Source organism: Myotis myotis, unplaced genomic scaffold (genome assembly GCF_014108235.1).
Source record: "Myotis myotis isolate mMyoMyo1 unplaced genomic scaffold, mMyoMyo1.p scaffold_m19_p_1, whole genome shotgun sequence".
Taxonomy (NCBI): domain Eukaryota; kingdom Metazoa; phylum Chordata; class Mammalia; order Chiroptera; family Vespertilionidae; genus Myotis; species Myotis myotis.
This window is the reverse complement of record NW_023416313.1, coordinates 189,231,018-189,519,375: the sequence shown is the minus strand read 5'-3', so window position 1 is coordinate 189,519,375 and position 288,358 is coordinate 189,231,018. Positions and strand designations below refer to the sequence as shown.

The 288,358-nt window shown below is 42.6% G+C and overlaps 1 protein-coding gene and 2 pseudogenes across 3 annotated transcripts; 1 reads left to right on the top strand and 2 right to left on the bottom strand.

The window, feature by feature from the left end:
* Positions 1 to 67,691: 67,691 nt before the first annotated feature.
* Positions 67,692 to 70,136, bottom strand: LOC118655826 (annotated as a pseudogene).
* Positions 70,137 to 75,260: 5,124 nt separating this feature from the next.
* PELI2 (pellino E3 ubiquitin protein ligase family member 2) lies at positions 75,261 to 259,920 on the bottom strand. 3 transcript variants are annotated; one of them, XM_036308275.1, is made up of 9 exons: positions 259,532 to 259,919; positions 216,757 to 216,835; positions 200,255 to 200,450; positions 192,921 to 193,050; positions 111,412 to 111,444; positions 96,439 to 96,540; positions 89,637 to 89,834; positions 87,426 to 87,614; positions 75,261 to 80,280 (listed from the first exon to the last, which is right to left on the bottom strand). In XM_036308275.1, exons 3-9 carry the CDS (start codon positions 200,287 to 200,289, stop codon positions 79,714 to 79,716), a joined length of 1,254 nt encoding a protein of 417 aa, XP_036164168.1. In that variant the 5' UTR covers positions 200,290 to 200,450; positions 216,757 to 216,835; positions 259,532 to 259,919; the 3' UTR covers positions 75,261 to 79,713. The 3 variants fall into 3 exon arrangements, with proteins under 3 accessions (XP_036164168.1, XP_036164151.1, XP_036164160.1); XM_036308258.1 differs by lacking the exons at positions 200,255 to 200,450; positions 216,757 to 216,835 and having other exon boundaries at positions 259,532 to 259,918; XM_036308267.1 differs by lacking the exons at positions 111,412 to 111,444; positions 200,255 to 200,450; positions 216,757 to 216,835 and having other exon boundaries at positions 259,532 to 259,920.
* A 14,735-nt stretch (positions 259,921 to 274,655) lies between these two features.
* LOC118655820 lies at positions 274,656 to 282,386 on the top strand (annotated as a pseudogene).
* The last annotated feature ends 5,972 nt before the right edge of the window (positions 282,387 to 288,358 follow it).

Below are 288,358 nucleotides of genomic sequence, written 5' to 3'. Positions count from 1 at the left end.
GACATTTGTAACACACGGGGGCAGCGGCTGGCTGCATTGCATCAACTGGCATAGTGCTGCAAGAGATACAAACCTGCAATGTGGACCCAAATGAGAATCGCCACGCTAGAGCAATGCCGGGAGGGGTACACCTTGCTTGAAACAAAGCCCCAACACGAAGACTGTTTTAAAGAAAACTCTCCTTTTTTCTTATTATTTGCTGATGATGCTGTAATACATCTTCAGTCAAGCAGCACTATTTTGAGCAACCATCTCATAATCTTTCTCATCAAGTCCCAAATTGGCAGTATTTTAGGGAGTGGCCAGTTTCCAAGGGCAAGATGCCAAGTCTCTACAGAATTAAATAAAATGGAGACTTGGCAAAGTGAAGGTGATAAATGCATGTAGTCATCTCGATGTCTCAGGTCCAAAACACATTACTCTTTCCTCAAGTAATTGAATGAGTCGTGACTAAGCAATGGAGAGTGGTAGAGGGTCCTCTAGAATAACCTTGACCAATCTTAAAACTTCCTCAGGAGTTAATTTCTGACATAAAATGAATGAATCCCTGGCCGGGTGGTTAAGTCGGTTGGAGCTAAAAGGTTGTGGGTTTCGATTCCCAGTCAGGGAGCATGCCTAGGTTGCAGGTTCAATCCCCAGTTGGGACACATTAGGGAGGAAACTGCTTGACGTTTCAACTGATCTCTCTCTCTCTCTCTCTCTCTCTCTCATCAATAAATATATCCTTGGGTGAGGTTAAAAAATGAATGAAGATATTTAACAAAGAACATGTAAAGTTGTTTATGCTTCATACCATTGTAGTGGGCAGTATAATGCCCTACCACCACTAAAATGTCCACCTCTGACTCCTGGGGACTGGGGCATATGTTGCCTTATATGGCAAATGGGACTTTGCAGATGTGATTGGGGATCTTGAGATGAGAGATGATCCTGGATTATGTGGTGCCCTGATGTAATCACAAGAGGACTCATAAATGAAAGAGGGGGACAGGACAGTCAGGGTCAGCTACAGGTTGCAAGAAAGATTAGACCTGTTATTGTTGGCTTTGAGGATGGAAGGGGATCATGAGCCAAGGAATGTAGGCAACTTATAGAAAAGGCAAGAAGATAGGTTCTTCTCGAGAGCCTCCTGAAGGAACACAGTCCTATTACCTTGACTTGAGTCCAGTGAGACGGAAAGGTAAAAACGTGTATTATTTGAAGCCTAAGATTGTGGTCATTTGTTATAGCAGCAATAGCCAACTAATATAGTCACAATCGGATAATGTCAGATAGTAGATGAGAAGTTCTGAATTTCATTTAGGATTAAAAACTGTCTATTTCATTTGGACTAGATCCTCAGGCGATATTTAGTTCTTACACAAATATATGATATATCTCAATTTTTAAAAGATGCCATTTTCTTCGTTTCTTTTCTCCACAGGGAAGTATTGAACCCTAATTGCATTCTGCCATTGGATAAATATGGAACAAGAGGTTTCATAAAATCCAAGGCACACATATGTAGATAACAGACAGAAAGGGACCCTTAGGTCTCACATGGGTCACAGTATGAGAATTTAACTCCCCCATTTTGCTGGTTTTGAAAATGAGCAAATATCTCTTATTTTTCAATCCCTGGATTCTGAAATTAGAGAGTCAGCCTTCAGAAGTGGTTAGTACGTCAGTCAAATTAATATCCCCAAGAACTTTAAGATCTTTACTGGCAGAAAATTAAGGCATGAAACTTTTCTGAGGTTCAGCTTTCACAAGAGAAAAGAGAATAAAAATGACTTTTACCTGAGTTGCTCAGGTTAAGCTACTATTTTCCAAGGTGCATTTCAATGGCTTTGGGGTGGGGGGTGGAGGGCAAGTAGGCATTTCATGTGACATGATTTCTCATTTCAAAAGGTTTTGGGGTAGGAAATAATCTATATAATAAAAGCCCAGCGACCCTTACGGTGGAATGACCAGAACGACCGGTCACTATGATGCGCACTGACCACCAGGGGGCAGACGCTCAATGCAGGAGCTGTCCCCTGGTGGTCAGTGTTCTCCCACAGCGGGAGCACCACTCAGCCAGAAGCCGGGGTCATGGCTGGCGAGCGTAGCGGCGGTGGCTGGAGCCTCTTCCACCTCTGCGGCAGTGCTAAGGAGTGGCGAGCCAAGCCGTAAGGAGCGAGCAGGCAGGCAGTAAGGAGTGAGCTAGCGGGTGGTTAGGAGTGAGGGGTCCTGGATTGCAAGAGGGATGTCCGACTGCCTAAACCAATCAGGCCTAAACTGGTAGTCGAACATCCCCTGAGGGGTCCCGGTTTGCGAGAGGGCGTAGGCCGGGCTGAGGGACCCCTCCCCTCTGCATGAATTTCGTGCATCAGGCCTCTAGTATATATATATATGAAGCATTGTAGTCATGTCTTAACATAACAACCCATCTGGTGTCTAACTGAAAAACACAAGCCTGGTTAAGATTTGCATGGGAGCATGTTTTTCAAGTTTTCTCCCTATTGAAGCTTCTGCACAAGCCAACTGTGGATTTGCTGTAATTAATCCAAGGCCCTCAATGGTGCATAGTTGGGGAAATAAAAATAAGCCAGAATTGATGGAGTTCAGGACCAGAGGAAAGATCCAGGTATAGCATTGGCCTCTGAGGAAGAAGACGAGCCTGCAAAGATAATGAATTGGGAACCTGGGAAGCTTAGGCATCACCCAGGATGGCATTACTATTCAAATAGTGTAACTGGTAAACGATGTCTCTGGGTGGAGAGAATGTTCCTCAGCACCTGGATAATCACAGTGCCTTCTAAGAAGGGGTGGAGTTCATGTGGATTCAAGCAGAGCCGCTTCAAGCTGGGGCAGCAGGGATGCGGGTGTGTGTCAAAACAGCATGCGGCTCCGCAGGGGGAAAGGGTTAAGCAGACGGTCGTGGTGTTGAACTCAGGGGCTGGGGTTCATGGCAGCTCCAAGCCGAGAAGAAAAGTTCATGAAGCAGCACAAAAGCTCCTTGCTGTCTGTACACACAGGAAGGTCCTCAGGAGAAACTGCAGCCCCTTGGGCAGCAACCATCAAGCACAAGAACCGAATTCGAACTCTCATGCCTGCGGGGAGTGGGACCCTGGATAAACTTCTCAGCGTGTTTGGATTGGCTAAGGAACTGGCTCTTGTTGGACCTTCCTGTTGAAAACCATCAGTCCTTATAGCTGGGCAGAGCTGGGGGCAGGGTGGGACTGGCATGTCCAACCTCGCTGGCTTTATCCAAGGGAAGGATTATTATTATTTTAGTAAGAAGCTACAAGAACTCGAGTTTCACATCCTTTCTCTAATCTTAAAGCTGCTAACTTCCCATGGAATGTATGTTTCACTTTGCAACTCAATTAAGGGAGCCTGAAATTTAAAATGGAAAAAATTGAAGCAACTCATTGCAACATTTAATCCCCATGTGTGGCCCTGCATTTACTTAGCTTCAAAACAGTGTCAGGCAGCTAAAAAAGAGAGATGGATCTGAAGACATGGGAGCAAGGGTGAGAGGAAACAAAGTGAACTCTCTGAACCAAATTAGAGCAAAGGAGTCCAAGCTCAGGATAAGAAAGGTCCAACAAAGAGGGTGACCATGGCCGTTCAGGGCTCTCTGAAGACGCCTAAAGAAAACCCAGCACCGCAGAGGAGGCCAGTGGAGACCTGAACGAGGCCATTAAATATCCCAGCTCCTCTGGGACATCAAGCAGCAGAGCTCCCCACAAAGAGTGCTCACTTCTGCAGCCAGGGGGGCAGGAGCTCACGCAATCAACCCTTGGCGTTACTAGGGCAGAGAGAAGAGGCTTTGGCTCACGGGAGAGGCCTTTTATGGTAGGTTTCAGACCTGATATATTCCTAAGCACAAGGTGGCTAATTATACGTTTTAATTTATGGAGGTGGAATGCACTGGAGCAGAAGAAGTCTGCACGAGGATTTCCCCGCGAGTCCCATTCCGTGCAGGCTCATGGAAGGAAGTGGGTGGGAGAACATTTGCACGGAGCCTGGACCTCATACCTGGTATGGCCAATTAGCAGTCTTCTTGTGAACCTCTGATTGCTGCTGTTTCTTACATTCTCTTTTCTGTTCCTTCTTACCACCTCTTAATATGCCCCTGACATGCCAGGCGCTGGGAGTGGGGTAGGAAATGGAGGAGGTGGGTGCAGAGAAGACTTGGTGTCAGACTGCAGCCCACCTGGGCAAACACTGACCTTGAACTTCAGTGATAGACAGGGCCCGTGGCTCATGCGAACTTGGCCACTGAATTATTAGGTGGCAGGCCGAATAATAGCTCCTGACTTTTTTCATGTTCCCTATTGGCTTAGTTTACACTAGCCTGCCTGTCAGACTAAAAGTGGTACGGAGCTCTGTGAGTAAAAATGCCAATTATGAAAACCCATGTGGCCATTGTCTCAGGTGGGGTCTCTAGGAAACAGAACCTGAGATGGAAGTTGAATGCAGATGATTTGTTGAGTGCTGACTGTGGAGGAGTGAAGGAGGCAGGATTGGGTAGTGGAAGAAGTTCAACTACATAGAGTGATTTTAAAAATGCCTTAACTAATCCCACAGGGAGCATTGAGGCTGGGTGGCCCTTCAGGGCTGTCCTGAATTGGAGTGAGCAGACCAGACCTTCATACTGCCGCGTTGCCATTTAATGGTGGCTGATGTAGGGTACAGCCTGAACCCTGGAGAACGGTTCCCATCCTCACTGTGCATCCTCCCCTCCAGCTGGCCCTCTTCCTCAGACCTCCTTGTTCTCAATTTTCTTTTTTCTCTCTCTCTTTTTTTAAATCCTCACCTGAGGATATTTTTCAATTGATTTTTAGGGAGCGAGGGAAAGACAGAGAGAAATATCAATGTGAGAGAAACACATCAATTGGTTGCCTCCTGCACAAGCCCTGAACCAGGCCCAGGCCTGGGAGGAGCTTGCAGCCAAGGTACTTGCCCTTGACCAGAATCGAACCCAGGACCCTTTGGTCTGCAGGCCAACGATTTATCCATTGAGCCAAACCAACTAGAGCTCAACTTTCTTATCTTTCTCTTTCTAGACCCCTGACCAACCTGCCAAACATCAGCCACTGTCTATGAGTCCATAGATATCCTAACCTCAGACACGTCTCTTTCTACCTATCAAAGTAGGTAGGCAGGGGAACCATGCCCACAGTGAGGATTTCCAGCTTATACCTACCTACTGAGCAGATGCATCATGAGCCAAACTTGACCTTTCCTCTCCATGGCGAGGCGGTCATGTAGCTGAGGGAGAGGTACCCGTGTGTCAGGGGATGAAACACAGATCTGGGCCACTTGTTCGTGCCCATTCCCAGATGCTGAACTTTCATCGCATTTATGACAGAGAGTGGTAGCGTTAACGTAGTCCTGGGAAAAGACCATAAATGTACCTATTTTTCTGCACATCCAAAGTGACTATGGACTGTTTCTTATCTGTCTTTCTGATCAAAATGAAAATAAATATATCCATATTAAATAACCACAAACAGTGTACCAAGGCCATGCTAATTTGTTGTGGCGAAGATGCTACATGGGGGACAACACTTGAAATTGGGCTACTATTTGATTGAGTTTGCAGCAGGTCACACTCTCATTCTTCAAGCTCTGTCTGGCCTTTGTTGGGGGCCAACTGGTTAATTAATGGGGATATAATTGGCATTATCCCCGACGCCCCAGTATCCTTTAGGTTTTCCAGGATAGCACTATAGTCTTTGCCATCCCCCTTGGCTGTGACGTTGTTTTGTATTTACCATCTTGGTCAGCGGGGAAAGTGGGTGGTTTCTGTTTGGCCTTCCTCACACTGAGAGCTCTTATCCCACAGCTAAGGAGCCAACATGGGTGTTCCACCGCCTACCAGCTATTTCTGTCCCAATGATACACTCCAGGTTTAGGGAAGAGACCACCCTGGCGGTCTGTGTGCCTTGCAACACACTGAAAGTTGGACCTGACCAAGACCTCCTTTATGACCTGGCCTCCTTGTCCCACACGAACAGGAGTCTGGATGACACCTCAGCTCCCCAGGGTCAAGGTCAGCGCAGACCCCTCGGCCAACAGTGTCTGAAATGTTTGGGAGTTCCCCTTTTGCCCAGTGTATGAGCATCCAAGTTCTGGAGGCAGCACATGCCAAGGAACTTTCTGGCCTTCCATAGGATAGCTACTCCATCAGGTCTGCTTCCGAGTCCTTTGGTCCTGCCTCTGCCATCTTCCATGGTCGTTCTGGCATATCCACTTCATACGTGGGAGCTGTCAATTCCTCCAACTCCAAAAGCCATCCTAGCAGCACGTAGACTGTCTCCCTTGGGTCCTTGTCGAGATGTTACCTTCTCTATCACTGGGGAATCATCTGATATCCATAACCTCTCTCTCTCTTTATTTTTTAAACATATTTTATTTATTTATTTGAAATGTATTGTTATTACAGATGTCTCCTCTCCCCCGACTCCGCCATTGCCCCTTCAACCCGGCTCCTGCCCCACCGCAGGCCTTCACCATGCTATTGTCTGTATTAAAAGATATTGTTAAGAATAAACTTTATTTTAAAAAACAGGACATGTATGCACACGACAGAACAAAAGGGCTCCCATGTGCAGACCTAGCCACCCTGGGAAGCCTCTGAGAACGTTTCAGTGCTCCAGCAGCAGTACTGTGCAGGCAGAGTAGAATAAATAATGTTTTGGGGAGAATCGTAGTGGCCAATGGGATAGGTAAAGAAGGGACTTTGCCCTGGCCAGTGTTGCTTAGTGGTTAGAGTGCCAGCCCACATACCAAAGGGTTGTGGTTTAATTCCCAGTCAAGGACAGGTACCTGGGTTGCAGGTTCCATTCCAGCCCTGGACAGGGTGTGTGTGGGAGGCAACCAATCAATGTGTCTCTCTCACATCAATCTCTCTCTCTCTCTCTCTCTCTCCCCCCTCCCTTCCACTCTCTAAAAATCAATGGAAAGAATATCCTCAGGTGAGGATTCACAATAAACAAACAAACAAACAAACAAACAAAAGGGGCCTCATGGTGTACGCTACAGTGGGAACAACTCCCCAGGACTGACATGTGCAAAGTTCTAGATCTCTCCAACAGCCTCCAAGCCTGGCTGCCAGCTGCAGGAAGTGGACAAACTCAGGCATGGTGGGTACAGATACGGGGGGTGCTGGACACAGAAAAACTGAAGAACTAGAGTTCTGACAAGCACCTGTGTACATGCCATGTAACATAGCTGTACGCAGTTTACAAAAGGAGCTACGACCTCCCTGTCGCCTCTTTGGCAGTAGGTCAGGCCATTTCAACTTCTGACGCATGGACACTCTCATCGGGAGGATGGCTGTCCTGTGTGGTGGGAACAGGCCTTTAGATGAGGGCAAAGCTATCATTACTAAACAAGCATCCCTAAACAAGAGAGATGCTCATTGCTAATTACACCTGCACAAGCTAACATTACTTCATACCCCACACCCCAAGGAGGGGCAGGCAATCATCTCCTTACACTGTGGCGTCACCCACACCCTGGATGGTGCGTTAGCAAGTGCAGTTAGGGGGTAGAGGAATGTTGGGTTCCACGTGCTAAAATGTGTACTTACTGCTAGTGAAGTATTTCTTGAGCCAGAACAAAGTGTCTAAGGACCCCCTGAGCGTGCGATGGACTTTCATCTGTAAGTAAGTTAGGCCCATGGTAATGGAACCCAGCCAGGGTTTCAAGCAACCGAAGCTGAAGAGAAATTAAATCCACCCCTGGACAATAGGTCCAGTCTGGGCACAGGAAGCCACAGCTGGCTGGCTGATCCAGGCTTCTTAGGAATGGGTGTTGGTTGAATTGAGGATTCAAGACTGAAAGTTCCCCCAGGAACTCCAGCTGCCACTGAGTTCCAGGGTCTCCCTGTCGGTTCCAAAGTGGCCAGCACGGGGGTTCCCCCCTGAACAGGTAGAAGTGAGGCCTGGCAGTCCAGACACTGGGTGGCAGTCCAGACACTGGGAAGCAGTGGACTGTCCCTGCGAAGGCAGGCCGAATGCGGCTGCTGGGGTCACTGTCAGTGCCATAGTGTGGCGTGCAAAGGTCTTCACAGCGTTCTCGACCTGCTTCTTGAAGTAGTCTCAGTTCCCTGGAACTCCTCTTTCTGTTTTCCCTCAATTCTACTTAAGTCTGCACATCCATTTCTAGTTGGGAGACGGTCGTCGCTACTTCTTCCTGAAATAGTTCAACACGTAACTGGCTGCACAGGCCGGTCAGTCCTTTCTGACTGTGGGCAATGCTTTCGATGGGCCTTTCCTCCTTGGCAATCATCATGTCCAGGAGGTCCTAGATGTGCTTCATTACGACCTCCGTTCTTTGGAACCACTGGCCCACAGGAATCCCAATTAATTTCCATATTTCCTGAAGGAGAGTCAGGGATTTCTAGAGACATAGTGTGGACTCCTCCATGAGCACCTCCCTTCTCCTCAAGGTGGGTGGTCCTAGCCACTGGACCTCGAGGCCCAGGGCCTACTACTCAGAACCACACAACAGCCCGCCGCTGGCACAGACAGCTCGCACAGGATTGCCACTTGGCCAGCTGTTCCATAACCTCTCTTTTGTCCAATTTTATTTTCTGCCCTCAATGATCCAGCATGCTCAGGATCCAGTCCTGGCTCTTGCCAGTCCGGGTTAGGTATAGTCATTTCCTCTTTTAACAGTCCCCCGGCTAAATTATGCTGTGATTCAGCCCTCAGTGTTTGTCTATTGGCCAGGAGGAGAGCCGTGAGTGGATTTGGGGAAGAAGGAGTGTGTTGTCTTGCAAAGCAGAGATCTCTGCACACATTAAGCAAGGGAGGAGCACTGGCCTGAACTGGGAGGAGTGGTCACCCTGTGGGTCCAGAGGGTTCAGAAGAATCAGGAGATCATGTTTGTCTAACAGTGGTTCTCAACCTTCCTAATGCCGCGACCCTTTAACACAGTTCCTCATGTTGTGGTGACCCCCAACCATAAAATTATTTTCGTTGCTACTTCATCACTGTAATTTTACTACTGTTATGAATCGTAATGTAAATATCTGATATGCAGGATGTATTGTCATTGCTTGCGACCCACAGGTTGAGAACCGCTGGCTAGCACATCAATCCACATGTACCTATCCCATGTCTCAAGGTCCCACTCCCGGCTGAGGCACAGCAACCAGAGCTGAGAACCCAATCTTCTCCAGAGCTCTGCTACTTCCAGGAAGCTATTCCTCGCTTTTCTGCCCTCCGACTGCAGATGAGTGTCTTTGTAGGAAGGCCCTCTGGCTTTGGCACACAGCCTTTAGTTTGTGATTTATCACTCTCAGTACTAACTGTTGCAGGTCTGGCTCCCAGGGAAGCAAAGTCTGAGACAGATTTGTCCACAGAAAGCTTATTAGGAAGTGTTCTCAAGGTCAACCCTTGAGGGGGAGGTAAAGGAAGCAGAATTGGTCAGAGGGAGATGAATGGTAAAGCGGTCACCACAAAGGTTCCGCTGATCCCTTGGGAAGCTCTGGATCTGGGATGGCCTTGCGGATGGTTCCCAAATTAGGATGAAGGCCCTGGCTGGTGTTGCTAAGTGATTAGAACATCAGCATGTGCACCAACAGGTCATGAGTTCAATTCCCAGTCAAGGGCATATACCCGGGTTGCAGGTTTGATCCCCATTCCCTCCCTTCCACTCTCTCTAAAACTCAATGGGAAAAATATCCTTGGGTCAGGATTAACAACAAAAACAAAAAGATGAGGGGGCCGGGCTTTTACCCTGTTTCAAACAATCACCCAGAAAGGGCTGTCCCTGTGAAGGAAGCATGACCGTGAGCTAGGTGCTGGCTCTCTTCAGCTAGAGCAAGGCCCAGAAAAGCTCCTAGCGGAGAGAGGTCAGCCTCTGGCACGGGGTGGGGGAAAGGGCATGAGTGCCTGAGTCCTCCAGGGAGATCTGGACAGAGAATCCTGACATCCACTGAACCAACCTACCTACTCATATCTATGGATGGTCAGAAACCTTAACTGTACAAGCAATTAATTTCCAATCTTCAGGTAAAACTTTATGGTGAAATATGCCTTTGTAAGCTTCAATTTACACAGCATATTTGGTTTACTAGGGGGTCCCAAGTTTCAAAACAAATATAAATATATATAATATACTAAAGGCCTGGTGCACCGATTCATGCACCAGTGGAATCCCTCTGCCTGGCCTACACCCTCTCACAGTCTGGGACCCTTCAGGGGATGTTGGACTGCTGGTTTCGGCCTGATCCCTGCAGGCCAGGCTAAGGGACCCCACTGGTGCATGAATCCATGCACCAGGCCTCTAGTATGCATAAAAGATCTTTGGTTAATCTCTTCCTGCCTCCCCTCCCCTCTTCCCTCTGAGATTCATCAGCCTGTTCCATGTTTCCATGCCTGTGCATTGAACGTCTGCCCCCTGGTGGTCAGTGCCCATCATAGCTATCAGTTGAAAGGTCGGCTGGTCCCTTAGGCTTTATATACATAGATTTTTCTTTTTGACATAGACAACCAAAAGGGTCTATTAGGCATTTGGAGTAGACAGCTCCTCTGATGGTTCTGAAAATGGTCCTAGAATTTCCACCCTCTTGTCTACCCTCCCTTTCTCTGCTGCTTGGCACGAAAAGCTACACCAACTCTCTAAGCAACTCAAATGTTAACAGCCTCACGGCATCGCTGTGTTCTCTGGGCCTCGCTGAGCCATGCCTTGTGGTCCTGAGCCACCCAGGGCCATCCATTATTTTCACTGGGTCTTCAGACAGCACACCAACTGCCCACGGTGCGAAGAAGCAATGAAACAAGCACGGCCTATTTCTTAGCAGGGAAAAGCAGTGGAACTCCGTGCACTGAAGACAAATTGGCCATAAACTCTGCAAGCCATCGAGGTTATTTTAGTTACTAAATGATTAAAGTCTCTAATCTCTGGAGTGGGGATAAGGAACATCAGAGGAAGGGGCTGGGTGTTTGATGCATCGGGGGAAGGGGAGGAGGTGGGGGAAGGTGCAAAACATCTTTCTTGAGGTCATACCAGAGGAAGCCCACCCCATAAAAGAACCACAGGTAAGTAAGACAGCATTAATAAATCAATGACAGGAAAATGAAAACGGAAGCAGATGAATCAGCTAGTGGATCAGGTTGTAGATGAAAACAGCACATCTGTTGCTACTGTTGGTACATTAACAAATAAGACTGCTGGATGAGGCGGTCTTTTCATACTAATACTTGGAATAATGAAGCTTCAAGAGCGATTAAGCATAAATCAATTGTTAAATGTATCTTGCACCTCCCCAAACACCAGGAGGCTTATTTTCTCCCTGCCTTGAATTCTTTTTGGCAGGCAACAGGAGGTGCAGGGATGAAAAAAAATGCTGCCTCGTTTTGGCTCTGCGGTGAGGTAGAGGTAAGCAGCTCATTTAGTGTTTAGCCTCACGCTTTGATTCTTACCAGCTGAAGGCACTGAGCTGTGCTAAATCGATATGTTAAATCCAAGCCCAGGCATTGCAGCTCCAGCAATATCCACCAGCCTCCTGGTCCAGCACAGCTCCCTGCTAGCTCCCTTTCCATGTCATGTAGATATTGATTTACATTTCATTTTGTTTTTTATTGAAGACTTAGCAGCATTAACAATCGAGGCAATGAAGCCTTTTTCTCTTCCAAAGTATTTCTCCTTTATATGCAATGAAAAAAAAAAAAGTTGTTTTTTTCCTAATTGGCAAAGTGGCCAAGTTTTAGGACATTAATGATGGACATGGATTTGGTGAATTGTACATCCATGTCTATAGGGGGAGAGATGTACTCTCCACATGATAACCTCGGATTTAGAGATGTTGGGACAATCAGGTGACGCAGAAGGAGATGGCTCAGGTTGGTAAAGGGGGGAAAGGGTCAGAAAAGACATAGGACAACACAATTAGGAAAGGAAATTAAATTTACATACAAAATGTCTCTAAAAAGCAGAAAATCCTGCAAGCTGGCTAATAAGTGAGTTCTTGCTGAATAAGGCAAATGGGGAGGGCATAGGATGAAAAAGGACAAAGAAAGGAAAAGTAGGAAATAAGATGGTCTGGCTGGAGTGGCTGCAGCATCATCCCACACACCGAAAGGCTGCCGGTTCGCTTCCTGGTTAGGGCACATACCTGGGTTGCGGGGCTCAACCCCCAGTTGGGGTATATACAGAAGGCAAATGATTGATGTTTGTGTATCTCTCTTTTTTTTCCTCTCTCTCTCTCTCCCTCTCTGTGTCTCCTCCTGTCCCTCCCTTTCTCTAAGCATGTCCTCAGGCAAGGATTAAAAATAAATAAATAAGTAAATAAAGTTAAAGAACATTGAAGATTTAAAAAAGAACAAAAAGAAAAGAAATAAGATGAGTAAAAATTATTGAAGGAACCCCCAGGAATATTCTAAAAGTGATTATATTATTGGCTGAACAACTTCGTGAATGTACTAGATGCCTCTGAATTGTACACTCTAAATGGGTGACTTGTACACCATAAATGGCATGTTAATTATATTTCAGCGAAGTTGTTACTTAAACAAAAAAACCTCCCTTACAGGATGAAGGGGGGAAAGTGAGGATGGGAAGTGTAGTCTCCAACCACACTGCCTTATTCCTAGCTCTGTTACAAAAAGGAAGAAGTCAGGATGGGTACACAATTACAGTGGGGCCTTGACTTACGAGTGTCCCGTCGAACGAGTTTTTTGAGATACCAGCTGTCTCTCCGCTGATTTTTTGCATTGAGTTGATAGAGTAATTTGAGTTAACGAGCTCCTTAACGAGCTTGGTCTCCGAACGAATTAAACTCGTAAGTCAAGGCCCCACTGTACTAGACTCTGCCACCAATCCGACCCCCACCATGCTGTGCTCTCTGACGGCCTTCCTGTGCAGCACAGGGCAGAAGTCCCCCAGGACATCCTGTCTCAGGATTGGGGGACTCTGCCCACCTGTTAGCAGATAGAGAACCATTTCCTAGCAGAGCTTGCTCCACTCAACTGCAGCTCAGCCACCACTGAGATGACCTACTTTTCCAAGATAGAATTATTTTTATTCAAAATGGAAAGGACATGCCCAAATCTAGTGAGGCATCTCCGTTAGCCTACACCCAACATCCTGGCCACTGAATTCTGTGCACTGAAGGCAAGGTAGGGTCTGCCTGGCACTTTGGGCTTAATACATCTCTAATAGAAAAATTACTCCAAGTTTCTGAGGGCTGCAGCATGCCCTATGGGTCACTGTCTGGTGTCAAACTCTCCATTCCCATCATCCCTCACCCCTCATCTTCAGTGAGCTTCCACCTGAAGGTGAGTTCTTGAGTTTTCTTCAGTATCCCATGGGGTTGGGAGGGCCTCCAGCTTAATCACCAACACAATCCGCCTAGGGCAGCGGTTCTCAACCTGTGGGTCGCGACCCCTTTGGCGGTCGAACGACCCTTTCACAGGGGTCGCCTAAGACCATCCTGCATATCAGATATTTACATGACGATTCATAACAGTAGCAACATGACAGTTATGAAGTAGCAACGAAAATAATTTTATGGTTGGGTCACAACATGAGGAACTGTATTTAAAGGGCCAGAAGGTTGAGAATCACTGGCCTAGGGCATGAGCATGAGGGTTCTTATTTCAGGAAGACCTGAAGTCCCTTCTTTCAGTGGTAGACCCTTCTGTAATCCCTGCTATACACGGAAAAGGAAATGTAGTATCATATAATGCTGGTTAATTTATTGATTCATCCTCAGCATAGAACTGATGAAAATTTAGTTTAGAAAGGAGTGAACTAGTGCTGGAGGTCTACAGTAAAGAATAGTGTGGGTGTCACCAGGGTACCCCAGTGTTCCCATTTGTTAAGTGAATATGTTATTTTTGACGTGCTTGAGCACCCTCAGATGCACGTAACACGTCGGGAAAATGGATGCAGCATCTGAGCGTCCGGCAGTGGCCGGAGTTGACAGAGCAGCATCTCCTCCTCAGCAGCCCTCTCTCCAACACAGGGGAGGTTGTTCTTCAGCAAGGTCAGGGGAACCGAAGAGGAGACTCAACAGACACCCTTTTCCTTCCTTCCTTTCTCTCTCTTCTTGCTTGAGCAAAGTGTCCTTGCTGAGTAGGTTTTCCCACAGTATTAGCTAATGGGGTCAGTAATTGGGATACATTTGTCCACGTTAAGACACAATTTCAAGAAGCAGCTGAGTTCAAACTAAAATAAGTATGATATAGTCCTAGCTGGGTTAGCTCAGTGGATGGAGGGTCGGCCTGCAGAATGAAGGGTCCCAGGTTCCATTCCTGTCAAGGTCATATGCCCAGGTTGCAGGCTCAATCCCCAGGAGGGGGCGTGCAGGAGGCAGCCAATCAATGATTCTCTCATCATTGATGTTTCTATCTCTCTATCCCTCTCCCTTCCTCTCTGAAATCAATAAAAATATATTAAAAGTAAAATAACTATGATATATAAAGATCTTTAGTGACCTTTAACCCAGACCATACTTAGACTCCTGGGGTATGGAAAAAATCACAATTCAATAAACTCACATTATGGTGTAAGTCCATCCCCATCCCATATTTCAGCAGATCATCCCTGGGTGAGCTCTTCTTTGCTCTGCTTCCTGAATTCTTTATTTTACTATTGACCTCTGCGCTCATTAGCAGCTATTAGCACATCACAGTGGCATTTGTGAAGCACCAAGGGGCCTACACTTGTCCCATATTTACTCCTTCATTCCTGAGGCTGATGCTCAGGTTTCTTTCATGTTGGTTCTCTTTCCAACACACTCGGTGTTTTGGAAACAACACCGTCAAGGCCAGCATCAAAGGAGTACAACCTGTGCAGTCACATGGGGCCCGGTGCTGCGAAGGACCCCACACTTAGAAAAGCCCCACACTTGGTTTAATGCTTTGCTGGCATCATCTTGAAATTCTTCATTTTTGAACATGAGCCACATTTTCGTTTTGCCCTTGGTCCTGCAAATTATGCACTGGGACTGAACACAACGCTTGAGGTTTCCCACGTTAGCTTTCGTCCGTATTAGCTTTATGACCTTGGACAAGTTTCTCAACCTCTCTCAACTTTATTTTCCTCAATTGTTAAATACAGAAAGAACAACATCTGTTCCACAGAATTGCTGCAAGAATTACACGGGATAGAAAACCTACCAGTGCCTGGGACATAGTTGGAATAACTAACACTCATTAATTGCTTACTCTGTGCCAGAAACTGGGCCAAGCTTCATGTTCTTTCCTCTGGCCCCAAATTCCTCTACCCCCAAGGGTTTAATGACCAAGTGAAGGTGACAAGGCACATAAGAACTTGGCTACTGCACCAGGCCATGTGCTCCTAGCAGCCCAAACTCATCTGCAAACACATGTACTCTAAGTGGCTTGCAGTTGCCCTTCCAACTTGCCTTTCCAGGTCTACAAGCCTTTTTTTTTTTTTTTTTTTTTTAAGAAAAATATGTTTTTATTGATTTCAAAGAGGAATGGAGAGAGCGAGAGAGAGAGAAACATCAATGATGAGAGAGGCTCATTGATTGGCTGCCTCCTGCATGCCCCCTACTGGGGATTGAGCCCACAGTCGGTCATGTGCCCTTGACTGGAATCAAACCCAGGACGCTTCAGTCCACAGGCTGATGCTCTATCCACTGAGCAAACTGGCTAGGGAGGTCTGCAAGCCTTTGGTTAAGTTTTCCCCTCATCTGAAGGCTCTTCTCTACTTTCCAGTCCTCATCACTTTCTACCTAATTCCTCATTTTCCTTCAAGACTCAACTGAGGTGCTCCCTCCCTCCTCTGAGATGCTTAGTGTCCTGTGCATAGCTCTATTATAGCACTTCCCACATAAATGCTAATTGCTGCTTTTCTTATCTGACTTCCTTCAGGCCTAAGGGATCTCTTTTTTCCTTTTTTACTTAATTTTTGATTTTTCAATTACAAATGACATACAATATTATAATAGTTTCAGTTGTACAACCCAGTGATTAAACATTGTATAACTTACTAAGTGATCATCCTGATAAATCTCATACCGGTCTGACACCATACATAGTTATTACAAGGCCCGGTGCACAAATATTTGTGCACTCGGGGGGGGGGGTCCCTCAGCCTGCCCTCTCGCAATCTGGGACCCCTCGGGGGATGTCCACCTGCTGGCTTAGGCCCACTCCCAGGGGGATCGGGCCTGAGCTGGCAGTCAGACATCCCTCTGGCAGCCCGGGAGCCCTTGGGGCATGTCCACTTGCCAGCGGGGAGCAGGCCTAAACTGCAGTCGGACATCCTTAGTGCTGCTGAGGAGGCGGGAGAGGCTCCCACCACCACCGCTGTACTGGCAGCAGGTCAGCCTGGCTTGGCTGAGCAGAGCTCCCCTGTGGGAGCGCACTGACCACCAGGGGGCAGCTCCTGCATTGAGCTCCTGCTTTGAGCGTCTGCCCCCTGGTGGTCAGTGTGTGTCATAGTGACCAGTCATTCCCAGTCTTTCTGCTGTTAGGGTCAGTTTGCATATTACCTTTTTACTATATAGGATAGAGGTGTGGTGCACGGGTGGGGGCCAGCTGGTTTGCCCTGAATGGTGTCCTGGATCAGGGTGGGAGTCCTGCTGGGGTGCCTGGCCAGCCTGGATGAGGGGATGATGGCTGTTTGCAGCTGGTCACACCCCCTTCAGGGTGGGGGTCCCCACTGGGGTGCCTGGCCAGTCTAGGTGAGGGGCTGAGGACCGTTTTCAGGCTGGCTGGTGACGAAGCTCCCAACCTCTCCTTTTTTTTTATTCTGGGATTTATTTACCTTCTATGGCTGTCACTGGAGCTGAGAGCCGGCTTTAGCTCTGAGGCTTGGCTCCAGCTCTGAGACCTCGGCTGTTGAAAGCAGGTATCTGGGTTTGTTTGGGTTCTATAATTGTAACACTGTTGCGGTCCTGCTCACTCCAGCTCTGACAGCTGAAAACAGGTTTCTGGGGATTGTTTAACTTTTTTTTTTTTTTTTTAATTAAATCTTTATTGTTCAGATTATTACATTTGTTCCTCTTTTTTCCCCCCATAACTCCCCTCCTCCTAGTTCCCACCCCACCCTCCGCCCTCACTCCCTACCCACTGTCCTCATCTATAGGTGCATGATTTTTTTCCAGTCTCTTCCCGCATCCCCCACACCCCTTTCCCCCCCAAGAATAGTCAGTCCATTCCCTTTCTATGTCCCTGATTCTATTATAATCACCAGTTCATTTTGTTAATCAGATTATTTATTCACTTGATTCTTAGATTCATTTGTTGATAGATGCATATTTGTGGTTCATAATTTGTATCTTTACCTTTTTCTTCTTCTTCCTCTTCTTAAAGGATACCTTTCAGCATTTCATATAATACTGGTTTGGTGGTGATGAAGTCCTTTAGCTTTTCCTTATCTGTGAAGCTCTTTATCTGACCTTCAATTCTGAATGATAGCTTTGCTGGATAAAGTAATCTTGGTTGTAGGTTCTTGGTATTCATCACTTTGAATATTTCTTGCCACTCCCTTCTGGCCTGCAAAGTTTCTGTTGAGAAATCAGCTGACATTTGTATGGGTACTCCCTTGTAGGTAACTGAGTTTCTTTCTCTTGCTGCTTTTAAGGTTCTCTCTTTGTCTTTTGCTCTTGGCATTTTAATTATGATGTGTCTTGGTGTGGTCCTCTTTGGATTCCTTTTGTTTGGGGTTCTCTGCGCTTCCTAGACTCGTAAGTCTATTTCTTTCACCAGGTAGGGGAAGTTTTCTGTCATTATTTCTTCAATAGGTTTTCAATATCTTGCTCTCTCTCATCTTCTGGCACCCCTATAATTCAGATGTTGGTACGCTTGAAGCTGTCCCAGAGGCTCCTTACACTATCTTCGTATTTTCGGATTCTTTTTTCATTTTGCTTTTCCGGTTGGGTGTTTTTTGCTTCTTCGCATTTCAAATCTTTGACTTGATTCTTGCGCTCCTCTGGTCTGCTGTTGAGAGTCTGTATAATATTCTTTATTTCAGTCAGTGTATGCCTAATTTCTAGTTGGTCCTTTATCACAACATCGAGGGTCTCATTAGATTTCTTGAGGATCTCACTATATTTATCGGCGGTCTCACCAGTGTTTTCGAGGGCCTTACTAAATTTATTGGCGGCTTCTAGACAGTTCTTGAGAGACCTTAAAAGTGTGGTTTTGAACTCTATATCCAGCATTTTGCTTTCCTCCAATTCTGTCATTTGTGTCCTATTTCTTTGTCTCCGCATTTTTTATGCTTTCTTGGTGCACCCCCTAGTGGTCTTGGTGCACAGTCTTGTTGTAGTTAAGCCCTGATTGTTGTAGGTAATACTGGGGGGGGTGGGGATTTGGCCTCCAGGCCAACTGGCTGTGAGAATCAGCTGTGTCTGTAGTGGGAGAACTTCTGTCCTCTAGGGAGGTGCTAATCTAGCCTTTGCCTGAGGCTATCCAGCAAATGCCTCTGTGCAGGGCTTGAGCAGGGTGGGTCCCAGGGGATCAACAGTGCGGGCGGAGCAAGCAATTATGGCTGCTCTCAGTCCCGTCCCCAGAGGCTCTGCCTCTCAGTGTCCCAGCAACCGCTGCAAGTACCTTGGAGAGAAAGCTGCCCTCGAGTTCTGACCGATGCCAGACAGTCCTGCTTCTCCCGTTTGAGTCTGGGTCCCCAGAGACTCGCCCAGAACTGGAGCTCAGAGCCTGAGACTCCCTCCCGACTGAAACAGACAACCGTGCCCTCAGCCGCCAGCCCGCTCCACATGCACCTCCGCACCTTTGTATTTTACTTCCGCACCACAGCTCCTCTGAGTCTCGGTATGCTTTTCTCTTTCCTTCTAGTTGTAGAATTTCCACTCAGCCAGCCTTCCTGTGGTTCTGGATGATGTCCGTTTCATCTTTTAGTTGTATTTTTGAAGTGGTTGTGCGAGGCAGCAATCTCTGGTGTTTACCTATGCTGCCATCTTGGTTTCTCTTCTGTTTAACTTCTAGAATTGCAACATAGTTGCTTAGAGTGCAAGCTCAGAGGCCGGCGGTGGTAGGCGGGGAACCTTGGCTTTCTCCATCACTGGAGCAAGCAAGCCTCCTGTTCGCTTCAGCTGCCTGGCTGCTGGCCGCCATCTTGGTTGGCAGTTAATTTGCATATCTCGCTTATTAGCCAATGGGAAGGGTAGCGAAGTTATGGTTAATTACCATGTTTCTCTATTATTAGATAGGATTATTGACTATATTCCCTATGCTATACTTTACATCCCCATGACTATTCTGTAATTACCAATTTGTACTTCTTGATCCCTTTTTCACTCTCGCTGGGCGCTCCAGGTGCAACCCCTATTTGAGCTGTATACACCCTCCTTGTCGTTGAGCCTTAATTGCTGTTGGCATGCCAATGGGAGGGATTTACCCCCAGGCTAATTAACAGCAAGGACTGGCCACAACCACTGTGGAGGCTCAGCTGTGCAGAGTCCCACCCCATGGAGAAGGACTTACTTTAGCAGAGCTCTGGTGCCTGCTGAGTCTGCCCCTTGAGTGTGTTACTTGTGGAAGTGGTTGGGTGGTGCTTTGACATGATCTGAAGCTGTCCACCAGGTGTGTTGACTCTGGGGCCTCCCAGGAAGTACAGGCCAAGGTCAGCCACCACCTGTGTTCAGTTCTGAGTTGAGCACATCTCCTATGTGAAAGGAACTAGGTTAGGCACTGGGAAGAGATCATGATGACTAAGTATTCAAGTGGGTAAAATAAGTATTGAAACACAGCACCAGCATACAAGGCGTAATGAGAACCAGCTAGGACCAGGGGGTACACAGAGGAAGAAGGGTAAATTCTGGGAGGGAGTCAGGAAAGACTTTCTGGAAAAGGAGGCCTTGAGAGGTAAGGCGGATTTGGGCTGGAGGAGAACAGGAGAAAGGCTCTCTAGCATGAGAGGTCAGCAGAGAGCAGTCCCTAATTTAGACTTTTATTACTTGACTTATAAATGTTTTATTGAATCAACTTTCTGTCTTCCTGTTTATCTCCCCAAATCACGACTTTAAGCAAACTCTTCATTGGACATTTAAGATTTTTCTCAACCAACGCATCCCTCCTGCTTTGAGCTGACTGATCTCTAACATCAGATGTCACTAAATGAAAGACTATGGACCAAATATACATCCACAGTGTTGTTTAAATGTTTGAATTCATTTTCTACATTTTATAGTCAGGATACTTATTATCCAATAAGAAGAACCAAGGTTTCTTGGAGAAATGGTTGATGAGCCTGGAACACCATGTAGTACTAGAAAATAAGGGAGTGCTCAAAAAACATGGGGCATGTCAAAAGGACATAGGAGCCAACCTGGAGAAACTCTCCATGGAAAAATTTGGACAGTTAGAACAACAAAATAATAATGATAGTATTAGATTATAACCCACAAAATGAATATCCATTAGTTCATACTAACATAATAATTGAATAGTAAGTAAATGGGGTCGGGGGGAAGGGCCAGCTTTTCCTTACAGAAGAATTCTAATGCAAATAAAATGAACAAAGGAAATACAAAATCATCACTGGGCAACAGCACAATAATAATTGCTGCAGGAAAGATTAACTGATGGATGGTAAAAGTCAGTGGACAAAAGTCTGAGAAAAAATAGGTTATTTGGGGAGCCTCAAAATATCTCTCCAAATATTTATCACTTACAGAGGTATAAATGGCAACTTTACAGTGAAAAACACAACAGATACCACATTAACCAAGTGGTCACAGTGGATATCAACAGTAAATAAGATGTATTGGCATCATGAAATGATGCCCTGTGAAGAACACAACATCACTTCCATAGTGTTTTGGCCAAAAATGCATAATCTCAACTTAATCATGCGAAGACATCAAACACAAATGGAGAGATACTCTACAAAATAACTGGCCAGTTTTCACCCAAACTGTCAAGATCATAAAAGACAAGGAAAGACTGAAGAACTGCCACAGATTAGAGGAGACCAAAGAAACAATCACTAAAAGAAATGTGGGATCCTGGACTGGATCCTGGAACAGAAAAGGACATTAAGAGGAAAAAAAAAAAAAGATGAAATTTGAATAAACACTAGAGTTTAATTCTCTTATAGCAATGTTAATTTTGTAGTTTTTATCACTCTAGGATGGATACACACACACACACACACAATTTGGATTTCCATGTTATCTGGGAAATTGAAATGTCTACATATGACCATTTGACATGGAGCAGCAGTGGGGCATGCGTTTTCCAGTTTGCCACAGTCCCTTCCTCTCCCTATTGTGCTATATGGGGCCATGTTTTATTTATTTATTGTGCTATAAACCTGGTTCCAAGAAGCATTTGAGTTTTTAATGCATTGCTCAATAAAAAGCCCAAGTTTCTGGCCAAATGGTCTACCTGCTGTTCTCTAAACAAGCTTTGTCTTAATCCTTGCCATATTCCCACTTTTGCTCAAACTGTTCCTTCTGTCTGAACTGATTTCCTGGCTTTATTCCCCAATCCTACTTATTTCAATCTTCCCCATCCTTTAACAGTTAGCATGGAGATCACTTCCTCCATGAAGTCTCTGTCCTTCATTTGAGTTCATCTCTCTCTCTCTTGAACAAACAGAGCACTGGGTATTTCTTAGAAAATAGCACCATTTTTTTTGCATCAGTCACTTCTTGAACAGTAGCTATGTGTCAGGCATATTTTTTCCTAAGTGCTGAGGACACCCAGATGAGCAATATGTCAACCTCAATCTTCAAAGATCTTTCAGGCCTGGGCCTCTGGTCAAGATGGCAGCATAGGTAGATGTGGTACTCACATTCTCCCATAACCACATCAAAATTACAACTAAACTACAGAACAGCCATCATTCAGAACCACCTGGAATCTAGCTGAACAGAAGTCCTATAACTAAAGAAGAAACCACATTGAGACTGGTAGGAGGGGAGAAGACTCTGAACAAGCTGGTCCCACACCCACATGTGGCAGATAAAAATTGGGAGGACTATCTCCGCTGTAGAGGTGCCCCCTAAGGAGCAGGTGTTCCAGCTCCACACCAGGCCCCCTAGCCCAGGGTTCCGGTGCCAGGAAGAGAAGTCCTCATAACTTCTGGCTGTAAAACCAGCAGGTATTGAGGCTAAGACTGAGGGCTGCTGAAGTCCCTGGCAGTTCATCTTAAAAGGCCTGCACATGGACTCACTCGAACTCTCTCACTCACTCTGAGCTCCAGGACTGTGGCAGCAGCTCAAAAGGTAGCAGGGACATGGAGGGAGGAACTGAATTGTCTAGTATCAGGGCAAGAGTTGGAGGAACAGCTTTGTTCCAGACAGAAGTGCTGGCAGAGGCCATTGTTCCTTTTCTGACCCCCCCCCCCCGTCCCCCACCCCCAACCCCCACCCCCACCCCCGCCACACACACACAGATCCAGCAGGCAGACACCATATCTAAGTCTTCTTCACCTGGCCAACACTAATTGTCCCCCTTGGTGATTCCCTGAGACCCCACCCAACTTGTGGGCCCACAGAAACCACTTCCAGTGGTTTTTCCATACAAATGGCCCACCTTGGCTCATGCTTAGGACTTTCCTAAAATTTCTCAGGCCTCTTCTGGCCTCAGTGTGCCCTGTCCCTCTTACAAAATGGCCTCAGACCTGGCACTAGTGAAAGCTGGCCTTGGTTCACAGATTAGCCTCTCCTGGGCATCTCCAAGCCAAGCACAAGTAGCAACCATCTGCAGATCACTTTGTAACTCATGCTGGTTACCGGAACCAATTATATCACTTTAAGATGCTGGATAAATGAAAATAAAATGCAACTATATGCAAATTTCTTTGAAGCCATACAATTTTTCAGTTAAAATTGTATTTCCTGACAGCTTACTCCATCTTAATGTGTAAGGCAGCACAAGTGTTTGAGAGCACAACAGTAAGAGCATTAAATACACACACAGAGAATTTCTGAGCCTGCCAAGTAAGTCTGTTCTTAAGATAGATAGTAGTCAGATCTATACTAGTATTTAACATCGAGTGAATTTCATAATAAAACAATTTTTCTTATGGGGGATACAAAAACCGTCTTGGAAAGTCCATTTCTGAAAGGTGTCTCTAGCACAGCACATCTCCCTTCCCTTTCTGAATGACAGCTTTCCTCAAGTTCTCAATAGAAATGAACTCTGTGGTTATCATGGATCCTCTTTAGAGTTGTGCTCTTACAGAAATAGCTTCCTCTTAAAGTATGAGTCAAAGCTATGCTTCAAACATAGAAAATACTTTAAAATCAAACTTCACCCCCAAAATTTTAAAGAAGAGAATGATAGTCAACAAGGCAGTTACTCTGCAAAAAATCAGATTCTGTGATAATAAAATTGTCAAGGAGATAGCATGAAGGCTACAGGCTCTGCCAGCCTCCTTTCCCAGGCTCCTGCTGGATTTTGCAGCCACTCTTCTGGAAGCAGCTATTTCTGTAAGAGTTGACACCTTGAGTCGGGAAGAAAGGGAGGAAAGGAAAAAAAGAAAGGAGAAGGGAAGGAGGAAGCAAGGACCCAAAGACAGCAGCCACTGACTTTCTTTTTCCACCAGGTAGCACCCACTGGCCAGCACAGAATCATGCGGAGAGGCAGGACTACAAAGGAAGGGCAGAAGTGCAGAGCAAGGAAAATGCCAAAAGAAAAGAACACAGAAGTAAGGCCTGTGGAGAAAGCAGACCTCTGCAGTATGGGGAGCAGAGCAGACGACTCGAGCCTGGCAATGAAGGCTCTCACCCTAGGGACTGGGATGGGATAACATTTTGTCAAGCTAACCAAAGTTCCTTCATCCTGCCACTTGTTGCGACGACTTCCCCTCTTCCCTGCCTCCTATGTCAGCTGCATTCATTTGGACCAGACACACCTTTATTGTGGATGAGGTGTGTCATTCATTGGCCCCAGAGAAAGGAAAGAATGGCAAAGAACAAGAAAGTCCACTTTCTGCTTTTGAACTTCTAATCACATGTTTTAAACTCATAGCACTGACCATAGCTTTGAGGAAACAGCTAAGGTCCTGGCACTGACAACAGATTTTTAAGAACATGGTGCTCAAACACAGCCCAGGCAGTGCGCTGCAGGAGTGAGGCGGAAGGAGAGATGGAAGCGTTCACAGTCCTCAGACGCTCATGCACATACATAGGAGGAAGCTTGCTTTGCTCCTGGGAGTGTCAAAGGGGTGACTAGGAAAGTAAAGTGTTATGTTTTAACACACATAATAACTTGGATTTAAAAAATCTTACCTGCTACCTAATTATGGAGCTATATTATTACTCACATATCAAACTTACACTGAATGAGGTTAATTGTATGTCTAAGTTTAGGCTTCTAAGAGCATAAAAGCAGTAGAGCTATATCAAAGGGCAGTAAAACCTTTTTTTTTAATTCTCTCTCTCTTTTTTTTTTTCTTTCTTTTTTTTTGCATTTTCCAGCTGTGCTAACCAAGAGGTGAAGGCCTCCACCCCTCACCTCAGGCAACCTTATTTGAAGTAATTTGTTCCAATGTGTTGGGTCATGACTCATTAGATAAGAGTTTTCATTAGCCTCATGTGGATATTAGTAGTCCACATCATCTAAGGTCAAGACTGAGATGAAAAGAACATAGAGGAGATGCAGTTATACTGACTGCAGGGCGGATGGCTGTTTTCTGGAGGGAAGTGGTGCACACAACACACAAACAATGAAAAACTTTAGAGAGAAATTCTCCATGGCAATCATGGCTATAAACTTACACAAAGTGACTCATTCATAGAATTGGTGCAGGGTTGAAAAGCATTAGGGAAAACGACAGGTATCTGGTGCCATGAGGAGGCATTCTGCCTCGATTTGGAGGAAGAAGGGCATGAGGTGGGGTGCAGGTGTGCATATTTTTGTATTACCCAGAGCCACGGTTCTGGCACTGACAATCGATTTTTAAGAACTTGGTCCTCAAAGACAGCCCAGGCAGTGTGGTGCAGGAGCAATACAGAAGGAAAGATGCAAACAAAAGAGAACTTTTACAGTCCTCAGACTCTCCTGTGCACACACAGGAGGAAGTTTGCCTTGTTCCCAGGAGTGTCAAAGGGGAGAATAAGGAGGGTGGCAGGGGACACTGGAACCAAAGAGGCTTTCAGTTGGGATGAAGTGTGTGTACATGGAGTGTGTGGACAGGATAATCTGATGCCAGAGAGGGACTGAAGACCCTGGGCTGCGACCAGAGGTCAGGTAGAGCAATGTTTAAAGACCAGATGGTACAAGCTACGTCCTCCTGAATCCTAAGTCATACTGAATCTCAGTTCACAAACTCAGCTGTGGACAAAGTAAATTAACTTTTCTATAAATGAAGTTAATACTTATATTAAAACCATTTTCTTGCAAACAGTAGAAACTTAATTTTAGTTATTTCTGAGTTCCTACCCTTTCTCTGATTGCCTCACAGTTTGAGGCTACAAAAGGCCCATAAATGAAGGTTAGGGGTGTGAGGAGCATGCCGCTTGAGTGGGCATCGCTCTTCACCAGCACAGCTGCTGAGACGGGATGTGGACACTTGCTCATCAGGACTAAGTCACCCCTAAGCCATATCACAGTGTCTTTGGGTCAGCGAACTCTCAGGACCCTCTTGGGTACACAAGATAATCCTGATGCTCCCATGTCATTCTGGGACTAGAGGAAACTTGGTGGGGCCATCTATAGCCATTTGTCACTTCTGTAGCATTCTTGGGCACAAAAGAATCATTCTATGCCCTCAGCTGTCTCTTTCACCCCTTCCATTCACAGGTCTACTCTGAGGGTTTTCAAATTCATTGGCCAGGACAGAGTGGACAGCCATACTCACCTGGGGGGTCTTGCCTCCTTCCTAGAGTCTATCTGAGAAAGTAAAACCAGATGTCCTCTGTAGTGTCATTCCCAAATGTATCTGGAGTTTCTGTTGTGGAACCTTCTCCTTGCTTCATCCCAGGAAGAGAGCATGGTACAGAGTTTTTCCATCAAGGATTCATCACCATCTACGCTCTCCTCTCTTCTCCTAGCTTCCTTTGTTTTCCTGGGTGGGGGAAGGGGTGTGTGGCACTTTATCCTAGAGCAGGGGGAGCAGTGTGGATTGGGGAAGCTTCTCTGTTATTACTCATTACTTCTTCATGTCTATTATACACACTCCAGTTCTTTCTGTTCTCTTGAGGCCAAGACGTTAAAAGCCAAAAAGCTAATAATTGAGTCCTTTTGTGTTGTTTGCTGTCTGTGGAGTCATCCCTTCCCTGAGGCAGTGATGCTGACTAAGTCGTTGGGAAAAGGATTACAAGGTTAAAGGAGAGGTGAAAAACTAGTTATATATTCCAGCCGCATATATACAACTGTTCCCCAGCCCAGACCTTGCTAGGATTAGTCACAACCCATTATGCACTCTGGGAAGAAATCAAACACTGTGGTGTAAGGATTTAGCAGCTAGATTAACTGCTTGCAGAGATCCTGATTCCCAGGAATCGGGGTCTGATGCAGGTACGAATCTGGCTGTGGGGATTGGATGCCAAAGGCAAACTCCTATGATTTGGGGCTGAGAGAGAAGAGGCTGTTGAAAACTCAGGCCGTATCAGCCAACACTGCCCTGGCTTTGCCCTACTAGACAGCTGGGCATTGATCAGGGCCCAGGCAACATTGTTTGTCTTAAAGAATTAACTGGCTTTGTAGCTAAACAGGCAGCAGCAGTGGTACTGCCACCCAGAGCTCGATCAGGGAAGGAAAAGCTCAGACCACAAGTGTGGGGTCTGCATTTCCAGACATTCACCCCAGAAACTGAAAAATTGCCCTCCCCTGGCAAGCATCAACCAACTCAGTCAAATCTGAGCCTTTCATTAAAGTTAGTCTTGCCTCCTGCTACTCCTTCCTCGGTGAGCCTAATTCATTTTTTTAGTTCCTTTAAATCAGGACCAGGGACTTTTACAATTCAAAGCTAAGTGGAAGATCTCTTTGGGTGAGCAGAAAAGTACCATTTTGGGAGCCTGTTTATGTTATCATTTTGCATATAAAGAGTAGGCAGATAGAAACACAAATGATCTATTTTTTTCCTATGCTATTCTTTCCAACATAATTCACATTAAAGCTGAGCAATACTATTTTTAAAAATCACTAAGTAGTGGGCACAACTAACAAGCAATGTGACGTGGCATAAACCCCATCACCAACAAGTACACAGGCCATACGGCAGCCTCAAACTGCCCTGTATTTCTTTTAAAAATACACTTCCTCTCCCCACCTCACACATGTACTCATATTCTCTCACTCTCAACTTTGGTATGGAGTGTACTTTTTGATTGGGCCAGGATCTTACCAAAGATAATCGGTTCTATTCCTACATGATGCCACTAATAAAGGAGCTTGGGTAATTATAAGTCTCAACAACAAACCAGAGAAGCAAGCTGGGATTAGTGAGCCGCACTCCGCAGATGGTCTTTGTGGGCTTCATGCAAGGAGGTTCAGGCTCAGAACCTTGGGATCCACAAACGGGCTAAACAAACAGCAATTTGTGTACCAAAGTGCCTCTGAATTACCAATGAGTAAAATCGAGTTGCCTTGGGATCTGAGTTATTTGACTTTAAACTTGGCCAGCAGTACCATTAACTACCGATCAGTTCATTTATGATGGTTTAGAACAGTGGTCGGCAAACTCATTAGTCAACAGAGCCAAATATCAACAGTACAACGATTGAAATTTCTTTTGAGAGCCAAATTTTTTAAACTTAAACTATATAGGTAGGTACATTGTTATTAACTTAATTAGGGTACTCCTAAGGCTTAAGAAAAGCCACACTCAAGGGGTCAAAGAGCCACAAGTGGCTCGAGAGCCGCAGTTTGCTGACCACGGGTTTAGAACAAGACTTTGATGGAAGCTACTAGAGCCTAGTCAATGTCTTTTATAAAACAACCTCCGCCATGTATTATCCATGTGCTCATTGGCAAGACTTCACTTGGGGCAGATCTCAGGCAGGCTTGAATTCACTGACTATTTATAGTATTGAAAACCTCCTATGAAATTCGGGCCATTTAAATTTTACTTATTTGACCATTGCACATCACCTTAATACTGATGACTTGGTACGCTGTGACTTTCTAATATGTTAATAAAAAGAAAGCGTGAATCATTTACATATGTTCCCTTTTCTGGGAGATGAATCAGTCTCTTGCCCCAGCGCTTGTGTTCAAAGTTTATTTCAAAACTAGAGTAACTGGAAACATTTCTCTAGGTGGGAAATGTGAATGTTCTTATGCTAGAGCAGAAACATAAGTAAGTCCCATGGGGCAGGGCGTGGGGACCCTATTGGCATGAAACTGGGCAAGTCAGGACCAAGCGAGGAGGCATGCTATCTGCGCTCCTGTACAGCAGGTCCTCAGCGGGTGTTTGTCCTCTCACATCCTTTCCTTCACGTTCATAAGCCTTATTTTTCTTTTACCCACCAGACCCACTAGACTCCCTGCCTCCTAGTTGAGAGACAGTCCTCCTTGAGGTTTAGGTTTCTGTAAACAAACAGTCCTGTAATTGACTTTCATCATTACCATATTTTGGGTAGAAAGCCCATCTCATTGGGCTGAAGATGCTTCGCAAGCTGAGTGTTTGTATGAAAAGGAGCAACAGGCCTCCTTGCATGTCTTTAGATTCAGTCCCAGTATGCCCTTAACTTTTCCCTCGATGCCACACCCTGCTCAGCCCAGCGTGCCAACGATCCTCTTCCATCGACCACTGCTGATAATTTGTTTGTTTGTTTATTTATTTAGTTTTAATCCTCACCTGATGATATTTTTCCATTGATTTTCAGAGAGCGTGGAAGAGAGAGGGAAAGACAGAGAGAAACATCAATGTGAGAGAAACACATTGATTGGTTGCCCCTGCACGAGCCCCAACCAGGGCCTGGGCTAGGGAGGAGCCTGCAACCAAGGTACATGCTCTTGACCAGAATCGAACCCGGGACCCTTAGGTCTGCAGGCCAGTGCTCTATCCACTGAGCCAAACTGGCTAGGGCACCACTGCTCTTTGAAAAAAAAAAGTCTCCAGATAATTTAGGAAAAGACAATGCAAATTATTAATAAACAGATGAATAATTAACATGTGATCTCATGAGGGATTAAGGAACAGCAAATTCAAACAAAATGAAGATGCTCTTTTGCATGTGTGAGTTGATTTGGAAAAGGTTTTTAATAATCATAACGCTTTTCGGCTGCAGTAACGAAACAACCAAATCAAACTTCTTAAAATGAAAGAAGTCCTGAGGAAGGGTGATTAATTCAGGGTTTCAGCAGCTGATTTAAGCTTCCCTCCTTTACTGGTATTGTACCTAGGCTGCTCTGGTTCAATGTCCAGTGAAAGAAGGGACGGGACAATGTTTCTTTCTTGTCTCTTTTTAAGATTAAAAAAAGTTTATCCAGTAAACCTCACATCTCATCTCATTAGCCAGGACTGGGTGATATGGCTATTTCTAAACCAGCCACGGGCAAGATAAATGAGATTACTAAGATTTGTTTAGACCAGTGGTCGGCAAACCGCGGCTTCGAGAGCCACATGCGGCTCTTTGGCCCCTTGAGTGTGGCTCTTCCACAAAATACCACATGCAGGCGCGCACGTACAGAGAACTTTGTGGAGTGAAAGAAGATGTAGTGTCGAGGATTGAGAAAGGTATGTTGAGATGGTTTGGACATATAGAGAGGATGAACGAGAGGAGATAGACGAAACAAGTATACAAGACGAGTGTGTATGAGAGAGTTGGAAGGGGTCGACCTCAGCGAACGTACCTCAATCAGACTGAGGACGTTTTTAGCAAAGGCCGGCTTAGGAGTACCCTAATTAAGTTAATAACAATGTACCTACCTATATAGTTTAAGTTTAAAAAATTTGGCTCTCAAAAGAAATTTCAATCGTTGTACTGTTGATATTTGACTCTGCTGACTAATGAGTTTGCCGACCACTGGTTTAGACTAATCCAGATTTATACCCAGAGGGAGCACGGACATCTGAACACAACAAGGCTCTATCAACAGGGAAAATAATGGCTCATGGGTAGGCAACCTGTGGTGTCCTCTCTGACTGCTAAGTGTGTGGTAAGACAGGCCACACAAGTGTAAAGTAATTTGGCTAACTACCTATCAAGATGAGTCAAAGTGTCCATACCTTTTGACATAGTAATTCCACTTCTAGGAATAAAGCCCATAGAAATTGTACCTACATGCAGATAAACCTTTATGTTTAAAGATGTAGCATCCTCTCTAATACAAAAAAATAAAAAAAACCCACAAAAATACTTAAGGGTCCCAAATAAAGAGATATGTATGTAATTACAGTATATCCTTTCTGATGGACTATTCTCTAGCATTTAAAAATGATGTTCACAAATAGTTTTGTAGAACAAGGGAAGATGCTTATATACTAGAGGCCTGGTGCACAAAAATTTGTGCACTCGGGGGGGCGTGGAGGGGGGTCCCTCAGCCCGGCCTGTGCCCTCTCAGTCTGGGACCCCTTGGGAGATAACGACCTGCTGGCTTAGGCCTGCTCCTGGGTGGCAGAGGGCAGGCCCAATCCCTAGGTGCAGCCCCTGGTTGGGCTCAGAGCAGGGCCGATTGGGGAGTAGGGGCACCGCCACCTGTCATGCACAGAGCAGGGCGGATTGGGAGGTTGTGATGCCACCCTCAGTCACGCTCAAGGTAGGGCTGATTGGGGGGTTGGGGCACCGCCACCTGTCACACTCAAGGCAGGGTCCATGGGGAAGTTGTGGCGCCATCCCCTGTCACACACAGAGCAGGGCCAATAAGGGGGTTGGGGCGCTGCCCCCTGTCATGCACAGAGCAGGGCGGATTGGGAGGTTGTGATGGCACCCTCAGTCACGCTCAAGGTAGGGCTGATTGGGGGGTTGGGGCACCGCCCCCTGTCACACTCAAGGCAGGGTCCATGGGGAAGTTGTGGCACCACCCCCTGTCACACACAGAGCAGGGCCAATCTGGGGGTTGGGGCGCTGCCCCCTGTCATGCACAGAGCAGGGCGCCGCCCTCTATCACCCACAGAGCAGGGCTGATCAGGGGGTTGGGGCGCCGCCACTGTCACACTCAGGGCAGGGCTGATGGGGAGGTTATGGCTCTACCCCGTCATCCACAGAGCAGGGCCAATCAGGGGGTTGGGGCACCGAACCCTGTCACACACAGAGCCGCAGGGCGATCAGGGGGTTGGGGAGCTCCCCCATATCAGGCCCAGAGCAGGGCTGATCAGGGGGTTGCGGTGCCTTCCCCTGTCACGAACAGAGCAGGGCGGATAGGGAGGTTGTGGCCCTTCCCCCTGTCACACACAGAGCCGCAGGGCGATCAGGGGGTTTGGGCGCTGCCCCCTGTCACACTGATCCTGGTGCCGGGATGCCTCTCAGCTCCGCTGATCCTGGTGCTGGGAGGCCTCACGGCTCTGCTGATCCTGGTGCTGGGAGGCATATTACCCTTTTACTATATAGGATAGAGGCCTGGTGCATGGGTGGGGGCCGGCTAGTTTGCCCTAAAGGGTGTCCTGGATCAGGGTGGGAGTCCCCACTGGGGTGCCTGGCCAGCCTGGGTGAGGGGATGATGGCTGTTTGCAGCTGGTCACACACCCTTCAGGGTGGGGGTCCCCACTGGAGTGCCTGGCCAGTCTGGGTGAGGGGCTGAGGGCTGTTTCACGCTGGCAGGTGACTGAAGCTCCCAACTGCTCCTTTTTTCTTTTTTATTCTGGGCCAGCTTTAGCTCTGGCTCCAGCTCTGAGGCCTCTGCTTCTGAAAGCAGGTATCTGGTTTGTTTGGCTTCTATAATTGAAACAATGTATAACTCCAGCTCTGAGATCCCAACGGGCTGAAAGCAGGTTTCTGGGGTTTTGTTTAGCTTCTATATTTGTTACAGTGTTTCTTAAACTGCAAGCTCAGAGGCCGGCAAGGCTGGCGGGGAACATTGGTTTCCCCCGTCACTGAAGCAAGCAAGCCTCATGTTAGCTTCCAGCTGCCTGGCTGCCGGCCGCCATCTTGGCTGGCAGTTAATTTGCATATCTCACTGATTAGCCAATGGGAAGGGTAGCGGATGTACGCTAATTACCATGTTTCTCTTTTATTAGATAGGATAGTGTTAAATGAGAAAGCAGGATGTCAAATTGTATATATAATATAATCCTATGTAAAATACTAATAGCAAGGCTCTCCTCAACATTTACTATAAGCCAGGAACTGATGCACTACCTCTAATCCTGCGGCAACCCTGAAAAGCCCATTTTGCAATCCAGGCAACTAAGGCTCATTAGGTTTCCCAGAATCACTCAGCTAGCAAGAGGCAGAACAGGCATTCAAAGTCTAGGTCTCTGTGGCTGCTCGAACCATGGTCTCACAATTTAAGGGCAATCCTCTTTCTTTCTCCCTTTTCCTGTTTTTCTTCTCCACTGTGGATGGGTAAATTATTCATGACATCAGCTGCACGAATGAGCCATATCCTATCTAATAAAAGAGAAATATGGTAATTAGCCGTGTATCCGCTACCCTTCCCATTGGCTAATCAGGGCGATATGCAAATTAACTGCCAGCCCAGATGGCGGCCGGCAGTCAGGCAGCTTGAAACTAACATGAGGATTGCTTGCTTCAGTGACGGAGGAAACCAACATTCCTCGCCTGCCTTGCCGACCCCTGAGCTTGCAGTTTGAAACATTGTTACAAATATAGAAGCTAAACAAAACCCCAGAAACCTGCTTTCAGCCAGCTGGGATCTTAGAGCTGGAGTTGAAACAGTGTTTCGTTTATAGAACCCAAACAAACCAGATACCTGCTTTCAGCAGCAAAGGCCTAAGAGCTGGAGCCAAGCCTCAGAGCTAAAGCTGGCCCAGAATTAAAAAAAAGAAGAAGAAAAAAAGAAGCAGTTGGGAGCTTCAGTCACCTGCCAGCCTGAAAACAGCCCTCAGCCCCTCACCCAGACTGGCCAGGCACCCCAGTGGGGACCCCCACCCTGAAGGGTGTGTGACCAGCTGCAAACAGCCATCATCCCCTCACCCAGGCTGGCCAGGCACCCCAGTGGGGACTCCCACCCTGATCCAGGACACCCTTCAGGGCAAACCAGCCGGCCCCCACCCATGCACCAAGCCTCTATCCTATATAGTAAAAGGGTAATATGCCTCCCAGCACCGGGATCAGCGGAGCCACAAGGCCTCCCGGCACCGGGATCAGCATGACCATGGGCAGTGCCCAAATGCCCTGATTGCCCTGCGGCTCTGTGTGTGACAGGGGGCGGGGCCACAACCTCCCTATCGGCCCTGCTCTGTTCATGACAGGGGAAGGTGCCCCAACCCCCTGATCAGCCCTGCTCTGTGCCTGATAGGGGGGAGCTCCCCAACCCCCTGATCACCTTGTGGCTCTGTGTGTGACAGGGTGTGATGCCCCAACCTCGATCGGCCCTGCTCTGTGTGTGACAGGGTGCGGTGCTCCAACACCCCCCCCCCCCCCACGGGCCCTGCTCTCTGTGTGGCGGGGTAGAGCCATAACCTCCCCATCGGCCCTGCCCTGAGTGTGACAGAGTGCAGCGCCCCAACTCCCGTTTCGGCCCTACTCTGTGAGTGACGGGGGGAGCCCCTCAACCCCCTATCGGCCCTGCTCTGTGCATGACAGGGGGGAGCTCCCCAACCCCCTGATCGACCCTGTTCTGTGCGTGACAGGGTACGGAGCCCCAACGCCCCTGATGGGCCCTGCTCTGTGCGTGACAGGGGGCAGCGCCCCGACCCCCTGATTGGCCCTGCTCTGTGCATGACAGGGGATGGCGCCGCAACCTCCCCATCGACCCTGCCTTGAGTGTGACAGGGGGCGGTTCCCCAACCCCCCAATCGGCCCTACCCTGAGCGTGACTGAGGGTGGCATCGCAACTTCCTGATCTGCCCTGCTCTGTGTGTGACAGAGGGTGGCGCCCCAAGTCCCCAATCAGCCCTGCTCTGAGCCCAACCAGGGGCTGCACCTAGGGATTGGGCCTGCCCTCTGCCACCTGGGAGCAGGCCTAAGCCAGCAGGTCGTTATCTCCCAAGGGGTCCCAGACTGTGAGAGGGCACAGGCCGGGCTGAGGGACCCCCCTTCCTGCCCAAGTGCACAAATTTTTGTGCACTGGGCCTCTAGTAGTATAGATAAACACCAGTATTTAGTGAAGTGGAATTGAACAATGTCAATGGGAAATTGTGGGGGACAGACAGATAGGAAAGCAGGAACAGGAAAAAAGAGAGGTCACTATCCAGAGAACCAGGAAGTGACTGTTCACCAAACTAACCAGAATTTTTTGACTTCCTTGTTAGTTAAAATTGTTCTCCAAGGGCCTCCTTCAGTCCATAGGCCTTGCTGCCATGGATGGTCCTCACCAATTCACCAAGAGCTGTTCAGGCCCCAGAGGCTTCTCTAGATGTTAGATCCTGGTCTAACTCATATGCTGATCAGAAATCTCTCCTACCATGGCTGTCCAGGTTAGGAGGGGACGGTGTACATGTGATCATAGGGATAAAGGGAACAATTGATAAATCTGTAAAAGATGGCAGTTGGGAGCCAATACGCTAGAGATCATACATTATTCCCCTTAGAACAGTACTCACAGCCCCAAACTGGGGCTATACTTGCAACTAATAAATGCAAATTATTGATTTAAGGAGAAGAAAAAGGAAAGACGATCCTCTGGACATTTATTGTTTCTCACAGCTGTTTTTGCTAACCCATAGCTACATGGAACCCTGTTAGGCACATTGGCCGAAGACAGTCTGTTTAGAATTGATTTAAATACAGACAAGCTTTGTTTAGTGTTTATCTGATGACCTAGGGGACCCTCCATCAGGCCTCAGTGCTTTTGTTTTGCCACTGTTTCCATTGGACAAGCCTTGCTGTCACACTATGAGCGTTATAGAATGATTAGCATCCCCACGCCCCCTGGTTCCCTTGTTTATTTGAGAAATGCGAGAATAAAACAACCATGCAAGAGTAATGAGCCTCACATCTGATTTCAGAAAGCCGATTACAATAACAAATCAGAAATGTCTCCAATGAAAATGACTGGACCTAAGAATCATGCAAAGATGGTTTTTCTGGGAGGAATGATGTATACTTTGTGGGGTGTGTGTGTGTGTGTGTGTGTGTGTGTGTGTGTGTGTGTGTTTAATGCTGAGGTTTTTAAAAGCCTGTTTTTGCTTTCATTTAATATTCTCAGGTTTATTTACTATGTCTGTTATTTCAGAGCTAGCAATGCATTAAAAATGAGAAGAGAAGAAATCCCTCTGTGTCATAATCCTCTTCCTGGCCATCTTTATACGAGCTGTCTGTGCCAATCTCTTGGTCGGCATTTTATCTCCAGAGCCCTTCACAGTCATCAACCCAGACATCACAGAAGCAGCACCGAGTTCCAGGGCTCCTCCCATAAGTCCAAAGGAAAATTCTTGGGCGCTTGGGAAAGTGAGATTATGTCTGGGCTCCAGACTCCAGAGATGTCCCTCATTCCTGCCAGTGAGAACTATATCAGGGCCAGTGACTTGTGAGGCACATGGTGGTGACCAGAAGAGCTGGAAGCAGATAGAGCCAGGGACTTCAGGACAAACCAGCTTTGAGGAGCTTCCCACGGGAGAGCAGGGGAGGCCAGCTCTGCCTTCATGTCCAAAGGGCTCATTTTGGGCCAGGAACAGGGAGCAAGTCTGCAAGGTCAAGAGACACTGAGTCATCCAGCGATGGAGCAGTAGAGATGGGAAAAGTGGGAATGAATCTCCAGGGTTCAGGGCTTGGCTCTCCCAAGCTCTTTCTTATCAAGTGCCAACTACAAAGAGAGTGAGTCCCACTGATTTAAAAGCCCCATGTTCTCAGAGGGAACCTTTAAAACCACACAAAGGGCCAAGTGCTGGGTGCTCACACAGAAAATGCTCCAGAGAAGACGGAAATGGCTACTCTCAACCAGAACTTGTAAGAATTTGTCCTTACAGTTTCAGTCCCTCTGAGGTTGTTCTGAAATAAAAACGTGTAGGTAAATAAGTGGGCTTTGTAACAGAAGATGGCAGTGAACGGCACGTTTAGGGCCGGAATAGAGTAAGTATTCTGTGAACTCTTGCCTATGTAAATTGTCACCACCAGTAAAATTTTTGACATTTCCGCCTCAGAAAGATATGCTACCATAAATGACTGCCATTCCTGATGAGTCATTGGCTGTGAGGTGAATGGAATTATCAGGTGTGGAATCTGAGAACCAGGGCCGATCCTCAAAGGGGAGAAACCAGAGGGAGCCCCCTACACCCAGTATTTCTATCCCTGTGGGACCTGTTGAATGAACAATATAAGCTGCCTTGACAACACACAGGGTTAAGGGAGAAACACAGAGAAAGGCTGGGAGGCGGGGAGGTAAGGCTTTATTACCTGGAGGGTGGTCCTGGACCTCCCATCTCCTGCAGTCTGCTCAAGGGAAGCCCACCAGCGCTGTTCCAGTTCCCTCTCTCCGCCCTGGCCCCCGAGGAGAGCTCTGCTATGCCAGACAAGTTCTTCTGGCATTTCTGATGCTGATCAGCAATAGCAGGAAAAGCCCAGAGAAATGGAAGGAGGGTTGTAAGAACTTCTTGAAAGTATAGTAACTACATGCAATAAAGAGCTGGAAAAGAGGAGACGAGGAGAGAGTGGAAGTTTCATGGGCTGGGGTAAAGGAGATGGTTCTGATTTGGTTTTGCCAGTGAAGTCTACGGTAACTGAAATGTTTCTGAGAGTCCGGTATTCCGCAGAATTGGGGAAAATGAGGAAAGGGGGCCTGAGGTGGTCACTTAAGTAGCCTAGGATTTCATTTAAGGGATTCAAGTAAACAATACAATTCCTTCTTTAAAGGTGCCCTGGCTCTGAGACTGACCACCTGGGGCGTAGCTGCCAGAAGGTTATGGGTCTATAATGATGAGACCTTCTCGTGCTCCAGCTGCTGACAAACTCATCTTAGCCAAGTCACTTGAATCTCTGAGCTTCGGTTTCCTCATCTGTAAAATGGAGGGGAAGGATGGAATTAGTGTTTCTAAGTTACGTTCTGTAGGAATTTAAAAATTACCTGGTGGGAAAAAGTTTCCTAAATTAAATAAACGTTGGAAACAATAGGTTAAATGTGTTTAGACAAACTTGTAACTTCAATGGCTTTTTTTTTTTTTTTTTTTTTTTGATTTTTTACAGAGAGGAAGGGAGAGAGATAGAGAGTTAGAAACATCGATGAGAGAGAAACATCGATCAGCTGCCTCCTGCACATCCCCTACTGGGGAAGTGCCTGCAACCCAGGTACATGCCCTTGATCGGAATCGAACCTGGGACCTTTCAGTCCGCAGGCCAACGCTCTATCCGCTGAGCCAAACCAGCTTTGGCTTTTTTTTTGTTTGTTTGTTTGTGTTTTTTTTTCAATGGCTTTTTAGAGCCTTTGAGATTTAGCCAGCGCGATTTGGGAATTGACATTAATCTTCCTGAAATGTGTTTGATTCTTGTTATGGCTGAATTCTGTCCCTCCCCAAATTCATACATGGAAATCATAAAACCCAGTACCTCAGAATGTGACAGTATTTAGAGATAGGGTCTTTAAAGAGTTTAAGTTAAGGTCATTAGGGTTGGCCCTAATCCAATCTGTCCTGTATCTTTAAAAGAAGAGGTAAGAAAGAGAGAGAGAGAGAGAGAGAGAGAGAGAGAGAGAGAGAGAGAGAGAGAGAGAGAGAAGACACTGAAGGTCAGGGAGAAGGTAGCCATCTGCAAGCCAAGGAGAGAGGCCTCAGAAGAAACCAACCCTGTGGATACCTTGTTCTTAGACTTCTAGTCTCTAGAAGTGTGAGAAAATAAGTTTTTATTGTGTGAGGCGCCCAGTTTGTGGTACTTTGCTATGGCAGCCTTTGGAACCTAGTAAGCTGTGGAATCCTTTCCCCATGACAGCCCTCTTTTCAGGGTTTCTTAGATTACACTTTGGGTAAATGCCGAACTAGATGTTCTTTGATTTTTTCCCCAGCTCTAAAATGCTATGATGTTAATCATGTCAGTCAATGTAAGACATCATCTTAATTGATCATTAAGACAATACATTTTCTGAGAAGTCATCCAAGCTAGAGATTGGTGTTGCCTGAGCTGTTAGTTAGGCTTCATGAAGCGCAGGCAGAAAAGAGAGCTGGGAGGAGAGTGGGCAGGGAGGGCTGCAGAGGACTCTGGCAGGAGCCAATAACTCTCCCAGAGATGCAGAACTCACTTGCCTTTAGAGTGGCCAGGATCCTATTGTGCATTTTTTTTTTTTAATCCTAGTCGTGAGCACTAAGAACCTATATGTCTTCCTGGGATGGTAGTTGTCAACCGACGGTCCTTGGTGCCAATTCAGCACCAACAGCAACCCCCAGTTTGAGGTGCTATAAAGAAGGAAACTTTATTCAATGCAAAACAGCTCAAATGTGATACAGCACGGCTGTGAAAACAGCAGGCTATGAGGCAGCCCTAGGGCCAGGCCCCTCTCTACATAGACAGCTCCCTACGCTCCTGGCTGGTCTGCTTTACACTGCACTGGTCAGCTCTGCTCTGCTCCAGAGAGACATCTTCCGTGTTTCAGCTCAGCCCCATGGAAACTCAGTGTTCAGGGGAAAGGGAAAGTGCCAAGCCACAGGGGAGCTGGCTTATATATACAGAAGTCCTACCCCTAGTCCCTGATTGGTCTGACCTCATGCAAATGAGGACTCCAGATCCACACAGTTTGACTGGCCCAAAAGGCACTGGTCACATGGAGCCACTCTGATTGATTGGTGAAGAAGCTGATGGGGATATAGTTGCCTAGCTCCGACTGGATGGGGAAAGCCTCAGCCCTATAGGTTGAAATAGGATTCCAGGGACTCCATTATGAGGACTGGCTCAGATGGCAGAAACACAGTGCAGGCAGGCAGTTCAGAGCAGAGGCAGGTAACTCTCCCTGAAGTTAAGTTTGCATGAGAGGCCCCTGTGTAGAAATGGCTGTTAGGATCTGTTTTTCTGTTTGTTTGTTTTGTTTTGTTTTATTTTTGAGCCCAATTAGCCATTGGAAGCCATTTTTAGTACATATCTTCTTTCTCCGGGTCCACGTTGTCAAGTAAAGGAGGACTGTCTCTCGGGCTCAGGAATTCTGCCACCAAGATCTTCATCTACAAGATAACACCAAATGAGCAACAAATAAGACATCACTTACGATGCTGCAGAAGCAGCACAGAGGGTTGAAGGTTCTCACAGAAAGAGGGATGCATTCCCTTACCTCTCTGTGGGCACTTTCTTGATGCTTAGAAAACCCACCGCAGGAATGTTGAGACCCAGGAACATCAGACTTCCTGGAGTCCAGAATCAGACCTTCACAGGATGATCAATGTAAATGGACTGCGGGGATGTTTATCTCCTGTTGGGCACCACAGCTTCATATCGGCAGATCTAAACAACTCGCGTTATACAAGAAAACAAATCAGGGCAGAAGTGGACACATGCAGCTTTATGTACTTCTGACTAGAGTTTCCTTCCCTTTTAAGGGGTCAATTAGAGGCCACTCCACAAGAAAAGATAAGCCAGGCCCCTGATGGTTGTTACGGAGTAGTTTTGACTTATACAAGTCCTCGTTATCAAAAGCATTTTTTTTTCTAAAATGCACGTACTCTATAGTTTCTCAGGTGTAAAATCTGGCGAGATAATCAGACACAATTACTCTCTTCATTTGCTCTGTGGAAGATCTCGTTTCAAGCATGCTGAGGGCCTTGCTGAGCCTGCCGCACAGCAGATACTGTACCGCCCCCCCCCCCCCCCCCATTTGCTGCTTTGCAAACACATGCCCTTAAAAAAGGACAGCAATTCCATCACAACCTTAAAACAGCAACGGGGGAGCAAAGCCCATGGCCGAGACTCACCCAGCCAGAATGCATTGCTATTTTTATCCCCAGAGCAGAGCGTATTGAGGGAACACAGAATTACTTTTGTGATTAAACGCAGCCAAAAACCTCACAAGTGTTAATCTCTGGAAATCTGTTACAGATTGGATGACAAGCACCAGCAAACTGCTATTTTTTTTAAGTCTAAAAATAATTCTCGACACTCTTGTGTGTAAGTAATGTAGCAGGAAGAAAACTTAATTTGAGTGGTTAGAGAGGTTTGGATTTTAGTCAATTCCTCAATTCCTAAATAGAATAGTGGGTATGGTTCTGGAAAAGCTCCCAAAAGGAGAGAGGGTCCGATGCAGAGGTCCTGGCAATTCTTTGCATTTACAAATCCCAGTCATTCTAGCCCAGGGAGCTGGGCTCTGGAACCTGAAATATTTTAATTCCTCCCTCCCTCCCTCCCTTCTTCCTTCCCTTCTTCCCTCCCTCCCTCCCTTCCTTATTTCCTTTCATTTTTTGAGAATTTATGTGATTGTGATGGGAATAGGGTCAGACATGGGCAAAGCATGATGGGGGATTCATTGACCAGGTAGTACAGTTTGAATCAGTGGTGAATGGGGTGGCTATATAAGGTCAGATGGCCCCATTTTCTCTGGTTATATCCTTTTGGAAATCAGGTCCTTTTTGTTCTGTCACAGAAGAGAGTGGAGTTTTTAATCCATGGGGAGTGGCTGGTGCCCAACCAGCTGATTTACAGTCATCTTGGGACCCAGGTGGGATAGCACAATCCTTCAACCATCCATGTGTAGGCCCTTCACAAGCACCTTTCCGAACCCTCGCTCCAGGGCTCAGTCCTGCATTTATTTTTCATTCCTCGTCCACTTCAAGGAGCCCCGCCACACTTTGACAGCTTCCTTTTTGCTTGGGTCTGGAACCTAGACCCTCCCATGCCCATTGATCTCCTTCCTCCCTATTCAACCACATCCAGTGTGCCAGGTCCATATTCCTGGGGTCTCTTCTATTTCCCCATCACACTCCGGTTCTGTGCTTGCATTAGCCTCCTGGAACGCACCTGAAAACCTACCTGTACTTTGGAAGCCTTCTCTCCCTAAAGCCAGGCCCTATCTTCTCACTCCATCTTCCAACAGGAATCCTGCTTCAATATGGATAGACTCTCTTGGGACTTAAGGATGAGGACCTCCTCTGTCTAGAGTCTTCTGATGCCAGGCCTGATCTATCAGATCCCACCTGGAGGGAAGCAGTATTTTTCCAGGATAGCACAGTGGGGAAAACATGGGCTTTACAGCTGTCCTGCCTTTCCTGTGTTAAGTATATTTTAGGGTTTCCAACTAGTTGGCAAGGGAAAACTTTTCTTTATAGAGTTCCAGCTAGTAAATGCATAAGGAACAGTGGAATTAGAAAATTACCAGTTTGGAACACGCAGTTTAATAATAGGTCTATTCTAGACAATGATCAATGACTGCTCAAAGTATTGGGTAAAATTTTCATGGGGAATTTTACAAATGGATGGATCAAGTTAACAACACCTGATTTGACTGATCAGTCTTAAAGGCATTAGTGGAAAGACTAGCAGATATGATGAGCCTTTTAATGTGACTCAATGAGAAGTCATAGTCCCACCTACAAGGTATCCTTTAAAAATATTGAATCTGAATTTAATCAAGCCTTTAGATGTAAATGCTAGTTTACAAGTTATGCAGAATAGAGAAATGTTACATGTCATCATGTAGACTCATCAGCCAAATCTAGACTAAGACTCTACCACAAAGTGAATGACCCAGTTTCCTAAAAGAAAAAAAAAAGAGGGTTAATAGTTACAGATTTTAAAAGACTTAAGGCCATATCAACCAAATGAAACATATGGAGTGAATGTGCTTCGCAAATGGTCACGTCATTAAACATTAGGCATTATCACTACAACTATTGTCCTATATCTCAGTTCCAGACCCTACAATCACAAAAATTCATCATTAAAATAAACTTCAAAAACATGTACACTTTATTCCTAAAATTTGTGTTTAGAATATTTGAAGAATCTTAGATTTATGAGGAAAATACAATTTCCTAAAGGGCAAGGGGAAGCTCTGACAAACAGATGATGTAATACCTAGCCTGCATCGTTAAGCAATGGCAAAACTGAAAATCTAACCAGCTTATAATATGTAAACCTTCACACACTTTTTAAAAGCCTTCCGATCACCGAAAAATATGGGTGACCACATATGCACATCCATATGTACTCACTTCAAACAGTATGGAAATGTTCTATGCTTATATATGTACATACATATGTTGCCAAAATTCACTAACATATGTTCATATATACACATACCTTGTAGCCATGAATAGATAATAAACGTTTTGATTGTTTTTCTCTTTCAAATAAAATCTCACATAGTAAAACACTGGTTATGGTATACTCATGGGAAATGAGTTCATCTGTATGGTTTTATCTCTTCAATTGCCAATTTTAGTTTTTGTATTTCTAGATAATAACCTTTCTAAAATGTGCTTCACTCTTCCTTGAATTTCAGAAAGAGAATCCCAAGCACTTCCTGGATACCTTGGGGTGGTCACTGTAGACATAATTACACTAGGATGTAATCTATGCCCTTGAAGTTTATTTGAGGAACTTGAGGTGCTGGCTATTTTCCAATATGTGAAATACCTTCAGCCCATTGTGCTCTTTCAATTCTTATTTCTACATTCTACAGCATTTATTTTTACTCCTGTGTTTCAACTTCTATCTGTAGTAGCTACCTGGTCATCCCTTCAGATCACTGTTTCCAATCTGTTTTATAACCAGAAAATCAAGCTCATTAATTTGTGGGCAAAATAGGGATGGAGAGACTCTGCTGAGCATCTAAGAGATTTTTTGTAGGTCAAGTACATGACCTTGAGTACCTGAACTTTGTGAACATTACTTTGCTGCTAAGAGGTCTTTTTGTTTCCTACCAAAAGCTATGTTTCACATAACTGAAAGAGGCTGCCAACAACAACAAAAAAAACACCAACAACAATTGTTCAGAAACACAAATGTATCCTTAGAGTGTCCTTGAAGTGGAGGCTTCCATTAACTCCTTTTAGGAAAACCATGACTTATTTCCCATGGAAAGGGAATATTGCTTTTCTTAAATTCACAATGAAACTCTATAGCACCATTATGCTGAGACCTCAAACACAGATTAGAAATTATCCTTTTAAAGTGAAAACAGATGTAATATCTTCCTTAGATCTTATTTGTATGAATTCCCTATACATACCAGACCTATGACAAATGCAAGTTTACAATAACTATACATATTAAATTCTCCTTCACATACAAATACTTGGCAGTAATATGAGCATCTGATAATCTTGAATGATTTTCTGATTAAAGAAAGAGAATTTTCTTGGCCCAAATTGGAGTGATGCTTAGATATAGTTAGGAGAGGCCTGTGAAATGGATTTTATGAAGTACCTGGTTAAAGTAGATGATTCTAGCCCTCTCAGCCCGTATGAACCTGGCTCTCTTACTCTCTCCCTCGTCCACTGTATGAATCAATATAGGTCCCCCAAACGATACCATAGAATGTCCCCAATCCCAACCACTTTCAATTAGATCTTGGGTGCCCCCTACTCATCCAGACTAGATAAATAGTTTAAGTGCTTGGAAATAACAACCCTAAGTCTTCAGGCCCTCATCCACTGGTGATTGCTGCTACCTCAGACTTGAGCGCTCATCCCAGTTACAATGGGCTTGCACCGCTCCTTGCCGTCTGAAGTGGAGCATCTGTGATTTTAGCATGTGCGTAGGGCGATGCGTGCTTGGCTTAAGAGCACCAGCTAGGTAATCCCTAGGCTTTTCTGAGCTCAGCCGCTCAAATGCACACAGAATCATGAGTGCATAACTGTAGAACAAAGCATTTCCATCTGAAATGAGATGTCCGTTAGCACATCCCTACCGCACTCTCTCCTCTCCACAAGACTGGAGAACGCACAGGAGGAAGCTGAGCTGATGTGATGAGACCCAAATCCCTTCTAACTATGGCAAGTAACCTAGCTCAGTGATCGGCAAACTGCGGCCCCTTGAGCGTGGCTCTTCCACAAAATACCACATGCAGGCGCGCACGTACAGTGTGATTGAAATTTCATGGCCACACTCAAGGGGCCGAAGAGCTGCATGTGGCTCGCGATCCGCAGTTTGCCAACCACAGACCTAGCTCCTATTAGTATTTGAGTCGAACAAATGTATCATAACCACCACTAATAAGTTCTTTCTCTTAAAATGACAAATATCTTTATAGCAACAAACTGTTCCTAATCTGGGGAAATAGAAATTCTCAAATTATATCTTCTGTATCATTGGCTCACCTGTGGGATATTCAGCTTTTACTCACATTGTAATAAAGTGTCAGTGGGTGATGAGAATATGAAAATTGCAAAAGATTTCTGTTTTCAGGATCAAGAGTATTCCCATTATTTTAATTTCAAAAAGAATTTGCAGGCTCTCGTTTACCTGTCTGAATATATTACACCAAGTTAACAGAATTTATTTTTTTAAGATCTATAGAAAATTCAGGGTTGCTAGAGTGATTTGAAGGATCTGAGTTACCTCATTCAGATCAAGGCAAAAGTTTAATCTTAGTGAAACCCATGGTTCATCCTGAAAGCATATGTTCTATTGTTGGTGGACCAGTCTTAGGTCCAACCTTGAATATTAAGGACTGAACAGCCTACATTAGTATGAGCCGATTTCAGATGGAGAACAAGAATCAATGTGTAGTTGTGAAGTGCCTAGGCTTTGCAGTCTGATATATGTAGGTTCAAATTCAGATCACCCCTTAATAGTTGGGTGATCTTGAGTGTGGTAATTAACCTCTCTGAGCCTCAGTCGCCTCATCTATAAAGTGGAAATGATAGTAGCATACATGAGTTTAATATAGAAAAAAACATTACAGGCATTTCAAACAGAAATGACTCTAATACGGGGAAATAGTGCTTATAAAATTGGAGGGTAGGCTGGAGTAGTAGAAGTCAGGTAAGCCACCAATCTCCCACAGACTTCAAGGGCACAACACCATTGCTGACGTCCTCAGGCTATGAGGACACTGTGCTGCTGTCACCACTGTTCTCATCCCCACAAAGCTGGCGACCTGACATTGAAATATGGAATTCCCTGTGGCAAATGTGCACATCCATCTGACCTTACTTACCAACACCAGCAGTAGCAAGCAAATAGTCACCACTTTCCAGATCTTGGGCCATTGCCTCTCACAGGTGGAACTTTCTGGTATCCAGAACCCTAACTTCATGGGAGTCTGGGAAATGTAGTTTTCATATTTCTCATACCAGCAACACAGGAAGGTACATAGAAGAAGATGTGGATGATGAGAAATGGCTATAGCACATGACATCTACCTCCTTGAGTTATTGTAACCATTATATGAGACAATATGGATAAAGCACTTAGCATAGTGCCTAGGGCATAGAAAACACTTAACCATATAAATATGGCTGTTTATATTTATATGGTTGCTGTAATATAGAAGTTGAGGCAATTCCTGAGAATGAAAAATGTCCCTCACTCCATTGTGCTTTCCTACAAGCAGAATCTCTCTCTTCTTTGACAACTTTTCCAACATTAATTCCTTGATGCCCAAGGCCCTGTCTAAAAACCATCTATTCAGACACTTCAACTTGCCCAACCTTTTCTCAATCCCCAATTATACCCTATCTTTATTCCTCAACATACCTCAGCTGGCAAATGTACTCTCTTATTCTTTACCAATAAAGTCAAAATTATCAGCAACCAACCAACCAACCCAACAAAAAGTGACCCCCCTTCCTTCAAAGCAGAGAGGACTTAATCTTCAAATGTTCCCAGGGTGTGGGAAATATTTACTCTATGTCTAATGCAGGTAAGGAAGGGGAGAAAAATAAAACAGTTACCTATGGAAGCACATTGAAGCAGACTGACAAGTAGTTATAGTCAGATCTCAATGGGCAGGTATTCCTAAGGTTTCTATATCAGAATTTTAACCATGTTCCACCTAACCACCTGCCCAAGATTGTAAAGCCCTGAGATCATCAAGAGTTCAGGTTGTTTCTCTAAATTCAAGATGGTAAATTGAGTGTATTTCATTTCCTTCCCTTCCTCTCAAGATTTGATTAAAATGGTGGCTAAATTTAACAGGAAAAATAGCTATGGCAGCATTGAAAACAGTAAGGGTACTATAAGCAGATCAGATTTTTTCCCCCTGAATTTCCTGAAGAGAAAGTAAACGGGGGTTATATGAGTGGATAAATTGAAGTAACAGGAGAGAAAGCTGAAACATGTGTAGAAGGCTTGGCAGGGAAAAGCTGTACTTCTGGCAGAGAAGGGAGTGGTTTTCTTGACAGAGCTCAGCTCCAAATCGGGACAGCCATGGCAGGGGAGGTGCTCCACTCCCTCCTTCCCACCTGGCAGAAAGTGAGACCTGCAGGAAGTAATAGTAAACAGAATAGGAGCGCTGCTTGGAAAAGGGCCATGGCAAGAGGGATCCGGGGGGAACTCCAGATCTTTGCAACAGAGGAAGCGAAAGATGAACTCTCTCCAGAGGGAAATACACCAAAGAACTTCCCACACCGTCCACATAGCGTGAAGTCAGCTTTATTCTGGTAGCTGTGGAGGTGTTCTTGACCCTTGCTCCTTCAGAGGAGGCCATTTGTTCACATGACCCTTCCACTTTCATGGAAGCCAGAGTCACCCCAACCACTCAGGTGAGAAACCAGAGAACAGACAGAGAGAGGACCCCTACATATGAGCATGACCCTTCACAGGGTGTCAGACATTTGAGGAAAACCAATAGCATGGATTAAGAAGGAATATTAAGAGTAAAAAGAAGAAGAGGAGAAGGAAGGAGGGGAGTAGAAGAAAAACACCTGTTCTAGAGAAAACAGAGATGTTATCAGATACAGAAAACAGTTTGAAAATTCAAATTTGTATGTCACAGTGTAGAGAGAATTCTTGTTCCATAAACAAGAATATGGAAAAAGGAGCAACGACAGAATAGGAAACATTCTTAAAAATTAGTATTATTACTATAATAAAATAATTTATTAGAAAATTTGGGAAGATGTCACCTGAAACACAATAAATACCCAAAGATATAAAATATAAGAGAAAACAATAAACATGGCAGATTACTCTGAGAACTTCCACATTCAACGAATAAGAGTTTAAGATGTAAAAGAAAATTAGGGGGGGAAAGTTATTTCTGAAAATAATACACGAAAATTTCCTAGAGTTGAAGGTCTTTGAGAATTTTGTATCATCAGAAACACAGCCAGCTAGCATGGACAGACAGAGAGAAGATGAAATGAAAGGCTCTCAGATTCCCATGTTGTAATTTGTTTTATAATGCTATCATTCCCATGATAATTAACTAAATGCATGCTTTATATTTCCACCTTTATCCTTACATTTAAGTAAGAGTTAGATGAACCCATGGGGAGTGAGTTTTACTCGTGGATCCTGAAAGGCCCCCACCCAGTTCTTGCCTCACTGTTGGGTGGCCTGGTTGTGCATGAGTCCCAGTCTTCCTGGATCGTCCAAAGGTGGCCTTGCGCTTTTCGCTCTGCTGTCTCCCTTCACACAAGTACCGCAGGGACGACACAGGGATGTTTGAGAAGAAACACTGCATCCCAGCTGATTGTAAACCTGTGTCCCGTCACGGGATTCAGACACATTAGTCCTTCTACTGATGTGTACATTTCCAGCCAACTGGGTTATGGATTAACCCTCACTTGCTTCCAACCCCCAGTTTTAAGAAGAATACATTAAGCCCAAGAGATGTTGGATGAATACAACATCTTAAAAACTTCAAAATCAATAAGAATAAAGCCATCCTGCCATGCTGTCTCCCAGGCCCATGTTCTTAATGACTCACTTTCCCAGGCAGTAAGGAGTCATGGCACTCCAGGGAGCCTGGGTGCTAGATTTTTGGCCACCTGCACCTCATACTTACTGCAACCTGCAATTAAGACCTACACTCACTCAAGCCTCGGCTTTGAATCACCTGTTTGAGATAGAAATGTGAAGGGAGAAACTAAGACCCAGAACTGCAGCACAGACAGGCCCGAAGGATGCCATGCCCGACACCAGCTGCTCAGCCTGGCGCACTGGCTCAGGGCTCAGACTCTGGGCAGACAAGCCTGAGTTTAAATTCTCACCTGCCCTTTTGAGCTGTGAGATTTTGGGCGAGTCACACAGCTTCCCTGAGCTTCATTCTCTCCATCTGTAAAATGGAGACTATTAATAGCATGGATTTCACGAATTTGTTACGAGGATTAAATGGAATAACGTTTATATATGCCTACAAAGTGGCTGGCATGTATTCACCGAATGCTAGCTTTTAATATCAACAATGTTATTTTTGCTGTTATTACAATTGACATACTGATGCATCAGATTCATTGAACTGCCCAGGAGACAGAAGTGCATGCATAAGCCCCTTAGAAATAGGGAGAGTTAAATCCAGAAATTGATCCTTTTGATGGGAAAGCGCCTCCACGCACAAGGTCTGGAAAGAACACTGTGTCGTTTGGATCACACCCAACTCTCCCTAATCACAGCGACTTTGCATGGGTCACACGAAGGACATCCCGAATGAAAGGCGACAAGGACCAACTCTAGCAAAAGCCAGGGGAGATGCTGGTGGCGCTGAAAGGCTCTGGGAGGGGTTAACCATCCTGGGGGCAGAGCAAAGCAGTGCTGGCAGCTTCCCAAGCGCTATTTTTAGCTTGTGTTTTGAGAGTCTGACTCAAACTGGGGAAAAGGGTTTATTTTCTCACTTGGAGAGTTTTCAGAACACCAAAAGGATTAAGTCAAGAGGGAAACACACACACTCCAGCCAAATCTTTTTCAGTGGTCAAAACAAACAAACAAATAAAAAATGAACAGCAAACAATTAATTGCAGATCTGCTTGAGGCAATGTATGGAGGCACTGGAGAAGTTGTCATTTGTTTATCAGTAGCAGACAGCAGCTTCCTGCAACCAACAGCAGCTGCCACCCTGCAAAAGGACATCTTTCTATTTCCCTGAAGAGTAGCGAAAACTTTAAGGCAAAGCAAATGACAAAATATTTGACTGCATTTATCTGTCTTTTGGCTATTTTTACCCCTGTGCCATGCAAACACCTTGCAGACGTCCCTGACTTTTCATCCACATCTTGCTTAGCAGCCAAGGCACAAGTCTTGTCATTTATATTTCACAGATGGAGGAGCTGAGACCCTGAAGTTTAAGTAACATGAACACAGGAGGGCCAGGCAGAGTTAGAAGCCACATGATGGTTGGCTTAAAACCACCTAAGTGCCACGACCATGAAGGAGACAGGAAAGAATACCAATTCCATGAATGCCACCTTGGAGCTGGGCAAAGTGGTAAATGTGGTAGCCTAGAAAAATGTAGAGCCCAGCCGATGCTTTCTTCCCCAGTGAAGAACTTGATATAAAACACACAGAGCCTCATCTGTTTGCTATGAATTTTGTTTCCTCAGCTAAGAATAAAGCAAGAGAGCCTTTATTTATCAGTGCAATCACTCCCCATATTTCCATTTAAAAAAATTGTATTGACTGATGACAGAGGTAGAGACATCAATTTGTTGTTCTACCCATCTATGGATTCATTGGTTGCTTCTTGCATGTGCCCTGACCAGAGATCAAACCCGCAACCTTGGCATATTGGAATGATGCTATAACCAACTGAGCGATCCAGCCAGGGCCCATAATTCTTTTTTTTATATATTCATAATCTGTGTAATGTTTTCTACATGTTTCTGCCAGGCTATGGAGTTCTTTCTTCAACAGCACTTACCCTAATTATTTTTGCTAAAGTGCCCAAACCCATTCATTCATTTATTGACCTTATACTGAGTCCCTGCTTTGGGCACAGGGCTGGAAACCTGGGGACACACAGATGAATAGGTCTGCCATCAAGGGGTTCAAAGTCTACCAGGCAAAACTGGTATGGAAATAAGTAGGTGGATTTATAAAGAAATGTTCTAGGACCTGTGGGCGTGATCCTTTCTGATAGGCGAGGAGCACTCTTGCTTGTCTCACTTTGACTCTCACCTCTGCCCTGCCCACTTTGCCCAGCCCCCCTTTGGTGTTGATATTTCCTCTTGCATCTCCCTTACTGCACTTCAGATCACCAGCAACCCTACAAGATACTCCAGACCACCAAAAACAGGCTTGTCCCTACAGTAGATTTTTCCAGATGTCTTCCTCATAAATTCTTTCATTGACTAAATCAATGCTAATTCTTTAAAGCAAAGAAACGGTAAAGTCTCCTTTTTCCCCTCAAACACATTCCAAAGATTATGATCTATGAGAATACTATATTGAGAAAGAATTCCTGGGCCTAGCTTGTTACTAATTTTTATTTGCTGATTTATAGAGTTGATAGGTGAGGCAATGTCCTCCCGGTCTCTGGATTGAGGATATGCCTGGCAGCTCCATCCATCAAGCAAGCTGTCAGAGCAGGATGCTGCCCAGAAGTTGTTCATCAGAGGTCCAGCCAGTGAACACTTCCAGGCAAGGAGAAAGAAGAGAGGTAACCTTGGTGCCCATAGAAAACCGCTTCACTCACCAGCAGAGAAATGCACACAGCAGTAAAGTCAGAGGCATTCAAATTTAAAGACAAGATCCAAACGCATCTCTGTAATTCTGCTTCCTTTATGATGAAACACGCTGGTAAATAATCAGCCAGTGATGGTAACCTCACTGAAACATGGATCTATCTTCATTAGCAAATTTAAACACATTTATGTCTGTCAATACGGGGCAGAGCAAATAGAGGACATGTAATTCCAAGTCCACAGCTACCCTGGTCCACGGAAGAGCTGGGCTGCAGCCAGGAGTCTCTAACAAGCAGGGGACAAGGGAAGAACAGTGGCCATTTACACAACCACATTAATAGTTTGGTGGGTGAGCATTTTACAGTAGCTTAAAGAATTTTAAGCACATGCAAAATATCAAAAGGATGTATTTAGCTGCTAGGTTTAGTACATTTTTCTTTTCTTTCATCATCTTCAACACCTTTGAACAGTTTTAGATCCTTCTGAGCTTTAGATAATGAAGTTCCTCAAGGACAGAAAGAGGTTCCATGAGGGCATGAGAGAGACTCAGAGAATGACCTCTTCTGTAGTCTATTTCAGGGACACAGCCTCCCTGGACAGTTTCCTGTGTTAACTCTCCAAAGGCCTTGGAGATCCAGGCCCTGCTTGGGGCCCAGAGAATAGCTTCTAGAAAGGGGTGAGTGCAAGAGTAATACAACAAGACAAGTAATAGCAAGTGTTGGAGAGATTGTAGAGAAAAGGGAACCTTCATTCCCTGGGAATGTAGACTAGTACAGCCACTATGGGAACAGTCTGGTGGTTCCTCAAAAAATTAAGAATAGAGTTATTATATCCCTCTCCTGGGTATCTACCCAAAAGACTTGAAAACGTTTATTAGCAAAGGTATATGCACGACTATGTTCATTGCAGCATTAATCATGTTGGCCAACATATAAAAACAACCAAAGTGTCCTTCAATAGATGATTGGATAGAGAAAATGTGGTACAGATATGCTACGGAATACTACTCAACCATAAGAAAAGATGAAATATTGACATTTGTGACAACATGGATGGACCTTGAGAATATTATGCTAAGTGAAATAAATCAGACAGAAAAAGCTAAGAACCATATGATTTCACTCATATGTGGGATATAAAATTGAAACTCAGAGACACAGACTACTGTATGGTGGTGACCAGAGGGAAGGAGGGTGAGGGATTGTAAAGGGTAAAGGGAGCCAAATATATGGGGACACAAGATGATTTGACTTCGGGTGGTGGGCACACAAGGCAATATACAGATCATGTACCATAGTAATGTACACTTGAAACATATAATCTTATTAACCAATGTCACTCAATAAATTTAATAAATTACTACATTCTCTGCCCCAAACAACACAATAAAATGTTAATCAGTCTGAAAAAAAAAAAAGTAATACAAAAGGGCCCCAGTCAGCAGGTGACACTGCAAATCTGGGCAATTTGAGCTTTGTGGGCACACTCTAATAATGGCCTTTATTCACTGCTGTAATCAAACAGTTATAATTCCCTTTGATTGTCTTCTCTGCCTTCCCTAGACTTTGCTGAGTCATTCCAGGCTGTGTCATAGAACTCTGGGATGCAGCAGGAGACTCAAAAGAAGCTCAAAGCCCTTTGTGGCCAGCTTCCAGGTTGACTCATCTTCTGGGGACAGGGTGTCATGTTCAAGAACCACAGAGAGTGGCAGAGGAGAAGGTCTGTGTCCATTCATGGGGATAGTCCAAACCTGATGGTGATATAGCTAAGGGTAGACCTTCGCCTCTCCAAGTGTTTGAGGACTTGAAGTACATTTCCTGTCCTCTTCCAGCTAGAAAAGGCTCCAGGGGGTCCACATGGCATCTCCAAGTGCATCTCCACCCCCATCTTCCCAAAAGGTTCCCGAGCACCATACTTCATCCAAATGGCAGTGGTGGCATCACAGCCTGTCTGTGATCAACCTTAGAGAACTCAGAAAGAGAAGAAGAAAACTTCCCACCTCCCACCTGTGCCTGGGCTAGCCTTACATGGAGAGAAAAAGAATCTCACCGAAGAGAGAGGTGAACCACAACCCCCCCAAAGTCAAACCTCCTCCCCTAAAGAGAATCTCTACTGGAGTTTGTGGCAAGGTGGGGTGGGGTTGGGGAACAGAAAATGATTTTACAACCCTCTCCTGATTTGTAATGAGAAATTTTTCCAAAGAAAACCCCTTCGTTGCTGGAGGAAGATGGAGGTGTTAGATTGCTTCAGGTCAGAGGATACAAATTGGTGGGTAGGGCGCCTGAATTCTTCAGGATCAGAGGAAGAGACTAAGAAGAAACTGGTGGGAGAAGATGGTGACAGAGGAGAGAGGGAAACAACAGAGGTGGAGATTTTGATGGGTTGCTGTGCAGTGTGTGATATAATCTCTTCTCTATCTGCCATGGATCAGCCTGTAAAATCAACATTACCAACTAATGCCTTTGTAGTTCTACTGAGGGGGCAGGAATGGAAAGGAGGGGCTCAGTCCTTGAGACAGTGCCTGTGAGTGAGCAAGGACTACCTATAGGGCTATCTAAGCCTGAACTGGACAGCATAGCATGATGAGCAAAGGGTGAGTGAGGGCCAGCTCTCCACTGGCCTGTATGGCTATGGCCTGGGTGAGTTTAAGGTGGCAGGGCTGCTCTCCAGGTGAGTTATAGAGAGACAGCACATCTGGAGAAATAGTGTCTCTCTAACACCTCTGCTACTCTGCCTGTGATCTGAGAACAAAAGGCCCTCTCAGGCTGGAAGCAGGAAGCAGGAAGCAGGAAGCAGGAAGTTCATGGGTTTTAGTGGGAGCTTTTTTCTTTATAACAAGCTGTTTTAAGACCCAGTGTTTGGTATGATGGTGCCATGTGCCATATGACTTGGGCCCAGATACTTGCTTACTTAGTGGCTCTCTAAGTGTGAGCCCTGGGCCATAAACATCAGAATCACCAGGGAACTTGCTAGAAATCCCAATTCTCAGGCCCCAAATCTACCAAACCAGATACTTGGGAGGTAGACTCAGTGATTTGGTTAAATAAGACCCCTAGAGTAATTTCAATGTATGTGACATCCTATCTAATAAAAGAGAAACATGCAAATTGACCGCACATCTGCTACACCCACCAGCCACGCCCACCAGCCAATCAGGAGTGAGTATGCAAATTAACCCGACAAAGATGGCAGGTTAATCTGCATATGCAGGCGCCCAGCGACCTAGGTTCCGGGAATATCCTAGGGACCCAGGCAGCTCAGAGCCTGCAGGCCCCAGCGTAGGCCCTGAGTGGCCTTGGTCCCAGAACACCCCTGGCCACTCCTGTCCTACTGGCCTTAGCACCGTGGGGGCGGGGCAGCAGAGGCTTGAGCAAGGTCTGAGAGTAGCGGGAGGCCCTGCCCAAGCCACAGTTGAGGCTTGATCGGAGCCGGGAGGCCCTGCCCAACCGAGGCAGAGGCTTGATCGGAGCCGAGGGGCCCTGCCCAAACCGAGGCAGAGGCTTGAGCAGGGCCTGAGTGGAAGGGAGTGGGGGGTGACCTTGCCCAAGCCTCGGGCAGAGGCTTGAACTGAGCTGGGGGGGCCCTGCCCAAGCTGCATTGGAGGCTTGAGCAGGCCCGGAGACAGGGGGTGTGCCAGCCTAGGCATGCCAGCAGTCCTGCCTCTGCAGGTGAGCTGCAGAGGAAACACCGTTTCTGACAGCTCATTGGCTAAGCTCCCTGTATGCCACTGGTAATATTCTTAGTAACTTGGGTAACAAGAATCCAAAAAGGTGATCTAGGGTTCTTCCACCTCACTCCTGGAGGAAAAAACAAAGGTCTGCTGCTGGAGGGCTAAGAAATGTCATATCCTGCCCTAGCTGGTTTGGCTCAGTGGATGGAGCCTCGGCCTGCCCACCGCAGGGTCCAGGTTGATTCTGATCAAGGCCATGCACCTAGGTTGCAGGCTCCTCCCTGGCCAGGGCCCTGGTCAGGGCTCATGCAGGAGGCAACCAATCAAAGTGTCCCTCTCACATTGATGTTTCTCTCTCTGTCTTTTCCTCTGTCTTCCACATTCTCTAAAAACCATTGGAAACATATCCTCAGGTGAGGATAAAAAAAAGAAAAAAAAAGAAATGTCATATCCTATGAAAGAGACATCTTGAAAATGCCTAAAGAAAGTTGTTATTTTTTCATGGTGAAGGGACTGGAGTCCATGTTGATGAAAACACCTTGGCGGCTGCAGTGGCTGGCAGTGGCTGCAGCAGCAGGGTGATGGGGCTGGCACCTTTCCCTGATCAGCCGGGTCGCCTCCGACAGAGGGAGGCCAGACTGCCAGTAGGCCATCCCATGAGGGCTCCCAGTCTGTGAGAGGGGGAAGGCTGGGCTGAGGGACCCTCCCCTCCCCCAGTGCATGAATTTCATGCACCGGGCCCCTAGTCCTATATAATAAAAGCCTAATATGCTAAGTGTCTGGTTGTCCAGTGACCAGTTGACTGTTCAACCAATCAAAGCATAATATGCTAATGATACGCTAAGGCCGCTCAACCGCTTGCTATGATGTGCACTGACCACCAGAGGGCAGACAGTCAACCGGTTGACCAGTCACTATGACGTGCACCGACCAACAGGGGGCAGATGCTCTGACTAGTAGGTTAGCTTGCTGCTGGAGTCCGGCCGATCAGGACTGAGCGAGATGGGCCAGATATGCCCTGGAGCCCTCCCACAGTCCCTCCCAGGCTGGCCTGCCCCGATCGGCCCTGATCGGGACTGGGTGAGACAGGGCCTGACACGCTCTGGAGCCCTCCTGCGGTCCCCTCCCTGGCCCTAATTGTGCATCGGTGGGGTACCTTGGCCTGGCCTGCATCCTCTCGCAATCTGTACCCCTCAAAGATGTCTAAGAGCCTGGTTTTGGCCTGATCCCACAGGCCACTCCCCTCGGGAGGGTGCCAGACCAGGGCTCATGGCTGGTGAGGGCTGCTGCAGAGACACAAGTCCCTCCTGATCAGGACTGATTGGGTGCAAGCCCACAGCAGACGTAGTGGGGCCGGGATGAGCAGGAGCAGCAGGTAGGAGCTGCAGGCAGCGTTGGACTGTGGGTTTCAGCCCGATCCCCACAGGCCACCCAAGGGACCCCACCTGTGCATGAATTCGTTCATCGGGCCTCTAGTTTGAGAATAACTGGCTTATGTAATGTTTGGTGACACCTGAACCCCCAGTAGAGCTTGTGAAATACAGTCACAGGATCCCTGGCACAGACACCATGGGTTTTGGCTGCATGGGCCCAGGGTGAACTTGGCACCCTATGTTTAAGAAGCTGTGCCAATGATAGGGTGCCCGTCTCAGTTTGAGGACCAACAGAGCAACAGTTTAAGAAGAAACTCAGTCCCACAGTCTGAAATGAAGAGCCAGAGTTGCTGGCAAACTAAATAAATATTGAAGAAATTGAGGCCCTCCCGGATAGGTGAAAGCGCTTGATTAATGATCCTAATTAATACACGGTGCCCTGCAGCCCACCGGGAGGAAGCCTCAGAGGTCACACAGGGAAGAAGTCTTCATCCACAAGCCCACAGCCCCACCCATGAGAACTTACATAGCTCTGGAAGGGACCCCAAGAGTGACCCTGAGTCTTATTCATGCCTCACAGGTATTTCAGTGCAGGTCCTCAGAATCACCTTGGAGATTGTTACAGATTCAGATCCCACCCCCATCACCCCTCCCCCCACCACCCAACTGTTGAATCAATTGTGGGATTGGGACAAGAACCTAAATTCTTCATGAGTACCTTGAATGTCGCTTATGCACATTTGAGTTTGAAAACCACTGGCCACTGAGTCTATACGAAGACTGGTCAGCAAATTTACATTTTCATAAAAGGCAGAGAGAATTAGTGAAGTTCCGGGACCAGGAGCTTTGCCACCTGAAAGGAGATGCAAAGAAGGTCCTTGCTTCACATCCCCACCCAGGAAGGGCAAAGGGCCATTGGTTGTGGGTGAGTTCACTTAAGAATTGCTGGCTTCCATGTGTAGGCAAAGCACTTTAGTGAGGACATATGTACTATATAGTATTCTAAGTACATTAAACTTCAAAAGTCTCTGTGCCTGTCTGGTATTTAAAATATTCCCAAGAGTGCTGGGAATGTGAAACAATGCCTAGCCAGCAATATGCCATAAAATTTCCTGGGGGAAATTGCTCTGATAGAAGTATAAGAGTTCCCATAATATTTAATTTCCTCATTTCTTGTTCTTTTTGTTAATCCCATTTCCTCCTGGTGCCCAGTTGAAAAATTCATTAAGTATTTAAAAAGAAGTGAGAGAGTGCACATTTTGGAGACAGCAAAGAAGGGGTGCGGTTAAGGGAGCTGGAGAGTCTGTGTTCCTTCTGTGGGGGTTGGGGTGCAGGAGGAAGACCAACAGGTGCAGGAGCCAGGAGGGCAGCCCAGGGCAAGGAAAGTGCTGAGTTCCCTGAGGCCCCCCGAAGTGACTAATGGGAGAAGCTGTTCAAGTGTCCCATTGCTACCCCACAGGATTCTTCCTAAAACCAGTGCTGGCTGATCCACAGTGTACATTTCTGTCACAAGTTACACTCCTCTAACAGTAGGTGCTGGAATGCACATGCCTATGAGACCCGAAAGTTTTAGATGTCACCAGACCCCTTCCCTATTCCCCGCCCCTAAATATTTGCATGTCTGCTTCTATAGAGTATAAACTTGTAATGTCTTTTTAAAAATCTACTCCCTCAAGGGCAGTTTCGTTAGAAGTCAGGGGGCCTTCTAACTAGCATTTCAGAGTCTGCTCTTTACACCAAAATCCATTAAACACATAAAATCTCTTACTGGAACCCCAATTAAACCTCCAGTCTCATAAAAGAGAATGGAGTGATTATGGGAAAGTGGTCTAGTACTGTGCCAAGTGTTGGGAATAATCACACTGGGATTTATGCAGTGCCTTCGCCCAAGGAGCTGAAAGCATTTTCTGCTGGGGCAGGTTTTGATTCCTATTTTGTTAATTATTTGGCCTTGCTTATGTCCATGTTTTTCCACCTGTAAAATGGGGATAAGAATAACTGCTTAACCTAAGACCCAGAGATAATGGGTGTAAATGTTTTATGAAATGTCAGGGAATAGTCACTGTTGCTGCCGTAGAAACCAAGGTATGGCTGTTCCTCCGTCTTTAGGCATTTAGACTGTGTGGTCTGCTCAGGGGAAGCATTCAAGCCTATTAGTGTATTGGTCAGCAACCGTGCCCAGTAGCACGATGGTTCTCACAGCTGACTGTGTCTAAGAACCATCTGTGGATGCTGATGTTAAAATGCAGATTCTTGGGACCTGCCTCCAGAGATTTTAATTCAATGGTTTGGATTGGGCTCAAGAAATTAATTCACCCAGCAATTATGTGTGCTGGGCACTGCTAAAGACACTAGGCGGATGCAAGTGAGAAAGCAGACAAAAGCCACTCATGGTCTGTCTGAATTCGTACCAGCCCTCAAGGTGATGCTGAGACTGATAGCTTCCCAAAGGCCACTCCTTGAAGGCTAGAGCAGCAGCACCTGGCAGCTGGCGACAAGTCCAGTCTCTGCCGTACCAATGGCCATAATAATGGAAACTTCAGCACATTTCCAAACTCTGATTCTTCTTCTTCATTGGAACCTATTCTTCTTCTTCTTTTTAAAATCCTCACCTGAAGATATGTTTTTCTTGATTTAGAGAGAGAGAGAGAGAGAGAAAGACATCGATCGGTTCCCATACTCACCCCGACTGGGGATCAAACCCACAACCTGGGTGTGTGCCCTGACTGGGGATTGAACCTGCAACCTTTCTGGTGTAGTGGACAATGCTCTAACCAAGTGAGTCACCCAGCTGGGGCACTGGGACCTATTCTTTGGCCATTATATTCTAGAATCTTTTTACTCAGGAACAATGGGTCCATTTTGAACCTTCTCAGCGAGTTTTTTTTGCTCTGAGTTTGGTGCTTCTCTCATCATTAGTATTGATTTCTCAAGGGATCTCCTTAATGCCCAAGTCTTTAAGGAAACACATCACCTGTTCCAGGGACTCTGGCAACAGGAATGACCCAGAATATGTTTGGATTTGACCTCCAAGGATTGGCAGATAATTAGTTTGTCTAGTTCTAACCTTACCTAAGGGCTTACCTTGAATGGAAATTAGGCTTGGATTGGACTTACTCCAAGTCATATTCATTTCTATGTTACAACATTTTGCAATGGGGGAAAATGAGCTTTTGTTAATGACCCACACATCCTGTGGAATGAAGGCTCCATTCTGGAATGCAGCTGATTAAGTTCTCCTAGTCCTTTGATGCATCGGTACTGAGGAGGCATTGAACTGGTAGGTGACCCAGACCAACCGAGCACATGAATGACAGATGCACAAAAGCGCGGCACTTTTTTGAAAGAATACTGTTCTTATGTGCAATATCTAAAAAAAATGTTTTAATGAGAAGAGCTGAATTATAAAACATTCATTTCAGCCCTGGCCGGTGTTTCTCAATGGTTAGAGCATCTGCCCATACACTGAAGGGTGGCAGGTTCAATTCCCTGTCAAGGCCATTTAGCTAGGTTGCAGGTCCCAGTCCCAGGGTGGGGAGCGTGTGGAAGGCAACCAACCAATGTGTCTTTCTTCTCTCTCCCTCTCCCTCTCCCTCTCCCTCTCCCTCTCCCTCTCCCTCTCCCTCTCCCTCTCCCTCTCCCTCTCCCTCTCCCTCTCCCTCTCCCTCTCCTTCTCCCTACCTTTCTTCCACTTTCTCTTAAAATTAGTGGGAAAATATCCTCAGGCCAGGATTAAAAACAACAAAAAACATTCACTTCACTCCAGCAAACCTTAAGTGTCCAAAGCTGACAAGAAATGATTCAACGAGTAAACCATAGGCAGAGCAGAGCAACAGGGGCAAATAAGACTTTAAGTTAGCCAAGAAAATGAAGAACTAAAACATACCTAACAGATTTCATTAAAAAATGTGTCTAGGGACATTGCTTAAGTAACATTTCATTTAGTCCATATTTTACTTGTTATTTGTGTGCTGTTTCCCTCCTCAAAGGATTGGAGGCTGCCCATTTATTCTCCGCTCCCAGGGAGAGATAACATTTTAAAGGGAAAGATCATCTCTTCATCTTCATCTCCTCCCTCCTCTCAAGTTCTCCAGCCACTTAGGAATTTCAAGCAGGATAAGAAAAGCACATTACTTATCCTATAATACGTTTCCCAACATCCAGCAAATTCTCTGTCATTTTAATAGGTATTTTTATCAATCTTAGCAGCCTTCCCAGCTCTAAGAAACTGAGTCTATGTATACGTATTAGATTTATAATTGAAGGCACAGGTAAACATCTTGCTTTCTTTCCATTTTTTAAAGTGACTTCAAAACTCAAAGAAGAGTGTGATTTTTGGAAAGTTTCTTTTCCCAAGTCTTTCAGGGCCTTGTCCTCATGTGTCCAAATTTTACACGCATGCACGTCTAGTGTGCAACCGTTACGGAACAGTATATTGTAAATAATTTTCCGCATTGTTACACATTTTAACTTGAAAAGTTACCTTTTTTTTTTTTGTTAATGCTCACCCAAGGACATTTTCCCATTGATTTTTAGGTGGGAGTGGGAGAGAGAGGGAAATACACAGAGAAACATCGATGTGAGAGAAACATATCACACCCCGACCAAGGCCCAGGCCGGGGAGGAGCCTGCAACCAAGGTGTGTGCCCTTGACCGGAATCGAACCCGGGTCCCTTTGTTCCGCAGGCTGATGTTCTGTCCACTGAGCCAAGCTGGCTAGGGTGAAAAGTTCCCATTTTAAAAGGCAGCATACTAGTCCACAGAGTCGATGAGCCATTGTAACACACGAAAAGGAAGGGAGATATTTGAGCAGATGTCATGATACAGTTTGTGAAGTGAGTCACATTAACACTACAGAGAAAGAGGTTGGGTACCAAAGAGCTTATTACTGGGGATGTTTATTTGTCAGATATGCTTAAGGTGAGAGCTGCCTTGGTCTCAGTTTTGTTTTGAAACTCTTCCTCCTTCATTTCCTGTATCCTTTAAGGAACAAGAAGTTCTGCAAAAAACAGAGAGAACAGCTGAAATGAGACAACTCATCCCTGCCTCCTGCACAGGGGTGAGAGGTGAGGGCTGGGTGCCCTCTAATACCCAATACGCACACGTACCCCACTTCAATCGAGTCACTGAGTAGAGGGAATCCAGAATATGAGGCAGAAGAGCAGTGGCGACAGGCAAGTGCTCCAGAACCAGACTCTGCAACCTTAATTGTTCTCTATAAGTATTCTCTCTTTTACTGCGTCCAGCGTGGCTAGAGAGTGGGCCACGAATCCTGAGTAGGGGTGGCTGGGGATTGAGAAGATGAAAGAAAGAGGCAGACACAGAGACAGAGGGGAAAAGCTGGGGCTGGGTGGGACAGCTGGCCCTCTGATGGAGAGACAGTGACCCAGAGCCAGTGCAGCACATTTATTTTATGATGATACCATGGTATTATTTTGGTATGATACCAGGAAGTTTTACTAAAGTTTAAGATAAAGGAAATTATGTGAAATCATGGTTAAAGATCAAGCTGTAATTCTTCATTCTTGAGGTTTCTTTGTAATCATCACTCCTGGCTGGGCCCGGATAATTGCATCCGTTCCTTGTGTCTGGCTGAACTTAGATAATGAAACCCGCCCCCTGGTACCTGAGCTAAGGGTCAGGCTGACAACATACCTGCCTCTAGCACGGTATGTTTCCAGGACGTGGCTCTGCTAACGCCACTGGACTCAGCTGACAATTAGCTCATGTGCCTTCCCAGGCGCTCTCTACAGTTCTCATTTGTAAAAATGGAGATAAAATAACAGCATTCGCTCCAGTCTCCGCTTTGTGGGATTATATAAAGTAACATACAAAAATGTAAGTAATGGGGCTTGGCACATGGTGAACATCCCATAAGCCTTTATTGTTATCCTTACTTTCCCACTCACAGGTAAGAGCAAAGGTCAAATGCCAAGGAACTAAGCAGACAGCCACCCGGTCAATGACAGTAAAGGGTAAAATTTCCAGTGCCTTCCTGGCTCCTTTTACGTGTATACACTTGTTTTATAATAATTTTAATCCAGGGACAATACCTGAGACTCTTTATGTGCATTTTAAGCTCAGAACAACTCCTGAAGGTTCAAGCCTTGGTTCAACTTCAGGCACCTCACCTGTCCGAATGAGGTGTCTGGCATTGGGTTGGTACCAGACTCTGTCACTACCACGTCCATTACTGCCTGCCATTTGTTCATCACCTACCACATTCCAGGACTCATCAGACACTTCATAGAACTTCATATAGCGTCCTCAACAATCTAATGAGATAGGTATTACTATTAGTATTATTCCCATCTTAACGATGTTGGAACTTGGGTCCAGAGAAATAGTGATTTGCTTAAAGTCAAGTGGACCCAGAATTTGGAACTGGAATCTAGTTCTGTAAGGCTCCCAAGTCTATTCTGTTTCCACTGCTCCCACTCCTGTGCACTGTGACATCTGCACAAAGATGACGCGCCTTGGTGGCGAACACTGCTGATTAAGTAAACTGGCTAATGCCTGCAGCTGCCTTGCTGAACTGCTCAGTGCTTCCCACGCACCCTGGGCGCCATGCCAGCCCTACAAACACCCCCCTACCTCCCCACGCCCACACCTGCAACCCAGCCACAGCATCCACGCTCCTGAGCCCAACCTGCAGTGGGCCCTCCCCCCTGCTAATGAACAGCTGACACACAGACCATCAGATAGAGCCCTCTGGCTCTGGTCCTACCTGCCTACCACCTCCCCCTCTGTTCTCATGTCTGGTGACTTTCTGTCTCACCTCTCCGCCTCACTATACTCTGTATTTTTTTTTTCCTGAAAAGTAGGCTTTGGGGTTTGTGAAGGTACAAGATGAAGACCCCTCCTCTCTGTCCCCTTTAATCCCCAGCTAGCATTGGGCACGAGGACCCCTGCTCACACCCTTGGAATTTGACCTGGTGATGGGAGTGGGGAAGGAGGGAAATGGGAGATATGCAGAGGGCTCATGCTGAGCTGCTCTCTACAACCTCAGGCATAAGGGGCTCGCACTTGAAGCCAATACTTAGAACACAGGGTTAGTGTGAACTGCTGTTTTGGGGCTGACTTGTGCCCCCCGCCCCCTCAATATTCACATGTTGAAATCCCAACTCCCAGCACCTCAGAATGTGACCTTATTTGGAAACAGGGTGGTTGCAGATGTAATGAGTTAAGATGAGGTCATACTGGAGTGGCCCCTAATTTAATAACTGGTGTCCGTATAAAGAGGGGAAATTTGGATACAGACACACTCAGAGAGAACGCCATGTGAAGGCGAAGGCAGAGGTCAGGGTGATGCCACTAAAGATTGGCAAAAGCCAGCAGAGGCGTGGGATAGACTCCTTCTCACAGCTCTGAGGACAAGCCATCTTGCCCCCACCTTGATTTAAACTTCTGGCCTCCAGGACTGTGGGAAATGAGTGCGATTGTGTAAGCTCCCCCGTGTGCGGTGTTTGTTATGGCAGCCCTAAGAAACACTGCGCTGGAGAGCCGCCCACAGGTCGGCTGAGAGGTCATGTGATGCTGAGGTGGGTGCAGATAGAATTGGTCATGGGAGCATTTTCTGGACGGGCTAAGGGTTCACAGGCAGCCCCCATCCCTCCCTGAGGTTCTTCAGAGACAGTTCTAGACCAGGAACAGCTCACCCTCCCCAAAGGCCCCATGCCACGGCCCGTGCCTCCCTGGGGAAACAGAAGTTCAATTTTAAGCCTGGTGCTTCCTCTACCATAGGGACACATTGTGACTTTCATGGGCCGTGGGCATTTTTGGTTTTTTGTGGGCTCCTTCCCCCACTTAAAAATAACATTAAATTTTTTGACAACTTCATTAGTGCAAGAACAAGTATTATCTACACTGGATCCATCACTATTTACAATCATCATTACTATTATGTTCATTTTTATCTTCTGATTGTAAGAGAAATTTAAAACATTTTTGTGGGTTCCAGGCACTGCACCTACTGTTGCTATTGGATAAGTCCTCCCTCCCCCACAGGTGAAATGAGAATCACCAGGGAGTCAAACATCTTCCCTCCATTGTGTGATATTGCCTCCAAGATACCGAGTCTTGGCAAGATCTGGGAAGAAGTGTGTTGTATCTCGACTCTTTCCCCATCCTTTAGACGCTATGTAATCACTGCACAGTTTGCATTTATGTCAAAAAGCCCATAGTTTACCTTATACTTTGCCTTCACCTCAGGATGAACCGAAAAATAAATACTCCCAGGTATAGACAGAGAGCTACAACGTATTAGCTGCCACCACCTGCAAGAATGAAACCATAAATCCCCACCCTCTCTGCGAGGCAGCCTTCGTACGCTGTCTGGACCGTACATAAACCATGCCCCATGCACGGTATTATCAACCTTCCTGATTTACTGTATATACAGTCTCCAAGTTAAATACCAGCAGAAGCACCCGAAAATATATTCTCACGCAGTCCCTGTCTGCAAACCGCATTGCCCCGGTAATGTCCGCGCATTCATCACTGACTTCCCGATACCGAGTGTCATCCTGGGAAATACATCCCTACGGCAGCGCCCCGTGAAACCTGAGCACAGGGAAGGGGAAGCGGAGTCTCCAGATTTAAGGCCCAGGCGTTTAAAAAAATAGTCTCGTGTTTCAAAAATGAGACTAAGCAGTTCAAACAGTGGTATCTGACTCCCCTTTCGTGTGGCTTATAGCGCCTTCTCTAACGTAGTATTTGGCTCTGGCTTCCTTTTGTGCATGCCTGCGAGCAGTAGGAGCAGTGAGAACCATCGCATCAAGCCCCACACTAAATGGTTCTCCCCAGAAACCATCAGGAAGTGTCTGCGTTTATACAGAACTCCAATAGCTTTCTGTGGCAGATCCAGGAGCACAGATTTCTAGTCAGTGACAACCCCTGGAACACAAGAGTCGGGGGCACGAGGCAATTCCCAGTTACAGGTTATCAATACAGAATGGGAATGGCCCGTGGAAGTGTACTGGTTTTTCGGACTAAACTGGGTTTGAATTATCAGCTTTATGGTAACTGTACAGATGACATCTTGGCCTGCCTGATTCCTCAAGGACACCGAGGTGGACAGTGTCAATTGGGAATTCAATCTCTACCCCCTCCTTCCTAACAGGCCCCTGATCTTGTTTAGGTAACTATCCAGCCAGTGTTGGCTTCATGGGCATGTGGTCCATGGAGTCTAGAACCTTTAAAAAGATAATGTATCGCCCTGGCTGGTGTGGCTCAGTCGATTGGAGTGTCATCCAGACAATAAAAGGCCATGGATTCATTTCCTGTTCAGGACACAAACCGAGGTTGCAGGTTCCATCTCCAGTCAGGGTGTGTATGGGAGGCAACCGATCGATGTTTCTCTTTTTCTCTCTTCCTCTCTCTCTAAAATCAATTAAAGGAAAGATAGAGGTTGCCATGGTAACTCATCAAGTCGTAATTCTGTACTTTCCTGGGCAACAGCCTAGAAAGGAGAAGACAAGCAATTTGGGGAGACAGCCGCACCAGAAATCAAATTAATCTGTGACTTAAGTCCTCTGTGATTTTGTGTGCTAGCTACTCACCACGTGGAGGAAAATCAGAGTAAAAGAAGGCGGAAAAGATTTCCTTTCAAAGCTCCCTAAAATGCCAGCTCCACTCCACAGCTGGTTCTCAGCAGAGGAGGAAATGGGAGAGAATGCAGAGCGATGACACTGTCAGACAACGATGAGCTCGAAGGAGCGAGTGGCATCATTGCTTCTGAATGGCAGCAAGCAGGTGCTTCCCCAGGGCAAGGATGCTGCCTAAGCCTTACATTAGAACTCACCCTCAACCCAGTGGCACAGGCTGCCTACCAACCTGGAACAATGCAGACGCCAGAGCCCAGCCCACAGCCTGCAGGCACTCTCTCCTGTCCCAGTGCCTCTCGCATTCCGGATGGAATTTATCCGACACTGAGGACTCACACCCTTCTAGGGCTGCTGATCACAGCATGGAGATCACGCTGTGGAGATCACATGGCTGACATCAACTCTCATTTCCCTGCTTCGGTTAAGTCAGGCACAATAGATGAAAACTTTTTTGCCTTTTGGTGTAATTCTTCACTTCTACCCTCACATTATTCAAATTTCTTTGAGTCAGGGTTCTCTAAGACAGTCTTCCCCACCCGTATACCAGTCCCAATTTCTGTCTAAAATACTTGTATGGAAACTGATGGATCAGCCCTAGCTGGTTTGGCTCAGTGGATAGAGCGTCAGCTTTCAGACTGAAAGGTCCCAGGTTCGATTCAGGTCAAGGGCACATACCCAGGTTGTGGGCTTGACCCCCCAGTAGTGGGGCGTACAGGAGGCAGCTGATCAATGATTCTCTCTCATCATTGATGTTTCTCTCTCTCTCTCTCTCTCTCTCTCTCTCTCTCTCTCTCTCTATCCTCTCTGAAATAAATAAAAATATATTTTGAAAAACACACACAAAAACCTGATGGATCATAAATCTATTTTTGTGATCCAACCATGAGAGATTTTATTGAAGACTGGCCAGTGAAATACTAACTGTAACAAGTACATTGAGGCACCCACCTTCAACTTATTAAAGGATCCTCCAGCCCCCTCTTTAGGCTTCACAGTAGTGTGCTTTCATCCCCCCGGAAAACGTAACCAGGCCTCAGACCTCAGTCACTGCTCTCAGGCAACTGAGCACAGACCCGTGGCTTCCACTTCCATGATCCCACCAACTCCCTAATGCATCTGAACCACAAAATGGGCCCTTGCTTCTTTCCTATCCCAGCTCCATTTTCATAAACTATAACAGACAAACAGGAGTCCCCAAGGGTGCAAAATATTTCTTTCCAGATGATTTTTAAGGAAATGGGAAAAAATGACTATTAGTATGGGCTAATGAAGCTTCTATGGCTGAAACAATGGATCTGCAAGTGTGCTGATTAGCCACACAGACCGATTGGTTATTCTGCTGTAAATGAAATTTATAACTGTGTTTGAAGGCAGTGAGAAGTGCTGTGTCTACCTAGAGTTGGGATTAGGGCTCTTTCCACTATAGTAAGCTGGCCCTTCAGCCCTTATTTATAAGATTCAGTGAAATTTCCAACTTTCTGAAATGTTTTCTCTCACAGACTCTTATGCTGGTCTCTAAGACTTGACTGAAAAGAAAAGAAAAATACCAAAATTAAAGTTACAATTTAAGAGTTGAGCCTGGCCGGTGTGGCTCTGTGGTTGGGCATCGACCCATGCACTAAGAGGTCATGGTTGGATTCCAGTCAGGGCACATCCGCAGCAGGGGGCGTGCAGGAGGCAATCAATCCATGTTGATGTTTCTCTCATTGATGTTTCTGTCTCTCTCTACCTGTCCCCTCCTCTCTCTCTAAAAACAATAAAAACATACTTTTTAAAAAAGAGTTGATTATGAGGAGAAAAAATAGGGTATTTCTTATAATCCTAAAACTGGGGGGAAAGTTTCAGAGAGAAAATCAGGAGATGCAAGAGCAGAAAACCATGCCTTAGGCCTCGCCTGTTCCTAGCATTGTACTAGTAACACCAGCACACACCCAAGTCGGGTCTGGAAGGGTCAAAACACTGAAATGTCATTTGAAATTTGCCCAGGGCCAGTTTTTAGGAGTATTTGGACCTTAGTCAGCTAGGATTTTCTAAGAAAGCAAAGAGATAGGGTTAGGTGTAAATTCTGGGAGGTCCAGCCCACATGATAACTAATTCCTGTTCTAGGGAGCCCTGGGGATAGCAGTCAATGGGTTTTGATCTTCCTTTGAGCTCTGGAGATTTCTACTGGTTTGGGCTAAAAAGAATATGCTGGAAGGTATGCACTCCTTACCTTCATCTTTAAGCCAAGAGAAAGATCTGTGACAGTGCTGAGGTACCTTTTAAGTGCTTCTGAGACAGCTTTACCACAGCTCTGGGCTAGGAACAGAAAGCCTCAGAGAAACCATACAGCACAATCCATAGGGCACCATTATATTCCCTTGTTCTGGGAATCCCACCCTCAGACGAAACCACACCTCATGACTACGTAAGCCATTTCTGAGACTGCGCTCTGAGCTCTGAGGGTGAGCCTCAGCCTGGGGGAAGGTGGGGAAAGTGGCTGAGCCAACCACAGAAAGGGCTTCACCTTCGTGCCACCGTGCGGTGGGGAGAGTCCACAGTGGAAACCAGGTCTTATCTGTAATGGTCTCATCTGAAAAACTACACAGCAAATACTCTACAATGAGCATGTCAAACGCGCAGGCCATGGGCCACATGTTTACTTGGCCCATGTTAGCCTTTGAGTTTGACATGCTTGCTCTACCAACAAGTCTCAGGTCCTATTGCCTCGATGGTTAAAATAGCTGGTGGCATCTAAACTTTGGGCTGTTAAGTCTCTAAAGATGGAGAGAGAGAGAGAGAGAGAGAGAGAGAGAGAGAGAGAGAGAGAGAGAGAGAGAGAGAGAGAGAGAGTCTCTGAAGCTCTTTGACCTGGAGCTGCTGCATCTCTCATGACTCTTTCCTGTGTGGCTGCGAAGTGAATGGGATGAAGCCTTCCCTATCAGCAGAGAGAAGGATCCAGCGGGAGTCACACAGCATTTCAGTAAGAGTGAGGCTGAAAGTCTGCTGACCTGTATTGAGCCTTAGTTTGCCACCGCAGAGAAGCACGTCTCTCTCTCTTTTTTTCAACAACAGATGTTACATAGCGTTTCTGGTAAGAGAGGTAGACATGAGGCAGATCCTGAGAGCGTGGAGCCACTGGAGAGGATGTCTTTCCATTACGTAGGGAGTCTGTGAGTTCAGAAAGACATTGCTGTACTTCAATCAGTTTCCCAGATACAATTCCCAGTTCCTTAGAGAGCGGATAAGTTTCCTTTCCCCACTGTACATGGGTCCAACATGCACAATGAATAGGCCCTGGGTATTGCTGTCTGTTTTTACTCGGGAGCTATCACAGTGAACGGTATGGAAGACGGAGACGGGGAGCTGGTGTCGTCTGGTGTGCTGCTGGCCAGTTAACGGGCCGGGCATCTGCAGTGTCCAGGGCCGTGGGGCCATCACAGACACTGGATGGAGGGCTTCTGATTTCTTTATTAAAGGGCCTTCCAGGCCTTCCACCTTGACTACTGCTATTGGCTGTTAACAAGAGCCCTCTGTTTTGGTGACAAATATCTGGGGGGAGACTTTCAATTAGCTTTTTCGTCTCTGCTTTATTTAACAGAGCACTGAAAGTAGAGTAGCCACTCTGGTTCTCACTCACTGTTACCGGAAATTCCTCTTTCAACATTACTTCTCTAAAGATCAAGCGGATGATATACTCATCAGGCTTTGAAGAAGGAAGAAGTGTTGAATCAGTGGATTTTTGTTTTCCTATCAAAATTAATAATAATTTATCCGTCAAGAAATATATACCTTTTGGTCTCTCACTACTCTCTAATTGAATTTGCTGGATGTTTGGCATAAATGATGGATTGATAGAATAGATAAAAATTATAAGTATTGGAAGCCACTGCCACAACCTTTGCTTTAAGATTAAATACTATGAGAGCAGGAGCCAGATGCCTGGAATGGTGACTCTTTTGGTCCAGGTCACCTCTTTCTCAAAGGTCATGAGGACCAAATGTGAAGAACCCAGGTTAGTGCCTGTCAAGTAGTCCTTTTCTTCTTACACAAATAAGGGCATTACCCTCAGACTTAGATCTACTGACATGTATATGAGTTAGATCCAGAGGCTCTGAACAGGAAGAAAAGGGAGAAACTGATGTGTCGGAATTTGTTCCATTAGAGGCTGTCCCTTTATTCACAGAGGGCATCTCATCAGTAACTGGTGAGGTAGACAGACAAGTGAATTCACTACTGGGTGGAACGTCAAATGTTTCAGATGCACTTAAGCCACAAATCTTATCTATTGGAAGTTCGGTGACATTGACGACCTGTGAGTCCACAGTGGCTCCGATGGAGCGCACATCTCTGTCCACATCAGACACTGGGCAGGAGGAGCACCTATGAAGAGTCTTCTAAGCACAGCTCCTAACATAAGAATACAGGCTGCTGCCTACTGCCACCTCTAGCCTCTGGCCATCGTGGGTCCAACATGCACAACAGGCCCGGTGTTGCTGTCCATTTTTACCCGGGAGCTATCACAGTGAACATTTGGGAAGATGGAGGCATCATGTGTAGTTGACAGTCAGAATAGCACTTTTTGGGTGCCACACACAGCCTTGGGGAAGGACAGGGTGTGACCGTCTAATCTCACAGGTCTGAGACACCAACCGCTTGCTTGCTTCCATAGTACTGGGAACAGCTGCCACCCAGTGACATGCTGCCACCCAGTGACATGCTGCTTGTGCTGGACAGTGAGCAGAGAGGGCATGTCAGCTGTACAGGTGGGGCCCAGGACACCCCATACACATGCTCAAATTGTCCAGTGACCTTTGAATCCCCAAACTTGGCCTCTCTACTCAGGACTACCTGCTTTCCATCGTCCAGGCAAGGCCATGAATTGGGCGTATTGCTTGATACAAGGCATTCAGCCTGCTCCTGAGAAGTTTTCCTTTCCCCAACTTCATCCTTTCTGATGAAGGTTATTTAACGTGGGTCCAAAGTCTGCAGTGGGTACCGGAAGCATCAACTCCACAGCCTCTGATAGGTGAGCAAAGGTCTCTATTTACTTGGCATAATTTGTCTTGTGTGGTCAGGAAATGTGAAAAACTAATCTAAACGGCATAATTAATTGCAGGGATCTAAACTATTTAGCTTTTAAAATTCCAGTGTTCCCATAATGGAATTGATTGTGTGGCAGTTATCAATAGTGTTGCTCCCGTGTTCTTTTATTTGCATGGAGGCAACTTCTCCCCGGCCCAGGAATACTGGGGGATGTGGCTCTTTTGCAAAGTCAGTGACATTAGAATTGTGAAAAAAGGGGGGCCAGAGAAAGGTTCTCTTCTTAGAGATGTTAAGAGTGATGAAGCCCTAGCTGGTTTTGCTCAGTGGATAGAGCTTAGGTCTGCGGACTGAAGGGTCCCAGGTTTGATTCTGGTCAAGGGCACATGCCTGAATTGTAGGCTCAATCATGTGCTGCTGCTACCATGGGGCATGTAAAGGTGCAGCAGGCATCTTGGCTTGCAACGGATCACTTTCCATCCTGGATTCCACAGAATTACCTCCAGTTCCTTCTGACCACATTCACCAGAGGAAAACCTTAGCTGAAATTAGCTTGATGGTTACACAACATGTGAATGTACTTAATGCCACTGAATTGTACACTGAAACATGACTACAATGGCAAACTTCATGTGATACATATTTTAACTCAATTAGAATGTACTTATCAAGATTTTTTTTAAAAAGTTATATGTATGATATATAGGAACTATGCATACATACATATATATATATATAGTTATATATATATATATGTATATATATGGGCCATTTGTATGTCTTCTTTGGAAAAAGGGTCTATTCAGTTCCTCTGCCCCCTTTTTAATTGGATTGTTTGTTTTATGGCTATTGAATTATGCAAGTTCTTTGAATATTAACCCCTGATCACATATGATTTGCAAATATTTCCTCCCATCCCCTTGTTTGCCTTTTCATTTTGTTGACAGTTCCAAGTGAGGATCCTAATTAAATTTGTAGCCATAAATTTTCCTGTTGTCACAAAACCATTCAACCCTGCCAACTTTTAGTCTAGCAGGGGCTCCAATGAGTAGGAAAGTATTTCCTTTTCTGTCACAAAACACGAATTCTCTGGAAGCTCAGAAAGAATGATTTCATGCACTCTGGGTTTTTGTTATGGTTGCTTCAAAGGTTGCAATACAAACTCCCAAGGAAAAGGCTGTTTCCGCCCCTAAAAACCTTAATAATGAGGGTGTGAGCAGCAGGAACGGTCCTTCAGCCAACTCCAGGCTTATTCTTCAAGTGAGACAAACGAGCCTCGGATGACCTAGGACCCAGGCTCCCAAGGTCAAACCACAGAGCCCCACACTGAGAAATGATCTCATTCCCACAGCAGAGCACTTCGGGGTGGTTTCTCTTCTCTCACAAGATCTTTAGTTCTCCCTTTAAGTTTATCAACCTCGACACACAAGAGAGGACACACCAGAGAGTTCTGAGGAAATGGTGGAGGCCGGAAGTGCAGGCTTAGGTGGCTGGTTGACCTCGTGCTTTTTCTGCCAACTTGTCCTTCACACACACACACACACACACACACACACTCTCCCCCCACCCCCACTCGCCACCCTGGTGTTCCACCCACACCAGTCAGAAACTCTAGGACAAAATATGCTTTTCAAACACTGCATAGTCTACGAGGGGGAGGATTTTAACCGGCCTCCCAGAAACAGTATCAGAATCACTTAGGGGTTTTTTTTTCTTCTCCTAAGTTATGGCCATTCACTGACCCCCTCCTCCAAACACGTGCGGTCCCCCCATGTGGATAAGCACTCACTCCTAAGGAGATGAGTGGGGCACATGTGACAGAATTTCTACAGAACGACCAGTCCCAGGCGCTGGGGCTTACATCCCATCCACGCAGGTCCCAGGGCTCCCCGCCCACGGTGGAAACCAGGAGGTGCGGTCCCTCCCGGCTCTGCCACCTCAAGGCCAGGGCACCCCACCACTGCTCAGTCAGTACCAGCATTTGGGGTGTTGGGAGGGCCTGGGAGACAACAGGGTGCGAGCGGGTTGAGGATGCAAAGCGGGCACAGGACAGGGTCTGGAGACTGAATGGCAACCAGTGGCAAGTAAATGATGCCCTCCCTGCTTTATGAAAAAAGAAGCTCCTCTTTCTTGCTGTAGAAAAGAGAGAACGCATGGGAATTAAGAACACCGGTGACTTGGAGGTAAGCTGGCTACTCTCTGAGAAGTTTGAAAACATGTATCGAGGTAGAATCATCCTACCTTTGTGAAAGGGAGGTGACCGTTTTCTTTCTAAAAGGGACTAGAAGCTCCAGGGTTTTCTGACTTCCTTGCTCTGTTTCCTTCTGACTTATTCTACTGAAATTATGTGGGTTATGGAAGAGAAAGAGGACAGAGACGCCACCACTTAGAACAGGTTGTGATAATGGAGGGGAGTAGGATGTAGGCGCCTACACAGTGAAGTGTGACCAAGCCAGTTAGATTCCTTCAAGGGGTAGGCATTGCCTGTTGTCAAGATGTCACACCCTATTTTCAAAGGCAATTTCATGAGCTTTTCAGGACTTAAAATAACAAAACAAATAATTACACTAATGCCTACACAGGCCTGTTGGGGTTGTTTGATATCCCTGTAATATTTTAAGTTCTTTGCATCATCGGATTAAGCAACATGAGCAAGTAACTGCAGCGCTAAAGGCCACGGTCAGGCCAGGGGAGACCAGCATTAGCAAACAGATTAACTCCTGGGCAAGCCAGAAAGAAAGGAGTTAAGGCTTTGATCCAAGGCTTATTATTTTCAAACCAACTCCCAGTTACGTTGAAGATGGATCTCTTGGAATGAATCACGGAAACCAGGGTATACATTGCACCCCCTTCATCGTCGCCAAGTGTCCCACCGAAGAAAACATGCTGTTGAAACTGCTGACCTGCTAAGTGAGAAAGCACATTGACGGAGCGTGGGGAGAACCGACACTCCGTTTCGGAAGAGTCTGCCATGGTTTCCTTTGGGTAAATGACTTGAGCACCTGTGAACAGGGGCTGCCCTTCCTGCACTACGAAACGGCTGTTAGGTCTATCGATCACGCAGAAGTGCCACGAGGCTTAATTTATTAGTTCATGTTCGTGTTACGTCCTGCAGCTCTCAGGCGGAAGGCCTGATAGAAACACAAAGCAGATGTGTATTATCTAAACATCTGCCTCCTGCAATGGCTCTCTGGGAAGTGTTCATTGCTTTAGCACAAATGATTCCTCCAGAAGTGGCTGCTTTTGTCCAGGTCTTTCTTGGCCTATGAATCACTTCCCCTCCTTTCAGTACAGACTCTCCGGGCAGATTGTACTGCGGGGCTGTGCTGTCCATCTTGTCCCTGGAAAAGTCGCTGTGGATGCTGCACCTCTGGGAGTGAGCACTGCAGTTACTTACAGGTCTGCCCCTTTCCTCACCAGTCTGCCCTCTTCTCTCTCTACTCCCCAAAGCTGTTATAAGTTGGCTTTTCTTCGACCCAAGGGCTTGGTGTTTTCCAATTAGGCAGTAAAAACAAGAGAAATCACTTAAAAGGTTATTGAAATAAAAAGAAAATGCAAAAAAAGAGGACTGGTCCAAGTTTGTTCAAACTTATTTTGATGACATTAAACTACCTGACGAATGGTTGAAGGTTATATTGAAGATGATTTTTGCTACTCTTAATGCTGTCCATAATTTTGTTAAAACTCTGGCAAGTACCTGAGAGCACACGGACATTTATTCCTACAGAAATTCCACAGTTCCAATATGTATCTGCTGGGACTTAGGTAATTTATTTTCTAAATACAAATAGATAAAGAAAATGAATAATAAATTGTCAACATATTGTTTTCAAAGGTTTTCTTCTTCCCATCTTTTCACTTGCACTTCAATTGTGAGAGTATATTTTTTCTTTGCTTACTAGTCCTCAGTGCTCTTGCTGGTGGTTATGGGAGTGTCTTAACCGTACCCAGGATGTTTAATCAGGTGTTGTGAGATGCCTTTTCTGACATACTGAATAGGACCTTTTGTGTCTGGCTTCTTTCACTTAGCATGTTTCCAAGTTCATGAATGTTGTAATACCATGTATCAGTTCATTAATTTTCATAGCCACACAATATTCTATTGTATAGATACATGACATTTTATCTATCCATTCATTAGTTGATAGACTTTTAGGTCATTTCTACTTTTTGGTAACTATACTGTTATGAACATTCATGGATAAATTTTGTGTCAACATAATTTTAATTCTTTTGGGTATACACCTCAGTGTGAAAATGCTGTCACATGGTAGCTGTATATTTTACCTTTTGCAGAACTGCCAACCTGCATGTTCCAAAGCAATTGTACAGTTTTATAATCCCACCAACAGTGTAAGGTTCTAATCTTTCGACAAATTGCCAATACTTGTTACTTTTTTATTTTAGCCATCATAGTGGCTATACAGTAATAACTCACGGTTTGTAGTTCCCTAGTGGCTAACGATATTGAATCTTTTTATGTGCTTATTAGTCATTTGCATATTTTCTTTGGAAAAATATCCAAATGTTTCCATCATTTTTAAACTGGGCTTTTCGTTGATGAGTTATGAATTCTTCACATATTTTGGATACAACTCCCTTATCAGGCATATGATTTACAAATATCTTCTCCCATTTTGTGGATGTCTTTTTACTTTGTGTCCTTTGGTACACAAAACATTTCAATTTTGATGAACTCAAGTTTATCTTTTTCTTTCATTGGTTGTAGGTTTTGTTGTTGTATTTAAGAAATCGACTAACCCAAGGTCACAAAGATTTACTCTGTTTTCTTCTATGAATTCTGCAGTGTTTGCCCTGTGATCCAGTGTGAGTTAATTTTTGTATACTGTGTAAGGTGGGTGTCCAACTTCATGCTTTTGCATGTGGATATTTAGTTGTCCCAACTCCATTTGTAGAACACTGCTCTTTTCCCATGAATACTGTACCCTTGTGAATGGGATGCATCTTCTTACAATTATAACTATCTTCATCCATAATAACACATCTTACAATTCATGGCATGACATGAAACAATAGCCCACATAAACGTGCATTTTCTTTTGGTGGAAGTGAAAAATCTGTCTCAACAATACTAAGATTCTTTCAGTATCAACATGATGGAAAAAATTACCATAAATACATATATTTTCTTATGGAAGACATCAGTTTAAGGCCGGAAGGCTTACACATAATCCTTATGTCGTTAAACGTGAATGAAGATTTTCACAAAAGTAGCAATATAACTTTAATGGTCAGAAAGAAAATCCATTAATCCTACAAGCCAGGTTAAGATCTCCTAGAAGTTAGAGTTATTTGACAGAGATGTAATGTCACAAGAAATAGTAATATAAGCACCGATGAAGTTTTTTTTCCATAAGAAAATTAAGGGGGTTTTGAGTATCCAGATTTTAATATATCCGCACTGTGTGGAATATAAAACAATAATAAGCTTAAATACAAGAATCAAGTCTGCTTTTGTATTAGCTTCCTAGTGAATGTCCTGATGAACCCAGGATGGCCACAGAGTCTGAAGACAACCACTCAGAAACATACTGAGATCCGTTTAATAGTTTTTGAAGGTTTTTCCTGTAAAATGGCTTGTATTTCCACAGGTACAATAGTGAAGAAATAAATTTTTCAATTTGACATGAAATATAAAAGAACAGTTTTACAAATATAGCCATAAAATTTAACTGCTCATAACACTATACATGGTAAATATGACCACCCCTTAACTAGACTATTTAATACAGGGAAGCAATCTGTCATCTCCACTAAAAAACAAAACAAAACAAAAACCTCAGCTTCCCTTTCATTGAGTTTATTTTGTTTAGAAAGTTAAATAGAACTGGAAAAATATTTGCTTTTCCCTATCTTCCTCTAGGGATTGTTCATGAGGGCTAAAATTTACTTGAGAAGATGTAAGTTTTATAAAAAAGAAATACTGAGAAGTCTTGTTGTACTGCTTCAATCATTCTTACACTCTTTTCAAAAGATCCTAAAGTTTTCTCATTGGCCTTAGACTGGGTAATAAAGAAGCGATCACAGGGTGGCTCCATTTCCAGCACCAATGACGGACCTTCATACCTTCAGCCCATGGAGGCTGGACTGTGGGGATGTAAGGTTGACTGGCAAGGGAACGGAGCTGGACCCGGCTTAAAATCAAAGTTCCATGGTTTGTCTATCAGAAATTCCACTGTCACAAGGCAGGATCACACGAATATAGCTAGGTGTTAGCCAGCATTAACAATGGTGTGATCATAACCCTTTCATGCAAGTCCAGGGCTTTTAAAAACAAAAGAAGTGGATCAAAATCATAGAACGGCAGGTGACAATTCTGTGACCTGTGTCACACTTAAATCAAGACAGGGGAAACGTTTCCCTTACACTCTCAAAAGTGCCCCAACAACAATACTGAGCTCCCACATCACAGGAGTTGGAGTTTTTCTATGTAAGCAAAAATAAAGCGTTGAAGCTTTATGAAGCACTCTCCTCAACTCTCCTGATACAGTATATGGAATAACTTAAAAACTATTTCCCTAATGATACTGGATATAAATTCTACTACAATCATGTGTATGCCAGTTCCCGGCATATTTCTGCATCCAGATTCATTAGTCTCCTTAATGGAGCCCATCGTTTTTCCAATGGCTTTCTCCTTTCTCTAAACCCTAACCCTGAAATTCTATAACCAGTTATATCACGTGGCTTCCCTGAGGCACAAAGGTACCAAACTCTATAATTAACTATCGAGGAATGATAAATATGCTCTATTTATATTAAAAGATTTTAATTCTTTGGGGCCACAGTGGGAAAAACCCAGAAAGCTTAATACTCTGCAGTGTGAACTGTAGCCCTTTTTGCAAAAAGCATAACCAAATAAGGAAAATGTTAAGAGTTGCAGCATGCATGACCCGGCAGCACCGATTATTAATAAAAAAATTCCGGACTAGAAAAATATTGTGTTGTAACCCCATTCACTCTGAATCTTTTTTTTTTTTTTTTTTTTGGTAGTAAACAACTGAAAAAAAAAATACCAATGGGAATACATCACTGGGGCCAAACTTCTGGAAATCTATTCACAAGAGGCATTTCGGTCAGGCCGAGATGGGGATAATTGGTCAGTAACTTCCTATGAATGCACATCGGGGAGTGAGACTCACCCTTCAATGTGGTGGCAAGCAAAGCATAAAAACAGAAGTGCCCTCTGAGAGGTGACCTTTTCTGAACTAGATTACTCTACTTGGGTGATTAGAGTTCTTTATTCCTACAAACTGACACTCTCGACTCTGAGAAACAAATCTCATTAGCCAAGATCATAAGAGGATCTGACTAAACGTGGCCAAGATGAACATCGTTTCCTTTTCGAAGACTTGCCCCCGCACTGTGGTGTCTTAGGCAGGTGGGAGGGACCTCACGTGGAGCTGCAAGGACAAGATGTAGCTAGCGCCTTCCAAGAGTTTGAAATTTATTCCCCAAATTTCAACTTCCATTTAGCTATCTGAGTTTGCTAAAAATCAAACTTTTCAGGTTGGAAGGTAATTTTGTTTTGAGGCACATGTTGTATGCAGAACTACCAGACTCCTATATAGTTCTTGAAAATGGAAAATTATATCAGAGCACAACTTTCTGGAAAAAAAGGTTTTTTTTGAGAGGTAAAATCCAGCCTTACTGGATGCTAGACCATTTACCTTACATGATACTTTTAGGGTATCAAGAGTCCTCAAACCACCTTCTAGCTCTATAGTAAGAAAAAGGAGTGTGTGCCTCCTTTACCATTTTGTGAAGCCCAAAGAATCACAGATGGAAAGGACACACTCTATCAGTGAAAGCTAATCACTGGAGACTCTGGCTAAATTGAGAGGCATTTGATGTGTTAGTTAGGCAACTCCATTGCTTTCTTTTCTGTCTGCAGGTAGAGCACGCTGCATAGAACAGGGGAAGCGATCAGTAAGAGGACTGTGGTTGGATTCTCACATCACTTAAAACCTACACCACATCTCAACCTCCACAATAGTCTCCATGGGAAAGTAAAGCTATTTTATAACAGAGGCTGAACTTCTTATATATTAAGTCAAATTAAGCAGCAGCAATCAGGAGTAATATAGCTTACCACTTTAAGGAAAAGGACATTCAAAAATGGGTCAGAACAATTGAAAATAAGCAAAATATTTGCCAGTAGGCAAAACAAGAAAAAACCAATTCAAGTACAGATATAGTATATTAGAACCATATAAATTAGATCTATCTTTACAAAGGTTAAAAAATGTAGTACGGATATGCAGTGGTCAATTTAAGAGGATGTTAGCTTAAATAAATACTTGTCCCATGTGGCAGGGACCCACCATCTCAGCCAGCTCTGTCCTGTAGGATTTCCATTCTGGGAGCAGTGATGCTCCTGGTACCACACAGAATGGGTACCCACGGATTATTATTCCAAGTGAGAGGGAAAAAACAGAGAGGGTTGGAGGGGCTCATCTGAAATTTTGATTTAATTATTCCTCAGTAAACACTCATTTGCTCTCTTGAAATCAGGAATTTCAAATTATCTCTGCAGATGTACCACTTGGTGTTGTGTATATCTAATGATCACATTTAAATGTAGCTTGATTTGCAAACATTTTCAAAACTTCCAGGGCTCTGTAAGCTGCGAGGGAAGGTGACAGATGGCAGAGAGGGAGTAGATAAAAACGCCCGTGTCATTGTGACGTGTTGCTCTTAGGCTCACAGAATTTTGGCTTTCTTTAGGAAGAAAAAAAACAAAACTTATGAAACCTCAATGAGTGGTTTTAAAAAGTAAAATCTCACTTTTAATCGCTCTTAAATCTTAAAACAATTCGGTAAGCAAATAAACTTGGTATTATAGTACCTAGGCCATGTTAACTGCTGCAATAATTACCTTCAGTGAATGGATTTTTAAAAGTTGCTACATTTTAATAAACTGAACAGTTCTGGCCATGCACGATGAGTAGTGGGGGCAAACTATATTAGAAATAACAAAAGGCAAAAAGTTACGGGAAGTTCTTTGTTTGAAATGCCAAGGTATTTGGTGAATGTGTGTATAAAATAAATTCCACCAAAGTTAAAAAGAAAACAGAACAACATATGAACATTCTCTCCCCCAAAAGTAAGAAAAATCAGAAAAAAGCCCCAGATTTCAAAACCACCACCTGTGCCTAAGGTCTCCTGACCATCGATGACATTTTACAGAGCCACCCTTGGGATCTGGTCGAGTCTAGCCTGTTGTATCAAGTATTTCCAGACATCGAACGTCTTCTAGGACACCTACACCCTGCAGCACGGACCGCGGCATATTACGAGCCAATAACTTTTGAATACATTTCTTCATTTGTAAAATATGATTTAAAGTTTTATCCAAGGCTACAAAGGGAAAAAAAGACTTGTTTAAAAACCCAAGGTTGAAATAAAAGCATGGCGCTTCGGTTCAATCATTACAGAGATCATGTGGTTCACCAGGCCGATGTCAAGGACGATGCCGCTGTTTGGTGCGCGCCACACACCACTGGCCTCCGACTCCCGGCGCGGCTCCTCACTACCTCCCCCTCCTCCCAGCCTCGGGCCCCTCCCTTAACAAAACAACACTATAAAAAGGTAAAATCGAGAGTTAGTGGCAAAAATCTTCACAGTAACTTGTTAATGAAGTCGTAGATGGCTGCCAAGGGCATCAGTCGACTGGACCCTGGAAAATTAATTTGATGCAGTTCTGCTCCCCGGCCAGCTGCGTGGCGCAGAAGGGGCAGGCGGCGTGGAACGCGTGGGTGCCGTGCGGCAGCGGGATCTGAGCCCAGTACTTGGCAGACTTCTCCGAGCACACGTGTCCGCACGGGGTGAAGGCGTGTGTCGGCGGTCCCGCGTCCACGTAAAATCCGGCCTCACAGCCGAGCCACAGAGGCACGTAGGGGCCCACAGTCCTGCACATGGGGCACTCCCGCTCGTTGGCCTCCGTGTCGCTGCGGTGGCCCCAGTTGTGGTAGCCGTGCACGTGGCCGCAGCTGAGGTAGGCCCAGGGCTGCTTCTCCTCCACCACCTCCTTCCTGCTGATGCTGGGGAAGGCCAGGGTGTTGAGCCCCACGGGGCACTGCGGCCGCGCCGCGTTGATCTCCTGCCGCAGGGCCTCGATGTGCTTCTGGGTGGGCGCGTGGAAGAGGCCGTCGGCGGTCCGCCAGAGCAGGGTGGCCCCGCACAGGTCGATGAGGGAGCCGTCCTGCAGCACGTTGGTCTCACTTTCCACCTAGAGCAAGTGGACAGACAGGCCTTTAAAAAACACAATCCGGCAAATCGCCGACATTCTCTCGTTTCAAAATAAACACGCCATCTTTGAAGTAAGTACGGGGGTCAGTTTATCGCGCTAAAGACAGGCCCGGGGAGTAACTTACTCTCCCTGAGCCTGTTTCCTCTCTTGAACACTGGACACGCTACACATGCGCCACAACCTGCGCAGCTGGAGGTGTCCTTACTGTGGCAGTAATTTCAGTGAGCACAAATCTCCGTAGATTTTTACTTTTCCTCCGTAAGTCAACAGCACAGTGACCCTCTGATCTCATCAGGGGCCGGAGATGTCCACCCGGTCCTTCCAGGGATGACCACACGTATTTCGCCTCAGCCGATCAGAGACCCCGAGGGGCCCTGCCATCATGACTGCGGTGTCCACGCGGCTCCGGTGACTCCTGGCTTCCAACAACCCACCTTTTACCCTGCACTCCTGAGGCCCGGAGCACAAGTGGTCAGTGGGAGCCTTCACTTTGGGAGGATGGCTGGGGGCTGGGCTAAGCACCGAGGTGCTCACAAGACTGACAGCTGACAAGCACAGTTGGGTCAGCAGGAATCTGACCGCTGCCTCAGCCGGGGCATGTGCTCAAGGCTCGGGGTGCAAAACCAATACAACCTCACCCCCACCCGGAAGAGCCTTGTTCCTTAGCAGTGGGAGCCACACAGGCTCCAGCTAAAGGCCAGTAAGGTGTTGCAAGTGCTATGTGAGGCCACATCACAGCAGTCCCAATGGGCACTCTGCCAGGCTCTGAATCTAGGCTCTGTCACTTTCTAGCTCTGCGACCTTGAGTCCCAGTGTGCCAGTTTCCTCTTCTGTAGAATGCAGATGAGGGGATTGTGAGGGCTAAAAAGTCATTGCAAGTAAAGTGCTTGGAACAATGTCTGGCATGCAGTGAGCACTGTGTAAATGTTTGCTCCCGTTACTCTGATGATGGCAAAGTCAGAAATGGTTTTTAAAGGGTTTTCCTTGAACAGAGGTTTGAAAAAGATGTAGTTAGGAGTCAGCAGGTGGGAGAGGAGGCACACCAGGAGAAGGCAGGAGAAGGCCAAACACCATGTGCATTGTGGAACAAGGGGTTCAACAAGGTTCAACAGGCAGTTGAACATGGCTGGATGGGGCACAGGGCGTTGGGGGGGCAGAACAGGAGTTCCAGGGTGGAGAGGTCGGTTGGCCTCAGTGCCCAAAGGGTGTCCCTGGGCAGTTTTAGGAAGTTATAAAACAACGATTTGCCTTTCCAAAAGGTCCCTTCCAGAAGTGGAGGCCGGACTGATGGGTGTAACTGGAAGTGGAAACAGTGGGAGCTCCCTCTCCAGGCAAAGAGCGTGGGCGCAGCTCAGCAAAGAGAGTATCGGTGGCACAGATGTTAAATGTGGAGGAACTGGACTCACAGCCCTCAGCTCCGATTCACCAAGAAAGGCTTCTACGTATCTGGCTTCACTGTCTATAGAGAATGGGGCTTTCCGGGGACAGATGATCTACAGCAGCGGTTCTCAACCTGTGGGGTCGCGACCCCTTTGGGGGTTGAACGACCCTTTCACGGGGGTCGCCTAAGACCATCGGAAAACACATATAATTACATATTGTTTTTGTGATTAATCAGTATGCTTTATGTTCCATTTGTAACAATGAAAATACATCCCGCATATCAGATATTTACATTATGATTCGTAACAGTAGCAAAATTACAGTTATGAAGTAGCAATGAAAATAATTTTATGGTTGGGGGTCACCACAACATGAGGAACTGTATTAAAGGGTCGTGGCATTAGGAAGGTTGAGAACCACTGCTCTAGAAGAAATGGCAGATTTGGGGGGAAAGATAGTAAGGTCAGTTTTGGGTGTGTGGTTTTGGGTTGTGCAAAGTGTCTATAATGCAATGCACAGAAGGCCGGTGTGGCTCAGAGAAGCACATCTGGGATTTATCATCATCTAGGTGAAGCCCTGGAGTGGACGAGACTACCCACCGGGGTCCCTGGGAGGGCAGGAGGTCAAGGACAGAGCCAGGGTACCCCCCACTAAGGCTGGGGTGCAGGAAACGAACCATGTAAGGAGAAGAGAGGATGGGGAAGATCAGAAATTCTGTCATTCTCTGGCTTAAAGGACTGTGCTGGCTCTCCATTGCCATCAGGATGAAGCCCAAACTTCTAACCTTCACAATATGGCCACTCGACTTCAGCTGCTGCAGCTCGCAGTAAAACAGGGCTGCCTGTGATGAGTGCACGCAGTTCAAGTCTATGGATGCATTGAACTGGATTGCCCACAGGCATGCGCACCAGTGCTGAGTAGCACTCTCCATCACACCCCACCCCATGTTTATCCCTCGCTTGGGGAACTCCCACTCATCATTCAGGTCTTGCTGGGAGGTCGCTGATTCAGAATGCAGCCTGTGGCTTGCCTTCGGAACCATAGTGGCTGCCCACACAGTGGCCTGTTTTCTTCCTATCTGTACTCTCTTATGTGCTACCTTTATCTATGAACAAAATGTGTAGCTTTTCTCTAGAATACAGTGTGGGGGGTAGAATGGGGAAGATACCACTGTGCAGAGGCAAGGGTTTGGATTTTATTTTTTAAACTAGAGACCCAGTGCACGAAATTCATGCACGGGTAGGGTCCCTAAGCCTGGCCAGCGATCAGGGCTGATTGGGGCCTTCCTTCCCCCAGTTGCCAGTGGGGTCTTCCTGTGTTCCGTGCTGCCCCTTGATGGTCAGCACATATCATAGTAAGTGATCAAACTCCTAGTTGGTCGAACTCCCAAGGGGACAATTTGCATATTAGCTTTTTATTATATAGGATTCTACAAAAGGGGGACAAGGAGAAGGCACAAGGAATAGACAGGGTTGTGGAAGTGAGAGATAGTTAAAACCTACAGGCCCTGAAATATCAGATGGCTAAACTTAGAAAACAGAATTGAAAGCCCTATCCTCCACCTGTAGCAAGTGACAACCTTTTAAAGCCTGGTTTCCTCGTCTGTAAATAGTAACAATACTGACCTCCTAGGGCTGCTTTGAGTGATGTCTGAGAGAGAATTAACACAGAGCATTTGGTACAGCCTATGCGTAGTAACACTATGGTTATTTGTTATTTTTAATCCTTGCATCCATGAGGATGGAGGAGGTGCTTAGATAGAGGAAGGGAAAGAGAAAGAGAGAGATATACATGTGAGAGAAAACATGGATCAGCTGCCTTCCATACATGCCTTCACCAGGGGTTGAACGCACAACCCAGATATGTGCCCTGACTGGGAATTGAACCTGCAACCTTTCAGTGCACAGGATAAAGCTCAACTGACTCAGCCACTGTGGCTGGGCAACAATATGGGTATTTTTATAATTTCACCTAGAATTAGGTAAGCAAATCAACTTAACTGAATTTACCTAATTTTACAGAAAGCCAATATAGTGTAATCAATACTTGAGTCTACTAGAGCAGTATTATAAATGTTACCATGTTATCATTAATTAGGTAAATGAGTAAGACACAATTCACAGTTCATTCGCCTATTTATTTACTCAGGGGTTTCAGCTCCTGAAAAAATATTTCCCCCACACTTAATTCAAGTACCAAAGGCTCATCATGTGCTATAATAATGAGCAACTGTGGTGACTTGTTAAAAACATGCTAGTAAACTGATTCACATTAAACACTGAGTATGATGTTAATACAAAACCCTCCACCAGGAGGCAAAGACTGCTGTCATAACAAATATTCTGGACTTTCAGCTGACCATCTTAGTTCAATATTTCCATATTAAATTACAAATGCTATTTCAAGACACACAATTTCTATCAACTGCTACTGGTAACACGTATGGGACCAGAGTGTCACACACTGGAATGGAAGTGCAAAGGATCAGCAGGCTTTCTTCTTGGAGAGAGACAAACTGCTCTCCAAGTTCTCAAGTGGGGATCGCAGGAGGATGTCCCTTCATCCCCACAGTGTCACCCAAAAGTCCAAGACCAGACTGACAGAAACTGGAAACCTTTACTGTTGGCTGGGTCAGTGATATACTACCAGACAGTACAGCACAGCTTTACGTAGGTCTCAGGGTCACTTCCAGGGAAAACTAACATTAGTCTATATTAACATACTTTGGAGTTGTCTCTGGCACACTATAGCATGTAAGCTGGGTCACTACACAATTTCCAGAGTGGGCAAGACACGCATCCCGGGTATGGCCTCTGGGATAAACAAGCCCTTTTGTGGATTGCTACAAATGCTTTACATTTGCCCAGGAGGCAAATGCTCTGATGACCATCTCAGATGAGAGCCAGATGTGACTCCTCACAAGACGGTACTGAGTGATGGCCAGGAGTCCAGACTCTCAAACAGGGGGAACCAAGTTTCCATCCAATCTACTGCCACCTTCTAACTCTGTGACATTGGGCAATATTTACTGTATTTTTCCATGCATAAGACGCACCCCACTTTTCCAACCCCAAATTAAGAAATCAATATTTTAAACATTTTGCTGGTTTTCCTCTTAACGCCCTCTTCTTTTTTGGCATCTTAAGGAGTTGTTCTTCCTGTTTTCTCCACTGTCTGATCACACACTCAGTGGGAGGAGGTCCAAATTGTCTCTCTGCAGCTCTAGTTCCATGCTCTTTTGCATAGCTGAGCACATTCAGTTTGAATTTTGCAGAGTAAGACAATCACTTACAGGTATTTATCTTTTTTTTTTTCTTTTTTGACATCTTTATGGGCTCAGAATGCTCCAGTCTCTGTTGCATCTGCACACTCTCCACCTCCACCTCCACCTCCAATTACAGCACCAGCTGACGTCACTAACAATAAGGCTCATGATTGGAGGAAGCCTGTTTGACAAGGTATAGGCAGCTATGCACCTGCAAGACTCCCTCCTTGTCTGACTTCTGTGTATAAGACGCCCCTCGATTTTCAGTCTAACAATTTTAGAAAAAGTATCTTATACATGGAAAAATACAGTGACCTCTCTACTCCACACCTTCCTCACCCATAAAAGGGGGACAATTCCACTTCCCTGACAAGGCTGCTGTCAAGATTAAATTAGGAGCTAATGATGTCTCTGAAATGTTAATGCAGTGCCTGCACCCAGCAATCTTTCATTGACTTCTCACTGTTGCTGTTAGAATGAGTAATAACCAGGATGGCCAACATAGGTCAGTGTTGTGTAACACTATCTGGTGATCAGAGACAAAAAGTTATTTGGAAAAACTGCTGTAACATTTTCTTCCCTATTTATAATCTCTTTAAAAGCATTTAGACAAAGTTTATTAAATTTGCTTGGCCTCTCTTAAAAAACACTTCTCATATTTACTCAGCCATGATGTTCCAAGACTGGGCTTTACCATCAAAGCAGTTGTACCTGTAGCTGAGTGATGGTATAAAAATAGAAACTTAAAAAATTCCCTGCCGAAACCGTTTGGCTCAGTGGATAGAGCGTCGGCCTGCGGACTGAGGGGTCCCAGGTTCGATTCCGGTCAAGGGCATGTACCTGGGTTGCGGGCACATCCCCAGTGGGAGATGTGCAGGAGGCGGCTGATCGATGTTTCTCTCCCATTGATGTTTCTAACTCTCTATCTCTCTCCCTTCCTCTCTGTAAAAAATCAATAAAATATATTTTTTAAAAAATTCCCTAATAATAAATAGCAAGGAGAGAAAAGTCAGGTTAGTAAAATACCCCCCCCCCCCCCAATCTTCGTTTTCCAGTTTAAAAATATTTGGTTATCATCTTTCTCTCTGAAAAATGCTGGATCATTCCTTTATTTCCCTATGTTTTTTCTATGGGAATTTTGAAGAAAGCATTTATTCTCTCTTGTTCTAGCTTCTAACTAACAACTAATTGAAAGTACTGAAGTGAAATATTTATTGAGAACCTTTAGATGATTGGATGAGAAAGGAAGAAGAAGGAGGAGGGAGGAGGAGGGAGGAGGAGGGAGGAGAAGAAGGAGAAGAAAGAAGAAGAAAGAAGAAAGAAGAAAGAAGAAAGAAGAAGGAAGAAGGAAGAAGGAAGAAGGAAGAAGGAAGAAGGAGGAAGAAGAAGAAGAAGAAATAGAAATTTTTACCTTTTGCAACAGCATGGTTGGACCTGGAAATTATTATGCTAAGTGAAGCAAGGCATTCAGAGAGAGACAAATGCCATACGATCTCATATGTGGACTCCAGTCAACAAAATACTTAACAAACAAAATAGAAACAGAAGCATAGATACACAGAGCAAACTGACATCTGTCAGAGAAAAGAGGGTTTGGGACGCTGGGTGATAACAGGTGAAGGGATTAAGCAAAATATATATATATGTGTGTGTGTGTATATATATATGTATATATATGACACATAGACATGGACAACAGTGTGGGGCTAGCCAGAGGGGAAGGTGGGTGGGGGAGGTGGATATGGGCAAAGGGGGGATAAATGGGGACAGAAAGAGACTTGACTTTGGGTGATCAGCGCACGATGCAGTGTGATGTTTTATTAAGTTTTACACTTGAAACCAATGTCACCCAAATAAATTCAATTTAAAAAACCTTATACGCTGTGCCTCATAGCTGCGGCAAGATCAGAAACCCAAAGCTTCTCCTTCAAGGTATTACAATCATTCTCCATAGAAGAAAGGGTTAAAGAACCAACTGCTTTAGGGCATTTGGGGTAAGTAATAATAGTTCTTGGAAAATATTAGCATGCCAAGTCAATGCACATATGACTTATTTCAAATAAAAAGCTATAACTACGATTCTGGTGAGTTATATAGGGAATTATGTATTAATTTCTTGTTACAAACTCAAAAAAAGCTAATTATCTTTTAGTTCCAGAAGGTCTAGTAAATAATTCTGTAAATCAAAATTTTCACTAATTAGTCTTAGACTGTTTAAGTTTTTTTCTCCAAGTTAGTAAAGTTTTACACTAAAAATAAGTTTATTCTTCGTGAATGTAAGTGGAATTTTGTGGTGAAGGATATTATAAATGATTATGCTTTTAAGGTTGGATGGGGCAGCAGAATTCTCAGCCTCCTGGGCCAGTGGTACCCAGCACGTGTACCTGTACAAAGCTGAATTTCGGGGAGGAAAGCGACAGTCCTCGAGTTAGGTTTCTGTAGCCGGTTGCATTTTTTCATAGTGGAGTCTACTCACCAGCTTTCCCCTCTGCTGGGCTGACCTGGTTTCTCGCAAGGTGTACACATCTCCGCAGACGGAGATCTCGCGCCAGACCCCGGGCTGGGACTCCTCAGTGAAGCCCCCTCTGGGGTGCATCACCAGGACCCCATTTGTAGTGAGCCCGTCCATGTGGCCATCGGGGTTTTTCCATTTTGCTGCCTTTTCCTGGAGAATAGAGAAAGCATGCTAAATGAAGGGATTCCAGAATCTCTTTAAAATATTGGGTAGGTGCGGAGGGGATGGAAGTGGTGAATTTTTGATTTAAAGTGAGTCAGAATAAAATGTCCAGTTAGCCCAACAATATGGAAGAAGTGGTAAAATGGATGAATAATTTCTCTCCAGAGACACATTATATTTATCTCAGGAGCTTAAAAACAAACAACCTGAAGCCTGGGCCTCTCCCTCACAGGTTCTTTTTCACAACCCACCCTCCTCCCTCCAGGTGATTCCAGAATCTTCTGTTTATTTGTGCAGTGCTTTCTTCTCATCATCTAAAGATGCGTTGTATGAACTCATTATCAGGGAAATGCGCAGAGGAGGGGAAAACATTTCTATTAAACATACAAAATTTCAACAAATGTGAAGCCAACAATATGCGGCCACTATGTTTTCATATGCATCAGTGCAGAGGATGTGGGTGGAAGGCTCAGCAGCTTGTTGTAATGGCAGGACAGACACCTGGACACCTGTGCTGCAGGGATTTGGCTCCTCTCTCTTGATGCGGATATTGCTCACATGACTTAGGGGAAAATCCTGAGTACAATAAGCCAGGTCTGATGATTCCAACCCCTTGCTAATGGCTGGTTTAGGGGTGGGCATGTGGCGGATCTGGCCAGTGGGACCTGACTGAGTCTTCTGGGAGGCTGCCTGGAAAAATTTCTAGTAAAAGAGACAAGAGACAAGGGATAAACTGCCTCTGCCACCTCTTCTTCGGCCAGAAGCTGCCGTGCGGCAGGGGTATGTGGTAATGCAGCAGCATCTCTCACCCATGGGAAGACCTCGCCCAGAAGCTAATGTACCCAGAGGGAGAGGGCAAGACAGAAAGACACTGGTTCCTGGGATGTCACAGAACCGCTGAACCAAGCAACCCTGCAGTTGGCCTTGCTCGGCATTTCCTGTAATGTGGGATAATACAATTTTATTATGGTTTAGGCCATTTTGAGTGTTTTTATTTTCCCTACAAAAAATATCCTGATTCAAAAAAGGAACTATATGGGCCGGCCGGTTTAGCTCAGTGGTTGAGCATCGACCTGTGAACCGGAAGTCACGGTTTGATTCCCAGTCGGGCCATATGCCTGGTGCCCAGGTTGCAGGCTCAATCTCCAGTATGGGGCCTGTAGGAGGCAGCCAATCAATGATTCTCTCTCATCATTGATGTTTCTACCTTTCTCTCTCCCTTTCACTTCCTCTCTGAAAACTGGATATTCACTAAAACCTTTGGATTTAATTTACATGGAACCCTATGAAGGCAGAAATTTTAATGTTTTGTTCTCTGTGATATCACATCTATAACCGAATATACAGCAAACACTCAATTTCAGAAAGAATGAATAATTGACATTTTCCTTTGAACTCTATCTAGATTTGACCATTTATTTTCCCTATAAAATAAACCCCCTTAAAACTATCATAAATACATTACGCAAAATGTTAAGATATACTTTAAAAATTAATTCCTATACATACTGTAATTATTATAGCAAATAAAACAAGTAATGGTGATTATTTTCAGATTTTTAATAACAGCTTTTCAAACTGGCCATCTGAAAATTAAAATCTCAAAATTTAAGTAGAGGCATCACGTAAAATACATTTTTTGGTCACAATTATATGTCATATATGATAATAATGGGTGCTTTTCTTTTTCTTTTTTTATTGATTTCAGAGAGAAAGGAAAAGACAGATAAAGAGAAAGAGAGAGAGGAAGGGAAAGAGAGAAAGAGAGAGAGAGAGAGAGAGAGAGAGAGAGAGAGAGAGAGAGAAAGAGAAACATCAATGATGACAGAGAATCATTGATCGCTGCCTCCTACAGGCCCCACACTGGGGATCGAGCCCACAACCTGGGCATGTGCCCTGACTGGAAATCAAACCATGACCTCCTGGTTCACAGGTCAATGCTCAACCACTGAGCAACACTGGCCAGACAGTGGGTGCTTGTCTTGAAACAAAGTACTGAATAGTACTTACTCCAAGAAATATGTTTTTGGAAGAATCGAATCCAGCTGCGAATATCCGTGCTGTATAAGGCTCATTCCTGTCACAGACAATCCTGCAGGCAAACCTGGATATGGTGCTTTGTGTGATCTGCGCTTCGTCACTGTTCTGACCGCCGGAAACTGTGTCTGTGACGACGAAGTCGATGGGGCTCTCGGTTGATCTGCCCACCTGAGTAAATAAAAGCACTGATAGCTCACTTGAAAAATATGTCATCATATTTTGCTCAAATGGAGTGAGAGTTCAGGATCCCTTTAACATTCCTTATCTCTGCTCTGAAGGTCAGAATTTAAGGGAAAAGAAGAGCCCTAACCCAGACCTAAGATCAAAAACCTGTTACCATTCCTCAGTGTAAGGAGGATGTAAAGGGCTAGTCAAGTCAGCCGAAGTTTGGATGCAGTCAAATGAAAGATTTAAAAAGCTGGTTATAATATTTCAATTTGGGATTTTAAAAAAATTCTCTTGGGAAAGTCTAAAAAGTTGCCAATAATATTATATTGGCTTTCTTTCTTTGGTTAAGTTTAAATGCTGTCAAAAAGCATATATTTCATTGGCCAGATCTTACAGTTCTAATAAAGCTTTTCATATTCAATAAATCCAAATAAGACAGGAATTGTTCTGTCCTGTGAACAGAAGTGTTTGTTTACAAATAAGGAAATCTCAAGACAAAATAGTAAAATGTTTATGTAATGATTTTCTATGGATCTCTACTGGAAAACGGTGATGATATATATGCCCAAGAGACTTCTTAACTTAAAATCACTTATATGTAAGTGAATAATCTCTTGCTAAACATATTAATGCTCTAACAATAGTGACTTTGATTCAGAAGCTGCCAACGGGAGGAACACAAATGTGTACATGTAAGATCCCCAAAAGGAAATTTCCCAGAAATCTTTATCTGGATCTCAAAATTCTACCTAAAATATAAGCAATGTAATACACTTTTTATCCAAATGCATAAAAGGGAAGGTATTAATATATATTGCATAATTTAGCTCTGCTTGCTTCCTGGAACAATATTAAATTTCTTTTGTAAGTCTCACATATATATTCTCATGCATAGACTATCGCAAACCAACCAACAATAGATATCTCTTTTCTCCTGTATTTTTTTTTTTTTTTTTTTTTACAAACCTTAATTTCTTGTCCTAATGAAATGTGCCTGGAATAAACTAAACCACTGGGCTCACGGAAATTCATCAACTTAACTAGATACATATTGCCTGAATGTATGCATTTCAGGTTTAGAAAACCTGTAACTTGTTTAAAAATGCAACATAAAATGTAAATTAGAGGTATTACAAAATCATATCATCATACAGTTCATCTTTCTGAAGTGGCAGGCTCTCCTCTCTGCTAGATTCATTTAAAAGCTGGGCATGTAACTCAGAAGTTCTGATTCAGACCACTCTAATTTTTTTAAAGTCCCTTTTAAGTCTATTTTCTTAGCTACTTTCAAGTATATAATCAACATTATTAACTATAATCACCATGTGGTATATTGAATCCCCAGAACTTACTCATCTTACATCTGGAAGTTTATACTGTTTGACCAACATCTCTACCAAACCCCCTCCTCCATCCTCAGCCCCTGGAAACCACCATTCTGAACTCTGTTTCTATGATTTTTATTTTTTTAAAGATTATACATGTAAGTGATATTATATAGTTTTTGTCTTTCTCTGACTTATTTCACTTTAAAATACTTTTATTCAATTAAAGAAGTAAAAAATACTTATGCAAAATATTTCACAAATATAGGAAAGCATAAAGGAGAAAATAAAGGCTACTCCAAACTCAGAAACAAACCCATCCTGAACCTCTATTCCAATGAAGCTTAGAAAATGTGAAAAGTTCTAAAACTGCCTGGTCACCACACAAAACCAGAGTTCTCATAACAACACAGTCTCTGACCTTATTTGTCACCTCCATGCCTTTTTAAGTTGTTACAAGTTCAAAGCTAAAACCACGCTCCAATAGAATGTCACACAACTGCTCCTTGTCTACAGCGATTATTCTCTTCAAGAAAGGCCATTCTGATCTCATCCCAAGGTATTAAATTAATGTCTTGATGAATTAACTGAAATTGACTGTAATACATGACATTTTATTTCAGCTGGAACATACTGCTAGGATCAATTATTTCAAGTCATGATACTTATCTGACTGGTCATATAAGATTTGTTTATCAATTCGCTTCCACTTAAAACTAACCTGCAGAGCTCGAGTATAATCTTACTAGAGGCCTGATGCACGAAATTGGTGCAAGAGTAGGTCTTCCTTCCTCCACAGCTGCCAGCACCGGCTTCCTTCCCTCTGGCACCTGGGACCCGGGCTTCCCTTGCAGCCCCAACTTCGTCCGGAAGTACATCTGGTCTAATTAGCATATTATGCTTTTATTATTAATATACTATAGAACACAAACTTCAGGGGGCTTTTGTCAGGAAAAAAATTGAGCCACTATCCTATTGAAAACTCACCCACTGTGGAAAAACTTGGTCCTGTTCTTTCTTTTGTTTATTGGATCAACTTTACATTATTTCATGTAGACAAGCCAAGATATTCATATAGTGCTGATATTCATACAGTAGCCACATGGAGAACTTTAATCCTTACTACTGATACAGACACAGCATTGTTCAGCACTTTACATTTTAATATACCTAGAAGAGTTTGGGTTTGCTTGCCAGTCGAAGTCAGTAATCTGAAAGGGCCTCCCTCACATTTCCCAGACCAACCCTTCCCACGTCCCTGCACCTGTAACGTTATTTGGCTTCCCTCCTAAGACAAGAATGACATATTGCTGCTGCTATTCAGGACCCATCTCTCCACGGATGCATGAGATCCCAATGTTCTCAGCCTCCTAAGGATTTTGCTCCCAATATTTGCTCCTGCCACCCCTCTCTCCTGCATCATCAATTTCTCTCTGGAGACTGGATCATGCCAGCTACCATACACACCCTGGAGCTTCTCAAACTGTGCCTCCTTGGAGGAAAGAACAAGTTTTTTTGTTTTGTAAATTTCAACTTGCCACTGATACCTTATAAAAATACAATAACATGAGTATTAGAAATGATCACCCATTCCGATGCTTCAGGAATACCAAACTGCTGTAACAGCTTCCAATTTCCTACTCATCTTGCTCTGTGTTACCCTCGGTTCTCAAACAGCTCCAATCTTGAACAATTCGGTTCTTGACCAAGTTTTTCATAAAAAAATGTCTTGGTTGACCAAAACCTTCAGTTTTCCACCTGACAACCCTTTTGTGCTGATACCTCAGCATGATAAAAAGCATCTCTCAGGCAACAAACAAAGGAGAGAATGCTTTTGTTGCTGGCCCATATACAAAATATACTATTAGCACAATTAAAACATAAAGAGGCCATCAAGAGTGCTAATGTTGCTAAGGGTGTGAAAATGCTCATGAAACAACAACTGCAGGCAATTGAATAGGTAGAAAAACTGCTGTTGACTGGATCAAGGAAAAGCAATTAGCTAGTGGTAGCATTTCTGAGGCAGTGATATATGAAAAATTCGTTTAAAGCTAGTAGTGGGTAGTTTGATAAATTTAAGAAGTATTTATAAATTAAACAGTAAATTAGACATGTAGTGTATATAAGAAAGGTTAAAATTGAATCATTTGGGGGTCTGGAACAGATTAATACAACTAATGGGAAAAAAATGATTCGGTTTTCAAACACATCGCTTCTCAAACAGCCTTCAGGAACAAATTAAGTTTGAGAAACGAGGTGCCAGTTACTGTTAACAGACTTTTTGCTGCTCTGCCCAGGAGTTTGAGTAGCACTGTTCTTGTCTCTTGTCTTTAAAAAACACTTTCCTTTGCCAGCAGGCAACCCTCAAACTATTACCTCATTTCTGATTCATTTAACAGCAATACTTCTTGAAAAACTCCTCACTAGTTACTGCTTCCATTTCCTTACTCATTCCCTTAACATCTCTCCTCAATCCACTGCAACTGAGCTTCTCTCCCAAGGCTCTTGCGGAAGTTTCAAGGGCTTATAGTCAGCCAGCATATCTGACACATTTGTACCTGGCATTCAAATAATGAAACCCCTCTAGGCTAGTTGGTAAATAGCTCCCTTTCCTTCTCCTTTTGTTCTCTCCCTGGGTAATCTAATCAAATCCCAGCTATTAGCCGCAAAGCCCTGATCTCTCCCCCAGGGTTCAGACTAGCACACCCAGTGCACACACTGGATGTCTAATAAGCATATCAAATGTAACATGTTCCAAACAGAACCTAGGTCCCTCTTAGACCTTGGATTCCCTATGTCAATGATTGGCATCCAATTTGCTCAAGCTAAAAATCAATAACCAAGAATTATCCTTGATTCCTTCATCCACACCTATGTTTAATCTTATTGAAATCCTGTCCACACTACCTCCAAAACACATTTTTCCTCATCTTTGTTTCAGGTACCACCAGCTCTTACTTGGATTGCATTACCTTGGCTTCCAAACTGGTTTTCCAGTTTCACACTGGCCTCCTACATTCTCCTCTACAGAAAGTAGCTGGAGCTATCTTTTAAAAACATAAATCAGATTATAACTCTCTCTTACTTAAAATCCTCCAACAGCTTCTTCCAAACTCCTAGAATAAAACCCAAGTTCTCTACTTGGCCTAAAGGCCCTACCTCTCCCCGCCTCTGCCTGCCTTTCCAAGGTCATCTCAGGTCATTTCCCTCCTCCTTCACTCTGCTCCTACCCTGAGGCCTTGGCCTTCTGCCTGAATGCCTGCTTGTTTGTGGTCTATTTGCCTCCTCTAGAATGTAGGCTCCATGAGAGGTAGCCATAGTGGTCTATGTTCAGGAACTAGGTGAGTTTCTGACACACAGTAGGCACTCATGAAATGCAACTGTGAATAGAGGATTATGGCAGTGAGCTTGAGCACTGTGAAATAAACACACTCACACCTTTTAAGAAATAACTATTGAAAAAATAGTGTTATTCTTAAACATTTTCCTCAACTATATAGATGCTAATGTTACCATCAAAAACTACTAAGATATTCAGTAGAATGAAAAAAAAATATTGGGAATATTATAAAATAAAATGGCATGAAGAGTAAAACCACTTACTATTTTGTCTGAATTTGATAAATCTTACTTTTGAGTTCAAACTAGCACTTAAATAACTATGTCTATACCTATGACTATGACTATAATGATGGCTCTATCTACCCATAATTGTTTAGTCATCTTACAAGACAGCTAACACATTAACATGGTTCAAGAAATAAAAAAGTATGAAATACCTCCCTGTATATCACCTGCCTATCCCTCTTCCCCAAAGGCAACTGCTTTACTTACTGCATATAAGCATTATTTAAACATTTAATAATACTTATTTAATATTTAATGATTAATATGCTATTTACAATTTAATATATTTAATATTATTTACTTTACTAACATTCAACATTAATCTTAACTAAATATAATGCTATCAATGACTCAATAAAAATATATTTAATAGTATTAATATTTAATTCTTTAAATATGTTTGGAACTCTTTCTGTGACTGCTTATTCTGTTTTATAGTCTTGGAGGCCCCGACTATATCCCCAAATTCACGGAACTGGTCCCCTACTAAAGTATATTTAGGTTGTTTGTAATCTTTTGTTAGTAAACCATGTGTCAAGCAGAAACTTGATAAAAATATCATTTTGTAAGTATGCAGGGCTATCTCTGAGGTAAATCTCTAGGAAGAAAAGAGCTTTAGGAGAAGAGCTAAGTCTAAGAGTGTAAACATTTTGTATTTTTCATAGTTATTTCCAAATCACCATCCCATAGAGATCATACCAATTTATCGCATGTAGAAGCCTGCCTCCCACATCTTTGACAAAACCTTTTGGATTTTTGCCAGTCTGATAAATTGAGCATATTTTCTTATTTGCAAGAGTTATTTTAATCCTTTTTGATGTATCTATGATACTTTTTTTTGACATTTGTTTCAACATCATTTAATAATTTAACTCTCCATATATAAATGCAAAGCCCATGGTTTCCAATTTGTGTTTGCTTTATTTGTTTTTTTAAATTAGCCTTGATTTTAATTTTCTGTTGTTTTAAAGTACCAAATCTTGGATATAGTAATCCTCTTTTTAAACTAATGATAATTTTTTTCCCCTTTATTACTTCCTTCCTCCTACTTTCTTTTGATGTATTTCTGGACATTCTAATATATATCACTAGAACTTTTCCTGAACCTCTACTTTCTTAGTGTCATTTTTTTAAACAGAACTTTTTGAGATAAATGTTCAATTCCCTGGCCCTTTGATCCTCTCTTCTTCCCTCCCTTGCTTCCTCCCTTCCAAATAATAAAAGCACTTAAGTTTTTACATTTCTTTTGAGTATGCTGTCAGTCATATCAAATGAGTTTTGCTATATAATGTTCCCAGTTGTTTTTTAAAAAGGCCTAAAATTGTATGTTTGATGTCACCTTTCATTCAAGTGTTATGCAGGAAGTATTTTAAACATGTTGACTTTTAAAAGTAGCTGGCTATAAAAATTTTATTCTTGTTATTAAAGTCTATTTTTATTACATTGAGATCTGAGAATGTAGCCTTTATACTTCCTTCTGCAGTTTTAGAATTAAGTTTTCTTAGTCTCTCAAACACCAATCAGGAATAATCCTCACCTCTTTCCCCTTGGGTATCACTAAAAGCTAATGTGCTAGAAGGTCTGATCACATATCAAAATATAGAACTGAAGGAATAATGTCCTAAAATTTCCACTAAAAAGAAACATGTTACCTGAAACATATCCGTATCTTTATCGTGTGTATATTCGACCACCACAGTCTGATTCCTTGACAGAGTATATGATATACTGTGTTGACCTTTGCAGCTGATTGCCTAATAATGAAATAGAAAAAATAAAAATTCGTTAAAATTTCATTTCAACAACTTACTCACAATTCAGTTTGTAGTAGAGACATCATTCTACCAGCAAAACCCAACGCGAGTCAGCATTTTCCTAACACTTAGAGCCTGTCCCTGTGCTGTGCCCTGATTCAGAGCACTCAATAGTCGAAATTCTGGTGTTACCCAATATTATATCTTAATATGAAAAATATTTGTTATTTCAATTCAAAGCTAATTTACTAGTTTGCAAGTCTTGATTTAATCATAGTCCAGTAAACATCCACTTTCTGTTACCTTAACTCAGTGATAAAATTTTAGACTAATATGATTGATTTACAATTTTAAAACTTTTTTCACACCACATAGGTAAGTCAATAACATTTTTATAGTATTTTCCTATGTAAGAGAGATTATAATTATAGTAAAGATTCACTGAAAAAATTAATGTTCTGTAAGAATTTCTATATAGTAATGTACTTGTCTAGCTGATAATCGTATTTATACTGTTCTACATCTTATTTAAATCTTCTATAAAGCAGTTGCTTAACCCAGATAACTATTGAATTAATAAATAGGGTAGCTACGCTGGCTTTATCTTTATATTTTTAGACTAAAGTTAATAGTCTTATTCAAAAAATCTAGAAACCAATAATACAATATTGTTCTTATTTCCCCCATAATGATATATTTGAATACATCTTAAGTTGTGGTCGCATACTTTTATATTTCCAAATTAACAACAAAGTTTACTTAAATTGTACTTCAAATTATCCCAATGACATTTTATCCATTCTGCTTTATCTTCATCTCCACTCCTTTACAGTAAGTACAATAGAGCTTTCATAAGCCCACCTACTAGACACTTACTGGAGATGGTACTGTCTGAAGGTCAGGAAAGCATGTGGAAGTAGCTGGACACACAGGGCGTGCCACTGAAAATGTCTGAGCATGTATATATGGCTCACATAACTGCTTAGAGTAATAAATAGTGTGACATTCCAAATCAAGTTAGACGTTAGCCTGGTCCATCTCATGCTTATTTAATCAGGTGCCCTGAGAAACTGCATGGCCAAACTGATGTTCTTTTGTATGTTCTTCATTAAGATAATATTAAGCATTAAAAATAAAAATAAAAATATTTTATATGAGCAGGAACCTAAAAAATACTTCTTATACTACTCCACTTCAGCAACAAATATAATCTTAAATTTTTATTGGTATGAATCAGATAAATTCAATGGTATTGATAAAATGACATTTTTTGAAAGTCAAATTAATATAGCACTATTTCCAATTTAAGATGAGTTGATGTTTATCTTTATAGTTAAGTGACAAAAATCCATTTTAAGAAAAATAACTTTATTAAACTCAAACTGACAAAACTAATAACCAGGGAGTATGTATACAATAATTTATTTTAGGATTTTTAAAAAAGTGTTTATTGCATTTACAAGTATTCAATTTACAAATGAATCAACTAAAACATAACTTTCTTGGCACACATGCTACATAAAACAAGAATGTCTGGCCCTAACCGGTTTAGCTCAGTGGATAGAGCGTCGGCCTGAGGACTGAAGGGTCCCGGGTTCGATTCTGGTCAAGGGCATGTACCTTGGTTGCGGGCACATTCCCAGTAGGGGGCGTGCAGGAGGCAGCTGATCGATGTTTCTCTCTCATCAATGTTTCTGACTCTCTATCCCTCTCCCTTCCTCTGTAAAAAAAATCAATAAAATACTGACCCACTGGTGCCGTCTGGGACAGCAGCCCTGAAGTGAAACTCTTCATGCGTAAAACTTCCTACCTTAAATTATAAACTTTGTACTCTACCCTGTAGCATTGTAATTATAACATTTAAACAGGTCTTCCAAATTTGCTGGGACATTGGTGCCCCAAGTAGACTTGCTGTACTCACCCCCATGACCTCACACAGCCTGGCACCCCTCCCCCCCAGCCCCCTGCCACTCTGGCAGGCACCAGAAATAGCCCTTTTATAGACTCTAAGTTGTTATTGACCCAATTCTTCTAAGGTGTTTTATTCTAAAATTATTCTTCTGATTTGAGCTATTATATGCCTATGAAACATATTAAAAAGTCTATTTATAGGAAGTGGAGCCAATCTGGGAAATGCCCATAGCAAAGAGAAACTCAGAGATGTAGGTGAACCCCTGCTGGCCAACCCCAAACAGGGAAGAAAGCTCAGGGACTCTGAGGTCTTGAATGCCTGACCCAGGATACCCTGAATATTGAGCCCATTAAAGAAAGTTTATAATTTCAAACTTCTGCCAGGCTTTTTGTTTTTTTTAAATATGGCTAAACCTGAATCACCAGGGTTAGGAAAGGTGGGTGATTTGGGGTTAGAAAAACACCTTTCTGAGACTTTGTGATTAAGGAAGTCCCAGCCCAGGGTTACATTCTGGAAGCCTCTGGATGTGGGGAAGACTAGGAAGTGGGAAAAGATATTCTGCAGGGAGAAGCAAGTCCCGGAGGGTGGCGGGTGGCCCCAGCCAGCAAGCAATGCAGTGCCCTGTAGCAGGGATGGCAGAGGAGCGAGGGGTGCCAGCCACCTCTAACTCACTCTGCAGTGATTTCCCTGTTAGTGCTGAGCCAGGAGAGGAAGCTTGCCGTAAAAGAGACCTGAATGCCAGTGCCCTGGGGCCCAAACAGGCTGTACCCACAGCGGAGAGAGGCATGGCAATGAGCGGGCCCTAGAAGCCTGGGATTCAAGCCAGGATTAAGATTTGGAGCAAAAAGTGGCAGTCAAAACCAGGACACCTAAGGCCACCACTGGGAGAAGTGCCCGATTCCCGATGACATGAATTAGGGCTCATGTAATCTTGGTTGCATATTAAAGTCTAGAGTGGGGCCAGATCTGTGTGGTTAGGGGGCGCTAAGGGGAAGAGTATAAACTTAACATCCGTTTTTGCTTACTTTCCGGAAGTATATAAGGCATTAGCTTTTTTTAATTTGGTTAGAGGTATCAAATTTTCAATAATACCTTTAACGTTTAAAATAGGACTTTTAGAAATACACCTTTTAGTAAATGACAGATTCACTGACTTGAGTCAATCTTTTCAGGTATTATGGAAATGAAATTCCCCCTAAGGCACAAAGTTGCTTTGAAATCTATTTCTGAAATATCAGAGAGTGGCTAAGCTCTTCTCTTGGCACTCACCATAATTTAGTTCAAACACAATTACTGTAACATAATGTGATTTTACTATACCAACTCAAATTTGGAAATTAAACACTTTATAAGGAAAACCAGCTCAACCAGCTTACTGTAGACACTGGTGATTTCCCACATTTACTTTCTACAGTGATGAGAGGGCAGGGTTGCTGCCAGTGCCTCAGAGGCAGCCCTGGTCTGGTCTCTTCTTCTATGCCCAGCACTATGGACATGCAGGCACTCAATGGATGCCAGATGAAAGCATACACTGCTCCAGATGCAAATGAGAGTCAGGGCTTTCCTCGGGTCTTCCCCTCCTCCTCCTCCTGTTCCAGCAAAGGTACCATTAGCGACACTCTCAGCCCCAATTTATTACATGTGAATTTTATCCAGTGAAAAATATCACCATTGGAAAATTACAGCATAGACCACTACAATTACAGATCCACAAAATAAAGGATTCCAACTTTACCCAGCTTAGGAATGTAAGCACTACTCTGCAATTCCAGGTGCCCACACTATGCCCATTCTGAGCCAAGATACTTCCTTTCTCTAGCCGAGATCTATGCTTTCTGAGTTTTACTCTGCTTGTGCCACGGGCCCAGCTCAGTCATCCTCTGCCATTCAGGGGAACAGAGAATTGGTTGTCCTGGTTCTGAGACTCAATTCTGAAACAAACAAGGTTCATAATGTCTACGGAATTCTCTCCCTCTTACAAACTCACACACACATAAGGCACTTAAGGAAGATGTATAATGTGTAATGATACCAGAAAGGCAATCCGGCATGATGCCTAATGGGATGGATATATGTCTTCATGGCAGCCAAAGAGCTTTCATTTATATTTTAAAAGTGTAAGGGACATAATAAAATCTTTTATTTGTTAAGAAGCAGTGGGTTAGCTCTCAATCACAAAAATAGAAAAAGTCCACTGAGAAACTGGTTTCTAAAAAACACTAATTTATCATAGTTATAATTTAGCCCATTTAGTTCAAGCTCTGTAAGGCTGCTAAGTGAGCCTAGGGAGAGAAAAGAATTCATCACTGAGGCAGATGCTGGTCTCCTACCTAATGCCTTTCTCCCTATTAGCGGAGCTGGCTTCCCATTAATTAAAAAGCCAAAGCACGCCATGACCAGTTCTCCCAGGCTCCTCTGAAGCCAGCACATGGGATGTGACCCAACCATGACCAGTGTGGAGCTCTTAGGGACAGGAGACATCAAGAGAGATCCTCTCCTTTCTCTGTCAATAAAAAAAAAATTAATGTGATGCTTGGAGCTGAGGTGGCTATCTTGCAACAAGAGAAGAAGGTCAAAGATGCTCAGAAAGGCAGTCTGGGGCTGGATATCTTTGAGTTGAACCAAATCTAAAACTATCTGCCCAGACTTCTATGAGAAAAATTAGGGTTTTAGGTTGCCTTTGGTTGGGTATTTTGTTACCTGCAGTAGAAAGTATCATTACATTGTTGGGCCCAAATGTTTTTGCTCCTCCTGGGTTTCCTATTTCAGTCAAAAGTACAACTACATTCCCAATCACTCTGACTTAAACGCTTCTTGTCATCTCAGAGCCCTCTCTCGCCACTGCTGTCCATATACAATTAGCATTATTACCATACTTAAACTAATGGCGAGTCAAAGCCAGGGTCACTAATTGTACTACATTAAGCAAAAGTCAAATACAAAATAGAAGAAACCATATGCAACATGTCACTTTTCTCCCCAAATACAAAGTAGTTGTTGGGCAACCAGTAATTACAAAACTGATTTATTCCCCTAAGGAATTTTACAATCAGCTCCTTGACACCCACATCTTCCTGCTTTGGAGATTAGGTGTAATCTAATTCATCTTCCCTTGAATCTGGGCTGCCCTTAGTAACTTGCTGACCGACAGAACGCAGCATAAGTGACATCTGGAACTTTGAGGCTAGGACAGAGGAAGCCTCACAGCTCCCCCTTGCCACCCTTGAACACTGGCTCTTGGAGTCCTGAGCCATCGCATAAGAAACCCACGCCAGGAGGTGAGTCCCTGGAGACTGAAATGATGTGGGAGAGGAGGAGCCACCGTGGACACGAATCCTTCAGTTTCAGCTGCCCAGGCATTTGCCATGTGCATCAGAGACAAACTGCCCACATGTGCCCTTCAAAATTCCTGACCCTCGCGAAAATTATCAACAAAATTAAATGTTTTTTTCTAAACCACTAAATTTTGCAATAGTTAGCTACACAACAGAAGACCACCGAATCAATCAGCTCTCAAGGCCTACTGGTGCCAGGGCATTTTTCTGATTTGTTAGTATTTATGATAAGTCATTATGGTAATCTGTGTGCTCACCTTCCCCATGCCCAAGGGCATGGGACAGGTACAGGGAGCAGAGTGCTTTTACAAAGAGAGGGGCTGTGTTCCTAAAGGAAGTTTCATGTGCTCCTGAACACAGTAAGGCGTCATCTGTGGGATAATTTTCAGTTGTTGGATGTCTGAGATGTGAGGAAAATTTTATATTAGGAGTTATATTATAAAATGAATATTTATAGATTAATATATAAAAGGAATCTGGAGAGCATTCAAAGAATTTTCAGAGGAAGCAGAAGTATGTCATATGGACAATTTTTAGTCCTTATATATTTGGAGCAGGGATAGAAGAGATACTAGGAAGACAGGAGAAGAAAATAACTAGTTATGTCAGACGTTATGAAGCCAAACTTTGCAAACCACCTATATTAGGTATACAAATGGGGCATTCCATACTAACCTAGACTCAGCATATGTGTGTGTGTGTGTGTGTGTGAGAGAGAGAGAGAAAGAGAGAGAAAGAGAGAGAGAGAGAGAGAGAGAGAGAGAGAGAGAGAGAGAGAGAGAATCTGAATTTCAAATGAAATTCTTTTTCTTCAAATCCACATCTAGTTTTCTGTTACTATGTCTTAGAACCAAATGACTCAGGGACTGACCAATCCCTCTTGTCTTGACGTCCTGGATGCTGACTGCTACAAAACGGCAGCCACTGTTCCTGGGTTACACAGCGCCTGACTAAATCAAATGAATGCAATTTTGGAAACAGCAGCAACCCGCATACTTTCTTTCCTCCATGAGTACATATAATTGTTGTTTTTCTCTCTCAAAAGAGAGGGCCTTGGTGAGGCTTATGTGTTGAAGGACCTTTTCTAGATGAATCTCAAGTTTTCAAAGAGCTGCTCTGAAGAGCTCTGCATCACATGCCTGATGCTATTCACTGCACCCCATCCGTTGGTGCCCAACAGAACCCCTCAGAAAGAAGTCGGAGTTGTTCTGATAGCCTACCTGCTGGGAAAGACCTAGGAAATGTCCTGTACACTCTCCTGGAGGGGAGCCAGTGACCTCTTTGTCTTTGGAGTTCCAACAAGGAATGTAATCTGAGCTTGTGTTCCCAATAACCTTCGAAATGATGCCCACAACTTGCCCTCTTAAGTAAGGCATGGTAGAGTAAGTACCGGTTCCCTGGCCAATTATTCTGCATGTTTTAGGCAGGTTTAATTTCAGCCACTTTAACTGTTAATTTATTTCAGCCCAGTATACAATTTAAATAAATAAGTGCAAAACTATTGCTGCAGAAAGGATCTGATAAAATGGAAAATAACTACACTGGCCTCTCACAGCCATTCTGGTTCCTAAGTACAAGCATTCAATGACAGGGTGCACTGCTACAGAAACAACATTTAATCGGTGTGGGAAAGCATAATAATGGAATCTGTTTGAGGCAGGACTGAATGAGGCCAATGAATCGAACCTCTTCCATTTAAAGACAACTTCTGATGTTTATGTTGATGGCAGAAATGTGCACATTTGTGAGCAAATGAATGAGTTTGCGGTGAACTGTGCAGTAATAACTGCTGAATGATTTTACTATGCAGCCCTGTGTACACTGTGGTCTGAGCAGTGGTGGGGGTTGTACTGGAGGCTATCAGCATATATGGTCACATGACAGCTGCCCCAGGAGGTCACTGGCAGTGCATTGCTTCACTGCATTATCTACTGATAACCCAGAACATGACTGAACATCGGGCAAAAGAAAACATTCGTGCCGGATGGTTGTCTCAATATGACCACCTGGTTTGTCCTGCTGAGCTCCGGGTTTATATGTACTGAAGGAAGACAGAGTAAGACCACATGTGGACACTGCAGAGATCAACTTGGTTAGTGCAGCTGATGTTGAAAAAAGAACACACCAGGCCCCAGGTTTGAATCCCAGTTGAGTCACTCACCAACTGTAATCAAATTACATACCCTCTCTGAGATTTTAGTTATTATCTTTACATTTCATCAAAAGAGGGGGTCAATGTCCACAGCATTGATTTCACTGTATTCAGAGCAGAAAATATAGGATGTAACATGGGATAGTCTCTCCTCCAATACAAACCTGTACTGAGAGCACTGCCTCATGACCTAAAGGGGTTTACTGTCAGTTCCTCATAGTCTGTAACATACACTTGGGAGATTACTACTCTGTTTAGCTTACAATATATATTAGATATTGACTACATTAATTAGAGATACTCCCAGTATGACAAACATGTTTTTCCAGAACTAATGACTTTTATGTCAGGCTGACAAGTATAATTAGGCAATAAATCCTCAATCAGTCTGGTTCAAACTGTGATAGGGATGATGAGGTCTCTGCCATCCTTGTCAATTTATGTATAAAATATGTATGAGTACTATTTCTAAAGAGAGGAAATGGCTAAAGGAATTCATAATTTATTTTTGCGTGAACATATTCTTTCAAATATTCTATCTTTTCAATAGTTCATATTTCAAATGAGTGCCCAAATCATAACTATGATTAGAAAGTCACAAAATGCAAACTTGGTTTTCACCAAAAACCAAGGGTGTTTTATATGCAATCCTATCTAATAACAGAGAAACATGGTAATTAGCGTATGTCCGCTACCCTTCCCAATGGCTAATCAGGGTGATATACAAATTAACTGCCAGCCAAGATGGCGGCCGGCAGCCAGGCAGCTGGAAGCTAACGTGAGGCTTGCTTGCTTCAGTGACGGAGGAAACCAACGTTCCCTGCCTGCCTTGCCGGCCTCTGAGCTTGCAGTTTAAGAAACACTGTAACAAATATAGAAGCTAAACAAAACCCCAGAAACCTGCTTTCAGCCCGCCGGGATCTCAGAGCTGGAGTTATACATTGTTTCGATTATAGAACCCAAACAAACCAGATACCTGCTTTCAAAAGCAGAGGCCTCAGAGCTGGAGCCAGAGCTAAAGCTGGCCCAGAATAAAAAAAGAAAAAAGAAAAAAAGGAGCAGTTGGGAGCTTCAGTCAGCCACCAGCCTGAAAACAGCCCTCAGCCCCTCACCCAGACTGGCCAGGCACCCCAGTGGGGACCCCCACCCTGAAGGGTGTGTGACCAGCTGCAAACAGCCATCATCCCCTCACCCAGACTGGCCAGGCACCCCAGTGGGGACCCCCACCCTGACCCAGGACACCCTTCAGGACAAACCAGCCAGCCCCACCCATGCACCAGGCCTCTATCCTATATAGTAAAAGGGTAATATGCCTCCCAACACCGGGATCAGCGGAGCCGAGAGGCCTCCCGGCACCGGGATCAGCGTGACAGAGGGCAGCGCCCAAACCCCCTGATCGCCCTGCGGCTCTGTGTGTGACAGTGGGCGGCGCCCCAACCCCCTGACCGGCCCTGCTCTGTGGGTGATAGAGGGGGGCACCCCAACCCCCTGATCCGCCCTGCTCTGTGTGTGACAGAGGGCGGTGCCCCAACTTCCCTATCGGCCCTACTCTGTGAGTGACAGGGGGGAGCTCCCCAACCCCCTGATGGGCCCTGCTCTGTGCGTGACAAGGGGGGAGCTCCCCAACCCCTCTGATGGGCCCTGCTATGTGCTTGACAGGGGGGAGCTCCCCAACCCCCTGATCAACCTTGCTCTGTGCGTGACAGGGTACGGAGCCCCAACCCCCCTGATGGACCCTGCTCTGTGCGTGACAGGGGGCAGTGCCCCAGCCCTCTGATTGGCCCTGCTCTGTGTGTGATGGGGTGGCACCGCAACCTCCCCATCGACCTTGCCTTGAGTGTGACAGGGGGCGGTGCCCCAACCCCCCAATCGGCCCTACCCTGAGCGTGACTGAGGGTGGCATCACAACCTCCCAATCCGCCCTGCTCTGTGCATGACAGGGGGCGGCGCCCCAACTCCCCAGTCGGCCCTGCTCTGAGCCCGACCAGGGGCTGCACCTAGGGATTGGGCCTGCCCTCTGCCACCCGGGAGCAGGCCTAAGCCAGCAGGTCGTTATCTCCCGAGGGGTCCCAGACTGCGAGGGGGCACAGGCCAGGCTGAGGGACCCCCCTTCCCCCCCGAGTGCACAAATTTTTGTGCACCGGGCCTCTAGTAAATAAATAAAAGTGATAAGACTATTTGTTAGAGGCAATGACTTTGAACTTGGCACGGGACCATTCCCATGCCCATCTGGGATCAGCTCCCTGAGCTACTTATTGGATAAACGTTGGCAGAGAACCTACTACTTACATAGTGCTGGACAGGGGCTAGGGTGGAGGCAGGCAATTCAGCACACATGGATAACAGAGAGGGCAAGAACGTTGAAGGAGACCCTGTTTTTAATTTGGAGTAGCTCCTATTCCACTGAGGGTGAACTTGGTTGGTGGTGCACCAGTTCACAGGGATGACCTGACTCAGATACAGTTCAGAAAACATGACGCAGCGAGCGCTGTAGTTGAAAAGCTGGGCAAGAACACAATCATGCGCCTGGCGGACATCTGTCCCCAGGAATCCCACCATTACATCGGATGGAAAGCCCTTTGAGGGCAGGAACTCCTGTCTTTTTAAACCAACCTTCAATGCAGGCAGTATACTGCATGACTGACAGTACAGGTCAGGCTGAACTCCCACTCCACCAATGACTGGCTGAGGGCTCGGCACCTTACTTAAGTTCCCTGAGCCTGTTTTGCCATCTTACAGGTGCTGGTACTGTGACCAGGAAAGTCATTGCTGTCTAAGGGCAAAAATGCTTCAGCTACTTCTATATCCCTACAGTTCATCACAAAGTGCTGAACAATGAGAGGTTCAGATTCAAGTTTTTATAGATTATGTCTTTGTACTTTTAAAACCTATTAAGCTAACCTAATGTGCAATCTCCTCTTTCAGTTACTTCATCTCATCTCTTTTGGAAGTAGGGGTAAAGTGCAGTTTTCCCACACAGGGACACAAGTCTATATACATAAACATATTACATTACCAATTACACTGTCTGCACTAGTTACCCAAATGACACCTATTTCTTTAAAAAACACACCTTTATTATTGAGAGTATTCCAGATGTCCCCCCATTGCTTTCCCGACTGCCCCTCTTCCATCCAGATCCCCCCCCACCCCAGGACTTCAACACCCTATTGTCTATGTCCATGGGTAATGTATGTATACATATATTAAGCTCTTTAATCTCTTCCCACCCCACTTCCGTCCCTCTGAGATTTGTCGAGTACTCTGTTCCATGTTTCTATGCCTCTGGTTCTATTTTATTCATTAGTTTATTTTGTTCATTAGATTCCTTGTTCATTTATTTTGATTTTTAGATTCAACTGTTGATAGATATGTATTTATTGCTATTTTATTGTTCATATTTTTGATCTTTTTTTTCCTTCTTTTTCTTCAAGAAGACCCCTCAACATTTCATGTAATATTGGTTTGGTAGTGATGAACTCCTTTAGCTTTTTCTTGTCTGTGAAGCTCTTTATCTGGCTTTCAATTAAAAATGATAGCTTTGCTGAGAAGAGTAATCTTGGTTGTAGGTCTTTGTTTTTCACCACTTTGAATATTTCTTGTCACTCCCTTCTGGCCTGCAAAGTTTCTGTTGAGAAATCAGCTGACAGTTGTATGGGTGCTGCCTTATAGGTAACTAACTGCTTTTCTCTTGCTGCTTTTAAGGTTCTCTGTCTTTAACCTTTGGCATTTTAACTATAATGTATCTTGGTTCATCTTGTTTGGCACTCTCTGCACTTCTTGGACTTATATGTGTATTTCTTTCACCTGCTGTTTCCTGTCATTTTTTCAAATAGGTTTTCAATTTCTTGCTCCCTCTTTTCTCCTTCTGGTACCCCCATGATGCAAATGTTGGTATGCTTGAAGTTGGCTTTCAGTCAAGATGGGAGCGTAGGTAAATGCAGTACTCACATCCTCCCACAACCACATCAAATTTACAGCTAAATCAGAACAACCATCATTCAGAACCACCTGAAATCTGGCTGAACAGAAGTCCTACAGAATTAAAGAAGCCACACTGAGACTGGTAAGAGGAGCAGAGGCATAATACAGGTTAGTCCGACACCCACATGTGGCATTTTATGTGGGAAGGCTATCTTGGCTGTGGAGGCCTCCTGTGAGGAGCAAGGGGTCCCAGCCCCATACCAGAACCCTCAGCCCAGGGTTCTAGTAATGGAAAGAGAGTTCCCATAACTTTGGGCTGTAAAAACCAGCAGGGATTGTGGCTGAGTGATAGGGAGAGTTGCTGGAGTCCCAGGCAGTTCCTCTTAAAGGACCAGTGATGGACTTACTTGGACTAACTCCCTCTGAGCTTCAGTGCTGGGGCAGCAGCTTGAAAGGACCCATCAACAAATGGGAGGAACTAAATTGTCTGGCAACAGAGCAAGAACTAGGGGACAGCCTTCTCCCAGACAAAAGTGCCAGCAGAGGTCACTGGTTCCTTTGCTGACACCTCCCTGTCACATTACCAACAGGCAGTCACCAAATCTGAATCTTTACCAATCTGGCCCATACTGTTTGCCCCACCCTGGTGATTTCCTGAGACTCTGCCCCATCCAATTTGCAGCCCCACCCAAGCTATTTGCAGTAGCTTTTCCATATGAATGGCCTAACTCAGGCCTCAGACTTTCCTAAAATTTCTCAAACAAGCAGCAGTTGGCTTCAGTGTGCCCCATACCTTTTGGTAAGTGGCCCCAGGGCCGGCACAAGTAGCATTCTGGTTCACAGGTTGGCCTCTCCTGGGCACTTCCAAGTCCAACACAAGTAGCAGCCATCTTCAGATCACTCTGTACCTTGTGCCGGGTGGCCCCAGGCAGTTAACTGACTTTGCACCTTCCTGGAGACCCCAGAGCTAATGCACCCAGTGGTCAGCTTCAGATCACACCAGATTACACAGATTACAACCTTACCACATCCACAAGCAACACACTCAAGGGGCAGATTTGGAGAGCACCAAAGCCCCACTGAAGCAAGTCCTGCTCCAAAGTGGAATCTCCTGCACAGCAGCCCTTCTGCTGTAGTCACAGCTGGTCTGCACAGCCAATTGGTGTGGGGTGGTCAATCCCTCCCAGTGATGCCAACAGCAATCAATGCTCAACTACAACAGGACAGTGCACACAGCCACACAGGGACACACCGAAAGTGCCCAGCTCAGGTGACTGGAGAGGCTGAGCCACTGGGCCTCTATAGGATACCTACTACACAAGGCCACTCTACCAAATCCAGGAGACATAGCAGCTATACCTAATACATAGAACCAAACACAGAGAAGCAGATGAAATGATGAGTCAAAGAAACATGTGACAGATGAAAAAATAGAAGAAATCTCCAGAAAAACAACTAAATGAAATGTAAGCAAGCAAGCTACCTAATACGGAGTTCAAAACAATGGCTTTAAGGATGCTCAAGAAACTTAATGAGAACTTCATGGAACTTACTGAGAACTTCAAGGAACTTAGTGAGAACATCAACGACATAAAAAAGGACCAGTGAAAAGTGGAGGATGCAGTAACTGAAATGAAGAATAATATACAAGGAATTAACAGAAGAGTAGAGAACACTGAGAATCAAATTAGTGATTTAGAATATGAGAAAGCAAAAAACACCCACTCAGAACAGCAAAAAGAAAAAAGAATCCAAAAAATGAAGATAGTGTAAGGAGCCTCTGGGACAATTTCACGTGTAGCAAAATTGACAGACTATTTCTAAGTGCATACCTTAGTGCAGGCCCTGGAGACATCTCCCCACACTGACTCTAAGTGGCAGGTCTCACAACACAGGAAAGGATAAGGAAGAGTCACCATCCTGGAAATTCAAGGCAGTGCTCTGGATTTTACCCATCTCAATGCACACAGTAGACATCAGAACTACTGGCTACCCAAGGGTCTGGAAAAGGGTGGAGGACCACACTCGTGGTAAGAGATAGAGAAATAGACCTTCAACAAATTCATTCTTCAAAACAGCTGTTCATTTGCTTTTGAACATTTTATGGTTCTAGATATGAATAAGAAGGGGCATGGGAAGAAATGAAGAAGACGCAATATATTTGCAAAATGACAATTATTCCAGTGAACATTAAAACTATGGTGAGGTTTCTTTGTTGTATACCTTAAGACTATGAAAGAGGGAGAGAAACCTAACTACAGTTACACATAAGAACAGGAGGTGGTAAACTTTAGGGAGAGATAATTAATTGGTCATGGGCAATGCTTTAAAGGATGCATGTACATCTGCCTGGTACAATATCTAACATCTTGTAATCTGAATAAGTATTTGCATACATACGAGTTACTTTTCACAGGAAACAAAGCTAATTGAAACAATGAACCCTAATAAATAAGAATTATAAATAAAAACAGAACATTTTACAAGATGATGAAGTTGAAAAAGTAAAATTCATTATTCAGTAATTAATTTACATATTTCTTTTTAATAATGCATTTACTGGATAAACAAGACATAGTTGTTTCTAAAGAGTACTGGGTAAAAAATACATAGGTAACCTCCTTCAACTATGTGTCACAGTGAGTCAATAGTAAATGCAAGTCCTAATTTGTTGCCATGAGCAGGCAAACTTCCAGATGCTATAAACTGAATCTGACTTAAATCGATTTCATACTAAGATACCCAAAGACCTGCCATATCATTATTTTAATATAGGCCAGTTTATCAGCTGTCAAAGTGATCCCTTGAGTACTGAAGAATAAAAAGACTGAAATTTACCCTTGCTCAAAATAAAACAAAATACAAAACCCTATTGATTATTTATAATGCCAGAAGCAAAAGCCCTCATTTAAAAGAGGTGATGTTTTCAATTTTTTCCTCTCATTTTACTTGGATTTTTATTTTTAAGGTTTGGCCTACATTTAAAATTTGTCCATCTGCTAAAGAATCTCATTTTCTTTATGGAATAAAACCAGTTCAAGAAGGCCACATCATAGTTATATAGAAACATGAAAATATTTACTCTCTAAAGACAACATTTATCTTGGCAGTTGGTATTTTCAAGATGTTGAGCCTGCTGGAATCATACAAGCTCCAATCTTAATATAAAAAAATTTAAGTAAGACAATAACTCTCTTTCCTTGGAAGTACAGGAAACTTACATGTAACTGACTTGTGTGGTCTGCCACTACACATGCCATTCATAAATGTTATGGACAGAAGCTTGGATATATCTTTGGATGTTACTCCTCAAGCCTCAACCAACTGAACTTAAAAGGGCCTTATTATCTGTGTGTCCTTGGGTGATATTGTGAATCTATTTCTTAACCTGTACAGTACCCCAACTTACCTTGAAGGCTTATTGGAAAAACTGAAGTGATATTTGTAAAGGACCCAGAGTGCAGTGCCTAACATTCAATAATTACTGTTATATTAGCAATTTTTTTATTACGAAAACATTAATATTTGTCAGATAAGTTAGTACTTACTTTTGTAAGGTCCTCCAGGTTCTGGACTGATTTCTAAGACAAAGAATAATTTTGATTAGTTTATATGTTTCCATAGTAGTATGCTCCTTCCAATTCCAGACCTGAATCAGACAGCACCACTATTACTAGATTCATGTGGATCTTTGCAGGAAATATTTATGTCTATACTAGCACCGAATATGCATAAGAAATGATAGCATACTGTACAGGGCATTCTGTCCCCTGATTTTTTCACTTAACAGTACAACCTGTAGAATAGTCTATATCCTTAGCTATTAGTGCTGTCTCATTCTTTTTGATGTATAGATATAGCCTTATTTATCCAATAAATCTCATTTTTAATTTATGCAATTAAAAGATTATTTTTTTCCATTTTTACAAACAATGCTGCAATGAACATCCATGTATTCATTTTGCATATGGGAGGATATATCTATAGGGTAAATTCCTAGAAATAAAATTGTTAGATCACATGGTATGTGCACTTTCAATATTGAAAGCTATTGTAACTTTTCATAGAAGTCATACCAACTTAAGTTCCCACCAGATGTGTACAAGAGTGGGTTTCTTCCACACTCACAGTGCATTATTAAGTGTTATGGTCCATACTGCCTGGTATGTGAAAAATCACATCATTGTGCTTTTAATGAGCATTTCTATTGTGACTGAAGCTTAAGATTTTTTTTAAAATTTTTACTTTATCCTCACCTGAGGATATGTTTTTCTATTGGAGATAAACCCATAGAAGCTTCCTCACCATGCCCCTATGAATTCATCCTTCCCTTCCAACCACTTCCTCATGCCTAGGCAGCCAATGATTTCTGTTCTGTCACCATAGACTAGATTGCATTTCCTAACGTTTCATAGAAATGAAATCTTACACTGTGTATTATTTTTTTGGTTTGGCTTCTTTTGCTTACCATTACTTTGAGATTTACCCATGTTGTTGCATGTATCAATAAACCATTACTTTTAGTGCTAAGTAGTATTCCCTTGTAAGGGAATGAGGCTGTTATAAACATTTATGTACAAGTATTTTTTATGACTACACTAGTGTCCCAGTGCAAGGATTCATGCACATTGAAAGGAAATTAGAAGAAATGTTTTAATACCGCTATTTGCCCTTTCTCTATAACAGAAGCGTCAACCAAATTCATGATTGACAATGAAAGATCGAAACACACGTGTGCAATTGGCGCCAGTGAGAGCTTTATATGTATGGCACATGTGTGAGTCAACTTAGCCTTTTATATATATAGAATAAACTTGCTTAATTAGACCTGCTTTCTGATTTAGCTAAACTGTTTCCAGCCCAGTGAAGCACCCCAACTTCTCTTTCAGGTAATTGTCAGCAACACAGCAGTAAATATCAACACGAAGCAGATTTATTATTGTAGATCACACAGGGAGAACGAAGGGTAAAATATTTAACTGCAGCAGTGTTTGACTATATTCTGCACAGTAAGAAAACCTGAAGTAATTTTCAAGGTTCACCATTTCGTACTTCTTTTCAGTCGGGTCAAGTTTCTAAGCTTTCTAAATCTCTGTTTTCCAGCTAATGAAAAGAAAATTGGATTCCACCAAGTCTCCTATCTACCTACTCCAGGACTTCTGGAGGATCAAATAAGATGAGGCATGGGAAAATGCTTCACAGATATTTGGTTAAAATGTAAATGTTTCCACCTGACTATAAAGCAAGTCATGTTTCTGGGCTGAAAAAACTCCAAGGAGGCTAGTCACTAGGGAGAGGATGCTGGGCATTGCTACGTGACATCATTGCCCACAGCCACTGTTTTTGGGGCTGGGCTGGGCTGTGGGCTGCATTTTGAGCCATGGGGTCTCGGCAGCATCGGCTGCGATCTGGTGGGGTGTCACTCTGGGGTGGTGGTGGAGCCTGTGTCCCACTTGGGGGAAGCTGAGTGTTGCTCTGTGGGCACCAGGTCTACGGTGCCGTTTTTCTGTAAATGGCCAGTGTGCATCATGACAGCTCCTTAGTTGAGCATCTGCCCCCTGGTGGTCAGTGCACATCATTGCAACCGGTCGGACGGACACTTAGCATATTAGCTTTTTATATATATAGATGCTTTCCTTTCTCTTGGGCAAATACCAAGGAGTTGAATAGCTGGACATACAGTAGGTTTATGTTTAACTTTTTAAGAAACTACAAAATTATTTTCCAAACTGGATGTACCATTTGGCATTCCCATCACTAATAATTGTGAGTTCCACTTACTCCACACCCTGTCAACCCTTGGTATTGTCATCTTTTAAATTAACCACTCTTATGAATATGGAGTGATATCTCACTGTGGTTTTAACTTGTATTTGCCTAATGACAAATCTTTTCATATGATGATTTGCCACCTGTATATCTTCATTAGTAGAGTGTCTGTTCAAATCTCTTGCCATTTAAAAAAATTAGTCTATTATTGAATTTTGTGAATTCTTTATATATTCTGAATACAAATCTTTTATCAGAGATACAATTTGCAAAATATTTTCTCCTAGCTATATCTTGTTTTTCCTCTGAACAATCTCTTTTGAAGAGCAAATGTTCTTAATTTTTATGTCTAATTCATCAATCTGTCCTTTATGCATCATATTTTTGGCTTTATATCTATGAAACTTTTATTTAATTGAAAAATCACAAATATACTTCTATGTTTCCTTTGAGAAGTTTTATATTTAGGTTTATGATCCATTTTGAGCTAATTTTTGTACATGGTAAAAGGTATAGATCAAAGTCCATATTTCTGCATATAGATATCAAATGGTCCAGCATACTTGTTTAAAAGGCTATTCATTTTCAACTAAATCACCTTTGCACCTCTGATCAAAATCAGGTGTCCATATGTGTGTGGGTTTATTTCTGGACTCTATTCTGTTGATCTATCTATACATCTTTTCATCAATACCATGCTGTCTTGGTACTGTACAAAAAAGCCTTTGAAATCAATTAGTGTAAGTATTCTAATTCTGTTCTTTTTCAAAACTGTTTTAGCTTTCTTAGGTTTTTGCATTTTCAAGGAAATATCAATTTTTAAAAGGCCTGCTGGAATTCTGATTTTGTATGTGTGTTGAATTTACAAATCGATTTGGAAAGAACTAACACCAATATTGAGCTTTCTGATCTATGCACATGGTATATCTCTTCCCATATTTAGAGATATGTTCTATCTCTCAGCAATGTTCTATAGTTTTCACTGTACAAGTTGTTCACACCTTTTGTTAAATTCAACCCTAGGCACAGTCAGTTCTTGCTAGTTGCCATAGTTACATTCTGTAAAGTTGTTGCAAACACTGAATTAGTGAACACCTATGGGAAATATAGGGTTAGGTTCCTGTGAGCCTCTGATCACAACATTCTGGTCAACTAATCAATATGTTAACTTATTTTATGCATTTTTCTTTTAAAGACACCTAGTTTATTAATATACATTTATTTATTTTTTTTTTTTACAAATAATTGTTTATAGTGTGAAAGTTGAAACAAAAAGGCAGAGTGTTGCCTTGTTCAACCTCAGCTAGCAACTCAAAATTTTCACTATGCTGTTCATGTCCAAAATTGATTGGGTAAGTGTCACGAGTATTGATTTGAGGGTTACAATAAATTTTAGTGAGCAAGCGAATTTGCAAATATGGACTCTGAAAATAATGAAGCTCATTACATGTTTGATGCTATGTGAACTGGGCTTCTGCAGTGCCTTTTAAAAAACCCCTCACATTACAGTCCATGCTGTCTTAGCCTTATATTCTATATTTTACATGATTACTCAGAAGAGTTGCATTTCTACTTTTATATATATACAACTACATAAACATGGTTGCACTCATTAACTCTCTCATAAGAGCAATGATTAATGAGAATTTTCTCATTTCCTCTCTACCATCCTCCTCCACACACTTTTTTTGATTTTATAATGTTTCTTGCAGTTTGCTTTTTTAAACCATTGAATACTCATATCTTTCTGTTTTAAATTATAGGTATTGTATCCCAGATATAAAATCTGAGGGTATTAGCATGCATACACTACCTCTCACCTTTTCCTCTCTCACCTTTTATTTTATTATTTCTACACTGTCAGGCTTTATAACCTTTATATTCTATTCTGTAGCAATCACTCTCTATTGTTTCAGAGCACACTGAATTCAATTATTAAATGCTAATCTCTTTGAGAGTCTCCATTCACCTCCTATTTGGCTGAAATTTGTCTTCTGGTAATTTCTTCAGTAAGGGCTTATAAAAATTGTATGTCCTGAGTTCTTACATGTTCACCAATATTTGTCTGTTGTCTGTATATTTAAAAGAAATTTGGGGTAAGTAAAGAAAGCTTGGGTCCCTAGATTATTAAATCCTTAGGCAAAAGAATCAGAGCATCTAGCATTGTGCAATAACCTTTTGAACAATCAATCCTCAGATGAAAAGAGTCACTAACAAAAATGAATAAAAGGTACTATTTACAAAAATGCTTTCTCTTATGCATATTCTATCTTAAAACTTTTACATTCTAGCTATTGTCGATGAGAATACAAATGTATTCAAAGCAATAGGGATATCATATAAACAAGAATCCAATGGTGACCAGGACAGCACTGGAACATCTCAGAAAAAACAGTCTGATTTGGAAAATCTGTAGACAATCCACCCTATATAATAAAAGCCTAATATGCTAAGTGTCCGGCTGTCCAGTCATCCATTCAACCAATCAGAGTAATATGCTAATGATATGCTAAGGCCACTCAACCACGCACTATGATGTGCACTGATCACTAGGGGGCAGACTCTCCAACCAGTAAGTTAGCTTGCTGCTGGGGTCCAGCCGATCGTGACTGAGCGAGATGGGCCGACACGCCCTGGAGCCCTCTTGTGGTCCCTCCCTGGCTGGCCAACCTCCCGCGTCCCTGTTGGGTCCCTCGGCTTGGTCTGCACCCTCTCGCAATCTTGGGACCCCTCAGGGAATACCAGAGATCCGGTTTTGGCCCGATCGCACAGGCCAGGCTGAGGGACCCCAGTAGTGTATGAATTTGTGCACCAGGCCTCTAGTTTATACATAATCAAAAATCATTGGGAAAGTAAAATGGCTTGATATTGAGAATAATGGGATTCAGATATGATTTGGTTAGAAGTCAGTAAGATTATTACCATTGATTAGAAGATCTATCCATGCAGTAAAAAACATAGTGTTTACTCCTTGGGTGATGCTGTGGAACAAAACTCCTAGAATTGCAGCTACAAATGACCAAGGCCAATGTTGTATTATTAGACGTGCTAGCTAAAGGAAGACAAATGAAAGGATGGATTTGCCTTAGGACTCTGCCTCTAGATTGCTGCTTAAAATAAACAGTTCTGCCTCTAATTTTTGGGAAGAGACAGAATATGAACACATTTGACCCCAAAAATGTGTTGCTACCTAGTGGATGAAGCCTGCGATGAATGGTAAGCCCTAAAGATGCCACCTATCAAAGCAACTTTTCAAGAATAAAACTATATAACCAGAGTAGACAAGTCTCATTTATAGTACTTGAAAAGCCATCACTTTCAGTCATATATCTATGTGTTAAGTCTAATTAGATTATCAATCTACATGTATAAAATCCTCTGCTTGCATACACTCTAGAAATAAGAAACCAAAAACAGATTTATAAAACAAACCTCTGTACCCATAACCAAATTAATAATTTCTGCATATACAGTGCCTTTTCAAGGTAGAGCATTTACATGTATAGTTTACTTAATAATTTGTGCACAGAGCAACCATGACATAGGTATAATTATCCCCATTTTGTAAGATAACAAAACTGACTTAGAGTGGATAAGTGATTTCCTAAGTGAATGGGCAAGTCTACACTGTAGTGTATACTCAGCTATTATACTTCATTACTTTTTTAAGAGAAGAATTGCCAAGTTTGGGGAACAAGGTTTATATAAACTTTCATTATCTAACTTATGAGGTCACAGCTTTGGGCATCACTTTGAAAGCAATGTAGTTCACTCACCTATCAAACTCTCTTTCCATCATTAGAAATGAAAAACCATAACAGAAGTAAGGGAGAACCAGGAAAATATGGCATTATATGTAAGAATGAGTTACAAAAACAAACAGTAATCAAAACTGTCACCTGGGGCAGAGAGATTAAGCAGGAGAAATCAGGGAGGCCAATTAATTTAAGTCATTTTTGCAATCACAGTATACAGTTTAAAAATATCAACAGAAGTTGAAATTGAGGCATATTACTAGCTCTCAGTAGTTTCTAGAATTTCCTTGACAGCATACCATCCTTGCCAAAACCATCCAGTCCCAACAGTTGCCAAATGTGAACAGCTGGAAAACCTTTTTCCCTGTAGCAAGAACATTCAGGGGGCAAAGGGAATTCCCAGCCTCATACAAGTGTCTAGAGACAGCTGGTTCGCACATCATCCACAGTGCCACCTTTTCTTAGTGAAATCTCTCTTTTCTGATTTTCTTCAAAACACCCATCTCCTATTTTCTTTACTCTCCTACTCTGAACACGGATATGCCTGTCCACATTCATTTTGAAGTCTCCATAACTGAACATCTCAGTCGACTAAATGCTGTACTACCTTGGCATAAGATTATGTGAGCTTCTTGAGGTATTCATCATACTATTTACTCTCACAAAGGTAATCACCAAACCTTCAAATATAGTTTATAAAGACCTGTTTTGCATACTTTAAAAATCAGCTTTAAATATTAAATTATAAATAAAATTCACCAATTGTAAGTGCACAATTAGATAATTTTTGACAAATGAATATCATCATGTAATTCTCTCTTCAATCAAGATATAGAAAGGATCCATCCTCCCAGCTCCTCCATGACTCTTGACAGCCAATCCCCCTTCCTTTCATCTTTCCCAACAACCACTGATTTGCTTTCTTTCTATCACTAGAGTTATGTCTTTTCTAAAATATCATATACATGAAAACTTAATGTACAGCCTTTTGTATTTGGCTTCTTTAAATTATCTGTTGAGATTTATCTATGTTGTGTGTATAGTTAGGTAGTTTGTTCCTTTTTCTACTTATTAATGGTATTCCATTGTATGGATATACTATGATTTGCTTATCCATTCAGTAGCTGATGGATATTAACATTATTTCCAGTTTTTGCCCATCATGAACAAGGCTGTGAATATTGTTTCCATTTTTCCTGGGTAAATACCTAAAAGAGAGTTGCTGGATTGCACGGTGAGCAGGCAAAGAACTCTTTTCTGTTATTTCTTTATTCATACTTTTTATGCATCTATTGAGATGATCATATGGGTTGGGGTTTTTTTGGTCAGTGGATATGGTGAATTACATTGATGGTTTTTTGTTGTTGTTTTTTTTAAATGATAAACCAACCTTGCATTCCCAGGATAAACAATGCAAGAATCCTACAATTTCCTCCCTCCTGCCTTTAATGTTGTCATACATTTTACTTCTATATGTGTTATAAGCCCCATACATTATTATTCATTTGCTTTAACTAGCTAATTATCTTTTAAAGAGATAAGAAATATATTTTATATTTAACCTCATCTTTACCATGTCTAAAGTACTTTGTGTAAAGCCAAATTTCCATCTGGTATATTTTTTCTTCTGCCCGAAAAACTAACATTTCTTGTATTGGTTTGCTGGCACTATTTATAGCATTGTTTAAAAGAGGATTTTAGTTTTCTTTCCTTTTTGACAGATTTTTATGCTAGGTAGAGAATTCTACGTTGACAGTTTCCCTCTTTTGCTCCATCTTTCTGTCCTTCCCTTCTAATGCTTTAAAGATGTTGATCCATTGTCCTTTGGCTTGTAGCATTTCTGATAAATATTTTTGGTTTTTCATTCTTTGTTCTTTTGCACATATTGCCTCATTTTTCTCTGGGTCCTTTCTAGATTTTTTCATTTTTGTTTTCAGCAGTTTGACTGTAATGTGTCTTACTGTGATATTCCTTATGTTTCTTCTCTTTGGTGTTCATTGACCATGTAAATCTTGGATTTATCATTTTCATCAAATTTGAAAAAAATTATGGCCAATCTGTTCTTTCCTCTTCTAACCCCCATTTTTCTAAGACACCAATTACACATATTTGAGAACACTTGATATTCTTCCACAGTTTATAGTGGCTCTCTTCATTTTGCTTAATCATTTTTCTCTCTATGCCTTATACTGGATACTTTCTATTGATGTTTCTTTAAGTTCACTGATCTTTTCTTCTTCAGTTTCTAATGTGCTATTACCTCAACTAGTGCATTTTCTATGGCAGACATTTCATTTTTTCACTTTTGGAAGTTTTGGCTGGGTCTTTTTAGTACTTTCATTTCTCTCAACATGTTTATGTTTTCCTCTACACTCTTGATCATAAGGAATATAATTGTAGCAGCTGTTTTAAACTTCTTGTCTATTAATTCTATCTGTAATTTCTGGGTTTGTTTCTATTGGTCCCCCCCCCCCCCCACACACACACACACTATCAGTCATAATTTATTGCTTTTTTGCATTTCTAGTAACTTTTTATTGGATTCCAGATACTTAGTTTTGTTTGTGGATGGTGGGTTTGCTAAAGGTAGACTTGTTCTGGCAGGCAGTTAAGTTACTTCAGATCAGTTTTCTCTCTCAAGGCTTGCTTTTGAGCTTTGTTGGGGCAAGTCCAGAACAGACTTTGATCTAGGGATAATTCAGCCTCATTACTTAGGTGACACTCTTCTGCAGACTCTATCCTATTTCCCTTGTTTTATGAGGTTTTTCCACATTGCAGGTGGGAACATGACCTAATGCCTTTGTGAGCTGCAGAAATTATTTGACCTATTGCTTTCCAGTGGTTCTTTTTTATTTTTAAATATATTTTTATTGATTTCAGAGAGGAAGGGGGAGAGAAAGATAGAATCATCAATGATAAAAGAGAATCACTGATTGACTGCCTCTTGCACACCCCCTACTGGGGATCAAACCCCACAACCCGGGTATGTGCCCTTGACCAGAATCGAACCCCCTTCAGTCCGCAGGTTCAACGCTCTATCCACTGAGTCAAACCAGCTGGGGCTCCACTGGTTCTTTTCCCACCCTGTGGAGTTTTGTCCTACACATGAGCAAAGCAGTACTTAGCCAAGGGCTCAAGGGGTACCCTCTGCAGGCATGCAGAACCCTTTCTCCCTAGGAAGCCTCCTCACCTCTGGCGCTCTCCCTCACAAATCCCAGCGGCCTCAACTGTGATCAGTGAGATCACAGGGCTGTCTGGTTCCTCATCCTTGTGCCTGTGCCTGGAAACTGCCTTCGGGCAACAAGATGCGGGGAGGATGCTTCCCTCCTGTATTTCTCTTCTCTTAGGGATCCCAGTCCTGAGCTGCCTGTTGTGCAATCCCTGTAAACAGTTACTTAAAATAATTTGTCCAGTGTTCCAGTTGTTTACAGCAGGGGGAGGGAGAGAATTTCTGTAGCAGTTAATTCTCCATGGGTAGAAACAGAACTGTTTTGTACACATTTAGGAAGTCTTGAGGAGGGTTTAGGGCAGCGATTCTCAACCTGTGGGTCGCGACCCCTTTGGTGGTCGAACGACCCTTTCACAGGGGTTGCCTAAGACCATCCTGCATACCAGATATTTACATTACGATTCATAACAGTAGCAACATTACAGTTATGAAGTAGCAATGAAAATAATTTTATGGTTGGGTCACAACATGAGGAGCTGTATTTAAAGGGCCAGAAGGTTGAGAACCACTGGTTTAGGGGCTAGAAACTTGAAGTGATGACAACTTTAAACATAGCAATTCAACTTCTTGAATGAAAACACTCCTAATAACATTAAACATGAATAGTACTCTAGTAGTAAGCTAGTTCTCGCTATACTATTTTATTTTCTTCTGGGCACTTAAGAGCCTATGTTTATTTTATTGCTTACTGTCTTCCTCCCAGCTTACATTAGAAACTGAGCTCTGAGAGGGTGGGAACTTTCTCTGTGTTGTTCACCACTTTTATCTCCAGTACTTAGAAAAGTTCCTGGTACACAGACACATAGGCAGTACAAACTACTTTATAGGACAATCGTGTACATCTACAATAGAAAACATACTTATTTGCTATAAAACTAATTTTGGTTAAGTCATATCCTACTTGTCCTTGATTGTCCACTACAGATTGTTAAAATAGGGTCCTATATATGCAGGCAAATATGAAGAAAAAAATACACACTCAAACTCATATTTTGAAAGGAAAAATAACTTTGATGCTTGTCAAAGTAAATACTATGTAATAATGCAGAGCATCCTCTTCAGGCATCTGGTACCTTTTAACAGCACACACTAGTACAAATCAGAAGATAAAGGCTATGTACAGAAGACAGGACATATGTTCTCAAAAGCTGCCACGTTAAACGGTATGACCTAAATTAATCAGAGCATATGGGATGAAGGAGGGGAGACCTATCTGATATCCATCTACCTACAACAACATATTTTGTTATTTAAGTTACAGGCAAGGCTAACTAGTGATTTCATTTATTTTATTTTTAAGTTATTTCCTAAGAAGTTCTGAGGTTTTGTGATTTCTAACTATGTACAATTTATGTAAAAGAGGAGAAGTCAAACTTTAAGATTCAGCCTCAACATAAAATCTTTGCTAACAGATTCAGGAACAAATTGAAGTTCATTTTTATTTTCAATAAGGTTCCAATAAATGTTTTCTAGATACCCCCTTTCTCTAGAACCATACCTGGCTTCAGACATTTCTAATTAATTTTTATTTTGCACTGAATGATTTTTATCTCCACCTAACTCAAACTGACTCCATCATGCATATGCTACAGGTTAGATGTCCAGATTAGATGTGTTTTCACATAAATAATGTTATGACTGTATTTGCCAAGAGTTCTTTCAAAGCTGGCTGACGTGGCAAATGACATGATTGGGTTATTCTCACACCATAGCTATTCCAATAAAGATTGTTGTGTTAATGAACATAGTGTAGGAACGAACATCTTTGCTTTGATCAGTCTTACTTTAAAACAGGAATTTACTACCATTAGCTAAAAACATAATTTTAAAGGCCTAAATTCCCTTTCTTAAAGGGAATTTCTTGTCACCTCCTTACTGTCTAGTGAGCACAATGTCAGCACAGAGCACTCAACAGTGTTTGTCAAACAAATCAATTACTGAGCTATAGTACCCTATCCTCTCAAGCATTCTAGATGCCTGAGATATTACCCTGTGCTATTCTCAACTTAAATTAATTAAAAATTCTGAGTTCGACCTCACAATCCATTTATGAAAAAACAAATAAACAAGAGAATTATGGTACGCAGTGCCTGAAGTCTCAAGCTGTCATGTCAATCAAGACAGGAATACAAAATGAACATAAATTGAAGAACTAAAATGTCACAGATTTGGCTACTACTGATGTAGCAACCCCAGAGCTTTAACAACTCTGCACGATATGCTATGCTAGCTGTAAACAATTGAGGCATTTTAAATTTTATGCTAAATGGACCTTCATTTATGCTTAGAGGCCTCTCTCTAAGAGCTGTAGACGTCAAAAACTTGGGATTGGGACTTGGCTTTGCCTACCCCCTGCAGAGGTTGCAGGCTATGGTGGGACTAAAGCAGGTGTGGAGTCAAGCAGGCTCCGCTGCATACCAGCTCTGCGAATGCAGGCAGGTCACTTACTTCCCTGCATCACAACTTCTGGGGATAACAATACCCACCCCAAAGGACTGCTGCAAGGTTAAACTGAGTACCCAGTGAAAACTACTGCTACTTGACCTGAAGTCACTTACCCTTCATATGCTACTATGTTTTTAACTGTAAAACATCAATAATAACTATCCTATTTTCCTTACAGTTTTTGCAGGGATACAAAACAAGAAAATAAACTGAATTTTTTTAAGGTCAAAGCGCTACACAAATATTATACCACTATCTTCCTAGGAGGGTAACTCCACTTGTAATGGAAGGAGATACACTCAGGGGAACAAGTACAAATGTTGGCTTCTGTTTATAAAGACCGCCTGCGTCAGTGGAGCGTCACAGGGCTGTGCGCCTACCCCATTCGCTGTGGGTTGTGTGGGCAGCGAGTGTTAGGTACTGATAGTTTACAATGGAGCCCTTCTCTCGGGTGGGTCCCTCGTACCACCTAGTGCAGAAATGACTGGAAGATAATGCTCTTCCCTCAGGAGCAGTAATGAAAAAGGCTGAGCCCCTGCCGTACACACAGTGGGCAACATGTGGCCCCATGTTTCAGAGCTCCCTGAATCAGGCTGGGGCTGCACTTGAGCTAGTTGCACATTTTCTCAGCTTCTTCTCTGGCTCTCTCCTATTCCCCACACTTCTCACTGCTTTCTTCTCATAGCAATTCCTCGATAAGCCACTTACACAGACATATTTAGAGCCCCTGCTCTGCTCTGGGCTGAGGTTATAAAGATGAAGTCAGACACAGTTCTTGTCCCCAGGCTACTCACATAGGACCTTGTACCTGACAGAATGCTCCAGAAGGATTTGTTGAATTAAACTGACCATGGCTTGGAAGATAAGGATTCTGGGAAGACGTGGTCTTTGAGGGGGATGCTAAGATAGCAAGATTTAGACAGAATAAGAAAAGAGTATCTTGGGGGAAGGGAAGGCATTCACAGTGAGAGAGACAAGACTTGTAAATACGAAGAGCCAAGCACTGTGACAGGGCTGACAGACAAATGCAGAACATAAGTAAATGATGCCAAACAAACAGAGGAACTATAAACTGCCCAGAGGACTTGACTTACTTTTCTCCCCTCCCACCCTGACAGGTACCTGGAACAAAGTAAATGCTCAATATTTTTTGAATTTTAGTGGACATTAATTCCTTAAGCTTAGACATCTCACATGTGATTTTTCAGAAACCAAAAGGTACCCATATCAATCTTTTAAAACCAATGAATACATCTGAGCATCAAATAATCCATCTCCCAAGGCCAACTCACCGAACTACTACTCCAGGGGTGAGCTGATATAGCACTCACACCTGCATGTGAAAGGCACAACAGAAGCATGCAAACAGAAGGCGAGGCAACATCTGGGAGAGGAGACTGCACTTTATTTTTGAACTGGCAAGTAACCATGTTTATGAGATGTTCACTCAGAGGAAAACTCTCTTCCGAAATGGTATGGTGAACACAGACAACTAGCATGTGCTGTCCTTCCCTTGGGCAATAAAATATTTGTGGGTTTTAAACAACTAACCCTTGGAATAGTAAGTAGCAGCAGGTCTCTGCTGTGTTCTGGCCCTATGAGAGCCATTCTCCTTCCTTGGATCCTCTCAACTGGATTCTCCCCGTTGCAGATGCAAGCCCAATTCCTGAACATGGCACTCAGGACTCACTAGGAAGTGGCCTCACATTACCCTCTTGCCCAATCTCCCAATATGTGCCAGCCACTCTGCTTTCCAAACCCCACTAGGGTTTTTTATGCCTCTCTGCCTTGGCCCTGCTAGGTCTCATGCCTCCTTTCACAACCGGCCCTTAACAAAATGGTAAGCCCTGGTTAAAAGCTACCTCATGTTTGAAGGTTTCCATGACTCTCCTGATGATCAGAAGGAATCACTCCTTTTTCTGGGCAGTTATTTTACTTCTCTGTGCATCACTCCCTTCAACTTAAAAATGGGAACAATAAGCTGTATTCTGTCATATTAGAATTCTTTGAAAGGTTCAAATCAGGGGATATGCCTAGTTCCTAACTTCTAAAACCTTAAAAAGTGGAAGACTGAATAAAAAGGTGCACAAAACTTAATGTTCTCATCATTGATAATGTTCAATGAAGCCAATGTTTAGTTGGGTCATTTGACATGCTCAGTGCATACTAACAGCATAGTAGACACTGACAATTATTTTTGTATTCTATTTCACATTCATGCAACCACTTTTAATGGAGATTAAATCAACTCAATATTCAGAAATATATTTTAACTAATTACATTAAATTTAATCTTGAGACAAAAATTCCAAATAGAAACTTGTAAATGCCTGTGTCAGTTATATGGCAGGTAGCCTAACAGAATCAAAATAGCACTCATACTGTGTGTGTGTGTGTGTAATAAAACTGTGGGCATTTTTAGACATTTTTCAGACATTTGCCAAACTACAGACATCTGTTGTTTATATTTCAAGTTTTCCCAAATTTAGAGTAATTTATCATTCTTCCAGACTGAGTACCAAAGTCTACTCACTAAATGACTACTTTCTTAACAAGATTTGATGAAGCATCTAATAAGGTCTGCCGTGACATTCTTTTACATACTATGGAGAAATATTGCTAGAAAATGATTTACACTTGGGTGAATGATTATGCCTAAAAGATCAGTTTTAACCTAACAGAAGCCCTCTGATGACAAATATAGAATTTTGTTCTAACCCAGGGGTGGGCAAACTTTTTGAGTCGAGGGCCACAATGGGTTCTTAAACTGGACCGGAGGGCCGGAACAAAAGCATGGATGGAGTGTTTGTGTGAACTAATAAAAATTCAAAGTAAACATCATTACATAAAAGGGTACGGTCTTTTTTTTTTTTTTTTAGTTTTATTCATTTAAAATGGGCGGATCCGGCCCGCGGGCCGTAGTTTGCCCACGGCTGTTCTAACCTCTGCTAAATTCAACCTTTTTAATCCACAATTTTCAAGATGTCAAGGAGAGTAGGTGGATCATAAAAAAAAAATGATATAAAACCAAAGACAGCGAATTCACTGGATGACGGGGTCAAAATCTATCCAATGATGATATACTATAAAAACAGCCCAAGTCAACCAAGATAAAATATTTCTAAGAGACAATGTAAATTTCTATATGTAGGGTCAGACAATCAAGCCTCATGAATGAAGATATGTGTGCAGACTGCTCCCTACAAAAAAAACTATGGTATACTGACATATAATGAATGATATGGAAGACTATGATAAATTTTAGGTGATCGAAGCAGGTTGGGGGTATTACATACAGACTGCCCTCATTCTTGTTTTGATTTTAAAGAATTCTACATATATGTACCTTTTTCATTTTTTTAAAAAATTGGAACATCTAGACCATGACATTTAATTATGATTACTTAGATATAATTATGTTTTACTTATCTTCTTACTCCTTGCTTTCTATTTGTCCTACCTGTGGAAATGTTACTGTAGGTAGTTAGTTATTGATAAACTAGAGGCCTGATGCATGAAATTCATGCAAAAGTAGGCCTTCCTTCCCCTGGCTGCTGGCACCAGCTTCCCTCTGGCCACCGGCAGACACCCGAGACCCAGGCTTCCCTTGCGGCCTGGCTTTGTCTGCAAAGTCGTCCGAAGGACATCCAATCTAATTAGCATATTATGCTTTTATTATTATAGATAGGAAGAGAGCAAGGAGAGTCAGACATTGTTAAGCCAAATGGTCCGGGACACTGACCCTGTTTGCTTCACCAGGAAGCTAGAGCTTCCCCCACCCCATCCCCACTCCCATTCCCTGCAGAATACTGGAGAAGTGGATAGAACAAAAGGGGGAGGCAAACACATGTGCAACAGAAATCAAGACAGCACAGGGGAGGTGCTTGATGATAGAGGCCTGTCAGTCTATCCTGGGAAAAAGATCATTGGCTAGGTGGTAGACCCAATGCAAGCCTGCCAAAGTTGGGAAGTTGATTGATTATTTTGAAAAAGCTCCTGATTATAATCCTGGGCGTGTGTATGTGTGTTGGGGGGGGGGGGAGGGGCGGGGTCTCTTCTCTTGCTCACCTAGTAAGGCACTTGCCCCATTCAGCTTTCTCTCCCACCTGGAAACACTCGATGATGTGAGTAGCAACTACTGGGCCCACAGCAGACCACGTGGGCTCCAAAGGACTAAGATGAAGCAGAAACTCTGGACACTGGCCTTTGTCTTGGCTTCGCCAAAAACACGGTTGGACTTTTTCCACGGCGGGATGGACAGACATGGGATGTTGGGAATCCAAGAGGGGAACTCCTTTGATTTTGCATCACCTATAAATCACCTTACCACACCACAATCTCCTGTATGTGGATCAGTGAAATGCTTTTCTCATGATCCCATGGAAGAGACTAATTTCAACCTGTTTTAATAACTTTTTAAGCTTCATTTTTAATTGATTAAGCAGTTTTTAAATTATTCTATGAATTCTTTTTATTCTGGATATTTTCTTATACTGATTATAATCTGTCTCTAAACTATTGTTAAACTCATTCATTCAAGTGTTTCTTTTTTAAAGGAAAAGAGTTCCATTAGCCTGTTGTGGGGAAGACCTTTCTATTCCCCCCCTTCCCAAGTTTTAAATGAGATATAATTGACATATAACATTGTGTAAGTTTAAGGTGTACCATGTGTTGACTTGATACACATATATTGTGAAATGATTACCACAATAAGGCTAGTTAACATATCACCACCCATAACTACTGTTGTGTTTTTTTTAAAAAAATATATATTTTATTGATTTTTTTACAGAGAGGACGGGAGAGGGATAGAGAGTCAGAAACATCGACGAGAGAGAAACATTGATCAGCTGCCTCCTGCACACTCCCCACTGGGGATGTGCCCGCAACCCAGGTACATGCCCTTGACCGGAATCGAACCCGGGACCCTTCAGTCTGCAGGCCGACGCTCTATCCGCTGAGCCAAACTGGTTAGGGCTCTACTGCTGTGTTTTGTTTTGTTTTCAGTGAGAACATTTAAGACCTACTGTCTTATCAACTCTGACGTATATAATAAGTCCCATGCTTATAGTAAACCTCCAGAACTTATTCATCTTATAACTAGAAGTTTGTACCCTTCGACCAACATTTCCCCATTTCTCACACACCAGAAACCACCATTCTGCTGTTCCTATGACTTCAGCTTTTTTTAGATTGCACATATAAATTATATCATATAGTATTTGTCTTTCTTTCTGATGTACTTTACTTTGCATTACTACCTCAAGATCCATTCATATTGTTTCATATTGAAGAATTTTCTTTTTTATGGTTGAGTAATATCTCACATTTTCCATATCCATCAATCCATTGACAAACATGTAGGTTCTTTTTATGTCTTGGCTATAGTAAATAATGCTTCCGTGAACATGGGGGTGCAGATATCTCTTCAAGATGGTGATTTCATTTCCTTTGGATATGGATTGCTGGACCATATGGAAGTTCTATTTTTAATTTTTTTGAGGAACTTCCATACTTTTTTCCATAAGGATTCTTTACTCCACATCCTTACCACTTATCTCTTGCCTTTTTGATGATAGCAAGTGTGATGACAGCCATACATCTCATGGTAGTTTTGATTTGCATTTCCCTAATGATTAGTGATTTTGAGCATCTTTTCATGTACCAGTTAGCCATTTGTATGTCTTCTTTGGAAAAATACCTATCCTGGTTTTCTATTTCTTTTTAAACTGGATTTGAGTTGTATGAGTTCCTCATAAATTTTGGAAATTAACTTCTTATCTGATAGGTGGTTTGCAAATACTTCTCCCATTCTGCACATTGTCTCTTCATTTTGTTGTTTCTTTTGCTGTTCAGAGTATTTTCAGTCTGCTACAGTCCCATCTATTTGCTTTCATTACTTGGGCTTTTGGTGTCATATCTAAAAAATCATTGCCAAGAACCACTGTCAGGGAGCTCTTTCCCTATGTTTTCTCACAGGAGTTTTATGGGTTCAGGCATTATGTTTAAGTTTTTAACACATTTCAAGTTAAAATTTTTTATATAATTCTTTATTGTTGAAAGTATTACGTATGTCCCTTTTCCCCCCATTGCCCTCTCCCACCCCTCCCAAGCCTTCACCACTCTATTGTCTGTATCTTATCAAGTTAATTTTTATGAGTGATGTATGACAGGTTCCAATTTCATTCTTTTGCATGTGGTTGTCCAGTTTTCCCAACACCGTTTATTTAAAAGACTATCCTTTCCCTATTAAGTATTCTTGGCTTGCTTATCAAATATTAGCTGACTGTAGTATATTTATTTTCATATATATGAATATCCATGTGTTTGTCTAAAAAAAGCAACTAACATTTGAGCTTTTTTTAAAAATATATATATTTTATTGATTTTTTTTTACAGAGAGGAAGGGAGAGGGATAGAGAGTCAGAAACATCCATGAGAGAGAAGCATCCATCAGCTGCCTCCTGCACACTCCCTACTGGGGATGTGCCCACAACCAAGGTACATGCCCTTGACCGGAATTGAACCTGGCACTCCTCAGTCCACAGGCCGACGCTCTAGCCACTGAGCCAAACCGGTCAGGGCAACATTTGAGCTCTTATATGTTCCAGACACTATTCTATATGTCCTTTATATATATTAACTTGTTCAATCCTTACAATGAAACAGATACATATTCTTATCTTCAAAGGTTGTGCAATATGAGTCAATGGTGCAATGAAATAATAAAAGGGAATAGGAGACACAGCTCTGTTACTTCCTGGGTAAGTTACCTCGAGCAATTTACTTAATATCTGAGTCTTAGCTACCTTATCAGTGTTGTCGGTAATCAAGACTACTTGCAAAGTTATATGGGTTAAATAACACAGGACTGTGCCAAACCCACAATTCCTGGCAAATAATTGGCTTGCCTCAGTAAACACTACTTCTTACATAACAAGAAAATCATTTAAATCAATACAGCTAAAGCACAACTGTCCTGAAGAGCACTCGGATGCAGAGACCCAGGAGAAAGAGAACAGAGGAGATGTGAAACAGACAGGAAGAAGGGTTGAAAAAAATGGAGCAATTTGCCTTGGAAGGGATATCTTAGAGAAGGGTTAGTAGCTGACTTTAAATAATTAAAGGGTTATTAATTTAAAAATTTTTGAATTTTTTTTTTCGGTTTGGCTTTGATGGTCAGAACAAAAGCCAACATATAAAGGTTACAGGAAGGAGAAATCAGATTCATATGTAAACTTTCTAAGCATTTCAGCTGTTGAAAATGGAATCAAGTTGCCCAGCACTGGACCCGCCATCCTTCTCACGTGATGGGAGCTTCACTTGCTGTGCCCCCCATGAGGGAAAGTTCACAGAAAAAAGCACCAGGTGTGCTACAGGGGAGATTTGTGCCTATCGAGGAAGGATGGACAAGATGCTCCTAAAGTCTCCTGTTACTTTAAGATTCATAGAGTCTGTGACATTCAAAGGAGCTATTCAGTTGAAAAAGTCTAACAGTTTAGTAAGTACTAATGTTTTAATGAGTGAAACTGTCTGGCTATTCTCACTTTTATAGATGAAGAAACAGTTCCCATAGGAAGAAAATTTACCTGTACAAATTGAATAAGACAGGTCGAACACCAAACCAGAATAATAACCTACCAACCTCTAAGGCCAGCATACCTCAAATTCTGCCAGCTATGTGTTCACTCAGTGGGCATATGGTACACATGTAGATGAAGGATGGTAATCAACAAATTTTATACATTCATCATATCTGAATATCAATAAAACATAATATTTAAAAATTAATAATAGGTATTTCATATTAGCACATTCTTACATCCAGGTTCAATGACATTATTAGCTTGAGCAGTAGCCTGGATCTAAATCTCAATCAATTAATATATTTTAATTTAAATAAATTAGGAAATCATAACTCATTGTGACATAGGCAGCTGGGAATGGACACACTGTTTTGTTCCAGTAGGTCGTACAGATATTGGCATTAAGGATAAACCCAGGTATCATGGAGAAACTTCTTAAAGGTTTCTTTTAGCATCTATTAGAAACCTAAGTCATCCTTAAAAGCTAGGAAATGGAATGCTTCATCCTGAGAGGAAGTGGTGAATAGCTTCTTCATTCACTGTTTTGTGTGCACTTGCCTCATATTTTTTTGAATGAAAATCAGCATATGCTAGAAATGAGTCAAATTCTTAGTGATCAAGTTGTCAGCATATTCATCCAGTTTTTAAAAATTCTCAGTATCTGATTTCTGTCACTGACTAGCAAGAGAAAGATTAAATTAGAAAAGATAAGACCTGCCCTGACCGGTTTGGCTCAGTGGATAGAGTGTCGGCCTGCGGACTGAAGGGTCTCGGGTTCGATTCCGGCCAAGGGCATGTACCTTGGTTGCAGGCACATCCCCAGTATGGGGGTATGCAAGAGGCAGCTGATCGATGTTTCTCTCTCATCGATGTTTCTAGCTCTCTATCCCTCTCCCTTCCTCTCTGTAAAAAATCAATAAAATATATTTTTTTTTAAAAAAAAAAGAAAAGATAAGACCTGCTGGGTGGCTCAGCTGGTTGAAGCATCATCCTATACACCTAAGGGGTGCGGGTTCGATTCCCAGTCAGGGCACGCATGCAGGAGGCAACCAATTAATGTTTGTCTCTCATCACAATTTTTCTTCTCTCTCTCTCTTCCTCTCTCTCTCTTTCTCTCTCTCCCTCTCTCTCTCTCTCTCTCCCCCTCCCTCCCTCCCCCCTTACCTGTCTCTCTAAAATCAGAGAGGACTTTTTTGAAAAGATAAAAATGTGATATACCACCTGACTAAACCAAGTGATATCACAGAAATGGTTTTTACTCACAACAGGGCCATGAACAAATATTTTATCGATAGCTAGCAAAATTCAAATTAGAAAAGCTGACATATTTATTTGATGAATATATCTTCATACAGCCCAGTGGAGAATATATATTTAATGATGAAGCCTTCATCACTCTCTTGGTAGAAAAAGCAGAGTGTGGACAATTATTTGTAGTGATACCTTCCTGGTTGCTTGCTTATTGGTGCTCTGTCATCAGGAATGTCAAAGAACCTTTGACTGTCATCAGAGCCCACAAAATAAGCAACTAAAAACTCTCTCCTTCCGAAGCAAAGTTTTTCAATGAAAAATCATTGAACACTTCTCCCTGATATGTGCTATCAGACATATGCTAAGGGCTGACTCATATGAGTTCAATGAACTATAAAGTAAAATACTCCTTCACATACACGTGGCATGCTCCCATACTACCACACTACTGATGGTATGTGACAAGCAAGGGCAGCATTTGATAAAGGGATTTTTCTATAAGCTGTTCCTCTTTCCTTTTGAGCATGTTTGCCATTAGCTTTGAGGTTGATGGCAAGCTTCTCAACAAAAGCAGAGGTTTTGTTCTATTCTGGGTCCCTAGTAAAATAATTCATAAACTTCACCCTGGAAAACATTTTGTTCTTGATCTGGGAGGACTCAACGGGTTTACTAGAAAGGCCACTGTACTTTTCCTGAAAATGACTCAAAAGCATGAGGGTTTCATGCCACGATCTGACAATGTCTCATAACAGAGAAGGCACTGGAGACTATGAACAAATAAATCGCCAGCAAGTAAATGTCAATTTTCAGAGAGCTACTGCAATACTTTCTGTTTACAATTCTTCTTTTTCTGTTACTTGAGTGAAATCATCAACCTGGTAGATCCACTGGTCCCTGGACATTAACCCTCTTAGTGCCAGGGAGCGTGACAGCACTCCTCCTGTCTTTTGCCAAAAGTGCCGGGAGCACTATTGGCAATTTTTTTTCTACTAGTATTTTATAATACAATCAGCAAACAATATATGCCAAAGATGAAAACAAATGTAGTAAAGGTTTCCTTAAGTTTTTGAATACGTAACTTCATTTACTTGTGATTCATAATTTCTTTCCTAAACTGCTGTAAAATCAGCAAAAATGCCTTGGCAATTTTAGCATAGTTCCTAGGATATTGGTTGGCACTCAAAGGGTTAAGATTCATATTCTATAATTACATGGAATTTCTGTTCACTATGTTTATGATGTTATTTTGAGCTGTAGTGTTTTATTTCTATTTCTGCCATCCTTTTTATACTTCAATGAACCACTTCTGAAATTAGTGATCCATTTTTTGTGGACTGAATAAAGAAAACACAATAATAGTAACAGCAAAAAATTAAAAGGTTAAAAAATATCAAAATAATGTACGATTATATGTTTTCTATGCACTAGTTGAAAGATTTAACATATATTAACTGATTTACTTTTCAAAACCATCTAAGAAGGAGGTAGTATTATTATCCCATTTTATAAGTGGGAAACTGAGGTGTTGCTTCACTTGCCCAAGGTCACAAAGAACCAGGATTTGTTTGGGAGCAGACAGTCCAGCTCAAGAGCCTGTATTTTTCCCACACTGTGCTCCCTCTCAAATAGGAGAAAACGTACTTCAGAGATCAGAGCCTGTTGGGAAAAGTGAGTGCACTGAGGCAGTCCTTGTAAACCAAAGGTATGTATTCCTTAGAAGGACTATGTTAAGACATGTTTGCCCTAGAAAGTCCTGGCGAGCTCCTTCGTGGACCGCAGCAATGAAGCCATCCCTCTACCCTCACAGACGAAATCTTGTTAGAGAAGTCAACAAACAAGGGGCTGAAAGGCGGCTTTCTGTCCTGCGCCTTAAGTCACACTGGGTGGAAATTGCACGGACTTCTTTGGCAAGTTAGCTCAGTGTTAAGTGACCTACGAACTTATTCATGCGTTAGTGTTGACTTCCTATTTTGCAAGGCAAGCATTTAGCTTTCTCACACAGACGACCTTCCCCCAATGTGCTCCTATAAATTTTTTTAAATTAAATTGCTAATCACTGTTTTCATGGTTAAAGCTATGTATATAATGCTCACAGCTGAGTCTGTGGTATACCATGAGTGTATTTCCTTTCTTACTCTCTCTCACTTAGTTTTCTCTTTTTTGACAACTAATTTACTCCCAAAACTTCTGATATGACTATAAACAGCTAGCAAAAACCCATCAGGTAATCTATCCGTGATTCTGCCTGATGTCCACACCCCTCATGTAGAGCCATTCCTGTCAGAGGCTTCTGCCTCTGGGACCATGAAACAGCTGTGTGCCCTGTCACCATCCTGGGAATTCCCTTGGCTTTCTTCTTGCGTTGGAGCTCTTGTTTTCTGGATCACATATATTCCTCTTTTTTAATTTTACTCCCTCATTTTTGTGGAGTACATCCCAAGCAGGTAATGTTTTTAGTTCTCATATGTCTAAAAATGGCTTAGTTCTGCTCTCACACTTGATGGTTTGGCTGGGCACAGAACTACAGGCGGAAACTCATTGCCCTCATCAGTAGCATATCGCTTTATTGAGAGGTTCAATGCTACTTGAGTCCTCATTTTTAAAATATAACCATATTCTGACCTCTCTGACCATTTTTACTATCTTCCCTTTATCCCTAGTGTTATGAAATTTCACAATAAAGTGCCTTGGTGTGAGTCACTTGTATTTTTCAGGGAATTCCAACAGAATGTAAAATCCATGATGGCACTTTTAATTTTATAGGCACACGCAGTCTACTGAATCACTTCTTTGTAATTTTCTCCCCACTACTTTTTCTGGAACTCACATTTTTTGAATTGACTCCCACAATTCTTGAATTGACTTCCAAATATCCTTTTTTTTTTTTCTTTCCTCATTGTTCTACTTTCTGGGAGACTTCTTTCACCTTTATCTTCCTATCACTGATAGCTGCTTTAACCTTTGGTTAACATATACTTAGTTTTTAGTTCCTTCTTTCATTCAGGGATAATGCTGAATAATCAAGAATCCCACTTGAAGCAGATAGATTTATAAAACTTTGGTATTTGTAAGGCCTTTTTCTCTAGGTCCTGTCTCCTCAGAGAAGAATCGTTAAGTCTCTTGGCTGATGTTATTCTTCATATTTCTAGATTGTCTAATATTAATAAAGTCAAGTATTTTGCAGTTTTGAAACTATACAGACCAAGGCAGGTAATAAAGACTATTTGTGGTTTAGCAACTAATGTTTTCCATGATTTTACCATTTTATTAAGATGAATTTAAAATATTTAAAATAATATTTCAGGTCACTAACAGATACAGTATCTACATAAAAAGCCCTCTCCACAATTTAGAATTAATTGATACTTCTGATCAAAATCAATGAAAAAACACTTGTCACCATTTGTAAAGCATGTTTAATTTATTGCTTGAGTTGCTTTAATAACTTCAAGAAGTTTTCAGCTACCTTCCTCACTTGTTACTCTACTAACCAAACCTCTTTTACCTGTAGGCAACGACTTTTTTTTTTTCTTATTCACAGAACAGATCTTTTCATGTGAACCTTAAAATAAATTTAACCTGTAAATCCTCCTGGTTAACATCTTCGTCAGAAGTGTTCACAGACACAAACTGTCACCCAGCTAGCTTTTGGATACATGCTTTATGTCCTTAATAAATAGTTTCATAAATCATCTTAGTAACTTACTAAATAAACACCAAATTCATTGCCTGAAATTTAGAACAAATCTTTTCATAAATGTAATTATAATACGTCTACACAAACTAGTGAGCCCCATGATCAAAAGTCGCAAAATCACAACAGAAAAAAATGAGGAACCAAGGTTTTATTTTGAGAAGAGCAAAATAATTGTGGAGATGGATTAAGGAAAATTAAACACCTTTAACTGCTACTACCTCTGCTAGAGCAGCCTTCTAAAATATTTATGACAAGAATCTAAATTATACCTAATAGATTTTTTGATATATTATGTAGTGGAAGACTGAAATCAGCAGGAAATCTAATTAATACAGTCAATATAAAATAGCAATTGACATCAAATGTTGGATAAAATGAGACTTTTAAGAACTTTAATCTCTTCACTTAAATTAAAGATAGTAAATGAAACTCCTGTGTAAAATATCTTAAGAGCCACTATAACTGCAAGAGGCATATTAACTCAATAGATTTAGTTATTTTCAATTATAACTGAATAACTATCAACTTCTGCAGACAGAATTGATTGGAAAAATATCAAGTCAAAGTTCTAGGCTTTTAAACCAATAATTTAGGTGTTTTTGAGATTGTAGATTATTTTCTATTCAAGTAAATTATTCTGAAGGAAAGATAAATAAAATCATACCAGGGGCTTACTATGCCCATTCCGAGAGAATCAGATAACAGCACATCATTTACCTTTTTTAAAATACATGTCCATAATTTCAAGATGAATAAGAGCTAGCTTTAGATAGTTCACATGACAAAGATCAGGGTTGGAGGGTAGAGGGGATATGGAGTGGGGAGGGAAGAAGTGATTATTAGCTCAGTGAATTGTAATGAACCATAAGAGCTACTTACAAAAAGCCACAGAGGGCACTGAAAGAAGTATCTGGGCCATATGCATACTCTGACATGGTTGGGCCATATTTGGAATATATGATGCAATTCTGAATATGCAATGGCTGAGAAGCTGACTAGATACAAAATAGAGGGAAATCATCAGTGATCCTGATGTTTGGGGATGGAGATTTTAGGGCCTTTAATCCACAAAGCTTAGTGGGACAGGAGAAGAATGAGGAAGGAAAGACCTGAAGAGCTGCTATATGGAGGGGGGAGATTTATCTTGTGCTGTTCAAGGACCAGAATATTCAAGAAATTAAAGGGGACTAGAATTTAGTTCCATATAGAAAAAAAAGGATCTAGAAATCAGAATTGTCTGACTAGAATGGGATTCTGAACTGGTAGTGAACAATGAATATGACAATGGGGCTGACAGTCCCTTTTACAGAATTCACGTCCGAGAGGTAAGCAGGGGACTGAAAGTGGTTTTGCCGTAGCTGCATTTGCTGGACCAAGTAGCCTTCAGCTTGTGTTTTCACAGTCTCAGAGTGGTGCTTAAAGGCAGGTACAAAAAAAACCCAAAAAACCCAGGGCCTGCCCAAATTGAAGTGTCTACTAAGACACACCAAAGGACCACACCCTCAGTGTTTGGGAAAATTAGAATTAAACTCACACCTGAGGAAAATAACACAATGACCTGTCTCAATCTTGGTGCTAAGTGTAGTGGGGAGACCCCTGCACCTATAAGAACTCATAATCACAAGCTAGATCTTATACAAGTGTTAGCCTGAAACAACCTGAGGTCCAAAAATCCTCAAATGGAGAGCTGAGTTTCCAGGGGTGGAAGTGGGTGGGGTTAGGAGTGCCTTCAGTCACCTGGGAAAAGCATAGGTAATTCCTCTCGGGGAAACCCAACCTTAACTCTGGCCTCAGAGAATTGCCACAGATAAAATTCTAAGAAATATGAACTCACAGTATAAAAAAAAAAAAAAAAAAAAAAAAAAAAGTAGTAACTAAAGCAAGGCACAATGAGTAGGCAGAAACAACAGAGAGTAGAATCAGAATTATAAAAGCTTTGGCTACTGCCTTTATCCGAAACAGAACGAAGACGAAAGGTAAGCATAAGCATGCATCACACACACAATACTCAAAGCTGGCTAGGGCTCTGGATATGCTGAAATCATATTCGTTCCTCAAAAGCAACTTACTATTCGAGCTGCTGTAAAAGTTAATACACAAAACATAATTAAAACCTAAGAATAAGTCTTCTCCTGTATTCATCATACACAGCTTATCTCTATACAAAGAGCTGTAGTTAAAACAATGCTATGTCAGTACTTGTACATGAATACCTATGTATGTGTTTTAATACATCAAATAGGCTTATTTTGAAAACACCTTAGCATAGCTAAAAGTGGTCAAATTTATAAACTATCAACCTCAAAAAAGAGTTGACTAAAAGCAATACAACAAACATAAATTAGTTGAAGTGATGCATGAACTCCCAGCAGATAATGCTACTGGGAAACTATCATGTCTATTCTCAACCCATGTGTCACTTTCTTTGCAAAAAGCAAGCGAGGAAAAGGTGGGAAATAGTTCTACTGGAGTGAGCTCCAAGTCAGTCTTCAGGTAATTGGATGTGGGACTAATCCAAAATCAAACATTGGAAAATTTCACTATAAAATGGAGAGGTTAACCAAAGTTTAAAATAATAAACAGCTTTCTGTATTGTTTCCTTTGATGCTCCATTTTCTAATGCTCTTTCCTCAGCTTCACACTTGAGTGCTAATGTGTATTCCTTTCTTTTTCATTCTTTTTTTTAAAAATGAAAGTGTAATTGATATACAATATATGAGTTTCAGGTGTACAGTATAGTTATTCAATATTTATATGGGGTGGGGAAAAAGTAGTTTTACAGTTGTGAGTACAGGAAACAATTAATAAAGCTATCATAATAATCATAATCTGCATGTCTTTTTCCAATATGAACAACTGTAAACCTACTTTTGCCCCACGCTGTATAAATTACAAAGTGATCACTAAAATTAATCTAGCAATCATCTGCTACCATGCAAAGTTATTATGATACTAGAGGCCTGGTGCACGAATTTTGTGCGCAGGTTTGGTCCCTAGGCCTGGCCTGCAATCAGAACCATCTTCCCCAACCGCCTGCAGCCAGCTCCACCTCCCGCCACCACCCACCCCCGGTTCCCCATTTGCCATCAGGTGATCGGAGCCTGCCAGCCAGGGAAAGGGACCCAGAGGTGGTCAATGCACCTCATAGTGACTGGTTGAGCAGTTGTACTGGTTGTTCCACCATTAGGGTCAATTTGCATATCACCCTTTTATTATATAGGATTACTGACTATATTCCATATGCTATACATTACATCCCTGTGACTTATTTACTTTATGACTAGAAGTTTGCACCTCTTATTCTAATGTGCATTTATACAACATGTGTCACACAAATCAGCCAAGGACAGCATTACTCTCATTCGACTGGGTTTCATGACCTTATGAAGAGTTATATGATGCTGCTAAAAATTCAGGACCCTGGATTGCCTCATCTGTTTCCTTCTCCAGACAGGCATGTCATGGTCCAGACTCTAACACTACTATCAGTCTCAAAGTTGATGGTGATGAATCAGAGGGATGAATAAAAGTAGGTTCATCAGACTATCTTGTTTGATGCCATACACATAGGAACAAATGTTAGTTAAACCAGAGCTTCAAACCTGTCAAAATGTTCAGTCAACTTTATAAAAAGGTTATCCAGCCACAGCTCCTAATGCAACCTCCTCTAATATCTCACTCAATATGTAGAAAGATGCAGAAAAAGAGATGTGAGGAGCAGAATCCCACTAGCACTGAAACTGAAGCAAAAACAACTTGATTCCTTGTAATCACAAAGCTAATGAAACGGAATAAAAAATACATACAGTAGAGACCTATCCCCACCTTCTAGAAACAAGATACTTCTTTCCCGCCTGAAAGTATGAAGAAATGTCTCTCCCTTTACTTTCTTCCCCCTGGTCTAAAAGCAGGCATGGCAGGAGCCAGCAAATAAACTGGGCAGACAGCTCCCTTCTGCAAGGGAGATGTTTATGTATTAGAAATGCCACAAGGAAACGAAACATTCATCTTCTATCCTTTCATAAAACTGCAAGATTTAGATCTGCCATGGATAGGATGTCCCACAAACCAGTACTGCTTGCACCACTACTGCCTGCGTGGCCAGCCTTAGGGTGCACTACGGGCAGGGCCAATCTCTGCACACAGGTGACCACAGCAGGGCTGGCAGCCTGTGTCAAGGGCAGTTAGTCCACAAGCTGACCAGTGGCTCAAGGTCTGGCTCTAAAAAGTCACCTAAGTGGCATGCCCCTTAGCATAGAGAGAAGATGAAAACTGGCAAGGTGTACTGGGGCTTCAGAAACCTAGACGGGCCACATCTAGGCTGATGGAACAAGAGTGCAGAACTACATAAGCAGAGAGACAGAGGGAGAGAGACTTGAGCAGGTTCCCAAAGAGAATCAGCAAGAACTAGAGCGACCCAGCTGCATCTGAATTTTCCCAAGACCTCAGTGATCACTTTATAACCCCTGTCCTCTGCCAACTCGAGCTGACCTAGCTCTAGTGAGTTTCTTCTGGCATCAAAAGAATCCTAACCACACACAGCAACCATTCCTGGAATCTCGACCTGCCTTGAAGCCATCCTTATGAAAGGATAGAAGATGAATGTTTCATTTCCTTGTGGCACCAATTGATACAGTGATGATATAAAAGGATTCTATTCAAAGAGGAGAGAGAAGGATCAGACTAAACACTTGTAAGGACTCATTAATATTTCATCCAGTGAATGCAGGAAAGTATCGACTGCTGGGGGAATAAACCAAATAGTCATATTGTCTTTCAGCAAAGATAGGATAGTTTATTTGGGGAGACTGGAGTTGGGCGTTAATTCGGCTCACTAGCCTGACTTTTGCAGCCAGAGGCAACTTTTCTAAGCTATACTCTGAGCCCTCCCCTGGCAACCTGGCCCAGGGCAGTCGGTTCCTACACTAGCCAAGGGAGTGTAGACTAGTGTGATAAGCACAGATCCTGAAACCAGACCGAGTTCAAATCCAGGCTTCATAGTGTATTAGCTGGATGACCTTGAGCCAAGGTCACAAGCTCCCTGTGCCTCAGTCTGCACAAGACACATGGATCCTAAACACCTGAAGGGTAACTAGTGAAGCAAGGATCCCCTTTCCCACCCTGGGGAAGTAGGAGAACATAGACGGGCAGCTGTGGCCAAGTGGTTTGGGGGCTGCCCCAAGTTAGAAGGCTTCCCTGGATGGGTTTCCCCAGTGGTCCTCTTTGGTAGCTTCTGCCTCCTCTAGGACCAAAAAAATCCACAGAGTGCCGAGCAACCAAAGCATAGGACACCTTCCCTTCCTCAGTGTCGCTTCCTGCCTGCCTGCGGGAGGACAGCCCGGCTCTGCACTGCACACAACTAGCACAGTACCTTATATTGCCCTGTTATTTTTCAGTTCAAAATGATGGACCTCATCTCACATCACCCAGGGAGCTCCAGAAGAGGCCAGCACATCGCAAGCTTCCAGGGTCTCTTTATTGGTTCCTTTTCTAGCCGTTATAGCCTTGAGGTCACTGTCACTTCTTGCAGTTTCACCTCCTCCCTGTGTCCAATTTGACCTCAGATACCCAAATTTCTGGAGAAGCCAGCCTCTCTGCCTTGCTTCAAAATTGTTCTCCTCAAGCTGCCTGATGCCAACCTGGATCTCCGAAGTCCTCCAGGTCCATACGACTGCTACTCTGGATTCTTGGATGGGCTTTCTCCTTTCCCCATTTGCCAGGGTCAGACCTCCATTCTCTTGGTCCTTATTAGCAAACATGATTGTATATGCATGTCTACATGTATTTATTCACTCTCCACATACAAGCATCCCACATACACCAAAGATACACAGATAGATGCACATACCAACACCCTCAAATTGGGCAGAGCGCCAAGGGAGAAACCAACTACAAGTCAACAGTGTGGCTGCTGCTATGACAGGATATGCAAAGAGTGTGAGTGGACGCAGAGAAGGCAGCTAAAGCAGACAGAAGGGCAGATGTTGGGTTAGGTCTTTACCTTTCCATTCAACTATACTTTACATATCGACATTTTCATGAGTCTCCCAAGTCCAATAAAGGAAAAATTACCTTCTTAAAATACAGTAATACAACCACCCCTGTACAAATGTAGCAAAACCTTCTCATTTCATTTACACATATAGAAATTAAACTATTACACATAAAATATATTACTTAAATTCTGAGTTGCTTTTGTATGTTAATGATGAAAACAAATTTATGACAAACTATAGAGGGTGGAACTTGTCTATGAACTCAATTTCTAAAAGGAGGGAAAGCTATAAAGCATATATTACGTTGTAGAAATTTTACCCTCATTGAACTTTAAATAGATGACCTTTTTCTCAAGACCAACAATTTTACCAGCTAAGTTGCAGAATGAACTATTACTGAGTCTTTAGAAAGCTACTAGAGACCTGGCCAGTGTGGATGGGTGAAAGGTTCGATTCTGGTTCAGGGCACATGTCCAGGTTGCAGGCTCAATCCCAGGCAGGGGACATGCAGGAGGCAGTCAACTGATGTCTTGCTCTCACATTAACTTTTTTTTCCCCCCTCTCTCCCTCTAAAATTCCATTCTTCTCTAAAATTCCATTAAAAAAAGCCATTAGAAGGCAAGATAGCAGTGGACTTTCCAAGTTAGGAGATTCCAACTTAACAAAAACAATGCAAAAGTGCATCAAGTCATAGTTACCTGGTGGAATAGGAGATTTGGGACAGATTAAGTAGCTGAATGCCAGAGCAGAGAATCTCCTGAATCTAAATCATGAGTCTCTACATTTGAAAGCAATATGAGATCACTTTGCTGAAGCAAGTACTCTCTTCTGAATATGGAACATTTTGCCTGAAGCCAGTCCATACAAATGAATATCTACACCATGTAGATATTACTCTGGATACTTCTGAACCTGTCATGAGTTCTAAACCAGAACTTTTAAAGCTCATACACACATTCCTCAATCTCCTTTCTTTTCTCCTTTTTAAAAGCCATGTTTATCCATACTCTCACATAAGGCCAATTTATATTGCCCTGTTATTTTGTAGACTATGAAGTCATTTTTTTTCTCACATTCTACCACATTTACATTTGCCAAAATGAGGCTGAGTGGAGGAAAATAGGCATTATATATTCTTCTGGAATTTTAGCAAACAGCATCCACTTCCTGTGAAATTAGACAAAATGATTTCCAAACATGAAAAAAGAATAGAACACTACTGTGATTTCTTTCACCCTTCTGTAGTTTTAGGAAGTTACTCTGCATGGTTGTAAAATATGTGCCTGTCCTTCAGCAAAGTTAATAAGTGATCAGATATTTTCTGTATGAAAAGAAGGAAAATAATCAAGATGTGTATCCACTATACATAGTCTCTTTTACAACTAGAGTTTCCTTTTCCACATCCAATCCACATTTGCTTTCGTATTTTGTGTTCCCATTATTAGGACTACATCCAACCCACAATTTTGGCCTTTCTCTGCACATCTGCAGTCCACAGGGAAACTGGATAATATGGAAGTAGAGACCAGGCTATTCTTCAAAGACCAAGGGCCAGCTCCCACCACCTCTGGGCTGAAGAAAACTCAGTGGCAGGGAATCAGCAAGGGGGTGAATGCCAAAGCTCCAACACAATTCACACCACCTCTCCAGTGTCTCTAATTCCTTTGCCCCTGGGAGTCTTGGGAGCTTATGAATAGCTCTGTGTTTAAACCTGCAGTTAGAGAAGTGAAGACCAGTGTAAAGAGTTGAGGAGAGATTTCCCAGTGGCAGGATGGTGGTAAGAGCAGTGTGACTTTGCTGGGGTTTGCAGAATCCTGTCTTTGGGTTTTGACCATAGGTTCTAGAGTCACTTCGAGGACCAAACTGCCTTAATAGCCTTAGCAGAGCTTGGCTGTGGCCATTCTCCCCACACCGCTCCACCACCACCCTTCGCCCCATTGTGAAATAATTTCTTTGATTGTTTACAGGTTCTAAACTATCATTTTCCCCTGTACCTGTTCTCCTCTCCCACATTTATTCTCTGCACTTTCTCTATCACTATCTTTGCTGCTTCCTCCACTCCCGCGCCTGCCCCCGCAACCCCATATACCTGGGGAGCTGTGTAGAGTCAGGCCAGGCAGCTCCCTGAGCCACACACCCTGCTGACGGACTGTGTCCACCAGAGAAAAGGAAGCCTTTCTCTGTTTTGCACAAAAGCACCAGCCATTCACCAAGCCTTGTGCTCCAATGGCAGGATCTAACAGAGAGGGCACCATTTTCTCATGTGTATGGACTAGCTCTAGCTCTAGCTCTGCCCTTGCCCTTTAGCCATCATTGTGAACTAAAAAACACACACAAACAAACAGCTCTTCCATCCAAACAAATTATTTTTGAATTATTTTTATTAGAATATTTTTAATTTTAAGGCATGACATTACATTAGTCTTTTCCCATGAACAAAGAGCTCCTATTTAAATCCAATAGAGCCATTTTAACTGAAATAAATGAATAAATAAAAGACTTTGGTACACAGTCATATGGTGAGCTCCCACTAAGTGTAAGATAGTGTTACTCTGGCCCTTTAAAGTGTCATTCAATGCTGGTTTTACCTAGCAACTCAAATGCTTTTAACAGTGATCTGAGGGATATCTACCTTTGACTAATTAAGTGAACAAATTCTGATTCTTATCAAGCATTGGAATAAAAAAAAAACCTATCACAGCTGCAAAATGTATTTAATTAAGCCACACCAATGAAAAGAACATCTTGCTCTGAAAATTAAATGAGGTGGCATAGATAAAAGCTTGTAGCATAACATAGGAGCTCAGTTAACTTTTTTAAAAAGTTAAGAAAAGGAGGCAGAAAAATTCAAAAGCAGTCCAAAACTAAAAAAGAATAGCAGCCCAGGGCCATTATGCATAGAGAAAATATACCCCAAGACAAAACAATTATCATTCCAGTCAGTGACTGCTTGCTCTGTAGTCTCTTTGTGGGAGGGATGAAGCGGGAGCTAACCTTTATTGAGGCCCTCCCAGGGTTGCCATATCTTATCAGACATGTATGTAAACTCTTCACTATTCTATTTGCTGAGCACTGTTACCCTTCTTTCACAAAAAAGGGAAATAAGAGCAGCTGATCCCCAGGGAGGACGTAACCACCCCAAAGATTAAAATAAAATGTAAATGCTTATGCCATCCACTATTTAAAAAACTCATCTATACAGAATCACTCATCCACTGATGGCTCCGGAGAGCTGAAGGTGTCCTTCAGGAAGTTTCCTTTGCTCATCGACACAAACGCAAAAGAGGGGGAACTCCTAAAAATGTATCTCTGGCGCCCATGGGTTTGTGCTTCAGTCTCACCCTCCGGTTGTTAAAGGTCTTGTTATCTTGGCAGTTAGGGGCGTTTTAGAGAAGATACTCAGTCCCAATTTGGGAGGTGGCAAACACGAGTCTTCTGTAATTTGTTTTATCAAATGAAATGACTATGCCTGAACACGTGGATAGGTAGAGATTGGGGCATTGAAGAATGTGTGCCTATTTCCAAATTTTTGTTTCAACAGTTAGCAGGCAATGCAGTAGGATCTTTTGCCAACACCACAGGCCCTGAGCCAGCTGAGACTGGAAACCCACTTCTCCACATCCTCCTCTCCTTGTCTCACCTTAACCTGCTCCATCCCTCAGCCAGGTGGCCTCAGCTGCTCCTTTTAATGTCCCGGGGACTGAGTGATGCTCCCCGGCCCAGATTCTCCTTAGGTAGGCCTTTCCTCTCCTCAGCTGCCTAAAGTAAGTGTTACACCTGGTGTTTGTTCTTTTTAGGATCAGATATTAGAAGTCTCAGGTGTATTCTATGAAATGCAACTTCAGCTTCCTAGAAAGCATGGCCAGTTGTGAGCATGGCTATGTTTTGGGTCTGCTTCCGGGGTTCATGTCACAGGATAGCATAGGGCCCCTCTGTCCATCTGGTCTATAAACTGGGTGATGTATTCTTCCTCTCCTCACAGCACTGCTATAAGGGCAGGATCATATATTTCTGAAAGCTGAATAAAAGTAATACCCGTACAACCTGAACAATGACGCTGTATATATTTTCCAGAAATCCTTATAGGATCTGGGGTTTTAGTCACCAAGGTTAGCACCACTGGGTAGCCTTTCTTCCTTCCTGTTACCCATTTTCATGCACATGTCCTTTAGCTCCTCTCACCTTGGCGGTGGCTGTCTACCAATTGTTCCGGAGAGACCTGGATTTAAAGGCTGTGCTCCCACCCTGTCCTCTGCAATCACAGGGCAGATTTTCCCCTCTTTCCCTCCCTCCTTCCCCCCTCCCCTCCCTTGTCCTTTGCATTGTCACACTTAAAAACTTCAGATCAAAAGAACCAACAGAGTGGTTGTTTCATCTCACCACTTTGGCAAGATTGGCAAGCAATACTGGAATCACTTTATACAGTGTGGTCTTTTTATATAAATCCCAAAACACAAAAAGAGTACTGCTTGGTTTCTGGGTGTTTTTCTGGGGTGAAATGTTGACTTTTTCAGAAAAAAAAAAAAACTATAAATCCGTACTGTGTCTTATAGCTGTTATTCCAAAACTATCATTTTGTTTCCAGTTATTTTCCCCCAAACACCAGCTCCTAGCCACACTGTCATCTGTGTGTCAAATAGTAAAACACTCCCCTGTCCCTGCAACTTTGACAAATGAAATTAATCTGATTTTAAAGCTGCAGCAAGTTAGACCATTATTCTGTGGCACAGCCCCTGCAGTCACCCCAGCTGGTGGCCCTGCTCTGTCACAGGAGTCAGCAGCTGGGACACGTCTCTGGTGTGCCTCTTGGTCCGTGCCTTATAAAGACAGCGGAGGCAAGGAACAAGCTACAGCTAAATGTCTGCAGTCTGCAGATAAGAAACATATTTAATAAAGAAGGCAAGTTCTTGGTGTCTGTTGTTGGCTTAAGTTTACCTGGACTGCTTGCTTGTGATAGCATTCCCATGGCAAGCACTGCTGAGCAATAAAAAGTGTTACAGAACATTTAAGTGATCTGTTCTGTAGCATGAGTTTTTTCAATCTGGAGCTTCTTCCAGGAGCCTGTGTCCATTATAGACACAACAAGGGACTCTTTCTATAGAAATTATGTTGTGGAATGGGGCAAGGTAGAACACGCAGAAATACACAAGTGAATCTAACTGAATAAAATGAATGAATGTCATGTCACTTTTTAAAATATGTGAGGGAGAGAAACATCAATGCGAGAGAATATCAATTGGCTGCCTCTGGCATGCCTCCTGCTGGATATTGAGCTCGCAACCCTAGCATGTGCCCTGACCAGGAATTGAACCAGTGACCTCCTCCTTCCTGGGTCAGTGCTCAACCACTGAGCCACACCAGTCAGGCTGTCATGTCACTTTTTAGTTTACCAACCTAAGTATGATTTCCCCCATCTAATTTTATGCCTTTAAATTGCCTACAGAGATGGAAACGAATTAATTGGTTAAGATTGCCAATAAACAACCAGTGAGTCCTGGGAGGAAGGTGAAGGAGCCTCTTATGAGCATTTGGCAGCTCATAGACCTTTGAGTTGACTTCTTAGCTAAACCTGACTATTCCGGACTGTTCAAGGTTGATGCAGGGTTTGCTGCAAGAGGTGAGGTGTGACTGTAATAGCTGAGTGCTAAGGGGAAAACAAATTATCTTGCAGTTACTGGGAGAGGGAAGGATGATAAAGAGTAGGCACCTACACATTAAAAACAACCAGAATGTTAAAAATTGAAAACAGTTTTATCTTTTAACTTTAGGTAAGTCGATATTAATTTTTAAAAAACTATTGAGCCAGGCATCTTAGAAAGTCCAGGGCAGAGCAGCACAAGAATGTTGTCTGCTGCCTCGACATCCATCACAGGACCACCCCCTTCATATTTATCTTTGAGGACTCCACTCTTGTCACATACAATTTTGACCAAATTTTTTGTGTCTGTGAACCACACTGCATGCTACAGACACACCATAGTTTCAGGTAAACAGCTTTTTATAGCTTACTAGTAGTCTGCAATCTTATTGGCAAATCAAATCCTATCTGACTCTCTCTTTTCCTTTCTCCTCCTCCACCTCCCCCTGCTCTTCTTTTCCTCCTCTTCCTCCTCCTCCTCCTTCTTTGTGTCCTCTCTCTCTCTCTCTCTCTCTCTCTCTCTCTCTCTCTCTCTCTCTCTCTCTCTCTCTCTCTCTCTCTCTCTCTCTCTCTCTCTCTCTCTCATACACACACACACACACACACACACACACACACACACACACACACACACACAATGTCTTGGATCTGATTTTCTAAACAAATTATCCAGAAAGATAAAACAGAATAACATTTCTATCTCTTGGGAAAATAAAGGAAAACTTCTGGAAGGTAGAAGAGGAGGCAGCAGTAAGTTAGCTTTAAACTTTGGCACAAAACATTAACTTCTATACAAAATGTTTCTACACAGTCTTCGAAAATGTCCAAATTGGCAATGATTAAAGAAGTAGCAGTGTTGGTTACAACACCAATCATTTTCTTATTGAAAGATCCACCTGAAATAACTTCTCTGCTTTACAACCATAAAGATATAAATAATAAGATGAAATCCTTAGCTTATATTTTAAACACTAGACTAATTTTATTTGATTGAACATCAGAATAGAAAAAAAACACCTCTAAGTGCAAAGGCATCTAGTCATTAAAAAAAAAACAAAAAAAACCACCAGATTACATTCTCTGAAAAGAAATGTCCCAGAAAATAATGAGAGAGCATGGACTGAAACTGCAAAGGCTGGGGCAAAATCAGTCCGCTCTCTTATGAGACCATTGGCTATGGAGTCAGACAAAACAGGGCTCAAACCTCAGCTGTCACCCTCAGCTGTGTAATACTGGGCAGGTTTCTTCACTACACTCACTTTTTCATCTATAAAATGAAAAAGTGAGTGTAGTGAGGGATGGCTAGAACCAACTGATGGAGTGGCTGGGAGAAATTATATGAAACACTGTGTGAAACGTGCTTAGAAAGTATTTGCCTGGCAAATGACCCTTAATAAATAGTAGCTCTTTATTAGCTACCCGAGCATGAGCTTGAGTATACAAGTAAGTGCTGGCTAAATGCTATGTGAGATGGGCATGATCACCACGGGTGAAGGACGGGCAGAAGGCAGAGGCAAAGCTACCAAGGAGAAACATCACCACATTGGACCAAAACAACTGCAACAAAAGAGATGCCTGCCACAATGTTAAAATCTCTAAGGTTAGATGTGATCAAACACATGAATTGCCTTTTTCAATACATGCGTTTTTTGTTCTTCCTGTAATGAAATATGTGTCTAGCCTCCAGTGTGGAGCAGAATAAAAAGGTATCAAATGTTTTATTTAATCCAAACCTGGGAAAGGCTCCCCGGTGTAGTAAGGGGGGCAAAGAATGATTCTGGCCTCGGCTGTCACTCTCAAAGTGGCAGCCAGTGGAGCCCTGGCCCCTTCAAAGCCAGAGGAGTTCTCCTACCATGACAACACAACACTAGCCTCACCTGTCAAGTTCACAGGAGCAGCGGGGCTAGCTGGGTGCAGACCCGCCTGCAACACTGACAAGCTGTGGAGCTGGGCAAGGGCTGTTTCCTCACCTGTGAAAAGGGGAGAGTCTGCTAATAGTTCTGCCTCAGGGGACTGCTATTACTGTCAAATGGGATGTGGGTGACACTGTAAAGCAGCAAAAGAATATAAGGAAATCTATTATTAGAAACAACCTATTTGAAAACACATTCCTTAATGTATTTAACACACTATTACAGTGAGGGAGTGGAATAGCAAAGCTTAAAAAAGAACACCCAAAAGTTCCAGAACTGAATTGAGATGCTGACAAAGAACTGGATAACTTAGGACATGTTTGAAAATGATTAAATTCTTAAATTATTATATAGATAAGCAAAATTATTCTTAGGGACATTGTAACATTGCATGCTAATCAGCCTCAAAAGAAGCAAGAACTGTCAACAGCTCATGGCAAAGAGCCAACTGTCTGCTGGGTAAGTAAATGCCTAAAGAAACTGAATTAGCTTTTTAAAGGAGCCAGAAGATGAGCTGTGCTGACATGAATCCTGATAGCGAGGGAGCTCTGAACACAGCGCGGCCCCTGCCTGCAGAATTCTGTCCCTTTCTTCCTTGTGAATTAGATGAAAATGAATGCAATCACAATTGGTTTATAACTGCTTAGCAGTGTTCACTGAAAAACTGTCATCAGATGTATGAAAACCCAGACACTACAAATATGACAGTCACACATTTGACAAAAATGATACAAATTATGTGAAATATCTGCCTTTTGGAGCTACTGTATTTGCAGCAGGAAAAGCCTGTCTTGTTGATATGAATGTGTGTATTTTATAAAATAACAGTCCTACCTGAACATCCAACAATACTACCTCATGCTCTGCTGAACAAGTAGTTTAATATACTGTTATAGTAAACTTGGAAGTGAATCTAGAGAACACGATTGAACACAGGGCAACTCCACAATTGGCTAAGAAGGCAGAAAACAAAGCAGAGAGGAACTTTAACAAACAATGGAACAAGCCCAGCTGAGCGTGACTACAAGACCATTAATAGCTCCACCCCACCCTCCAGTCAAGAACCCACACACATACATGAAATCTGAAGCGAATAAAAGGTAAGTTTTTTCATAGGTACATGGAAAGTAAATGCATCAGCAACTGCATACAGGTTTTGTTTTTATTGTTTCATAGTACTGATTAAACAATGAAGCAAAATTAAACACTACCTTGAAAGTTCAGAGTTGACCTCTTTGCAAAATACAAGCCAGATTAAGCAAGGTCTCAAATGGTGTTGACATGTATTTCTCATATGAAAATAAAATTATAACATTAGCACAAGTGGGACATATATTCCACAGCATCATAGCACTGTGACAAGTGATTACAAAATAAAACTGCATGATTCTTGTAAGCCACTGCAGTGTCATTACCAGTCACATTCCGTATGCTTTAAGCCACTGATGGATACTCACAAACCTCAGGTACCTAAATTCCACTCCTGTGGTGAAAGTGACAAGAGCTGACAGGTGTAATTAACAACCGTGAGTTCAATTAAAGTTTTTACTTGCAAAACTGGGCTACATTTCAAGACTTGATTCTTAAGACCCAGTTAATTTTGAAAATGAAATGCTCCATAACTCATGTGTGCTGCCACCAAAATATAGACTTCAGTTAAAACATTATTCCAGTTTAACACCAAACATGAATTTTTCAACAATCAGTTTACATTATCTTCTTTTGAAATCAATTGTTTTAGTTTGGGTTCATGAACTAATGATGTTTTTTAAAAGCTATAAATAAGTCAAATCTAGAAAACAAGTATTGTTTCCTTCTATGCACCTATTTGAGGAAACCCAAAAGCCTGTGAAAAAAACACCAAAGTATATTCACTAACAATGCAATCAGCAACATTTCCCTTCTGTTGGTTTTTCTGGTGGTTGTTTTGCTACAGCAACAGTACGGGAGGGCATCTATCCTCAAATGCCCTTTCCCCAAACCCCTTTTGCTCCTTGAAAAGGGCTTAGCCTGCAAGACAAGTTAAAGTCTATCACTACAGAATTATTTCCTACTGGGTACATTATACTTCTGAGGATAAGAGAAAAATTGTTGAGTCTTAAAACAAAACTGATAAAGATCTATTTTAACATCATCTCTATCACCAAGTGAGACAATGACCCAGATAATTACAACTATGTGATTCATGAATGAGATGGGTAGGCATCTTGAAGCTAAGTGAAAACCAGATAGTAATTACTGATACCACCTCATCTCAAATTACTGATCAGCTCCAAAATTTTCAAAATATAGGTTTAAGTGAAACAGTTACAAAAATTCCCAGCATTCTAAATAAAAGAAAAACACACAGCAGAAAAAGGTAGAGTACTAACCCCATGCAGTTCCTCCACTCCTGAGCTCCCCTATCAAAGCTGGTAGCACAGCACTGTACTGTTTATCTCCTGGGCCATCTCTCCCCAGCTGTGAACTCTGAGGGTAGGACCTGTCTTAGCCTTGCTATCCCCCCACCTCTCACCTAAGTCCCTGACACACCACAAGTGGTATCGAATCTGAAGGGACACCCTCTATGTGGCATTTGACACATTCTCAGTGCCTCTCCACCTGTCTACCCTTCTGACCAACCTTCTCTCCTGCTAACCAATTACAGTACTTCAAATGCTGGGTTTTTTGACCCTCAATATATGACTATCTCACAGTTACAAAATATATATTAAGTGTTTCATCGAAAAAATGTTAAATATACCTCCCAAACTCTAGAGCAGTGGTTCTCCACCTTGGCTGCACGTTAGAATCACCTGGGAATCTTTTTAAAATCCTGATTTCTGGGCCTCATCCTCTGGAAATTCTGTTTCTTTGTTATGGGGTGGGGCCCCAACATTAGTAACAAAGAAACAGAATTTCCGGAGGATGAGGCCCAGAAATCAGGATTTTAAAAAGATTCCCAGGTGATTCTAATGTGCAGCCAAGGTGGAGAACCACTGCTCTAGAGGTTGCCATGGCCGCCAGCCCCCTCCAAGGCTGTGTCCAATGCATAACCACAACTTACTCCACCTTCCTTTCCCTTTAAGTCACATGGGTCTGAATTGTCTTCCTACCAAGGCAACAAACCAAGAAGAAACCACTTAAAAAATATTCATCCCACTGGACAAGCTCAGGAGGAGGGCTGGGAAGAAGAGAGACTAAAAATGAGGCTATTCTAAAAAAGCAATGATCATGGACATGTTATCATTTGTGGATATTCCAAGCAATACTTCCCAAACCCAACTGGGGAGTGCCATTAACATCCAATAATGAATTCAGAGAAAAACTAGCATCGCTTCCTGCCAGAAGCCGGTCCATCCTTGCTGCTTGACACAGTCGCTTCAGGGAAGAAACATCTGCACAGCATATGTTTCAAGGGACCTGGCGTATATGGCATATTGTTCTTAATATGTTTGCTCCCCTTCTTGGCGCTATGTGTTTTAACCAAGGTCACCTCTCCGAGAAAGGTTGTTTTCCCAGGTAGGGATTTTTCCCTGAAGTTAGGGATGGAATAAAACCCCTTAACTAAGTGCCAGGCGGATAGTTAATCACTTGAACTACGAACAATCATGCTTAAGCTACATAATCTTTACTCCCTGGAATGGAGATAAGAAACGCCCTAACCTTTGGAATAGAAATTGATAGGATTAAAATCAACTGGTATAAATACAGATGTAACAAGACAATAAACACAGAACCTGGCTGGAGATCCTGGCTAGAACCAGGCAAGAGAACCTAGCTATGATGATCACCTGAACGCTGCCTCTGTGTCATCCCTTCTTCGCCGACTCCGTCCACACCTTTGGGAACCCCTGGACTTGATGGGGCTGGACCCCAACATATGGAGCCCAAACAGGATTCCCCTAGGTAAGCCCCCCCGCACTCGGGACGGATAGGACTCCACCGTAGGAAGAGGGTGGATAGTCTTCGCCGACTCCGTCCACACCTTTGGGAATCCCTGGAACAGGATTCCCCTAGGTAAGCCCCCCCCCCCCCTATTGAGAACCCCCACACTTGAGACGGATAGGACTCCACTAGGGTGCTGCAGACCCCCCTATAGAGGATAAGTAGGGTAAGAAGGTGGATAGTACAGAACTTAGATTGAGAAGATGTGCCATATTGAGTCCAAAGAAAGAAGACTCTGTATTGATCTTTTAACACATATGCTTGCTAGCAGAAGAGTTAAGGTTACTCCCAGGCAGACAGAACGTTTTATACAAGAAGTATGTCCATGCTTTTCTGAGGAAGAAAAGGTAAATGTAAAGGCATGGGAGAAGGTAGGCCCAAGGAGCCTTATCCTTAACCCCACTGCAGCCTTTCCACTCCGGGAAAGTGCAGGATTGGCAAACTCTCCCTGGGGTGATAGATCAGGGCTCAGGTAATAGCAGAAAGTGCCAATCCTACTCTTAAAATGGATACAAGAGAACATTTGGGGTTTTTCTTTTTAATGCCTGCTTTGGATTGAGTAAATGGCTGATCAACTGAACACTGCCTCTGTGTCATTCCTTCTTCGCCGACTCTGTCCCCACCTATGGGAACCCCTGGACCTGCTGGGGATGGACCCCAATAGCTTCCTATCCCAAACTCATCCTGGCACCTGTAGAAGTCACAGCATAGGATTCAGTGCCTCCTAGCCCTTCTCCCTGCACTGCCCCCACCATCTCTGCTGGCTTCCCTAGTTCCTGGGCCAAGGTGAGAAAGTCAAACAAATTTTCTGGTACTGCATCCTAATTAATTTAAGAATGTATTTCCTTGCAGATCCCAACTTTGGAATCTGTGAGTTTTACTGAATTATATCATAGTGACATTAGGACCAATCTTGTAAATAAATCCTTAAAAATTACTACTGCATGAGGCACATATTTATCATTCAGAAAACCAGTATGTCCCCCAGGAGAAAACCAACTAAATAATAAAACCAAGCTTTTTGCTAGCATCTTCCTTCCTATTATCAATAATGCTTCCTCTGAGCCCCTTACTACTTCAAGACCCCTCTCTCTACCACTGGCTTATTAACCTTCCCTCCAAACTCATTTTTTTTGTCTCCACCATCCTAAAAACACCACCACAACACTATAATTAATTCCTTTCATCATCAAACTGCCAAACTCTCAGGGTTTGAATCCTGCTGCTTGAATCCTGGTTCTTTTTCCACTTATTCTTTGCAATCTGGCCTTTGTACCTCTCCCCCTGGGAACTGCCCCATGCTGCCTCATCTGCTCTGAGCCTCCCCTGCTAACTCTGATCATGCCCTCTATTCCCTTGAGTATGCTGCTCTGAGACTTCCAACACTCATTCCTTTCTGGACCTCCCTCTGCCTCTACTGTGCAAAACCTTTGCATGGGCCAAAAGTTCAGATGCAAAACAGATATCAAAATAATTCATAATGATACAAACTGTAACTGCATCCACATGTTGGAAGAGAACAGATAGCATTTCCCAGGCTGTGTCTCTACTTCCTGAGTATGTGATAAGGACGTCTCCCAAGGCCAGAGTTCATGTTCTCTATAACCTGATACTCCAGGCAGTCTGCCTGTACAGTCACTTTCTAGCTTAGGAATATTTCTCAAGATGGACCAGAGTAAATAAGAAGAGTGAAGGGCAATGGCTGGCAAGCTGCAGGTCGGGCATGAGGCCCCTGCCATCCACTTTCAAGCCACTGTTCCCAAAAAAAGGCACATGCAGCTTGTGTAGGACAAGAACCTCCTCTAGACTCTGCCTCCCAATCCCGGGTGCATCTGGCCACTGGCCTCAGCTTGATTTCTTAGTCATGGCTCATGCCTCAGCTCTCCTGCAAGGCAGGCATGTGCTCAGCCCATGTCCATGCCAATCTGACCCCTGGAACATGTGTGTCCAGACTCAGGGACACTTACAGGTGAGGAGGTGCTGAAGGAAGAGAGGAGTCGTGAGAGTCTTGCTGCTCTCCACATCAACCCCAGACAGTGACTGCATGCACCTGCACTGAAACTCCCACAGGACATTTCAGAATCAGACTCTTCTCCCTCGAAAAGCAGGCCAGCAAGGCAGCACCAAGGAGCTTCACTTGCCTTCAGGATGCCTGTCACCACCCTTTCCTCATCTCATAGATCATGTCTTCCAACTCCCCTGCTCAGCTAAACCTGGGGTCCAGGGTCCCAGGCACAGAGCCTTAGCCCTCAGGAAGATGGGGCCCAGCCCGCCAGGGAAGAGAGGAGGGATGCCCGAGACAAGTGGTATCTGGGTCATGGCTTCTTAAGAAGCAGAGACCAAGGGTCTGTGACCTACTGAGAGTTGGCCCTGGCAAGAGAGTTCAGGGGGAAGTAGTAAGATTTTATTAATGAAAATATAAAAATAAAAGCTAAGCAGCGTAGGCTAGGATTCTAAAACTCAGTTATGCTCAGAACCTACCAATATGAGAGAATAGACTATTTCATGTACTTCAGACAAAGGCCCTGGTTTGTTTGGACACACATTTAATATCCTAAGAAAACTGTGTCTCTGTCTGTTTTTCCTCCAGCTGATTTTACTGCCTTGCTCTTCTCTGATGACATCTACAACTGGTTCTCTGTTGTTTTTTGCCCCAAACAGTGACCCCCTGGCTAGCCCTAGCACCTAACAGGCACATCTTCTTAATATATTGTTGCTGAGCAGATGATGATCCTAGTCAACTATTTGACTTCAGGTTTTTTATCTCAATACTCACAGAACTACACTTCTCCTGGGGAAAGCCAGCACGTATGCATTTGTATGAATTTCTAAATTTTGGTAGCATGGATTTTTCCTCTTACAAAAAGGAAACCATATCTACAACTTCAAAAAATCAAAAAGCCTTTTAATAGTAGCCCCATCCCACTTCTGACTTGGAATTCAGTCGTCTGTCAACATTACCAGCTGGAAATCACAAATTCGAAAATAACATGTTTGTTTAATACTTCTATAATAAAATTTCTCTAAAATTTTGATGTAAGTTAAATGCCTGTCTATTTATATTCACCCAATCATCCACCCCCACAAACTGTATTTCTCACTAGATGCAATATGATTAGAGCTGAAGAAACAGACATCAGTAAAATATGTTCTCTGCCTCAACAAAGCTGTAAAACATACCTAAACATACGTACTGTATAAAATACTAGATGCCCCATAAGGGATGTGCACTGAGTACTATGTGAGCATTTGCCCAGCTGTGGATGTCAGGGGAAAAGTGTTGGCAACTTGAGGGCAGGCTTCAGAGGAGGTGACACACAGGCCACAATGCAGTGACATCTCAACTCAGAGGCGACCTACCAACACAAAAGCCCAATCACATTATGACCCCATGACAACCTTCCTGGTGGAGCCAGCCAGTGACTGTACAACTCACATACCATGGTATGTGACAGACCTTCTTTATATGCACTTCCCATTTCACCCTGCATAATAAAGAGATGTGTGTACTCAGGCTTGAGATTTAATAAAAAAACGTTTACTGCTTCAACAAGTGAAACCACATTTTTTTTAATTGCAGGTGCTTCGTGGCAGTGAAGAACAGAATGAGTACAGTTAGAGCCACTGCCTTGATTTGTGCTAAGGTGCCAGCATTTTTATCCACCTTTGCTTTTGCACCATTTAAATGCAAATGTCAACACAGAGGGAAGGCAAATGCAACAGTTTCCTAATAGCCCTCTCACTTCTACACCTACACCTTCCTGTCAAATGGAAATAGTTCTAATTCTGGGAAATTCTGCCTTACTGATCTCATCAGTCATTCCCCCCACCTCCAATTCATTTTTCACAACTTGGATGTCATACCCCCTGGAAAGCCCTCTCACACACTCTTAAATCAGGCAAGGGTGCCCTGCTCGGCACTTCTACACACCTGTAAGCTATGGCAAGTAAGGATCCTGAGAATCCCTTCCCCACTGGCATCTGCCCCCACCGTGGCAGGCACTCAAGACTGACTCCTAAACTGTTAAAGCTCTGGCTATAAAGCTGCCCGACACATGACAACACAGCACTTTGGATGTAGGCACCAATGCCATGCCTGGCATGCAAGAGGTGCCTGGCTTTCATTGCCTATGTGTCTGAAAAAGATGGGAGTTTTCCTTGTGAGTTCTAGTCCTGAATTTCTGACAGTCCCAATGTGCCTGGTATCTGGATAAGGGTCCAGACTCCATCCACAGAGAAGGCAGGACAGCCTAGCTGTGGTCGGCAAACTGGGGTTCGCGAGCCAAATGCAGCTCTTTGGCCCCTTGAGTGTGGCTCTTCCTAAGCCTTAGGAGTACCCTAATTAAGTTAATAACAATGTACCTACCTATATAGTTTAAGTTTAAAAAATTTGGCTCTCAAAAGAAAATTTCAATCGTTGTACTGTTGATATGTGGCTCTGTTGACTAATGAGTTTGCTTACCACTGGCCTAAGGCAACAGGGTCCACTCCTGGCTGAGGCCACTGCTCTGTACTAGTGGACCCTGCTGATGCAGGAACCCTCTATCCTGGACAAACAAGGAGGGGCCCCGCTGACTGACAGCTACCCCCGCCCCTCCCCGCCCCCCCCCCCCCCCAGCCATTTAGCTGGTGCTGAAGCCCACTGGAGCGCCCACTGAGTGACACACCGAGGCTCCTACAGCCCTCTGCTGCCAGCAGTAACACCACCCCTTTCCCCCAGTGGGTCTAGGTGACATTAAAGCTTAATTGTGCTTTACCCACATTGTGTGAGATTAATTCTATGGAAATACAATCTGCAGTAGGAAAATGAACCTGCTCGAAAATCATTCCCTATTCCTAATGCGCCCCAGCACTATCAGGCTCTAATGGGACTTCTGATTTTCTTGCTAGGATCTCCTACTAAACTCTGAGTTCCTGAGTGATAGTGAGCATAACATCCACAGTACTTACCATGTACCTGGAATATAGTAGATGCTCAAAAACTATCTGCTGAGGCACTTAAATGAGATCATGGATATAGAGTTTTTAGGACAGTGACTGGGACACAGTCAGGACCCAAGAGTGCAAGCTGTTCTGATTTGGATATGATGACAATATCAACAATATTAGGGCTCACACAGAGCTTATTTAGTAATTTTTTGCTCTACTGCCCTAACTGGCAATGTGCAAGGAATATTATTTATTAGGTTCTAATAATCTTATCATGTGTCTAAGGGCAATAAGAAATGATATAGTTCATGAATCTTCAAATTATATGTTTGCTCTGCTCTTCGATGGCAATTTTTGTTGTTATTAATTTCCACTGTCTTCCCAGGATCTCACTGCAGACTCGCAATTCAATAGCCATGTAATCACTGAAAACTAAGGAACCTCAATTGGTAACCTGTTGAGCACATTTTGATTAGCCAGAGCCATCAAGCTTTCCGGCACGGCAAGTCATCCTCACGTAACACACAGCCAATCAATCCCTCTGAGGACAGTTCTGACAAGTTTAATAAAAGGAGCGGCAGTGATCGTGGAATTTCAGCAAACCCTTGACAGAGTTCCACATCAAAGGCTAACAGCTAGTGTGGGAGGGCCACACACTGAGCGGGAAACTGGTGCTGTACTGATAAAGCACTGGGTAGCAGGAAACAAAAAAAAATGTTCCTGGGGTAAGGGGCAAAGTCATAGAACACTGCATGGGCTAGCAACAAATGCCAAGTTTTTATGTTATTTTAAAGCATCTGAAGGGAAACCACTCTGTGTATTCTACAAGTGTAGAACCACTGGGGGAAAAGTGGCCTTTAGTGGAATATTGGAAACAGAAATATCGCATCCAGCCCAGCATATGAACAGTCGTTTACCGAACTCTGAAATGCCAACACACTAGAGCACTTGGTGTGACCAGGGCAGTGATGTGAAACTGGAAGGAAGCTCTTACTGACATAGTGTAATCCACTTGGGGAGGAGAATGTATGATGAGGACAAGCTGAGAGATTTTTAAAAAGAATATAACTTAAAAATTTCCTTGAAAGAGGAATGGAGGGATGATATGCAAATCCACATTCTAATATAATTTTTGTTTATCTCTGATTAACTCTGGTAACAAGTCACAACTAATCCGTTTCAATCAAGTAAAGAGAAGTAATTTGAGGCGCTGATCCTGTAAATCAGAATACCAGAAAGTTCCTGTGGTTACCATTTGTTCTAATCGGGTCACTTCCTCCTGCATCCACCTAGTAAATGAGGTGTGTCACCTCCGTATTCAGCCTTGGCAAAGGGAGCAAACTCCAGAATGGCTGCCACGCTTCCTGCTGGGGAACATTTGCTTGCAAGCTAACTACTATTTGGTACGTTATATATGGTCTTCTATTCATTTTAAACGTCCATTGAGTCACTACCTTTATCTATGCTTCCAAGCTTTTCTCCTTCCTCCGTTACAATGAAAGAGAATTTTACGCTTGCTCAGGCCAGTTTCCTGCCTTCTCCAGGACCCTGCCCAATCATTTATTAGCAACCCCTCCCCGCCCATATTTTCATCTCCCCTTCCCCACAGGCTCATGACTCTTAGTATTTAAGCACATTCAAGACTTTTATACTTAAAAATATATGAACAAACCCTTCCTTGCCTCTGTTCCCCCACCAATATCACACTCTTGTCTCCTGTGCAAATTGTGCGAGTTTCCTATGATTGCTCTGTGTCGCCACCTCCCCACCACCTCATAGTCATAGTCCATTTGATCAAGTCTGTCCCAACACCACCCCCATCTCTCTGTGTGCCAGTGAAATAGCATCCATTAAGGTCCCTCTGACCCTCACACAGAGAAATCTCGTGGGGCTTTTTCAGTCCTCTCGTTGCTTGATCTCTGCACAGCCTCAGAGCCTGCTGCCCATTCCTCTGGTCTTGAAGCCCCCATTCACTTCCCACCCTCTAAACCAGTGGTTCTCAACCTTCCTAATGCCGCGACCCTTTAATACGGTTCCTCATATTGTGGTGACCCCCAATTTCATTGTTACAAATTGAACATAATTAAAGCATAGTGATTAATCACAAAAACAATATGTAATTATATATGTGTTTTCCGATGGTCTTAAGCGACCCCTATGAAAGGGTCGTTCGACCCCCAAAGGGGTCGCGACCCACAGGTTGAGAACCGCTGCTCTAAACCCTCCCTCGGTAGCAGGCCCTTCAAATACACCCAGTCTTCTTGTCAAACAGCTCTCCCCAAGGTGAGCTGTACTCTCTCTCTTTCTCTACACACCATCTTTATGCCAACAACTCCCTATTTCTGCCCAAACCTCACTCTAAGCTCCAGACACACACATTTCACCGTCTTCTTTCTGACTTGTCTCACAAGAGCCCTAAATTCAGCATATCCAAAACAGAAGTCTTTTCCATCGCCTTGCCTGGGTTGCTGCAGCAGCTCCTAACTGATCTCCACCTTTGAAACGTTTGATCATTTCTACAAAGCCAAAGTGATCGCCAATGGGACTGTTCTAAATGGCAATCTGAGCCCCTCAGTCCCCTGCTGAAGGGCCCTACTACCTGCCTGATATTCAGGGCTGACAGCTCCTTTGGGAAGTGCAGCCCTGCTGTGGCTCAGGTCTCCAAACCGAACCCCTCCAGCCACAGGAATCGCTATCATACTCTCTTGCTACAGGCTCTGCACTGGCTTTCTTCATTCCACAATTTCTCCACCCTCCCATCCTGTTCCTCACTTAAAAGAGAGGGGAGTTAACTAACTCCGTCATTCTCAGAAGACTCAGCTGAAAAGTAAGTCACTTTCTGTAGAAGCTGATTTTCTCTCCTCTCCGTGGAATGGGAGCTCCTGTTATATACAGCCATAATCCCTTACAGGAACCACACCCATAAGTATTCAGATGACCTTACACCAGACTGCAAGGTCGACTAGGAGGAGGACTGCATCTAACAAAAGCAGGTTCCCAGTGGATCTTTGTTAAATAAAGTCATAAGTGGCCTCACAAACATCATGTTTTCACTATTTCACTGCCTTTTTTTTTAACTCTGAGAAAAAAGCATTAACGTTTTTTATAATAAATCAAACAATTCCCAGTGTTTAAAATTTCCCCCAAGTGTTTAAACATTCCAGTTTAACAGCATTTATTAAAATCCTGCATTTGGCTGTCCCACATCTCTAATCTCCTTTAATAGAGAACAGCTTCCCCACCGTGTGTGTGTGTGTGTGTGTGTGTGTTTTCAATTTTTTAGTCTTCCAGGATAGAGATTTCTTGAGTCCAGGCCAGGTATCTTGTAAAATGCCCATGATCTATTTGGCTGGCTATTTCTTCATATCAGATTCAGGTTAAAGATGTTGTCAAGAATATATCTCAGATGATATGTTGTATACTTCTCATAGCATCACATCAGGAGGCACAGTGCCCAAAAGTCACAGCTGTGTCCCTACTCAGTCATACTTCAGGTAAGCCCATATTGCAGGAGCCTCACCCCTTCCCTAGACCCAGATTCCAGCCAGCCTTACACTAGAACAGATATCCAAGTACCGCCAGACAGAGGAAGGCCTCCGATGAGGCAGCCAGCAGGCCTGAAGGGCAACAAGTTCAGAGTGAAGTGAACAAGGGGAGGTTCCAGAGGGGCCGTCTCCACTCACAAAAACAGAAGTGACAGATGAGTCAGATGATGCCAAGGAGAGATTTGGAGAGAGGGAGAGAGGAGGTATGAAGCCATTACAGAAAAACTGGTAACTAAGCAAAAAGGAAGCATTAACTGCAGGATGATTCTTATATTTCAGGCAAAATGTCCATATATATATACACACACTAGAGGCCGGTGCATGAAATTCATGCACGGGGGGGGGGGGGTCTCCTCAGCCCAGCCTGCACCCTCTCCAATCTGGGACCCCTTGGGGGATCGGGTCTAAACTGGCAGTCGGACATCCCTCTCACAATCCTGGACCGCTGGCTCCTAATCGCCCCTAACTGCCTCCCCTGCCAGCCTGACCGCCCCTCACTGCCTCTGCGTGCCGGCCTGATCACCCCTAATTGCTCCTCCTTCTGGCCTGGTTTCCCCTAACTGCCCCTTGCTGCCAGCCATGTCTCTCCCAACTGCCCCCTCCTTGCCAGCCTGGTTGCTCCCAACTGCCCCCTTCTGCTGGCCTGGTCACCCCTAACTGCCCCCCCCCCACCGGCCTGGTCACCCCCAACTGCCCACCCTGCTGGCCTGGTCACCCCCAGCTGCCCCCTGCCAGCCTGATCTCCCCTCACAGACCCCCCCTCCCCCACTGGCCTGGTCATCCCATGCAGCCTGCTTGTCAGTCATTTGGTCATCCCTCACTAACCCCCCTGACAGCCTGGTCGTAGGCAACCATCTTGTGACGGTGTGAGGGTTAATTTGCATATTACCTCTTTATTATATAGGATATATATATATATATATATATATATATATATATATATGTATGTATTTTAATTTTTTTTGCTAAAAGGATGGTGTTCTATCTCCTTTTCCTTTCCATTTTCTATAATCATCCCCACTGTTATTTGGTGACCATAAGAGAGTATTCTTTTCTAAAGATACCTTGTATCAGTGGTTCTCAACTTTGGCTGCACATTAGAATCACCTGGGAATCTTTTTAAAATCCTGATTTCTGGGCCTCATCCTCCGGAAATTCTGTTTCGTTGTTACTAATGTTGTGGCCCCACCCCATAACAAAGAAACAGAATTTCTGGAGGATGAGGCCCAGAAATCAGGATTTTAAAAAGATTCCCAGGTGATTCTAATGTGCAGCCAAGGTTGAGAACCACTGCCTTATATGGTCCCAGTTGGTTAATTTAAGTTAGTTAAGAGTGGAATTTGCTGATCAGGCACTATTACTATCAGCTGTGTGACATTGGCAGGTTACCTCATCATCTCTGTGCCTCAGTTTTTTCATCTATTTTATAGATTCTATAAAATAGGGGTAATAGAACTTAACTTCATTGGGTTGTGAGAATAAGATAAGTTGCAACACATCAAGTGCTTAGAACAATACCTAGAACAGAGTAAATGTTCAATATATTTTTGCAATCATAGTGAATATTAGTAATGCTAAAAGCCTGTGGTTAAAAAGCCTGTTTTAACTTTAAAATGAATCAGCAATAAGGACTCAGTTTTTGTAGAAAAATAATACATACTGATTGAGCATAGGCTCTTGGTATTATTGTAAATAATTAGCCAGTGGAATTCTTGGTTAAACATTCCTAACTACATCTTGATAAACCACAGTGCAACTGAGCCACCCACTAAAATAGCAGAGAGAAATTTAGCAGCTCAAAAGTATCACGTCACTTCACCATATGGTTTCTGGTGAAGTTGGACAATACAATTCAACCAAATTACATAGGGAGGAGGTTTTCTTTCTTTTCATTTCTTTAAAAAAAAAATAACATCTATATGATAGGCCTTTAATAAATGCTGGTTGAATGCATGCAAAATTCGCTGTACACGGGAGCATGAAATTAAAAGGAGTGTCACTGCTATCCTTTTAACAATCTCTAGAACTTTCTTGGATAAATGTCACTGCTGGATGCACTATGGTGCAAGACTCCAGGATGAAAGACTATCTTACATTAAGGCGAAGGCGCTGTGCAAGACTAAAGGAAACGGGAAAAATCTGTCATAGGTTCCAGCTCATCTTTCTCTGTATCTCTTACTTTCCTCCTAAGTAACAGACTCATGGAAAAACGTCCAGCAAATCCAGAGTCATCCTTTGATGGAATATGTGGGCTGTTTACTTATAACAGTCCAAAGATCTAAAATTCAGTATTTCAACACACAGGAATGTATTTTTGGTTGAATGGTGGTTTTATCGATAAGGTCACCATCTTTTAGTAAGATTTCTTAGTCATCACTTCCAGTTCTGGATTACACCTTTGAGGGGAAGAATACAGAGTATGGTTGGTATGAAAACAGGCTTAGGCCCTGACTGGTTTGGTTCAGTGGATAGAGCGTTGGCCTGCGGACTGAAGGGTCCCAGGTTTGATTCTGGTCAAGGACATGTACCTTGGTTGTGGGCACATCCCCAGTAGGGGGTGTACAGGAGGCAGCTGATCGATATTTCTCTCTCATTGATGTTTCTAACTCTCTATTCCTCTCTGTAAAAAATCAATAAAAACAATAAAAATATATTAGAAAAAAAAGAAAAGAAAACAGGCTTGGGCATCAGATAGATCAGGCCACTTCTCACCAGCTGTGTGACCTGGGGAGGTTGTTTAATCACTCTGTGCCTCAGAGTCCTTATCTGAAAAATGGAGATGACAAAAGTCCTACCTCATGAGACTGCTTAGAAGAAAAATAAGGAAATATATGAAAATATCTTACACACTATCTGGCAGTCAGTAAGCACTTTATATTTGAGTTCTCATTATTATGGCAGGGTGGTGTGATAGTAGAAAAAAAAAGTAGTTAGAAAACCATTCTGTTTTCCTCAAGTAACAACTATAAATATTTAGAAAATAAATTATGAACTACATTACAAAGGACATAAAGATTTATACTGAGTCCTTGAATTCTGGCTTTAAATCACTGCTCCCTGTTTGGACGAACTCTTTGTTAATCACTTAAACTGCTGACTGCCAGAAAACCTACTTGATACAGACCTGTGTCTACCAGGTGAGTATGCCACGTGTTGACACATGTAAGGTAGACTTCTACAATGAGGGTAAACTGCAGGGACACTCAATCAACATCAAGTCACGAAAGATTTCTCAATCACTACCTCGAGAAATACATGGCATGGCCATAAGCAGAACCTGCAATACAGCAGAATTAAATCCCTTGATCCAAGTAAGCTGAGTTCAAGTTATACATAAATATTGGAGAAATAACTGAGAGGTTGATTTATCCCATGTGTTCAAATATTTAATTTTTTAATGTTTTCTTAGAGAGAGAGAAAGTAGAGGGGGAGAGAGAGAAACACCCAATGAGAGAGAGAGAAACATCTATCAGCTGCCTCCTGCATGCCATCTACTGTGGGGGATCGAGCCTAAAACCTGGACATGTTCCCCAACAGAAATCGAACCAGCAACCTCCTGGTGCATTGGGAAGACGCTCAACCAACTGAGCCACCCCACCAGGCAAATATTTTAATTTACCAAAACAATTTTTATGTGTCTATAAAACCAATAGGGTTTGGATGTAAATGTATCAAACTGGCCTTTAAACTTAATTGTTTATACGGGTTTTCACTCAGACTTGTCAGTTCTAAACCTTGGTTCTTTGCTAACCACATCCTGAGAAATCAATAGAAAAAAACATAAAGAATTGGGTGAATTAAACAAGATAACTTAAATATAACCTTCCATTTTAATATTCCTGATAACAAAGAATAGTTTTTAATTAAGTTTGGGTAATCTACCATCTGTGATTAGTTGGCCCCTTTCATTCTCATAGTTCTTAGTTCTTTAACTGGATTCCACCTCAGCAGCAACATAGGAAGATGAGAAATAACCCAGACTAAACTGCCTCTTGTATAAACACAAAATGGAATAGAAGTAAATGGCTTCTATTAGAGCCCAAGCAAAACAGACATTCAACTTCCAAACATGGATATGTGGAGACACTCAGGACAGTCACTAAAGATGACTCAGAACAGCATGCGATTGCTCCCAGGAGGAAAGCAGGAGCAGCAAGGCAGAAATTTCTGGCTCACACATGAGAACAAAATCATTTTTGTTTAGAGAATTACTGTAAAAAGAGGAGAGAAATTTATGTGCTAAAATTAATAAAATTTAAAAAAATAAGTGACACTGGAAAAAAATAAGTGAAGTCAAAATCTGGCTCTTTGAAAATATAAGTAAAATAAGAGATAATAACTAAGCAGAAAAAAAAGGAAAAGAGAAATAAAAATATGCAATATTAGGAACAGAAAAGGGGATATAATTATAGATATAAATGATTAGAAAAAATGTGTATGCTATGTATAATGTATGCAAAGGGAAGACACTTAAACAAGATGTTAAATTATTCAGCTTAATCAAAAACTAGGTAGAAAATAAAAACCAACTACTATATGAATATATGTATAGAAATCAATAGCATTCCATTTTACAAATAACAACAAAAACTGTAAAATATAACTTTAAAAATAGATGTATTTTATGATATCAATGATAACTAATTTTTAAAAAAAATATCAAAGATCTCTATGGAGATAAAATTTAAAAATCATAAAAAGTGACCTAAATAAATAGAAATCATGTTAATGGATAGGAAGATTCAATAATGTACAACTTTTACCCTAAATTATATGCAATTTCCATCAAAACCCTACCATGCCTTTTGAGGAGACCTGGCAATTTGATCCTAAAATTCATTTGGAGAGAAAAAGACCAAGTCAAGACACTCCTAAAAAACAATGTGAGTGGGATGTATCTTACCAAATACTAGGATTTATCATAAACTTGTAGTAATTAAATGTATGGTGTTGGTACTGAAATAAACAGACCACGGGAGAGAATGAAGAGCTATATATGTGGGTCCACATGCTTATGTAGGAATTTCATATACATTGAGAAAGCTTATGAGGGAAAATGCAGAGAAAACTGGGTCAAGCCAGGGAAAAGCAAAATTGGATATTTACTTAGCTTACAACCTACACAAAATAAATTCTACATGGCTTAATGATCTAACTATGAAACGCAAAACTTTAAAACTTATTAAAAGACAATATCAAAAACAATGTCTATGACATTAGGGTAGGGAAAGATTGTTTAAATGAGACACATGAAAAATCTGCAAAGGTGGGGGAAGGGTTGTGGAGGCAGGAAGACAGATTTATCTAACTGAATTAAAATTAAAACCTTGAAACTTTCAACTTCCTACATGATGAAGAGAGGAGGTCAACCAAATCCTCTCCCAAAATTCAATGATCAAATTTGAAAGTCTCAATTATATGTACAAATGTGAAAAAATAGAAAGTTACATATTGCTGGTAGGAATATAAAATGCTACAAGCACCTTGGAGAACAATTTGGCAAGAATGACACCTAGGATGAACACATTATGTCTTACTCCATTCTAGATGGTAGGTCTGGAGGAGCTACAGCACATGTGCCTGAAGGACACTGCTCTGCCCCACAGTAAAACAGTGTGTGCCTATAAAGTAAAAGGCAAAGAGATCTGTGGAACAGAACACAGAGCCAAAGAGGGCCCAAGGATTATATGAAAATTTAGTATCTGGGAACAGTGGCAAGTAAGGTCAGTGAAGAAAAGACAGACTGATCAATAAAGGGTTGGGGCACAACCACTTCTCCTGAAAAATAATACACTTGGACCCCTTACCTCACACCATATAGATAACCTTTCATCCATACAGATTATTTGCTCAAATCCCTTCATCACAGTTCTTGGATGTCTCTAATTACCCACCAGTACCCTTTTCATCAAACAGAAATTCCATCTATTACTTTAACCACTCCTGTTAAAATTCTTCCCTCTTTGTCCTGCTTGTCACTCTAACCCAATTTTCTTCTTTTTCCACAGCTGCAGCCAAGCAGCAAAATATTTACACTGGGAAAACAAAGACAAACTAGTGTCACTTTAAATCAGTCTCAACCCTCCAATGGGCTCTCAACACTACCTTAGCAATTCTGATTCTTGAATTTGCTTTCCCACTCTACCTCCTACCTCTTGCTTCAAACTTCCTTCCTAATACTACATTGCCTTTCATCGTGGTGAGAACAAAAACCCATCAGATGAGAGTTCTTTCATCCTTACAGCAAATATGCACACCTGCCTAAAGCTGTGACGTTTCCTTCCCTCCCCTCCTTGAGACTCACATTTACACAGACAATTACATATTTTCTAAGACACATCTGTTTCATTTTCCCCAGGCCCTGTTCCTTCAGTTACACCCTCTCTCTCCTCATCATCAATCTTCTACTTTACTGGATCATCTCCATTCAGCATATGCACATGCCCTCCTATCATCTATCATAAAAAGTAAAAAAGAAATACCTCTCTTGATCCCCAAACCCTGAACTACTCCACCTGTTTTTCTGTTCCCTATCATTGTGCATCTTGGCCAAAGAGTTGCCAAATGTGGGCTCTTCACTTCCTCATCTCCCAGTTCACTCCTTAGCCCATTCTCAACATTGTTCCCACTACTCTACCAACTTTGCTTTAAAAATTTGTGAACACTCATTTGCAAGCTGTCAAATCTAACAGTTGCTTCTTTTTTTATCTCCATCTTACTGAACCATTCAGTAGCATCTGATGTTGTCAGCTACCCTGCTCTACTTCTAGAGACACTCTACCCCACTTCTACTCTAGAGACACTCCTCTCTTGTCTTCCAGGGTGTCACACTCTTTTGGTTCTCCTCCTACTTTTCTGCTCACTCCTTGTTGGTCTTTTTCTAAAAATTGGGTTCTCCAGTACTCAGCCTTAAATCTGTCGCCCTTTTCTCTACACTGCTGAGTTCCAGAAACATATCTCCAATTTGTGTCCTCAACCCTTCCACTCAGATTTCTCTGGCACCTCAAACTAAACAGGTCCTAAACCAAACTCTTGAATTTCCCCTTAAATTGGATCTTTTCTGTTGCCTTCCTTTCAGTCAATGGCATTACCATCCATTCAATTACAATTTAGTCCTCTTAGTAAGTCCTGTTGTATCTTCCTCAAATTTCTACTGCCACTACCTCTGTTGTATTCGTCAGGGTTCTTTCCCAGGGAAACAGAGCTAATGTGTGTGTGTGTGTGTGTACCTTTTCACCCTTAGGAATTGGTTCACGTGAATATGGAGGCTAGCAAATCCAAAATCTGCCGAGTAGGCCAGGAGGCTGGAGACCAGGGAAGAGCTGAAGCTGAAATTCAAGTCAGAACACCATCTGCTGAATTCTCTCTTTCTTAGGGGAGGTCAGTCTTTCATTCTATTCATGCCTTCAAGTGATTGGATAAGGCCCACCAGCATTATGAAAAGCAATCTGCTTTAATCAGAATGCACTAATGAAAATGTTAATCTTATTCAAAAAATACTCTCAAAGAAACATCCAAAATAACGTTTGACCACATATCCGGACTCCATAGCCCAGACAAAATGACACATAAAATTAACCATTTCATTTGTCTAAGCCACCTCATCTTTGGTCAAACCTATTGTAATAGCCTCCAAACTAGTCTCTCTGCTCCCATCTGTACCCTCCATATCAACAGCAGAAAGCTCTCTTAAGTCATAAACCTCTTGCTAACCTCACCCCCAATAGCTTCCTACTGCACTTAGATTAAAACCAAGGCCTCTCACCAAGATTTGAAGGGTCTGTTACTTCCAGACACTCATCTCATCCCAGGTCCAACTCTCTGCTAACCAACTCTGACGTCTGCTGCTGGTTATATTTTTCTCTCTTTGCAAGGCTAAATTCTATATACTGTATTGCCCCCTGCCTTCATAACTCAGCATAACTTAAGCCCGTATCCCTGGCCTGCACAGTATTCCTCGTCATTGTTTGTTTCATGAGCACATATAAAAATTAAATATTTGTTTGGTTACTTATTTATTGCCTGACTCTGTTACTATAATCTCCATTAGTGCACGGACCATGTCTGTTCTACCATCCCAGTGCAGAGCCCAGGGCCTGACAAATAGGAGATGCTCAAGCAATATCAATTTTAAAACATTTAAATGCAAGAAATATCTAAATATAAAAGTATTTAAAAATAGGAGAAGATATGAATCTTGGGATAATAAATATTTCTTAAGCAAAACAGGAAACTTACAAATCATAAGTGAAAAAAAATTCCAGATATAATTACATCAAGGTTAAAAAGCAAACCTCAATTATGGAATTAGACATCATGAACAAAGTTAAAACACAAAGAAAATATATGCAATATGTATAACAAAGAGGTCTTAAAATTTTTAAATGTAACAATATAATTCAAAAATAGGCAAGGATTTTAAACATTAGTTAATAAATGCCAGGAAATTAAGCAAATTTCCTATCTTAACGACAAAAATTAAACATTTTTTACCAAAATGAAAAATCTTTTTAAAAGGTTAAAAATAATGACTTAAAAATAGTTCATATGGGCAGTAGTGTAATTACAGCAGTAGGCCTGACAGCATCAGCAAGAGAAAGGAATGCAGGAAAGCAAGGGCCTGAAGGTTTTTTTCTTACAGGCACATCTGTAATGAATCTAGTTTGTTTGAAGTACAGGATTACACATTTTCCAAAGCAAAGATTACCAACCCAGAGACAGTGACATAATTACAGTCTCTTCACCAGATAGCAAGTTATCAAGGACTAAACTTTTCTGAGGCTCAAATTTCTCAGTAAACACAGACTCTGAAGTACCTTCTTCAGAATGAATGCCAAACACATTAGTTTCAGGATTCACAATTAGTATGCCCGCATATGCTTTGGAAGAAACAGATACAGTTATTTAAAGGAAAGAAATTACTCCTAAGGAATCTTTTGCTCCTCTCTAGCTTTAAATTTCACTTGGTATTATTTCTATTTACAGAATATAACCTCTACCATCCTGGAAATTGTACTGAAAAAATCAGTTAATATTTTAAACATTTCTGTGTTCTATTTTCCTCATCTATTAAGATAAGTAATTACCTAATTCTATCCCAGCCCATCCCCTGCTCTCACACTGGTAATCATACATTGACATCTTGAAGTCACATAAAAGATATATTCCACCAACTGAGAAGACATTTGTAGAAATGGCCCTCTGTCCGGAGCACCATTCACAGTCTGCCTGACGACACATGCAAAGCACAGCTCGTGTTGGTCCTCAGCCTCCAATAATGGCATCTAAAACTACCAGCTGGACAGATCAGGCTTTTTGACATTTAATTCACATTTTCCCCCAGCTTTATTGAGATATGATTGTCATGTAAATTGTTTAAGTTTAAGGTGTACAACATGTTGGCTTGATACACTTATATACTGCAAAATGATTATCACCATATCATTAGCTAACACCTTCATCATGTCACATAATTGCCATTTCTTTTTTGTGGTAAGAATACTTAAGATCTACTCTCTTAGCAACTTTCTATAATCACCATGCTGTAACGAGATCCCTAGAACTTATAACCGAAAGTTTGTACTCTTTGACAAACATCTCCCCATTTCCCCACCCTCCATCCCCGGGGAACCACCACTCTAGTCTGTTTCTATGAGTTTGGCTTATTTATATTCCACATAGAAATAATATAGATTACTTGTCTTTATCTGACTTATTTCACCTAACATAATGTACTCATGGTTTATCCTTGCTGTAGCAAAGGGCAAGATGTTTTTTCTCATGATTGAATGATATTCCATTGTATATACATATAGACCCCATCTTTACCTATTCATTTACTAACAGACACTTAGGTTGTTTCCATATCTTGGCTATTGTAAATAATGCTGCAATGAACACAGGAGTGCCAATATCTCTTAGAGATCCTTTGAATATATACCCAAAAATGGGATTGCTGGATCATGTGGTAGTTTTACTTAACATTTTTAAAGAAAAATCCATACTGTTTTCCAGGGGCTGCACCAATTTACAATCTCACCAACAGTGCACAAGGGTTCTGTTCTCCACATCCTTGCCTCTTATCTTCTTGATAATAGCCATTTAACAGGTGTGAGGTGATATCTCACTGTGGTTTTTACTTGGTTTATCTGATGATCAGTGATGATGATCATCTTTTCATGTACCTGTTGGCCACTGGACACCTTCTTTGGAAAAATGTCTATAGTTCTTCTACCCATTTTTTAATTTGATTGATTTGCTGCCATTGTTACTATTGCATTGTGTACGTTTCTTATACATTTTGAATATAAGCCCTTTATCAGATATATGATTTGTAAATATTTTCTATCATTCCACAGGCTGATTCTTCATGTTGTTTCCTTTGCTGTGCAGAAGATTTTTAATTTGATATAATCCCACTTATTGTCTTTATTTTTGGTGTCAAATCCAAGAAATCATTGCTGAGACCCACATCAAGGAGCTTACTTACCCCTTGTATTTCCTCCTAAAAACTTTATGATTTTTGAATCTCACATGCAAGTATTTAATTCATTTTGAGTTGATTTTTATGTATGGTGTAAGATAGGAAGCCAGTTACATCCTGTTGCATGTGCCTGTCCAGTTTTCCCAACACTATTTACTGAAGAGACTATCCTTTCCCTAGTACTCTTGGTTTCTTCGTTGTAAATTAATTAGTCACATATGCATGGGTTTATTTCTGATCTGGGCTTTCCATTCTGTTCATTTGATCTATGTGTCTGTTTTCTTTATTTCTGTTTTTTTTTTTTAATCTTCACTGGAAGATTTTCCCATTGATTTTTGAGAGAGTTGAAGGGAAGGGGGAAGGGGAGAGGAGAGAGAGAAAAGCATTGATGTGAGAGAGCCCACATCAATTGGTTGCCTCCCACATGCACCCCAAACAGGGTGGGGAACCTGCAACCCAGGTACGTGCCCTTGACCAGAATCGAACCTGTGACCCTTGGGTTCATGGGCTGACACTCTAACCACTGAAACACACTGGCAAGGGCTGTGTCTGTTTTTATGTCAATACCATCTGTTCTGATTACTGCAGCTTTGTAATATAGTTTGCAATCAGGATGTGTAATGCCTCCAGCTTTGTTTTTCCTTCTAAAATTGCTTTGGCTCTTCGAAGTCTTTTGTGATTCCTTATGAATTTTAGGATTTTCTATTTCTGTAAAAAAATGCCTTTGGAATTCTGATTAGGGATTGCACTAAATCTGTAGTTTGCTTTTGGATCTGATTCACATTTAAACAACCAAAATGATCCCTGTGGAACCACTCCATCTAAGAAATGGTGGACTACAAACCAAAATAGCAAAGGTGGGACGTTTCTTCTGATGAGTGGTTGTAGTATTCTAATGTAGAAGGTGGTGGCATTCAGAGGAAAGGCATACCCAACATGTTTCATGAGTGCCGATTTTCATAAATGAAAGTACCTCCACTGACACTAAAGCCTTTAGCTAAATTGCTGAAAGGTCTTTCACACTGTAATTCTGTTTTATGGCAGTTAAAATGCCCAAGTAGCTTTATAACTGCCTTAGCGAACAGATGCTGTTGAAAACTGCTTCAACTTCAAACCAGCTGTGAGGTGACAACGGCTGATGCCACGGGAGTGCCAATGACAAAACAGAGAAGTGGCACCTTCAGCAGAGCGCTACCCATGGGAAGGTGAAGCACAGCTTCCCTCGGCACACCCATGTCCCTAAGTAGAAGATGAGGGGAAGGAGAAAGGGTAAGAAGCAAACATAAAGACACAACATTACAAGTGAACAATGAGAAGACTGAGTCCCAACAGACTTTTAGAAATATGTCTATTTTCTAGGCGTGGGGTCTCCTTTACAGAGATTATTACAAAAAAATACCAGAAAGGAATTATGTTCATTTTTTAGACTTATTTATCTCTGGCTTGCATGCATCCTTCCACCTGCATGGATGCCTAAAAACATTTTTATTGAAATATATATATATATATCTTTGAAAGATATATATATATAATCTCAAGGGAAAGTATTAAATTAATGAGCATCCAGTTTACAGCTTTAGATTTAATTCTCATCAGTGGGAAGTAAACTCTCCTGCATTCATTAGGACCATCACACCACACACTGAGTTCTGGGATATCTGAACTCCACACAGCAGGCCCTTGAATTCTAATAACAGAACCAACAGTAAGTCCTTATTTTCACAAATGTGAAGGACAAGATCATCAACATACTAATCCCCTACAATTCCCCATTGGCTGAATTTTGAATGCCAGAAATTTTGTCTTTGGCCTTCCCATGGCTAGAGGAGAAAGGGATGCTGGGAAGGTAAGGGGGCCACTCTGAAAAATGTCACGTGCCAGTGTCTGGACTTGGGGCATTATCTCATACATGACAGAGAATGATTCAACCTTTCAACTGGATGAGTGATGTCACTGAGCAGACGTGGCAATATGAACGAGAGGTAGCTTCAGATTACCTTAAAAGCATATTTAACACCTGAGCTATATCTAACTACAGGCCCAGTGCACAAAAATTTGTGCACTCAGGGGGGAGTGGGGTCCCTCAGCCCGGCCTGTGCCCTCTCGCAGTCTGGGAGTCCTCGGGAGATAACGACCTGCTGGCTTAGGCCTGCTCCCGGGTGGCAGAGGGCAGGCCCAATCCCAGGTGCAGCCCCTTGTTGGGCTCAGAGCAGGGCCGATTAGGGAGTTCGGGCACCGCCCCCTGTCATGCACAGAGCAGGGCTATCGGGAGGTTGTGATGCCAACTTCAGTTACGCTCAGGGTAGGGCCGATTGGGGGGTTGGGGCACTGTCCCCTGTCACACTCAAGGCAGGGTCGATGGGGAGGTTGTGGCGCCACCCCCTGTCACGCACAGAGCAGGGCCAATCAGGGGGTTGGGCACTGCCCCCTGTCACTCACAGAGCAGGGCCCATCAGGGGGGTTGGGGCTCTGTACCCTGTCATGCACAGAGCAGGGCCGATCAGGGGGTTGGGGCGCCACCACTCTCACACTCAGGGCAGGGCCGATGGGGAGGTTATGGCTCTACCCCGTCACACACAGAGCAGGGCCCGTGGGTTGGTGGGGGAGGGTTGGGGCGCCGCACGCTGTCACACACAGAGCCGCAGGGCGATCAGGGGGTTGGGGAGCTCCCGCCTATCAGACACAGAGCAGGCTGATCAGGGGGTTGGGGGGCCTTCCCCTGTCACGAACAGAGCAGGGTGGATAGGGAGGTTATGGCCCCGCCACTTGTCACACACAGAGCCGCAGGGCGATCAGGGGGTTTGGGCGCTGCCCCCTGTCATGCTGATCCCAGTGCCGGGAGGCCTCGCGGCTCCGCTGATCCCGGTGCTGGGAGGCATGTTACCCTTTTACTATATAGGGTAGAGGTCTAGTGCACGGGTGGGTGCCGGCTGGTTTTCCCTGAAGGGTGTCCTGGATCAGGGTGGAGGTCCCCACTGGGGTGCCTGGCCAGCCTGGATGAGGGGATGATGGCTGTTTGCAGCTGGTCACACATCCTTCAGGGTGGGGGTCCCCACTGGGGTGCCTGGCCAGCCTGGGTGAGGGGATGATGGCTGTTTGCAGCTGGTCATACACCCTTCAGGGTGGGGGTCCCCACTGGAGTGCCTGGCCAGCTGGGTGAGGGGCTGAGGGCTGTTTTCAGGCTGGGGGTGACTGAAGCTCCCAACTGCTCCTTTTTTTCTTTTCTTTTTTATTCTAGGCCAGCTTTAGCTTTGAGGCTTGGCTCCAGCTCTTAGGCCTCTGCTGCTGAAAGTAGGTTTCTGGCCTTTGCTTACAATGTTGCGATCCTGCTGGCTGAAGCCTGGTGGACTAAAGCAGGTTTCTGGGGTTTTGTTTAGCTTCTATATTTGTCACATAGTTGCTTAGAGTTGCAGCTCAGAGGCCTGCAGCGGCAGGCGGGGAACGTTGGAGTCCTCCGTCGCTGAAGCAAGCAAGCCTCATGTTAGTTTCAAGCTGCCTGGCTGCTGGCCGCCATCTTGGCTGGCAGTTAATTTGCATATTGCCCTGATTAGCTAATGGGAAGGGTAGCGGTGGTACACTAATTACCATGGTTCTCTTTTATTAGATAGGATAGGCATGAAGACACTGTCACCTGCATTGTGGGAAATCTATGGACAGGTTTTTCCATCCGTCCTTTCAAGAACCACTGCAAGTGTCTGAGCAAGGGACTGCAATGGAGTTGGGGAGGAGGGGACATGGGGTCAATGCATATGTAGATTCCACAGGATCTAGGACTCTCTGGAGGTGGGGGTGCATTAAGGGAAAGAAAAAGTTAAGCATAACAACAAGGGTCTTACTTAGATTACAAGGCAGGTGGTGATGGGACTATAAGGAAAGACAGGAAGTACAGGAGAGTCGGCTGGACAGAAGCAGGTTTGGGAACAGGGTGCGGAGACAGAAACAGACATTCTGCTCTGGGAGGGAGAGAGGCAGGACACACTGGAAACACAACCACTGCAGTGGGAATGCTCATGGTCAGTGAGGCGATAAAAACATCTTCACTCAGCTGTGTTTTTATAGGTGCTTTATGCAGCATACGAGTCCACAAAGTTCAGAAGCAGTAACACTTTGACAAAAAAAAAAAAAAGCAAGGTGGTAAAGACTTTTATCAACTTCCCAAACCAAATAAGAATTCAACAACAAAAATACTAATAGAATTAAGTGCCTTCAGCTCAAGCTAGGCAAGCAATCCTAGAGAAGTCCTATAACTCTAGTTCTCAGTTTTACTTTTTAAATAACTTCTAGTTTTTAATTATAAAGAAAGATAAAAATATGAATAAAATGGCAATAACTATCTATCACAACAATTGAATCTAAAAACAAAATAAATGAACAAAAACACCAGAAACAGATACACTCATAGATGCAGAGAACACTTTGAGGGTGGCCAGACGGCAGGGCTTTGGGAGATGGTTGGAAGAGGTGAAGGGATTAAGTACAAATTGGCAGCTACAGAACAGTCAGGGGGATGTAAAGCAGGCCTGAGTTTTCATACTTGGAAAAGCAACCAGGTAGAACTATAGTCTTCCTAATGTAACACAGAAAAACCAGAGCAAACCATACACCCTTTCATTTTAATAAAAAAGGGAAGCTGACTTACCTTTTAAAATCTCATATTAACTTAAAATGTATTTTGAAACTGAAAATTCCTATTCTTTATCAAAAGCGTTTTAAAAGTCAGAAACTCAATACAATGTTCAAAGAATACCTGTCATTAACCTATTTGGGATCAACTCATATGCACTTTTAACCTTGAAACTAAGTGTAATTCAATTGCATGTATCATCACAGGAAATGTTTTGCTGATTTAAATTGTTTCCAGTCTGTTCTGGTATGTATGACTACAGGTTTGTTTGCAACTCCTTTCCTCGTCCTTTTCCATTCTTAGATTTGAGAGAAATTTTTTTTCTTCAGAAATATCTTTGTTGTTCCTTCTCCTTCTCCACCACCCAAGCTCCTGCCCCCTCCCCCAACACTGCTTTTTTTTTTTTAATCATATGAAATTAGTAATGACTGCCAAAATCGAGGCTTTGGCAGAATGAATTCATCCTTTCAGATTAGATAATGGGTTAAATTAAAAAAAGAGGGAGTTCCAACTGACCAGGGCAGTGATGGTGAACCTCTGACACGCAAACCATTTTTTTGGTTGATTTTTCTTTGTTAAATGGCATTTAAATATATAAAATAAATATCAAAAATATGTCTTTGTTTTACTATGGTTGCAAATATCCAAAAATTTCTATATGTGACACGGCACCAGAGTTAAGTTAGGGTTTTTCAAGATGCTGACACGCCGAGCTCAAAGGTTCGCCATCACTGGACTAGGGCAACAGAAAGTCAGTGCTGTTCCAGTCCTCACCCCGGTCTGGAGGTCTCTCTCCACCATCTGTCCTGGGTTGGGGACAGAACGTCTTACAGGTGCCTCCAACTCTGGAAAGAAAGAAGCTCTGAGAACTGAGGCCAGAGCTGCGACCAGCTCTTCTTAATGTGGCCAAAGAGAGATCAACCCCATACTGAAAGTCAGTATGTAAGGCACCCCCTGTCTCCCCAAAGCCCAGGTTTGAGCCATGGTGTCTGAAAAGCAGCACTGGGTCACTGAAGGAGAGGGAACCGTCAGAGAGCCCGATATCAACTCGCTCTGCCGCTCTGCCTACCAGAGCACCGGGCAATGCAGCTTTTAAAATAAAGATTAATCAGCTGAGAAACTTTCTTAACTACAATTTCCCCTCAGGTCTCTATTCTGTGACACAGAAAAAAAATAAGGAGGGGAGGGAGGGAGGGAGGGAGGGAGGGAGGGAGGGAGGGAGGGAGGGAGGGAGGGGAGAGATACCCAATTTATTATGAGCTGTAATAATAATCATGGTTAACACTGAGTGAGCATTTACAATGTGCTCGGCGCCATTCGAAAAACTAAGGACTTTACATTGTATCAACTCTCTTATTTCAACTTATGAGTTGAGTTATATTATTTTCTGTCACTTGAGAGATGAAAAAACTGGCTGTCACTGGCCAAAGAAGTGTGAGGATTTCACCAAGGGAATCTTAGTCCAGAGCCTGCACCTGACACCAGACTCCATCCTGACTGGAGCTTCCTCTAAATCAGTGGGCCTTGCAAGCTGATCTGCCCCCCAGGTGTGACACCTAGCAATGTCTGCAGACATCTTTGGCTGTCACACTGGGAGCAGGGGGTGCTATTGGCACCAAGTTGGCAGAGACCAGGACATACCAGTGTACAGCACTGCCCCACAACAAAGAATGATCCAGCCAAACAGCAGTGCCAAGGCTGAGAAACCCTGGCCTTCCCGATAATCTGTCTCTGAACCACTGTTAATCTGACACAGTTTAGGGAGTAATGAAGAACAAGAAACATACAACACTAGAAATACATCCGTGTAATAAAACACTAAATGGAAGAAAATTCGGTAAATAGGAGCTACTTTTTTTTTTTTCTCATCCTCACCATCAGTTGCCTCCAGCAGGTGCCCCACCTGGAAATCGAACCCACAACCTTTTGGTGTACAAAATGACACTCCAACTAACTAAGCACCCAGGCCAAGGCTCGGTGCTTTCTTATTCAATTTTTCAAAAACAAATAAAAGTAACTTCCCTTTAAATAGAAATAAAATTGTTTATCTTTTCAAAGAACTAGCTCGTGGTTTTATTGATCTTTTGCATTGTTTTTTCAGTCTCAGTGTCATTTATTTCTGCTCTGATCTTTATTATTTCCTTCCTTTGACTTACTCTGGACTTTTCTTGTTCTCTTTCTAATTTTTTAAGTTGCATGGTTAGACAGTCTTCTCAATTCACTGATTATGTTTACGCTGAGCAAACATTGCTATACTGGAGGGGTACAGAGTGACTTTCAAAAGACCATATGATTCTATCCCATCCTTCAATTGCCTTGTGAGGTAACTAAAAGAACACTTAGTAATGCCCAAGAGCCCACTCTGGCCAGGAGGCACGTGTCATAGGTACTGTCCATTCTGTCTAAACCTCACAGCTGAAAGGGGCTGTTCCACCCAGAGGGGCTCTGTGGCTTGGCCTGGTCACATGATCAGCAAAGGAAAGAGCCAAGACTCACTCCAGTTAGGGTTCATCTGACATCAGAGTCTGTGTTCTTCCTGCCTCCAACATCACAAATCATCTTCCCTATTTCACAACTGTGAATACTGAGAAAAATGTGGCATGCAGGCCCCTAGCTGTAACACAGGTATATGTTTTTCAGGAGAGAAAAACAACATACCATAAAATTCAAAGTTCAGTGTAAAATTAGAATGCTTCACTGAAATATTCAATTCTATAATTACTGTCGTAGCAGGCAAATCAGTTTTCTAAGTGAGGTTACATTTTTAACTTGTGTAATAAGTAGTTAGATTTTTAAAGTACTGTAAGCTATAAATGTGCATGGTGGTAGCTGTTACTGACTGTTTATTTTGACTTCATATCCTAATGTAAAATAACTATGTAACTTTAAAAATAACTTTAATAATTTACAAAAACTTAACTGAAGTTTTAGTGTGATTAAAACTGTAAAGCATACTGAACAACAAGACAAAGTCACACGATGTTATACTATCCAGTAATGAACAACCTATACTACAGACCCAATTTTTATAAAGTACAAAAACTATACAGCATTGGGTCATAATGACAGTTAACTGATTACTGTGGGTGGGAAGGTGTCTGGGATGGGGAACAAGAGGATTCTTAGGGTACTGGTAATGCTGTTTCTTGAGCTGGCTACTATTTAAAAGGATGTGTAAAGTATGAAAATCCATCAAATTCTACATTTATTACTCGTATACTTTAAAGAAAGTCTTCTTAAAATAAAAAATTCTAGGTAAGATCTGTTTACCAGAATTCTCTTTTGCATTTTAGGGGAACCAAATTTAACAATATTAGTTCTACCTAGCTTATAAAACTTAAATATCAATGATATTTATAAGTTTAAAAATATGTTATCCTTGGATTTATGATACTAGATTACAAAATAAAATAATAAAAAATAATTTCTTTTCATGCTAGGGAAAAATCACTGATATTCATGTTAATTTGAAGCAGGCTTTATAGAATGACTAAAGTTTTTTATCTAACTATTCATGTGAAACAAAGGTGTAGCTCTACATTAGAATATATAAAACTACACCTTTGTTCATAAAACTAATGTTGGCAGTCTGAAGAATGCATGAAAAACCAAAATCGATTGAGACCAGATGCATTTTCACATAAGAATGCCTTATCAAAATGTTCTAATTCATAAGTACAATATCCAGTGATGAAATACACTGATTTTCAAAGTAAGTGGGTTCAAAAATTCAGAAACTGCCCTAACCGGTTTGGCTCAGTGGATAGTGTTGGCCTGCAGACTCAAGGGTCCCAGGTTCGATTCCGGTCAAGGGCATGTGACTTGGTTGCGGGCACATCCCCAGTGGGGAATGTGCAGGAGGCAGCTGATCGGTGTTTCTCTCTCATTGATGTTTCTAGCTCTCCATCCCTCTCCCTTCCTCTCTGTAAAAAATCAATAAAACATATATTTTTTAAAAAATTCAGAAACTATTCATTATCCAACCTCCAAGCCTGTGATCCTAAAGAAAATGATAAATTAAATTGTAAAGTTTACAATGAAAACCTATATTCGAATCATGAAGCTAGAGTTTTAATTTTTAATCTAGCAGTGCATTTTAAATAAAAGATTTATATAATCAAACTACCAATAATTAAGTATGGATGCTAGGTTCCATCATATCATGGTGAAATATCTTATTACTTGTTATAAGAAATATTTATATTTATGTAATATATTTAATATGTTATATGTATATAATTTCTTATAACAGGTAACTAATACCCTTCAGAGAAACCAATTAACATTATCAAACATTAATTAATCACTACCATGTACTAAAAATGGAAAGTGAGCCACAGAAGAGCGTTTTGTCACCAAGTCGACAACTGGTAAACAAGGGAAATTAAGAATTCAGAAGTCTAAACTCCAAAGCCCACACTTTCACTCAACTCTCATTTTCATAATTTACAAAACTTAATCATTTCTTCTTAAAACTGTCAGTAACAAATGTGATTTCTGAGATCAGAAGGGAAAAAGATCAGAGATACACACGTTTTTGATAAAGCGGGTTATCAAAATGGTATTTATAACAGAGACAATTCAGAAACAATTGGAAAAAAGTAATTTTAATTTACCAAATGTGCCTGAGTTATAAACTGGCCTGTGTATGTGCTTGTGGGTTTGCAGAATACCTATGCATAAGTTACTGACCCATTTGAACAACCAGCTGTTCTGTTCTAGCACAAGCCCAAGGCACACCATTTGGGTACACATTCGAGAAACTGTGCTGGACAATGGGAGTACAGACAGAAAGACCAACGCTGCTTTCAAGGAGCTTGCTGCCCAGCATGCCGAGACAGTAGGCAACTCTAACACAGTGTCAGAGTATTTGCAGGGATATACACATGTTGTTGTTTTTTAACTTTAGTTCATAAAAGGACTTCTCACTGAAGCTCAGAAAGAGAAGAGTGTCAGGGGAGTTTCTAGGAGGAAATGACAACTGGGTTGTGTTTTAAAGGATAATGGGAGTATCGGTTAGTGTAAGAAGCTGGAGCACTTTCTAAGAAATGAGACGTCAAAGGTGTGGAGGTGAGAGAAAACATGGCCACCAGGGAATTTCACTTGAATGGTCAGGCTGGAAAGCTGAGAAAAGAGGGCGGTCCTGCAGGGCTCCCCTGGCAGCGGAGTACGGATGAACAAACAGCAAAGCAAGAATGAGTTATGCATCGGAGACTTCCGGCGCCCAGGCTCCAATAAGCTCCCATCAACTCTAACTTTGTCAGGCAAAACCAAAGGTTCCTGGAGCCCCTCATTCACGCCTCACCAGTGACATGGATGTGATCAATGAAGAGCTTGTAGGTAAGTATCCCTGTGCATCAGTCAGCAGTGGGACTTCAAAGGGGCTGAAGGGCATTCTCACTAAAGAGAAGGCCAACCGTGCACTTTAATGTGAAAGGCAAAGGTGTAGCAAAATGGTCCACAGCCAATTCAAGTCAGCCAATGACACCTCTCTGACCCTCCCTTGCAGGCTATGACTTCTTTTCAGCTGCACAGAATTAATTTTGATGTACCTTTTACTACTTACTGTGGTACCTACCATTGCAAACAAACCTACTACTTCAACTCAAGCCTCCATCATGGTTCCTTTCCTTGAAAAGGCTCTTTCTGAACAGAATCTGATTTAAGACTGAACAGCTTATCCTAACAGAGCCACTAATCCTAAGTCTACAGAGCAACTTCCATTTTTACTAAGAATTGTATTCCTTTATTTTATAGTGACAGCAGTTCTAGTTTGGAAATAAATGGATTTTCCAAGTCACACTCCTGGGAGGTGGGAGGATCAGGAGCAGAACCCAGCTTGGTTCCCATTTTTCTCAGCACTTTCCACCCACCACCTGCAACAACAGACCAGCACACCTGGCTTAGTGACCTGAGACTCCTTACTGGGCTTCTCTGAACTTCTTCATGCCCCTCATTTGTAAAATGAGGAGTCAGTCTGAATAAGTTCCTTCCAACTTTCACATTCAATGTTTTTACAATTACAGCGCAAGATTATTTTCCTCCACAAAAAAAAAAAAAAAAAAAAATGAGTATTAGTTGCCTGAATCAGGGTCATAATTCAAGTAACTTTGAGTAAAGACACAATTATAAGTATAAATACAAGTATTCTCCCACACTGACATGCTAAAAGCAACACTAATAAAACTGTGCTTTAAGGGCACACAAATTAAGTATGATTTTTCTAACATATGCATCAAGTCAATAGTATAATTATTATATATCAGTAATACAGAAAATTACACTGATAAGTAAGTTACTGAATGCTAGAGTCAAGCTTTTCTGGTCCAACACTCTAGATCCAAAAGAATTTTTAAAAAGAAAGAAACACAGATCTCTTCTTTCCCAGTCCCCCAATTCCATCCTGGTTTCCCTATCCTTCCCTTTCCCCCAACACAAGGTTAAGAGCTGCTCAGTAATACACGGTCCTTCATATTTAATTTCTCTTAAAATAGTATATGTATGTATGTGTGTGTGTGTGTGTGTGTGTGTGTGTATATATATATATATATACACACTGTGTGTGTGTGTGTGTGTGTGTGTGTGTGTTTTGTCTTACTGCTGTAACAAATTACCACAAAACCTGGCAGCTACAAATAATACAAATTTATTATCTCACAGATCTGGGGGTTTTTCTGCCCAAGTCTCAAAGGCCAAAATCAAGGGCTATGTCCCTTTCCAGAAGTCCAGGGGAAGAATCTGTTTCCATGGACACTCAGGTTGATGGAAGAGTTGAGTTCTGTGTAATATAGGACTAAGGTCTCTGTTTCCCTAAAGGCCACCTGCCTGAGTTGTTCTCAGCTTCCATAAGGTGCTGCATTCCTTGGCTCACGGACTGCAAGTTGAGTCCTGCCCAGACTCCCTTCCGTCTCTGTGAGTCTTCTACCTCCCTCTTTCACTTTTAAGGATTCCTGTGATCAAATTGGGCTCACCCTGACAACCCAAGATAACCTCCCTATTTTATGCCCTTAATGCCAGCTGCAAAGTACTTTCAGCTGTGAGGTGACTTAAACATAGGTCCCAGAATTTAAGGGGTGGGCATCTTTGGGAGCTGTTATTCTGTCAAGCACATCATAAGTACAGAAAAGACATAAATGTCTTTTACTATAAAACAATGAACAATTCTTCTGCCCACACCACTCAGCAGAACAGAACTTTTTGCTAAATATCAATGAACAGAAATGAAGAAGGCAATGAAGTTGTGATTATTCTGTACACAAAAAAAATCCCATTAGTTGCTAGTGCTTGCAACAATGAACCTATCTATGCTAGAAAAGTCAGAGAAAACAAAAATGTTAGTGTCGCCGAAACCGGTTTGGCTCAGTGGATGGAGCGTCGGCCTGCGGACTGAAGGGTCCCAGGTTCGATTCCGGTCAAGGGCATGTACCTGGGTTACGGGCATATCCCCAGTAGGAGATGAGCAGGAGGTGGCTGATCGATGTTTCTCTCATCGATGTTTCTAACTCTCTATCTCTCTCCCTTCCTCTCTGTAAAAAAATCAATAAAATATATTTTTTAAAAAATGTTAGTATCAAACTATATTCTGCAGAAACTAAGAAAAATGTAATATTCTGAATTCAACTTTCTGGAATTATTCATAGTAGGTACTGTGAATCATACTGCAAATTTTAATTTTAAAAATACACTAAAATATCTACTAGGTGTACCAGTTAATAATGCGGATTTTTTTTCAATTGATGGAGTTATATATATATTGATATATATGCGATTTGATATCTGTGCTATTTTGTTGTATTGAAAACAAGCTTCAAAACTTCATATGTCAAATTTGCTGAAGGTGTTAACATCATAGATATTTTTACACTTAAAAATGTCAAATTTCATGCCAAAAAGAGAGCATTTGTGGTAAGTTTTAATTCATTACTTTATTTTGAAGAAAAAGTTATCGTATACTTTGGGAAGCTTATGGGGAACGTGCTCCATCTCAAGAAACTTGTGAACGCTGGTTTAAATGCTTTAAAAGTGATGAGTTTGATGTGAAAGACAAAAAATGTCCAGGTCAACTGAAAAAGTTTGAAGACCAACAATTACAAGCATTATTGGATGAAGATGCATGTCAAACTCAAAAACAACTTGCAGAAAGATTAAACGTTGCTCAGCAAACAATTTCTGCTCATTTACAAGCAATAGAAAAGATTTTAAAGGAAGGAAATGGGTGCCACATCAACTGAACGAAAGACAAATGTTGTTTCAATGGTACAAAAAAAAAGTCTTTTTTTTTGCATCAAATTGTGACTGGCAATGAAAAGTGAATTTATTTTGAGAATCCCAAATGCACAAAATCATGGGTTGATCCACGTCAACCATCAACATCGACTGCAAGGACAAATTGCTTCGGAAAGAAGACAATGCTCTGCATTTGGTGGGATCAGGAAGGTGTGGTGTATTAGGAGCTTCTAAAACCAGGTGAAACTGTTAATACTGATTGCTACCAACAACAAATAATCAATTTGAACCACACTTTGATTGTGAAACGACCAGAATGTACCAAAAGACACAGCAAAGTAATTTTACTTCATGATGACGCACCATCACACACTTCAAAACCAAGTAAAAACACTTTAAAAGATCTTGCCTGGGAAGTATTAACCCACCCGCCGGATTCACCAGACCTTGCTCCTTCAGATTACCACTTGTTCCAATGGATGGCACATGCACTTTCTGAGCAGCACTTCAAAACATATGAAGAAGTGGAAAATTGGGTCTCTAAATGGTTTGCCTCAAAACAAGAAAAGTTCTATTGGGACAGTATCCACAAATTACCTGAGGGATGGGGGAAATGTGTAGCTAGTGATGGACATTACTTTGAATAACGCACTTTTGATGTTTCTTTTGAAATTATCGTGTTTTCTTTGATTACAAAATCCAAATTATTAACTGATACACCTAGTACAATCTACCTTAAAGACTCACACAAATATGAAGGGAAAATGGTGATATATAATTATGCCGCTTCATTGCATGTCAAGCTGCCTAACTTAACCACAGCAGTAAAATCTCAATACTTTATTTAGGAGATTTGAAAGAAAATGTACTTAAATAAGAAAGCGTATTCTTGTTACTTTGTGAACAACATATGTAAAAAACTCAGCTGAAAAAATAAGAAGCGAAAATAACAGCTCCAAATTACTAAATTTACACTATTCACATGGCAAAACTATCAAAAAACATAAAAGTGATTAGCCAAAAATTACAGAAATGTAGTAGTTAATAATAACCAATTCTTGATGTTAAAACTCATGCTATGTAAAACCCAAAATGAAATAATCACCCAATCACAGATGTATTTATGAAAATCACTTATGTCAGGAGTGATAATATTTAATACTCAGATAAATAAAAATATTAAGTATATAAATAAATTTTTTAATATAGTCCCATTTATTCTCTAAATAATATGAACTGCACATAGTATAAAACTGTACCCAAGTGCTGCAAGTTAAAGTACCAATCACTCATTAAATCAGGCTAATAATTTCCAAGTCATCTGTTAAGTGTTAGGAATTACTGGTATAATCCTTTATTTGCTGAATCTGTCACAAACTAAGCAATGTCTGAGTTTTTTAAAAGTAACAAACCAAATCTTTCCAATAGCTTCCCCTATTTAATTGAAAGACAAGACAATGGGTAAACTGTGTCTTGATATATATTTTCCATAACATAATATTGTTCAAGGTACATCTCCTATTATCATTTACTAAACTAATGTTGATTAAACTCTATTTTTTAGATAATACTGAGATTTTAATATTCACTATTTCCACCTAAAACCATGGAAATCACTTATTGGACTGTCATATTTAATTACCTAGCTTAATTTTACAAAATTGTGTTTACTTTCAATCTGCCTTGAAAGTAAACATCACATTCCAAGAATCAACACATTAAAAGGATGTTATTACAAGTTAATTATATTCTTCAAATTTACCATCAAATAAGTGTATTTTCATGTAACTTTTTGGAAAATTTAATAGTTTTTTCTCTTGTAATATTTTGCTTTATTTCAAATTTGTTTCTCTAATATTCTCTGCATCTCTATCACAGTTTCCTATATTTGGTTTTATATGTTCCATTGCCTATTAGCTGTCAAATAAATTTACCTGTTTTAGTAATTGAAAATTTCCTTCTTCTAAAACCAAAGAATTAAGAATGGTTAGAATAGCATGTAATAAAGCCAACTCTCTAATAATTTCAAAATTCTATCTCACAATTTTTATTAAAGTGATTATTCAAGTCTTTATATGATTTCTGAACTGTTTGCATTACTAGTACCATAGGCTGCCCGTCCAAAGGCAAATACTTCATTAATTTAATTCTAAGTTCTTAGATATGTTACTTAACTTGGTAGCATAGATTTGATATAAGATAAATATAAAAGTATCAAGAAAAAATGTTTAGTAGCTTACTTGATTTTTTTCTTTTTATGGCATTATGCAGTAACTAAATATAGTAAGACAGCATCAAATGAAAATACCCAAAAGTTTTTCTAGAATTTCAACTAAGACAACTTTTTTCTAACACTAAACTTGCACCATCTGTACAAAATTCATGAAGTTTTCAGATAAAGATTTCTCATTGAGACAATATTTCTTGATTATGACAATAAAGTTTAATATGTCTCATATGTTGTTCCTTCCAACTCCATAAATTCAACAAAACCCATCATCTATCCTCAAGGTCTTAAATAGTGCATGGTAAGTAAATTATTACTTTTTTTTTATTACTACCATTTATTTGTGAAATGGTTGGAGCTATGTCAATAATGACGGAAATTTCACAGCCTTGATTTATGTTTTTTAAAAGTCATTTTCTGATCTCAATAGATATGTTTTGCAACACTCAGGACTAGAACATTACATGGCCATGGTACATTCACATAAATGTATTTTTAAAGTCTTAATAGATACTTTAAGTCAGAAAATTATTTTAAATTTAAATTTAAATTTAAATTTAAATTATATCCTTACTAGCAACTGGTCTGTTCAGTTTTTCTATGTCTTCATGATCTAGTCTTGGTAGCTTGTATGTTTCTAGGAATTTATCCATTTCTTCTAGGTTTACTATTTTGTTGGCATATAATTGTTCATAAAAGTCTCTTATGATCCTTTGTATTTTTGTGGTACCAGTTATGTCTCCTCTTTCATTTCTAATTTGATTTGAGTCCTCTCTTATTTTCTTGGTGAATCTCTATATAGGTTTGCCTATTTTTGTTCATCTTGGTTTCATTGATCTTTTGTATTATTTTTTTTAATCGTATTTATTTCTGCTCTTTGTTACTTCCTTCCTTCCACTAGCTTTGGGCTTCCTTTAGTCTTCTTTTTTCTCATTCCTTAAGGTATAAAGTTAGGTCATTCGTATTTCTATTTTTTGTTGAAGTAAGTTGTGCTCTAGTCTAGAAATAAAAATTATTTGTTTTAGGTTTATAATCCTGTATATTATCAAAAGATATGCTAGGCTGCAGTTTATTACTAATATTTCCTTTTTTTCTTCTAAGATTCGGAAGACCACACTTATGATATCTAAAAGGATAAAACATATCCAAATGGGGAATATGTCATCCATTACCCCCAAGATCCAGGCTAGATGAACAGAGAGATAGTGAGTGCTTCAACTGTAAACCCAACTAACAGCTTACAAAATTAGCTTGAACTAAAGAGCTTACATTTATCTATTATTTATATCACTTCGCACAGTTGCCATTACATTATTCACTGACTGATAAAGAAGACTTTCAATATCTTATCGACCAGGAGAGCCATTCCAGTACAAACAGCTAAAGAGTAACCCTGGTTATACAAATCACACTAAATAGCCCTAATTTCCCTCTAAATTATCATTTTAAGACCACTGATACTTTCCATCCTGAAATATGCCTACTGGAACCAAGTGATATTCAGTTACTTTTTAGAAGTAAAAGTAACCCAAAAAGGAGATTTCCATACAGCACAATCTAAACAAGGAAAATCATGATGAAGAGCTTTCCACAGTAATGTTGCTAAATTTAAACCATGTTGCTTCCCAAATATTTACCTATCAGGCACCATCACCACCACCATCATCATACCATTTACTGATTATGTAAGAGCAAAATAGTTGCCCTGCATCATTAAAACATAAATGAACAAACATAAATAAACTTAAACTCTCGGTCAAATCATGCCATTCTCTTCAATGTTTCCACTCAGAAAAAAATCCAAATTCTCCAACTGCACTCACAAGAACTCCAGATCTGGCTTTTCCTCCTTACACCCTACAGCTAACAGCTCACAGGCCACTTCCTCGGATTCTTCCCTGCCTGCCCAACCTCAACTCCGCACCCCCTTTCGCACAGCACCTTCTTCTTTTCCTTCACTGTGCTTTTTCACAATGTGCAGTTAAACATATACTCACATGATTATTTTCTGTTTGCCTACCTGCTAGACAGTTAGCTCCATGCAGGCATATTTTTTTGACTGTGGTATATCTAATAGCTACCATGATGCCTGGCCATAGAAAGAGCTAGCTAGATAAATATTTGGTGAGTAAATGAACAAATGAATAAATTGCTAAATACCTATGTCTGTGTAACAGAAATGCCAAAAGTAAAACAGGACTTAAGGATTCTGTCTTTTAAAACACATTATGTAATAGGAGAAGTATCTTTGAGCAAATATGTACACAACTAAAGATTACACAGATTACACAACAGTAGCACATATTTGTCATCTTCCTCTGACTTAGCTAGGACACTCACATGCACGGAAAACTAAGAGGTCCCCTTCCCCAAGTGCCACTACCAACAGCAAAGGGGTACTCCCTGTTTTGCCCCCAGACTGTGGGGCAGAGTGATTATGGCAGAGGCAAGAAACAACATAGTCACAAGGCCAAGGGTTCAAATTCTACTAATGGTAACCACATCCTTCTATCTAGCTCTCATGTTTATAACTCCAATCAAAGACGACCCTTTCATTACCAATACTGCATAATCAGAACTTTCAGAGCAGACAAACCACTCTTGATAAGGTCACTCTGATGGAAAATGGGATGAGCAAGAAAAAGACAAGACAAACAATCCACCAGGGCTTGGGAAGGAAGGTACCAGAGAAAGGGAATCTGGGGTGAAGTCAACAACATAAACGGAAAAGCCACATGAGCTAACAACTGAGGCAAGTAAGGACAAGCAAAGGGGCCAGATGTCTTGATGGAATAAGAAGTAAGTGTAAAAACAAGTAGAATGAACTGGAGATTATGATCACTTTCAAGTGTCAATGGGAAAAGTGGAATGGAAGGGGCAGTCACTGAAACTGAGTTAAAGCACTCTGTGAACAATGGATGCCAATGTATGTCTAAACAGGGATTGGGAAGAAAGAAAGATTGGCCTGCATAGGCAGTGAATCACTGAAGTATGCAGGAGAGTGAACTGCAGGTCAGGGAGGTCAGGAGTAGGGTTAGGGCAGCTTAAGTTAATAATGTAGGGTTAAAAAGAAGAGACTGAACTGGAAACAGAGTAAGATCATTTCTAATTCCATGAATGGGAAAAGATGTAAAAAAAAAAAAAGAGTGAAAAGAATATATTGACAGAAACCAGGATTCAGTTAAAGTGAGGCAGTAGGAAGAGCATCTGAAGAAAAAGTTAAATAGATAAGAGATTGTGTCAAGGGGGCCAACAGAGAAAGTGAAAGCTGGAGTGACAGGGCAAACCTGGTCAGGAATGGGAGTCTGAGAGGGAACAGCAGGGAGGGATTTGTGACTAAGGTGCTAGGTTCAGGTAGGATGGAATACTAGGTTTGAGGCCCTCAATCTACAGGCACCAACTGGAATAAGATGCATGAGGGAAATGCAATATGGGGTGTTTGATCAGTTCACAATAAATATGTCTGGTCTACTCATCTCCCTTGGTCATGGTTGACTGCCCTAGACTGGGCCTATCAGATTCTCTTCCCTGAAATCTAAAACCTTTAAAAGAGATAGAAGGTAGTTGGAGTCAAGTCACTTTATAACACCCTTGAAAGAATATCCATGTTAACTACTGTTGATACTCTGGTTTGAACAAAACCTATCAACTTTTCCCCAAATTCTGAGAGCTGTAATCACCTATCCTTTAATAATTTCTCCATTTTTACTTTTTAAGCTGGAATCATTGGTGTTTCTTATCTGATTCAACATGGCTTCTGCCTAGAGCCAACTCTTTCATTTTGTAAATGAGTAAACTGAGGCCCTGAGAATGTATTTTTCCCAGGTTATAAAATGAGAGAAGGTCAAGACCAAAACCCAATTTGCCTACTACTAGTACTGTGGGTGATATTTTTAAACACAGATTTAGAAAGACAACTACCAAAAGATTTATAATCTATAAGACTTCAGGTAAAATGTAGTTATAGATATAAAACGTAACAGCTAAATTGAGCACATGGAGATGAGTAATGAGTAAGAAAGAGCCGATGACCCACCAATAGGACCTAATTTTTATATTCTATCATAATAGGAAACCTGAACAAAGATTTCTATAAAAATTTAAGAAAAATATCTAATACCATTGACTTAATATAAAACCTGAGATTTAAAAAAGTAAATATAACAAAAAAGGTACAGAGTCAGAGGAAGGAAAGATAAATGTGAAACACACAGACAAAATTATAAGGACCACGTCTATAATATAGAATATTTTTGGCACTTATCCCATGCTTAAAAACATCTGTCTTGGTGTCCTTCACCAAATATTCTTGAATTATAAAATGCTTCTCATATTCCTTGACTTTCTCCAATTCTGTTAATATTTCACCTCCTCCATTTCTCAGAATCTTTGTAAGCTGTTTTCCTTTGTTTTCCCTACAAAGTGTCCTTCCCTTCCCCAAATTTTTATTTTATTCCCCCTTCCCTAGCAAAAAATCTTGCCACTAAATATTCATCTTTCCTTTCCTGTTTTCTTGGTGCTTGATACTTACTGTCTAAACATCCCTCATTAATATAAGACAGTATAAATTGGTACATTATAGCAAACTTTTCCAGGTACTGCTTCAGAAACAATCACAGAAGCTTTTTAAATAAAAACATTAACAAAAGTGATCTGTTTCTAAGACTGAGTATAAATACCACATGTTGCTTCCATGAAACCATTCATTCCTCTTTGAAAGTAAAAATGAGAATTAAAGTCTCTTATTTGTTCCAGATGGTCCAAACCCATGATGATAAATTGTACAGCCAGTGACCGATACGAAATATTTCAGATAAATATAATTGTTTTCTAGAAAATGAAACTATATTATACACTAAAGAATTTCTTTAATTAAAAGAAAAGCTGTCATAAACCTAACAGGTAGAATATATCAACCAAAATGTAAACTGAGATTTTTGTCCCACTTATATATCAGAGAACATATAAAATAATCCTAAAAATTAACACTTTATTCACTTGAAATTTATGAGAAGACATATGTGTAGTAGACAACTTACAGCAGCGGTTCTCAACCTGTGGGTCGCGACCCCTTTGGCGGTCGAACGACCCTTTCACAGGGGTCGCCTAAGACCATCCTGCATATCAGATATTTACTTTATGATTCATAACAGTAGCAACATTACAGTTATGAAGTAGCAACGAAAATAATTTTATCGTTGGGTCACAACATGAGGAAATGTATTTAAAGGGCCAGAAGATTGAGAACCACTGTCTTACAGCCTTTAGCTCTGTGTACTTCCAACCTTTCTAAAAATTACACAAATTCAATTTCACATACACATAGATTACATGAAAATACCCACTACTCAATAGAAGGAAAATAACAAATCTTGATGTTGTTTATACCAAGATTTAATAAAAAACACTCTGTAGAATAAAGAATATAATTTAATTTTCAACTATTCTAAATTGATATATGCTAGCTTCACTATAACCTAAAACAGAGATTTATACTGAGATGGGCAGGAGGGATTTTCTCAACCCACCCCCAGAGGACATGTGGCAAGTCTTCAGACATTTTTGTTTTTCACAACGTTGGTGGCAGTTGGCAGTGGCTTGAGACTGATGTGCTGTGGGCATCTAGTGAATCAAGGGATGCTCCTAAATATCTTATAATGCATAAGACAGCCCTTCACAACCAAAAGTTATCCAGTCTCAAATGGTTGAGAAACACTGTCCTACAGAGAAATAAAATGAAAAGGACAAGGAATAACAAGGAATCACCAGGAGGCAGTCTGCTGAGCTCTTCCTAGCAGTGAAGGAGCCACCACCTACCTTGGATGCCTGTGGCGTGGATATCACGTGGACCGTGCTGGGTTTGACTCCATTAGCTTTGGGTCGTTTATAGAGGGCAAATCTACTTTTCCTCCGGCCTCTGTCTCCATTGGGTAAAGCACCATTGTACCTATAAACAAAGATGAAAGAGTTCACTTATTTAAAGATTTTTTTTAAAGTTTTAAGAAGGAAAGTTAGATGGAATAAGGGAAAAGATAGGAATGGTCATAAAGAATTGCCCACTAAATACCCCACAAAAGGAAATGGCTGCAAACAGACATCAGCTATAATGAAATTCAAATCACTTCCAGAAACTTAATTTAGGAGTGATGTACAATGTAATTATAGGTTTTATATTCTATAAAGTAAGACTCTTCAAATCTTTTTGTAAGGAGACAGAGTATAAATAAGCAAATGAGAATTCTACAGAGACTGTATTAGTGCTGTCTCAATTCAGCCAGCATCGTTGAATGGACCCCAGAGAAACACTCAAGAAATATTTCTAAATGAACTAGTTAGAAAATAGCATACTAATTAAACCTCACCTCTCACTCCCAAAACATGTTAATGTCTGTAGGATCTTTATTTGTAAGAAGACCAAATTTAGTTACTTGCATTCTTGTAAGTTCTAAATTCTCTACCCTCATTCCCATTTCTATTTGAACCTTATGCTGTCAGGTTATCCAAGAAATAGCTTGCAAAAATTAAACATAAGGCCCATAAAGCGATCCAAAGTAAAAAAAGATGAGTTTTAGTCCACAAACTGCCCAATAACTTTAAAAGTCACCTGGAAAACATCTGATGTCCTTAAGCAGATTTCCTGTATTAACTAGAGGCCTGGTGCACGAAAATCTGTGCACTCGGCAGGGGAGGGTGTCCCTCAGCACGGCCTACACCCTCTCATAGTCTGGGAGCCCTCAGGGGGTGCCCTACTGATGGCTTAGGCCCACCTCTGTAGGAGGCAACCAGGCGGGCCAATCAGTGAACAGCGCTGCCCCAATCACCCCACCGCTGCCGGCCTCCCTCTGTGGGAGGTGACCGAGCGGCCGACCAGGGGATGGCACCAGAAGGCACAGCCCGCCTCACCCCCCCATCACCCCTCCACCACCACTGGTAGCTGCCGTCTCCACCTCCTTCGCCATCCTCCCTCTTCCTGCTGGCACAGGCCTTGGCTGGCATGGTGCCGCCTGCTCACCGGCCCCACCCCTCACCGACTGGTCATTCCGCTGTTTGGTCAATTTGCATATTACGCTTTTATCATGCAGGACTAGAGGCCCAGTGCACGAAATTTGTGCAGGGGGGGGGGGGCGGTCCCTCAGCCTGCCCTGCACCCTCTCCAATCCAGGACCCCTCGGGGATTGTCTCACTGCCGGTTTAGGCATCGGGCCTAAACAGGCAGTCAAACAACCCTCTCGCAATCTGGGACCGCTGGCTCCTAACCACTCATGTTCCTGCCTGCCTGCCTGATTACCCCTAACCCCTCTGCCTGCCGACCTGATTACCCCTAACTGCCATCCGCTGCCAGCCTGATTGCCCCTAACTGCTCCCCTGCTGGCCTGATCGCCCCTAACCACCACTGCCTCAGCCCCCACCATTGTGGCTTTGTCTGGAGGGAGGACTGGATGACCGGAAGATGTCTGGTTGACCCGGTCTAATTAGCATATTACCCTTTTATTAGTACAGATTCCTTAAGATAATACCAGTGTTTAAAATAAATGCAGAATTGCCCATCAAGCATGGCTCAGTGGTTGAGCATTGACCTATAAACCAGGAGGTCATGGGTTCGATTCCTGGTCAGGGCACTTGCCCAGGTTGTGGGCTCGATCCCTGGTAGGGGGCTTGCAGGAGACAGCTAATCAGTGATTCTCTCTCATCATTGATGTTTCTATCTCTCCCTCTCCCTTCCTCTCTGAAATCAATAAAAATATATTTTAAAAAAAAGACAGCAGCCAACACAATAACTGTCTGGTGTGAGTAAATCAAAATAAAAAATAAATAAATGCAGGATTGAAGGCAGCGTTTCTGTTTTCAACTGTATTTTCTAACTCTAAAGTAACCAGCCTATGGATGAGGACAGTGGGGGGGTGGGGGGGGAGTAAGTGTAGGGGGTGGGGTGGGAACCGGGTGGAGGGGGGCTATGGGAGGAAAAAGAGGAACAACTGTAATAATCTGAACAATAAAGATTTATTTAAAGAAGAAAAAAGAAAAGAAAACAGATGGCTCCTCTCTGCCTCCGTAGGTTTACCTAAAATCAGATAAGCAGACCGTAGTTCTTTTTAGTGTTTGCGAGGGCTCCAGCAGGACCTGAAGGAGCCCTCCCCACCCCCAGCAGACTTGTGCTGTGTTAGCTGGAGATAAAGAGTGTGGTGCTGATATTTGTAATCACTGTCCTTTGAAATACTGAATTAAGAAGTAGTTTACCTGATCCCCCCCACCCCCCAAATATCACACTTCATTAAATTGATTTGTAATTATTCCTGGAATTTAAACAAACAAACAAACAAAACAAAATAAATTAAAATAAATTAAAATAAAATAATAAAATAAATTAAAATAAAATAAAATAAAATAAAATAAAATAAATAAAATAAATAAAATAAAATAAAATAAATAAAATAAAATAAAATAAAATAAAATAAATAAAATAAAATAAATAAAATAAATAAAATAAAATAAAATAAAAAATAAAATAAAATAAAATAAAATAAAATAAAATAAAATAAATAAAATAAAATAAAATAAATAAAATAAATAAAATAATAAAATAAAATAAAATAAATAAAATAAAATAAAATAAAATAAATTAACCGACCTTTGTGTGTTCCAATCGCTGTCTCAAGTTGCCACACTGACATGACAATTCTCTACCTCTACCTTGGAAATTCTTTTCCAGAAGAGAATCCAAAGAAGGTCACATTTACTTGAGTAAGTATGACAGCTCCTCGGTTCCTTCCGAGCCACAGAGGCAGGGGCAGCACCTCTGGTGGCTTGTCTCTGTCTTAACTCTCTTGCCTTTGCCACTTGTCCACTCACACCCAAAAGAAGGGCATGGTGGCCAGTATGGCAGAGAGGGGACATGAGGACCACTGAGAACAGTAAAGGTTAAAATCAAGTGGTTTTGTTTCTATGTTTTACAACTGGGTAGCTAAAGTATGACAATGGATTTTAATTTTCACCAGAAGTTATTCCTGCTGTGTTTTAATATTACCATTTCCATCACAAAGGAATGTCAGCTACATAAAAATGTGTCTAGAATACAGAGATAATTTATTTCAAGCCTGTTCATATCCTTTTTCTGATGCAAGATCAGAACAGTGTACATTATTTTTAAAACATATGTGTGATTAGTATAATGAACATATCCATGAGTAAACAACCATTAAAAACCCACTTTGTTTTAATATTTTTCCATATCACTTAAATCGAGATGAACATTCTGTATTAAGAAGAAAGAATGAATCAATTAAAGCCAGGACTCTAAACAATGCAGAGGAAATTTTCACCACTGTAGCCTAGAGGCAACTGGTACCAGATCTGGTCAGATTTCCTGCGCGCGCATGCGCGCGCACACACACACACACACACACACACACACACACACACACACACACGTTTCCCTAGCTCTTTGATGCATCTTCCTCTCAACTATCCTCTGGTCAAAAGGATCTATCCTAATAAGAGTATGGCACACACGTTTTAGTGATCTGCTCGCAACAACACTATCCCTTCACTGCCTAAGGTGAGCCCTAACACCTTTTGTGAATGAAATGGCTGGGCCAGGACTCTCCGCCCTGCCCTGGCTGGAGGTGGACATCTGGCCCAAGCTGGCCAATGACATCCTTATCCTGGAAAACACAAAAATGAGACAGACATCCAGCCCATCTATGTGGATGGTTAGAGCTGTATAATATAAGCAGGGGAGCCATGGGGATGTCACAATCTGTTATGTCCATGAAGAAGCAGAGAAAAGTGAGGGATGAAGCAGACGAACAGAGACAAGTGGCAAACAAAGATGAAGAGAGAGGATCCTTTAGGGCTTCCATTGGCCCAGATATACTCTGACCCTTGTTCATAAAATTCTTTTTAGTTTCAGCTAAGTCAAATGGGTTTCTGTTACTTACCTATTATAAAGGGAATAACACAAAAACCAGAAATGTCAACCTTAACCTATGAAGAGATATTTTAACTTAAATTGCCTGAGCACAGATGCAGATATTGCAGGTTAAGTGATATGCCCGTCTACTTATACTGACTACTTACTTAGTACATTTAGGTCAGTGAAAAATGCTATTGGAAATAACTAAGATAGCAGTGAAAAACCAGAGTTAAGAGACAAGTTTCTACTTAGGATAAGCGACATGGTCATTCATTCAACATTTATAATGCCAAGTACTAGGGCTACAACAATGAACATCAGCTTCCCTGTCATTACAAAACTCTCCGCTAAAAGCAAAGAAAGGCACAAAACCAAGTGTAATAAAAACACTTATGTAAGTGCATTCATCATTTTATGCACTAGTAGCAACAAGTAGTAAGGAAGGCTTTACTAAGAGACACTGCTTGAACTATCTTGAACTCTGAACAAAACTAAATGTGGGAAACAGTGTATACAAAGGCAAGGAGGACTATAGGTAATTCAGTACTGCCAGAGCATTAAGTTCAAGAGGAAAGGAAACAATGGGAAAGGAGGATAAAGGGGCCAGGTTATAACACCTGGTACTCCATGATAAGGGGCATACCCTCAGAGGAATGGGGAACCTGGTAAGATTAAAATGATTGGATATACAATGAGTTCTCACATAATGTTGTTAAATAGGTTTTGCAACTAAAAGCAAAATGACACATAATGAAACCAATTTCACTATAGGCTAATTAATATAAACAAAAGTTAAGTTCCTATGGTATCTCATCTACACTAATAAAGGAGAAACATGGTAATTGGAGTATGACCGCTACCCTTTTCACTGGCTAATCAGCAAGATATGCAAATTAACTGTCAGCCAAGATGGCGGCAGGCAGCCAGGCAGCTTGAAACTAACATGAGGCTTGGTTGCCTCAGTGACGGAGGAAACCAACGTTCCCCGCCTGCGGCTGCAGGCCTCTGAGCAGGCAGTTTAAGAAACTCTGTAACAAATACCACTGGACTTCAGCCAGCAGATTCGCAACATTGTAAGTAAAGGCCAGAAACCTACTTTCAGCCGCGGAGGCCTAAGAGCTGGAGCCAAGCCTCAAGCTAAAGCTGGCCCAGAATAAAAAAAAAAAGAAAAGAAAAAAAGGAGCAGTTGGGAGCTTCAGTCAGCCCCAGCCTGAAAACAGTCCTCAGCCCCTTACCCAGACTGGCCAGGCACCCCAGTGGGGACCCCCACCCTGAAGGGTGTGTGACCAGCTGCAAACAGCCATCATCCCCTCACCCAGGCTGGCCAGGCACCCCAGTGGGGACCCCCACCCTGATCCAGGACACCCTTCAGGGCAAACCAGCCGGCACCCAACCGTGCACCAGGCCTCTATTCTATATAGTAAAAGGGTAATATGCCTCCCGGCACCGGGATCAGCGTGACAGGGGGCAGCGCCCAAACCCCCTGATTGCCCTGCGGCTGTGTGTGTGACAGCGGGTGGGGCCACAACCTCCCTATCCGCCCTGCTCTGTTCATGACAGGGGAAGGCTCCCCAACCCCCTGATCGGCCCTGCTCTGTGCCTGATAGGGGGAAGCTCCCCAACCCCCCCACCCCCCACGGGCCCTGCTCTGTGTGTGACGGGGTAGAGCCATAACCTCCCCATCGGCCCTGCCCTGAGTGTGAGAGTGGTGGCGCCCCAACCCCCTGATCGGCCCTGCTCTGTGGGTGATAGAGGGCGGTGCCCCAACCCCCTGATTGGCCCTGCTCTGTGCGTGACCGAGGGTGGCGCCGCAACCTCTCTATCGACCCTGCCTTGAGTGTGACAGGGGGCGGTGCCCCAACCCCCCAATCGGCCCTACCCTGATCGTGACTGAGGGTGGCATCACAACCTCCCAATCTCCCTGCTCTGTGCATGACAGGGGGCAGCACCCCAACTCCCCAATCCGCCCTGCTCTGTGCATGACAGGGTGCGGCGCCCCAACTCCCCAATCGGCCCTGCTCTGAGCCCGACCAGGGGCTGCACCTAGGGATTGGGTCTGCCCTCTGCCACCCGGGAGCAGGCCTAAGCCAGCAGGTCGTTATCTCCTGAGGGGTCCCAGACTGCGAGAGGGCACAGGCCGGGCTGAGGGATCCCCTCTCCCCCCCGAGTGCACAAATTTTTGTGCACCGGGCCTCTAGTCTATAATAATAAAAGCGTAATATGGTAATTAGCCAAACGACCTTCTCGACGTCATTCTGGATGTCCTTCTGGACAAAGCCACCGTGGCGGGGGCCGAGGCAGAGGCGGTTAGGGGCGATCAGGCAAGCAGGCAAGCAGTTAGGGACAATCAGGCAGGCAGGTGAGCAGTTAGGGGCGGTCCGGCAGGCAGGCGAGTAGTTAGGAGCCAGCGGTCTGGGATTGTGAGAGGGATGTCGGACTGCCGGTTTAGGCCCGATCCCTGCGGCAGCCGAACGTCCCCCAAGGGGGTCCCAGATTGAGAGAAGGTATAGGCCGGGCTGAGGGCCCCCCCCCCATGCATGAATTTCGTGCACCAGGCCTCTAATCAACATTGTAATGAAACTAGTGGCCTAGTGCACGAATTTGTGCACATTGAAATTAATTAGAAAAAATATTTTAATATCACTATTCACCCTTTTTCTATAACAGAAGTGTCAATCAAATTCATGATTGACAATGACAGATGAAAACACACGTGTGATTGGCACCAGCAAGAGCTTCATATGTATCGCACATGCATTAGTCAACTTAGCCTTTCATATATATGGGATAAACTTGCTTAATTAGACCTGCTTTCTGATTTAGCTAAACTTTTTCCAGCCCAGTGAAGCACCCCAACTTCTCTTTCAGGTAACTGTCAGCAACACAGCAGTAAATATCAACACAACGCAGATTATTATTGTAGATCCTGAAGGGAGAACGAAGGGTAAAATATTTAACTGCAGCAGTGTTTGACTATATTCTGGGCAGTGAGAAAACCTGAAGTTATTTTCAAAAGAAAATAGGATTCCAGTAAGTCTCCTATCTACCTACTTCAGAACTTCTGTGAGTATCAAATGAGATGAGGCATGGGAAAACACTTCACAGATATTTGGTTAAAATGTAAATGTTTCCACCTGGCTATAAAGCAAGTCATGTTCCTGGGCTGAAGAAACTGCAAGGAGGAAGTTGCTAGGGAGAGAAAGCCAGGAAGTCGGGAGTTGCTACGTGACGTCATTACCCAGCACCCACAGCAACCATTTTCGGGCCGGCCATAGGTTTTCAGCAGCGTTGGCTGTGATTTGGTGGCTGTCACTCCAGGGTGGTGGCAGGGCCTGTGTCCACTTGGGAGAAGCTGAGTGTTGCACGTGTTGCTACATCGGCCAGGTCCATGCTGCTGCTTCTCGGTAAATGGCAAGTGTGTGTCATGGCAGCTCCTGGTGGTCAGTGTGTGTCATAGCGACCAGTTGGACAGTGGGAAGGACACTTAGCATATTAGCCTTCTATATACATACACACACACACACACACACACACACACACTAGTGGCCCAGTGCACGAAATTCATGCACAGTAAAAGGGAATTAGAGGATATATTTTAATATTGCTATTTGCCCTTTCTCTATAGTAGAAGTGTCAGAGATGAAAGAAAATTAGTAAAATGTATATGAAAATCTTTCTCCTGTCAGAGTCTGGGGCATGCCGCGGGACCCAGAGTCAAGTCCCTGCCCACCCATGTGCACCTCAAAATTGCGCAAGACCCAGACCCAGACCCGACCAACCCCACCCCCATCAAGCCCTGCCGGGGGGCGGGGGGAAGGGGGCGCAGCCTCAGGTCCCCTGTCAAGCCCCACCAGGTGGGGGGGCGCAGCCTCTGGTCCCCCATCAAGACCCGCTGGGTGGGGGATGCAGCCTCAGGTCCTCCGGCCCAGCACCAGGGCAAGGGGTGCGACCTGAGGTCCCCTATCAAGCCCCACTGGGCCAGGGGTGTGGCCTCAGGTCTCCTGGCCCAGCACCAGGGCAGGGGGTGTGGCCTGAGGTCTCCGGCCCGGTGCCGGGGGGGCACAGCCTGAGGTCCCCCGTCCCAACCTAGCACCACGCAGCCTCAGGTCCCTGCTCATCACTCATTATGGCTCATTTTGGGAACCCCGCCTCTGCTGTGGGCGTGGCCATCTTGTGTTATGGGAACCCTTCCTCCGCTGTGGGTACAGCCATCTTGTGACAGCATGACAGAGTAAGGGTCAATTTGCATATTACCTCTTTATTATATAGGATAGATAGATGACTCTGTTGAACAATAGTATTCAAAGACTGCTGTATAAAGTAGCTCCAGCCCAGTGCAGACAATTAGCGACCAGAAGATCAGGTGGGGAGAGCTATCATAGCCACAGGAGCAGTACAGTAGCCTGAATAGTAGCCTCCAGACTTATGTCCATGTCCCAGACAGGTGAATGTGACCTTATCTGGAAAAAACAGTCTTTGCAGATGCAGTTAAAAGACGGATCCCAGAATGAAACCATCCTGGATTACAGGTGGGCCTTAAATCCAAAGACAAATGTCTTTATGAGAGACACACAGTGGAGACACACACAGGGAGAGGGAGGAGAAAACTGTGTGAAGATGGAGGCAGAGACTGGAGTTGGCAGTCACAAGCCTAGGAATGCCTGGAGCCATCAGGGCAGGAGGAGGCAAAGAAGGCTCCTCCCCTAAGGCCATCAGAGGTAGCACGGTCCTACCAACACCTGGATTCCAGACATGAGGCCTCCAAAACAGTGAGAGAATAAATCAGTATTTTAAGCCACCATGTTGGTGGTAATTTGTTGTGGCAGCTACAGGAAACTCTACAGGCCTAACCCGAAGCAGTGATGGTGGAAATGAGAAAAAATTTAGAGTGTTCTCAATGGTAGGAGAACATCATAATCACCAGGGACGCTTTATAAAAATAGGAATGCCTGAGTCTCAGGAGATTCTGATTCAGTATTTCTGGGACAGGGCTCCAGGTGTGCACAATGTAAAAGGTCCACAGGTGATGCTTGCTTGCAGCCACAGTCAAGAACCTTGATTTTAATGGCAAAAATCAATAGTACTTGGTGACTTGTTTAGCTACACAGAGCAAGGGACAGAGAAAGGGGATGTCATATAGGCTTCTGACCTAGGCCAGGGTGACAGCATCAATTAAAGAGGACTGGGAATTACAGGGACATCTAGGGGAAGGCATGTAGGAGAGGAGGCAACAAAGGTTACAGACTTGGGTGCTTTCACCATACAAGTGTCAGTTAACATCGTGAGAGTAGATGAAATTAAATAAGTAAAGAAGGCAAGGACAGATACTGGAAATAAAACCATTTAAAGAAAGAATCCCATCTTAGTCACAGGCAGAAGGATGAGGACCAGAGAAAGTTGTATCGCCAAAGACAAGAGAGAATTTCAACAGCGTTAATCAGTTAGTAGAACAAAAATGCACAAATATGATTTGGAAAAGACCAGAACATTGGTCACCTCACCCATCTTCAAAGCACACAATCAAAGTTAAAAATAAGCAAGCCCACTCTGGCTGGACTGCTCAGTTGGTTGAAGCAGCATCCCACACAGGTTGTGGGTTCAATCCCCGATCAGGGCACATACCTAGGTTTTGAGTTCCATTCCTGGTCGGGGCGTGTACAGGAAGCATCTGATCAATGTTTCTCTCTCACAACAATTTCTCTCCCTCCTTCTCTTTCTCCCTCCCTCCCTTCCAATCTAATCTAAAAATCAATAAAAACTTTATTCTTGGGTGAGGATTAAAAAAAAAGCAATCCCCTCCAACTGTCAGTCTTACTCTGATCACCATCCCACTTCCATCTTTTCCTCACAGCCAAGAATCTTGGAAGAGTACTTCACACTGAATATCCCACTTCCAATACTTGTTGAATCTTCAATCCACTACTGCTTGATCTTTGCCTCAAAATCTGAAAGTGCACCTGGTCATGTGTCATGCACCTTCCACTCCATCTGACTGTCTCTCCTGAAAGTCCACCAGTGGCTCTCCCATCAAGGAACACAGTGTGGTAAATCAAAGATAAGTAAATTCCCATTACTTATTCCACTGAGAAGTGAGTCTAAGCCCCCTCCTTAAACCTGGGCTGGCCATAGTGACTTGTTTACCACCAGGATGGGGAGGAAATGAAGGTCGGAGATTTCCAAAGCCTGGTCTGAAAAAGCTTGCAGTTTCCGCCTGGGTCTCCTGGAGCTTTGAGCTGCCATGTAAGAAACCTGGGACCTCCATGCTGAGGAGGAAACGCACAGGGACTCCAGTTGGAAGTCCCAGCTGTACCTCCCAACCACCCTAAGGTACCAGTTGTGCACTTGAAGCCATGTTGGACCCTCCAGACCAGCCATTCCATCAGCTGTCTTCCACCAAGTGACATCAGTTGATACCATGTGGGACAGAAGAATTGCCCAGCTGAATACTGTCCAAATTCCTTACCCACAGAATCAGTAAATAAAATGGTTGTTGTTTCAAGCCACTCAGCTTGGCGTAGCTGGTTACACAGTAATAGATGTCTGGAACAAGCCCAACCCTTCAGCACAGTATCCCTCTCCCTGCTTCAGTCTCTCCTTCCTCCCTGACCCAATTCCAGTGAAGCACTGTCTCCTCCTGAACTTCAGAGTCTTCCCTCCCCCTCTTGCCTCCCCATCAGCCCCTCTCCCCCCTAGAAAATGGAGAGCCCATCTCCAGCACCTAGCACAGTGCATGGGGCACACGGCAGGCACTAAAACCCTCCAGAGGTTCTCAACCTGTGTGTCGCGAACAATGAAAATACATCCCGCATATCAGATATTTATATTACGATTCATAACAGTAGCAAAATTACAGTTATGAAGTAGCAACGAAAATAATTTTATGGTTGGGGGTCACCACAACATGAGGAACTGTATTAAAGGGTCGCAGCATTAGAAAGGTTGAGAACCACTGCGAGTCTAAACCAACTACATGATGGGACAGAAGGACTGTCTTTTGTATAGCAGAGTAGAGCCCAGACACGAAAATAAGATTCTGCATACCAAGGCAAAAGGTTATTATTCTACAAAAAATCAGAATGTTTCCTGGCCTGGCAAGCTGTCCAGTCAGTAGGATTGTAGAAACAAGATTTCCAAGTGCTGCCGACACACCTGTTTCAGCTGCTGAACAGGGGTACCTTGATTCAACCCCACAAGTTGCCTTTCAAGCTTCACAGTTAAAAATAAATCTGGAGACTTGTTTAGTAAATGTGTAATGAAAATTTAACTATTCATATAGGCAAAGCAAATAGTTGGTCATCATAATAAAGGTACTTGGAAGCTGCAAAGGATAAGGAAAACCCTGTGTAAGAAACCTCAGAATAATAAAGGGTTTTTCTTGGATGAAAATTCAGAGTTCACGTATTAAGGTTTTTTAATAGCATTTGCTATGCATTTACTATGTACCAATAAGCCCTGAGATATTACTACTCCTAGTGGACAGATAGAAGGCTTGAATGGTTGAACACACAAATTTGAACTAGGACAGGGCAGACGGGACCCAAATCCACACCTGGTTTTGTCTGATTCCAAATATCTCTTTCCAGTAGATGACACTGACAATTTTTAAATTCAAGGAGTTTCTTGGAATACAACACCGAGTCTTGAAAGGATGTCTGCCATCTAAAAGTGCATTTGTCAAAATAAAATTTTCTATAGGAAACAACAGCAAGAGAGAGGATGCCGGGAGGCTCCCAGTCACAACTTGGAGGCGTCACATTTGATGTTAACCAGCCTGAATACACAGAGCAGCACCCACGTGGCCTTGGGAGAGAGAATGTGGGCTACATTGAAGAGGCATCATCACCGCCAAATGATCCTGCTCCACGGGCAGCCTGCTTCTCATTACTGACTGAAGGCTCTGCCCTCCGTCGAAAGCAACGTCTTGTCACAGATAAGTCACAAGCAACTATTGTAACCAAAGTAGACTGCACTGCAGATGAACAGACCAGTGACATTAGAGACCAGAGACTCAAGGCTGGGCAGAGTTTGATAAACCCCTGAAACGTGGCATCTGTCTTCAGGGAGCACAACTAACTCATCACAATAGTGAATGCACGACTGCAACTGTGTCTAAGAAAATGCACAGAAACCAGTACGTTCCTGGCACTGGCAGTACATCATTGTAATCCCACCTACAAGACCGGTACACGAATTCATGCACGTTGAAAGGAAATTAATTAGAAAAAACGTTTTAATATCACTATTTGCCATTTCTCTACAATAGAAGTGTCAACCAAATTCACAATCTACAATGACAGATCGAAACACACATGTACTATTGGCGCCAACAAGAGCTTTATATATATAGACTTGCTTAATTAGACCTGCTTTCTGATTTAGCTAAACTTTTTCCAGCCCAGTGAAGCACCCCAACTTCTCTTTCAGGTAACTGTCAGCAACACAGCAGTAAATATCAACATGAAGCAAATTATTATTGTAGATTACGCAGGGAGAACAAAGGGTAAAAAATATTTAACTGCAGCAGTGTTTGACTATATTCTGCGCAGTGAGAAAACCTGAAGTTATTTTCAAGGTCCACCATTTCTTACTTCTTTTCAGTCAAGTTAAGTTTCTAAGCTTTCTAAATCTCTGTTTCCCAACTAATGAAAATAGGATTCCACCGAGTCTCCTATCTACCCTCTCCAGGACTTCTGTGAGGATCAAATGAGATGAGGCATGGAAAACACTTCACAGACATTTGGTTAAAGTGTAAAATGTTTCCACCTGGCTATAAAGCAAGTAGTGTTCCTGGGCTGAGGAAACTCCAAGGAGGCTAGTCACTAGGGAAAGGAAGCCAGGCATTGCTACGTGACATCATTAACCGGCGCCCACAGCCACAGTTTCCAGGCTAGGCTGGGCTGGGCTGTGGGCCGCATTTTGTACCATGGGGTCTCGGCAGCACTGGCTGCGATTTGGTCAGCTGTTGCTCCGGGATGGTGGCAGGGCCTGTGTCCCACTTAAGGGAAACTGAATGTTGCTTTATGGGTGCCAGGTCCGTGGTGCCATTTCTCTGTAAATGGCCAGTGTGTGTCACGGCAGCTCCTGGATTGAGCATCTGCCCCCTGGTGGTCAGTGCGCATCATAGCAACTGGTTGGACGGACACTCAGCATATTAGCCTTTTATTATATAGGATACCTTATTAGTTAACCTCTCTTCCACATCTGGACTTGCCCTGTGCCTGAATGAACTTTACATATAAAGCCCTGGGACATAATATTTATTTCCCTGTGCCTAGCAAATGCTGCATCTTATAGGGTTTCATAAAATAAATAATAGTCTGTCATTTCTAGCCAAAGAATTAATGATGGCAGCACCATAACAGTCTATGCCCTCTGATGATAACCTGCCTTTTAAACATCAATTCATTCAGAAAATCTTCCTAGGCTTGGCATTAAAATGAAAATTCTCAATGTCCCATTTCTGCTTGGCAAAGGTCTTTGTTCCAAGTAACTACTTAAGATCTAGTGAATATGAAAATCTATATATTCATTCGAAACACATCAAATGAAGTGCCTCAGGTGAATTAGGCCACAAGGGCTTGGGGGAAAGTGCCAAAGGATACAAAAAGATACCTTGTCTCTTAATGACTCAATCAAGTGGAGAAGGCAGACAAGGTAACACAACTCTAAAACACTGATAACTGCTCATGAACGTGAGTAACAAAACACAATGGTAAAAACATAAATCAGAACAGTAAGCTCTGAATTAGGACACTGGCCTGGTGTCTTGGGTGTCCTACACATGATTCATGGCATGGGACCTAATGATAGTCTTCTATACCAGGCCCGTGTGACATCACGGGTTAATCTTCCATTTATCTTACATCATTGGACTGGAGGCTCGCTGAGAAGTTTCCTATTTCTCTGCATTCCCCCTTCACTCTGCATGGTACCTTAAAACTGAGGAAAAGCTCAAGGAAACAGTCACCATATTAGTACGGAAATAATTATAGTGGTACAGGGATCAAGACAGGAGTTCTGGCTCCAATGCTTTTCCTAGCTAGCGCAGCAAACTTACCTTTAGTGGGCCTCAGTTTCCTCAGCTACAAAGATAAACACAAAGTTACAAATTCAGTTTTAAAAAGAGATTCCCAAACCTCCTGTAAACATTTCCATTCAATATGGACTCGAAAGGCATTTCATCCAACTATCTGCATCCAGTCCAAGAAAGGTTAAGGTTGCGGTTGTTATTTTAACTACTGGCTACAGTTCCAAAAGACTCCCCCATCCTTGTGGCAGTTGATACGTGGCCAGTATACCTCCAGATTGCCTTGCTCTTATCTCAAGGTTTTTCTAGTTTCCCCATACAAAATATTTTCCAAGGTGAAACATAAAAAAACGTGTGTTTTTTAATATCAGGAACATAGTGCTACCCTCATGCTCAAAAGATTTTAAGCTATTCTTCCGGGATTTATATCCCTCACCCCCCACCCACACTCATCCAGCCCCCTGCCCCACAAGGTAGAGTGTGAAGGCAAGAGGGAGACTATCCTGGCTCTGCGTCTAATCTCATGGGTGACTTTGCACAAGTTCTTGAACTACTCTGAACCTCTTTTCTTCCCCATAAAGTCAGGAGGCATAAATTTCTAGTTTGGATTCTGGTGCAGTGTGGTGTTGGAGATGAGGGCAAAGCTATCTAGCTCAGGAGAGACCTAGAGGCTGACCCAAGTCTCAACAGCACCAAAGCTACCCTGACCCCTGGGCAATCACTGTTCTTTCTTATTCTGTATCTATGGACTCGGGAGGGTCACACTACCTTCCTGCTTCTTTCTCCAACCAGGCCAATGCCGGGAGCCAGTCCATCCTTGCTGTTTCAAAGGACCTGGCATATATGGCATACTGTTCTTAAAATGTTTGCTCACCTTCTTGGCACTATGTGTTTTAACCAAGGTCTCCTCTCTGAGAAAGGTTGTTTCCCCAGGTAGGGATTTTTTTCCCTGAAGTCAGGGAGGGGATAAAACTCCTTAACTAAGTGCCAGGTGGGTAGTTAATCACTTTAACTACAAACAATCATGTTTAAGCTACATAATCTTTACTCCCTGGAATGGAGATAAGAAACGCCCTAACCTTTGTAATAGAGATTGATAGGATTGAATCAACTGGTATAAATACAGATGTAACAAGACAGCAAGAGACAGAACTTAGAATATGGAACCAGGAGAGACAGAACCTAGGCACAGAACCTACACAGAACGTTCCTTACAGACAGAAGAATTTCGCTGGAGAGAACATGGCAAAAGATCCTGGACTGAACCTGACTACAGAAATTGGCAAGAGAACCTGACTAGAACCTGGTGACTGAACCTGGCTGGAGAACCTGGACAGAACCTGGCTGGAGAACCTAGCGAGGGAACTTGGCTACAGAACCTGGCTGGAGAACCTGGAGAACCTGGCTGGAGAACCTAGCAAGAGAACATGGACACAGAACCTGGCTGGAGATCCTAAGCAGAACTTCGCTGGAGATCCAGACCAGAACTTGGCTGGAGATCCTGGCTAGAGATCGTGGCTAGGCTGCTGATCAACTGAACACTGTCTCCGTGTCCTTCCTTCTTCGCCGACTCCGTCTACGCCTTTGGGGACCCCTGGACCCGCTGGGGTTGGACCCCGGCAGGCCAACAAAAGACAAGAACATGCTCTCCACTCTACCTAAAAAATAAGTTGTTTATGAAAAGAATATTATCTAATAGTTAGCCATTTGCTCCTTTGAAGTTTTCTCCATTTCAAATTGGTACTATCACCAAATCACACAAGATAGAGTTTTTTTTTTACAGTATTAAAGCTTTGATTTTTGAGCATTGCTAGCGGGCCAACAACAGAGCTTTTCTCAATGAATACTTGGAGGTATGCAATGAGTCAGGAATATGGAAGGCTATTTCTGTTACTCTTAAAAGATGTAAGACTACTTCTTTTATTCTGCCGTTGGCTCCAATAGTCCAAAACACTTCTGATTAAGTATTTATTAATATCATATGAATGCTTTGTGTCAAAGAATCTACTTTTTACCTTATGGGCAAAAATTATTTTTTAAATATTACCCCGCAGTAATTTTTAATTCCTAAAAAAAGAGAAAAGATCACACGAAGAGAAAAGCCCAAGAAATGGATCTGATACAAGATTTGTACAAGTCAAGAACAACTAGGTAAAGATTTATTAGATCTCATTTTTTAATTAGTAGTACTATCTTACTCCATACTTCTTTATGCATTTTATCAATTATAAATGTGAAAAACAGATTAAGTCCCACATATTCCTTTTCCATCACTTTAACCGGGGCTTATTTTAGCCTCTTATCACCTAAACTAGAGGCCCGGTGCACAAAGATTTGTGCACTCGGGGGCGAGAGGGGATCCCTCAGCCCGGCCTGTGCCCTCTCGCAGTCTGGGACCCCTCGGGAGATAACGACCTGCTGGCTTAGGCCTGCTCCCGGGTGGCAGAGGGCAGACCCAATCCCTAGGTGCAGCCCCTGGTCGGGCTCAGAGCAGGGCCGATTGGGGAATTGGGGCGCCGCCCCCTATCATGCACAGAGCAGGGCAGATCAGGGGGTTGAAGAGCTCCCCTGTCATTCACTGAGTAGGGCCGATAGGGGAGTTGGGGCACTGCCCCCTGTCACACACAGAGCAGGGCGAATCAGGGGGTTGGGGCGCCGCACCCTGTCACACTCAGGGCAGGGCTGATGGGGAGGTTATGGCTCTACCCCGTCACACACAGAGCAGGGCCCATGGAGGGGGTGGGGGGGTTGGGGCGCCGCACCCTGTCACACACAGAGCCGCAGGGCGATCAGGGGGTTGGGGCGCCTTCCCCTCTCACAAACAGAGCAGGGCCGATAGGGAGGTTGTGGCCCCGCCCCCTGTCATACACAGAGCCGCAGGGCGATCAGGGGGTTTGGGCGCTGCCCCGTCACTCTGATCCTGGTGCCGGGAGGCCTCGCGGCTCCTCTGATCCCGGTGCTGGGAGGCATATTACCCTTTTACTATATAGGATAGAGGCCTGGTGCACAGGTGGGGGACGGCTGGTTTGCCCTGAAGGGTGTCCTGGATCAGGGTGGGGGTCCCCACTGGGGTGCCTGGCCAGTCTGGGTGAGGGGCTGAGGGCTGTTTTCAGGCTGGCGGGTGACCGAAGCTCCCAACCACTTCTTTTTTTCTTTTTTATTCTGGGCCAGCTTTAGCTCTGAGGCTTGGCTCCAGCTCTGAGGCCTCGGCTGCTGAAAGCAGGTATCTGGTTTGTCTGGGTTCTATAATCGAAACACTGTTTCAACTCCAGCTCTGAGATCCTGGCTGGCTGAAAGCAGGTTTCTGGGGTTTTGTTTAGCTTCTATATTTGTAACAATGTTTCAAACTGCAAGCTCAGAGGCTGGCAGCGGCAGGTGGGGAACACTGGCTTCCTCTTTCACTGAAGCAAGCAAGCCTCATGTTCGCTTCAAGCTGCCTGGCTGCCGGCCGCCATCTTGGCTGGCAGTTAATTTGCATATCGCCCTGATTAGCCAATGGGAAGGGTAGCAGAGGTATGGCTAATTACCATGTTTCTCTTTTATTAGATAGGATTAAGATGGTCAGGTGTTGCCCCAACCAGTTTGGCTCAGTGGATAGAGCATCAGCCTGCGGACTCAAGGGTTCCAGGTTCGATTCCAGCCAAGGGCATGTACCTTGGTTGCGGGCACATACCCAGTAGGGAGTTTGCAGAAGGCAGCTGATCGATGTTTCTCTCTCATCGATGTTTCTAACTCTCTATCCCTCTCCCTTCCTCTCTGTAAAAAATCAATAAAATATATATATTTTTTAAAAAAACGATGGTCAGGTGTATAAATTGAATGTCATAGATTGAACTATTGGTCCCAACTCTTCACTCCTCCCTGAAGACATGCCCTTAGCCATGACTTAATCCTTACAGTTAATTTCCCTGCCCTGGACTTTGGGTGGGGCCTTGTGACTTGCTTTGCCCAATAGGATGTTAACAAATGTGATCCAAGCAGGGGCTTGAAATGTGCTTGGCAGTTGGGACTGTCCTCCAGCACCTGGGCCACAGCCGTAGGAAAATGTGTCCCAGTCAGCCTGCCAAGGAGGATAAGAGGCACGTGGAGGAGACCCAAACCACTTAACTTCAGCGGGAAGCAAAACCACTAAAGCATCAACCAACCCACAGATTCATGAGAATAAATGATTCTTTTAAGTCACTGAGTCTGAAGATGACTTATTATACAACAACATATGGCAAAAATTAAATGATACCCTGAATTTCAAAAGCAAATTAACTTAAGAGACTTCCTCAAGTCTCAAAGATTTTGGGCTAAAAACACATACATACATACAATATCAAATACATACCCATCAAAATGTTATATAGACTACTCTTTCATTCTGAAGGAAGAAGTCTAAAATTAGAGATAATTTCAAATGTTTCCCTTTTTAAATTGGCTATAAGAAAATAGGATTTATAAAAAAATGTATACTTCTTCAAAGAGGGAGATGAAATATGTAATTATGCATCTTATTTTTCCCTTTCAATAAATCATTATGCCAATTAAAATCTGTCATCCCTCAAATAATCTATATAATGTATATACAAAGGTCTTATTCTCTGAAAACCAAATTTAGACATAAATTAGGATAAAATTAGTAGATATTTGTAAAGCATTGATTCTAAGCAACTTCTACTACAGTAAGAGGCCTCTAAAAAGTGAGCATCTCAGAAGCTGCCTAAAAAAGGAAGCATCTTAAACTAGTACACAGGCTATCATCTAACACAGCCGTGGGCAAACTATGGCCCACGGGCCAGATCCGGCCCATTTGAAATGAATAAAACTAAAAAAAAAAAAAAAAAGACCGTACCCTTTTATGTAATGATGTTTACTCTGAATTTATATTAGTTCACACAAACACTCCATCCATGCTTTTGTTCCGGCCCTCTGGTCCAGTTTAAGAACCCATTGTGGCCCTCGAGTCAAAAAGTTTGCCCACCCCTAGAGATCGTATTAAGCTATGGGCATTGCAAATAAAGAACTTGATGGTACAAAGAAATGTTATTATTAGCCCAAAGTCTGAGTAAGTATTAAAGCCAGAAATTAAAACTAGCATTGAAATTTTTTCTGCATCATAACTTACTATAATTAGTCCTAACTACTTCCAATAATTACTTCCTAATCTCCTTTCCTTTTTAAAAATTTCATGGCATGCCTCTCTTTCTACTCCTAAAAAGAATGACACTAATATATGCTTTACTAATATTTATTTATTTAAAACTTTTACAGTATGCACAGAGAATTTTTAGAAATTCCTAGAAATATGGACATGACAGAGCAAGCAAATCCAACTTTTGAACAGTACTGGCCAATGCCCTAGTAGATTACTTACTAAAAAGATATATAATTGATATTGCATATAACACTTGAGTCCTCAAGACAATTTAAAATATAAAATATATTTGCTTTATTCAATTACCCGTACCAGAATTTGGGGGACAGGGAAGTAATTTTATACCAAATATAAATACTTTTTAATGAGCTACAAAGCATGAAGACATTCATGGCTGTATGTCATATCTAATGCTATATAGATCCACTCCCTTTCATATTAACTTTTCTAAAGAAGATTTTTCTAGGACACCTACATATAACTAATAGCTAAAACACAAGATTTAAAAACATTAGAAATAAAAAGGTTGCTTTGTGTAAGAACCGGTTCTTCAGTGCTACAATGCATATTATCAAGAAGTTAATTTGGGTTTGAAGCATTAAACCACCAGCTGCAAAAAGGAGGAAAAAAAAACCCTTCATATTCACCATGAAAATACATTAACTTGTCAATTACTATAAATAATATCATGTTTACATGGATAAAGGAATCAGTCAATAGCCATGTATAATATGCCATGGGGGCATATTATCAATAATTTAAGAATCAGAACACATCAGAGCCTTCCCCACCCTGCCACAATCTCCCAATTTACAAATTCTTAAAATATAAGAAGGTTCTTAGGAGATGCCTAGCCATCGTCACAAGAAGCTGTTTGAGAAATATAGATGACCTAAGTAGAGATATATACTTATTCACTGTATATACCTGCATTGTCTAATATAATAGCTACTGGCCACACAGGGTTATTTAAATTTTAATGAAATTAAACTCATACGAGCTACATTTCAAGTGCTCAACAGCCACAGATGGACAGTGTCTACATACTGTGTGCTGAGTAAAGAACATTTCCACCATCACAAAACTTCTACTGGACAATGCTGGTACAGATGGTCAAGCAAGTCAATGAAGAGGAACCTTCAAGGTCACAGCCAATCAGTAGAAGAATTCTGAATCCTAGCGCGATTCTACTTTCAAGATTTCTAGAATTTGATGTGCACTAAATGTAGTTGGTTAGCCCCAAACTTGGGCTAGAGTAGAAGGCATATGCCAGGGCAGTTATTACTATGTATGTTACAGACCTCGGTTCTCATTAAAGTATTTATTGGAAGAACAAAAATTTCTAGAATTTGAGTTTTTGGACACCGTGTTTCTAAAACAGATCCTCTAAATAATGCCAAGGACTAAGAGACATTCTCAAACTTGATCTCTTGCTTGAAGATATTTTTCTCTCTATCTGGTAATTAAGAAAATGTTCTACTGCCTTTTGAGGGAAAGAAAACATGCTGGCATCAAAAAATGTATTTTGCTCGTGACCAAAGCATTTTCTCTAGGGACACATTTTGGAATTCACAGTGCAAGTTCTGGTAAAGTGTGATTCACTTAGAAAAACTCACTTTATAAACAACTTCTAAATTCAGGCCTAATACAGATACTTAAAGGGGATTTGATAAAATTCTTTATCCGTTCTGGATTAATGTTTTCAAGAGCCAAAAATAAAAGAATATTTCTTTCCCATAAATTATTTAAAGGTAAAACATTAAAGCATTTATATTAAAAATCAGGAACAAAACAAAAATGTTTCACCTATTACCACCTGTACTAAACACTAGGCTAAAAGTCCTAGCTTAACCAAAAACATTGAATCAGAAATAAAGGATATATACTACAGAAAAACAATACATAAAACTAGTGTTATTGCTATAATTAAAATAATATATTACTTGAGAACAAAAGTCACAAATCAATGGAACAGAAGATATTCTCTACAGAAATAGACCCTTAACTATAAAGTAACAGAAGATGAAGGACCAGCAGTCAATGGGAAAGAAATTGGATTATTCAATTAATTGTGTGCAGAAACTGACTACTTTGAAAGGGAAAAAACAAACAAACAAAAAACACCACCAAAAGCAACTGTTTAGAGCTGTATCTTACATTCTACCACAAAACAAAATCTAAAATACTCAAAAGATAAATGTGAATAGTCACAAAACTAGAGAAAACAAAGTTGAATATTTATACTATTCCAGAATTAAAAATATTTAAAACATAAAAGCAATGAGAAAAAAATTACAAGGAAAAAGATCTTAAATACATAAAAATCTGAAACTTCATATCAAAAATTATAAAATTACACATGCAAGAAAACTAGAAAAAATATTGCAAAAATATGAGAAAAGCTTAATATCTTTAGTAGGTAAATGTTTTTACAAATGAAAGGAAAAACACAGACATCCCCATGAATACACAATAGAAAATTAGGTAAGAACATGAATAGAAAATCGAAGAAAAAATAATAGTAGCTAATAAATTTTTGTAATGTTTAATTTCATCAGGAATAAAAAACATGCGTATGAAAGCAACATTTCATTATCTGCACTAATAAAAGAGAAACATGCAAATTGGTGTCACTGCTACATCCACCAGCCAATCAGAGCGACTATGGAAATTAACCCAACAAAGATGGTGGTTAATTTGCATACGCAGGCGCGGAGCGAAGACTGAAGGCTCTGGCCAGAGTGAAGACTGAAGACTGAAGAGGCCTGGCTTCTCCGCTGCGGCCAAGCCTCGCTCCAGCCGCAGCGGAGAAGCCAAGCCTCGCTGTGGTGGGACCAAAGGCCGGCGTCCGGGTGCCGGAGGAAAACCGATGCCAGCAGCCAGGGGAAAGAAGGCCTATTGCGCGAATCTTCATGCAATGGGCTTCTAGTTTTCCAATATAATTACCAAATTTTTGAAGTGCAATAGTACTTTAATATACCACTAGTGAGAATCTTGAGCCTATCGAATAAAGAGGTAATATGCAAATTGACCATCACTCCAACACACAAGATGGCCGCCCCCATGTGGTCAAAGATGGCCACCCACATATAGACACAAGATGGCTGTCAGGGGAGGGCAGTTGTAGGCGATAAGGCCTGCAGGGGAGGGCAGTTGGGAGTGACCAGGCCTGCAGGGGAGGACAGTTGGGGGGAATTGGGCCAGCAGGGGAGCAGTTAGGGGTGACTGGGCCAGCGGGGGAAGGCAGTTAGGGGTGACTGGGCCAGCAGGGGAGGGCAGTTAGTGGCAATCGGGCCAGCAGGGGAGCAGTTAGGCGTCAGGCTGGCAGGGGAGTGGTTCGGGGTGATCAGGCTGGCAGGCAGAAGCAGTCAGTGGCAATCAGGCAGGCAGGCAGGTGACTGATTGGGAGCCAGCAGTCCCAGATTGTGAGAGGAATGTCTGACTGCCAGTTTAGGCCCAATCCTGGTGGGCAGTCGGACATCCCTCAAGGGGTCCCAGATTGGAGAGGGTGCAGGCTGGGCTGAGGGACACGGGGAGACACACACACACACACACACACACACACACACACACATATGCATGAATTTTGTGCACCAGGCCTCTAGTTGGTAATAATCTCCCTGAAAAATAATTTAGCAACATACACCAACACCCTTATAAAAGTATTCATGTTCTTTGACCTAGTAATTCTAATTTGAGGGTTCTATGCTCAGTACATAGTATTGAAATGCAAGTCAAGTTTTATGCACAAAGATGTTAAATTCTGTCATACATAATGGTAAAAAACTAAAAATAACCTAAATGTTCAATAATAATGGATTAAGTAGATAATGTAACACTACATGATGAAATTATATTTACCACAAATTCTTAATATAAGTGAAAAAGGATTAACAAAAACAACAGTACAATAAAATGTACATATGATATTGCTAATATGTTCAAAATATTAAATATTCATAGAAAAATTGAAATATATAAACCAAAATATTAACAATGGCTACTGATAGTATAATTATGAGATTTAATTCTTTTTTATATTTTCTATATCTTCTAAATGTCTATGTTGAGTATTTTAAAATCAGAATTAAACATTTTTAAAAGCATGTATTTTGTTAAGGTGGCCTCATTTTTATAATTTCTAATGGTATAGTAGTGCTCATTTCTGAAACAAGACCCAGAAATATTTATACACAACAGAAGGCCACAGTGTGTCTAAATTGTTAAATGGCTACATTCAAAATACCATTTATGCATGGACTATCTCTGGCAGACAAGCAGAACTAAGTTTTTCACAGCTGTCACTCTACAAAAAAACTCTGCATCCATCATAGTTTGTACTTTATAAATTTAAAAAAATCTCCAGTTTTGTACTTCTACCACAGATGTTCTTGATATGGATATAATTACTTCTTTTATGCAGAACCTTAGTCTAATTTTCAATTAATGTAATTTATCATTAGAGTTCAAACAGACTTCTGAAAAGTGTAAATTTAAAATATCTCTTTCTGGATTAATTCCTAGAAGAGAATTCTCAACACCACCCGTCAGGCAATGTCAAACTTCTACTGACCTCACATGGGACCATCTTCCTGATACCTTCTTTCCAGATGAACATGTTACTGGGCTTTCTTTATATTTACACCTTGACTCTGATGACAAATAAGAGCAAAATTTCAGTCACCTCACAGAATTAGCAGCCTGGTATGTTAAACCTTGAGGTGGGTCAGGACTCTTTATGCTGCCCAAACCCAAATATACAGAACCGTATTTTCCAGAATAGTTATAGTAGTGGTACTCACAAGCAAGCCAATAAATCAAAAAAAGTTCATTTTCAAGAGTTTGTCAGGTGAGCTAAAGACAATTAAACAGGTTTTTCTGCTATCACCCTTCTCAAAATTTTAATATGCTAATATGCCCTATGAATCTCCAAGTGGCAGATACAGCATGCAGTATTTCCCAATTTATTTGACCTACTATTCTATCATGGCACATGCAGAACCATTTCCTAGAATAGTGCCCAAAGCAGCAACGTTTGAGAACTGCCAAGGTTGCTGTATATATAGACCATGCAGCCCACTGTGTTATTAAGAGATATGAGATAATAATGTCTTGAAGAAAAAAAGCAGGAGGAGTTAGAAATAACTGGACTGTATATTGCCTTTCCCATTAACACACATTTTCTAATTGACATCAACTGGAAATGGATTTCAAGAAATGAGCCCTACCCAGTTTGGCTCAGTGGATAGAGCATCGGCCTGCAGACTGAAGAGTCCCAGGTTCGATTCCGGTCAAGGGCATGTACCTTGGTTGTGGGCACATCCCCAATAGGGGGTGTGCAGAAGGCGGCTGATCGATGTTTCTCTCTTATCAATGTTTCTAACTCTCTATGCCTCTCCCTTCCTCTCTGTAAAAAATCAATAAAATATATTTTTAAAAAAAGAAAAGAAATGAAACCTCACTTTACAGCCATCTTTTTACCAATATATATACCATAAGGAAGAATTAATGTTATAATGATAAATTAATATAGTTATAAATAGAATGTTTCCTTTATTTCCTTAGTATATACATGACAAACTACAGTGAAAGAAGATCTGGAAAGGAAAATTTGAGAGGTCAAAACCCTAAACACAGCTCATAAACCTTCCTCATAATGACCCAAGGAGGCCTAAACAAGACCTGTGCAAGACAGGAGCCCCAAAATTCCTGGGACCTGCGGCAACTACAGCAAAGCTGCAGCCGTTCAGAAACCTCAGGGAGTGAGGCGGGCTAGGGAGCGCGGGTCTGGTTTTCCTCTCAGGGAAGACTGTTCATTGCCCCCCAGTACTCACTCTCCCTGCTTCCTTTTAGTAAAATAACAGTCACAATCACTGACATTTAAATAATGCTTCCTTTGTGCCAGGCACTGTCCTGAATGCTTTACATGTATTAACTTACTGTAATCATCACCATAACCCTATAAGGTACATCTTATCATCCCATTTTGAAGATAAAAAAATAGACACAGAGCGGTTAAGCAATTTTCCCAATGTCTTAGTTATTCAGTGGCAGAACTCTTAACCGGTCCATAAGAGGGAAGTCCCCTAAGTTTCCCTTGCAGCTAGGTGTGACTCTTTAGGACAATGGAACAGCACCACAAGTGATACATACAACTTCTGGCTCCTTTCCTTAAAAATAAAACCACTTTCCCTGACTGTGCTCTTCCCTGAGGCCTGGAACACATACAGGAGACAGAACAGCTTATATACTATGTGAGTGAGACCAACTTTCTGAGGGTAACAACATGAAAGAAACCTGGATTCCTGAATGACCCTGTGGACTATAGCAATTGTGGATTGCTCAATGTTGGACTATTCCATGAGAGAGGAAATATCTATTAAATTCAGCCTTATTATTTGGGTTATTTGGAGAAGATCTTTGTTAAGAGAAACTTAACCTCATTTTATTTAAGCCCGAAACTTGCTTTGTCTTCTTAAGTAAACTCTACTAATAATTTGTTTCTTAATAACTTCTTAGCTTTGGTCCAGATAATAACTAAAACTTATTAAATGCTTACTTAATACTGTTCTAAGCACTTTACATGTATTAACTTATTTGATCTTCTTAATTCTATGGGGGAGGCCCTGTGAATATCCTTATCTAATAGATGAGAAAATGAGGCATTGGTTAAGCAACCTGTCCACCATCACAGAGCTGAGATGAAAACCCAAACACTGACTTAATGTCCTCACTGAACAGGTACATTCCAATGGTTGAGGTATTACAAGTTCATGTAACATATTCAGCAAGTTCAGTCCCCTGAGAAATGAATAACACTTACATACAAAGTTGTTCTAAAACAGATCGGTGTAAATAACAAAGCACCAAGGATGGAATGCCTGGGGCCAGTTAAGTATGGGGTAAACAATAGTCAAAAGAGAATTCAGAAAGAAATGCATTGGATAGGAAATAAAAATTCAGAGGTAGGTGAGGAGGGAGCAAGGAGAAACAGAGGGGCTGTATATGCAAAGGCCATGTGACATGTGAGCTCTCAGAGTGGACAAAGATGTGTCAAAGAGGCTCCACAGGGTATTGTGCTGGGTGTGGGCAGACAACACCGCCAGAAAACTGGTCAGCAGCACCGAGGTTACCCTCAACCTCATTTTCACTTTTTCTTTCTAGGCTCCAGCTGTAAACACACAAAGATGAGCTTGAATCTCTCATTTCCTTAAGTTCTAAACATCCAAGAGGCAAAACCATTTTATCTTTTAGACTTCAGGCTTTTAATGAGTAAAGTTCTATCAGATTTGTCAGGATCTAGGGTTGAAGGAACCTTGGGCATCACCTGGTTCAGACTCTCCACTGCCACCAAGAGTCCACTCTGCTATTCCTGGGACAGAGGCCTCACAAGCCGTCCATACTGAAACATGGCCACAGAGAAGGCAAGTATCTACTCCCAAAATTCATTAATAAATACTCCACTGTGCAGTATTACATCAGATAAAGAGCAATCTGGAAAAAAAAATACTTAAAATGGGGAAAGAACAAAACGAAAGGGTAAGAGATAATGAATGGGATCAATTATAAGATTATATTGGATCAATCAATATACATGGCATTCATTAAAACCCATCTTCATTCTTAAACTCTGTTTAAATGAATTTCTTTACTTTGGTTATCCATGGGGAAATGGTTTCCTTCAAATTGGCATTTTGGCACTTAAGACCAAATCTTAATGTTAACCACCACACACACTTGACAGTTACATAGTGCTTTCTGCCAGGGACATAATCCCCATAATATTTCCTCCTTAAACTGTTTTGCTTTTGAGGAGATCAAAGCACTTTACGTTATTTACCCTTACACCTGCCTTCAGAAGAAGACAGCAAGCATAATTATAAAGGTCTAAGTTTTAAAGTTTCTTCTTAATAACAATATTATAATGACTATCCCATAGATTTCTCAAAAAGCCATCAATCCTGTCCACAATGCAGCTGTGACCAGCATAGAAAATTATGGGGAAGCGAGACCTGTTAAAGTCTCTCACCATCACCAAAAACGGAAGAGGGCAGGAAAAATGTGTTTTCTGTACACGCGACAACGGACAGTAAATGTCCTTTAAAAATAAAAGAAAAAGAAAATATGTGCATTATCCCCTGACAGACACAGGCTCTCAGGCCAAGTACAAAAATATAAGGTATGCAATATTATAAATAGAGATCTTAAAACTCATTCACAGATGCCTCAAAGGTATGAGAAGTGATACAATCTGGAAATGAACTGAGGCAATACAACTCCTGAAATTCAGGTAAAAATTAATTGAGCAGAACCACAAAAAGATTCTTCCCAACTGTGATGCAGTTTTACAAAAAAGTAAAAGGTGAGCTCCCATCTCCAAGGAAACTGGAACTATTGAAACCGAATGGAGAACCACTTGGTGATGAGATATAGTCTTCCATGTCTTCCTTCCTAGCATTGTGTTCATGGAGTCCCATGCTCCTTCAGGCAGGCATTCTTTTGTAAAGCACAATTCCACATGTGATCATGCTTGGCAAGTTGTAGAAATAAAAAAGGACAAAGAATGAGCTGCCGCATCCAGAATATCTAACCAGAATAAAGCAGAACTACACATAAAGAGAAAGTTAAACAGGAAAAGAGACACTGTATGCAAAGCCCTCACTTTTCAATAATCATGAGTATGTGGTTTAAGGCTTATCTAACAGGTTCCCACATTTTGGCATCGAAGTTCACAGTTCTCGTTTCATTGTTATTACAGCCCTAGTGTATAGGGATTGAATAAAATATAAGTCTACACTTTCTGAGTGTGAGGGCTTTTGATTACTGAAACAAGTCACATAAGGAAGTGGTATCTGATGAAGCTCTATCAATTAGTAGTGGATTGGGTCTAATTCTGAAAGAGGCAGAGTGCCCCAACATGCCTCCTCCGATGGCCTCTCATCTCCCACAAGCATGTGTCGCCCCCCCCCCCACTTTAGCCCAGACTCCTCAGCTCACTCACCTGCAAGTCCTTATTGAGTGCACACTTGGTGCCAGACACTGTACTAGATCTCAGTGATATCTAGTCACAAACATATGAGAAAAGGGGCACACAGTCCTGCAAGGAGGCAAAGGAGCAAGCACACTGTTACAGCACTGTGGGACAAAGTCCAATACATAGAGAGGTTTGTAAAAGTGTTGTGAGGCAACAGGAAGAGAGGGGTGGGGAGAGAAAGATGTCTGCGAAGGTGTCAGGTAGCCTGGGCACCACCCCTAAGACTTGGAAGGATGAATGTATATGTTCAGAGTGGACAAGGGTGGTGAAGGACAGGGTCTCCAAGACACCCAGAGCAGGATCTGCAAGAGTGCCCACTCCAGGGAGCCAGGGACACCTGAGCAGCCACAAGCAGTTCCATGTAGGCTGTGCGCAGGGAACCGAGGGAGACAGGCTTTACTCTCTAAAGCCCTGCACTATGACGGCCTTTACACCATGGAAAGTTTATATTTTATACAGTCAACACACATGCACATACTTTTTAACATAAATCCTAACAGGGTCACATAAATTGCCTTTCATTGTTAACATATCTCTCTAGTAGCATAGGGAAGGACGGACTAGAATGGAGGAAAGATGGAAAGAAATTAGGAGGTGACAGACATGGTGGGGATAGGAAAAAGAAGTCAAATTGGAAGTAAGGAAAAAGGTTTTTAAAAACTTAGTAACCCATACGATGTGGGAAGTGAGGCTGACTTCCTGTTTCTGGGTGGTATGACTTGTGGTACCAACACTCATAGAAGGAATCAGATTGAAGAGGGAAGAGAGATACTGATCTTGGTGCTAAACTTCATATTGTGACCAAAAGGCATGAAGTAATCTGTACTTCCCATCTACTGTTGTTAAACATTAAACCTCAACCTGTCTGTTCCCAGGCTATTTACACATAGAACATACATGTCGTATAAATCTGATTTCAAGCCAACCTGTCACACTAATAAATTGTGGTCAAAATGCTGCCCGGGTAATAATGACCTAACAATACTCTAGTTTGCCTTTTCAACACACGTACAAAAATATCCACTCATCCTCCTACACATTTCTCACTTTTCCCTCACTTTCTAAAAGCTGGGCGAGAGGGTTCCATCACAGGACAGACAGTTAGGGGGTGCTGTTTTGCCCAGTTGAAGAATACTACAGGGGTATTCTTCAAGATCCCAGTACCAAATAGTTCACATAAAACAAGATTTCATAAAGAGAAAAGAGAACTATATTAACATTAAACAGAAAGAAGCAATATCCTTAGCATGCCATCCTATGTACTTTGGTGCTGGTGTAGGAATTCAGAACATCAAATAGGAGACCAAGAAACAACCCATCCCACCACAGTGACTGTCACCTCTTCTCCTTCCCCTGGCCATGTGCATGTGCTGCTGTCCCTATACCTGTAAATGACCACATTCTTGCCAATAAGTCTATACACCCAGAAGATGGTAAGCATCTCTGGAATCCATCTGGCAGTTTCTTAAAAAGTTAAATATAAGACCCAGTAATTCTACAAAGTATCTACCAAAGAAAAACTAAAACATATGCCCATACAAAGACATGCATGCTAATGTCCATAACAATATTATTCACATAATCCAAAAACTATAAACAATCCAAGTGTCCATCAACTGGTGAATGGATACACAACTGCCCATAAGATGGAATATTATTTTGTCATTACAGGCCCGGTGCACGAAATCCGTGCACTGTGTGTGTGTGTGGGGGGGGGGGGGGGGTTCCTCAGCCCAACCTGCACCCTCTCCAATCTGGGACCCCTCGGGGGATGTCTGACTGCCAGTTTAGGGATCAGGCATAAACTAGCAGTCGAACAGCAGGATTGGGCCTAAACCGGCAGTCGGACATCTCTCTCACAATCCGGGACTGCTGGCTCCTAACCGCTCGCCTGCCTGCTTACCTGATCAGCCCCTAACCACTCCCCTGTCGGCCTGATTGACACCTAACTGCTCCCTTGCCAGCCCCATCGCCCCCAACTGCACTCCTCTGCAGGCCTGGTCCCCCCTAACTGCCCTCCCCTGCAGGCCATCTTGTGATGTGAGAGCGTGAGGGTCAATTTGCATATTACCTCTTTATTGTACAGGAGAAAAAGGAGTTAAGTACTGACACATGCTATAGCATGAAGCTTGAAAACAAATGTTAAATGAAATAAGCCAAACACAAAAGACTACATACTGTATGATCTTATTTATATGAAACTTCTAGAAAAGGCAAAATCATATGGACAGAAAGTGAATCAGCAGTTGCCTAGAGCTGGAGGGTGGGAGCAGGAATTTACAACAAACTGGCAAGAGGGTACACTCTAGGTCAGCCATGGGCAAACTACGGCCTGCGGGCCGGATCTGGCCCATTTGAAATGAATAAAACTAAAAAAAAAAAAGACCGTACCCTTTTATGTAATGATGTTTACTTTGAATTTATATTAGTTCACACAAACACTCCATCCATGCTTTTGTTCCCTACCTCCGGTCCAGTTTAAGAACCCATTGTGGCCCTCGAGTCAAAAAGTTTGCCCACCCCTGCTCTAGGTGATGAAAGTGTTATAAACTGCATTGTGGTGATTAATTTAAAAATGAATATACAAATTTACTAAACCATTCAACTGTATGCTGAAATAGGTAAAAGGTACAGCATATAAATTATACAATAACCCTGTAAAAAAGAAAAACAGACTACTCAATGACAGAAAAATGAAGGTTTTAATCTTATAGCGCTATAACACAAGCAAAATTTATCTCTCAGCTTGTAAACACTAGAATTCCATAGTAAGTAGTGTGTGAGAATGCTAACCATCAACTTCAAAAAGTTCTCCTTTGTAGTATATCCCATCAGTAACAAAATACCCATGCCACCAGCCCTTATAACCTTCTACAGGCTGTTAGTTCTCTAAAGTCTTTCTCACTCTTCAAGTTTCACCCTAAATGCTGACACCTTCTCTCACCATCCCAGTGTACCTGTACATACCTCCAGTCATCATATGATGACTCTCTCCTTACTGAACCAATGTGTGTATGCACACCTCTCTCTTTACTGAACTAATGTTTCTCCGATGGGGATTCATGGACATATTCGTGGGGGCACATAATGTATCAAGAAGTATGTTTTCTATCTTCCTTCTCAGTGTTCCAGTTTGTACTGCATTTAGAATCAGATGGGGCTAACTATTTCCACTTTAATTGTCTGGTACTAACAAGAAGCCAACGGAGGCAGATGATGCATATGGATCAACAGAAGGCTAAATGAAATCACACTGCATTGTAGAAGAACAAAGATTCTGTGGGAAGACTGAGTCACCCCATAGCAGTAGAGGCATGCCGAACTCAAACACCTTGGCCTTCATAAGTCAATGCAGTATTTCGTGCCATAAACAGTGCTTTATTTTAGCAAAACAGTTATCATCCATCACGTTAAACTGATATAGTTAATCTGGATTCCAGTGACTTTGTAGTTTTATATTTCAGTGCAAATTGGCTTATAGTTGTAAAATAGATATAAGCATACGGTGTTTATTCCCAGTTATGTGTTTGTATATCCCTAAGTAACATTATTATAAAAGTATGTAAATCAACACTGGGGATGCCAGATAATTTTTTCCCTTTGAAACAGAACCATGTATTACTCAAGTTAGAAAAACATTGCACTAGAACAGCGGTTGCCAACCTTTCGGACCTCATGGACCATCAGTGATCCGCAGACCACCGGTTGGCAACCACTGCACTAGAATATATATGTTTTACTAGTAGAATCCATATCTTTTTCTCTCTCATTTGCCAAGCCCAAATGCATGGCATAGGAAAACACTCATAAAATTTGGATGAATTAATGACAATTTGCATTATGCTGCTACTAGTCCAAAACAGCAAAAATGTGCATTGCTACTGTCTAGGAATGCCCTGGAGGAACCTAGTTTTAAGCTTTAAACTATGGGAAGTTATCCTTTTCTCAAAGATAGAAAAACAAACCAAGCAGAGCATATAGAAGGAGTGGGGAGTGGGGATAGGGGAGTGAGAGGAGAAAGGAGGGCTGGCAGGGATTCTGTGAAAGGAAAGGGTTTCTGTCTTTCACTAAGTATTTCAGTACTATCTCAAAGTAAAGAGAGCATTTGCAAAATATTTCCTTGGAGTCCAGGATTTAACCTAACACCCATCTTTTGGTCTCTTTCTACCCCTTCCAAACAGGGGTCTTCTACTTCACTCTTCTCTCCTAATACAAACACTGGCAGAGAAGAAAGTTGGTAAAAAGAAATAATAGAAGGACTGGGGCAGGGGATGGAGGGCAGGCTAGAAGGGGTCAATGGAGAAAACAGGGGAATATACCATATTTTTCCGTAAGTCGCTATTTTTTCTAAAATCATTAGACTGAAATCAAGAGGCATCTTATACACAGAAGTCAGCTGAGGAGGGAGCCTTACAGGTGCATAGCCCATACCTTGTCAAACAGACTTCCTCCAATCACAAGCCTTATTGTTACTGACATCAGCTGATGCCAAATTGGACGTGGAGGTGGAGAGTGCACAGATGCAACAGGGACCAGAGCTTTCCGAGCCCATAAAGATGTCAAAAAATAAACAGATAAATACCGGAAGCGATTGTCTTACTCTGCAAAACTCAAACTGAATGTACTCAGCTATGCAAAAGAACATGGAGATAGAGCTGCAGAGAGACAATTTGGACCTCCTCCCACTGAGTGTATGATCAGACAGTGGAGAAAACAGGAAGAACAACTCCTTAAAATGCCAAAAAAGAAGAAGGCCTTAAGAGGAAAACCAGCAAAATGTTTAAAATGTTGATTTCTTAATTTTGGGTTGGAAAAGGGGGGGGCATCTTATACATAGGGACATCTTATACATGGGAAAATATGGTATGTAATACTTTCAACAATAAAGAGTTAATTTAAAAAAAAAGAAATAAGATGGATGACCTTGTTCATTTTATTAATTCAACAGCTATTCACTGTACCAGACATTGTATCAAGTCTTTCCCCTAACAGGGGTCCAGTGAGGGGAAATTGGCAATTCTGACAAGTACTATTCTATATTCACTGTCACATCTATAAATTTTACATAGAAAACAGTGCTTATAATCCAAACCAGGATATCTTATTTGTTTCTCACAGAGGTACCTGTTAGCAAACCTATAACTACTTCATGCACACATGAAGTGTGATGGTCAGTTTCATGTGTCAATTTGGCTAGATTACAATCCCCAAGTAGCCAATCAAATACAAATCAGGTGTTTCTGTGAGGGGATTTTGCAGATGTGATTAAAGTCTTTAATCAGGTCATTTTAAGTAAAGGAGATTATCCCAGATTATCTGTGTAGGCCTCATTCATCCATTGAAAGGCTTCAAGAGCAAAGCCAAGGCTTCCCTGAAGAAGAGATTCCATCTGTGGATGGAATTTCACCCCATGCCCGGGAATCCCAGCCTGTCCTGCCTGATGGCATACTCTAGGATTTCTGACTTGCCTGGCCAGCATCCAGAATCACCTGAGACAATTCCTTGCAATTAATCTTCTAATGTATCTTTTACCAGTTCCATTTCCCTGTTTGAACCTTCAATAACACATCAGGATTGAACAAATAAACTAAATAGATAATGAGAACCAGGTTTCTCATTGCCTAAGAAAGAAGGTATAAATAAAGAAAGAGGGAAGGGCTAGAATGAAGCATGGGGTGTTGGCTTGGAATCAGAGGTATCCATCAAAATAATGGTTTTAATGCCCTATATAATAAAAGGGTAACATGCAAATAGACTGAAAGGCAGAACAACCGAATAACCAATCAAAGCATAATATGCTAATGATATGCTAAGGCTGCTCAACTGCTCACTATGATGTGCACTGACCACCAGGGGGCAGATGCTCCGACTAGTAGGTTAGCTTTCTGCTGGGATCTGGCCAATTGGGACTGAGTGAGATGGGCCAGACATGCCCTGAAGCCCTCCCATGGTCCCTCCCTGGCCTGATCATGCACCGGTGGGGTCCCTCGGCCTGGCCTGTGCCCTCTCACAATCTGGGGCCCCTCGGGGAATGCCAGAGAGCTGGTTTCAGCCCTATCCCGCAGGCCACTCCCGTTGGGAGGGTGCCAGACACAGGATTCCTGGCTGGCAAGCGCTGCTGTGGAAGTGTGAGACTCCCTGATCAGGACTGATTGGGCAGGAGCCCACAGCAGACACAGTGGAGCCAGGATGAGCAAAAGCAGCAGGTGGAGTTGAACTGCAGATTTTGTCGTGATCCCTGCAGACCACCCAGAAGGACCCCACCCGTGCACGAATTCATGCACCGGGCCTCCAGTCTATAAATACATCCTATCTAGTAAAAGAGAAACATGGTAATTAGCTGTACCTCTGCTACCCTTCCCATTGGCTAATCAGGGAGATATGCAAATTAACTGCCAGCCAAGATGGCGGCCGGCAGCCAGGCAGCTTGAAACAAACATGAGGCTTGCTGCTTCAGTGATGGAGGAACCCAACGTTCCCCACCTGCCGCTGCCAGCCTCTGAGCTTGCAGTTTGAAACATTGTTACAAATATAGAAGCTAAACAAAACCCCAGAAACCTGCTTTCAGCCAGCCAGGATCTCAGAGCTGGAGTTGAAACAGTGTTTCGATTATAGAACCCAAACAAGCCAGATACCTGCTTTCAGCAGCCAAGGCCTCAGAGCTGGAGCCAAGCCTCAGAGCTAAAGCTAGCCCAGAATAAAAAAAAAAAAAAAGAAGAAAAGGAGCGGTTGGGAGCTTCAGTCACCCGCCAGCCTGAATACAGCCCTCAGCCCCTCACCCAGACTGGCCACGCACCCCAGTGGGGATCCCCACCCTGAAGGGTGTGTGACCAGCTGCAAACAGCCATCAGCCCCTCACCCAGGCTGGCCAGGCACCCAAGCGGGACCCCCACCCTGATCCAGGACACCCTTCAGGGCAAACCAGCTGGCCCCCACCCATGCACCAGGCCTCTATCCTATATAGTAAAAGGGTAATATGCCTCCCAGGACGAGGATCAGCGGAGCAGGGAGGCCTCCCGGCACCAGGATCAGCGTGACAGGGGGCAGCGCCCAAACCCCCTGATCGCCCTGCGGCTCTGTGTTTGAAAGGGGTTGGGGCCACAACCTCCCTATCCGCCCTGCTCTGTTCATGATAGGGGAAGGCGTCCCAACCCCCTGATCAGCCCTGCTCTGTGCCTGATAGGGGGGAGCTCCCCAACCCCCTGATCGGCCCTGCTGTGTGTGACAGGGTGCGGCGCCCCAACCCCTCCCCCCCACGGGCCCTGCTCTGTGTGTGACGGGGTAGAGCCATAACCTCCCCATCAACCCTGCCCTGAGTGTGACAGTGCGGCGCCCCAACCCCTGATCTGCCCTGATTCTGTGTGTGACAGGGGGCAGTGCCCCAACTCCCCTATCGGCCCTACTCTGTGAGTGACAGGGGGGAGCTCCTCAACCCCCTGATTGGCCCTGCTCTGTGCGTGACGGGGTGGCGCCGCAACCTCCCCATCGACCCTGTCTTGAGTGTGACAGGGGGTGGTGCCTCAATCCCCCAATCGACCCTACCCTGAGCGTGACTGAGGGTAGCATCACAACCTTCGGATCCGCCCTGCTCTGTGCATGACAGGGGGCAGCGCCCCAACTCCCCAATCGGCCCTGCTCTGAGCCCGACCAGGGACTGCACCTAGGGATTGGGCCTGCCCTCTGCCACCCAGGAGCAGGCCTAAGCCAGCAGGTCGTTATCTCCCGAGGGGTCCCAGACTGCGAGAGGGCACAGGCCGGGCTGAGGGACCCCCCTCTCCCCCCGAGTGCACAAATTTTTGTGCACCGGGCCTCTAGTATATATATAAAAGGCTAATATGCTAAGTGTCTGTCCAGGAAATGACATCACATAGCAATGCCCAGCTTCCTCTCCCTAGCGACAACTAGCCTCCTTGCAGTTTCTTCAGCCCAGGAACACGACTTGCTTTATAGCCAGGTGGAAACATTTTTACACTTTAACCAAATGGCTGTGAAGCATTTTCTCATGCCTCATCTCATTTGATCCTCACAGAAGTCCTGGAGTAGGTAGATAGGAGACTCGGTGGAATCCTATTTTCTTTTCATTAGCCAGAAAATGGAAATTTAGAAAGCTCATAAACTTGACCCAACTGAAAAGAAGAAATGGTGGACCCAGAAAATGACTTCAGGTTTTCTCAAATATAATCAAACAGAATATAGTCAAACACTGCTGCAGTTAAATATTTTACCCTTTGTTCTCCCTGCATGATCTACAATAATAATCTGCTTTGTGTGGATACTTACTGCTGTGTTGCTGACAATTACCTGAAAGAGAAGTTGGCCTGCTTCACTGGGCTGGAAAAAGTTTAGCTAATCAGAAAGCAGGTCTAATTAAGCAAGTTTAGTCTGTATCCTATCTAATAATAGAGAAATATGATAATTAACCGTAACTCTGCTACCCTTCCCATTGGCTAATCAGCAAGATATGCAAATTAACTGCCAACAAAGATGGCAGCCGGCAGCCACGCAGCTGAAGCGAACATGAGGCTTGCTTGCTCCAGTGATGGAGGAAGCCAAGGTTCCCCACCTGCCGCAGCCCAGCTCTGAGCTCTGGATGCAACAATGTTGCAATTATAGAAGCTAAACAAACCCAGAAACCTGCTTTAGCTGCCAGCGGGCTCAGAGCTTAGAGCGCCAGTGATGGCAACAGAGTTTCAATTATAGAAGCTAAGCAAACCCAGATACCTGCTTTCAGCCAGCCACAGCCTCAGAGCTGGAGCCAGCTCTCAGCTCCAGTGACAGCTATAGAAGGTAAATAAATCCCAGAATTTAAAAAAAAAAGAAAAAAAAGAGGCTGGGAGCTTCAGTTGCCCACCAGCCTGAAAACGGCCCTCATCCCCTCACCCAGTCTGACCAGGCACCCCAGTGGGGACCCCAACCCTGAAGGGGGTATGACCAGCTGCAAACAGCCATCAGCCCGTAATCCAGGCTGGCCAGGCACCCAAGCAGGACCCCCACCCTGATCTGGATCACCCTTCTGGGCAAACCAGCTGGCCCCCACCTGTGCACCAGGCCTCTATCCTATATAGCAAAAGGGTAATTTGCAAACTGACCCTAACAGCAGAAGGACTGGGAATGACTGGTCACTATGACACACACTGACCACCAGGGGGCAGACATTCAATGCAGGAGCTGCCCTCTGTTGGTCCTGTTGGTCAGTGTGCTCTCACAGCAGGGAGCTCTGCTCAGCCACAAGCCAGGCTGATGGCTGACAGTACAACGGTGGTGGTGGGAGCCTCTCCTGCTTCCTCAGCAGTGCTAAGGATGTCCAACTGCAGTTTAGGCCTGCTCCCCGCTGGCAAGTGGACATCCCCCGAGGGCTGCCAGGCTGCCAGAGGGATGTCTGATTACCATCTTAGGCCCAATCCCCCAGGGAGTGGGCCTAAGCCAGCAGGTGGTCATCCCCTGAGGGGTCCCAGACTGCGAGAGGGCACAGGCTAGGCTGAGGGACCCCCTCTCCCCCCCGAGTGCACAAATTTTTGTGCACCGGGCCTCTAGTATAGATATAAAAGGCTAAGTTGATTCGCACATGCACGATACATATAAAGCTCTCACTGGCGCCAATTGCACACATGTGTTTCAATCTGTCATTGTGAATTTTGTTGACACTTCTATTATAGAGAAAGGGCAAATAGCGATATTAAAGTACTTTTTCTAATTAATTTCCTTTCAATGTGCACAAATCTGTGCACCGTGCCACTAGTATATTTATATAAATAGATATAGAAATAAATATAAATATGCATGCAAGCATAGGTTAGTATATATCTGGGGTTTTTCCTCGCTCTGTCCACTGAGAGGACCTAGGAGCAATGAACTCCAGCTCCCTTAACACCCAGATATGGGTTTCTAAATACCATCTAAATAATAAAGAGCCAGGGTCATAACGACCAAAGGCTCGACCAGACCGGAAGTCAGTGCTGGGTTGCCAGCAGTCATTGGTTAGGAGCCAGCAGTCCCAGATTGTGAGAGGGGTGTCCGACCACCCTGTGGGATCAGGCCTAAACCAGCGGTCAGACATCCCCCAAGGGCTCTCCTATTGGAGTGGGGGCATGCTGGGCTGAGGAAACTCTCCCCCCCTCTCCATGCATGAATTTCGTGCACCGGGCCACTGCGGGTGCCCCGACCCAGCACTGACTGCCTAGGGCAGTGGTCAGCAAACCGCGGCTCACGAGCCACATGCGGCTCTTTGGCCCCTTGAGTGTGGCTCTTCCACAAAATACCATGTGCGGGCGTGCACGTACAGTGCAAAGTTGACTTAAAACTTTAAGTGAAGTTTATTAAGTTAATTTTAGGGAACGTTGTGGAGTGAAAGAAGATGTAGTGTCGAGGATTGAGAAAGGTATGTTGAGATGGTTTGGACATATAGAGAGGATGAACGAAAGGAGATAGACGAAAGAAGTATACAGGACGAGTGTGGATGGGAGAGTTGGAAGGGGTCGACCTCAGCGAACGTACCTCAATCAGACTGAGGACGTTTTTAGCAAAGGCCAGCTTAGGAGTACCCTAATTAGCTAATAACAATGTACCTGCCTATATAGTTTAAGTTTAAAAAATTTGGCTCTCAAAAGAAATTTCAATCATTGTACTGTTGATATTTGGCTCTGTTGACTAATGAGTTTGCCGACCACTGGCCTAGGGGGCTGCGAATCAGGCCCAGAGAGAGGCCTGCAGAGAGAGAGAGGCAGGGTCTGATCTGTAGCCTCTGTGGCAGCCGTTGATCAGAACTTGCCTCTCTCTCCCAGCCTGGCCAATAGCTGTGCCTCCATTTTTCTCCAGGTCTCCACCAGGGCTGCTGATCAGCCCCACCTGTCTGATCAGGCCCCGCTGATAGGCCCAGAGACGCTGACTGACACAGAAACTGACCAATCAGAACCAAATCTGGGTCAACTGTGAGGAGCCAATGACTGCCTAGGAGGCGGAGCTTTTGATGCTGACTGGCATAGAAACTGACCAATCAGAACAAAATTGGCCAACAGAGGAGGCAGTTGGCGAGATCAGGCCTGCAGGGGAGGGCAGTTGGGAGCGAGATCAGGCCGGAAGGGAAGGTGGGGGCGAGATCAGACCGGCAGGGGAGGGCAGTTGGGGGTGATCAGGCAGGCAGAGGCAGTTAGGGGTGATCAGGCAGGCAGGCAGAGAGGCTAGGGGCAATCAGGCAGGCAGGTGAGTGGTTAGGAGCCAGCAGTCCCAGATTGTGAGAGGGGTGTCTGACTGCCCTGTGGGATCGGGCCTAAACTGGGGGTTGGACATCCCCCGAGGGGTCCCCAACTGGGGTGGGGGCAGGCTGGGCTGAGGGAACTCTCCCCCCCACCTCCATGAATGAATTTCGTGCACTGGGCCTCTAGTTCTCCAATAAAATGAACCAAAGCTTCGTGGAAAAATGGTTGATTCCAGGGCTGGAGCAGTAAAAATACAAGATGAGTCTGAACATCATGTAGTGCTGAAAAACAAGGAAGTGCTCTACAAAAAAATGGAGCCAACCTGAAGGAGCTCCCAATGACCAGAAAGCTGAACAATGTGAGCAAAAAAATAAACAGTTAACACTTTTGGATTGTAACCCATAAAATAAATATCCATAACTTCATTTTGATATGAGTCATAAATATTATGAAACAGAAGAGAGAGTTTTCTTTATGGAACAATTTCAATTAGTAAATATAAGAGAAATGAAGGAAATAAAAAATCACCATTAGGCAAACATTACAGTAATAACTATTACAGGCAAGATCCACTGATGAATGCTAATCTAAGGGAAGTTATCCTTTTCTCAGAGTTGGGAAAGTTTAAATAAAAACACAAAAATCAGTTTCAAAGTGTCTCCCCCAAGATATCTAGCAATTACAAAGGGAAAAAAAATATTACCTTTACAGAAGAGAAATTAAGCAAACATCACCTTAGCCAAGTGATCAAGTTAAGACATTCATGTCTGTGTACTCCTGATGATACACTAAGAAGAGCACATTACTTCTGTGGACTTCTTAATAAAAGTGCATAGAGAACACATTAGACCAACTCCAAATGAGTGACAATCGACAGGACAACTGGCCAGTACTTATCAAAACAATCATGGTCATTAAAGATAGATTGGAGAAGACCAAAGTGACATTATGGCCAATGCAATCAATGTGAGATCTGGGGCTGGATCCTAGAACAGAAAAAAGACATTACAGGATAATCTGGGGAAATTCATATAAGATCTGTCATTTAGGTACTAGTAGTCTCTCAGTGTTAATTTCCTGGCTTGGATCATTATTCTGTGGTTACGCAAGCTGAACACACTAGAGGAAGCAGGGTAAAAGGTGTACATGAACTCTGTACTATTTTTATAATTTTTATGTAATATTAAAGTTATATATCATAAAAATCAAAAATAAAAGAGCTACAGTTTTTTTTAAAAAAGATCTAAATCTGGCCCTGCATTTTTTTAAAGTTTTAAATATAGTACAGTAGTCTGGATCATTCTAATTTAAAATAGGAAGACTATGTACTCCTATTTCTAAAAATAAATATCAATCTTTCATGCTTTTTTTTAGAAGCGTCATTATAATCACATCCTCTATGTTTAAAATGAAAAGGAAGCCTGGCTGGTGTGGCTCAGCAGTTGAGCATCAACTCATAAACCAGGAGGTCACCATTCCATTCTTGGTCAGGGCACATGCCCCAATTGTGGCTCAATCCCCAGTAGGGGGTGTGCAGGAGGCAGCTGATCAAAGATGCTCTCATTATCTATTTTTCTATCTCTCTCTCCCTTCCCCTCCCTCTCTCTGAAATCAATAAAAACACATTTAAAAATATGAAAAGAGATATCAGAACATTTTGTAAAGAATTTGGTTAAGGATAAATGTATATGTAATTATGTGTGCATGAGTGTACAAAGAGAAGGGCCTGAAAGATTCATTCATTCATTGCTTAAGAAATTTCTACTAAGTCCCTACAATATTGCAGGCATTTGCCAGGTACAACTGTGACATGGTCCTCAGGCTCGAGGAGCACACATTCTAGTGTAAGGGAGACAAAAGCCAAATAAACAAATGTAAAATAACACTAGAATTTAGTCTATCGAACACAGGATGCTGTGAGAGACTAAGGGGTGGGGAGAGGAAAACACATAAGCACATGCCCTGGCAGCCACTGAACAGTTTGAGAGGCATGTTGAAGGATCGGATTCATGTTGGCCCTCCACTACTGTGGGGTCTGCCCAGCAGAGGAGCAGAAAGGGACTTAGGGAGTGTCAGGGAAGCACTGCACAGGGGCAACTGCCTCCTCCGTGCAATGGGTCCTGTGAGGTGCCTTAGTTCCTCCTTCGTACATGTCTGTATTTCCTACATCACCAACAATGAACACATTGAAGCTTACTTAAGAAAAGGCAATTATTTGTAAGAAGAAATTAGGAGGTATTTCAATTTGCCACTGCTGTATCTGTAGATTTCTGGTAACCCTGAGATTTCCTATTTTAACTCTTTCTTCTAATAACAGTATTCAAGGAAATGATAGAAAAGAAAGTAATTTTATTTTCAAATTTGGGAAGACATGGCTCTCTCTGTATGAAACATACTCAAAAGTTTCTGAAATCTAATTATCTCCTGGCTAAGAAACTCAGGATTAGTTTAAGCATTAAATTCCTAATTCTGAAAATTTGCTGACTCTGAGACATCTGAGGACAATCACTGTAAATGGGAGCAAATTCCTGGTGTGAGCTCCATGTATTCTCAAATAGCTCTGTGGGTGGAACAAAACCTCATGAGAAAGAACAACAGTGAAGACATATCATGTCCCAGTTTTGCTCCACAGACTTATAAATGCGTAATGTATGTATTGTTTATTTACTTGAAGAAAACTGGAGGCTGTTTTAATTTTGAAGGATGAGCAAATATTTTAAGAGTAGGACGGAGACCACTGTTAATACCTGTGTGCCCACGGCTACCTTTTTTCAGAGGCCACTAAAGTTACAGTAAATCAGACATCGCTGCTCATGAAAGAACTCTAGAATGGGAAAAGGTAAGAACTATGCTGTTACTATACTGAATGGTCATGTGCAAAGAACCTGCATTTAAGCTTTGCCAATGTCCTTTGTACAATGCTACAAGGCATTTTCCTTGTAATAAAATACTTCAAATCCATTAATATGGTCCATGAAACAAATTACCTCCTAAAAACTATGTGGTAAATTCCACTCAGAAATATCTTAGACAAAAGAACAGGTGTGTATTTGCCTACCTGGCCAATGACAGGCCAGCCAGTCCTCTATATACATTCCTGAAGAGCACTTAAGACACAGACAAGAGTCTGGTCCAACATCTATGCCTGTGCTCGATTTACCAGATCTATACATATAGTACACTGAATAATGCCCAAAAAGTGTTAAACGTTTTCACTGTTAATCAAATTATCACTCTGTTTTCAATGAATTAAAACAAGTTATACTTTTATGAGTTGACATGTTAACTAAACTTATGACAATCATTTTGTAACAAATGTTGTCCTTATGCTGTATACTCCTTAAACTTAAGAGTGCTATGAGTCATATTCCAATAAAACTGAAAGAAAAACTAAGTGATACTTTTAGCTCACCCAAGGAAACCCCAGATTTAAGAGGAAACAATTCAGTACCATGCAACTTCCATCCCAGCCTGATGGTGCAAGCCTGCCACCAGTCTTTTGGGTTCTAACTGAACTAGACAAGGCTGCTGTTCTTATGTTACTGAACTAATGCTCTCTTCAGTTGATAGGGCAACTAAATGATAACGGATGAGGGAGAAGAGGGTAGACATAAGCTCTCAGCTGCTGTGTCAACTTCCACTTGCTCTGGCCAGCAAACCTGCCAAGCTCCATGTACCCACCCATTCTCTTGGCCTTTCCTCCAGTGCCTACAGGAGAACCATCATCTTCCTGATAACAGGTCAACTGCCCACTTACCCACTAGAACTCACTGGCTCTAGTTGATGGATCATCAATTATTCCCTGTCTTGTGGTTGAACTAAAATTTCAAACTGAAAACACAATTAAGTCCTTGGCATCAAATTTAAAACTAAAAATAATTTTAAACCTTGGACATTCTCTTTTCCTGCTGTCATTCCATAAGGAGATATTGACAAAGACCCTCTTAAAGAGGGTTAGTGACTTGCTGAAGGCTATGATGTGTATGCACATGACCCTTTAAGTCTTCACTTAGGAACTTCCAAAAGGAACTTCTTTTCAAAGAAGGAGTCATTTTAAAAGGTTTGCTTAAATTTAATGTCCTTTTCTTTTTAGACCCCATGTAAAGGTAAAATAAAAATAAAGGATTCGTTACTGTTGCATTTACTACTGCTGTTACTACTTCTGAAAAATTAGATTAGACAGCCAGTTGGCCTGGAGGTCAAATCCCCGCCAGTATTACCTACAACAATCTAGGCTTAACTACAACAAGACTGCGCATAAAGACCACTAGGGGTTGTACCAAGAAAGCATAAAAAATGCGGAGACAAAGAAACAGGACGCAGATGTCAGAAATGGAAGATATAGAGCTCAAAACCACACTTTTAGGGTCTTTCAATAATTTTCTAAAAACTGCCGATAAATGTAGTGAGATCCTCAAGAAATCTAATGAGACCCTCGATGTTGTGATAAAGAACCAACTTGAAATTAAGCATACACTGACTGAAATAAAGAATATTATACAGACACCCAACAGCAGACCAGAGGAGCGCAAGAATCAAGTCAAAGAATTGAAATGTGAAGAAGCAAAAAACACCCAACCAGAAAAGCAAAATGAAAAAAGAATCCGAAAATACGAAGACAGTGTAAGGAGCGTCTGGGACAGCTTCAAGCGTACCAACATCAGAATTATAGGGGTGCCAGAAGATGAGAGAGAGCAAGATATTGAAAACCTATTTGAAGAAATAATGACAGAAAACTTCCCCCACCTAGTGAAAGAAATAGACTTACAGGTCCAAGAAGCGCAGAGAACCCCAAACAAAAGGAATCCAAAGAGGGCCACACCAAGACACATCATAATTAAAATGCCAAGAGCAAAAGACAAAGAGAGAATCTTAAAAGCAGCAAGAGAAACAAACTCGGTTACCTACAAGGGAATACCCATACGACTGTCAGCTGATTTCTCAACAGAAACTTTGCAGGCCAGAAGGGAGTGGCAAGAAATATTCAAAGTGATGAATGCCAAGAACCTACAACCAAGATTACTTTATCCAGCAAAGCTATCGTTCAGAATTAAAGGTCAGATAAAGAGCTTCACAGATAAGGAAAAGCTAAAGGACTTCATCACCACCAAACCAGTATTATATGAAATGCTGAAAGGTATCCTTTAAGAAAAGGAAGAGGAAGAACAAGGTAAAGATACAAATTATGAACAACAAATATGCATCTATCAACAAGTGAATCTAAGAATCAAGTGAATAAATAATCTGATGAACAGAATGAACTGGTGATTATAATAGAATCAGGGACATAGAAAGGGAATGGACTGACTATTCTTGCGGGGGAAAGGGGTGTGGGAGATGCGGGAAGAGACTGGACAAAAATCGTGCACCTATGGATGAGGACAGTGGGTGGGGAGTGAGGGCGGAGGGTGGGGTGGGAACTGGGAGGAGGGGAGTTATGGGGGGAAAAAAGAGGAACAAATGTAATAATCTGAACAATAAAGATTTAATTAAAAAAAAACATACACAACTACAAAAAAAATTTACTTAATGAATTTTAAAGCAAAAAAAACATTGATCAGAAAATCATATTTGCCACTTTGATTATAATCATCTAATTCAGCAGTTCTCAAACTTAAAAAAAAAATAGATTAATTTGCACCTAACAAGAATATATTCAAATGGTTCATTTAAAGTAAACATTGGTACTGTTTTAAATCATTTTAAATGGGTATCTGGCATTAGAGAAAGGAATCTGTTTAAACTGTTTGTGTTTTGGGAGTAGGGGTTTGTTACTAACTATTCTTTACTGCTCCTAAATATATTAATGGAAAAGATGCATCAGTTCTGTCAAATTACAAACTTTCCAGATTTAAGTATACTCAACTTAGATACTCCTGTCTGAATTATACATTTGGGCCATGATGTATGACTTAGCCATAATCCACAGTGCCAGAAGCCGGTCCATCCTTGCTGCTTGACACAGTCGCTGAAGGGAAGAAACATCTGCACAGCATATGTTTCAAGGGACCTGGCGTATATGGCATATGTTTGCTCTTAATATGTTTGCTCCCCTTCTTGGCGCTATGTGTTTTAACCAAGGTCACCTCTCCGAGAAACATTGTTTCCCCAGGTAGGGATTTTTCCCTGAAGTTAGGGAGGGAATAAAACCCCTTAACTAAATGCCAGGCGGGTAATTAATCACTTTAACTACAAACAATCACCCTTAAGCTACATAATCTTTACTCCCTAGAATGGAGATAAGAATCGCCCTAACCTTTTGAATAGAAATTGATAGGATTAAAATCAACTGGTATAAATACAGATGTAACAAGACAATAAAACACAGAACCTGGCTGGAGAACCTGGACAGAACTTGGCTGGAGATCCTCGCTAGATATCCTGGCTAGGCTGCTGATCAACTGAACGCTGTCTCCGTGTCATTCCTTCTTCGCCAATTCCGTCCATACCTTTGGGGACCCCTGGACCTGCTGGGGCTGGACCCCAACACCACAGGACTGCATTTTCCATTTCATTCATACTAGTATATGCGCTAAGATGTTAACAAGGGAGGAAACCGTAGGGAGAAAGGGAGAAAAACTCATTTTCAGACAATCAGTCATTGATTTCTGATGAAAGCCTATTTAAACAACAATGAAATGTCCTACCAATGACAAGTCTCAAATAGTAAAATCTCACCTCTCCCTTTTAATAATGAAGTTGGTTTGCACCACCCTCTCCAAAGAAAGGAGCTCAATTTTACCAACCAGAAGCTTGCTAAATGGAATGGGTGTGATAGGATTATTGTCAGGGCTTCTGGCCCTAGGTTTTCTGTTCTTCATCTGTACTGGTGGAGTCTCGCTGGTTACCAGAATTATTATTTTTAGAAAATTAACTTTAAAATTTTTTTTGCAACATGGAAGAACAGCTATAACAAAAAAGGGGAGCTGAAACATAAAAGGCAGTAAGCACTTTAAAGAGATCCTAAGGCACTTGACTCAAAAGTAAATCTAAGATTTAAAAAATAAACCGAAATATAAATATACCCAAAGAAGAGAGAAGAGAAGGTAAACAATGGTAAAAGGAGGAATAGATAGGGGAAAGAGGAGTCAGTTCAACAAGAAATGAACTTTAAAAGCACTAAACAAAAAACTATAGGATACTCTACTTAGAAAACAAGCAATCAAATACAAAATACAGATATACCAATTTTAATATAGTTTCATAATTAGCCTAAGACAATTAAATCTTGAAACTACCAAAGAAGACCCAAAATTTTCAACCCCTCTGTTGACAGCCCCACAATTCTTCTCATCTCATCCTCTCTCCTACAGTTCCACCTTCCCTGGCCCATCTGTCTCCTTTTCCTTTCTTCCCTCTTCCCCCTGCCAAAACCAAACCAAGGAAAACGATTGGGTATGTAATGCCCTGTCATTTAGGGTATCCAAGAAGCAAGGCATGCAGTTAGATAATTAAGGATTCTGTGGCTTATCCAATGAGTCCACCTCCACCCAGCTGTCCCTGCAACTGTGTGGCCTACATTCTGAAAATCCCTCCAGCTCTCTGTGGCTGGACCAGCTTGAATCACTTGTAACCCCCACTTTTTCCCACTGCTTCCCCACATGTTCATCAACTTTGTCAGCAGGAAGCAAGCAAAAGCCAGGCTGGGAAAAGGCACCTGAGAAAACACACCAACAACAACAGGAGAAATAATTGTTCCAACATGAACTAAGTATTTCCATAATCATGCTACTGAGACCTGAAACTCACTGAATGAATGAACAATAGACATTACTAGAATGACAATATAATATATTGAAAACAATTTGCTCACTCTATCTTTTAGTTATGCCATGAATGAACTAGTCAGAAATAAAATAAATGATATTATTTACTTGGTGGATTAAAACTTTAATATTCCATCATTATTCATACATCTCTAACAATAAAACCTTAAATGTGCCAAATAGATCATTTTACAAAGTTTCTAAAGTCAGAGCTATAAAAATTCAAATTTTGCAAATACCCTATTAGATAATATCCCCCTTGGGAAGTTGAATTTCATAGTATTTTCCTGTACAGATATTATAAAAACAAAAATTCATAAATATTTTAGTATTTGAAAGACAAAAAGCATCACAGAACTACTTGCATTCTGACTTGATGAAAAAGTTGCAGGGGATTCCAAAGAGAGGAAATGCCCAAATCCTGGGAAGTGCTTTTTCCAATTCCACGGTAGGACTAAAACTCCAAATGTAAGGTGCTGTGTCAAAACCTACGTATAAACACGCTATCTGTTTTGGGACTCAGCACATTTTACTAATAACTACATGTACAATTTTCAAAGACTACTCCTGAAGTTACTTTTACCTCATGAAAAATGACTACTCTAAACAAAAACAGCCAGTCCTTGAAGAAAGCAATTTTCTGAGCACTGTAATGCCCTGGTGAGCATGTAACAGGCGCATATGCAGGCTGCCTTGGTGAGCTGGTGCAGGAAGTGGGGGAATGGGGGGTGGGGGGGAGAGAAAGCAAGCGAGAGACAGGACACATGGCCTGGCCCCTCCACACATCTGAGCACTTGACAGCACCCAGGGCAGCCTCCTCAGGTGGATATCTGCAGCGTAAGGAGCAGGGGGAGGCATCCTGGAGCCTCCCAGACCTGCCACCCAGAGCAGATCAGCTCATTGTCCCCACTTCAAACAGAAATATCTAGAATCAAATAATATTTCTATGAGAATGATCACTCTTCAGGTTCTGAACTCTTCTGCAAAGATGAATCCATGTTTGACTTCCTAAATAAAGCACATAAGCAACTTAAATTAACTCAGAACAGTCTAAGGCAGTGGTTCTCAACCTTGGCTGCATATTAGAATCACCTGGGAATCTTTTTAAAATCCTGATTTCTGGGCCCCGTCCTCTGGAAATTCTATTTCTTTGTTATGGGGTGGGGCCACAACATTAGTAACAAAGAAACAGAATTTCCGGAGGATGAGGCCCAGAAATCAGGATTTTAAAAAGATTCCCAGGTGATTCTAATGTGCAGCCAAGGTGGAGAACCACTGGTTTAAGGTCTTAAAACCAAACTGCCAGCCTCCATTTGATCAGCACAATCTTGTTTTTTTTAAATGACTGATGAAAATGTTGGCGAACACACCTTAATGTGAATAGTCATCTTTCTTACACTAACTATACTCCTAAGTGCCCTAAAGAGGGGAAGCTTGTAAAAACCTCCTTGTCTACACGTGCCTAATCATCGCCGAAGAATCAAACCTAAAATATTCAGATCAGCAACACTCTGGAGGTGACAAGGAACCAGGCTACCTTGAGGGGAAACTGGAAAAGTGCTGTCCTGGCCACAGAACAGGATCTAATGCCCACTAAACTCTGGGTAGGTTGGGTTTTCATACTTTTCCTCCACTTTAATCCAAATACAAAGCAATTACTTGTTAATGTGACCACAAAAGTCCTTTTTTCTCTTATTACCCATTCCAACAGCTGAAAAGAAATTCTTAAATTTCATTTGAGAAAATCATCTTACTAGGCATCTCTCAAGGAAAGATGTTACTTTAGGATTCTTATGCTAATGAGAAGACGTAAACCACTTTCTGAAAGAGGTTACAGACCCTATCTTGGACTCCTCCCAGTAAACTTGATGCCCTCATTTTCAGTGCAATAAGCAAATGAAAACAAAGTTTCTACAGGGTGGGTTAAATTCCCTTTGTTACGCTAACAACCAACCAACTCTTCCCAGTTCTGTAGGACCAGACACCAACCCTAGTAACAGTCACCTTTAGCCAGAGGAGAAAATGTGTGAAGTGGCTTTTCAAGGGGGAGCTGGAAAACAGACTAATTCTATACTGGCAGCTTCTTCTCCACGTGAAACTCCTGTAAGAAACTGCCAGAGGCAAACTGCCAGTCTTCTGAAAAGGAATGGTCTCAGAGTGCACACCTACAAGAAGAGGAAGAGAAGACTGAGGAATGGAGAAGGAGAAAGAGAGAAGAAAGACACCCATTCACTTTAAAGTGAGACCATTGGCTGGCGTCCCATATAAACTCCATGCTTTAAACATCAATTTAAAAAGTTGGCATTCAATAAATTACATCAGATGATGCCACAATTACCAAGGTCAGTGGGCTGAAGAAGTCAACTGCTATTTTTGTTCTTGTTTAAACAAAGCCATCCCTCCAAATGAACAGCCCTGGAGAATATTTCACATATGACAATCTATAGCTTTGCTTTCTGGTACCAATTCTCCCCGGTTGAAACCCTGATTTAATCTCATTTTTAACAGCTCGATGCATTAAGAGAAACCACCAGTTAAAAGGTTAAAAATATAATCTGGCAACTAACAGTGATGCTTCTAAATTATATGTTCCACAGAAGCAAATATGTTTGTTTTGCTGGCAAACTACCTAAATCCAGAGCCTCTGGGCATGACCAAAGAAGCTGCGGACCGAGGAGATACTGAAAACCGCAAATATGCAGAACGGAGGTGAACCAGTGCAGCCCTCAACCAGCACATGTGCCTACAATCCACTCTTACAGAGAGCTAAGTTACTTTTAACAGAGAATTTTTATTTTCAAAATTTTATTTATAGGATTAAGGTTTAAAAAAGAATTTCAGAGGATTCCCTTGGGCCTCAGTTTTCTACCTTTAAAATGTACAGTGTTATTTAATGACTAATGTTCAGAAGGATAAACAAGGCCAACTTAAGCCATCAAAGACGGACTCAAGTAGACTCCATATATTGTATTTTAACAAAATCCTCTACAGATCTTAAAAGTTCTCATCACAAGAAAAAAACATTTGTAATTATATATGATGATAGATGTTAACTAGACTTATTGTGGTGGTCACATCGAAGTACACACAATTATCAAATCATTATGTTGTACATGAAATTAATGTTATATGTCAATTATATCTCGTGGGGGAGGGGGAATCCTCTATTGAGATTTCTACTTAATCATCAGTTAACCTAAAACTTCGACAGTCCGTAAACATGCCACACCTGAAGCATTCTGTTAACTGAAATCCTTAACAGATAAAGCTGAGCTTGTTACCTCTTGGTTAAATTGTGTTAATAAGCACAAAATGCAGCAGATTTTTAGCCTTTTTTTACCCAGTTACTTCTGGTCCAGAGGAGACAAGAGATCCATCTTTGGGGATTTTTCTCACAGAAAAATAGAGCTGTTCTTAATTTAATAATAGTCACCAGGTGTAGCTAATAGATTTATAACAGAAAGTCAAAAATGTCAGCTTGGGAAAAAAAAACTCACTTTAAACAGATTTTCAGTAATAAATTGACTCATCAACCACCAACATTCCACCAAAATCTCTGGGCTACCATCCCTGAACATTATTTCTCTTTTGAGAACATATCTGCAATTTCTTAAATTGAGAGCAGGTGCCCATAATACATTGAAGAGAAAATCTACAAGGCAAAAACAATCACCCCAGCACTCACCATAAGACAGTCTCTTATGATACAATCAAAACTAAGTGAACAAGCCACTTTGCAAAACCACAGTTCACAAATAAAATGGACCGCAGCACACTCCCAAAGACTTGTGCACCCACTGCACCCACTGAGAGCAATCATTTCCCTTCTACTTGTTGGTAAGTCATGAGGCAGCACACATGCTTACAGAACCAGATTTGTGCAGGTTTGATACTTAGAATGCAGCGTTGGCGTTGCAGAGACAACACAAAGGAAAAGGACTTAATTCAGACTAATTTATACCACCACACTGCTTTCCACTGTGTACCTCATTGTTTTATATCACATTTCCAGTTTTATTTGTTATAAATCCCATGAATAACCTGCATTGTAGACATTTTATCTCTCTTATGGTTCCTATAAGAACTGGAGTGGGAATAAAGAAAGGAGACAAGCACTCATTGGCGAATTCTACAAACTGAAGGCAAGGTTGGGAGTAAGGGAGAGGAAGAATAAAAGAAAACCAGGGGAAAAGATGGTTTATATTCCTCTCTCCAGCAAAAGAGAAACAAAATTTAATGGCAAGATTTCCGGTTCTTCGGGATAATGATTTAAAAAAAGAAAATAAATGAAAAAATAAACTCAAGTAAGCTTCCACAGTACCCCAGCTGTTTTGCTTCAAATATATAACAAGCTGTACTTAACATGGTCTGAAGGAAGGAAAAAGTCAACAAACAAGTATGTTTGTAGGGACCTAAAAAAAGAACACATGGAAACTGGCTAAACAGTAAACATCATATAAACATTATAAGCACAAAGCTGTCTAAAAATCAAAGGAAAGGACTTGAAAAAAAGATAGAGTGAAAAAGCAGACCCAGCCACCATAGGAACACAAAAGCCAGCTGTGATAAGCACCAGGAAAAAATAATGGAAAGAATATTTATCTGTGAATTCAGAATGAAAAGATAAGACACCAGAGCAACTAATTTTGAGTAAAAATAACGATTTATCACTGTCAAAACATGTTTGGGTTTGTTGATTTTTCTAGGGAGATTTTTAATACTACACACTAAGATAAAGCTGAAATTACTGTCAGCTTCAGACCACATCCCCCCAGTACTCATCCACTTTAACCCCTTCTCTTTCTTGAAGTTTAAAAGGAAAATTAAAAATTCACCACTATCACATTTCAAGGCCAGACAGACAATTGTCAGGGAGCACCCATCATGCAACTTGGAAGACACAAACAGAACTATATTTTTAGGAAGCTAATTAAAATAATATAAATAAACCAAATACCTATTTAAGAGTTAATGATCCTTCTTTAAACCAGAGCAGGGAGGGGAAAAAGGGGGGGGGGGGAGAGGGTAAAAGCCATCCATATAAGAATGCTTATATTTCCTGGGCAGCATTTTTTCATCCACTGGATAAATACCCTTGACTTACAGGAGGTGCTGGGGTGGAGTGAAACTGCACTGGCCTGAAGGGCCCTTTAAGAAGGGGACATTTCCAAGGCACAGAGAGCTCATTAGAAATAACTGCTCCAGGCTGGAGGAAGAGTCAGGAAGGGCATCATACTGGAAGTGACACCTGAGCTAACTCCTAACAGGTGAGCGAAACCAGAGCAGAGGGACCTGTGGTGCAAAAGATGAAGAGGAAGGCAGGTCTCTGAAGGTGTAATGGGGAGCAGGGAGGTAGGCCCCAAGGGCAAGAAGGTAAGTTATCTTGCGCTGGACTGGGTGAGACATGTTTAGAATTTAGTGTCTTTCAAAGTGTCCTTTCCTCTAAATGCCTAAGAAACTTATTTTCAGGAGCCATGCCCTTAGTGCACCTACTAGTCTTTCAGAGATCTTTTAAAGATCTCAAACAGTGGATATAATAAACCTGTATTTTCAGATAAGAACCTTAGAAATCACATAGCAATTCCTGATACGCCACCCCAACCCCCCAAAAAGCAGAATTTGTGTTAGATAACCTATAAAAACATAACTGCTCTGATCAAGAAAAAATATCTTTGGCTTACTTGAAATGTTTTTCTAGCATTTATTAAATTCTTAAAATGAAGGCCAGTTAGCCAACACTGTAAAAGGCAGGACATATACTATGTATACAATGAAGACAATAACTAAAAAAGACAGTGAAAAAAATAAAATATTAGTTAGCATTGTGGGTGATTTTTTCCCTTCTTTCAAATTTTTATATGTCACCCTTTATCATACAGCTTTTTAAATTAATTCCATATTAGCTAAATAAAAATGGTTTGCCTTAAAAAAAATTTTCCATTTACAAATCTGTCAGTGGAGGAAAGCAAAATGATTAGTGTTAATGATTAGTGCTGACACCTAAAACTTACCAGAGTCTATGACACATAACTTAAAAGTGGCTTAACCCTAGGAGAAATTGGGGTGAAATTACTATACAAGCAAACTCCAAGCGTACGTGATTTATGGTAACTAGCATAATGAGTCTTCAAGTGGATTAAAAAAAACAATACAATGAGATCAGAAAGAAATTCACTTCAAATTCACCCCTGAGTTTAAGGGGCCCGGAGAGCCCTTCTCCTGAGGGAGTGGAGTGCTATTGTCCACATTTGATCTGAATGGAGGTAACAGGAAAAACAAGAGCAGGCAACCTCTGACCCTTTCCATGGGCCCGAAGAACATAAAGGGAAGTGTTAGCAGGCAGAGCCATCAAGCAGTGAGAAGGGGCCGGCTCCCCACAGGGCTATTGCCTACTCCATTGTCCAACCCATCCCAGCCAGTCCGGCGGGGATATTGCCAGCATTTCTATTGTTATAAACACACTTCAGAACCTAATGCCAAACACTAAGAGCTACACCTTTCAGATCATTATCAAAAGTTATTGCTGACAGTGATGTACGATGTATAGACTTTGAGAAGTACAATATGTATAAGTTTTAGAATCTGAGACCTGGATTCAAATTCCTAAACTTCAAAATCCTTAACTAACAACTATGCAGGCTCATAGGAGTCACTCAAATCTCCAGGCATCTATGCTTCCCCATTTCTCCAATGGGGATGACATCACATCCTCTGAGGCCTGCTGAGATGGAGCAACTAGCACATGGCAGGGGCTTGGACCTCCTTGCAAAACCTCTCACATGGTGCAAGGGACCCCAAGTTCTTACTGCCTCCTGCAGTAAGTAAATTGTCCAGGAGCCAGGTGAACACAGTAAGGGGAAAGGCTCTCTGCTCAGACCTCATTAGCTACAAAAAGAGAAGCATCCCTACCAGCTGCCCCTGAAAAACAGGTTAACGGGAGAACCATGCTCTTCTCTTCAGGGAGGGACAGGACAGGGGTAGGGGGGTGGGAATGGGTATCGGGGTGTACCCCTCCGAGCTAAAGAAGCCTGCAGGCTTGCCACCATGGCTAAACCATATTCAGCACAATCGAGAAGCAGTTTGGTTTCTCCTACAACACAGAGTCTATATGCTTCATTACCCAGAACAGGGTTTTCAACTAATAAACACAAAACATAAGCTTTGACAGTCATGGCAGGAAGGGGGCAGGGGGAGATGGGCACACAGATTATTAAGGTGATGAAGATTTGTTTCTTTTCTCTCCCATCTGGGGGAAAGGTGAGTTGTTATTTCTTATATATATTTAAAACAGTAGTACATAAGCAGACAACCATTATAAGACCATAATTCAATTGAAGGGTATTCTAGGGTGTGTAAACCTCTCAAGTTTCACTCTTGTGTAGTTTATTACATTATCAGAACCTCCAGATTGAATTACTTCCCTGCAGTGTTTCCAAGTCTCTGCTTTTTCTCCATATAACATCTAATATTGCTTATCAAGATGCTATATTTGTCCTTTGGTATTTTGCCATCCGATATCTTAGGACGCATGTTTATTAAGATTTTTCCCCCAAATAAATTCTGGGTCCTAGGCGGCTCTCCACATCTGTAACGGAAAAGGCTTAACTGCCTTCACAGGAAGGCTGAATCTGCACAGCACGAATCCACGCCAGCTTCCAAAAGGGTCCAAGTCAACACTTCCATCAAAGCCTTAAAGTTGGCATCTGGACTAAGTTAACACTTAGAATAAACAAATAAAAGGCACTTTTTCTGACCTGTGCTTTTCGGATTAGCTGAACTAGTGTCGCTGCCAAACAAGTTGTGTCAAGAACTGTTAGTGAGGAGACCAAGAGGAGCAGGAAGGTTTTTTTCCTTAATCAATACTAACAGGAAGATCAACAGACAGGAAAGGAAAAATCAACATGCAGAGACATCAGTATCTAGGAAAAGACAGCCCTTTACTTGAGAAGACAGTGCTTGAAGCCCCTTTTCCAAGCTAGGAAACAAAACATAACTGCTAGCCTACATTATCACCAACAGCAGCAAAGGAGAAAAGGCAGGTTTCAGGGGGCATGCCACAATTAACGAGATTAGAACGCTGTTCTCCAGGAAGGACACCTCAGTGAACGGCTTCAAAACCAGAGAAACAAACCTTGAATTATTTCAGATTATAAAAGTAGGTTTTCCTTGAAGCATTAATTTAACTGTAATATATTCAGGTAAATATATTCAGGTAAATAAGGCAGGTATGGAGAGAATTCATATTTTTACTCCCTGAATATCATATATTTAATTTGTTTTTGAAAATACATTAGGAATATAATATTTAAGTGGGGGAGAGTACAGATGTAGGTAATTTCCCCCAAAAAAGTACATGTAAGTTGTAAACATTAAAAAAAAAAATTTAACCTTCCTGGTAACTTCATTAAAGGAATAAAGGTGTGTCTCTGTGTTTAATGAGAATATCCAGTATAGAAATAATTTGGTTAAAAAAATAAAGAAGATACAAAACTACACACACAGTAGAGGCAGGATTTATGAACAAGGGTGTTAGAGTCAGAAAGGCCTAGGTTTGAATCAGAGCTCTGTCACATAACAATCCAGTGAACCTGGAGCAGTTTCTCCACAGCTGCACATAAGTGAAGGTACCCACCTCCCTTGGTCAGAACATAAGGAGGCCAAGCATGAGCAGCACTTTGCACAGGACCTAAGAGTAAGCACTCAGTACAGGATACTACTAGTAACACATCATCCTGTGCACCTCCCCAAAGTGAGAAAGAACCAGGCCACTAGGTAGCAACAGCCTGGCCAGAATTCCTCCTTCTTGCAGGAAAAAAGAGAGAAAGCTCAAATCCTGATGCTCCCTCATTAATGATGATTTTAAACTGTAGGCTTCTGACCACGGACTTGCACTTCAAATCAAAAGGTGCCGAAAGCCCTAAAGATGAGACAGAGGTTGATATGGGAGCAATGGGCAACCAGGGCGAGCAAACAGGACAGTGATCGGAGGCACTGTACCTGCTGCAAACATCACAGGAATATAAATCTGCTCTGCTCTCCTGGTAACAAGATCAATACACCCAGAGGGGCTGTTCTAAGGCAACACAGTCACACCTGCCCGCACACTTCTGCTGCTGGCATAAATGAGTCTGAGACAAACAAGACGCTGGGCTGCAAAAATGGCCTACCTGGGAGGAAGAGCACCCAGTTATTCCTCCCCAAGGGAGATTCCTGGATGGTTTGCACACAACCTCCCCGGAGTCTGGGGAAGGAGGGCCATAGGGCTGCAGATCCTCTCTGTCGGTGGACAATGTACATGAGACACCACCACTTGGGCATTCAGGGAAAGCAAGACTCCAGAGGACAGCTGGCTAAGAGCATAAAGATTCTTTTATCCTTGATTGTTCTGCTGGGTGGGGCTGGACCCCAAAACATTCAGAGGTTCCAGCACAAGTTTCCAAAACACATTACTGAGTGGAAGAACTGATGGATTAGCTGTCCTAGGTTAAAGCGGCTTAGGTTCGAGTCTACCAGAAGCATGGCCATTCTTCAACTGTCCTTCTCGCAGTGAACTTTATGAGATAATATTGATTATGGAGATTAACAAATGCAAAGAGAATCGTAGATGACATATACATGATCAAGTTTTTAAATAAACACTTTCGTTAGCTAAGATTTTCAGACCATATAGTACTTAACATTTGGAATAATTCATCTAAAAGGCTAAAAATTTGCTTATTAACATATTTCGTACCGCTCAGGAGTTTTCTCGTGTTTCGCGCCATCTGTTAAGGACCGCTCACGAGTGTTCTCGTTTTTCACGCCCATGGAAAAAGGAGCGAATCTAGATACTTATGTAAATTTTGTTTGGCCCCTCTTCATAGATGAAAATGTTTTACGCAGTGCCATACGTTAAAAAAGTACTAGGAACTTTGTTTTTTGTAAATAAAAATGTTATAATTATTGAAAAACAACACCTAAAGTGCATTATGATGATTTAAATAACGTGCAGTTTTCCCAAAAACGTGCAGTCCCTGGCGTATGTCTTAGAGATTTCTATGCGGTACCCAATCTGTTAAAATAATCAATAACCTGAAGGAAACAGAAAACTCAACAAAAACTCGGAATTATTTTGTATTAGTCTGTCCTCTCTGACAACTGAACCACATGCAGATATAGTGCTGTGGTGTCTGAGCTGTCTATTGCTGTGTAACAAACCATCCCAATATAGTGGCTTAAAAGAAGTGGCTTAAAATGGAGAACAGTTCTTCATTCTGTCGGAGGTCGGTGCAAATGGCTCATCTCTGCTCCAGGTGGATAGGACTAGGGCAGCTCGATGGGCCCAAGGATCCAGATGGCTTCACTCACAGGTCTGCTGTCTCAGCTGGACGGGCTGGGCGTTGGCAGGTCTCTGCTTTTATAATCTCACACCCACCAGAGCCACTCTCTCCAGCAGGGCAGTCACGCTTTTTACGGCAACTGCCTTCTTAGAGGGTGTTATGACCTGAATTTATACGTTGAAGTCCTAAACCCCAGTATACCTCAGAAGGTGACAATATTTGGAGACAGGGTCTTTGAAGAGGTAATTAAAGTTAAATTAGGTCCTATGGGCGGGTCCTAATCCAATATGACTAGTGTCCTAATAAGAAAAGGAATTGCCACCAGGTATGGGCACACAAAGAGAACACAGCAAGAGAAGCCATCTGCAGGCCAAGCAGAGGCCTCAAGAGAAACCAAACTTGCTGACGCCATGATCCTGGACCTTCAGCCTCCAAAACTGTAAGAAAATTAATTTCTGTTGTTTAAGCCACCTGGTCTGTGGCACTTTGTTATGGCCATTGAGGCAAACTAATACAAAGGACAAAAACAGAAGCTTACAACACCCCTTAAGGCAACATCCCAAAGTCACAAAGCTTCACTTCCTTTATACGGCCTGGTCAAAGTGAATCACAAAACTAGCCCAGATGCAATAGGGGGGATTCCCCTCCTTCTGGGAGGTCCAGCATGCATATCTGAGGAACTGTTCCTGGACGCATTTGAAGATAACAGAAAAAGAACTTGGGAACAAGTCAAAACCCTGAGTTCCCTTATCTGGTCTCCAACTGGCTATAAGACCAACTGGGGAAGTTAGGTAATGTCCCCCTCAATAACTTGGCCGTTATTACATGGTTAAAGGGCCAAACAACTGAAAGCTTATTAAGTGAAAATAGATCGAGTATGTGAAAAATTATGCTGAGAAGCATAAATGACGGACAAACACAGGGAGGAAAAATACAGATTCCATTCTGAAGCCTATCCAAGAGCTTATAATAGCAAAAGCGCCCAAACTATAATGTAATCTCATGTACTACAAGGATCCAGTCTGACTCATTTTCTAGGATCTGCTGTGAGGCATACTCCTTTGTGTCTATAGTCCTTGTACAGGAAGGGCCTTTCCTCAAGGTAATCTACCAAGTGCTCCAGAAAACCCTAATTGCTCACCCATCACAAGTTCCTTGTCTCATAACTGTGTGGCAGGAAGCACAAGAAGGCCAGGTAAGGACGGGAAAGGAGGAGGGACTTCTGAGGCTCCTCTGAGGGGTTTGGTAATAGGAAACAACCGTTTTGTATCGAAAGCCTAGGTGTAAAACATGCAACTGCCTGCTCTGGTTGGATTCTGTTAAACCAGCATTAATGAGAATGGAAGTACAAAGCTTGAAATAACGATTCTTGTCCTGAAAACAGATTCTGCACAAGCAGAAAAGCAGGGAACAAACAGAGTTAAGTGTCTGAGAGTGAGAAGCATTAAGTGGACGGCTGGAACTAAAACCTCAATAAAGACCTCCAATAGTCTTAAAACCTGCCACTGAAAATACCCCTGATGCATATGTATTAGGTTTGTCATCCAAGAGGCTGAATCCCATAGTATCTCCAGCCATCATTAACAGGCACTAATGACCACAGCCTTTCAACGCCACCATGGTGCACCGCAATGCAGCTCGGAGCAGCTGGTGGAGTCAGAACAGATGGCCTGCTTCCCTTCAAAGCAGAACTTTCTGCAGGTGACAAAATGACTGTTAGGTGACTGATAAGAAGGACAACAAACAAAGGTTGAAACTGGAGTATCTGATGTCAGTGAAGGAGGTGGTTAGTACTGCAGGGAGCCTGAGACAACGTGGGCCCTTAGGATTGGGAGGATTGTTCAGAAAGCTGCAGCTGTGCTACGGAATCGCGTTCCTTTGCCCCAGAGACACCTCCGTGCGGTGCCAAGCAGAGCACTGGAGTGTGCCACAGAAATCCATTCCTTCGAGACAATTGGTAAGTGCCTACCATGCACCTGGAAAGAAGAATCCCACACTTTAAGGGTCCCTGCCCTCAAAGAGCAAACTTCAAAAGAAAGCCTGCACAGTTTCAATGAACTCTGGTGGAATGCAATTGTCACTCCAGGCACGTGGTGAGCAGCACAGTGGATGGAACCCTGTTTGTATCTAGAGATATTAAATACATGTCCTATGTTTGTTCACACTTCTATTTTCCCTTTGGTAAACTGTGTATATATTTGCTTCCTTTACTAATGGAAAACTTGGAATTCTTTGGTTGTAGGAGCAGAACCCACGCAGGGTGGCTTAAACAGAAAAAAAGTAAATAAAATTTTTTAAAAGGTGGGTGCTCCCAGAGGACATAGGGCTATTTTCTCAGAAAAGCTTTTCCTGAGTATTCTGTCTATAAGCCCCCTCCCACTACCTTATCCCTAGCACTTTACCCCATTAGTCCCACTCCTGCCCGCCCAATCACCTTCTTCCCCTTTATCCAGCTTTATTTTCCTCACAGCACTTTCTGAGATTAAATGTTTTATCTACCCGTTTGCTGGCTCAACTGTCACCATCCACGCAGAGAGGGTCATAGTCTATCTCATTTGCTGCTGTATGTGGCCCAGTGCCTAGGGCAGTGCTGGCCACTGAATGACCAAATGGCCCACCACACAGAACTCTGGGAAGGGGCTGTAACAAGCTCTCACAGGGGACCAGAACCAGAAACTGGAACCAGGACAGCTGCCTGCTGGCTCGAATTCTGGTTCCCTCTTTGCCTGCCTCTGGGGCCCCAGCCTCAGCTTCTCCCTCCACTTCCCACTGCATTCCTCTTTGTTTTTCCCACTCCCGTTTCAGTGCTGAAAACCAGCTACAGTCTCCCATGCCCTTAAGATAAAATCCCAAATCCTTCCAATGACTGATAAGCCTTTCATGACCTGTCCCCCCCATTCTCATCTCTCTGACTAGTTCATTCAACCCCTCTTCTCTGGTCCTCAGAGGAGCATTAGAAGCACTCACCTCTAGGTCTTAGAATAAGGTCTCCTCTTCCTCCAGCACCCTCTCTCTCACCTCCACAGGCCACTGTCTTCTTATGGTGGCACAGGGTTAGATGGCCCTGCTAATGTGTCCCCCATCATAGCTTATGCTCTAAATTGCTTTCTCTCTCCCTAACTGAAATGTAGGCTCCACAGAAAACAACCAGCCCTGCCTTACTCACCGCTGCATCTGAACACGGAATATAGGTGCTCATATATTAGTGGAATACATTAATGAACTGTATATCAGTAATGGCTCTCCACTAAGGGGCTGTGACAAGAATAAAATAACAATTGACGAGGGAAGGAAACATCGGCTTGTCTAGCTATACTAGTATTCCCCATGTGCGGAAGAGTACACACGCAATAAATATTTGTTGAATGAGTAAATTCCTGGCTTGCCTAATGTAACTCTACCCCTTTCTCTCCCACTTGAGAAAACGTATCAGAATGCAGTGGGTAAAAAAAAAAAAAAAAAAAAAAAAAGACATTATTAAAAGGACATCTCTGTCATTTGAAAGATCCTATACTTTATCATTTATTACTTATCATAAATTACTGGTCACCTCAAAATTGATCATCACATATGAGGTACTTGGGACAGTGGTTGAGAATGGCTGATTCAGATAAAATAAGAAATATGAAGCACTTTCTGCTCTCATTTTATTTTCCAAAAGATGAAGGTGACAATAAGTCTAATAAGAACTAATAATGGAATCATTCTTACCCTCACTTTCTTTTTATAAAACAGGTTCTGCACACCCCTGGAGAAGCCTTTAATTAAGTTGAAAGAGGTTAAAAATACCTTTTTCTCCCATACCAATGAAGTCCACAAAGTTGCTGTGGTCTCCATTCAAAAGCCAATCTATAGCTTCACATGCATACTTCAGGGAGACCACTGCTGATCCCCACACAGCAGAAACAAAACCACTGCCCAAAGGGACAACGTTAGTCTCCCTCAAATAGAGCAACTGGTATGTTTTTTAGTTTGTTAGTGTTTTCTGTGTATGAGCTTTATCTTGTGCATAAAACATGTTTGGTAAAGTTGCTAAGACCTGAATCAACCTGGTTTTTATTTTTGTTTACATAAAACATCCCCCAATATTGCTTGCATGATAAAATACAACCCAAAATGAAAAGTCCTAGTGAAGACTTCAGTCTTGGTGTATTAGAGAAACAAATCTGAGCAAGGCAGACAAGAAACCATACAGACAGCCACACACCCCAAACAAGGCTAAAGTTAGTAAAGGAATATATAGCAACCCGAAGCTGGGACATCATGACCCATAACAGCCTACAGAATTAGACACTCTATCCACACCGACAGATCTGAGCTCTTCAGATCACCCCACACGCCAAGAGACACTGAGTGACAGTAAAGGTTTTGTTTTATTAAAAAAAAAAAAAAAATCAAGGGCCTCTTTTAGTTTACAAAGGATAGTAGGGTCTGATGTCTTTGGGCCCAAATTAGAGAGGATGAGAAAAGGGAAAGTGTTAGAGAATATTTTAAGGTTTCTTATTACTCCAAAGGAGGGGGAGTTAAGGCAAAATGCCAAGGTTAAAACAAAAACAGCACGTAGACATCAGGAGCTGCTTATTAAAAGAAGTAAAGATCATAAACTTTTCAAGCAGTAGTCCTCTTTGTCTTCTTTGACAGAATGCTGCACCATCCAAAGGAAAAAAGGCAGGTACTCCCTGACCTTTATGTGGGCCCTGGTCAGTTTCTACTAAAATACTTCATTGTCTGTCGTATGTATAAGCCTTCATTTTTAGAGGTTTTTAACCCATCTTTGTGCCAAGGATCCCACTGGCAGTCTGGTAAAACCTGCTGAGCCCTTCTAAGAAAAACGTTTTAAGGGCATAAAGTAAAATGCAAAGGATAACAAGTGAAGTCGATTCTACTCAGTTATCAAGATAGTTTTAAATTGTGGTAAAGCAGTATTTGTACTCTGTATTCATGCAGTAAGTAGCAAATCTAGCAGCAAGTCTGCTTGTTGCCTGTTCCCATAACTTGGTGAAATGCTAAATTTCAGTTTGAGTTATCGTGAAAACAGAGATGCCATTTTCCCCCATCCATGTTCAAGGGCTCCCTGGATTGCATCTGTGGACCCTAGGTTAAAAACCCTCGGTTGAAAGAGCCAATAAAAATACATTTGTGAAACATCAAATGAAAAGTAAAGCCTTGCAAAAATACACTATCCATTCAACGGTGAGGTTAGAAAAACTCAAAGTATAAGCAATATTTTCCCAAAAACCATGAAGGGCCATTAGTCAGCAAGAGCACTACATGCTTCAAATTGAATCCAAAAGAGATTCAGTTCCCCTCATGTAATTTACAATAAAACCCTGAAGCTCTGAGGAACTGACAGCACTGAAGTGACCTGGCAGTGTAGTGCCCCAGCTCAGCTATGAACTTGAAAAAAATCTCCTTCCTTCCTAGAGCCTCAGTTTCTCCGTCAGCAAAATAAAAGGGCAAACATGTATCATAATTTCTTAGGCTCTTTTCAGTTTTAAAATTCTATCAGATTATCTCTTCCTTATTCTAGCTATTTCAGCCTACTTAATTTCAAAACACCAATGCCTTTCGTAAACATGGAACAGAAAATTTTACCAAATTTAAATGCCCTCGTGTATAACCTAACACCAATGAGCCATATATATGTATACCACTACAACTAAAAAAAAAAAAAAAAAAAATGTCTTGTATATCTACTTCATAAAAAGCAATCACAGTGTTGGTCTTTTCTGCTTTTTAAACGAAGTTCCCATTCAAATTCTAGCACCATCAGCTCACGAATATACAAAATCAACAAAAGCCGGGTTACCTAGAATATGTCAATTACATATTTTCCACTTTTCAGACCATGAGCAGTATTACAGGATACAGACCAGGAAGGCTGTTGATCATCTGTCATTAGTGCTAAAGAAACAGAGACAAAGTGGGGGACTAAGCCAATACCACAAAGCCAGTCTGCAAGAAAGCAGGAATAAAACCCAGGTCTCCTGACCACTACCTTCATGGTCTTCCCACTACACTGACTGCCTCTCAAATCCTGACACACTTCCCCAACTTTCACAGTGTAGCCTGGTTTAAACCAGTGACAGACCAATCATTTTCTCTACCTCTAATTCCGTCATGGATACAACAAAGAGTTGTGACTATGATACATTTTCTGGTTGGAGTCATGAAATAAGTAAATTCCACTTACCTGCCAAGAAAGCGATGACCATACTAAAATCCTACCTACCTGGAAATTCCCTTAATATTGTGTAACACATGAAAAGACACAGAACTATTTCTATATGGACAGAGACACATACATAATATAGCTCCTCACAGATAGATACATACATATATAGTTCCTTGGTCTGCACTCCAGGATTTCTTAGTGACATTTTACTATGAAACTTAGAAGAGAACAAAAAAGGAGTATCCACAACAGCTTCCAAAAAAGAAGGTACTGCATGTTATAAGCAAAAGCTTCTATGAATATTGAGCTTTTGGGGATCTCAAGATTAATTTTATCAATAAGAAAACCTACTAGAAATTCTCTATTTACCAATATTTATGTCCTAGATGCTCAGGCATGCAAAGTTGATATTGTTTATTTGACTGTTTTGTTTTACGAGGGAAGGCAGTTTCAAGTCCTAAGGGTCTTTTAAAACTATTACCTATCATCTCACTGCCCCCACTTCCCTGCCCAGCATTCTTCAATGTGTTCAAAACTGCAAGAAAGTCAAAAACCTACTCTCAAAAAAGAAAAGGAAAATACCATAATTCCTCTCAAGTATTCAAAAACAAACTGGCATCTTCTTAGCAGTCTGGTCTCAACTCACAGTTCACTTCCTCAGAGACCTGCCCTGACCTCCTAGCTAAAGATCTCAACACCTGCCTAGAGCAGACATTTCCTAAGTTAACCCACTTCTGTTGAGCACTTGGCAACCCCTGATTGTCATTTATTATTCATTTGTTTACATGTGGGGGTTTTTTTCTGTTTATGCCTGCCACACCACACTACAATGAAAGCTCCTTGTTCACTGCTAATCCTCAATGCCTACACAGTGCTGGCACACAGTAGGTGCATACATAACTGCTGAGTGTCTGGTAAGTGGCAATTATATCATACTCAGAGTCTTCCAGAAAAGCATTAGTAAAGAACAGAGCACAGGCAATTGGCCATGCATTTACATAGCCTGCTTTAGCATAAGCCTGTGATACCAGGACAATCCAGGTTATAAATCCTTTTCAGGGCTTTGAAATGCCCTGCACTTCCAGCTATGAACACAAAACCTCTCCAGGCCCACTCACACATTGCTTTTTCTAAAAGATCTCAGCAATGATTTCCTCAAAAGGAAATAATGAAATAAAGTTCTGGCGTAAGTTAATCTTTCCTGTCAGGTTCACAATGTTAAACATACTTTGAAGCCAGCCACAGAAACAAAACCAAACTCCACAAAATTAGGTTGGGCTGGAGGTTACATAAGACAAGCTAAACTCTGGCTTTTTTCCTGTCATCCCTCCCTCCTCCCAGTGAACCCTAACATCTGTCTTTTAAGTGCAATTGGTTGCAGGTGAGAAAAAACGCTTCCCTGCGCACAGCTTCAAAAGAGGCCGAGAGGTTTCCAATCATGTTGCACTTAATACTGTAGCAACCAAGTGAGGAGGACTAGACAACTTTGGGCTGCGCTGTATCTGGAAGCTTCTCTTAAAAATTCTCTCTACAGTTATTTTTAAGTCGGCACTTACTTCAAGGTGTTCAGTTACCAAATACTTTTTTCGGAGTTCTGAGTTTTCCCGTACCCACGATTTCTCACATGTGTGCGAAGCCTACTTATGAGCACCCAGGATGTTCTGAACACAGGTCTTTCAACAGAGGAGGACAAAAGCGCGGGTGCCCGGGGGTGACACATCCAAAGGGGAAAAAAAAATAATCCTTTCTCCTGCAGTCCTCAACCCACTGGGTCACCCCTTCCCCCGAGTGTCCCGCACTTCCCCGTCTCCATTCCGCTCCCCATTCACTGCCCCCTGGATCCGGCTTCCATCCCGCGAAGCCTCCCTCCCGGGGTAGGAAGGGTAAACAATAGAAATGTCACCAGGAAACTCAGGAAGTGGATGAAGTCTCTAATTGCTGCCGTTTAACGATCGCAGATAATGACTATCTTCCAATGTGGTTTTCACCAGCGGAGAGGGAGGCGCGGCGGGCGAGGCTGGCGAGCTCCCCGCCGCCCGGAGGACATCTGCGCGGCAGCGGCCAGGGGCGGAGGGACGCAGGGGGTGCGGCCCGGGCCACCGCGTCCCTGCCCCTCCGGGACGCCCCGGCGCGGACAGCCCAGGGCCCGCCCGCCCGCCCGCCGGGTCACAGACAGTTCACGCCCGCGGCTGCGGCGGCCGCGCGGTCACCATAACAATATGCGGGGCTGCCCGCGGACGCCACCGCGCAGACACTCAGCCCCGGGCAGCGGCCGAGCCGGGGCCCCGGCCCACGGAGAGCGGGGACCCGGGACTCGGGGGCCGGGCCTCCGGGCCTCTCCGTTCCGCCCATCGGGGGTCTCGTGCGACACAGCGAAGAGCCCGAGACCTCGGTGGCCGTTCAGCCCGGCCCCTGCCAACCCCCCGCGGCCCGGCGCGCTCGGGGAAGTCGAGCTCCGGCCCCCGCGGTTTGACCACAGGCTCCGTCCCCTAGCCCCGCGCCCCGCGGAGCGTGGGGTCGCCCCAGTCCCCGCCGCCGCCTCCCGGGGGCGGCCCCGCTCCCCCACTCGCTCTGCCGTCGTCCTCAGTGCGGAGAGCGCATCCCGGCTCCCGCCTCAGCGGCCGCCGTCCCAGCTTCCCGAGCCGCTCCCGCCGTCCCCAGCGCCCGGGAGTCCCCAGAGAGCGCCCCGGAGTCCCCAGAGAGCGCCCCGGGGTCCCCAGAGAGAGCCTCGGGGTCCCCAGAGAGTGCCCGAGCCCCCACACCGGCCCCGCTCGGGGATGCGGGCGCCCGGCGGCCACCCAGCCCGGAGCGCCTGCCAACCGCCCCCGGCGCCCCGAGGTCGGGGATGCCCGAACTCACCCCAGGACCACCAGCTCCCCGTATTTCACCGGCTCCTTGTTGGGGGCGCAGTGCTCCTCCTGGCCGGGGGAAAACATGGAGCCCCGCTCGGCCGCCGCCGCCTCCTCCGCCGCGATCCCCGCCGAGTCCGCGCCGCCGCTACAATCCCATCCCGAGAAGGGGGTGAGCGCGCCGGGGAAGGGCACGGCGGCGAAGGGGGCGCGGGGCGGCCAGTCCCGAGGCTGCTCCGTCGTGGCTGCGCGGCTGCCCCGCCGGGCTCCCGGGAGCTCCGCGAGTCGCGGCCGCCCCGAGCCAGAGACGAGGCAACGAATGGGACCGGGCAGCAGGGGGACCTGCCCGCGCCGAACGCCGCCGCCGAAGCCCCGCGGGAGGGAGGAAGGGAACCAGCGCGGGCGGGAGGGCGGGGGCAGCGGCGGGGGAGGGGCGGGGGCAGGACCGCGGAGCCGCCCCGCCGCGCGGGCAGGTGGGAGCCGCCCCGCCCCCCGCCGGGAACCGGCATCCCCGGCCCGCGCGGCGCCCCCGCCCCCGCCCCCGGCGCGTGGGGCCTCCCGCGCCCACTCCCCGCCTTCCCCCGCCGGGCCCCGCGGCGGCTCGGCCCCCGTGTTATGTAAACATAGAGTAAAAGGGAAAGGAAGTTCTTAAAGGAGCAGTTCTGTTTTTCCCTCCTCGCTGCCCTCCCTAAACTTAAAGGAGTTCTCGGGCCGATTCGGGCGGCGCCGGATGCCGACGGCGGCGGTCAGGCTCCCAGGTAACCGAGTTCCCGGCTGCGGCGTCATAAGGAACTTCCTCTGGGGTGAGGGCGTTTGTTTCCCGGAGTCACGGGGTCCCGGCTCACGTCTGGGGGTGTTGCACACACGCACCCGCGTGCTTCCGCTCCCAGAGCCGAACTCCTCCCGAACTTGAAGATGTCTAAAAAGTGGGGGGGCTGTGCAGTGGGTGCTGCATTAGAGGGGGTTTTGAAGGCGCTTGGAGCACCCCGCCACTGTACAGGATGGAGCTCCCGGGTTCGTCCACAGCAGGTTTCCACATGGTTTTTTTAAAAAAAGTTTGTTGTGTTTTTGTTTTATTTTTAAATCCATGCTCTATCCACTTTTCCCATACTTTCCCTCAATTCCTTAAGAGGAAATTACCTGGGTGAACTTTCTAGTGAATATAAAATGTTTCTTTATTACTCTAGTCAATGCACTATATTTGCTTTTTATACTTTTCTAAATAGTTATTTCTATGGCTTTAAAATAGTTTAGAGTGTCATAGGTGTACTGACTGCTGTTTTCATCATGCAGGATTTTATTGTTACCATTTATTAAGCATTCAAAACATGCTAGAAACTCTACATATTACTGCCAGTCACTGTCTCTCAAGACTATTAAATATTTAAAGAAATAAATACTGCAAAAGCTACCGTATGCATAAACAGTGACTGGTTGGCTATGACCCTAAGAAAGGGCCAGGAAGAAAAGAATTGCATCTATAACCTTCCAGCCCGCATTCCAGCACCCTTTGTCTAACATTCTCTGACAGGTCATTACTGTAGTGACATGATGCTTCAGGAAATTGTACTTCACTTAGTAACTATTGTTTTAAATTGAGGCTTTAGAAATAAATGATTCCAAAGTAACTAAAGCTTCACCAAAGGTGAGCCCAAGACAATACCAAACATAATTTTAAACAACTTATTTCAGCTAAGCATAGAAATTCTATTCTTCAACTAAATATAGCTATTCTGCAAAAGTTCCCTATTCTCTGTATTTTTATACATATGGTTATAGTTTTCATCAACAATCTTTCATAAAAGGGTTGAATTTTTTCCCATGACCAGTGTCTTGGTGTGAATTTCTGGCTGGTTTTCTGCTTGCTTCATGCTGTTTTCATCTATCTACTCTATGCTCCTGCTTACCATATGGATGTGTGGCTAGCAAAGATCTGTCAGAATCATGTCACAATTATGTAGTCCCCGTTATTATAGTACCTGGCTCTGTCATTCTAACTTCTCTAGGCTTGTTCTGTTGCTTCTACTGCTCTCTGGGCTACAATTACTTCCTCCCTCCTCCTCTCTGGGCATGCTGTGCTTTTGTGCATTGCATTACACTGTTTCGGCTCTATTTCCTCCTTGCTGTGCTCTGCATCTGCTCTTAGGAGGATGGAAACAAACATTTATTAACCTCCTACTAAGTTCCAAACACTAGGCTGTGAGTTTCCCATAAGAAGTCCTAGTCTTTAAGGCCCTTTATGCTACTGCCTGCCCATGGCACCCCTGACTTCCAGAGGGGTATCTTTCTTTCTACTTTCCCAGCACATCTTTGAGCACGTTTATAGTGCTTAACTGGATCTGTCTTTATCAGAGTTACTTGCTGAAAGGGTTGCTTGGGATGACTTTTGTATCAGAGGAAGCTTTTTATATTAGGCAGCTCAGAGCTGGCGCACCAGTGTTGTAAATCACTGAGACATGAAAACCTCAGGAATGTGTGCAGGGGCCAGGAATGGAAATGCAAATGGGCTAAGTGAGGACTGCAGCAAATTGGTGAGCCCATGACACCTGAAAGGGGCATATGTCACTCATCTCCAGCTTATTGTTGTCATTTGACAATATCAACTCACCAATGCTAAATTTAATTTTTTAAAAGCCCCAAATCTTTCTTTTTATGACAAATCTCTCAATTTTTAACTGTTGTCAAGTTATTCAAGATTTTTGTTTTGTGATTTGTGTGTGGATATATATATATATATATATATATATATATATATACACACACACACACACACACACACACACACACACACACCATGGCCCACCAAAATCATATATATTTTCTAGATTCAACCCAAATTCCCCAAATTTGCTTTCTCTGATTTCAAGGAAATATATATAAGGGAAGGTAAAAGAACACATCTCATCTGAGATTAAATGGCAGGGCAGGAAGGAGAGCAGAGTGGTGGGACATAAATTTGATTTTCTCAAAGAGTCAGTTTTTGGGTCCTTAGGGATGCCAGCTTATACTTTTCTCGGCCCATCCCTGACTAGAGTTTTTTTTGCTCACAACTTAAGCCAATTATAATATCACCCCATCTTCCTCAGCTAATATTAGGAATCTGATTGTAGCATAAATTTATCTCTTCTTGAATGTAATTGTTTTAGTTAGTAGCTCCAGGCTGGTGGGACAATCTGGCTGTGCCATCTGCCAACCCACTGAAAGCCAGAGTGGGGTTTGGCCGACCTGGCTGCCAGGGCAGACCCTCTTTTTTCCTCCCTGCTTGCCATTCCACTTGTGCCTCCCCTAAACCACTCTCCTGAATCGGATTACCCACCCACGACACCCCAGGGGGAGTTTATGCTGTTCCTTGGACAATAAAAGGGCATATGTTTACTACACAGATAAATAATGTAAGGTTTTCTCTTGATTTCTCTCTCTGTTATGTCTACCCCTTGTAAGAATTAAAAGATTTTGTGAAAGAGTTTATGTTTATCTTATCATACATTAAAAAAAATCAATCAAATACCTTTCAGTAGTATTTTTGGGATGAAGAGTCTAATTTTTGGTCACTCTGCATTCTACCTTAGATGTTTATGTTTGCGAAGACTAAAGAGTAATTTAGTCTTGTAATATATTAAAATAAATATTTTTGGACAAACTGATCATCTTTTTTATGAAACCTAGATCACATTTCATTTTTAAATTATACCTGTTTTTCTTGACTGGGAGAGTAATATGAGCTCTTTGTCAGAAATTTGGAAAATGTGGAGGGGGTGGATTTTTTAAAAATCTTATTTCAGACATCTATAGTCTCATTACCCAGAAACAACCCCCATATAACATTTTTTGTTCTTAATCTTTTTTATGTTTAATTGTTGACATAGTAGTGATAATACTGTCTATAACCACCATTCAGAGTTTCTTTTTCCTTTTTTTATTGCTTAAAGTATTACAAAGAGTATTACATATGTTTCCTTCCCCCCCCCCCCTTGACATTTCCCCGGCCTCCCTTACCCCCCAGTGTCTTGTGCCCATTGGTTATGCTTATATGCATGCATACAAGTCCTTTGGTTGATCTCTTACACTCCTCGCTCCTGCCCCCCAACCCTCCCCAGCCTTCCCACTGTGGTTTGACAGTCTGTTTGATGCATTCACAGTTTCTTATCCTGCATTTTTTCACTTAATATTCTATTCGGAGCAGTTTTCTCTTGTCTCTAAGACTTCATAACATTTTTGTTGTTTCATCATATCTATCACCATTTATTAACTATTCCCCTATGGAATGTCTGGAAGATTTCTAATTTTTGGTCTTATAAATATAAACATATTTACATTTGTTATTACTGCATGAGGACAGATTCCTACAAGTAACGTTATTACATCAAAGGGTATAAACATTTCTAAGACCCTTTGATGCATATTTCCAAAGCATTTTTAAAAACGGCTGTGCCTGCCAATTTATACTGTAACTAGCAGTAAATGGGAGAGCCTGCCTCAGGGAACTATCACCAGCATTTTAAAATCTTTACTAATTTGACAGGTGGTAATTTTTTTATTTGCATTTCTTTGATTGCTATTGTGAGGTGCACTCAGTTTTTTAATTGTAGTAAAAAATACATAACATAAGATCAAACCTCACCAAATTTTTAAGAGTATTGTTAACTCAAGGATAACATTATACAACGGATATCTAGAACTTTTTCATCTTGCGTGACTGAAACTTTATACCCATTGCACAGCAACTCCATTTCTCCCTTTCCCCAGCCCCTAGCAACCAACATTGTACATTCTACTTCCATGAATTTGACTATTTTACATAACTCATATAAGTGGAATCATGCAGTATCTGTCCTTCTGTCTTCTTTAGCAAATTGTCCTCAAGTTCTTCCATATTGTAGCACATGACAAGATTTTATTCTTTTTATGGATGAATAATATTTCATTGCATGTAAATGCCATGTTTTTTTACCCAATCCTATTTTGTTGATTTTTCTAGTCTTTTTCTATTTTCTATATTTCTGCTCTAAGCTTTATTTCTTCCTTCTGCTAACGTTGGGCTTAGTTTGTTCTTATTCTAGTTCCTTGAGGTGCAGAGTTAGGTTATTTGAGATCCTACTTTTTGTTGTTGTTGTTGTTGTTAATCCTCACCCAAGGATATTTTTCCATGGATGTTTAGGGAGAGTGGAAGAGAGAAACATCAATGTGGGAGAAGCACATCCATTGGTTGCCTCTTGCACAAGCCCTGACCAGGGCCAAGGCCAGGGCCGGGGAGGAGCCTGCAACCAAAGTACGTGTCCTTGACCAGAATCAAACCCAGGACCCTTTGATCCGCAGGCCAACACTCTATCCACTGAGCCAAACCAGCTAGAGCTCCTACTTCTTTTTTAATATGGGAATTTATCACTACCAAGTTTCCTCTTAGTTCGGCTTTTTCTGCTTCCCGTAAGGTACATTGTACATATTTTCATTGGTCTCAAGGTATTTTCTAATTTTCTTTTGATTTTTTTCTTTGATCCATTGATTGTTCAAGAGTGTGGGTTTAATTTCTGCATACAGCATTTTTCAAGTTTCTAATTTTCCTTACTATTGATTTCTAGTTTCATTCAATTGTGATCAGAAAAAATACTTGGTATGATTTCAGGCTTCTCCTCTTTGTTAAGACTTGTTTTGCAACCAAACATGTGATCTCTCCTGAAGAATGTTACCTGTGCGCTTGAGGAGGGTGTGTGTTCTGCTGCTATTGGGTGGATGCACTTACTTTTTTAAATAGCCACATGGTTGGGTCGTATTGAACTTGTGGTCAATAAATCTTAGGTTTCTCAGATGAACTGCTTTTAAGTAGGATCCATTTCACCAGGACCTGTACAATTGAATTATTGAATCTAAGTGAAATATTAAATATTTATTCTTGTTACATTTTCAATTTATAAAGTTTGAATAATTCAATGAGCTCTTTTTCTCATTCTTTTAAAGAGGCTTTAGTTATTTTAATAGGTATTAACACAGATGATAAGCAATTCAAATAATACAAAAGGGTGAAAATTCTCTTAATCCACCTTTCATCCTGCAGTTCTCCCTAGTGGAAACCACTGTTATCAATTTCTTGTGAATGTTTCCTGTGCTATTCTCTGTGTATGTTTGTTTGTATAAATAATCTCAAAGAGAAATGCCGCCCGCTATATACACTATCCTATACTTAGCCTTTTTGACTCAATAAGGAGTCCAGGAAAAGACCCTTCAAGAAGCCCTTGAGCAGATGACTGACTGACAGTGTCACCTGTGTGAGATTTGAGTGATTTGACAATATTCCACCCAGCAGGTTTAACAAGTACGAATGCCCTAAGGTAGCAAAGAGCTTGGCATATGTTAGGAACAAAACGAACTTCATGTTGCTGGAGTTTACTGAATGAGCAGGAAAGGGGTATCAGATAAGGTTGGAGAGGTCGGTAGGAGCCACATCATACAGGGCACCAGGTAATGCTGTGAACATTTGATGTTCTTCTCTTTGATAGTGGAAGTCACTGTAGAGTTGGGTATTGTTATTGAAACAATAATAAAATAAAATCTAATAGTAACTTTATCTACATAAGTATCATCCTATCTAATAAAGAGGGACTATGCTAATTGACCCTCAGGCCATCACAAAGATGGTGGTGCCCACAGCCAATAAGGAGAGAATATGCTGAATGGCTGCCCCACCCTAAAGATGGCAGTGCCCACAACCACAAGATGGCTGGCAGGGGAAGGCAGTTGTGGGTGACCAGGCCTGCAGGGGAGGACAGTTGGGGGGGACCAGCCTACAGGGGAGGGCAGTTGGGCGGGATCAGGCCTGCAGGGGAGGGCAGTTAGGGGTGACCAGGCCAGCAGGGGAGGGCAATTAGGGGTGACCGGGCCGACAGGGAAGGGCAGTTGGAGGGGAACAGGCCGGCAGGGGAGGGCAGTTAGGGGCAACTGGGCTGACAGTGGAGGGCAGTTGTGGGGGACTGGGCCAGCAGGGGAGGGCAGTTGGGGGCAATCGGGCTGGCAGGGGAGCAGTTAGATGTTGATCAGGTCAGCAGGGGAGTGGTTAGGGGTGATCAGGCTGGCAGGCAGAAGCAGTTAAGAGCACTCAAGCAGGCAGGGAGGCGAGCAATTGGGAGCCAGCAGTCCCAGATTGTGAGAGGGATGTCCAACTGCCGGTTTAGGCTCGATCCACAGGGACAGTTGGACATCCCCCAAGGGGTCCCAGATTGGAGAGGGTGCAGGCTGGGCTGAGGGACAACCCCCCCCCCCCCCAGTGCACAAATTTCATGCACCAGGCCTCTAGTAGGATCATAAAACCCTTTGCTGAAATCAAGATACACATTTTAGAAGCTACATGGTTAGTAATTTTTTCTTTATTGATTAAGCTATTACATATGTGTTGATTAGTGATTTTTTAATAAAATAATTTATTTTTACATTCTTAGCCCAAGGCCAGAGTCACTGCCAACAGTGAAGAGAACTTGTAGCAATGAGATAGTCCTAGAAGAGGGCCTCCCTACTTTCACTCACCACTGAGATGGGGATTCAAGGAAAGAGGTTAAACAGGCAGGAAAAAGGCATCCTAAAAAGTGGAGAAAAGGCTAGTTTAGGAGACAGAGAGACCTTAGTTCTGCATCCCAATCTCTTTATACCTGCCTCAGTTATTTCATCTGTGAAACTGGAATGATAATATCCTGCCTATATATCCCACAAGGATTTTGAGAAAATTAAACAAGATAATGCATGTGACAGTAACTTGTATACTACGAAGTATTAAAACACGTAAAGTACTATCATTTTTTAATAAAACTACAGAAGTAATATTGTGGGAGGGAGGATGTGCAAATATTAAATAATGAATTAATAAATATGTGTTGAAAGCTCTTGTACTCGTTTTGTGCAGCCCGGTGATAATAAATCAATTTGATAAATATCTATTTAGGACCTATTCTGTTAAGGCACGGTGACAGATAGAGCAAGTGGCACAGCTGCAAGTAAGGCAACAAGAGACCAGGAGTCCCAGAGGCTCCCACTCAGGAGGTAAAAAATCCTGTTGCCAGAATGAGGGACAGTGAGGGAGGGTGTGGGACTCTGGCTGCAGAGTCTGCACAATCTGTAACTTTCCTGCTCGTTGTGAAATGCCCCAGTTGTAGCAACTAGGACCTCAGAACTTAAATAAGAAGTGAACCCAAATGAAAGTGCTTTCTAAACTGTCAGAGGCTACACAATAGCATCATTCTATGAGGGAAGTACTAAAAGATGAGCTGGTATCAGGAAGCTAGGTCTCAGCTTTTGATCTAATGTTTCCTCCATCTCCAAGTTGCTTATGACTGTCCATTCGCCTTAAATGATACTGAATGCACTTGTTTTAGTCTTACTTCTGCATAATCTTTTACATTCTGCCATTGCAACTGCACAGGTGATCGGGTATGTTTTGCTGCAAAACCAGCAGAGTGACCTCATCTCCATTACCACGTGCCAGTTCACACAGGACACTCAAGGGCACGCTGATACACACAGCTCAGCACAGATGGAACTGACCTCCCGGTTAACAGTGAAAGTAGGAACGAACGCCAGATAGGTAGAAGTTATAACTACTCCCCTAAGCGAAATAATAAGACAAAATGGCACTTTTCATTCCTTAGGAAAGACGTTAAACCAAGGTTGCAGCTTTATCGCAGTAATGGGGGAATTAAACACATTAAGCCCACAAAAATCAAAACTGTTAATTCATAAAAGTTCACCTGCCTGTAAATTATATTCCTATTAACCTTTCTTTTGCCTGGTGACTGGTCAATTATATTAGGGGTCGTTCCCCTCTTGTGTTCAGACCTTATGCTATGATTGGCTAAAGTCAACATGACAGAAAGAACTTACAGTTGACCAAAAACAAGCCACAAATACACCAAAGAATCTTAACTGAATGAACCAAATTTATTTCCTCTATGAAATTATAAACATTTTCTCAATGTTAAGCATTTTTAACTGTATTTTCTTCTATGTCCAGACCAGCAGATGCTAAAAACTAGTTTTAAAAAAAAATCTTAAAAATCAAATCACTTGTCCTCTCCCTCCTTCTCTGGGCATTTTAAAATTTATAATCTCTCTGGTATTTATCATAGACTTACCATATGTTACATACCATACATCATATTCAATGTATTCCTTATGGAAGTTTCTTGCATTCCATAATTTTGTAATAAAATCATATGTATATTCAGTTGAAATGTCTATAGCTCCAAGTATATTTTTCATGCGCAATTGGAAATTTTATGAAGCAATTCTTGAGGATAATGATAAAATCACTTACTACTGCAAAAGAAAATACCCCCAAAACTTAGTGGCTTAAAACTTTAAAAAACACCCTTGGTCTGTCAGCTGGGTTAAGGGCAGGGTCATGAAGTTCAAACACAGCTACTATGCAGCAAGCTTTGGAAGAGAGGGGATGTGGGTTGTGAAATACCTCTAAATTGTCAACTACAACTATAATTCCAAGCAAGAGAAAGCAGGGCAATTTGAGTGTAAACAAAATGTTCAAGTAAAGAGGGAGTTATATTTGGTACTGTGTGTGGGATAAAAATGAGGAAGAAGAGCACAGCCAAAGAAGATACATTAACTGAAGTAAGCAAGGAACAGTGAAAGGGACAAGGAGATACAAGGAGATAAGGAAGTTCACCCTAGGTGAGATCACTGGAAGTTTTGAAATATTGGATACATAATTTAAAGTTGAAAAAGAGAAGTCTTGTTGAAGATTTGGAGACAGGAGGAGATGAGGTCAAAAAGGCAGGAGAGAAGCTGACGTTCAATCACTTAGAATAAGTGAATAAGCAGTGAGTGTTTACTCTGTGCCAGACCCTGTGCTGAGCCCCGGGATGCTTTAATGCTGTGCTTCTAGAGCATCTGAAGGGCATGCACTGCCTGGAGTTCGGCCAGTGTCCTCTACTCCTGCATGTTACTGCAGGGAGAATGACAGCGAAGTCAGACAGCTCGGTGGCTGAAGGGGGCGGGGGGAAGGCAGATGAGAGAGCAACATCACATTTAGGGTGAAATTTTACTTTTCATTCTTTAGTTTTCTCCACTTATAATTAAGGATAAAATGTGGGTAATACTTTCCTTCCTTTGCAGAGGCATGGGAAATGTAAAGTTTAGTTTTATTTCAGATTGTTAATAAAAAGCCCAGCCGGTGTGGCTCAAAAGGTCACAGTTCAGTTCTCAATCAGGGCCCATGCCCAGGATGGGGGCTCGATTCCCAAGGTGGAGCATGCAGGAGGCAGCCAATCAGTGATTCTCTCTCATCATTGATGTTTCTAACTCTCACTCCCTCTCCCTTCCTCTCCGATATCAACACAAGTATATTTTAAAAAAAGAAGAAAGAAAGAAAGAACCAGTGTCAAACATAAACTTAGTGGTATGGCCTCCAATAAGTCTCCATGGAGTGAGAGCCTTATACATGGAGTGCCGTAGATAATAATAACAACACTGACTGGATGTTTATTATGTGCCAGACACTATTATACAGGCTTCACACAAAGTCACACATTTAATCCTCACCGTAACCAAATTGGTACATACTGTGTTCATCATCCCCTTTATACAGGTGAGAAGATTGAGGCACAGAGAAGTTAGGTGCCTTGACCAAAGTTACTCAGGTAGTAAGCAGTGGAACTGGTAATTAGACCTAGAATATCTGGTTCCAGAATCCATGCAATATAGTGCCTCTTAATTGTTTTTTAAATGTTTAATTTATACCTATTGGCAATATTGGCTGGCTGTCTTTTTATATGTCTATCATTGTCAGCACTTCTAGCAGGTAGGATGCACTTCCATCTCCCAAAGTGACTAAAACGCACAGGGCCAAAGATACCTATTCTTAATACACTGTGTGTGTGGGAGGGGGGGGGAAGGCGGGGTGCGGGGAGAAGGGGGGGTCAGAACCTGTCCTGGCTGACCCTTCAGTGAGAGCTTAAACATAAAGCTTAAAGCTCAGGCCATCTAAGGGATCTAACACTCTCCCTGAGATGCAAGACAGCCATTTCACTCTTAGCAGATGCAAGGCTCATCTCTGCTTACTGCTCTGCTGCCTCAGTGCCACACACACACACACACACTCCACTTGGTGAGCCAGCCTATTTAGTCTCCTCATTGTTACAGGGGGACTGGCACATCCAGCTCTCCCCTTCCTCCTCCCCGCCCAGATCACTTCTATCCTAGCTACTAAAAGCTTAGTTAACTTCTGTGCCCTTCTGAGACCTCGCTCTTAGGATAGAAGTTCATGGTTTTGCCAAGGAACTGCCTGCTTGTTCAGAAACTGGGAAGGCATCTCACCCCTGGACTGGAGTTGCCAAACTGGGCCACCTTTGTTGGTGGCTGTTTCTACTGTAGCTGAGTCCTCAGCCAGATGCTAACATCAGCATGGGCGAGGGAGAGGTTGAAGCTCATTGCTCTGGGAAAGCAGGCCAAGCCCCAATTTTTTTCAAATTTCCATTTTCAAAGGCTCAGTGTCAGTATTATGAATATCAAAGTATCAAGTTTCACTGTCCCATGTAAGTTGGCAACCCCTTGGCCTTTTTACATGAACCCTGGGTAAGATGGTGTTGAAGGTAGGCCTTCTGAGTTACAAGTAACAGAGAGCCACTCATGATACTTTTAAGAAAAGAGGGGTTTTGCTGTAAGTCTCCACATGGGTTAAAAATGGATCTGGGGCAGATCTAGGGACCAGTGAGCCATCAATCCCTCAGAAGATGCCTGATTTCTAATGTGTTGCTGTGTTTCTCTTTCTCTCTCTAGGCGGGTTTTTTATTTCTCTTTGACTTTTGCAGAACAGATTGAAAATTAAGTTCCTCTGAGTCATAATGGGTCAGCTTCTGCTCCAAATAATACTTCCTGAGTTCCTTCTCTTGGCATTTCTTACTTCACATTTCTGAAAGAGGGAATATACATCTTTTGAACGTCAGGGGTTACAAGTCAGTCTTGGGCTGGGTCATCTCTCTTGTTTCTCTCTCTCTCTCTCTCTCTCTCTCTCTCTCTCTCTCTCTCTCCCTCCCTCCCTCCCTCCCTCCCTCCCTCCCTCCCTCCCCTCTCTTCATCTCTGTCTCTCTCTCAAGTACAGATTGCCTCACTAGAAGCTACTATGGGCTGGTAGATACTATAAACATGTTTAATGTAGATGGGATATTTGAGGCTGAATTGAAACAAGCTCTTGGTAACATGGAATTACATTATAAATCTCCACAATTAAATTAAAGTGACACAATTTTTAAAAGTTTAATGTTCAAATTTACAATCATTTCTAGTCAGCCTTTATTTTAATCTTTAAGATGTAAGATTATCCATATTTTCCAAACTTAATTCTTCAATAAAATCATGTACTATTTTGAAAGAAAGCAGATTTTTAAATGAGTACATTATCAAAGAAAAATTCAATACTACTTACAACCTCTTTCATCCTCTTAAGCTTCAAAAGTACCCCCAGCTTTTTCAATTTTTTCCCTGGAGTTTGAGTTCCACTGTCTCCAACCTTATTTTAATTTAGCCCAAATGATCATTACAAATGAAACTGCCAGAAGCAACAAGAAATGTTTGAAGGACTTATCCTTATTTGGTTTCTAACTTAGGAAGGACCTACAAGGCCAAGGTTCAAAAAAAGTATCCTCTAAAGATAATAATTTGTGGAAGAGAAATACAAATTCAAAGATGAAGATATATTTTAGCAATAAAAGGTGAGGTAGCATTAGTTACAAAGAATGAGAATGAATTTTCATCATTTTAATTTAAAATGTTCTTACCACAATCTAATCAAGAGCATCTCCTTCCAAAGACAGATTTCCATGGTACTTTTTGAAATTTCTTGTTCTGGATACATCCATCATTTCATCTTGCCCACAGCCCCTTTTTTTGGAGAACGTTTCCTGCTAATATCCCTGAAGAGGTAGGACTCATCCCTTGGTAATTGTACCAATAGAGGGCATGTGAGTCAAGTTAGGCCATTCATATTCTCCTAGAAATTTGGGAAATTGAAACATAGAGACTGGATCAATCCACATGTTAGGCTCCAGAGCCCATAGATCATATATAATTAACTGGTAATAGAATTGGCTTTATAGCCAAATTAAAAATGTAGCTAAATGCCAAGTTAAAAGCAGCTGAAATTACGGGGAAGCAGACCCTAAAAGGCCTGTGGAAGAAGCTGGTTTCCCCAGGAAAGATGGAGCCAACCTGCAAGGAGAAGTAAAGAGAATATTCTGAGAAAGATCAAGAGAAATGATCTGCCTGAAGACGAGTTCCCAGAGGTCCCCAGCTGTGTCATTAATCATAGGATTTCTTCAGACTTTTACAATAAATTCCTCTTTATTTCAACTCGCTTGAGTATGTGTGTGTGGGTTTTGTTTTTTTCCTGTAATGAGATTAAGATGATTCTGTTTTTATGTGCATATTTTTAATCTGGGTGAAGACTGAATTTAGGATGCCTTGGGAGACAGAAGAGGATGGCCTCCACTCCTGCCAGTGCCCCCTGAAGAAAATTGAAGGCAAACACCAAAGCATGCATATCTTAAATATTTGCAAAGAACAGCAGTTTCATCCAGAATGGGATTTGATGAGCAACTTCTGTGACTGAGATAGAACTTAGTAGAAACACTTTTCCTAATAAGATGGATGATTCAGTCATTGCAATTGTTCAGCAAATTATACTGAGCATCCACTGTATGTGCTAAGTCCTTGTGAATGGACCTGGAGCCCTTAGGAGATTATAAAGTTTCCAGTGGGACCATGAGTAAATCAGTTACTATATAATGCACCTTAGACCACTGAATGCTAAGGATGAGTTCAAATGGAGAGCACTGGGCTGGGGACTTGGGAGGTTTGGACCACATATAAAAAATTCAGCCCTTTCTTGCTTTAAACAAAGCCCCCTGAGCAAGCTTCTGAGATAATTCCAAACAAGTCCATGAACATCTATTAAAAATGAACTAGTGTTGGGTACTACACATACTCTAAGATGAAAACAGCTTTTTGGACTAGAAAGCAAACAAACAAACAAACAAAAAAAACTCACACATATCCAAATGTTATATCCTGATAAGAAATACCATTTACTCATTAGATCCCTGTTTGTATTGATGCCTGAATGTCGTGTTGATAGATTCTGTAACCGTCTAAGACCATTGTGACTTCTTGATCTCCTGTCATTAGTTTAAATTTGATCCTGTTAGGAACAGATGTGATCCCAAATAATGTCATTATAATTTGATAAGAGCATTGATAATTAAAAACCCTCAACTTGCTTTATGGATAAAGTCCACTAAGTCCTAACCCTGGAAACACAGTGTCAGTCTTTAAGCAATGATATATTTGGTGCCATGTTTGCTGTTGAAGAAAGGGGCAAACCGTATAACTTTCTGAATCCACAGCTCATGAGTAACACATTAGCTGTCAGCACAGGAAGCAAGTCAGAGAGAGCAGTCTGGCCAAGAGCTGAAGCTGTCCGTCACATCGATGGAATACAGAAGAACACACAAATATCCTTGGATTTCTACATCAAATTGCCTCTTTCTTCCTTGACAGCTCAAGAAACCCTCTTAGAATCCGTTAGGGCCCCAGCACAGTTGGCATTGGAGACTTAGAGGGGAAAGCACAAAATAGGAAAGTACTTAGAGAGCATCTTGTCCTCCCTAAGTGCTTCATAATCATAATGTTATGGTTGAGTGCCTATCAAATTATAGCTGAAGATCAAGCAAAACACAGACATTTTCAGAGCAGTTACTGCTCACTTAATGGTCTGGTAGGGCAAAGGATAAATTCTTGAAAATGTCAGGTATTCAATAAGTCATATTCTTAGAGAGAAAGGAAAAAATCCTTCCAGAATCCAGGCTCGTTACCTAAGATAAAAGTCATGGGTCATGTCCAGCAGGAATTTACAAAGAAAACACAAATGTTGCAACATTAGTCCCAAAAGCTCCATAATCAAACCAGGGGATTTTAGCTGTTCGGATTTATTCAGCTACGTTCTGCCAAATGTCATGCTATCAAGAAGGAAAAGACTCCAGCGGGGCCTTTTGGAGACGCCTGGAGCCCAAGGGGTGTGGGCCAGGCACAAGCACTGGGGCATCGCAGGACTCAGCGGGGGAAGGCGGGCTGGGGTCTGCTGCTCCATGAGGGCTCCCAACCAGAAGTCACAGAACGTCCTGCTGCAGAACCTGTGTTGCCGGATTCTGGGCAAGAGCGGAGCTGATGTAGCCCAGCAGTTCCAGGATGGCGACAAGTTATTGGCAGCAACTTTGCCTTAACTGTTAAAAGAGATGAAATTCTAGTAACTAAAAAAAATACAGAACTCACTCGACAAAGAGGCAGATACAGCATTGTTTGCAGAACTCCATAGAAACTTCACTCACAAGGAGTTTTGAAAAATAAAGAGTCATCTCTACCTCTTGCTGAGCCTTAGCGAAGATCCACGCAAGCAGCCAAACAAGGTTTCTAGCTACGCCATGTTTATTTGCTCTCGCATCACCGAGAGATGCCCACTCACCTCCCTGCTCCTATGCCAGGCCTCAGACTCTCCCGTTGAACCACCAGGATCGCAGCCCCGTGTCAGCGCAGGACTCTCTGGCCCCACGGGAAGCAGCGGCACCAGCAGTTCAAGCCCACAGTCTCACCAAGGCCCCGGGAGTAGGAGACTGTTTTCCACAGCAGTTGGGGGTCATGTCTTGCATGGACTTTAACTGCAAGCCAGCCTTCTCTACAACCCGCTTCCTCAAAAGGCATCCCTACCACTGTTTTTCGCAATGTGACAAGGTCAAGGAGACATGTGGAAATTACTGAGGCAGCCCTTGTCAGAGACATTTTGTACGTATTCCAGGGCACAGATGGCAAAATCATCCAGATGAGCAACACTGAGAATTGTTACAAAGTGGAGGGAAAGGCAACCCTAAATACATCTCTGAGGGACATAATAGTCAGACTGGCTGAGTTGGGATAGTTACATAATAAAATCAGAAAATACACAGGCCAGAGGAGTCTAAACTGCTCATTTGGACTTGTAGGTCAGAGCTTTTGTGCTGCTTTGCCTCAGGAACTCAAAGAATATAACCGATTACTCTGTTTTACCTTCCCAGCTACAGTCAGAGGATGATCGGGGTGTGGATTTGGACCTTGAGAGTAGCCCAACACTCCAGTGCCTCCTGGTTTGGACATCCGATCCCAAGATAAGACTGAAGACTCTTGCAGCCCTGATGGACCACTGCCAACAAAGGAAAGGAGGTGAGGTAGCCTCCACCGTCCACACTGCCTGAAAACGGGAGGCCTGTACATGAGGTCCCTGGTGCATCACCTTCTCCGCTTAGTGTTGCATCCTGTCCTGAGCTTCCTTTGCCGTTGGATATAGGACAGGGGACGCGAGGGCATACTGTGAAGTAAGGAAGGCTACTCTACTGTCAGACTCAGATTTAAGAAGCATGGGACTCAATTACTCATTTCAGTAACGCGACCACACTTCGTTTGAATGCCGCACATATCTTGTACAGTGATTCGAAAGCCAGTTATCTCATTTATCGGCAGCGCTGTATTTGGTTAATGGAAAATTGTTATCCCATTTTTCATAGTGGGAAATTCAGCGAGGTCAACTCATCCAAATTGACTAGCAGTAGCAGGTTTATGTCAAAGTTAGGATGAGGACTCCTAAGCCTTAGTCCAGTTTTCCTTGCAGAACAGTATTATATGTTCCCTTGCTTTGCATGATTACATGAAACTAAACTAACTGTGGTGTGAACAATTTTAATGAAATAAGTCACTTTCACTTGTACCCATTGTATAGTTAGTTCTGCTATAATGCAATGTGTGTTCCTAAAAAAAAAGTCACTGTGCTAAAATCTCAGAGTAAAAACCACAGGAATTCTGACAAGTGGAATAAAGGGGGGCATCACACTTGAAACCCTTGCCAGTGATGTGAAATTTAAAAAGTCTAGCAACTTAATAGACGTTGTAGCACAGTTTTAGGCACATAGTAAATTGTTAAGAAATATGTAATTTCTAGAATGAAAATGGCTTTTACCTTAAAAAAGCCTTGATGTTGGCTTGCAGACCTGGGCCAAGGAGGCTTGTCTGAAGCGAAACAGATAGTTGTGGCTGCCAACACACACAACGGATTGAGGTGGCTTGTGAGTTTGAGATGTGTCTGTGTGTGCGATTTGTGGATTCCCATGTGGCTGGATTGCTGTTTTCACCTGGTTTCTTGTGGGTGAAATTGCCCTTAAGCAATCATGAAATCTGTGTTATGCTCGGATAGTTTCCTAATGATCAGTTGTGCCATAACAAGTTGTTTTAAAAACAAGCACGATAGCAGAACCAACTGTATGTGGTATTATTTTGTGGGTGTTTTGGAAACACATACATAGTATTCTATTTGTGCATATGTATTGTGCAAGTCGCTCAGTACCTTCCATAATGGTATTATAGTTGTTCTTTAATACTGAACATTATTTCACTGTATGGACATGTATTTTATTTAGCAACTCTGTTGGTGGAGATCATGTTCTTTGTAGTTTTAAACCTTATGAACATTAAAATGAACACCATTTAAAAGAAGAAGAAGGATGATTTTGAATGGACCCTGACACAAAACCCATCGAGAGTAGGTAGACTGTAGCTATGGAAAGATGAGACAAGCAGGTAAGTTAAATAAATATATAGGCAAATCTGATTTTGAATCCCAGGGCCATCATTTGTCAGCTCTGTGACTTTGGGCAAGTTACTTAACAATTCTGAACCTAAATTCTCTCTTCTGTAAGATGGCTGTAATAGTACCTACCTCATAGGGTTATTATAACATGTGGAGCATAATACTTGGCATGTGGTAGGCAATCAAGAAAGATCAGTCTTACCTGGCTGGTGTGGCTCAGTTGGTTGAGCATCAACCTATGCACCAGGAGGTCACTGGTTCAATTCTCAGTCAGGGCACATGCCTGGGTTGTGGGTTTGATCCCAAGCTGATCAATATTTCTCTCTCACTGATGTTTCTATTTATCTCCCCCTTCCTCAATCACTAAAATCAATGAAAACACATTTAAATTCAAAAATAAAGAAAGAAAGAAAGAACGAAAGAAAGAAAGAGAAAAGATCAGTTCCCATTCCCTAGCATGGCCCAGAAATAATAAATGTCAATTTATAGTTTGCTTTTCATTATACTTTACCTATTTCTCCCATTGGATTGGAGAGACAATATTGTGGAATGGTTAAGCACACAGCAAATGGAGTTGAATCACCAGGGCTCAAAGCCTGTTTTATTGATTTCCAGCTGTGTAACTTCAGGCTTGTTACTTAACCTCTTTGCACCACGGTTTCCACTGAGGATGAACTGAATTAATACAGACACTTGGAACAGTGTCTGGCACATAGTGAACACGATAAGATTTAGTTACTATCATTATTCCTACCGTTGATAACTGTATCCTGGATAAAATATGTACAAATCCCTTCAAGGAACTTATTCCAATTAAGTTTTTCCCTCCCGTTGTCAACTCCTGTCTTGGATAATGTTCTTCTTGAACCACTTCGGTACTTTCTATTTTTATGGCAGATTGTATTTTTCCAAGGACAACTGCAACAATAACTCCCATCTCACATGCTCTTCTGCAAAGTGACCTGTCACTTCTCTACAAATAGGTGGTGTGTCCCGCTCCCCTGGAATCCGGGTGAGTTTTTGACTGCTTTAGCCAATGGAGTGTGGTGGAGCAGAATCAATGCATCTCTTTTGTGCTTTATCCAAGTGATGCTTGGGTCACAACAGGTGATTCAGCTCCTGCCTTGTTTGTGAAACACTTGCACTTGGAGCCGAGACTGCCATGCTATAAGGAAGCCAAACCACACGGAACGGCCACACATAGGTGCTCAGGTCAGCAATACTACAGCTTAACCCTGGTGCCAGATATGCGTGTGAGGCAGCCCCCGTGGGACTGTAGCCCCGGTATTTGAATCACCCGTAGCTTTTAAGCAAGCCTTCCTAGCTGAGGTCTCAGCTATCCTGAAGCAGAATCAATGCATCCCGTTTGTGCTTTATCCAAACTCCTGACCCGTAGAATCCAGGAGCATATTAGAAATGGTGGTTGTTTTAAGCTGCTCTATTTTGAGGTCGTTTGTTATGCACCAACAGTAACTGGGACATTTTCTTTCTAGGAGAAAGTTTCCATTATTTTAAGCTTTCCTGAAGTGAACATGTGAAAAAAATTATTTTCGATGAACAAAAAATATGGCCCTCTTCAAAATAATTCATGGGAGTCACTTGAAAAATAGACATTTTAAATCATATTTTTCCTTTAGGAGTTGATGGGCAGGGCCTGGAACTGGTGTTTATATATTACATGTCAAAAAGGTCTGCATGGTTTTCCTCCTCCAACACGTGCACAATTATTTTTCTAGAACCAGAGTTCCCAAGAATAACGTCTTTTTTTTTTCTTTTTTCTTTTTTTTTTTTTGTAACTGGAACAACAAAAGTCTCTCTGGTGTTTTCTAACTCTGAAGTAGAAATCATTTAGAAATGGTCAAACAGCTGTATTCAATTATCACTGGGCATTTAAAACAGCTAGTGGTCTCAGGTTCAGAATTATTCACCGCCTCTTGTTAAAATGGTGAAAGGGTCTCTATCAACTAGCATGCATACCGCCTTTGAATCCCTGGGAGCCAGCTGTGCCGCTCTAAGCGCCGCATCACTGGGGAGAGGCCAGGCCTGCATTTAAAAAGTTGGAATACTTGTAACGAGGTGGAGACACAAGACACCCGAAGATCGGGTTTGCACTCTGTTAAATAAGGACAAGGAATCCCACTTCTGAAAGGAGGCCTTCCTGAGAACAACCAGCTGCCCTGTTGTGTTTTGTTGTTTTTTCCAGGCTTCCCTGATTTCCAACCAGAAGTTTTAGTACTGGCTGACCTGAAACTCGGCCACTCCTTCTTCCAGCACCTTCTTGCAGAGGCCCCATTCCGTCCCGTCCGTGCTTGAGAACGGCTGTGTGCCACCAGCCGAGGACACAGAGGCCCGGTGCTGAGCAGGCAGGACCGTATCCGCCACGAGGTCTGAAAATATGCTGGGCTCACTCGTTAGGTCTCTGAGTCCTTGTTCCTCGTAAGAAGCTTCTTTTTTGTTGGCTCCCTCCCCAGTTCCTTCTACTGTGCGAACTGCTTGCCCCAGTACCACCCCTCCCCATCCCCGGGCAGCTGTGATTTCTAGGAAGAGCTTTGTAGTTGAGACACCTGGATTTGATTTCTGGATCCTCTACCTACTAGCTGTGCGACTTGGGCAAGTTTCTTAAATTCTCTGGTCCTTAGTTTCTGAACCTTAAGAGCAGAGACAGGAATATACCTAACTTGCAAGAGTCTCATGAGAATGAAAGAAATAATGCATTATAACCACTTAGAACAGTGGTCAGCAAACTCATTAGTCAACAGAGCCACCTATCAACAGTACAACGATTTAAATTTCTTTAAACTTAAACTATATAGGTAGGTACACTGTTATTAACTTAATTAGGGTACTCCTAAGGCGTAGGAAGAGCCACACTCAAGGAGCCAAAGAGCCGCATGTGGCTCGCGACCACGGACTTAGAAGAGTGCTTACCCTGTAACTGCCTATTAGCTATTACTAAGAATAAAGGAATGTATGCAACAGATATTAGCAAGGAAGAGCTTTAGAGTCCAGATCCTTCTTCTTAAGATGCCCTTTAGAATTCAAAGTTATTCCAGGAGTGGGAGGAATAGGCAAAATTGTTGAAGTCAATACAAAATGCCCCCAGAGATCACCCTCAGCCCGACTGATGGACTTTGCCAAGATCAGGCCCCTAAGGAGGCCAGGCCTTGCTGGTTTAACAAGTGGTGTGTGTTAGTACAGACCCGGCAGGATTAGACACAGGGAGGCTGACAGAGAGCATCCCCTTCCAGGCTCCAGACTCCAGGTCCACCCTGGGTTTCTCACAGTGAGAACATACATTCCCACCTGCCGCAGGGGCTGGCTACTCAACTCAAATGTACACTAGTTCCTTAGGGAGACAGTGTATTCACTTCAGGCTTATGTAACAGGTCAGACCTAAGATCCAGGTGACATAAGCGTGCCGAAGCAGCACTGACTGAAGTGGTTTTCTGTGCCACACACAGCAGCAAGCTCCGGGGCTCTGGGAATGAACATAAGGAAAGTGATCTTTGTCTTGAACTTCCCGTTCCCCTTTTCTCCCCTGCATCCCTCTCTCAATGCCAGGACAGGGTGACCCAGCCTCTACCAGGATCCCTGATGCACCACCGGTGGTACCCCTCCCTCATCTTCCCTCCTGAAAAATATCTGGGGCTCCAAGACAGCTCCCCCTCAGTTCTCAGTGCAGCAACTCTCTCATTATTCTTCACACACATTTGTTACCTGGTTAGGCTAATTCACAGTAAGTTGTGAATGACTGACAAGTCTTGGGATTTGCACAGTGGGTTGAATAGTGACTCCCAAAAGATATGTCCAAATCCTAACCCCTAGTAGCTATGCATGTGACCTTATTTGGATAAAGGGTCTCTGCAGATGTGAGGAAGTAAGTGATCTTAAGATGGATTAACTGAGTGGGCCCTAAATTGAACCCTAAGTGTCCTTATAAGAAAGGAAGAAGCCAGGGAGAAAGACATGTGAAGACAGAGACAGAGATTAGAACAAAGCAGCCACAAGCTAAAAAATGCCTGGAGCCCCCAGAAGCTGGGCCAGGCAGGAAGGATCCACTCCCCCCCACCCCCACCCCTACCTAACCTCCCCCCCACCCCCAACACCCTGAGAACCTTTGGCAGGACCCTGGCCTGCTGTCATCTAGATTTTGGACTTCCTGCCTCCAAAACTGAGAGAGAATCAACTTCTGCTGTTTGAAGCCACCCAGTTTGTGTTAATTTCTTACAGCAGCTCCAGGGGATGAGTACGGGCAGCAACCCAGGCCCCACAGCCCCAGGGCCTGCTGAGCACCTGAAGTTGAGAAAACTTTAGTAATGACCCCTGCCCCAAAGCTAGGACTCAGACAGTTCTGGGCCCTTCCGTTCTGCCAGTCCCCTAAAGGACTGATTGCTGTTGGTTTGAGTTTTAAAGAGCCCATGGTTCCAAATGCATATTTGACTGGTACAAACTGTTCCCTAGTTCCTTCTACACCCCCATTCTGCACTTCATCTGCAGTGCTCGAGCCCCTTAGGTCCCTGTTTTCACACCATGATTGACTCAGAGAGATGAGGGGAGGAGGCAAGGCTGCCTGCAGTACTATTAGATAGGAAATCCCGATTTTTTGCAGTTTTTTTTTTAAATTTCTCTTTCCATGCTCCTTTGTCCAGACTCAACCGATACCACAACCTAGCCCTTCTCTAGATTGTGAATGGACACTTTAGCAGTGCTATTAATTCCATCCTTGTCATCTGTGTTTCAGCATATTCTTTAATTGAATGATATTACCAAATTTGGTTCACAGTTCCCCATCCTCTAATTTTCAATAGCAATTATGCTTTCAGTTATACATTTCAGTGTGTTTCAGAAATGTTTTCTTTCTGGTGGGTTTACTGGGATCCTCCTTAAATTTCCCATAGCAATCAGCAGCTGACATCAGCTCACACCCCCATCACTTCCAGAGGATGCAGGCAGCTTGGATATCAGCAGCAATCTACCCGTCACTCTTGCCTTCATTCTCATCCACCCCTCAGAAGCGGCTCAAACATTCCAGCATCTTTATGAGGCAGGGAGGTGCTGCTGGCATATATTTATCGAGTGGTTTCCCCCGTATATAGTTCTGTAGTCCAGTTGCTATAGAAATAAGCCAGAAAAATCTAACTCTGGATTCTTATGTTTCACATATTCAAATTTAGATGAAATGTGACGTGGCTACAAAAAAAAAAAAAATGCTATCTTCCACAAGATTGAAGTGTAAACCTGCAGTTTCATTGGCTCTAAAACCATCATGCAAAGACAGATGAAATAATCTGTCTGTTCGATGTTATTTTCTCTAGACCTGAGGGAGGGAGCTCCATTGGCAGTGAAAACTTAGTCTTGGGTATTCTAACTGCCCGGAAACATCATGGAATGGGGAGAAATACAGAAGAAAGAGGATTATAATAGAGTGGTATGGCATACTTTCCTAGTGCTTGCGATGACAAACTACTTTTGGTTTTTCTACTATTATATCACAGATATAGAATTCACTTGGAGACTAGCCAAGACTTATTGCTAGGCCTACGGGGCAGTACTAATAAGGCTGTAGTCCAAAATATGTACTAAGATTCAAAAAAGAAAAAGAAGGAACCAAACCCAGCACTGAGCATTGAGAAATAGGCAGAATGCTCTATGTGTGATTGCCCTTCTTTTGAGCCAAGCTTTCTTATTTTTTCCTGAAAAGAAATTGAAAATCAATCTGGTACACGTACCACTCTTTAGCCTTTGTTACTGTAAAGCATGTGTTCAATTTAAAAGTTGTATTTCTGAGAATAAAGCCATTGGGAAATGGGAAATGGGATGGAGAGAGGAGAGAGGAGAGAAACAGGGGAGCATAAAAAGTTCTCGTTCTCATAAAAATATCTTTAAAATAGCATTTTCCCTTTAACCCATGATGTCTAGGAAAACCTGTACTTGAAAAAAACTCTTGAATAAATCCTTTCTCAGTTGAATTATAAATCAATTGTTGAAATATTTGGAAGGGAAATTGATTTGCATGAGAACAGTGAGAGGGGGCTTACACACAATACTTCTCAGTGATGTGTGCCTTAGCACTGCAGGGCGCTTGGTGGATGGGTCCAGGCTTTTGAGTACCACAAGTCACATAGGTCAACCATGAAGGTGCCCAAATATGAGGGTCTCATTGAGAGTTGGATGGCAACTTGGACATGTTAACTATGGAGTGTAGAGATCACAGCACTTACCTTTGCTTTTATTGCCTTTGAAGGAGGCAGAGGATCACATTGATTGAGCTGATTGTAGGGGGATGTCTGTGACAGCTAAGAGTTTGAAAGGACAGTATTGAGTTTGAAAGGAATTTCATCTGATTGTTAAACAGGAGAATGTTTCCCACAAGAAGCTAGAGATGTTATTTAAATGACCGACTAAAGCCTTGGACATAGTGTCCATCTTGGCTCTCCCTTCCCAGGCATGTTATTCAATAAAATAGAGCAGCAGTGTTCCATACAGAGGCAGTGAGAGATAGTGACTAAATGTTTTTACTTTGAAATCAAGTAGATGGAGGTTCAGCTCTTATACCTACCACTTGACAGCTCATTAAGCCGTGGAAGTCACTGCTAAGTTTTAGTTTCTTCCATTGGAAAAGGGGGACAATAATAATACTGTGTGCCACTGAGGGCTCTGGTGAGAACTAAGTAAAATGTGCAATAAGCGCTAAGCCTTGCATCTGGAACATAGCAAATATTCAAAAAATATTAGCTAGTATTGCTGCTACCATTATTGTGACTTCAACAGAAGCAAGACAATAACGACTGCCTTCTCTTTTTCATTCAGATCTCATGTCAGTAGGAGATAATAACTAATAACCATAACTAGTATAATCATATGGTCACTGGCCTGTTACTATTTCAAGTTCTTCAGGAATTGCAAGTGAATGTCTCCTAAACTTGCCTACACATCTCATGTCCAGGTTGACCTTTAACCTAGTGCTATGGTGTTAACCCAACCGCTGCATTCTGAAACACTTCACTGGACTAATAGCAGCTTCGCTCCACATCACCAGGAACGCACTACCTTTTCCCTGCTAATTTGCAGTTTCTCTCGGGTCTTAGGGCTTTCAAATTGGATATGGTCAATTTCATTACTAGTGGTCTGTAGAGTCAATTTTAAAATCATTAATCTTTGTAAACGCAAAGGTGCATTCATCAGCAAAGGTTCTTACAGAGCTTTCATTACGTTGGGCTACGGAGTGGAGGGTTGTACAGGCAAAATCCCTTTCATAGAAATAAGATCGAGATAACTTAGTTAACAGAGAAATGGTTACCTGCTGCCAGTGGTACATGCCTCTTGCATTCTTACTGGACTGTTATTTTTTTTTTTTAATCCTCACCCAGGGATATTTTTCCATTGATTTCTAGTGAGAATAGAAGGGAGGGAAGAGGGGGGGAGAGAGAGAGAGATACATTGATTGGTTGCCTCCCACATGTGCCCCTACCATGGCTGGGGAATCTGCAACTGAGATAAGGTACCCCTGACCAGGAATCAAACCCACAGCCCTTCAGTCCAAGGGCCGACAATCTAATCACTGAGAAATCGAGCCAGGGCTTTACTGGACTTTTAAAATAAGTGCTGCTGAAAATGAGTTGATGGGAGTTATTAGAAGCATCAGGCTAATGAGGGATGTGTGTGAAAGCTTCCAGGAAAACCAGGAATAGATTAGGTGACAAAAGAACAAGAACAACAACGAAGGAGAGGCAGCTTCCCTGCTCAGTCTTTGGGAAAAGGGACAAAAAGCGGAACCGGTCTGACAGGTCCATACCTTTGCTTACTGACTTGTTTCTGTAAGAGAAAAGCCACATGTTTTCTCTGTTTTCTTGTGTGTGTTTTCCTGTTTCTTTCCTTTTGTCCCGTTTTTTAAATCACAGGCACATATGATTAAATATGAGCAGCGCTGCCCCAATAAAAAAATAAACGAACAAACACACAGAAACAAGAAGTGAGTTACCCAGGTCAGAAACCACAGGGAGGGTCTCCTGACAGTTTCTCCAAGAAAAGTCAGTTCCCCAATAAATCAGCTTTCGGAGGCCTGGCGCCCGTGCAGCAGGAAAAGATGCAGAGAGGTGGAGGGAATAAAGGGAAGCTGCTGTACCCTGCAGAGCTAAGTTTAGATCTCATTTGCTAATACTTCCTGCATGGTTCAGGGTTTGAGGGAGAATCAGCCAACAAAGGAAACAGAATGTAGCCATACCCAGGTCCAGCTGCCTGCCGCAACAAAAGCCAAACTCCAAACTCCTGAGACAGGTACTTACATAACTGATCACTGGGTTGATAATGTTAAATCATGGTTACAGGAACTCCTCACGTCGGGAGCTCTTGAACCAGCCCCGGGACTAAAACACCATGGAGGAACAGCCCTTATACAGTCAAGCAAAAGAAGAAAGGAACACTGCCATGACAAGAATAAAAATCTCCATAGTTGGCTTTCCTGTGAAAGACCAAATAGGAGTTCCCTGGGAAAGAAAAGCCTTCGCATAAAACATTTTGGTCATCATTATTTCCACAGCAGATGGGGCCGGAGTCCGTTCAGGCATCATCCCAGCCAAATTGGCCACTAATGAGCAACGCGCCACACTGATAAATGGCTTTCTCCTTCCATTCCCAGGCCAAAGCCCCGGTGACCTGCCAGGCACCACCTGAGACCATGACTCAATGGTCACCGCCTATAAATCGTCCTGCAGTGACCACTCCGTGGCTGTGAATGTGCACGTAACAAAGGAAGCCCGAGGAGGCTTTCGTTTTTCCTTATTATTTTTCTATTTTGACTGCTCCAAAGAAAATTCCAGCTTCTCAAAGGTCATCGGCCTAGGAAATCTAAACGTTTTTTGTCTCACCACCTATTTTCCCTACTTAATATTCCTTATGCCTCTTCTTCACAGAAAGGAAATGTGAGGAATGTTTTTCTCTTAACACAAGGGCAAGGGAAAGCTTTCATTTATTTTTCTTCTGCGTCCACATGATAATTTTCCGGAGTGTGTGTATGTATTTTACTTGGTTTTACACCATTTGAGGGAAAGGCTGTCTGATTAACCCTCTGCCAGGCAAAACGTGCACATGTGGCCGGCAGCACTGCCTGGCACTCCTGGCCTTACGTTCTTCAGCGGCTGCTGGCACTGACTGATGGATGGATCAATAGGAACTGGGGGTTTCAGTGTTGCATCTCAACCCCCAGGCCCTCCCTGTGTCCCCAGGATATGACTGGCTCAGTCAAGTCCAGGAAGACAAAACTTTTATGTTTTTAAATCCCCTTTACAGATATACCACTGTTAAGAGAAACATTTCAGCAAATCCAGAAGCAGCACAAAGAAGGAGCTGTTTTGGTTGGAGGAAAATCCATTCTCCAGCGTGTGTGTGTGTGTGTGTGTGTGTGTGTACTGGGAAAATTTTACACTTATACTTACCTTTACAGCAGCATCTAGCACTTTTAAAATAATTTTTTTTTCCTGCAACAGTATATTCTAAGTAAAAGTAAATAACTAATGATGTGTTTCATTAGGGTAATCCTAGAACAAGACTAATGGTATCTCCCAAATTAAAATCCCTCACTACTGCTAATTGGCTCTTCAGATTTAAACCTTGATTCTCTAATAATTTTTTCATTTTAAAGAAGAACGGATTGGTGATCTTCATTGCTAAAAACACGGAGACAAGCATCTTCCAACATTTTTATACATTTTCCCTAGTCTTTATGGTTTTCAACTCATAGGAGCAAAAGCAAATGTTTAAGATAAATCAGGTAATAATAGTAATACTTCATATGAGTGTGAAATTATACTAAGAACTGCATGCCCATTGCCTTATTGAATTCTCAAGACAATACTGCATTAGAGACTGGTATTATCCTCATGTTAGAGATGATAAAAATGGAGATCAGAGAGATTGAGCACCTTGCAGAAGGTCATGCAGCTAGTACGCGGCTTAGGTAGGCCTATCTGTTCCCAGCATCTGAACACTTAACCACGACACTCTCGCCTGCCTGCACTTGACAAATGGCAACTGATTATCTCCCTAGAAATTTTTGAAGAAAAGCTTGTTCTGGATGTGTTTGCCAATCCCACTAGAAGTAAAGGCTTCCCTGGCATGCCTCAGCCCATCCCTCCCACATGTTTTATATACAGGAGTGTAGACATGGCCAGAGATGAGTCTCGTACGGAGAGCAGCTGCTTTTGGCGGCTGGAAACATTGGAATTAGCTGGAGCAGTTGCTTTTGAGGCTTCACCGTTAGCCAAACTTTCCTGTAGTCGTTCTGGCGACTAATCTCTGGGGACAAAATTTAGCAATCACAGAAGCCAAAAACAAGCAACATTTTTAGGCAGATCAACAGTTTGCAAGGGAAATAGCATGAAGCTCAAACCTTAGGGGTTTTCTAAAATTCTTTCTGGCTTTTTAATCTTGCCTTCATGGGTGGGATAATAGTGTCATAGTAAATCAAGATGCATCATAATCAAGGTAGGAAAAAGACAAGATTGCTTTGAAACTATAGCCAAATTATGGTGAGAAAGACCCTGATTTGGCTACAAAGAGCTGGTGTATTTTAACATAATGCAGGGTTGCCCCCCGAATCTTCAGAAGCAACTTTCTTACTGTTTTCTCCTCACTGCTCAGAAAAATAAAGTCCCTGAAATGAGATAAAGGTCAGCCACCAATATAGATGTGGTAATCTGCTTTCCATCTCCCTTCAGGCAGTTAAAAGTTTCCTTCTTTATTGAAATGTCGTGCTCAGTAGAGGTATAAACAAATTGTAAGAGACGATTGATTTAACAGTCTGACAGCTTAACCAAATCTCCTTGCAGCAAGGCTTCCACGGTAAGATTCGGTTCTCACAGGCCACGGAGGGAAATTCATATTCGTAGGAGAGTGTAATCTCCTGTGAAAACCTGTCACACTGACGGTCCTTCCTCCACAGTTAAACCATTTACAGGGTTTGTAGTGACCCAGCTTCATTACCATATTCATGCCGAGGAGCCACCATCTCCTTCATCTTGGGAAATCTTGGCATTAAGTGAAATAATAGAGCTGATCCTTTCTGCAAATGCTACCAGTGACTATGGGCCACTTAGCATAGATGCCTTTTCTTGCTATAAAGGAGCATCCCGTATTAGAAAGAATGCTTTCTGCCAAGAACTCCGCAAAGTCATCCTGTCATGA

Excerpts from the sequence above, each read along its gene's own strand:
- PELI2 (XM_036308258.1), bottom strand. The coding sequence starts at position 259,608 with ATGTTTTCCCCCGGCCAGGAGGAGCACTGCGCCCCCAACAAGGAGCCG. Across the intron at positions 111,445-192,920 it reads CCACGCCACAGGCATCCAAG|AAATCAGTCCAGAACCTGGA; the intron begins GTAGGTGGTGGC and ends TCTTTGTCTTAG. Across the intron at positions 87,615-89,636 it reads CCAAAAACATATTTCTTGGA|GAAAAGGCAGCAAAATGGAA; the intron begins GTAAGTACTATT and ends TCTATTCTCCAG.